Genomic DNA, 288,358 nt, shown 5'->3' with positions numbered 1-288,358 from the left:
AAACTAAAGGTCCACGGGCCTTTTGTGGCCCCTTCTCCTCCTCCCTTGGGCCCACAACTGACGTCAAAAATATAACGAGATTCAGCTCAACAAAATCTAAATTTTTGAATAACGATCATTGTTGTGCAGCCACATGTACACTCATAGTTTTGACTAGGGCTGCAATAACAAATAGATTAAAATAGCTTGCTAAATATTTGGCACATCATAGACAGGACGGAGCAAAAAAAAAAAAAAAAAAAAACTAGCGGAGGTAACGTAACCAATCCTACTTTTGTTCCATTTTAAAGTGAGGACCATAATGTCCCTAGTGCTGGTGTTTACTTGTTAACAGCTTGACAAGCATTATGTGAAAAAATCAAACTGAGCTTTTGCGCCTTGGCTGGCACTGAGCCAGAGAAAGACATGTCATATTATCACAATTATGCTGTGTTTTTAACCACCTCATGCTTATTTTATGTTTAGACATGTAAAAACACACAAGTACTAGTGAAACAATACATTTTAGTATGTAAAACACACAAGAAAGTCTATGGAAGTCTAACAATCCATTCAAATATAATTTACAGATGTGTATTATGTCAGATACACATAGTGAAAGTAACAACGAAGTTCAATCTATTCTTCTCCCAGCTGGCCAGCCACTTGCTTAAACACATTTTAGGAGTAACTGGTGAATTTACGTGCTGAATCCTGCATGTTTTGCTTTTATGGATGAGGCATGGTGATTTCCATGTCACTTTTAGATCACTATCATGATCATTTATGTCTTTTAATCAACAAAAAACACACACACGTTTTTGCAAATTGGAATATTAAATTATTAATATTAGGAATGAAAAGAATGATTATTTCAATAACATAATTTCATGAGTTTCATAATTTCATAATTTGAATTCACATTCAATAACATGAGTTTTGCCAGTACAGTGGTCCCTCACAATAGCACGGTTGAGCTTTCGTGGCCTTACAGTTTCACAGATTTTTTTTTAGCGCAATGTGACATGCTTTTTTTTTTTTCTTTTTACAGCGCATTGTGTTCTGCGTCCTGATTGGCTGTCGATCATTGTTAATCAATCTCTACTGTGTCTGTACAGGAAAAGAATGTGCTCAGCTTGCTAAATTAAAATAAATCTTCGATCGCTAGCAGTGTGAATTCCAACAGGGATGCAAACGGGACTTTAACTTTCCACAGCAAGACCACCATAAAAGGATCGTACACCGGATCTGCCATGCAACAAAGCGCCATTCATTTTAAAATTGTAAACATAGGTTTATATCAAGGTACACACCGGCGCCGCAAGTCAGCGGCTGTCTGTAGTGCCCAGCTACAACTCAGGACACAGTTCATATTTATGCCGTGCCACAGAGCACCATCGGTTTCATTTTGAATAACATGCGAATGTGCATGTCCTGTTTGTTACTTCTAACTGTCATGTGCGCAGCGCATTTCGGTGTGCAACCCCCTTAAGGATGGAGTCTGTGATGCCTTCATCTTACATTATCTGCACAAAAGCTACAAAGCTTTAAGAATCTTTTGCTGACAGCGATGAATGTTTGCGCCAGAAAACAGGTTTTGATCTTTGATTTTATTCTATAAAGCTGGACTTACTTTTCTACGAAAGTTTGAACTTTGAGAGTGCTTAAACAAGAGAGAATAGAGAAAATGTTAATGCCTGTCTGAGAAAGTGTGTGCTTTACATGATAACTTTCTCAAACATCAGGCACCCATCTCAAAACCAAGATGTTTTTATTTATTTATTTTTTAAATTGTGTGTTGTTTGCCGCTCTGAGGCTCAACTAACTACTATGGAATATAAAAAGACCCTTGAGTTGTTTTGAACCAGCTTGACTTCTTTCCCTGTTGAAGACAAAAGAAAATATTTTAAAGAATGTTGGAAACCAGTAACCATTGGTATTCATAGTAGGAAATGCAAATACTATAGAGGTCAATGGGTACAGGTAACCAGCATACTTCAAAATATCTTCTTTATTTTCAACAGAACAAACTCAAACTGATTTGGAACAAGTCAAGTGGAGGTAGATGATGGAACGTACAATGCCGTTTTAGAGTGAACAATCGCTTTAGTTGTTTCCCCACCTAAGTGTTTATTTCTATCATCCATACACTGCACAAGTTATTTATTTATTTTATATCTATTTATATCTATTATATCTCTTTTTAATTAAACATTTCATCATTTAATGACTGAGTCAAAACATGGACAAAATGCTTTTCCTTTTGTTGAACTGCACAAAAACTGAATCTCTGGTGTCTGTTTTGGATTACTTTAAACATTAAGTGGTGAATCTCCTATTTTAAACAAGATAATGCAAAACATTATAGATCAGACATGGCTAATTAATGGAAAATACAATATGACCCAGTCAAACTTGAAAGTCATGGCAGAATGATTTGCATTAGAATGATAAGTGTCCTTTTAGGATATAATAAAGTGTATTTAATGTTGTGTAGCTCTCATCCCTTCCTTTATATTGCCCTTGAGATTGGGTTAGTTAAAATATATTTTGATTAATTTTCATTGCTCATATCTCTTTATATTTCATTTCTACTAAAATAATTTACAAAATTCATATTCAGTTTTGTTCTGTATTAAATTCAATGACAAAAACTAAAATCCAGTATTTTTGTCACTGAAGTATTATGTCGGCCTCACACTGTGACAGCGATACTTGTCTTTTCTGGTGTTTCTTTGTCCTTTTTTTCAGTCAAAAAAAGAGAACAAATCTAATATGACTTCTTCTTAATATTACTGTCTCCAAAAGTCTTACAACTATGATAAAAGAAATGCTTAAAATAGTGTGGATTTGGCGCTGTGCTGAGTGTGAATAAAGAATGAAGGATTTCTTTCATATGGCTGCTGCGGGATGAAAGAAGAGTGATGGGGGTCTGGGTGCCTGTTTTGACTGTAATAGAGAAAGACTTTTGACCGCTTCAGGGATTTTGGGCCCTTATTGGAAGAGTGGCAGCAGGTCACCTCGACTTATAAGAGCGCTTTTATGAAAGAAGAGCCCTGCCAAAGAAACCTTTCTGCAAAGAGGTTAAAGTGACCCCTGAGAGAGATAGATAGAAGTCTGGACATTTGTTTTTAATTAATATCTTTTTGATGAAGATTTATAGTGGCCTTAGCAATATCTGTGATGCTTGTATATTTCATAACATCAAGCATGGAAAATATGGAATATATTGGAATAACACACAGTTATTCCAGCCTGAATCAGGTTATGATTCATGAGGAAACTTAAGTATTTTACGTTTTGACAATTTAGTTGATAATTCGTATGACTGAGGCAGTGACTGAGGCACAAGCTATAAAGACTCCACCCTCATCTGTAAAGAGGGTGGAGAACAGCAGCTAATTTGCATTTAAAGCAAAACATATCAAAGTAGTGAATTTCTTTATCCGCCCTCACTGAAAATAAATTTATTGAATTTACGAAAAATAAAAAATAAGGTAAGTGGTTGCAAACAATGTATATTGGCAGAATTTAAACAAACAAATTAAGTTAAACATGAATTGTATTTGTTTGTTTATTTATTATATTATATTAATTCAGCCCATATAAATTGTTCGCAACCACTTACCTTACCTAAAAATGTAGTAAATTCATCGAATAATTTAGTTTGAGTACACTCAATATTATTTTGAATATATCAAATATTTCCCAGGTGGATGACGAATTCTGTTATCATGTGGTTCTCTTTGTATTATATGCCTTTTTCATTATAGTATTATAATTATTATTTTTAATATTTATAATTTATAGGAGATCGTTCTTAAAAAAAAAACTAAAATAAAAAGCATAAAAGTAGCCTTTAACATTGCATACGTCATAAAAATCATAATAATGCCTGTTGAAAATTCAGATCAGACAACATAAATATAAAATAAATATTAAAATATCAAAAGACAAATCATTTATTTTTTTGGTTATTTCTATAATATTACTACTTTTACAAATTTTTTTTAACTTTTTTGTGAAACTTTATTGTCGGTTTCTATTTTCAAGTTAAACTTTTGCCTTAATGCTAAATTATGTTTACATCATCTTTTATGATTTTCATATTATAAATGTAGAATTATGAATAAATAAATCACCATTGTCTAAAAGTGAAGTAAATTACTTAAAATTATCTAAATATTCTAATAAACAAATAAGTAGCTAAATAATGAATAAGCAAAGAAATGCATAATACATGCCTGAAATTCAGCAAATTACAGACAATAGCTTATCAGGTTAAAGGATGCATAAAATAAAAAAAAAAATTAAAAATGTTATGCTAGCATGTTAGATAAAACATATTAAAGTATTTTTAAAAAATCAATAACTAACCTTATAGTTTACCTTCAATCCCAATAAATCAATATTACATCAAATAATGAGCGCATGCAAAATAAATCAACACAGGCTTGTTCTAAAAACGTAGCCCTATATACATTTCTGGAGATCGTGAATTATGTAGCCAGAAGTATGTATGGCTGCATTTCATCTTGAAAACGAATGTTATCTGGTGGTTTGACACAGTTCCTTTTTGCGCTTACCAGTTGACCGCTTACCTCCATATGAAAGGCTTAGTTCAATTAGCTCGCCATTTATGTCAGTGGACTTGAGATGCAGAGACGAGTTGACCATAACGACAGGGTTCAATTCCAATGAGGAATGGTTCCAGAAAGCAAGTACGACAAAAACAGAAGCAGAAGTAAATAACTGGGTGATAATGTGGTAAAATCTGAAAACGTGGTAAAAATCAGGTGATGGCTTTTCTTTTTCTGGATTGCTTTTGAAAACTGTCGGTTGTGTTTAGGGAAGTGGGTGGACGGGTCAATCTGTGCTCTCGAATACACTATTGGTTGGGTTTAGGGAAGGAGTAGGGTGGGTCAGTCAATCGGTTGCTTGGTCAGTCAGTCAGTTGTCTTCGGCTTTTGGTGGGTTTACACGAGAACAACAGGTGTAAATTGGCTCTCGCAAGCGAAATTTGAGATCTGAAAAGAGTACACAGCGGCTTCTGGTGAGTTTGTGAAACCAAAAACTGCAAAACACGTAACTCCTGGGATGTATTTGATGCTCTCCAGAAATTTAGTGGCATGTTTTCAGAATGAGTCTGGGTTGAAAAAAATCTAATGTTCCTTAAGAAATATATTAAAATACATAATTCACCTGATTTCACAAGATTTTGATCATTTACTTCTTATGTCTTTCCACTCCTCGACATAAAAAGCTGATAGTAGGGAAGATGGATGAGAGCATAGCAATTCTGACTGCAAAAAGGACTATGAAAAACCATAAAAGCAGTCTACACTAATATTACTTTACTGAGCAGCAGCAGCAGCACAAAACACAAATCATCCGCTGTCGAGATGGTTTGTAATTTGTCATGTCCTCCATCTTCAACACACTCCAACCGAAAGCCTCTCTTTTGTGCCTTGCTGAGGAAAGATTATAAAATATGCTTTACGTGGCCTCCAAAAGCAGCTTTTTTTTATGCTTGGCGCAGATGAAATGCCCCGTGCTTGTTCACCCTCCTCTATTATGGCTGAGTTCAGGATCCACAATCAAATGAGAAGATGTTCTCTGTAAAGGTAGGGGATTAAATTCCAGTCTTTGCATTTTAAGAGCTCTCCTTTTTTTTGTTGTCACACTACTTTGCTTTGTAACATATGCAGTGTTTCATCTCTTGGCTGCGGTTCAGGTTTTTTGGAGTATTACTTGTTTCTGCCATTAACATATGACGAATCACAGCTGTTTGGGGTTGATAGCTGGAAATAATGCAAATAAGTATGCTTTAGGTTTGATGTAGAGCCACTCTGTTTATATACTGTAGGTACACATTTGAAGTTTTGGAGAGTTAGTTTTGAAGATGTTTTGAAGAATGTTTGTGCAGCTTGTTTGCATGAGGTGAAGGTATCATCCCATGTAGGGAGCATTTTGTGTCTAATAGACATTGAATACACATATAAACAGACATATCTAAATTTGTCATAGATTTAGAGATTTGAGAATAGCCCAAAAATAGATTAGTCATCAAGTACAGTTCAGACAGACTTTACATGTGTAGTCATTTATTTATGTGTATTGGATGACTACTCTAGTTTTGTCTTGTCTAGATTTTTGTATGTGTCTGTTGGATTTTCAGTGATTTAGATTTAACAAAAACAGTATGTCTATGTTTAGAGGTCTATTAGATATCTGTTAGATGTCCATTAGACTTCTTATAATCGCCAAAAAATACTTGCTGTGATATTAACCCTCTCATGCCTGAGTTTTAAATACTCCAGCTGACCCTTCTGCGTGATTTATTTGTTTATTTTAATTTTTTTTGGGGACCGTTACTTAGAATTCATTGCATTCTAAGTTCCCATGGCAATGTGTCAAGTTTATCACGTGATGATGGTAATGATGGTATTAATTGCTATGTGATGGGTAATGGGCACTCCCTTTGTTGCGAGAAGGGATACATCTGCAATCAGAAGTTAACGATAAGTATTTATATTAGATCCGAGCTGCTGGATTGATGTCATGTTTATTCATAAGGAAAAAAAAAACTTTATCTGGGAGAGGAATAAAGAAAATAATCGAATGACATAAACAGTATCTTATGTGAGCAAAGCACATCGTCCAGTTATATTGAAAGATAATAATTATAATTTTTTTTTTTTTTTTTTTGAAAGCATGGATAAATTGTGATTTATGACAAGCACTGCATCTTCTGGCTGTGCCTCAGCGTATGTTGTAAGATTGGAAATTTAGCAGTTGATGACATGCAATCTAAAGTTTCTAATCACACTGGTGTGATCGTACACTTCAGGGAAGCTGACCACACCGGTGTGATTATACGTGTGAAAGGATTAATATTTCAGTCAAATTCACATTTTAAATATGATATTTGAACATAAATTGGAACAAGTGTGATGTCTGTGATATTGAAGTTTTAAGTTTATTTATGAGATTTAGAGCCGAAATAAAGTTATATGGAGTTTTGAATGATTTAAATATTAATCGCCCCTAATTTTGTACCATGTATCATCTACGATCTGTTCTGTTATGATCTGTTCTGTTATATTATTTTTATTATAAGGAATTAGCTTTTCCGCCACCAAAGATAAAAAGGTCAAAAATGAAGTTTTGTAGCATTTGAATGCCATTCAGTAAATAAATTAAATTCAATTAGAATTTTATTATATTTAAACTTTATTAAATATTTTGTTTAGTTTTTTTTTTTTTTTTTTTTTTTCTATCCAGCAATAACAGTACAAAGGTGAATAACAGATAACAGACTCTCTGTGTCTGCTTTAACTAATGCTTTAATACTGTATGACACACAGTATGAACTGCACTGCCGGCCTCAAGCATATTGCTGTCTTTATCCCCATTTCAGCCTTTGACTTCACCATGAGCTGTTTTTATATCTGTCTCCAGTTTCAGTGACTCTTCAACCTCTTCCTGGAAGCTTTGTTGCATTTGTTTGAGTGCAAATCCCTGTCGGCCTTTGGCAATGTGTTTATGCCCGGCCTCATTAATTAATACCGGGCGTTGCGCCAGGCTTATTCATTTGCCCAGGTAGATTGCTCTGAATTGAGGTGAACGCATCACCCAAGGTCAAAGGTCACTCTAAAAAAAGACACGGATTTTTGTGCTTCAATGCAATCCATGAATTATGCAAATATGCAAATGGCCACAAGGTCAAGTGTCTTGTCCTGTATCCAGTGGCCTGTGTTAAAATATGGCAATTACTGATGCTAACATTGCTATTGTTATTGATGACTAAAACAAGAAGTGCTTCGACGGTTTGACAACTAACATGGTGGAATGAATGCTAGCATAATTGTCAAGAAATATAATTATTGTACTATATATTTTGTAGGTAACAGACTAATGTTTATTTTTATTTTTATTATGGACCCTTTTTTTACATTTCTGGGTTCCTCAGCAGCGGAAGTCATCATATTTGGGTAAACTTAGAGCACAGGGAATGGGAGAGTACACCAAAAAAAATTCCAATATTTCCATCATTTCATGATGGTGTGTTCAAGACTTTAAAAAATAGGAATAAAAACTGCATTGAAAACATGCAAAGATGATATAATACAGTGTTCTTAACCAAACACACCTGATTCAGATCATCGGCTCATTAGCAGAGATTGGAAAGCCCAAAATGAATGTGACAGACAAAGGAGACCTCCAAAACATGCAGTGCTGGTGCTCCTCCTGGAACATGGTTGAGAACCACTGATATAAGGGCGTGTTTCCTTTGTTAGAGCAGTTAGTATGGCTTATGTGAATCCAACGATCGAAATCGGAATCGCAATCTGTCTGAGATTAGCTGAATGGCTCCATTGAAACGAACTCTGGAGCGGATCAATTGTAGTGAGAAAGCAATACTATTCAACAAACCAGGCTATATTGCTGTGTATTATGGATATGTAGGCATACAGTTGAAGTCAGAATTATTAGCCCCCTGGTTTATTTTTTTTCTCCAATTTCTGTTTAACAAACAAAATATTTTTTCCAACACATTTCTAAACATAATAGATTTAATTACTCATTTCTAATAACTTATTTATTTTATTTTTGCTACAATGACAGTAAATAACAGTTTACTGGATAGTTTTCAAGACACTTATATACAGCTTAAAGTGACATTTAAAGGCTTAAGTAATTAGGTTAACTTGGCAAGTTATTTTATAATGATGGTTTGTTCTGTAGACTATCAATATATATATATCATTCCTACCGATAAATGTGCGTTTCATGTCAAATATGAAAGTGAATTATTAGCGAGAGCTGTTTATCTATAAACTGCAGTCTTAGTTTATCTGTTATTTCTCTATAGCATAAAGCCTATAATGCATAGTTCTAGCCAACGGCTATGCATGAGAAAGTTTTACCTTTGTTTTATATTTGGTGATGATGTCTGTGGGTGTCACCATTCAAAATTGAAGCACAGCTTTTTGCTTATAATACCTTATTGCTCATCATCATAAATTAAAATAAGGATGCATGACAGCTGCAGGACTCTGAAAAATAATTTGTTTTAGACTTGTTTAAGCTACGGTTCAAGTCAGAATTAATAAATCCCCTAAATAATTAGCCTCCTTGATTATTGTTTCCAAAAAATTCTGTTTAACGGAGAGAAGATTTGTTCAACACATTTCTAAAAATAATGGTTTTAATAACTCGTTTCTAATAACTGATTTAGTTTATTTTTGCCATGATGACAGTAAATAATATTTTACTAGATATTTTTTCAAGACACTTACAGCTTTAAAGCCCTAGTGCCCTAATACATACATAAATACATATAAAGGTTCCTATATTTGTTTTAAGACATGTCATAATGTCTTCATCTTGTGAAAAGGGGCCATGCATTTATATATGTTTAATAATACTTTGAAAAAATTTGTAATTTTTTTTTACAATGAAAATAGAATTTAAAATAAACCATATTTGAGGACTATAAGTACAATTTTAGTGTTTTTAAATCATTTAAATTTTTCAAAAATGCTTTTATGATGCATTTGAATAATAGGAAGGGTCAGTTTATGAATGAACTTTTTATATTTAATATTTTTACCTTTCTAGGGCGAAGCAGTAGCACAATGAGTAGCACGATCCCCTCAATGCAAGAAGGTTGCTGGTTCGAGCCTCGTCTGGGTCCGTTGGCATTCCTGTGTGTAGTTTGCAAGTTCTCCCCATGTTTGCGTGGGTTTCCTTCGTGAGCTCGGGTTTCCCTCACAATCCAAAGACATGCATATATAGGTGTATTGGGTAAGCTAAATTGTCAGTAGTGGATGTGTGTGAATGAGTGTGTATGGATGTTTCCCATTGATGGGTTGCAGCTGGGGGGGCATCCGCTGTGGCGACCCCAAATTAATAATGGGACTAAGCCAAAAAGAAAATTAATAAATTAATTAATTAATGAAGTTGGCGGTTCATTCCGCTGTGGCGAACCCAGATTAAAGAGAGACTAAGCCGAAAAGAATGTGAATGAATGAATGATTTTTAGTTTTCTGGGTAATTTTTTTCGTTTTAAAAAGAACAAAGTAATTCATTTGCATGTCAAGCTGTAATAGTGTAATAGTATCTATGTCTTAGTAATACCACTATTGCATAATACTAATATTAGATATTTTTTATTTAGCTAATTTTTAATTTTTAACAAAAGTAAGTCATTATTGTATTTGTTATTTTTTATCAAAATACAATTCATGAATTATCAAATTATGCAAATAGCCACAAGGTCAAGTTTCTTGTCCTGTGTCTAATGGCTTGTGTTAAAATGTGGCAATTACTGATGCTAACAGTGTTATTGTTATTGATGTCTAAAACAATGGCAGAAGCGCATTGATGGAGTGGCAGATTATGAATGGGAAAGGAGCTGATGGGGTACAATGGAGACGAGAGGTGCAAGCCGATTATCGACGGCCTGACAGTGTTTTCCGTCACATTGACTGACAGAGTGACATTTGTGAAGGTTAGTCATCCAGCCTGTCGCCGCTTCACCCCTCACATTCACTGATGATGTCATTTGTCAAAGAGATTGACGGGTTGAAAAGGTTGCTTGATTATGGAAGGCATAAACACAATGTTGATTAATTCCAGGGGTACTTGATCATCGCATGACATGAGATAGTGTCTAAACGTGTTATTTCAAACACACACCTTGTGGATCTGTTTAAAGGGGTGCTTCACCCCAGACATTAAACATATTTTATTATTAACTCAACCACAATTTGTTTCAAATCTATCAAATTTTGGTAGGTAGGTAGCTAGAAACTTGGAGGGATGGATGGATGGATGGATGGATAGATAGATGATAGATAGATAGATAGATAGATAGATAGATAGATAGATAGATAGATAGATAGATAGATAGATAGATGATAGATAGATAGATAGATAGATAGATAGATAGATAGATAGATAGATAGATAGATAGATAGATAGATAGATAGATAGATAGATAGATAGATAGATTGATTGATTGATTGATTGATTACACACACACACACATTGCCGGAAGCTCATGACGAACTGATTCACACACTCTCTTTGCTCATTCTTGCCAACTGTAAGTGAGCATTACGAATCTTTGTCTTGCCTTGTCATGTTTTGACCTTTGCCTTGTTTTTTTTTGCTCATGTTGTTCTGCCGGATGTCCTGACCAGTCGTCTTTTATTTTGACTGCTCTTGGATTACCTACATGCTCCTGTTTACATCTATTATGACCTTTGCCTGCCTTACGATTCTCTTAAAATGAACTGCATTTGGATCCTAACATATACATTTAACTAATCTATCAACATGTACAGTTTCTAGTGAAATGCTTGATGCTTTATGATAGGGCAAGAAGTGTAATTTTGTGGAGGCAAATATAGTCATATTTCTGCAAAAGAACTGACAAATTTGATGCTAGCTTTTAGCAGCCAACACAGACTATTTTGCTTTAATTAGTACGATAATTATAGAACTAGGTGAGTTTGGTGGATTAGCTTTTGTTGTGACTGCATGTACATTTATTATGCTTAGTATTAATATATATTGTTAGATTTTTAAAAATACTTTAATCTTAATATTTGGTTCATTTTTAAGGCTTTTGTTTAACAGATGTTATTCATTATTTAATGGGTAACTCTTTAAAATAATGTTCATTAGTTAATGCATTTACTAACATGAACTAATCATGAACAACACGTGCAGCATTTATTAATCATAATTGAACATTTACTAATGCATTGTTAACATCCATGTCCATGCTTGTTAACATTATTTAATTCACCATGAGTTAACATGAATTAACAATGAACTACTGTATTTTCATTAACTAACGTTAACTAACATATACAAATACAGTAAGAGATGTATTTTTCATTGTTTGTTTATGTTAGTAAATGTATTAATTAACATTAACTAATGAATGTATTGTAAAGTGTGACCATTTAATGTAATTTAAATTCTTTTATGGCAGTTTTTTTTTTTTTTTTAAGAATTGCTTCAGGCACTGTTTAGTTTATAAAACCAATGTATCTGTATGACTAAGAATCCCAAATGATACCTAAAATTGCAACAACATGAAAATAAGAAAATTAAGACAAAATATAAATTTTGGTCATTTCATAAAAATGAAGTCGTGCGACTACAAGAATTATAGGATTTTAAAACATAATATAGGCCAAAGCATAAAATAAGTCCAAACACTGAAGTGCAAATCTATCGATGAGCAGCTGCACAAGTCTCAAAACCAAGCAGGCCAGTGACGACAGTGGCGAGAAACAAAACTTCACCAATTGACAAAAGTGAAGGGAAAAAAAAAAAACACGAGAGAAACCAGGCTCAGTTGGGCACGTTCATTTTTACTCTGGCCAAACTTAGGCCCAATCCCAATTCTATTTTTGTACCCCCACCCCTAATATGAGTTTTAAGGGGAAGGGCTTCAAAATTTACCCCCTAAAAAATTGGCACAGCACTGCAGATCCTGCACACGTCATCACATGCCATCGCGATCTCATGCTTCATATGAGATCAGACAATCGCATTCATATGAATACAGACAAACTGCTGTAGTTATTCCAGTTGTGCTAATTTTTGGTATTTATCTTCAGAAAATCACTGAAGGCATATTTTATGTTATCATAACAATCTAATGTGGCAATAAAATCGAAACTATACTGTGCATTTACACTGTGGCCATATTCATCACACCAAAACAACATTACCAACATAGCGGACATTGTAAAAAGCTCATTCCCAGCCACTAGACTGTTCTGACAGGGTATTCCAGTGTCATCGAGTGACAGAATGTTGTAGGACTGCTGTACAGGAGTTATTGATAGCGATTATAAATAGCTGCAGTCTAGGTGCTGGACGCTGGAGAATGCTGGACGTCCATTGTGGAGAAGCTGCAGGTGTAAGAAGGTCACCAGCAGGTGATCAGGCTGGCCCATGGGATCAATGCAAAGACACTGGGGTCTCTCAGGAATCAGTCCCCACTCCACTCCTCCATGATCACCACAGCATATGCTCAGGATACAGCCTGATCCAGGACTATGGAAACCTCAGGATAATAAGAAGCAGACTAACATAAGTGTAGATGTCATTCAAATTATATTGTCTTTTGGGAAGTGTTCCCAGCTCCGATTGCTCAAAATAATGCAGACTAACAGTCCTTTAAAGAATTTGAATTTTAAAAAGTGTGTGTATTATGTGTATGCAAATGCAAAGAGATATTTAATCTAGTTTTAAACTGACAAAGTGTGTCTGCCTCTTGAACTGTGCTAGGAAGGCTTTTTCAGAGTGCAGGTGTCAGAAATGAGAAAGATCTACCGCCTACAGTTGATTTTGAATTTCATGAAATAATATTTTTATGTTTAAAACAAGGACCACCGTTTTAGGTGATCTTCATGTTCTACTAAAGTTAAAAAAAAAAAAAAAAAAATGTATGGCCTGAGGGTGACTAACCGAATAGCAAACGTTTATTTGAGGGTGAACTGTCTCTTTAAAAAGCTCAGCCCTTAAAGTGTTTGATGACCACCCACTGAAATCATTATTCTTTATTAGCCTGCTGTGTCTGGATGAAGAGATCCTATTGTGGAGCGTAGACTAAAATGGGTATTTTTTTGTGTGTGGAAATCATTGTTTTTGACAACCCAAATGTCTAATTTTCATTAGTAGGGATTCACAAATCTAATCCAATGTTATGCTCGTTAAAGCTTTAAAGCTCTGCAAATCATTTGTATGTATTTAAGCACAGAAACACAATTAAAATCCTAAATTAATATTAATGCGCGTGCTGTTGCTGTTCAGCCGTGTTTCTTTCTCACAGATGAAGTGTGAATATATGATGCTGTGAATGAACAGTTTTGTGTTTATTTAAAAGTATCAGTTAATTGAGTTCTTTAAACACAAACTCAAGCAAGCCTTTTTAATTACAATTCTTTGAAGCGAGTGTTGTTTCTCGGTACAAACCATAAACACTGCCTTTTTTCATTCTAGCATGCCGCATGTAGGCTTTGATTTTATCTGCTTTAATATTATAAATGTGTTTTTTAAATCATTAAATAAATCACATGAGAAAAAAAAAGAAATTGCATCAAATATTGATTTAACAGTTCAGCACCATGTGGCTTCACATTGGATTATGTTAAATATAAACCACTGTGCAACACTTTTCTAAGAAACGGTCAATTTCCAAGCATGCCAGGCATATTTAAAAGGTCCACTTGCCTATGGCGGTTTGATGGTTATGCAAAACTGATCAGTTTACTGCTTTGATTCATTCTTAGTTTTTAATATGTAATGCATATGTTCTGATTGCATGAAGTCTATGCTTTAATCAATATTTAATGTATACATGCATACATATATGCAAGGATTACACTATACAGAATGCAATTTACCCATTCAGACTTTATTTTAAATAATTAGGTATAGCTTTCATATTTTGACCTGTAAACATTTGATCTTTGAACATTAAAGGGCACCTATGATGAAAATCCCCTTTTGTAAGCTGTTTGGACAGAACTGTGTGTAGTTATAATGTGTCCACAGTCATACTGAGGTGATATAAAGACAATAAGTCTCTCTTTTTTTAAATTTCCTGACGTTCCTGACCCATTTTAAGGTAGTGATTTTTGTATTTATGTAGAGAGTAATCATTTTTGTAGTATTTTAATTCTAATTAATAATATTTTATGTGATGAAACATAGAGCTGCACGCCTCCATTGGAAACAATTGTTGCTGTATTTTGTTGTGCACAGACTTCACAAAAATAAATGCATCTTTTCTAATGTTAGGGTCATTTGAGAAATGTAATATATCTTCAAAATACACATTAAAATTCCCTTTTTTCTGTCAAAATGGTCACGGGACATTTTTGAACTTTACTGACTAGGTCAAGAGGAGGATTAAAAACAATGTCACATACACATGTAAGAAACAGACAGCACCTGTGCCATTTTACCCATATATTGTTGGTTTAAGGATATCTAAAGTGACATATCAAGCAGACCTCTGTTTTTCTTCTCTCCAGATGGAGTGTGAGTGAATCCTTTAGCTCATCCGCACATGTTTTCTCCTGCTCTTTGCTCCGCTACTACACCGTCCACAGCTCTGCTCCTCTGGCTTCCAGCCGGCCTGACCTCTCAGCAGTAATTCTACTCTTACATGTAGGCTGAATCGATTCCAGAGAGCCAGCACAGCTAATTCAAGGTCATTTTCACATTATTTCATTTCTCCTTCTGCACTAGGCCAATCTTCACTAGCCTTTCCTAGCAAGGGACTAAAGGACTTGTTTGAGTCAGCCAATATGTCATAAATATAGCAGCTTGGAGGATTTTTGACATATCTTTCCACTGACCTTAAACTGGTTAAGATTCAGTCTCAAATGATTATTGCTTCTAGAACAACCTAACCAAGCTGACATTTCCTCAACTTACAGGAAATATTTTAAAAGCTTCTTTATTTATTCGGGAATCTTTTAGGTGACAGAGAAATGGTATATGTCACCTTTAAAGTCTGCTTGAAATTCTGACTGACGTTTATACACTATTTGAACAGATATTTGAGTAGAACAAAAAATAAATAAACAATATACAGTATATAAAAAAGCCAATCACAGTTAATGACAAGTGCATGTTAAATAGTAAATGGTAAGATGTGTTTTATGGATGCCCATTTTTCAACCCAGGCTCATTCTGAAAATGTACCGCAATATACATTTCTGAAGAGCGAAAAATACGTCCCAGGAGCTAAGTTTTTTGCTATTTTTGTTTTCGCAGATCCTCCAGAGGTCACTGTGGATGCTTTTTGAGATTTCAAATTTCTCTTGTGAGTGCCATTTGCGCCTGCTGTTCTTGTGTAAATCCACCAGAGGCCACTGTCAAATGACTGATCAATCGACTAAACCACCGACCTGTGGGGGAAACCAGAGCACCCGGAGGAAACCCACGCGAATGCAGGGAGAACATGCAAACTCCACACAGAAACGCCAACTGAGCCGAGGATCGAACCAGCGACCCAGCAACCTTCTTGCTGTGAGGCAACAGCACTACCTACTGCACCACTGCTTAGCAATTATTATTATTATTAATATTATTACTATTATTATTATTATTATTATTATTATTATTATTTTAAAGAAACATTTCTCATATTGCATTTTTGATTTGTTGGTGACAGGTCTCTGGTGGTTCTCCGAGCTGTAAAAGCGAAGTGACAGCAGTGACACCTAATTGCTCTGCAAGAAAGTTTGAGCTGGACTTGCTCAGCAGTTGAGCTCACTTCTAATCAATAAATCTCTATTTTCCTTAGTGTATAATTAGCCAGCTGAAAGACGTCTTGCATTACCTGCTCTATTCCCCAGGGTCCAGAGGCCACTGCAAGAATGAACAGTCTGTCCAAAGTGCCACCAGCGGCTTTGTCTTTGGTGAAACAAAGAGAATATTTCAAATATGTCTGTTATTTTGCTTTAATGATACTTTATAGCCTCAGAGTAAAAGGAAAAAAATATGGCATTACAGGCTATTGCGAGATGAGGGATGGAATTGGATGTTGCGTTTAACTGTGATTGGCTTCAATAAAATTTGAAGAAACAATGAGATTCCACTTCATTTTACACTATTATTCAACATGCACAATTTTCTGTCTATATTTCTATCTATTTTAATTTATTCTGGGGAATAAATAAAGTAATGAATAAATGAATTAAATAAAATAAATAAATAAATAAAAATTATTAATATAGCACGTAATACACACAACAAGCAGACTGCTACTGTTAATTTACAAGGACTTCCCATAATGTATTTTAAAAAAAAGATGCAAGGGGTCTAAGTCCATCAAACCTCTTTTCTTGTCAATTCGCATTTTGTATCAGGCTCCTCTGCTTAGGTTCAGAAGTTTTATTTTATATGTAATGAAATGGTTATTAGCCAGTAAATAAAACGTTTTTTCACCCCTAAATGTCACTTTAGACAATTCTTTGGCTTTTAACAAGGTAAATTTTCTTTTGTGTCAAAACCAGCTAAATCCACCAGTGCTTTTTATGCAAAAACCTCTAAATTCACCTACTGGAACAAGAAAGTGTAGTTGAATTGAGATCTGATGACTGTGGAGTCCATTTGAGTACAGTGAATTGTCAAGTTTAAGAAACCAGTCTGAGATGATTCGCGCTTTATGACTTGGGGTGTTATTCTGCTGGAAGTAGCCATCGGAAGATGGGTTCTCTGTGGTCATGCAGTGATGAACATGGTCATCAACAATACTCAAGTAGGCTGTGCCATTGACACAATGCTCAATTGGTACTAATGGGCCCAAAGTGTGCCAAGAAATAATCCCCCACACCTCAACACCACCACCAGCCTGAACCATTGATACAAGGCAGGGTGGATCCATGCTTTCATGCTGTTAATTACAAATACAGGAGAAATCGAGACTCATCAGACCTTGCAACGTTTTTCCAATCGTCTATTGTCAAATTTTGGTGAGCCTGTGCGAATTGTAGCCTCAGTTTCCTGTTCTTAACTGACAGAAGTGGCACCCGCTGTGGTCTTTTGCTACTGTAGCCCATCCACCTCAAGGTTCAACGTGTTGTGCATTCATAGAGGCCATTCTCCTCAGCAACCTCCTCTCATCAACAAGGCATTTATGCCCACAAAATTGCCACTCACTAAATATTTTCTCTTTTCGGCCCATTGAGATGCATTGAGTTGAATGACATGTGCTTGGCTGATTAGAAATTTGTGTTAACGAGCAGTTGGACGGCGGCGAGGCAGTGGCACAGTAGGTAGTGCTGTCGCCTCACAGCAAGAAGGCCGCTGGGTCGCTGGTTCGAACCTCGGCTCGGTTTGTGTTTCTGTGTGGAGTTTGCATGTTCTCCCTGCCTTTGCGTGGGTTTCCTCCGGGTGCTCTGGTTTCCCCCACAGTCCAAAGACATGCTTTACAGGTGAATTGGGTAGGCTAAATTGTCCGTAGTGTATGAGTGTGTGTGTGTGAATGTGTGTGTGGATGTTTCCCAGAGATGGGTTGCGGCTAGTAGGGCATCCGCTGCATAAAAACTTGCTGGATAAGTTGGCAGTTCATTTCGCTGTGGCGACCCCGGATTAATAAAGGGACTAAGCCGACAAGAAAATGAATGAATGAATGAATGAGCAGTTGGACAGGTGTACCTAATAAAGTGGCTGATGAGTGTATATATCTTAGATTAGTGACTTTATAACACGCAATTGTAAATTTACTAAATAAAATCTATTTCCAATGCTTTTTTTAATTCATCAGTGGGGGAACCAACCTCTGTAATATTTTGATAGTGTGCCAGTTTTTTTTTCTTCTACTTCTTTTATAAAGAATTTAAATAGCTGTCAGATTTCAAACATGGAAGTAAAACCACTCATATAAATAAATCACCTTTAACTTCCATACAGTATGTCATGCGTGTTGTCGTGCATCAGAAACATCACACTACAAAAGCCTGCTGTGATTGACCATCATGTACTTCCTTTGAAAGCGTCCTCACACCTCGCGTTCTCAGATTGTGACGGGATGTCAATTCGCTGAATGACACGCCATTCCGCTTTCAAGAGCCCTTTTGAGGCATATGCAAAACAAGATGTCGACGCTGACAAGCCAGCAATACTTTGATTTTGCTCTCCCTCCCTCTTTCTCTCTCTAACACACATACACACACGCACAATTTACCACACATGTGTAAACAGCAAAGCACAAAGCCGTGGACTCAGCCCGTGCCACCCCTGACATCTCCAGACTGTTTGCGTATCTGACGTTTCTATTTGCTCTGCGGAAAGCAATAAAGCTCGTACTTTGTATTCTATGATGGGAATTCTTTTATCAGGCCAGCTGTCACAACGGAGGCACATTAAAACGCATCAGCCGAGCACCAGGCTGACGGCACCACAGGGCTACATCTCCCCCCGTCCCAGCGGCACATGTAAGGACACTTCCAAGGAGACACGGCACATCATCTGCAATATGTTGAGGCTCACCCTCGAATCGAGCTGCATAATGAATGAAAGACGCATGAAAGCCGCGATTATGGGTGGGAAGGTCTTTTGGCCAGACACACGAGGCGACGTTCTGAACACCATTAGGACTAAGATTAAAGGCCTGAGGAATTTGGCTGTTTTCCCTTTCGTCCCTTTCAGGCACAGCTTGTCTATAATTTTTATGAAGTGATTCATGCTATAAACATCTTGGAACTCAATTGAAATTGTTCAGTTCTTTCTGAAAACAGAAGAATTGAGTTTAATATCACAGTGGCAGATTTGTTGATCTGGCCATCAAGCTAAAGAGTAAAACTGAAAAACAAAAAAAAATGAACAAACAAATCCTCAAGTAAAATGTATTCCCAAAAAAGATAGAAGTAGAGTAAAAGTATCTGTTCTAAATACAGTATTACTTAAAAACTTAAAGTATGAGTAAAAACAAGTCATACTGAATATGTATGGGTGATCAACAGGGTCAGGTTTCTATACAATTCATTCATGCTATGGATAAGGCATGAAAAAATTAAGTTGTCCCTAAAAAAATCTCAAGAATTCTGTTGTTTCAGTTCATTTAAAATAAGAGGTTTGAACAAGCAGCATATATATATATATATATGTTACTAGTACCGGGTTGGACCCCTTTTGCCTTCTGAACTGCCTTAATCCATAAATTTAACAAGGTCCTGGATATATTCCTCAGAGATTTTGGTCCATATTGACAGGAGCACACAGTTGCTGCAGATTTATCGGCTGCACATCCATGATGCAAATATCCCATTCCACCACATCCCAAAAGGGCTCTATTGGATTAAAATCTGGTGACTGTGGAGGTCATTTGAGTACAGTGAACTTATTGTCATGTTTAAGAAACCAATCTGAGATGCATCACAACAAGTTATCCTGCTGGAAGTAGCCATCAGAAGATGGTTACACTGTGGTCAGAAAAGGATGGACATGGTCAGCAACAATACTTAGGTAGGCTGTGGCGTTGAGACAATGCTCAATTGGTACTAATGAGTCCAAAGTGTGCCAAGAAAATGTCCCCCACACCAAAACACCACCATCACTTTGCTTTCATGTTGTTGACTACAAATTCTGACCCTACTATCTGAATGTTGCAACAGAAAGATTCATCAGACCAGGCAACATTTTTCCAATCTTCTATTGCCCAATTTTGGTGAGCCTGTGTGAATTGTAGCCTTACGCCCCATTCACACAGGGCGTCAGCTCAACATTTCCTATTCACTTTGAATGCGTGACATCAGGTGTTGCCAAACTGCATTGTGGATCCGTCGGCGCCGCTTCAGAGGTGTTGCTCGCTGCAAAACTTGGAACGTGCTCAACTTTTCAAGCGGCGACAGAAGTGTCGCCAATCAGAACACTATATGCAAATACACCAGCTCAGACTGCAGCCTATTGATGACTAATTTCATTGGCTAACGCTGCTATGACAATTCTGTCAGCCCCAATTTCAGACACGCCCTCTGTCAAGCATTGACGCTGAAGCCCCGTGTGGATGGGACGTTAGTTTCTTGTTCTTAGCTGACAGAAGTGGCACTCGGTCTGGTCTCCTACTGCTGTAGCCCATCTGCCTCAAGGTTTGATGTGTTGTGCATTCAGAGATGCTCTACTGCACACCTCGGTTGTAACGAGTGTTTATTTGAGTTACTGTTGCCTTTCTATCAGCTCAAACCAGTCTGGCCGTTCTCCTCTGACCTCTGGCATCAACATTTGCACCCACAGAACTGCTGCTCACAGAGTTATACAATTCTTTGATTCTTTGGAAAGTTTTTGATTGTGATTAATGTTGGGTTCACATTAATCGGATGGTAGGGTCAGAGTTGAATTATTTGAATTTGTGCTGAAGACCCATTTTTGTCAAATGCGGTGTGATTTTACGTAATTTTGTGCCACACGACAGATTTTTACATTCACAATGTTCTCACAATTACATTGACTTAATCCACTCACATGAATACTTAATTTCGCTTTTGGCTCAGTCCTGTTGGTGTGATCAATCTGGTAACCTGTGTGTCCATCGGTCTGAGGAGGAAGTGCCAATATTTTGAATTTGGAAGACAATATTACATTCTGCACTTTCAATAACAGCTACAAATTGTAATTCGCTCATTTTGCCAGATTGTGGTGGCAAATCCATTATACGGAGAGAAAAATCCAAATACTTTATATAGGAAATAATATCAAGTTATTGCTATATCTGCATCTGACCAATTTATTGACTGTAATAAACATTCTATCTATCTATCTATCTATCTATCTATCTATCTATCTATCTATCTATCTATCTATCTATCTATCTATCTATCTATCTATCTATCTATCTGTCTGTCTGTCTGTCTGTCTGTCTGTCTCTCTGTCTGTCTAATTTAATGAAGTGTCTTACACTATAATACATTATAAATTGTCATACACTATGACTATGGAACTCAATTGGCATTATTCAATTCTTTCTGAATACACAAGAATGGAGATTAATATCACAGCGGGCGATTCGTTGATCTTGCTGATGGGCTTAAGAGTAAATATACTAAATGGCAGTAATAATAGTAGACTGTCACTTATCTCCTCAAGCTTTACAAGCTGCCTCCAGTTTATGTGATGTTTTCAATTTCCCCATGGACAGCAGCGAAACACAGCCATGCAGAATACCATAAGTGTCAGGAAGACAAATTACAGTAACAAACAGCCCGGACCGATGCACAGAAAATGGACGTCCATTATTTAAAACCTGAAGGTGGCATGTAAATAGCTGTGGATGTGTTTGTTATATCCGGAGGTGAGTAAGAAAAGGGTTACTACAAAGCTCAGACAGGTTGGCAACGACCTTTAGCCACCCATAATCGCTTGCTTGCTGGATATTACATCATCTTTGTTTGAAGAACACAATCAGCTCTGTGGGCTTGTGCAAAATGCAAGATTTAAGATGTGGCTAAACAGGTGATGCACATTAGGAATTACTGTTTTTTTTTTTTTTTTTTTTCTCCACCATTGTCAACAAGTTACATTTATAAATATGAAAAATACAAAATAAAAGACAGTTAATATATCTGTTCATTCATCTATCTATCTATCTATCTATCTATCTATCTATCTATCTATCTATCTATCTATCTATCTATCTATCTATCTATCTATCTATCGTCTGTCTGTCTACTGTTAATTCATCCTTCCATCCATCCGTATATTTTCCATCTATACTGTGTATATATAAATCATCAATTTTTATATTCATCTATCTGTGTTTTCATCTATTATTCAACCATCACTTTGTCTTTTTTAAACAGGTTCTTTCTGTTGACTATCTAATTGTATGTCTGTCTCTCTGTCCATCCGTCCATCTGTCCATCATCTAAATGTGTATCTATTTTTTCATACCTAATTGTCTGTCTGTCTATCTATACAGTATACAGTATATCTGTATAATCATGCATCGACCCCTACATCCATCCATATATCGATCTATCAATCCATAAGTACTGTATATCCGTCCATCCATCCATCCATCCATCCATCCATCAATCTGTCTATCATCTAAATGTCTATTTGTGTGTGTGTATGTGTGTGTGTGTATATATATATATATATAAATAAATATATCTGTCTATATATAATATATATATATATATATATCTGTCATGACTGTGCATGTCCACCAGATGCCACTGTAGTTCGCCAGCAACCCCCAGTGGACTACAGTGGCTTTAGAACTACATTTCCAAACATTCTTTCGCACACACACCTGGTCTCTCATCTACACTGATTTACAACCACAGCTGTCTCCGTTCTCCGTGATTACCTGGACTATATATTCAGTCATTCATCCTCTGTTTGTCAGGCGGTCGTTGTCTTCTTTGTGGTATGTTATTCCTGATTCCTGTCTAGTTTCCTGTCAGAGTTGTCAAGTCCTAGATCTAGTTTATCTGTTTGAGTTCCTTGTTTGTTTGTTTACTTTGTTACTTTGATTTTTGGATTTTTGGTCTTTTTCACTGCTCTAATACATTATTAAATCTGCACTTGGATTCTACACCCGTTTTTGTTCCTGTTTACAATCCTGAAACGTGACAGAACGACCGACTCACAAATGGATCCAGCAGATGACGTGATAGTGCGTATTAAACAATGTAACCGCTCAATTGAGCGTTACGTTAAGGAGTTTTTGGAGCTAGCCCCAAAGAGCTCTCACAGTGACCTTCTACTGATGATGTTCTTTCAGGGTGGACTTTTGGAACCAGTCCCTTCTCAGATGCCACCTTGCGAGGAGGACTGGAACCTTTATCGGTTCATCGAAGCAGCTTTATTGATCTCTGGCTCCCCTCTCTCTGTTGCCCTGAAAGAGGAGAACCCTCAGGAGGGAGGCCTGAGTTGAGGGCAACAGAGAGGGATGTTTTTATATTTGTCCAAGGGAAGGAGGAGAGAGGCTGGACTGGAGTTGCGGACTTATCCGCGTCGGCCTGTCCGGAGACCACCCTTCTCAGAGCCTCTGGAGAGTCTTCTGGATCTGTGTGAAACCCCAGTGTCTGCTCCAGTCCCACAATGCCCACCAGTGTCGGTTCCAGCTCCAGAGCAAGCTCCCTCTCCTGATGACACCGCTTTTCCTCTTTCTCAAACCACCAGACGGAGGAGGCGTAGGAACAGGACTGCTCATGCCCCAGAAGGTCCGCCAGTGTACGCTCCAGCCCCAGAGCGCCCGCCAGTGTCGGCTCCAGCCCCAGAGCGCCCGCCAGTGTCGGCTCCAGCCCCAGAGCGCCCGCCAGTGTCGGCTCCAGCCCCAGAGCGCCCGCCAGTGTCGGCTCCAGCCCCAGAGCGCCCGCCAGTGTCGGCTCCAGCCCCAGAGCGCCCGCCAGTGTCGGCTCCAGCCCCAGAGCGCCCGCCAGTGTCGGCTCCAGCCCCAGAGCGCCCGCCAGTGTCGGCTCCAGCCCCAGAGCGCCCGCCAGTGTCGGCTCCAGCCCCAGAGCGCCCGCCAGTGTCGGCTCCAGCCCCAGAGCGCCCGCCAGTGTCGGCTCCAGCCCCAGAGCGCCCGCCAGTGTCGGCTCCAGCCCCAGAGCGCCCGCCAGTGTCGGCTCCAGCCCCAGAGCGCCCGCCAGTGTCGGCTCCAGCCCCAGAGCGCAGTACAGTGCCGGCGCCACCCAGGCTCCTCGCCCTGCCGGTCCCAGCCCGGCTCCTGGCATTACCAACGCCATCCAGACGTCTTGCCCTGCCGGCACCTCCCAGACGTCTTACCTTGTCGGCCCCAGTCCGGTTCGATTCCTCGCTCTGGCTCCTTGCTCGGCCGGCGTCAGTCCAGCTGCCTCCAGTCCAGCTGCCTCCAGTCCCGCCGGCTCCAGTCCAGCTGCCTCCAGTCCCGCCGGCTCCAGTCCCGCCGCCTCCAGTCCAGCTGCCTCCAGTCCCGCCGCCTCCAGTCCCGCCGCCTCCAGTCCAGCCGCCTCCAGTCCCGCCGCCTCCAGTCCAGCTGCCTCCAGTCCCGCCGCCTCCAGTCCAGCTGCCTCCAGTCCCGCCGCCTCCAGTCCAGCTGCCTCCAGTCCCGCCGCCTCCAGTCCAGCTGCCTCCAGTCCCGCCGGCTCCAGTCCAGCTGCCTCCAGTCCCGCCGGCTCCAGTCCAGCTGCCTCCAGTCCCGCCGGCTCCAGTCCAGCTGCCTCCAGTCCCGCCGGCTCCAGTCCAGCTGCCTCCAGTCCCGCCGGCTCCAGTCCAGCTGCCTCCAGTCCCGCCGGCTCCAGTCCAGCTGCCTCCAGTCCCGCCGGCTCCTGTCCAGCTGCCTCCAGTCCCGCCGGCTCCTGTCCAGTTGCCTCTCCAGCTGGCTCTCCTGGGGCCCCCTGCCTTGTGTCTCCTGCTGCATCATCCATGGGTTGCCCCTCCCTGGTGGTCCTTCCCACGGTTTGGGACGGATTTCCCGGCTGCACCCTGGCTTCCTGCCGGGGCGCCTGAATCACGGACCTCCCTGATCTTGCCCTCCCATCCCTCCTCTTGCTCCTCCTCTGCTTCGCCGCCGCCCCCCCCCCCCCCCCCAGGACTATTTTAGGAGCGTCTGGAATCCGCTCCTTAAGAGGGGGGTAATGTCATGACTGTGTATGTCCATTAGATGCCACTGTAGTTCGCCAGCAACCCCCAGCGGACTACAGTGGCTTTAGAACTACATTTCCATACATTCTTTCGCACACACCCAGTCTCTCATCTACACTGATTTACAACCACAGCTGTCTCCGTTCTCCGTGATTACCTGGACTATATATTCAGTCATTCATCCTCTGTTTGTCAGTCGGTCGTTGTCGTCTTTGTGGTATGTTATTCCTGATTCCTGTCTAGTTTCCTGTCAGAGTTGTCAAGTCCTAGATCTAGTTTATCTGTTTGAGTTCCTTGTTTGTTTACTTTGTTACTTTGGTTTTTGGTCTTTTTCACTGCTCTAATACATTATTAAATCTGCACTTGGATTCTACACCCGTTTTTGTTCCTGTTTACAATCCTGAAACGTGACAATATCCATACATTCGTATATCCATCCATCCGTATTTTCATCCATCAATCCATACGTATATCCATCTATTTATCCATTTGATTTTTCATCCATTAATGCATACTTATATCCATCATCCATTCATCCGTATATTCATCTATGGCTCTGTCTATCTGTGTCTGTATATCCATCAATATATCCATCCATCTTAATATTCATCCATCAATCCATTTGCATAACAATCCTTCAATTCATTCATATATCCATCATCAAGCCATATGTATATCCATCCATTCATCATCCATCGATCCACCCATCTCTATATTCATTTAACAATCCATATGCATATCAGTCCATCGATACTTATATCTATCCATCCATTCATCCATCCATCTGTATATTCATCTATTTGTTTGTCCTTACATTTATCTGAAAAGTGTCTATCATCCATTCATCTATCTATCCATCAATCTGTATATTTTTCTAGCGCTTGACCATCTATTTGTCTGTATTTCCATCTAAACAGTCTATCATCCATCTTGTGGTCTGTCTGTCTGTTTGTCTGTATGTATGTTCATCCATCCATCTGTATATCTATCCATCCCTCCATTAGGATAGCCATCCATTAATCCATATGCATGTCCATCCATCCATCCATCTCTATATTAATCTGTCAATCCATACATATGTCCATCCATCCATCCATCCATACGTATATCCATCCATCAATCCGTATATACATATATATCGCTCGACTATGTATTTGTCTGTTCTTCCATCTATCTGGTGTCTATCATCCATCTATCACTCATCCATCCATCCATCTGTCCATGTGTTCATTCATCCTTCTGTCTGTACATTCCTCTATCTTTCCAACCTTCTTTCCATCAACAGATTTTCTGATCCATCCATCCATCCATCTATCTATCTTTGACTGCCTGTCATTTTATTTCTAGCCTATTTCCTCACATTCAAATGCAAAATTTCAATTCTGTGCCCTGTTTTCTACCTCGACTCAAGACGAGGAACTGAATCGGAATGTAAAGTCATTTTAAATTTGGCTCTGAATGGCACATAACCCTGACATGAGCAGAGAAAGCAAGGGCGATTGAATGATGATGGAGAAATACGCGTCTGCGGTACAAGTCTAGATATCAAAAGAGCAGTCTGATGGGGTCAAGTACAATGCATGGCGCCTGGAGGGATCGAGCCGTAAATGGGTGTTCACGGGTCACACAATAAGCTGCTTATGCCTGTTCTGCCTTCTGCGGTTGACAGCGATTGGATGCAAATAAGGCGAATGCAGGTTGAGTGTCGTCAGTTGCATGCAGCCGTCGAGCGGTGTCAACAGTGTTTAGGGACCTCGCAGTTATGCCATCACTGACCGTCTGCATGACACTTGCAAATCTATTCAGACAGCTGCGGCCATGCTAACCATCCCCAGGGAATCTCTCGTACCAAGCACATCAAGAGCCTTTGGCCGGTATGATGTGGGGCAGAGCGGTGCTTCCAGACTGGGGAGAAGGGCATCAAAGAGACTTCATGCCGGTTAATCTGTGGTCTTGCTCGACCATTTTTGGAAATAGAAAACTACAAATATATATTAAGCTCAATATTATTTAACTTATTTTTAACTAAAGTGTGAGTGAAATTATTTTAATGTGAATGTGCAAGTCCTCCAGGTTCAGATATGTCCAGTTATATAAGTAAATATGAACATGGTATATTATGCTACTTGATTTTTGCAATATATGTATTTGTTTTAGTATATTATTATTGGTATTATTATTATTTTTTTTATTATCATAAAAAATTACCATTTACTCAAAATAGCTAATGATTCCCCAAAATGTATTCTCATTTACAGCAATATATTTGCAATATTATATTATATTATATTATATTATATTATATTATATTATATTATATTATATTATATTATATTATATTATATTATATATTGCTCACCAGCCACTTTATTAGGTATATTATATTATATTATATTATATTATATTATATTATATTATATTATATTATATTATATTATATTATATTATATTATATTATATTATATTATTATTTTATAATATATGAGTGATGAGTCTCAATTAATGCTGGAACATTCAGATGGTAGGTTCAGAATTTGGCGTCAACAACATTAAAGCATGGATCCATCCTGCCTTGTATCAATGGTTCAGGCTGGTGGTGGTGGTGGTATAATGGTGTGGCGGATATTTTCATGGCACACTGGGCCTTTTAGTACCAATTAAGCATTGTTTAAACACTACAGCTTCCCTGAGTATTGTTGCTGATCATGTCCATCTGTTTATGACCACAGTGTACCCACCTTCTGATGGCTACTTCCAGCAGGATAACACAATATGTTATAAAGCGTGAATCATTTCAGACTGGTTTCTTGAACATGACAATGAGTTCACTGTACTCAAATGACCTCCACAGTTACAGATCTAAATCCAATAGAGCACATTTGGGATGTGGTGGAACGGGAAATTCGCATCATGAATGTCCATCTGACAAATCTGGAGCAACTACGTGATGCTATCATGTCAATATGGAAAAAAATCTTCGAGGAATATTTCCAGTATCTTGTTAAATCTATGCCATGAAGGATTAAGGCAGTTCTGAAGGCAAAAGAGGGTTCAACCCGGTACTAGTAAGGTGTATCTAATAAAGTGACCGGTGAGTGTGTTATATTATATTATATTATATTATATTATATTATATTATATTATATTATATTATATTATATCCATTTTACAGTGAATTTGAAAAGAAAAAAAAAGTGAAAAAAAAAGAATCACTAAGTCAAGACAGTTTAACAAATTTTTAATAGGTTAATCAGGTTTCAACTGCATTTCGTACAAGTTTTACAAAGTTAAGTTACCATTTTGTGTCAGTTTGATTCATGTAAATTGAGATGACTAGAAAAGTTAATTTGTTTCAACTAAATAGTTTAGGTTAGCAAGATTTTTTTTTAGTGCCACTACTTATTGTTATGTATTGTGTTTCAAACATTTTTCCCGCCCATCTTCCAAACTCAAGACAGATTTTTGTCCCTGTGGACAAACTTTTGCCCACTCAACTTTTTAGCGTTGATGCCGGCAATCTTGGTCCACTCCTAGATCATATTGTGATGTTTGGCCAGGGCTGATGGCACATAATGTCAGATCAATGATAGATGCTTCATAAATGGAGTCTAAATGACAACCCCCCCCTCCTCCTCCACATCTCTGTCTGGTTCCATCTCAGTGCGGAAGGTTACCTCCAAGCCAATGACAAACTTTGACGAATAGCTTGTCTGTACAAGGGCCCACGAGATGAATCAGACATTTTCTCTCTCTCACCTTTTCCTCAGCCTTCAGCGATAAGTGATATAGGACATCGCCGCTCAAAACCCACCCTTCCCTCCTTCCTTCATTCCTTCGCTGGCTTTTTTTTTTAAACAATTTTTATTTTCCTCCACGACGTCTAACTCTCAATCCATCACAGGGTCGCCATACACCATGTTTTGAGACTTTTGCTGAAAGGTCAGTCTAGTCTGGTGTAGTCACAGATTTGGTGGGGGAAGAGCCAAGTAATCTCTCCTGGATTTGAAGGCAGTAAATTGTTCTTTTTCCTTCAGCCTCTGTGTCCTCAGAGCTTCTGTCTAATATTAGTCTGACAAACTGGAAAGGACACAGTCAGATGTCGCGCCGCCTCTCGCCAGTCATACTTGGATTTTTGAAGATTTTAGTATTGAGTGCGCTTGGATTTCCGGGATCAGGGCGTTGATCCAGCTTACTCCTGAGTGAATTTGGGTGGCAAATGCCTGGTGTGGAGATTCTGCAGCTCTTCTTGTAGTGGTGGAAGTAGATCAGTGGATTTGAACGTCATAGTTGAGCGCTTGTTTCTGATGATCCTAGCCTGACAAAAGGGACGTTATCTAGAAAACATCATCAAAACTGTCTTGGATGTTTAGTTGGCAACAACATTTGATGAGGTCCACTGATATTAGCTATTTGCTCAGTGTTACAATGTACAAAATTTTTTTTTTTTTTTTTTTTTTTACAAACAGTGGAAACCATCAAATATGTTTTAATGAATGTATTATTATTATTATTATTATTATTATTATTATTATTATTATTATTACAAATACTGTAAATATAATTACAAATAATTTTAAAAAATAGTATAAACCATTAACTCTTAACTATAAAAACAGCTTATTCAATGCACTTGCATGACAATTTGTAACCTTTTTTGATTTAGTGGCTAATTTGTATTAATTAGTACAATTTTGTTTATACATTTTAGAACTCCACGAATCAGAGAAAGAGTTAGGGGTGAAGTTTGGGGGGGGCATGTTTTACACTTACCTGCAAATTAACTCAAATGAATTAGTCATATTTTGACAGTACATAACTAATTACATTTTCCCATGAGATTGGGCTTGTATATTTGGACTCATTCTTTTATTTTTAAAGTGGTGGTCCACTGCAATATCATATTTTAAACTTTAGTTGATGTGTAATGTAGCTGTGTGAATCCAAACAACATTTATAAATGTAATATGCTCAAAGCTCAATGCAAAGGGAGACGTTGAGCCCTATCATACACCTGGCACAAGGCGTGATGCTATTGTTGTTTGATAGTTTCAGCTCGCCGCAAAAGTCGTTTTGACATTTTACGCTATGCTGTTTAAATGGCAAATGCCTTTGTGCTCATATGTGCGCCCATAGACGTTCTGGTCTAAAAAAAGGAGTTGTGTTGAGGCGCATTGCTATTTTGAAGGAACAATAACAAAATGCACAATAGACCAGATCAAATCAGGTCTATAGTCCAGCGCAGAGCGCGTTAGTTGTGCGGCTCACTTAAACATTGCTTAAAACACACAGCATGTACACCAATACACAAATATCTTTACAAATTAAAAATAGTTAATGGATTAAAAAATTACAAAAATTATTAGTTTTGTCTACATAAATATAAAAACCACCGCCTCCATGCCTTCTTCATTTCGGGGGGCTTTTTTAGTCCATTAATGACATTTTGTTTTTGTATAATGTAATTGTTAGAAGCAGTATTATTTATTATATGCATATTTATATTTGTTTTTTTTAAACCAAACTTAGATTTGCCCACCTGTCAGGTTTTGGACCATATGGGGCATAGCATGTGTATTTGGATATAGTTTTTGACCACACTTCGTTATTATTGTTCATTTATTTGTTTGCTGGAAATTAAAACTAAATTTAGAAATAGTTTTAAAACAAATCTTTGCGCTTAATAAATTAAATTAATTATGTATAGGCTAATGGATTTCTGTGCAGACAACACAATTTTTCCACTTACAAAGTCTGGCATGTAAATAGCAAATGTGCTATGGCATGATGCAACTGGATCTTAAAGGGAATTGGAGATAAGACTCTGATTGGTTTATTCTCAAAACACAGCTACAACTCATTTAGAGATTTAGCTCAACCCTGTTAGACCATGCGCTACGGCGCAAAGCAGATTTTCCCGTCCTTAAAATAGCAAAAGTGGATTCGGACACGCCCTTAATGCTTTTGTGCCCTGTGATTTGCACTTTGGGCCTGGATCATCAAAATAGAGCCCATTGGCTTTTACAGAGTTAGCTTAGCAAAGCCTAGAGAAAACGAAGTTTGGGCACTAAAAAATAAAAAAAATAAAATAAATAAATAAATACATTCGGGTTAATGAAGTCATAAACCCTTCAGCTTACATGCATTCACCCTGCTCAGTTAAGGGGTGTGGCCAGAGGTATTTTAATTTTATAGTAGAGAAAGCTAAAATGCCATCCAAACACTTGAGAGCTTCCAAACACAAAGAGCTTGTTCTATTTCGGTATTTGTGCTTCCAAAGAACATGACACAAAGAGAGAAGTGCTGACAGTTTAATTTAATTATGTTTCAGAGAATTATAAAAAAATAATAGCTCTAGCATTTGACAAAGGATAGCTTCTAGAATCTCTCTCAGTTCAGTGTTATATTCGGCTAAAACCTCATAGCTTCAACTATAATAGAAGAAGCTATGGATTGTGAGCCACAACCTATAAGTATTTTTATTTATTACAATTGATTTATTACATGCATAGTTTCTAGCGTTAATAGTACATTGTAGCCAGGATGTGGACAAGAATGTAAACAACAGAAAATGCATTGGTAACAATTTAGCTACATATTCATATTTATCTGTCAAATCCTGTAAACACCCACAATCTTCACCAGCGCGTGCAGTGTCTCTCTATGCAGCCACTTTGCATGCCTTCTACATCTCAAGAACATATTATGAATTTGTACGATCTCATTTGCATATTTTAGTTCAAAATTAGCCACTAAATCTTACTGAAAACATGCTAAACATTAACATGCTTAAATACCCGTGCTTTATGACAATATTAAAGCTGTTTAAGTCCTCGTGGTCGAGATTTAAGGTTTGGGACACTGCTGAAGTCTGATCTGAAATGAAATTGTCAGACTTGACGTCATTCGCTATGGTTTTTAATGACGCGAGACTCGCATTGACTGGTGAAACTCCGATCTACGTAAATGAAAACATCCAGCTGAGGTTTAAATTTGTAAGTACACCTTGTTTACAAATATATATATTTTTTAAAATAAAAAATTCTACCACTAAATATACCAAATATAAAATGCCGGATCTGGTTCCCTTTTAAAGCTAGCAGAGTGTGGATGTGTGTTGGACTGATCATGACTGAAGATGAGTGAACAGTAATGAGTAAATGTTCTGGTGACTAATGCAATAATCTATATTGCAAAGGTAAATTTGTTTGCTGTTTTTTTTTTTAAAAGGAAGGATCTGAAAAGACAATTGATGTATGGGACTTTGTCAGAGCTTGACATGAACTTAATCAGTACACAGTTCTTACAGTTCTTACTACAGTATAGTCATTTTTTCCTTCATTTCCAACCATTTAAAATGGTAGCCTCCTTGTTTTCTCTATCTTGCAAATTATGTATGTATTTATTTTGTGTTTTGCTACTTGTAATCGCTCCACGTGGCTTATACGGTATCTGGTTAACTCTTTATAATTTCATATCTATCTAAAATCATGTTGAAAGCACAATGCGTGCCACTTTTGTTACAGATTTAAATGCATTTGTGAGCTTGCGATCTTCTGCCGTTTGTCAGTGCTATGGCCACCGCCAGCTGTTCCTACAAACGTATGGTTTTATGTATCGAAATATTTCAGCTTTTGCCACAGTGTGGATTAATACTGATTGTGTGTCATTGTTTTTATTTATGGTTTTGAAAAAAGCAATGCTGGTGTTTAACAGCAATGTTTTAATGCACTCCTGCATTGGGCTCGCACATAAATTCTGCACTTTGACTACTTCAACAATGTTGATAAGCAATGGTGGACGTTTCTCTCTTTCATCGTCCAATCAGCGCAGAATAGACGTGCATGCATATCAGACTTGTTGGAGACCCCCAAAACCAAAATATGAATTTAATGAATAATGGGGGCTCTTTAAAGGGATAGTTAACCCCAAAAATCTAACTTTAGTTACTATTTACTCACCCTCAAGTGGTTTCAGACTTATGATATTCTTTCTTCTGTTGAACACTAAACTAAATCTTGCCTGAAACAGTTTGAAAACCTGTAACCATTTACTTCCATAGCAGGAAAAACTGATATGGAAGGCAGTTGTCCATTTTTTTTTTTCAATATATCTTCCTTTATTTTCTGTACAAAAAAAACAAACAAAAAAAAAAAACGCATAAGATTTTGAAACAAGCAAAGAGTTTCAAAAGCAATGACAATTTGGTGAACTTACCCTTTAATGAACTTGCAGAGTCACTGTATGCTACAAAAACATTTGTCTAACTAATTAGATGTTCTTTAAAGTAGCAGTTCTGTATTTATTGCAGAAAATAAATCACATTTTTAACACCGATAACATTAAATGACTTTCAGTGAACTTTGGAAACCACTTGAATAATGCCTCCCTGTCCATCTTTGAACCTTAAACCCCCTCTCTGTCTCTCTGCACCTCTTATACTGCACTCCAGGATTATTCTCATCCGAATCTGTCCATTCTTCTCACACTCGCTCTTTTGACCTTTGCTTCTCACCGGTTTCATTAGTTTGACAGAACCGCTCTGCCATGAGTCATTTCAGGAGCGCTGCATGTGCTCTGACGTATTAATGTAGCTTTTTTTTTTTTTAGTTTTTGAATGTATATGTATAGCCGAGGTCACAGTCTTATGTTTGGCTCTGGGAGTTCAGAGGGGTCGCCGAGGCTCAAGAGCTTGTTTTTTTCACTCTGTTCCATCTCATTATACCCCAGTCATGTTCGTTCCCTCAAGCCTTTATCGTAGGTATGACTGTAGTGTGGATGAAGGAAAGAGTGCAGATCATGTTTATATAAACATCTAAACTTCAGTTTCAGCAGTGTGGACATCATCTGGATGTTTGTTAATAATGCAGCATTCAGGGTCTTGTACAGTTGGTTATTTTTACACCAATAAGTTGCTGGCTGCAATTCACATGATGGCCACCGGTGTCACTAATAACAAGAGTTTTGTAGTACACTGTATGTACGGTGCCTATAGAGAATCATCATACCCTGAAAATCTATACTTTTACTCACATGAATACTTTACAGTCTGCTTTCAAAAGACCTTCGGGATAAAGTTGTTGAAAAGGCATAGGTTAGGAGAAGGCTACACAAATATTTCAAAGGCTGGAAAAGATATTTGGATTATGATTTGATTCCAGGCTATCTAACAAATAAAGGCATTATTTCAAATGGGTATGATGTTTTTTTTTAAAGGCGCTGTATATTATTTTAAAGGCAGTACAACACTTTTATAGTTTTTCAAAAATATTCATACATTCATTCATGTTTTTTTTTTTTTTTTTTTTTTTTTCAGCTTAGTCCATTTATTAATCTTGGGTTGCCACAGTGGAATGCCCTTACAGCTGCAATCCATCACTGGGAAGCACCCATACATTCTCATCCACACTTTAAAGCCAATTTAGTCTACCCAATTCACCTGTACTGCATGTCTTTGGACTGTGGGGGAAACCGGAACACCCAGAGGAAACCCACACGACCACGGGAAGAACATGCAAACTCCACACAGAAATTGTGCTACCCACTGCAATAAGCTAAATACTATTTGTTAATAAGAGTGTATTTTTTTCATCTCTAGGAAAAAAAAAAAAAATGTTATAGATTCGCTTATTGAATTTAATGTGAAATTAACTATACAACTTAATATAGTGGCCCAGTGGTTAGCACTGTCACCTCACAACAAGAAGGTAGCTGGTTCGAGCCCCGGGCTGGGTCAGTTGGTGTTTTTTTGTGGAGTTTGTATGTTCTCCCTGTGTTCCTGTGGGTTTCCTTCGGGTGCTCCAGTTTCCGACACAGTCCAAAGACATGCGGTACAGGTGAATTGAATAAGCTATATTGGCAGTATGTGTGTGAATGAGTGTATGGATGTTTCTATTCTATTAGAAAAAACAAGGATTTACTTTGTGTATATACACAAATGTTAAAAAGCATAAATTTGTATATAAGACAAATAATACTTACTGATCTATGCATTTTATTTATTTATTTATTTATTTATTTATTTATTTATTTATTTGTAGTTTTTTTATGGTATTGAAACTGATCTATGTTTTATTTAAAACTAAATGTATTTATTTATTTGTTTATTTAGATATTAGTTTTTTTTTAATGATATCCAGATATATCCCTTTTTTAAATGTCTCTGTGAGGGTAAAGTTTGGCATTAGTGTTAGGTTTAGTGTAGAAAATGTTATTAGAATACTATCAAATAAATAATAGTTTATGGTGGGAGCTAACTGCACATACATGCACTGTAAACATATCTGTTAAATGATGGTTGTATGAATATTTATTTTATTTTTTATTATCGGTAGTTAATTATTCATGGGTGTTTTAGGCTTTTAGAGAGCAAAATGGGACCTTGATCACTGCTCCGAATTTTAGATAACTCTGCCTTTGAAGAAATTGACATAGGTTAGGTTAAGTTAGATTAGGTTTGGTTAGGTTAGCTCAGGTTGATTAGTTTAACTATCCCTTTAATTCCAGTTCACAATGGATTAACACAATCACACATATATCCGTTCAAAAACAGATAACACAATGTCTGCGTCTGAAACAGCCTGATCAGTAATTACTGCATTTGAATTTAAATGTAGGTAGTAGGTCAACCAGGTACTTCTCGCATACTGTTTTTTAAAATCTATGAATTCAGACATACTCTGCTCGCATATTGTTTTTAGCATTCTATACAGAATGAAATTATGCTATTTCAGACGCTACCTGTCTCACACTTAATTTAAAAAAACATTAAAAAAACATAATATGAGACATTAGTTTGAAATAATAAATTATCAAGCCAATGTTATACATGTTTGAGAAAAAAAAAAAAAAGAGAATAATAATAATAACATACTGAGCTGCCAGGAACTTTTCGATTATTTCACAGATTTATATATTTATTTTTTAAATGCGGATGAGCTGGCGGGTATTTAGGATCTCCTAATTTAATCTTACCTTCAGCTCTTTGTTCAAAACCCAGTATGTGAATAAAAAGCATTGCTTCAGGTGTTTTTTAAGCGGTTTTGACAAGAGCTCACAGACTCCACTGCAATGAATGTCCCAGAGGACACGTCATTTCTCTCATGGGGCCTTTTAAAATAGATTCACTTTCTAAACAGCTCTCAGCAGTTTTGACCAGGGTAAGGGTGTCTTCTCTCAGCTATAGCCATCTATCAGCTCAGGACAGGAGGTCAGTTCATGGACAGATGTAGAAACAGCCTCTCTGAACCAACAAACACCAGTGATTTGATAAAGACTGTACACTGGTGAAATATACAGTGACAGAGGCAAACAGGATCACGTCATACTTAACTGTAAAAATAATAGTGGAATTATTACATATCATATTTTGCATTAAGATGATTTAAGGTCCATGATTTTAACAATGTAGTTTGATGTTATGCTTATGAAAATTAAACTTATTTGTTGGTAATATCTGAAAAGGCCTTAGTTTTAATAAATTTATAAATATATTACTTCATTCAATCATATATTTTTATAATCTTTTTTAGAATAAATATATTATTTTCTATTTATTACATTTTATTTATCCTGCTTTTAATACTAAATAACAGTATTTTCTGCAATAATCCCTTCCTGTATTCAGTATAAATGTCTAATAAGATTTGAATAGTTATACATTTTATTTGGTGATTTTATTTGACTTCTGTTGATTTCTCACATTATAATAGTATTAATCCATGTAAGTTTGTTGCATTTGTTTATTTATGTATGTATTTGTGCATGAATATAAATATTTTTATATTTAATTATGTCATATTTGTATTATCTTGGATGATTATTTATTTTTTAACTTAGTTAACTGTATTTATATGAGCTATATCACAAAATAGTGTTGTATAAACGCAATATCACACTCGTAGCAGTGCGATATGGCTGTATATTAGCAGTGGTGGGAGGTGTACATTGACACAAGGCCATAGGCCAAATGCCTGGTGTCCCATCAGTGACAATATACAGCCATATTGCACTGCTGCAAGTGTGATATTGCATTTATACAACATTTTGACTGCATAATCATATATATATATATATATATAAAAAAGAAAATCAAACACGGAGAATCTCAAAAAAAAAATTGAATGAGGAACTACTTTCTTCCGCCGTTCATACACATCTGCAGCTGATGTCAGAACAGCTGAAACCCTTGCTACTTCACAAACATCACTTTAAAGCATTTGAATAAATATCTTGCGTAATATCTAAAGTGATGACAAAACAGCTGATTTTGCTCACATTTTAAGATTATAGGCTGAACGGCATGGAACGCCATCAGTCTACAGAGATTTCTCAGTATTTCTCTGCTGCAATCAGGGGATCACAATAATAAACCCTGAAAAAGCCAAAGCAACGCAAACACTATCTGTTAAAGTTTGCGTTGCTGTGGCTTTTTCAGGGTTAATGAGTTTGTGATAAGGAAAAACGCTAAACACATGCGGGTATTTCTTCTTTCCTTTTGTTAACTGAGCTTATCTGCAGTAACAAAAGCAGGAGACTCATTAGAAACAAACAGATGGCCAACCAAAATCCAACTCAGGATTATACAAAGAGTGGCCAACAAAAATACATTCCTGATATGTGAGTCCCATCTCGCACTAAATACACTACAATTACTATGGTATAGATACAGCACTATGACATACAAAAGAGAAAGATCGACTTTACCAAATTTATAATATTTTGATCAGCTGTAGTTAAAAAAAAAATGCTGAATTCGTCTCCTCTAAAGGCTTATAATGAGCTCTCTGTCACCATCTTGTGGATGGACAACGTCAACCATCTTTGCTCTGCTCAGTATCACAAGCTGCTGGATGCTGACGCGCTGTATCTCAGAAATGATAAATATTTTAAATAGACACCATACTTATGAACAAACTGCGTAGTTGAAATCTAAACAATGACTTTTATTACATAAAAATTACATTATGTTGTCCAACAGCTGCAATATTTGTCAAACTGTCGTGAGTTTATTAATCTGCTGTCCATGTGGGCGGAGTATAAACACAAGGGTGAGGAGGCTGTACGAGTGCTGTTATTATGGGAATGTTGCATGGCTATCAACTAATCAGATTCGAGAACAAGACAGAACTGTTATATATATTTATCGTTGAATACATTTGGTAATTTCTGTAATTTCTGGTTACATTTAAATAAGCATAAACTGAGGACACTACAACAAATCTGATGATATATATATATATATATATATATATATATATATATATAATGTATTAACATTTTTTTATCTCTAATTTTGCTTTTGACCTAAACCTGCAGTGGGATTTTGTGAGATTAGGCATTCAGTGTTGTTTGAGCTCTAAAAGGGGTCAAAAGTTCATCTCTGCAGAACAAGTTTTTCTTTGCTTTCCAATAATGAAAACTGAAAACAACAACAAAAAGTTTCCGATCCAGTTCAGCTCTAAATGTGCTTTTGGAAAGTGCTCAGGGGAATGTCGTTTCCAAAGCAGATCCAATCGCCAGAACAACATCAAAACACTATTACAGTGAACAATTTCAGCCACGCTTTATGCTGATATTATACTGATATCTCAATGATTTGAGCAACAGCCAGTTTTCCAATACAAATCAGATCCTAATTAGGTTTCGCCGGTAATGATGCAAGTTCCAGATGGCTTTATTTACAATATCTGACTTGTATTCACAGTAGCGAATCAATCACCCTTTCACTGCTGATTCTTACTGACACCTGTGGAAAATCTCGGTAAGAAGTTATCGATTCCAGACAGGAAAATGAGTGACTGCTTTTCCACTTTAAGAGCGATGGCCGCGAGCAACTCTTCAGTCTGAACGGCACACAATCACATTCCTCTTTATTGGAGAAATGCTGAAGCCAGTTCAGGGACACTTTAATTGAATTCGCTCTCTATAATATTCAAATCAAGCCCATCGCTGGTGAACATTTTTCCATTTCCAAACGCTGACAGTCGAGGAGTGTGTGCAGGTGATGGAAGAAGAACGCAGTCGTGTTGAGGAAGCATTTGTCTTTGTCATTTCGTTACAATGTGCTATTATCTCTTCAAAGATTCTGTCTTTGTGACACGCCAATATTTCAACAAACATATCAATCCGGCTAGGCTTGTTATCAGGGTTGGATACGCAATTAAGTGAAGAAAGGATTGTCGGAGGAAATACAACATGTTCAAACAGATGGTAAAATAAAAAAATAAAACTGTGATGTAAAGTATGTTTAGTTTCTGGTTGTTTAGCTTGATAAGGCCTGTTTTCGTCTTATATGTTGAAGCTGAGGGTATTCATTTTGTTTTTCTTTGATTTTCCTTCGGCTTTTTCAGAGGTTGCCAAAGTGGACTAAACCAACAAGTGTTCCATCATATTTTTTATACAGCCAATGCCCTTCCAGCCTCAACCCAGTACTGGAAAACACCCATACACACTTATATACACACACACACACACACACTATGGACAATTTATTTATTCAATTCACCTGTACCTCTTGTCTTTGGACTGTGATGGAAACTGGAACATCCAAAAGAAATCCACTTAAACACATCAGCGAGAACGTGCAAACTCCAAATAGAAATGCCTACTGGCCTAGCCGGAACTTGAACCAGCGACTTTCTTGCTGTGAGGCAAAAGTGCTAACCACTGAGCCACCGTGCCACCCAATTTGTTTTTTATTTATACTTTTTTGACTTGTGTTGTGTGATATAAATCTAAAATGACCACAGTTACAGCTTTATATGTGTGTTTACTTAACCCAGGCTTATACTGAAAATGTACCGCTATTTACATTTCTGGAGAGTGCCAAATGCATCACAGGAGGTAGGTTATTTTGCAGTTTTTGTTTTTACAAATCCACTTGAGGCCGCTGTGTACACTTTTTAAGATCTCAAATTTTTCCAGCAAGTGCCATTCTTGTCTGCTCTTCTTGCGTAAATCCACCAGAGGCTGCTGTCGACTCACTAGATTATTGACTGAATGACTGATCCTCTAAACACAACCAATAGTGTTATCAAAAGCACAGATTGACCTGCCTACCCCCTTCCCAAAACCCAACTGACAGTGTTTTAAAAAGCAATCCAGAAAAAAGAAAAGCCCACTGATTTTTACCATGTAGATTTTACCTCATTCTCACAATGTTATTTACTTAATTTATTTTTTGCCTTTTGTTTTTGTCTTACCTGCTTTCAGGAATCGTTCTTCACTGGACTCGAACCCTGTCATCATGGTCAACTCCTCTCTGCATCTCAAGTCTGGCGACATACTTGGCGAGCCACTGGACAAACAGCAGGAAAGTCCTCTATATGCAAGTAAGCGGTCATCTGGTAAGCACGAAAAGGACATCCGTTTTAAAGACAAAGTGTAGCCATACGTTGTTCTGGCTACATAATTTGCGATCTCCAGAAATGTAGATAGGGATACGTTTTCAGAACAAGCCTATATTTACATTTTGGCATGAAAAATCTAAATGTGAACCCTTTTTTATTGAAATGTTCACTTTCAGAAATTTTGTTTACAGTAGGTGCATCAGTGTACTTCACACGCTGTTACACTGAGAACTAAGAATGTCCTAAAACCTATTCATTTTATTGACGAGGCTTCAGATTTGTAATTTCCCCATTTTCCAAATGAATTCCAATTTTGTAATTAATAATAATTATGTGGGTCTATTGGTATGGATATTAGAGTTTGTTTTGTGTGTTTGTGTATATAATGAGAAAGTGTGTGCGTGTAATTAACAAAATAAATGTATCTTTAATGTATTATGTGTATGTCATATACACTACCTGATAAAAGACTTTACTACCTGACTCCCTGAGTTCATCAACTTCTTCAATGCCTCCTCCTTCATCTTATCCCAGACATGCTCAATAATGTACATCTCTGGTGACTTGGCTGGACAGTCTTGGAGCACTTTGACCTACCTTGCTTTCAAGAAACTTTGATGTGGAGGCTGAAGTATGAGAAGGAGCACTATCCTGCTGAGGAAATTGTGCTTTCCTGTGGTTTGTAATGTATAGGGCAGCACAAACGTCTTGATAAATCAGGCTGTTGATGTTCCCTTCCACTCAGCATATTTCTCACACGCCCCTACACTGAATGTAACCCCAAACCATGACTTGTCCTTCACCAAACTTGACTGATTTGTGTGGGAATCTTGGGTCCATGCATGTTTCAATAGATCTTCTGCAGTATTTGTGGTAATCATCAGTGGATGCATAAGAAAAATCTACCTTCTACAACTTTTCCAAATGATCAACTAGGAGTCAAGTTATTATATGTTGCTTTTACAACTAGGATCAACAACAAGACTTTGATCAGGTAGTGAATGAGTTAGACGCGTGTGTATGATTGTCCAAGATTTATTAAATAAGTATTTTATTTATTAGTATCCAAGAATTAATAATTGTTATTTTAAGTAATATAATTTTTATTCTATTCCATTAAAAGTGGGGTATTATAATGTAAAAAAAAATGCTGAATTCCACAAAATCGATTTGTGTTCGGATAGCATTGATAAATAGTTTTTTTTTTTTTTTTTTACAAATTTAAGTTGATTGAATCTAAGACAAGTTGTCCAACAAAAACTCAATAAATTATTTGTTTCAGCACATTTTAAAATAGTAACTTGAACAAACAATGTTTGTATGTTTATAATTATCTAAGACTTAATAAATAAGTATGTTATTATTAGTAAAGGGAGTTTTATATCAATTAAAAGGGGCATTTTTGTTTTAGAGACTGACATATGTGCCACTATATGTACCCTTTAATATTTTAACAAAGATGGTTTGCAATCTAAAAAAATTATAATATTTTCCCTGCTTGTTCAAACTACTTAATTAAAGTGAACTAAATCAAACAAATTCTTGAGTTTATTTTATTTTTTATTTTTTTGACAGCCTAATTGTTTTATATTTATTTTGCTTAAATTTGTAAAACTAATAAGTTAACTTAATTAATTTGTGTCGGGACAACACAAAGTCTCCTACATCTCTCTTGATCTGTAAATGAGTAAATTTGCATTAACATTTTTACATGAACTGTCTCTTAAAGGAAAATACTGGATGTTTGTTTTTTTCTAAACAGAAAACAATAAGTAGCTTATAAATAAATAAATGTGTGCTCACAGAATTAGTTGCTCTTGTTGTGCTGTGATCAGTGTTTGAGATTTCAGTCATGTCTTGTATTGCCGCTGCTCATCTCGAGTCCCCGGAGACTGCAAATATGGAGTATGATCCATCCAAAATGCTTTTTCCTCAATCTTCCTTTTTCTTTTTTCATCATGTGAAAATGAAGCGTGATTATATTACAGTCTAAGCTCAAGTGTGTGTTCGTGTCTTTGACATTGTTCGTTTGGAGTGCGTCTCTCTGAGGACATTGCATTTTTTGCCACTTCGTAATGTTCATATTCACAATCATTTACACCCGGCAAACACCTCAGAGCTATTTAAACTTGGTTGGTAAAGTTTGAAGTATATTTCTTAGAATTTTAGATATCTATCTATCTGTCTGTCTGTCTGTCTGTCTGTCTGTCTGTCTGTCTGTCTGTCTGTCCGTCCGTCCGTCTGTCTGTCTGTCAAATGCCCTGACATTTGAGCTTATTTCAGTTACTTTTTACATAGTATTGGTCAACATGATTTTCTTTTTTTTTTTTTTTTTTTTTTTTTGCATTTAGCACAATTTTTGCAACAATAATATGTGACAAATATTATGTGCATGCTTATATGTATATTATGTACTATTATTTTATTTAATATTATGTACTAATGTTTGGTTAGTAGGTTTTGAAGAAGAAATATTGCTTACAGTAAATAAGGTCCAAAAACCCACATGGTCTGAACAAGAGTTTTGAGTAACCAGTCTTGTAGGCTAGAATATTTACTTCACTATTGTGTAAAAATTATTCTGTTCTCTCATTCGAAGAACACATTACAGTGTTTTACAATCTGTAAAGTTTATTTTAGGTCATCATACTGTATGCATAGCAGTGACAATGGTCATGAATAATTCACACCTGATGAGACAAGACACTCCCCCTCTGGCTAATGTTCACCTATCAAGGGCATTGTGAAGCAATGTCCAGCTGCAAAAGCTGGCCCAAACTAAATGCTTGTTGTATTACTTGCTGTATTATGATTATGTAAACTCTATGGGTAAACAATGTATGTGCACTTATACAGCATGCACAAAAATATATTTAAAAAACATATAAATATAAAATTAACTAAATATATTGTATAAAAGTGTGGGGCCAGAATAATAATAATAAACTAATTGTAATAATTAGTGTTGCATTAAAATGAAATTGGTTGATGATTATGTTGTTACAAAATAATCAAACAAAAATGTACAGTGTTGTGTATATTTTTAAAACAAAAATGTAGCACATGTACAAATGTAGTGCATGCGTGAAGTACAAAATGTACAATATTACTTTTGGTAAGTGTATGCTATCTTACAATATTATTAAATAAATATAAAAATGTGGTGGCACGGTGGCTCAGTGGTTAGCACTGTCACCTCTCAGCAATTAGGTCACTGGATTGAGTTCCGGCAGGGCCAGTTGGAGTATGCATGTTCTTTTCGTGTTTGCGTAGATGTCCTCCAAGTGTTCCGGTTTCTCTCACAGTCCAAACACATGGGCTATAGGTGAAATAAATAAGCTTAATTGGCCGTAGTGTATGAGTGTGTGTGAGAATGACTTTCATGCCAAAACTACATACCGAATCTTTTTTTTTTTTTTTTTTTTTTTTTTAACGATATTGGCAATGGTGTTCGGTCAATAAATATTGATATCACTCATAATATCTATAACTATAAATATCAATTTATCACTCAGCCCAAGCAGCCCACTTCTATTATTTGGTGCAATTGCGTTAGCATCTGAAGTGAACAGTAGTGAAGTTTGCAAAAACCACATCCCAGACCAGCCCTTTCAGGCAGGGGTCAACACAGCAGAATGAACCACCAACTACTCTGCAATATGTTTTATGCAGCAGATGTCCTTCCAGCCACAACACAGCATCGGGAAACACCCATAAACTCTCTCGTTCTCTCACACACATACACACACACACTCTCTCTCTCATACACTGTCTGATTTTGTTTTACCCAATTCACCTATAGCGCTTACTTTGAACTGTGTGGGAAACCGGAGCACCCGGAGGAAACCCACACAAAAACACCAAACAAACACAGAATATTTGTATGTATTCTCCACAATGTGCTATAAACCCTGAATCTGCGATATCACCGCTGTTTTACCTCTCTCTTTCTCCTCCCCAGGTTTGTGCCATTAGTGAGTCGCTGGCACACCGGCACGGACACTGACTGCCAATGGGCACAATCTGCTTTACATTCAGCAGACGTGGCCGATGTCGTTTGTAGACACAGGTCCTGCCAGACCCTCTCAGTCTCAGTGTAATGCCAGCAGGATCTCAAATGCCACCTCCGACTGCCAACGTGTGCTCCCTTACTTCGGGCATGAGATTTGAGCTAAATGCAAAGGTATGAGCGCGTGTGGGCATAAATATACATCAGCGCTGGATTGTTTGCAAAGCAGTCGGTTTGATTTGTCTGTCTTCGGCTGTAAGAAATGCTCCGCGGTGTAAACAAACACCCAGCCGGCGCTCCTGCAGCATCAGGCCGGGCAGTCGTTCGGATCAGTTCAGGTCACACATTCATCATTATGGTGGATTGAGAGACCCACGCTGTACTCAGTGAGGGAATTATTCAGTGATGTTGTGGGATCAGGTGGATTTTATTGAGAAGTGGCATGTGTTATGTATACACATAGAGTGCACACACACACACATAGAGAGCTATCATTACATGGGACTTCCCATAGATGTATTTTATTTTACAGATATATACTTATCGGCCACTTTATTAGGTACACCTTACTAATACAGGGTTGGACCCTGTTTTACCTTCAGAACTGCGTTAATCCTTCGTGGCATAGATTCAACAAGATACTGGAAATATTCCTCAGAGATTTTGGTCCATTTTGACTTTATAGTATCACACAATTGCTGCAGATGTTTTGGCTGCACATCCATGATGCGAATCTCCCGTTTCACCACATCCCAAAGTCGCTCTATTGGATTTAGATCTGTTGACTGTGGAGGCCATTTGAATACAGTAAACTCATTGTCATGTTCAAGGAACAAGTCTGAGATGATTTACGCTTTATGACATGGTGCGTTATCCTGCTGGAAGTACCCACCATCAGAAGATGGGCACAGTGTGGTCATATAGTGATGGACATGTTCAGCAACAATACTAAGGTAGGCTGTGACATTGACACAAAGCTAAATTAGTACTAATGTGCCTAAAATGTGCCATGGAAATACCCCATACAACATTACACCACCACCACCACCAGCCCTAACCATTGTTACAGGGCAGGATGGATCCATATTTTCTTAATGTTGACGCCAAATTCTGACCATACCATCCAAATGTTGCAGGAGAAATTGAGACTCATCAGACCAGGCAATGCTTTTTAATCTTCTATTGGCCAATTTTGGTGAGCTTGTGTGAATTGTAGCCTCAGTTTCCTGGTCTTAGCTGACAGGAGTGGCACCTGTTGTGGTCTTCTGCTGCTGTAGCCCATCTGCCTCAAGGTTCAGAGATGCTCTTCTGCATGCCTTAGTTATAACTACCGAACTGCCACTCACTGGATATTTTCTCTTTTTCTGACCATTCTCACTAAACCCTAGAGATAATTGTGCATGAAAAATCTCAGTAGATCAGCAGTTTCTGAAATACTCAGACCAGTCGTCTGGCACCAACATTCATGCCACGTTCAAAGTCACTTAAATTACCTTTCTTCCACATTCTGATGCTCGGTTTGAACTGCTGCAGATCGTCTTGACCATGTTTACATGTCTAAATACGTTGAATTGCTGCCATGTGATAAGCGGGTTAGAAATTCATGTTAACAAGCAGTTGGACAGGTGTACCTAATAGACTGTATATTCTATTCCCCTACCCCAACTCTAGCAATAAACCCAACCCCCACAGGATTCACGAACAAATAATATTTATTCAGTCATATACATAGTAATATACCAAACATTTAACATGAATTAAATATATATATATATATATATATATATATATATATATATATATATATATATATATATATATATATATATATATATATATATATATATATATATATATATATATACACACACACACACACGCAAACAGTAATGAAAGTAGCAGGAAATATAGCCAATTTAAAAGCTTAATAGCTTGTCATTATCTCTATGCCGCTGTCCTACGGAAGTTTATGTTCTGGTATATCTGTTTGATATTTTGTGTGTGTGTGTGTGTGTGTTTGTGTGTGTGTGTGTGTGTGTGTGTGTGTGTGTGTGTGTCTACTTTATTCAGTCTCCGTGTAACAATATTCCTCTTGTTGAGCCGTCAATTATTTTCTAATCCCAACTTTTGGAGGTGCCTCTTCCGCCATCTCTTCCTCAGAGAAAACACCTGCTAGCCATGATATCATCAAAAATAACACCAAACAGGAAGCTGTAAGAATGTTTTATTGTCTGCTGTGATACACTCGGGGTGTCATCAGCTGCCATCCTGTGCGAAATCTAATACTGGCACTCTACCTTATCTGTGTGTGTGTGTGTTTGTGTGCTCGCATGCTGTGACACAACAAAGAGATTCATCAAAAGCCGCTCTAACTAAGCTATTATTGGCCAATGTAGGACTCTCTAAAGTTTCCCCACTTGGCCGTTGTTTACGGCCGCGTCCTGCAGATTTACAGCGTTGTGTGTTTTATGAAGCGCCATCAGAGGGTACGAATGAGCCGGGCAGGGCCAACATCAGCGTTTTCAGCCAGGCACCATACCGTGATGCATGGCGGATCTACTCGGCGTCCGGGGAGCCGTTTTTGTTTTTGCACTTTACTATATGTGCTTTTATTTTATCTCTGCTTCTTTTAGAAAGCACTGCATCATCATATCGAGCCGATCTCAGAGGAGAGATTACTGTAAATGATTGTGAGTCATTGTTTTAGAAGGGCTTGCAGGACGAGCGCTGGGAATTGGGGAGAGAGTAATATCACAGTCCTACTATTGACAGTTTCTTCAACTAAACTAAAAAAAATACAAAAATGGCCTTCAGTGGAAGACACTAAGAGCAAGTGCATGATGTTTAAGCGCTATACGTATACTAACTAGGTCTTCTTTGTCTTAATTAGCCATGGCTAGCCTTGAGATATTTTCTGTTTGCTTGATACTGTAGGTTGTGACATATTGACCTTCTCATAGTATTGTTTTTGGTCTCGAGCCTTTATTCTAAGGGGCAATACTGACATTTAAAAGAACTATTGTTTATGAGCCAATAAGGGCTCTATTTTAACGATCTGGGTGCAGAGTCTAAAAAGCACATGGCGCAAAAGCATAAGGATATGTCTGAATCCACTTTGGCTATTTTAAGGATGGAAAAATACAGTTTGCGTCCGGTTGCATGGTCTAAAAGGGTTGTGTTCATTTTCTTAATGAGTTATGGGTGTGTTTTGGGCATAACGTGCAATAAATCAGAGTCTGATTCCTTTTAAGAATCAGTTGTGTCGCACCTTTGGCGCATTTGCTATTTACATGGTAGAAAAACGGAATGCTTCACTGGCAAGAAAACAGACCAAACCATCTAAGAACAAACCTCCTCCATCCTGCCTCTTTACTTTTACTCTTTAAATTACTCCTTTACTTTTGTGGATAAGGAAATCGACTGAATACATTCATTAGCCTACATGTTTCATTTTGTTTGTTAATCGCAAAGATGTGTTTCAAAACTATTTCTAAATTCAGTTTTAAATTTCAGCAAACACTAAATGAACAATAATAACAAAGTGGGGTTATATCCAAACACACATCATGTTCTTATGTCCCATTTAATGACACATACATCTCCAAAACCCGTCAGGTGGACAAATCTAAACTTGTTTTCCCCCTAGACCAGGGATGCCTTATGGCGTGAATTAAAGACCGAGGGTGGGGGCATATTATTATCACGTGAAGTGGTAATAAGAAGGGTGATAAGCCTGTATGCTCTTTTACTTTTCCCATATAGCCACGTTTACACTGCGTTGAGTGGATGTGCTGCTCCGCTAACAATTCCAAACCACTTGTTGGTGATGTTTTGTGTTCGCAATGGAAATGTTTGTGATGCTACCATTGGATGCTGCATTGTCATGAGGCCTTTTAATTACATCTCTGTGAAGGTGCATGTCATTGTACGCAGTAGTGCGACTACGTCATAACTAATTTGTATACTCAATGCAGAAGGATACATTAGGCTTAATACATACACTTTGTGTTTGTGTGTGCGTTTATATCTTAAGGTGTGTATTTTTGTAATTGTAAATAACTGTAATAGTTTAGGCGTCATGGTGGCACAGTGGGTAGCACGATCACCTCACAGCAAGAAGGTCGCTGATTCGAGCCTCAGCTGGATCAGTTGGCATTTCAATGTGGTGATTGCATGTTCTCCCTGTGTTTAGTTAAAAAAAAAATATTATGTGACGAATCTACTCTTCGTTAAACAGAAAATGTGGAATGTTATTAACAGGGGTGCTAATAATTAAGGGGGGGCTAATTATATATATATATATATATATATATATATATATATATATATATATATATATATATATATATATATATATATATATATATATATATATATATGCTAATAATATAGACAATGTTTTATTGTTTTCCAAGGAGTCTAACAGTATTCAGTAATTGAATAACCAATATAATATTGCATAGTCTTGGTTGTATAACTAATGCAATAAATTAATTTATTAAAGTTATAAGCTGTACAATTTTAGCATTGCATATCCTGTGATGTGACTATTGCGGATGATCACATGGCAACATTGATGCTGAAACAATATATTGTGCAGCACTGATTTTCACTGTTACTATAAGCATGTCAGTGGCCTGCTGTCCTCATCTGTCTGTTCTGCAATCAACTAGATTCATTATGCACATTCATTCTTGTCAAGCATTATTGCGCTGAACGTATTAAATTGGCAGCTCTAGTCAAAACATATACAGCATGTGAATGAAGGTCGTTTGAAAGTTGACCAAAGGATGATGTGAGGAGCACTTATTCAGCATTGTGTGTGTGTGTGTGTGTGTTTCAAACGTCCTCTTCTTATCCTTCCACACTAAACGCACCAATAATATTTGCTCCAAGTGTTGACAAGCTTTATCTTTGTTCAAGGTTTACACTCAAAGAATTCAAATGAGCCTGTGTTTTTGTTGCCAAGGAGTCGCCTAATCAAAGTCACCGAATTGTTGCTGTGACAAATTTAATTAATTTTCTTTTGTTCCCGTTGAGTGACACCATTCCTTTCTTTCCCTCCAGCGAGCTATCGGCAAATTATTCCACCACCTAATGTCCTTATTCATATCAGCACGGTGACCAAGGAAACTTTGTCATTGATATGAGAGCGGTTATTCAGAGTAGCGCTCGAGTATTCCGGCATTCAGAAAGCCTCCACTGAGACCAGGAGCAGGGGATCATGAAGGACGAAGCGGCCCAGGTAGATACGGCCATTGTCTTTTTGTGGATAACTGATATCTGCTTCAATCCAGCCTATAGTCTTTTCTTGCATGTTGGCACACGTATGCGTGAATTCACTTGGGTTCGCAATATAATATAGCTGTGGTATTTTTAAACAAAAAAGTATGACCTTCAGTCCAGAGTTGCTGCTGTTTTATTAACCAAACTTTATATTTGAGAACTAAAGGGGATCACACACCAGAAGCGCCGCAGCATTGCGCCATGCAATGCCATGCATTTCAGAATTCTAAACATAGGTTTTTATCAGGGCACACACAGGTGCCACAAGTCAACGGCTGTCCGAGGCGCACAATCACGAATCAGGGCACTGTTCATATTTTTGCCACGCCACAGACCGCCATCTGAATAGTTTCATTTTAAATAACATGCGATTGTGTGTGTCTGGTGTGCGATACTTCCAACTGTCTAATGAAAGTGTAGCAAATAGCTTAACAATAATTAAATTAGTTGAGGGTTTGGGGTTCGAGCCCAGAGAAGAACTGTTCTAAAAAGCGGGTAAGACAAAAACAGAATTCAAAAAATTTAATAAACAAGTTAATAACAGGGTGAAAAAGGGGTAAAATCTGAAAAAGTGATACAAATCAGGCTTTTCATTTTCTGGATTGCTTTTTAAAACTGTTGATTGGGGTTATGGAAGGAGCAGGGTGTGTCAGTCGATTGATCAGTCAGTCAGTAGACAGCAGCCTCTGGTGGATTTACATCAGGCGTGAATGGCACTTATCGCAATATATTTGAGATCTCAAAAAGCATACACAGCAGTGAAAAAAAAAAAAAAAAAAATATATATATATATATATATATATATATATATATATATATATATATATATATATATATATATATATATATATATATATATATATATATATATGTTTATTATTATTATTATTATTATTATTATTATTATTATTATTATTATTATTATTAACAAACTTAACTATGATAATTATATTCAGTATTTTTCAGGAACAAAAAAAAACTTAATCTTAAAAGAAATTATAATATAATAATAATAATAATAATAATAATAATAATAGTTATTATTATTATTATTATTATTATTTATTTTTAAAAAGAATAAATAAAATGTTGGCAACACAGTGCTAACCACTTAGCAAGAAAACAAGAACACAAGAAAGTTGCCGGTTCAAGTCCCAGCAAGGAGGCATTTCTGTTTCCGCATCTGTGTAGATTTGCTCCGGTCGACAGTAAAACAACATGCGGTCAATTGGATGAACTAAATTGGGTATGGTGTATGAGTGTGTGTGAATAGTAGAGTGTGTGGGTAATTCTCAGCCACCAACCTATAATTTCACCAAGTAGGACACGTTCCTTTATTAACATCTATATTGTTCCTGGAACAACATTCCAATCAGCCAGTCAAAATTAACGAATCCGTTTAGTGTTTATGTTAAGTTTAGGTTTACGATTAGATTTATGCACTTCTACATGATTGTTATCCAAATATTATTTCCTCTGATTTTGGAAATATACAGTTATGGTTGGTTTTAGGGGTAGGGAATAGGTATGGATTACATTTTTGAACAAAAACAATGTTCCAGGATCAACATAGATGTCAATAAATTATATATATATATATATATATATATATATATATATATATATATATATATATATATATATATATATATATATATATATATATATAATTTATTGACATCTATGTTGATCCTGGAACATTGTATATGATAAATGATATGAATATATGATAATGATAGTACTTGGTAAAATCATGATGTGTGTTTCCCAGCATTTAGCGTTTACTCAGTGCTGGATTGCAAATGGAAGGGCATCTGCTGTGTAAAACAATTGCGATTAATTGGTGGTTCATTCCACTGTGGTGACCGCTGATGAAAGAGGGTGGAAGGAAGTGAGAAAGTGAGATAAAACATACAAGATTATAAAACATATATAACTATAAGAGTCATTAAGAGTAGCATAAAGTGTGAACTCACTCAAACTTTCTCAAAATGCTTGTTGTTTTCATACAGACGTCACAGACATTACATTAGAATGCTGTGAAGTTCATTGAGGCTGTGAAGCTTTTATAAATCCTTTTTCTTTAGCGATGGCCAAACATGACAATTCCACAGGGGTGAACCCAGCAGTGGCCATGTTTGTTTCCTTTTTTTTATTTATTTATTTAATGTTTTGCTCCTTTATCACACCGAGAGCCACAGATTCCAGTCGGTGGCAAAGCAAACAATATTTTCTCCTAACTGGTGTGAGGTAGAAGCCAGACCAGCAAAATAATGACCCTGCTGAAATCCTCCCAAATACAAAGCATTCCCTCCGCCGAGCCGCTGTGTGATAAATAACAGTGTCAGCTTCTCAAAATGGATGTTTGGAGTAAAAACATTGAGGAAATGTGCTCGAGTTGAGCTGAAATGGTTCACCCACACACACCATCCATCATTACAGGCCCGAGCAGGAGACACATGTTCAGCTGCGGCCTTTAGCTTCTCTTTTCATTAAGTCTTTCATAGGCTTTAAGTGCCGTCCACTCGACTGTCCGCTTCAATCCTCTGCGCACTGATGTTCCTCGTGAACTGAAATTAAATCAAATCCTCATTGCCAGACTCTGATGATTTATGAGTGTAAAATGAGATGGACATAATCGAATCTCTGTGCATAAGGAAGAGTGGCTGTGACTGAGATATAGGCTGAACTGTGACGACGTTGGGTCAGTTTAGTGGAGATTTTCTTCGACCTGCACCACGATGCATAAATACTTCACTCTGGGCTGTTATGATTTATGTAAACTGGAGCCGGTTCCAGCTGGATTTAGGCTAGATGTGATGCATCTCAAGGGAAAGTTTCTGTCAGTTTTTAATATCAAGTTAAAATCTTCGTTTTAAGATCTGTGGTAATATCTTTAATTTTTTTTACAAATAATATGTGATTGTGGGAATGGGTCACATTAAACGTGACCTTCGATACTTTCTTTAAGATGACATACAATGAATTATTTGTGTATAGATTAGATATCTTCAGTGTTTGGACTCTCAGTAATGATTTCAAACCACACTGAACTGAGCTAAACTGAACTGAACTTAAACACTAAAAACTGAATTACCCTGATCCAGTTACTATGACCATTTATGTGAAGCTGCTTTGACACAATCTACATTGTATAAGCGCTATACAAATAAAGCTGAATTGAAAATTGAATTGAATAAACATTAGCTTAGTCTCTGCCCTCTCTAAAAAAAATAAATAAAAATAAAAATCTAACAATATACCTTATTAAAAAATAAGATTAAAATGAAACACTTAGTACAAAAAAATAGTACTAATTAGTAGAAGAAAACAAATGGAAAATTTGAATAAAATGGAAAAAAAAATCACAAGGACTAAAATATATTACATTTATAAATGTGAGTGTATTAAAATTACTTTTGCTTAAAAAGGACTATAAACACAGCAGTGATAACATATTATTTTTTAATGTTTTGAATTCATTCATTTATTTATTTGTTTTTTTGTTTATTTATTTAAATTAATTAATTTATTTTATTTAATTTGTGTAAATATTTATAGTTTTTATACAATTTAAGCCAAAAGTTTAAACAGGTTAGTTTACACAATGTGCAAAATTGAAAAACTAAACAAAAATAAAAGGGATCAAACTAAATGCATACTATTTTTCAATGTTTAGTACTGATTTGACTCAAATATTTCGCAAAAAAACAAATGATTAATATTTGAAAAAAATATATATTTATACAGTATGTCTGATGTTTTTTTTCTTCTGGAGAAATTCTTATTTGTTTTATTTCGGCGAGAAAATAAAAGCAGTTTTTATTTTTTTTTTAAACCCATTAGAGTTTAAGAATTATTTAAAACTATTAGCCCTTTTAAGCTATTTGTTTTTTTTTTAATAGTCTACAGAACAAACCATTGTTATACAATAACTTGCCTAATTACCCTAACCTGCCTAGTTAACCTAATTAACCTAATTAAGCCTTTAAATGTCACTTTAAGCTGTATAGAAGTGTCTTGAAAAACATCTAGTAAAATATTATTTACTATCATCATGACAAAGATAAAATAAATCAGTTATTAGAAATTAGTTATTTAAACTATTATGTTTAGAAATTCGTTAAATAGAAATTGGGGGAAAAAATAAACAGGGGGCTAATATTTCATGGGGGCTAATAATCCCAACTTTAACCATGTGTGTGTGTGTGTGTGTGTGTGTGTGTGTGTGTGTGTGTGTGTGTGTGTGTGTGTGTGTGTGTGTGTGTGTGTGTGTGTGTGTGTGTGTGTTTTGTTAGTTGCTAGGGGACCATCAAACTCAGAGTATGACAAGCTGACAAAACATTGCTGTAACATTGTTTAACTCTGATACAAGTTTTATGTATAAAGAAAAATACAAAGCACTGCAGTGTTTGAGTTTTTTGTGTTTGTCTTACCAAAATGTGTGTATTCCATACAAGCTGAAGCTGATCTGTCACGTGACTTGTGGTACACTCGCAAGACAGATATTAAATAAAACAGAAACAATTAATGATTTATTGTGTGTAGAAAAGAACCTTTAGTTTGAAGTGTACTTATTTGAAATGTATTTTAAATGTTATTTTGTTTACTGCTATAGGAAAAAACTAAATTAAATAAATCAAATTTTGCTGTGGTGACACTTAATGAATAAATGGACTAAGCCAAAGGTAAATGAATGAATGAATAAATGAATGAATGAATGAATGGATGAATGAATGAATGAAATTCAGCATGTGAATGATTCACTGTGCAGGATAAGTTGGCGGTTCATTCTGCAGTAACGATCCTTGATAAATAAAGGGACTAAGCCGAAGGAAAATTAATGAATGAGTTAACACAAAAAGTATAATTAATTATTTCATAACTCAGTTTGACTTTTGCTTAATCTAGTAATTTTTGAGTTGCCATAACTCTTTTCATTGTCAAAGTAATTTTTAAAACTAACTTATTTAATTTAGTGATTTTCACTGTTAGCTTTTACAGTTTATTAATAAGTACTCATTATAAAAGAACCTTCATCTATGCGCACTCTAAAAGCTAAACTTCTTGAATTCAGAATCTGAAATGACAACCTTTTAATCCATTAACAACTCCACTACTGACAGAAGAGACAATTAACCCTGGGTTTCCTCTCAGATCCAGCCGTGTTTCTCTGACCTCTCCAGTCACTGCAGATCAGCCTGTGAAGAGAAGCAGAGATGCTGTTTGGACAGTGGCGCGACTCGTCCTCATTGCTGCCATGCTGAGTTTGTTCCGTCTGTTGTCACTATTCATGTTTTTTAAACCCTTCGATCTGACAAATTCTGTTCAAGGCGTTTGTGAAGGGCTCTTCAGACCACACTGACTGCGTGCGCAAAAAAAAAAAAAAAAAATTGGATTGGGTTGAAAATTGAATATGTCAGTCACCCGGCCAAGACTGCTCCTCTGTTTGTCTGACAGGTAAAGTGACCTTTGCTGCAGTCGTGGAATGATCCAGGCGGCAGGAGCCTTCGGGAGATCTCTCCAGCATACTTATCTGCTATATTACTTTCTGGGCACCTCCTGGGATGGGCCTGCACTCCGAGAACTGTCTGGTAAAGAGGCTTAGAGTTCTATCAGAGGCCTGTGTGTGGCCACATACTGAATAGACCCCATGAAGACTCTGCAGTTGCACTATACTCTGTAAAAATGTACATGGTTTCAATGATGAGAAAGAAAAAATGGTAGAAATGCTACAGTAACAGTTTGTAGCCTGTTTAACAGTAGGTTTCATTAATATACTGTAGTCGACATTTTAAAATGGATCAAAAAGGTTTTTCAAAATCATACTAAGACAAGAATAAATGTTGTTGAATAGTTTTAGGACAATGTTGATGAAAGCTTTTGAACCACTTCATATGTTGACTACAACTATAATCAACACAGGCTCATTGTGGAAACGTAGTCCCGCGGACGTTTCTGGAGACCGCAGAATACGTCCCGGCGTGTATGTACGGCTACAGTTTTTGTTTTCGCAAATCAGCGAGAGGCCGCTGTTGCGCGCTTTTTCGCACCTCAGACGCCTCTCGCGAGCGTTCTCGTGTGAACCCGCTGAAGGCCGCTGTCCGACTGACCGGATGATTGACTGCGCGACCGGCCAATCGGCCACCTCGCCCTCCTCCTTCCCTGAACCCAACCAAATTTACCGATCGACCCGCCTGCCCACTCGCATCCCTAAACCCGAGCAACAGTTCACAAAAGCTGTCAAAAAAAACAAAAGCCCTGATTTTTTTTATTCCACCCCGTTTTCGGATTTTGCCGCGTTCTCATCCTGTCACGAAACTCGTTCACTTAATTTTTGGGATTCTGTTTTTGTCTTACCTGTTTGCTGGAGCTGCTCTTCCCCGGACTCGAAACCGGTCGCCGTGGTTGACCCCTCTCTGCATCTCGAGCCTGCCGTCGTACACGCTGAGCTGAGTGGACAAACGGGTTGCAGCGTGGAAGCCCTACACAAGGAGGTAAGGCAAGCGCGAAAGGGAACAGCGTCACACCGCCCCACAGCGTTCGCTTGAAAAAAATAAACAAGGCCGTACGTACCCCCCGGGACGTATTCCACTGTCTCCAGAAACGTCCGCGGGACTACGTTTTCAGAATGAGCTTGGGTTGACTATAATAATATTAATAATAATAATAATAATAATTAATTAAATCATTTTTTTTTTTCGGTTTAGTCCTTTATTAATCTGCGGTCGCCACAGCGGAATGAACCCGCAACTTATTCAGCATATGTTTTACGCAGCGGATGCCCTTCCAGCTGCTACCCATCACTGGGAAACATCCATTCATCCATCCACACACTCATTCACACATACACTAAGAACAGTTAGCTTACCCAATTCATCTGTAGCGCATGTCTTCAGACTTGTGGGGGAAACTGGAGCACCTGGAGGAAACCCACGCAAACACAGGAAGAACATGCAAACTCCACATAGATATGGCAAATGACCTAGCCGAGGCTCGAACCAGTGACCTTCTTGCTGTGAGGCGATAAATTTCCTATATCACTAAAGGAGTAAAATCTAACCTTTGTTTTTCTTCACATTAACAGAGAAAGACTGACCAAAAATATAGTTACTGCTGTGTGTTTTATCATGTTTTCTGGTTTGGTAGACGTGATAACAAACTTGAAAGTGAAATTGTTATATTATGTTCCTGTTAAAGTACAAAATGCATCTAAAATAAATAAATAACATTGATAATAAGCAGCATGAGCATATCAAATAATATTTGCTGAAAATGACTGCCAGACTTATCGGATTTTGCTGTAATAATGAACACATGTTGTCCATTTCATTTAGCACAAACAAACAAGCATTATCATTAAAAAAGAGAGAGGGAGGGAGGAAGGGATGAGTAAGAATGGGCAGTTATGTTCAGAACAAATTTTGGCAGCTAATTCTGAACATTTGGTTCACCATACTGACTAATATTAATTTAACATTGTTGGTACTTTATTAATTATTTATGTGTTTTTAGGCAGATTGTGCCTCCAAAAACATATGAAAGCTAATTTAGTTAAGTGATCCGCGAACAAACACACACCCTTAATAATTTTTTCAACATTTTTTTTTTTAATGTTCATTATTATTATTATTATTATTATTATTATTATTATTATTATTATTATTATTATTATTATTATTATTATTATTCCTAAACAACTGCATGACTACATTTTCATCCATTTATTTTTATGTGCATTTTGGATATGTTTTAAATTAATTAATAAAGGATTAATAAAGTGACTAAGCCAAAAAGAAAATGAAATAATGAATATTTTATATATATATATATATATATATATATATATATATATATATATATATATATATATATATGTATATGTATATATATATATATATATATATATATATATATATATATATATATATATATATATATATATATATATATATATATATATATTCTCACCAAACATTTTAAATATATAATTGATTTGTAATTATATAATTTAGTTATGACATATTAGCATATTAGTATAATTTATAGTATAAAATATTATTATTATTATTATTATTATTATTATTATTATTATTCCTTAATAACTGCATCACTATAAAGACTGAAGTAATGTATTCTGAAAATGTAGCTTTGCCATAATGAAAATAAATTGAAAATAATAAAAATACTATTTAAACATTAAAAAATGTATTATATCACATTCAGTATTTTGATACATATAAATATTAGTAATTAATATTATAAAAATGTAATATGTGTTATAATTATAAATTATAAATTATATATTTAATTATAAATAATATTTATAATAAATTATAAATAATATATTGCTCTATTTACTGTTGTTTTGTTCAAATAATTGCCACATTTGTTAGAAGAACACATTTAAATATATAATTGCTTTGTAATTACACAATTCAATTATGATATATTAGTATGTTTACCAGTGTAAAATGTTACACTGAAGTTTAAATGGTATAATTTTGACAAATATTTTTATTATTATATTTTAGATAATAAAATACCTTAGAATATCCATGTTTAAATGAATAGACTGTATGCATGCTTGCGGTGATTGTTTGTGTGTGTGTGTCTTTTGTAAGGGGAAATCAGTGCCTCGGAGGATCACGACTGTGACCTCTGTTTAGACCAGGGGCCCCCAGAGGGTATTCACTACAGTCTGTGGGGGCGATTGAGCCCCAGCTGCTGCTGTCACAGTCGGGTCCACGGGGCAACTTGGCCCAGGAGCCAGAAGAGGGAACCAGTGGAAAGGACGGGAGCAGATGTGTGAAGCCCTGTGACCAATGTGTCACACTGGGTGACTGTGACACGACCTTGCTCCTGGCCCAGACACCAGTCGACTCTGCAGTAAATGCAAAAATGAAGGAGACAGTGAGTGTGTCAGTGTGTGTGCGTGCTGCTCAATTACAGTTCATATGGAGCATGATAACTGTGGAAACCAGGGAGTTGTTGTTAATTATGTGACTCGTTAATGCCTGTTTGTAATGGCTTCATTTCTCACAATACATTTCTCACCTTTACCTCCTTCTCACTTTGATCATAATCAGATGTGTCAGATAGTTCATAAATGTCTTGTTTCAGATATAGCGGCAGTAATGATCATTGCAGAAATAGATCTTTTGAGTCGTTTTTTTTTTTTACTCCTTTGGTCTCAGCCCGTTTCTGCTGTAATTAATGTCAGCTAGCTTGAGCGAGCATGCCCTGGTGTTCATCAAATGAGTTTTATGTGGCAGTGATTCATTTAAAGGTCGTCACTAAATTAGCATTACTCTATCCAAGTCATTACTAAGAATAGCTCACAGCAAACTTGCTGCTCTTTGTTTTGTTTTTTTGTTTTTTTTGTCTCTCCTCTGTTTTGTTTGTTTGTTCATGAAAGTCTGTGATGGATGAAGGTTCTAATCACAGGAGGAGATGAAAAAGTACACAACCTTTTCGCTAGTGTTGATTTTGCTTTGCAACGCAAAAAAACAACAAATGTAGATGTGTGAAATATCACAGCGTACTGAAGGATGGCTTGGTTAAAATCTTGGCTGGTATTCAAAATAGTAGTTAATAGTAATATAGTAATTCAAAATAGTAGTTAATTAGCGAAAGTTAAATCATGTGTGGCGACGCAGTGGCGCAGTAGCTGTCGCCTCACAGCAAGAATGTCGCTGGGTTGCAGGTTAGAGCCTCGGCTGCTTCAGTTGGCATTTCTGTGTGAAGTTTGCATGTTATCCCTGCGTTCGCGTGGGTTACCTCCGAGTACTCCGGTTTTCCACACAGTCCAAAGACATGCGGTACAGGTGAATTGGGTAGGCTAAATTGTCCATAGTGTATGAGTGTGTGTGTGGATGTTTTACAGAGATGGGTTGCGGCCGGAAGGGCATCCGCTGCGTAAAAACGTGCTGGATAAGTTGGCGATTCATTCCACGGTGGCAACCCCGGATTAATAAAGGACTAAGCTAAAAATAAAATAAAAGTATGAATAAATCACGTGTGAAAAAAGTGGTACGGGTGTTAGACATATGATTTTGGAAAAAAAAATTGTCAATATCATGTTTCATTTCATTCGATATTGATAAATATTAAAAAAAACATTTCAACAATACATTTAGCAATATTAGGATATTTATTATTTTTATTTTTTTTAAATATACCAATATTACTAAGGCAAATAGTTTTAATAGTCAAAAACAATAACTATTTAAACAAAATATCTCATGTCTACATTAAACATAAGTGTTTAAAAAGACTTTTAAACTTCATAAATACAATGGTACAAAGTGTGTGCAATGGTAAAGCGTAAATACTGAGAAGGCTGTATGTGTGGACTCCTTGACCATTTACAATTCACTTTGCCCTTGCATTTATCTGGCATCTCTCGGAGTATTCGGATAAGTTCAGATGATTTTTAACCTGGTGCGGCTGGAAAATGTGCAATGTGCAAGTCGCACGCCTCCATTGGAAATGACAAACCTACACCCTAAGCTTAATGGCATTGCTTCCAAGGCACACGGTCAGCAGCCACATTTTAATAAAACTATAGCCTTCCTGCTGAAACTTTACAGAATCTTTTTTTTAACAGTGTTGACAATGGTGTTCGGTCGATAAATATCAATACCGATTTTATTGCCTGGAACCTTTGTATCCATAGCTATTTGAGGTGTTCCATTTAGTTTACTCCTTTATAACACAATTTCATAAGCTCAACTTTTTCTATAAGGATGTTTAATGCAAAGGTTGTGGAGATCATTAGTTCACTCTTAGAGGTCAGCTTCACACTAGTTGCTACTTCAGTATTGTGACTCATTTCCGACTCAAATTGAGTATAGAATTCGTTATTTTGAGCCACTTCCCATTTAAAACAATTAAAAGCTGTCAAACTGACATAAAGAAAAAACATTGACAGCATGTTCTAGAGATTAAGATTAATGATTACCAAGTCAACCACTGTACACTATGTGTGCTATTTCTACTCTAAGACCATGTTCGTTTGAAATACATATTTTTTTTCTCTCCGTTGTGGCCTTCTGTTCACACTGAGATGACATTTTTAGTGAACAAAATAGCATATTTTGGAAATTGCTGTACAAAGTGGATGCATTTGAAAATGCTGTTTTCATATTGCAGTGTGGACTGTGAAAATGGAGACTTTCAAAAACGATGTCGCATTTTAGTCGTGTGACCAATTGTGCTACAGTAACATTGTTGATGACATTGTAAAGCAGTTGTTTTGGATGCTGTCCATTTTGGCAGCTTTATTAAAGACTAATGTCAGTTTGTACGTGCTTCATATCGCCTCTTATTAAAAGACACATTATGTTTACTTAGATTTGTGAACCTGTCCTTACTGTAGGGGTAATCAATGTCATCAACAGGGTACTGATCATTGAATTAGCTCAATATTTCGCCGCATTTATTTTGGCCCGTCTTCAGATCAACATATAGACAAATTTTTGCAACTTTATATTCTTTTGTTACTCTCAACCAAAGATGAAGTTTTCCTGTTGATATTGTTTGGAGTCTAATATTACTACAGGTTGCTATTTTTGTGGACTCGTAGTGAACTTGACTTCTAGTGACTTTTCTTTGAAAGCAGCTCCTTATGTCCATGTCTGACCTGAGTCTTGTAAACTTATTTAAAGCCTGACTGGAGAATTTCCTTGCAGTTTTGGCACTGAGCATCCAAATGTACCATAGCAGCCGCTCACTGCATGGAAAGACACAGCCAATCACTGTTCATGTGTGTTTGGTGGAGGTAGAGCTCGTGGAGAGCACTTTAATTAACTCTTTCTGTACATTTGTGTAAATGAGAGGTGAAAGAGAAATATTTTATTTTTGAGGTGACTAAATTATTGGTGGGGACATTTCAGTAATCAGTGGACATGCTAATTCTACCCTTTCTCTCAACAACAACCACTTTCACTGTCAGTCCATTTAAAGAAATCTGTGATTTGCTTCCAATTTTGCCACAACATTTCAAAGAGATGGAAAGTAAATAAATGGCAAGTGAATAAGATGCAGGTAAAAGTGTCTTACATCAGTGCGCATGCGCAGTACATGAACAAAATTGTTTAGTGTTAATGACTTTTTTTTTTAAAACAATTAAAATGATAGTGTGGACATGTATGAGTTTTCAAATGTATCTGGATAAGTGTAGACAAAGTTTAAAACAGCATTGAATAAGTACATTTGTATGTAAATAGGGAAGCACTTGGTGTAATCGACTGTGTCTTTTTCAAATATACAGCTTTTGCTTTTAATGCCCCAACTTTTATGAAAGATGATATTCATTCAGAACACTTTTTTTTTTTTTTTACTGCAACGGTTGTCGCTGTGCTCTTGAACTCAGAGTAGGGCCATAACCGTAGACAAGCAGAATATTAACATTAACAATATAACGTTTCTGCATTAATTATTGCCAATATGTTAGCATCATTTCGTTTTGGCTTTCTTAAACAGAAAAGTCATTTTCGAGGTGGAGCAAGTTATTACATTTTGATGAAAGATTACAAAGACTAATATTTTTTCTTCTTTGAAACAACGTGAACCAATGAATAATGCATAGCAAATCCAGGAATGTGCATTACCAAAGCAAATAGGGTCCATTTTGATCCACATTGACTTTAATTCAAGGTTTCTCTTAGGGGATTGTATTAAAAAATGTTCTATGCGTCACTTTAGATAAGAAATTGTCTGCGAAATGAAGAATCATGTAATGTACCATTCAAATTTAAACCTTCCAGCTCTGTTGCGACGCATCACCATACTGAATACTAAATAGTAGCCAATTGGTTTTGTAGAGACTCAACTTTTGAGTGTTTGTTTGAGTCGCAGACGTTGAATGACAGGTAATCAGGGAGATTAAAATAGGCCGTGCCATATTTCAAGCCTGCGGAAAATTACGATCGTAATTTTCGCCCCGACGCAGATGAACCTTCTTCACTCTAAAATAAATAAAGCGCACCAAGAATGCTCTCTCCCATTTTTAATGTCCTCCCTGTACTGTGTTGTGACCCCGGCCCATTCTGTCAATCTCACAATCCCCTCTGGCTCCCTCATTAGTGTCCACCCTTTGCCCCCCTTCGCCGGACTGTCTGCAGGAAAGATGGACTGCTTTATGAGAGGGAGTTGATGTGGCCCCCAACTATCCTAATTGAACCAGGAAGATGAATCTGTTGTGTTTTCACCATGGCAGACCCGAAAAGTCAAACAATCAACCTACCTCCTCAAGGGAGGAAAGACGAAGGGAAGAAATGACAAAAAGCAAGTGAGACGGGATTTTTGAGTGGTGTCCCTCTTGGCGTTGGAGGACGTCTGCGGGACGCTGGAAATCATCCTCAGCAACATTTGGAGCTCCTGATGAATAAGTGTGTCAGGTGAAAATGGGTGTTTCAAGTTAAAGTGGACAGAAAATACAGTTTAGAATAGGGGATCAGAGGAAAAAGCCGTAAAATGGACGATCCATCATAGCGTCTGAGCGGTGGCGCTGGGGACAGCATAATGCGCCTTTTACTGACTGCTCTTATATGTGGTAAAAGCCCATATGAAAGTGTCCCAAATTATCCACAGCAGGATGAAATACAATCATCTTGTTCTGACTTCTGAACCTGTTTATCAACAAGACATGAATGAAAGCACATCCATTTTTGTTAAGATGTACAGTGGGGGTGGATTTTGCAAAGCAAATGTTTGGAGATACAGTACTGTGACTTATGACCAACAACATACATGTATAAGACAAATTCTGAACGTGTCCTACAGTGTATAAAACATGTTTTTTGTAAGCTCATGTACACTGTAAACAGTTTACCTGAAATGTTATTTAACTGAGTGTAGTTATTGGTGTCATACGGTATGTTGCAGCTATGTTGCCGGCAGCCGGCAACCTAATTTAGGTTCATCAACGTGTATACAAATTTACAACACTCGAATTTGTTGCACAGTGAGCATATAAAATTATATGATGTTTGCAATGTTAATATTTACTATTATTTTTAGGGTTAAGGGCAGATTATTTGTTTAAAAACTATTTTATACTGTTTATTTTATATACTTTTTTATGACTTGCCCTTTGCTATCCATCCATCTTCTCCAGACTCCAGGCCAGTAGATGGCAAACTTTCTTTGTTAGTTTGCCATCAGCATTAAATACCAGAAGAAGAAGAAAACATTACAACCTGCTTTACAAGTCATATTAGATTAGAAATTAGCATTTGCTTTATTTTGGTGACAATCAGCCACTGAGGTGAGTTTATTCTTTCCGTCATTTGTGCATTTTGTAAGTGTTCACATTGTAGTGTAGTGTAAAAGTGTACATATTGTTTGCTGTAGTTGTTCAGATGCAACTTCAGTTTGTAGGCCGTCACAAATTAGGGCTTTCTTATAAATTCCCTTATGTTTTTGAAGAGCACATAGTCATGTTTTTTGTGTGTATGAGTTTATTATTGTAGTTTAATTTCCATTGTCTTCTAATTTACCAAGTCATAGTACATCAAGCATGAATCTTCACCCTTTTGTAATAAAAATGCATCTTTTGTTTGTTCTTTGAAGCATATAAACACAGATGAAGTCCAAATTTAACAGCTTGATTACATGTACATGATCAAACAAGTCAGAAGTTTACTCATGAGAGATAACGTTAACTATTTCTCATGCTCCAGATAATTCAGGGAAAGTACACTTTTATACATTTTATATTTAGGAACAGCTTGTTTACCACTTTTTGAATGCGTTCCTGCCTCCCACAACATTATACTTATACATACTTGTGCTCTTAATGGATGTTATGTGATGTTTACGTGTGTCTGTTTAGTCCATTAGGCCATAAGATGATCCATTTTATTCACTGCAGGTTTCACAAGCACCTCTTACGTCTGATGTGCCATCGATGTAATGATCGGACTTCGCGGCAAATGAATATACCTGACAGCGGACAATCTATGCGACATTATGTCACCAAAATGGGGACTTGAAGGAGGACCACAGGACTTAAGGAGGCGTTTGGGACGGAGCCCATATTTGCATTGGCCAGACATGACCTCATGATGACTGGTAGGTTCCTATTGGCCCCAATGGTCCTAAATGAAGCGATTTATTGTTTCCATCCTTTCCGTAACAAAACAGGCATTAAGGAGTTTAAGCCCTAGTGATCTTTTTCTATCCAGGTTTAATTTGACCCCAATATAAAAATGGACTTTTAGGGTGTTTCCAAACCTGTATGAGTTTATTTTTGTTTATAATGTTTAAGCAGGGTAACAAGATCGAAGTTTAAGACATTAGATTCCGAAATATGCACAGACACTTTTCTTTATACAAAAAATGTATTGACTAATCTAACAGAAACCGACACCTAACACAAACACACATTCATACAGGTTGTAGAGAAGAAGGAAACATTGGATTTAAGATCAAACTAAGCAAACCAAAAATAATCAGTTTAACCCTTCTATGGTCTCTTTAGGGTTGTATATACAGTTGAAGTCCGAATTATTAGCCCCCAGCCCCCCTGTTTATTTTTTTCCCAATTTCTGTTTAATGGAGAGAAATTTTTTTTTATTTCAACACATTTCCAAACATAATAGTTTATAGACACTTCTTTACAGCTTAAAGTGACATTTAAAGGCTTCACTAGGTTAATTAGGTTAACTAGGCAGGTTAGGGTAATTAGGCAAGTTATTTTATAATGATGGTTTGTTCTGTAGACTTTAAAAATATCTTAAAGGGATTAATAATTTGACCTTAAAATGTTTTATAATAATTCTAATAGTTCTGACTTCAAATATATATATATATATATATATATATATATATATATATATATATATATATATATATATATATATATATATATATATATATATATATATATATATATATACTATTATTATTATTATTATTATATAAACCAGTTCAGTAGGGAGTTGTTACTATATATATATATACTATTATTATTATTATTATTATTATTATTTACACCAGTTCAGTAGGGAGTTGTTACTTGTATTCCTTTTATGATGTGAAGAACTCCCTCCGTTGAGCTGGATTCCCAGGTGGGTTAGCTGGTGGTTGGTTCTTGATGCTTGGAGAGGGGTGGAGTCTGTTCTTTAAAGTTTGAGGCAGCAAAAAAAAAAACTGTAGTTATGTATAGTTCTGGTTTTGCGGCGCACTAAACTTAAATACTTTCAGCAGAAAAAAAAAAATAAAAATACTAATAAAGGTATTAGAGATGGGAATATTTGGGCTGTGCTGTTAACCCATTTTTGCCAGGTTCCAATTTTGCTCACTGGACCTAAAAAGAAGCTGTCCTGAGCTGGAACGGAACAACTCTATTGCCTCAGTCACCAGTTTTTATAAGTATGGTTTTGTACCACTCTTGTTGACCAATGAGAAAGTTACCTTGCCAAGGGAAGTTTTACGTTTTTTGTTCTGAAGCTTGGGGATTTGCATATGCATTCTGGATGATTGCTGATAACCAAAAGTTTCTTAAAATGTTTATTTGTTGCACACAAATTAAAAGTGTAAATAATCATTTAGTACACCAAATTAGCTTTGCAGGGACATCAAACATGAACCAACTATGATCTTGTTCAGCTGTGGTAGAGTTAAACATTGATTGCAGGAGTATTAAAACCATAATACTAATACATGAGCAAGAGACTTGTTGCAAAACATCTGATACACACAAAGAGGGAATACAAGGGTTAGATGAAAAGTTGTAGGAGCATGACCGTGTGTCTGTCCATTCCAAGCTGTGCATTCCTTTCGTGTCTGTTGACAGTGTCGGTCGATGGTGTATTATTTGTATTATTATTTCCTATTAATAAAGCAAAAATATATATATATATGTGTCTGATTGGCCTCATCGGTTACATGTTTTGGGGTAAGCTATCCTATTAACAGTGAGGAAAAATAATGTAATACTCTCTGTTTTTACAATATCTTTCTTTTTTTTCCTCTCACTCACATAGTGTCTTTTTAATAATATTTTTCTGTTGTACAGTATACTCCGGCAAAAGATGTAAAGTTCAGTTAAGTGCATCTTGCTTTGAAATCAAAGTGTATTGATTACTTTTCTAAACGGTTGCATCACATTTTGCTCGCAGCATTTAAGAATTAAAGCGCTTCTTATTCATTAACCACCCGCAGTGCTTCAGTTGACCAGATGCTATCTGTGCTGTTTTCTTGTGCATTTACATTATTGCATTTATTTAAAGATGTAGAAATAAACAACATTGTCAGTGGACATGATTCTTTTTTAATGAATCTCTCCTGAGTACAGAGAGAATCATTGCTTACTGTATATCCAAGATTTAAAGTACTGCATCATAAAGAAGAGAGGGAGAAAGGAAGTGTCTTTAACGTAGGACAGGAGTGAGCTTAGGGAAAGGACGAATGAGAGATCTTTGAAATTTCACAGGTTGTTGTCATTAAAAATCAAAGCCTTTCAAAGAAAATCCGATTGTATCGTCTCAGACATTTTCCTAAGAATAAGTTAGGAATATAATTATTTTTTATCAAATTATTGATCAAAGTGATTATACTTGTATTTGTAATTTTTGAAAAAAAAATATTTTTAAAGATCAAGTGATATGTGATTCTGCAATAACTGTGGCAGTATTATATGTAACCTAATATTGCAAAATGTGAATTTTCATTTGTCCATGGGAAAATTGATTCTAGTGAAGTTGATTGTAAGTTAATTCTAGTGATAAAATGTGCAAAAACATGCATATTACTATAATTACGTGATCAGCCAAACAGCAAAACATGAAAAATTACTCTGTTTTTTAAAAGAATTGTTTTTGTATTTTCAATTTGTAACATTAATATTTACAGATTGTTCCTGTAAAAATAGGGAAACAAAAATGCAGTCAAGCTGTTTTAGTATCATTGAAGATAGTAATCATATGAGGAATAAAGTAAGGTTAGTAATGTCAAATAATAGCCTATTATCTGTAGGCTGCATACAATGCATGCTCTAAACTACACAATGTTTATTTTACTACTGTTTCAAGAGTTCCCACTTATATATGCTTAGCATTAATAGCAGGTTTGGCATGCTGTCCCGGGAGAGAACCCTGAGCAAGATCAGGTAGGTCTGGAGAGTTCCCCCTTTAGAAAAGGAAGGAAAAAGAGGAGATGGGGTGGAAGGGGGGATTCTTCCAAAAATAGTTTATGAAACTTCACTTATTACGACTACTGTACTATATACTGTATCTTTATTGCCCCTGCTGCCAGAAAATAAACATTTTTTATTTTTATTTATTTTTTTTTATTTATTTATTTATTTTTTTTTATACAGTGTAGTTTTACTTTTCTAAATAATAGATTACAAGTTGCTTAGCTTGGATCTTGGATTGAATACAAAGGTTCAGCTGAGAAATCTGAAATTTATTTAGTTCGTTTGTTTCTTATATTGCCAAACCACTCAGTTGACATCAAAAAAACACATCTGAGTGATGAATCATCCTTAAATGTTTAATTTATGGTGACTTGTACTATATAATTTATGCCCGTTTGTGTCTGTCAATAAATCAGTGTATGTTGATTGTTTACACTTGTGCATTTTCCACAAGAATGACTCTCAACATTTCCCACATGCACATATGTTCGTTATTGAATGTCACTTTAACATAGCTGTAGATGATTGACAAATTGCGTTCACCTCGTCCATCACTGATGGATGAAATTAAGTAATTACATACGTCTTAAGTGGAGCTGAGCCTCCTGGGATCGTTGCGAGGAGGAGGAGAAGAAAGAACTATTCCCAAGCTTTTTTTGTCTTTTTTTTAATCCATTACAAATCCATTGCACTGTCAACTTGATTTATGTGGCGCCAGGCTTGTGTCTCTTTCAATGTCACGCACATAAAAAATAAAGAAGACGTCCTTATCATATACGATGATATCTTCTCTTCCATTCAGCTATTTTAAAGTTTGAACAGGAAGGAAAAACTTATCTTTTGTCCAAGGGCTGGAGTCAAGGAATATTATATATAGTATAGTTTGGATGACTAGTAGTCTACTACTACTACTAATAATGAAAGTAAAAAAAAAAACTTTATAATTCATATGCTTCAAAAATAACACTTGTAAAAAGCCAGCTGCTGATACAAACTGGCATTTGTGAGTAAATAAAATGGTTTGTGCCAAATGACCGGTGTCGCTGTATATCTCAGCATCTATTGTAAATCAAAGAGGTGTTTCATACCTGGATAAGTTGAAATGTTTGCTTTTCCATTCATCTACTGAATGGAGAAATAGTATTGGCATTTGTTTGGCTGTTTTCAGAACTTGTTTTCTTTCTTTCTTTCTTTCTTTTTTGAATGATTGATTTGTGATTTTATATGTTGGTTGCAAACTTTATTTGAATAGCTGTCAGTGGAGTAAAATATTAAAATATTTAAAATAAATACTGTTTATTATAATATATATATATATATATATATATATATATATATATATATATATATATATATATATATATATATATATATATATATATATATATAGTTATATATATATATATAGTTATATATATATATATATATAGTTATATATATATATATATATATATATATATATATATATATATAGTTATATATATATATATATATATAGTTATATATATATATATATATATATATATATATATATATATATATATATATATATATATATATATATATATATAGTTATATATATATATATAGTTATATATATATATATATATATATAACTATATATATATATAACTATATATATAACTATATATATATATATATATATATATATATATATATATATATATATATATATAGTTATATATATATATATATATAGTTATATATATATATATATATATATATATATATATATATATATATATATATATATATATATATATATATATATATATATATATATATATATATATATATATATATATATATATAGTTAAAGTCAGAATTATTAGCCCCCTTTTTTTATTCTTTTTTAAATATTTCCCAAATGGTATTTAAAAGAGCAAGGAAATTTTCACAGTATGTCTGATAATATGTTTTCTTCTGAAAAAAGTCGTGTTTGTTTTATTTCAACTAGAATAGAATAAAAGCAGTTTTTAATTTTTTTAAAAATATTTTTGGGACAAAATTATTAGCCCCTTTAAGCTATTTTTTTTCGATAGTGTAGAACAAACCATCGTTATAGAATAACTTGCCTAATTACCCTAACCTGCCTAGTTCACCTTATTACCCTAGTTAAGCCTTTAAATGTCACTTTAAGCTGTATAGAAGTTGTCTTGAAAAATATCAAGTAAAATATAATTATTTACTGTCAGCATGGCAAAGACAAAATTAATCAGTTATTACAAATAGGTACACACACACACACACACACACACACACACACACACACACACACACACACACATACACACACACACACACACTATATATACTTACATACATATGAATTATATGAAATCTAATTTTTATGATTCAGAAACTCACTCATTAACGCATAATGCTTTATTATAGAATATATATATATATATATATATATATATATATATATATATATATATATATATATATATATTTTTTTTTTTTATTTAAGTTATTAAGTGACAGATTAAAGGGATGTAGTTCACCCAAACAAATGAAAGTATTGTAATTATTTGCTTAGCCTTTACTTGCTTCAAGTCTTCATGAGTTTCTTTCTTCTGTTGATATTTTGAAGAAAGCTGGACACCTGTAACTATAGATTATGTTTACATGGACATCAGTAAATGAATTATTCACCTTAATCCGAATAAGACAGTAATATGATTAAGGTGTTTACATGAGTTGCTTTTTGAATGTTTCTTTCATCATCCTGTTTTACATGTTATAGCACATAATTAGATTAAAGTCATTACGTCACCACGCTATCCCACATTTCCTTCGCAGTTTTATGTAATTTCAGATGTTCTGTCTGGGTCAAACACAGATTTGAATGCAACACAATGATCATTGAAGGATTAATGAGTATAAACATATGCAATCATTTACTATAATTAAGATCATGTGGGTGTTTGAAGCGAGATCCTGAGTTTTTTTTTTTTTTTTTTTTTTTAATGATTAATTGTCCAGCTAAACACTAAATGCATTAATGCAGATCAGTCTGAACAAGTATAAGAGACATATATTATGTGAATCTTATGTCATGTCATTTTTCCTTTTCTCTGCTTCTCCAGCAGCAGCATGCATAAATTAAATAAATAAATAAATAAAATAAAAATAAATAAATAAATAAATGAAAAATATAACAATTTACTATTAAACTTTGTTCTTATTGATTTTTTTAGGAAAATTATTATTATTATTATTTATTATTATTTTTTATTATTATTATATAGTTTAATAGTTGGTGCTTTTAAGTGGGTTGAAACGAAACGATTTGTCCACCTTAAAAGTGTCTAGATAGAACCACCCTGCCATGGTTCCTTTTTAAATGGTCCCAAGATGTGCACTTTGGGAATTGAAATGTACCCTAATGATACTAATGCATGTCCTTTAAAAGTATATATGCTTTAAAAGGTGTTTTTTTTATAAAAAGTAATAGAATAAAAAATGAATAATAAATTGTAGTAATATTTCACCAATTACTTTTTTTTTTCTCTTACAAATATTTTAATAAAATAAGTGTAGCCTTGGTAAGCGTTAGGATTTTGGAGAAACTGTGGAGATTATTTTAACAACAACAGTTGTTTAGTTAGTTACTATTTATATTTATTTTAAATGCTCACATTTGTTGTTGGTATTTATACTAAGTTAGTAAAAATGATATTTTGGACCGAAACAACAATGAAGAGATCACCAATAATCAAGATGTGACTGGCTGGTCTGACCTCTGCATTCAGGAAAGAGAAAATGTTGTAGCTGATTGTCTGATATCAGCATATCAAATGAAGTGCTGATGAGCATGAGATTTACAGAAGAGCCTTCAATAGGTAACCTTGTCCCTTCAGTCATCAGGGGAGTCGGATGAACCACAACAGTCCTGCAGGCCAACTCGTGCTCATCATTGATGTCCTTGAGGCCTGTCATAATGCTATCTTCATTTTTCCTATTTTTTAATGCACACATTTGTTTCTCTCTGTTGTTTGTAAGCATTTTACATTAGTATGTAGCGTATTGTTTTAGGGCTTCCTACTTGATAGTATAGGCCAGGGATGTCCAAACTCAGTCCTGAAGGGCCGGTGTCCTGAATTGTTTGGCTCCAACTTCCTTCAACACACTTGCCTGGAAGTTTTAGTATACTTAGAAGGAGCTTAATTAGCTGGTTCAGGTGTGTTTAATTGGGGTGGGATCTAAAATATGCTGGACACCGGCCCTCCAGGACCGAGTTTGGGCACCCCTGGTATAGGGGTAAGTTCAATGGCTAAAATAAGGGCTTTGGTCTGTAAATAAGCCAATTTGTGCAAGGTGACTTGCATCACAGCATGATTAAAGAGATAGTTCATGCAAAAAATGAAAGTTTACAGTTAATTTACTAACCCTGAGGCCATTGAAAATGTACAATCAAATAACATCAAGCGAGAATAACTCCAACTTTAAACTCGGAAGCAAATGTTAAGACTGGTTAAAGGTTACCAAATAAATAAAGAATGTCGATTAACTTGATTGGATTAATTGTTCACCTAAGAATAACAATGTGCTCTAGTGATTTATATAATGCAAGTCAATGGTCATTCTTTTTTCAGAATAAAATATACACATACAAACCAGTCCAAATCAATCCCCATGGTTCCTGATGGTTAGTCTGTGGGACAAATGCTGAACGTGAGAGCTGAACGCTGAATGCAGCAAGTGTGGTAGTCCAACCGCAGACATTGTAAGCCCGTTTATTCTGATCTATTGCCAAATTATGTCCCGACTACCTCTGAAGTGTTTTAACGATGGTGGTAGTCACTGATCAGCTGGCCGACGTGACTGTGAATTATTATTATTATTATTTTTTTTTTATACTTCGTCCCATGACTCTTAAAAGTGCTAAGGTTTTTTTTTTCTTTTTTTTTATAATTATTTTATGAAAAAAAAAATTGGGCTGTCAGTGAACATACACACAGGCCTGTAGTCAGCCTGGTGAAAAGGGTGGTATTTTGCAGTTATATTTAACTGTTTCTATTTAACTGAGATTTAAATACTGCCTTTTAGTGACATCTTAAGCAATACTTTATTTATTTATTTATTTATTTTTATTTTATTTTTTTTATTTATTTATTTTTATTTTTTTATTTTGCTGGATTAGTTAGTCAAATGTCATCATAACCACATTTTTGATGTACTAAAATATTTTTAAAAAATTGCAGTAAAGTAAAATTAAAACAAGACTAATTTGTCTTTGGCCATTTCATTAAAAAATGTTAATTAAAACATAAAATAAAATAATAATAATAATAATAATAATAATAATAATAATAATAATAATAATAATAATAATAATGAATTCTTCAGAATTTTTCTACCCCCTTAGATAAAAAACGTACATTAGAAAATTCCTCTATCAACAATAGCCTATATATATTTAAATTAATTTAATATGGTCCGCTTCTGGTGCTTCACACCTTTTTATTGCTCATTTTTATTTCAGGAATAAGGTCCAAGATTTAGAATAAAAGTTACCTGTAAAATGTTTTTTCTGTTTATAAACAATATAGTGAAAGAAGACCTGTCTAATCTGTTTATTTGATGACTAGTCTTGTTTTGGGCTATTCTTTGACGTCTAACACATAAGTGTTTGCTGGGAATCATTTAAAAAAAAAAAAAAAAAAAACAAATCTCAAGAGTTATGTTGTTGCTGCTCTTTTTAAATTAGTAGTTGAAACAATTATTTTATTTGAGTGTATATTTTGAACAGTATTTTTTATTTTATTTTATCTTATTTATTTTATTTTGAAAAACAAAATCGTTATTCAGGCCTGAACATTTCTGAGGCTTACCCTGTCCTTGAGGCCTGTCATGCTGCTATCTTTATTTTTCCTACATGAATTTCTTTTTTCTTTCTCTCTCTCTCTGTTGTTTGTCAACATTGTTTTGTATTCGTTTTGGTGCGTGGTTGTAGGGCTCCCCACTTGACAGTCGTCTCAATAGGAAGAACCGGGGTGGGTTCATCCAAGGTTAGATTTTAGGGCACTTGTCACTTATGCTGACAGACGATCGAGGGAGAAAGAGCTTGTGTGACCAAGTCTAGTGTTACGAAGCTGTTTGACTACAGGCTCGGAGGGCAAGTTGTGTTAAATGACAGCTACTGTCCTTCTCCCCTTCCTGCGCTTCATGCTGTTCAGGCTGAACTCTGATGGACAAACTGCTTCCTATTCAGCTCAGGCTGGTGTCCTTCCTAACAGGCTGTTTGCTATAAATGGCTTGGCATCAGCTGTGGATGCTTTCAGTCTTTGGTTTAAGATTTTTTATTTATTTTTTTAATCATAGTAATTATGTCAAGTTATAAAAATTGTATTATTTTAAATAATAGTTGATTACAATGACTGCTGTATAGTATTATGCAAATTATCTGTTGAATTTATGTGTGTATGGAATGAGACTATCAATTAAAATGCTCTGCTATTTCAATAAAATTGAGCATATGATACGATTGGACATTTAATTTATATATAATATAATATAATATAATATAATATAATATAATATAATATAATATAATATAATATAATTAGTATTTCATGTGTATTTACACAATACAGTTTGCACTTTACTTTAAATTTTAATTAAGCTGTAATAAATAAATGTAATTTCTGAAAGAAAAAAAGGTGTTTTAAAACAATCCCTCACACCTGTATGTAAATTCAGTAATATTTTTATTTTATTTTATGTAATGTAATATGTTAAGATGGTGTGTGCATGTGTGCAGAATAGAGCTTGCAATTGACTTTAAATATTAAACATATCTAAGAGCAAGCATACCACAATTATACACTATACACAGTTAGGTCCATACATATTGAACATCGACACCATTTTACATTTTTAATTCTATACATCAACACAACGGATTTGAAATGAAACAAACAAGATTTGCTTTAACTGCAGACTGCCAGCTTTAATTTGGGTATTTACATCCAAATCAGGTGAACGACGTAGGAATTACAACAGTCGGCATATTTGCCTCCCATTTGTTATGGGGCCAAAAGTAATTGAACAGAATAATAATTTTAAATCAAACTTTCACATTTTATTACTTGGTTGCAAATCCTTTGCAGTCAATTAAAGCCTGAAGTCTGCAATGCATACACTGTAAAAAATTTGACCTTAAATTCACAGTAAATTACTGGCTAATAATTGCATTACTTTCACAGTAAATTACTGTATGTAAATTCACAGTAAATTATTGTGAGGTAGTTCACAGTAATTTACTGTGGTTTTGTCACATTAAATTATTGTGAAATTACAACCATATATTGTAACTTTACAGTAGATAATAAAGTCCGTTACTGTGATTTCACAGTATTATCTTGTAGAATTAACTATATTTTACTGTGAATTTGCAAAACGATTACTGTGATTTAGCAGTAGGTTGCAGTTTAAATACCTGATTTAACTGTAAAGTTACAATTATATCCTGGATTACTGTAATTTAACAGTTTGGTGCTGTAAAATTTCAAAGCATATTTAAATTCTGTCTTAATTTACTCACCCTCAGGTTATTCCAGCTCTGTTAAAAATGATTTTTTTTGTTAAACACAGAAATAAAAATATCAAATATTCCTCTTTGTGTCCAAACAACCTGAGGATGCGTAAATGACGACAGAATCTTCATTTTTGGGTGATCTGAGAAGACTCTAAAATCAAAATAAAAACAAACACACATACATTTTACAGATTTATTTTACAGCTTTATGACATCTGTGTAAACATTTTAGAAAACTTTCAAAAGGTGAAGGTGAAGCCTCAAAAAATACTATAAGAACATATTAATAAAAAAATCTGACATCATATGTAGCATACATATAAAAAGCAGTGCTTCAGAGTGCGCTCTCTCTCTCTCTCATTATATATATATATATATATATATATATATATATATATATATATATATATATATATATATATATATATATATATATATATATATATATATATATATATACACATGAGAGAGAGAGAAAAAACTTCTTGCTAAATTAGGCAGTCGTCCATTCAAGGTCAATTATTTTCCTGATAATTTTACACACTTGCTGGTTGATGTGTCTTCTCTGCTTCTTTGACTTCGTCTGTCTTCCATCTCCAAACTGGTGCCCAAAAAGCACCTATAAGCAAAAGGGCAGACAAACAGTTAGCTTCATACAACACTACTGGGACACTCCTGCTGCACTAGAGAGCAAAATTACTGTTAGCTCAGTTTGAACATGCTGACAATACTGTAGCTCAGTCAAACTGCAATCATTTAAACAAAAACATCTGAAAAACATTTCCATCACAAACACACAATCAAGAACAGTCCAACAACAAATAGTGGTTTTAATGACCTAGGCAGAGCATTTTAAAACAGTTGATTTGATTTACACCTTCTGATTACAGACTATAATCTAATGCTGGGTTCACACTTATTGCAAAGTTAACACATGCATCACAGTACTTGCTCTTGAATACTAGCAAGATGTTTCTTGCATCAAGCTAATTTTTCATGATTTAAATATTAGGAAAATTTTGCAAAAAAAACTTGATTGAAGTGATACAGCACTTGTGTTGTATTCATTTCAATCAAGTTTTTTGCAAATATTCCAAATATTTTTCAACGTTTTTTGAGTTTCACTTAATTTGTGCTGCCCAGTAAAAATTTCCCACTATTTATGCATTTGCAATGACTTGCATGTAATCCACTCACCTGAATAGGTAACTTCACATATGGTATAAGAGCCCCATCCTTTTAAAGACAGCTTCCCCTTTGGTCTCCAGCACAGACAAACAAATTGTGTCTGCAACACGGCCCTTTATAACAAGGGGACAAGGGGAGTCATGACTTGTGTTCCTATACATTCCTTGGTTAACCCCCCAAAACAAGCCCTCAGTTACAATATTTATTGTAGACATTACCTTAAATACCAGAGTGCAAAAGGCATCTTCAGCATACTTCAGTTTCAGACCAGATCCAAAGTCAGTTGTGAAACCCAGGTGAGGTCCCATGACCACTCGACCCTCCAAGGAATAAGACTAAAAGGGGGAAAGAAGGACTAAATTAGAGATGTTTGTGAATAATTAAATTTGTTTGTAGAAACAAAGTTGACATTCCATGCTCTGCCTATTAAAAACCAAGCAAACAAACACACATGCCCAGTAAAATTGCTAATAAAAATAAAAACTATAGTTTAAAAAAATCTTTGTCTAATATTTACTACTACTGGAGGTACTGGTGGAACTTCTGGAAGAAGAAAAAGAGTGTGTACAAGAAACTGCTCACAACAAATCTGTGAAAAACCTGACATTTAAAAATCTAATAAAAATGAGGAAGGCATCAACATTACCTTTAATAATCAAGCGAGGGGTGATTGGTAGCATCAGTGTTTCAACATCAATGGCTGTGGCTGCAAAAAAAATATGAATATAATAAGAGTAGAATAAGACTCAACCTAACACACACACACATACCCATATATATATATATATAGGTTTAGATTGTGTTAATGAATTTAGGTTATATTTGTGTGCTCAGAATTTACTCACCTCACACTTCAGCTATTATCAGGTACACCTGAACACCAAAAAATAAAATCTACAGTTAGTGACATAAACAATTAGTTCTCATTAGTAAATGTTAGCAATGCATTAACACCAGTGAGAAATATACAATATGTACTGTGTTAGTGTTAGTTTAAAAGAATACAACTGAATTGTATTATAAGCCTCATTTAATAAAACAGTTAAGACGTGTTTCATAATGAGTTTAGTTTATTTAACTAACTTAACGTTAACGTTACAGTGAACAAAATTAACGTACATGATGGTGACTAACGTAACCGTAACGTTAACTTAAGTGAAGGTCAGAGCTTACCTTAACTTTAGTCATTTCACCTTTACTTCAGTCTTGTACTGAAACAGAAAATGCAGTTAACAAGAAGTTAATTAAAGAAAATTTCCTTTTTTTTTCAGGAACTAACGTTAACGTTATGCTAATAACAAGTTACCTCAGAAAACACTACAATCACCATCTGGCGTCGTTAATTTCTTGTTTTAAAAAAAGGCGCGCTTAAACCCTGTACGTGCGAGTACAACTAAAGTACTCGGTAAATTCCTGTTAAATGACATGCCCTATACAGAAATACACATACAACAATCATTTAACGGACAAAAGTCATATTTAAACACTTACCGAGGATGAATCCGTTGGGTGAAGAGACGACGCAGGCGTTGTCGTGATGGCGCTTGTTTGCGTTCGAGTCGAGTCAGTTCTGTTCAATGAATCGGCTCTTTTAAGTGAACAGTAAAGAGTCGAATTCGGCTCCTTTAAGTGAACAGTAAAGAGTCGAATTCGCCTGAAAACGATTCCGTTTTGTATAATATTGTAAGACGCAAACATATAATTCATTAATATTTCATCATATTGCTTGGTTCGTGTACTGCTTGTACACGAATTGCTTGTTGATGACTATGAGCTCATGAACACGTCTGATAAAATATCTGAATCTGATTCAATGTCACACGAGTCCTGAACCGAAGCAGTGCAAAAGTAATATATTGATTGAAATATGAAGTTAATTATTTTCTTCGCCATTCAAAATATTACATATCTCTGACTTCAACAATAAGAATAAAGTTCGGTTTGAGTGTATTGAGAATTATTATTTTTTCCTCCCAGGATTCATTTCGCACCAAGCTGCATCAAGCTGTAATGGTGGATGAGAAGGCACATAATATTATAAATAGTGCTTGTAATATGTAATGAAATAAAGTTTTAACACTTTTTCATGCGAGAATGTAGTTCTTCAAAACTCAAATCTGTGGATTGTTAGTAAAGATTGTGTGTAATTTTAAGTGTGTTTTGCCGGTAGCGGAGATCTATGACCTCCAGGCGGTAACGGCGCTCATTACTCATGTATCCGCCGAGAGGCGCCTGTCTTCAGGCTAGACATTGGGACAATTGCCCCGTCTTCGATGGCTCTATATGCGTCCGAAAATGAAGTTTTAACTGTTTTTCATGCTAGAATGTAGTTGTTTAAAACTCTAATCTGTGGTTTATTTATATAGATAAAAAATAATAATAATTTATATATATATTTAATTCTGAGATTAGTGACCTCCAGGCGATGACAGGTGCCCAATACTCATGAAACCGTCTAAAGCAGACATTTACCCTGACATTGAAATAATTGTTGGCTGTTTAACAGTCTTTGGTTTCATTAATTAATTACTTTTTATTCCAGTTTATTATGTTTTGGCTAAGCACACAGTTGTTCATTAAATATTCTTTCCTATTCTATGTTAACTGTATAAAATTAAATAAAGGTGCAGTACAACCAAAAAGATGTTGGTAACCAAATCGTTTTGGGGGCTAAAAACATTCTGTTATTATCTGTTAAAAGTTCATTTGTATTAATTTCTACGTTGAGTTAAAAAAAGGTTTGAATTTCTATAACTAACGTGCAAAAGATATAGCCCTTTTCACAGTAATTGGCTGTAATCATGCTACCTGCCGTTATTTCACAATAAAATTATGAATACAACATATTACTGTGAATTTTTCAGTTAAATACTGTGAAGGGATACTAATGTAATTTACTGTGAAAAATTACAGTAACTTGTTGTGAAAACCTGGAAATTTTTTACAGTGTAGACATCACCAGACGCTGGGTTTCATTCCAGGTGGTGCTCTGGCAGTTTTCTAATGCAACTGTCTTCAGTTCCTGCTTGTTCTTTGGGCATTTTCCCTTTAGTTTTGTCTACAACAAGTGAAATGCATGCTCAATCGGATTCAGGTCAGGTAATTGACTTGGCCATTGCCTAACATTCCACTTTCTTCCCATCCCTCTGGTAAATGTTGATTTTGATCTCATTTGCCCATATGATGTTGTACCAGCACGGTGGTTTTTGAGGCTCACCAATGGTTTAAATCTTGTGATAAACCCACTGTATTCCCTCTGGCGTAGTTTTCTCTTGATTGTTGACTTTGACAAACTTACACCTACCTCCAGGAGAGTGTTTTTGACCTGTCTAACTGTTGTGAAGGGTGTTTTCTTCACCAGGGAAATAATTCTATGGTCATCCACCACAGGTGTTTTCTATGGTCCTCCGGATCTTTTTGTGTTTCTTGAGTTCACTGTTGCGTTCTTTCTTTTTAAGAATGTTCCAAACCGCTGTTTTGGCCACGCCTAATGTTTTTACTATCTCTCTGATGTTTTTTTTTTTTTTTAGCCTAATGATGGCTTGCTTGTCTGATAGTGACAGCTCTTTAGATCTCATCTTGAGATTTGACAGTAACAGATTATAAATGCAAATGCAAATGCCTGAAATGAACTCTAGACCTCTTGACCTTTTATCTGCTCATTGTAATTGGGATAATGAGGGAATAACACACGCCTGGTCATGGAACAGATTAGAAGCCAATTGTTCCATTACTTTTGGACCCTTAACAAGTGGGAGGCACATATGCAAACTATTGTTATTCCTACACCGTTCACCTGATTTGGATGTAAATACTCTCAAATTAAAGCAGCCTGCAAAACAGTCTGCAGTTAAAGCACATCTTGTGTTGGTGTATAGAGCCAAAATTGTTAGAATTGTGTCAATCTCCTAAAATTTATGGACCTAACTGTACATACATATATATATATATATATATATATATATATATATATATATATATATATATATATATATATATATATATATATATATATATATATATATATATATATATATATATATTTTGCTTTATGTTATTACTTTTATGTATGCATGTATAGACACAATTCCAGATAAATGTCATGTACTTATTTTTATATTCTTATTATTGTATTATTTACATAATTTTAAACTAGTCATTTAAATAGCTGGTCTTAGTGAAAATGTAATTGCTCGGAAGTTAGAATATCCTTGTTACAAATCTTACCGGTTGATGACTAATATTATATTGATGTCATTTTCTCTTTCTTTAATAATTTCATGTAGAATTGACAGTCCTCGTTTAGCCGTGACTTAAAGTAGTCTGCTAGCTTTGTTTATCGCAATTCCCCAGTGCTCCAGTAGATCCCAATGCTGTAACTCATGCCTACGCAGAACAACACATATGGCGGATGACTTGCTGTGAATGACACCATAATGGATGTCTATTTTTGATTAATGGCACTGTGTTGGATGAAGCTCACCATGGAATCATGTATTTCAGTACAGTCTTGTTTGCTATACATCCGCACACACTGGCAACCCGCAGAAACCCATTCAGCAGCCAAACATAAACTGAACAGCCCAGAATCATGAACTGAAGTGGTCGCATTTATAGTGGACATACTGGAACTCAGCACTTCCACACTGGACACCTTATGGGAGAAGATCAAGTGCATTTACACACATCATCGGTCTCTTTCTCTCTCTCTCTCTCTCTCTCTCTCTCTCTCTCTCTCTTTGTGTGTGTTGCGTTATTTTCCTAGGGCCTTGTGCTAATTAAGTTGTCACAGAGAGAAAGAAAAAGAATGCACTAGAGGACTATATAATACACTCAGGACTGTAGTAATAGTTGTAATAAATATAATCATAATATTAATAATAATAATACCAACAGGAACAATACATTGAGCTGTATCTCTTACTCAACTAGCATACTGTCAACGATGGCTGTGTGTGTATGTGATTGTTTATGTGATTTATGTGGAAATACATTTGTATAATGCCATGTGTCTATGCTTAAAATAAAAAGGAAAAATGTTTACATTCAAAATTTGCCACAGGTTTCCGGTGAAGGTTGGGTTTAGGGGTAGAGTTACGCTTCTTTCACTCTATACTAGCTATTTACTTATCTCTTTCATTCATTTATTCATTCATTCATTTAATTTTTTTTCAGCTTAGTCACTTTATTCATAAGGCGTTGCCACAGCAGAATGAACCGCCAACTTGTCGTTTTAACTTTTACTTTTCATCTGTACCCAGGGCCGTGGCCACGTCTTTCCATGCATCCATTTCCTCCCCAAAAATACCTAACATACTGTTTCATCTGACGACAGAACATGTTTCCACTGTAATAGTGGATGCCCTTCCTGGGAAACATCCACACGTATCCATCCACACTCATACACTATGCAAAATTTAGCCTACCTAATTCACCTGTACCGCATGTCTTTGGACTTTGGGGGAAACCGGAGCACCCAGAGGAAACCCACGCGAATGCAAAGAGAGCATGCAAACTCCACACAGAAACGCCAATTCACCCAACCGAAGCTCGAATCAGCGACCTTTTTTGCTGTTATGCAACAGCACTACCTACTGCGCCACTGCGTCGCCCTATATTATATTATATTATATTATATTATATTATATTATATTATGTTATATTATATTATATTATATTATATTATATTATATTATATTATATTATATTATATTATATTATATTATATTATATACATAATTGCTTCAGTACAAAAAAAAACTATAGCAAAACTGATTCTCTAAATTGTTCAAAATTTAGTTTTGTAGTCTGGACCCCCCAACCCCCCTATAACCCCCCCCCCCCCCCCACCCCCCAACAAAATATTTGTTGCATTATTTTTATAGTTTAGGTTTGCTTAGGCCTCAGTAAACAATAAAAAACTACTTGTTCAAACTATTGATTTAAAATGAGCTAAATCAATAAAATTCTTAAAGCTTTTGGTAAAACAAATCCACTTAAATTTGCAAAAAAATTATAATAAGTTAATCGATTTGTGTTGGGACAAATTGTAGGATTTGTGTGGAACCCTGCAGTTTTTAATGTGTACTTTAAACTAAATTACTTTTCATTTTTTTTTTGTTTTAAGTTGTCTGTCTCTCTTTATGGATATCACTTTTTTCCAACACATACATATTTGTCGGTCTGTTTTGGTTCTGTCTACCTGCTGTTGTCCTGTCCATGTTTAGACGTATATTTGAGACAAGAATGACCTGCTTTTTCAGCATAATAATGTAATATTTCACCGTGCACGTCTGTTTAGTGACCTGTATATGATATCTACCAAAAGAGCTTCTGATGGGTTCTAGTCATAAATCTGTGTCTATATATTGTGCTGAACTGACTGACCTTACCTTTGAGGACTCGTGACGAACACTGCATCTCAAACTAAAAAGGAATAGTATGTTCTTAAGAAGAGAAAGTTGAGCACACCTCACATTTTTTTACACTTTTTAATGTATTTTTTTCTTAGAGATGTTGGGTATTGCCACACTCTTATTTTGATATGACATAACTGTTTAATACAATAGTATATAGAGCAGACCAAAAATAAATTTTAAATAGAGATTAAATAGACATAAAATTCATTAAATAGACATAAATCAAGTTTTTTGATATTATCAAACACTTAAAAAATTAAGCAGAATTTGTGAAAGAAAAAAATGTACTAGGTCACATGTCTCTATGTGACTTTTACCCCTTTCACACAGACGTTTTTTGGACACTGCATTCATTTCTCCAAAAAAAAAAAAAGATATACTGATTCATCTGACCACAGTACATGTTTTCACTGTGTAATGGTCCATCCCAGATGCCTTCAAGCCCAGATAAGTTGACAGCATTTCTAGACACAGTTAACACAGGGCTTCTTTTTGGCACAGTACAGTTTTGACTGGCATTTGGGGATGTAACTACAGTATGTACTGTAGTATTTGACCATGTTTTGCCAAAGTAGTCCTGAGCCCATGTGGTGATATTGCTTATAGATAAATGACGATACTTGTTCCAGTGCCACCTGAGGGATCGGTTGTCATGGTAGTTCAATTCAATTCATCTTTATTTCTATAGCGCTTTTACTATGTAGATTGACAAAGCAGCTTCACATAGAAGATTATAGTAAATTAAAACAGCATCAGTCCAGTTTTCAGTGTTGCAATTTAGTTCAGTTCAGTGTGGTTTTATTTTCAGAGTTCAAACACTAAAGAGCAAATCAATCGATGCGCAGCTCTACGGGTCCCGAACCATGCAAGGCAGTGGCAACAGCGGCGAGGAAAAAAACTTCACCAATTGGCGAAAGTGAAAAATTAAAAAACCTTGAGAGAAACCAGGTTCAGTTGGGCACGACCATTTCTCGTATGGCCAAACGTCTTGTGCAGAGCTGCAGTCTAGGCGCCGGAGGCTGGAGAGCGCTGGACATCCATCTTGAAGAAGCTGCAGGTGGGAGAGGTCACCGGCTGCTGTACATGCTCATTGTGGGTCTTACAAGGATCAGTCTCATGCTCTCCAGTCCTCCATAACCACTACAGCAGCGGCTCAGGATATGGCCTGGTCCAGGATCATAGAAACCTTGGGAATAAAAATAAATAAATAAATAAATAAGGTTAGGCTTGCAACCTTGTTATTTACGCACTGAAATTTCTCCAGATTCATTGAAACTTTTAATTATGTTTTCCACTGTTGAAGGTGAAATATCCAAATGTCTTCCTCTTTTTCATTGAGGAACATTGTTTTTAAACATTTCAATAATTGTACCATGTATTTGTTGGCAAACTGGCAATTCTCTGCCCTTCTTTGCTCCAAAAGGACAAGACCTTTATTGGATGCTATTTTCGTACTTCATCATAAATACTATCACCTGTTTCAAATCACATCATTATTTAACCAGTTTCCCTGATTACAAGCCCTAAATTGCTCCTGTCTCAACTTTTTTTTTGCAATGTGTTGCAGGTCTGAATGACAGGAAACGGTGTATATTTATAAATGAAATGAAGTTGACCAGACAAAATATAAATATGTTGTGTTCAAATTTTCTGCAATCAAATACAAGTCAAAGTAAATTTTAAAATCATAACTTTCTTTATTTGTTTGTGTTTTCCATACTGTCCCAACTTTTTCTGGTTGTCATGTCACATGTCTCTATGTGACTTTTGACTGAATGTGCCGTTTCTTAGAGGAAATCTGGAGTCAATATTATTTTGATAATGTTATCAATACTTTATTGAACTAAGAAAAACAACACCTTTGCGTGTCACCAACACCTCGATTAAACAAAGCACATCTCTTTGACAGTTTGCCGACAAGCACCGGTGTGACCTGACATTGACGGAGAGGCCTGTTTGGGATGGGTGTAATTTCGAAAGGCTATTTTGAGCTGGAGACAGATGCCTCATTTACGTAGATCAATAGAACAGATCTCGGGGGCGGAGAGGGCCGGACTGAAGCCCATGTGAATCTCACTGGAGGCCCGCTATATATATCGCAGCCTCTCACTGGGTGTCATATTGGCAGCGTTAGCGACGTGGCCAAACGCACCGGCACCTGACTTGAGGTGGCGAGGGGACGCGCTGAGATGGATAATGAGATGAGTCAGCCATGACATGGCAAAGAGAGAGGAACGTGTAGGACAAAAAGGGTGGAGGTATATAATGGGTATGGAAAGGTAGAAGAGAGAAACGCTGTGATTAAAGGTCGTTACGTCACCAGACTCTTGATTCGCTGTGTCATGGTTCAGCGAAGTTCATTTTCTCAGTAATAAAGCTGCGATTCACATCAAAGTTCATTATGGTAAGATCAGTTTCTGCTTGAATAGTGTTGCAGTTGAAGTCAGAATTATCAGCCCTCCTGAATATATTTCCCCCCATTTTCTGTTCAACTGAAAGATGTTTTCAACACATTTCTAAACATAATAGTTTTAATAACTCATTTCTAATAACTGATAAAGTTTTCTATCTTTGTCACAATGACAGTAGATTATATTTTACTAGAGATTTTTCAAGATACTAGTATTGGTTCTCAATCTTTTTTAGACCCCCTTTTTCCCGGAAACTATTGTAAGACCCCCTCCACATTTAATGATATTATCGCTCGTATAAGTTTGCAGTAAGGATAACAAAAAATGTCTTTATACGAACGGGATGTTTATGACTATATCTAGTTATGTTTATGGACAAATAAATGTAAAATATAACAGAAAATCATCAGTTGGCCACTAAAAAAAAAAAAAAATAGATTTTGCTCCTTGCAGTCAAAAATGGCTCTGGATTAGTCGCGGTATTTTAGATAAGTCATCTGCAAATGTCCTTTTAATTTGGATGGTCTCATGCATTCGTTGGCAAGAACTTTGCTGCAGAAAATGCACTGTGGCTTGGTCTGGGACTCTGCTTCGTGAAAATGAAATAAAACTGTAGTTCAGGTTTCTATCTTGGTATTTCCTGTTTCCAGTATTGCTAGCATTGCGACCCAAAATGTTTGGAGCTTCCTCACCTGGGTCCAATTTGCTTACTATTAGCTGCTGAAGGCAAATCAGTCAAGTGTTATTTATTTATTTATTTATTTTTTTTTGGATGGATTACAAATTATTTATTTATTTATTTATTTATTGGACAGCCAGAGGATGAAATAACCTAAGGCAACATGATAGTTTACCTAATTGTCCACTGCAAAAAAATGAAAAATAAAATAAATATGACGTGGCCCCCCACAGAGCTCACTAAGGCTCCTTTGAGGGCTGTCATCCCCCTGTCGGTAACCGCTGAATTAGGCAAGTTAGGGCAGTAAGGCAAACCTTTATAGAACTCGTTTGTTCTGTAGACAATCATCATAAATATTGCTTAAATGGTCTTTTAATATTGACTTTAATATGTTTTTTTTTTTTTTATTGAAGAACTGCTTTTATTCTATAAGACTTAAGAAAAATATTATAGAAAATACTGTGGAATATTTCTTGCTGTTAAACATCATTAGGGCAATATTTGAAAAAGAAAAAAAAATCACAGGACGGCTTATAATATTGAATTTAACTGTATATTTGATGAGACTTTACACTGAGTGCAGATGTGAGGTGGAATCTCACTCTGTTTTATTCTAAGTCTGACTGATTGAGTGGTTTTACTCACTAAATATGTGCCAGTTTACGGTATTATTACTTAATGACTTCAAGTTCAAGCAGAGATTCGATTTTATTGGCTTTGTTTTGGTTTAATTGATATTAAGAGTACTGTATACACCCATTTAATAAATCAAATTCATACGGTATACTGTACACTGAAAAAAAGCATTACATTTACAATGTATTTATTTATTTACTTATTTGCATTTTAGCCCAGATAAATTGTTTGCAACCACTTACCTAAAAAAAAAAAAAAAAAAAAATTATAATAAATCCAAAAAATATTAATTTTTTTGACAAAAGACTTGTCACCTATCCAAGTTTTAGGATCAACAAATAATAACTTGATTGTTAGTTGATCATTTGCTATCAGAAGTGGCTTATATGAAAGACAAAGGCCTTTAGATTATGCTTATTTTACTTGAATTAAATATGATCATGCCTTGATTTTTTATTTTTATTTTTAATTAGGACAGCAAGGTCTGACTTTGCTTAGACAAAAATCTTGTCACTTAACAGAAAAAAATGCACAGAATAGAATATAAAGTCATGGTGCTGTGGGAAAAAAAAATTCAATCATTCATTCATTTTCTTGTCGGCTTAGTCCCTTTATAAATCCGGGGTCGCCACAGTGGAATGAACTGCCAACTTATCCAGCAAGTTTTTACGCAGCGGATGCCCTTCCAGCCGCAACCCATCTCTGGGAAACATCCACACACTCACACACACACACTCATACACTACGGACAATTTAGCCTACCCAATTTACCTGTACCACATGTCTTTGGACTGTGGAAGAAACTGGAGCACCCGGAGGGAACCCACGCGAAGACAGGGAGAACATGCAAACTCCACACAAAAACGCCAACTGAGCCGAGGTTCGAACCAGCGACTGTGTGACTGCTGTGAGGCGACAGCACTACCTTCTGTGCACTGCCTCACTCCCAACCCCCCCCTCCCCCATACTAAATGTAATCCCAAATCATTATTTTCCTTCACCAAGCTTGATAATTTCTTGATAATCATGCGGTTTCCAATAGGTCTTCTGCAGTATTTGTGATGATTGGGATGCAGTTCAACAGATGATTCTTCAGGAAAATCTACCTTCTGCCACTTTTCCAAATGATCAACTAGAAGTCAAATTATTATTTGTTGCTCTTACAACTGGGAACAATGACAATAATTTTGTCAGGTAGTTTATCAAGATGACACTTCTGTTAACTGTATAGTTTCTTTTTTCTTTCTTTTTTTTTATACTAATTTCTATAACTTCATAACACAATATAGTAACAGTGAAAAGGAAACTGAAGGACAAAATTGTGTATTTAACGTGTATGGAAAGGAAAAAGTCACATTCTGTGATTTTTAAAGTCATTGCATCAGCAGATTAATGTTTTGCTGTCTCATGGTTCATTGAAGTACATTTTCTCTCTGATACATCCGTGATTTACTTATAAATTTATTATAGAACGATATAATTAATTTATTAGAGGAGCTTAATATGTATTTTTGTGTGTGTGTTTGTGTGTGTGTGTTTGTGTGTGTGTGTGTGTGTGTGTGTGTGTGTGTGTGTGTGTGTGTGTGTGTGTGTGTGTGTGTGTGTGTGTGTGAATAGCATGCCTTTGATTGTTTTTTGAGGTCTCTAAAGATAGAGGAGAAATCAGTCAGATTAAAGGTTTTTATTATATTCAACGTTAAATTATCTAACAAAATACATTACTCTGAGTTTTAACGTTTAATTGATTGATTGAAATAAAAGGGTAAAGCAATTAGTGTTTGAGATTCTTGATAATTTAGAGCATGAACCTTGTTAAAAAATACTTTCGTCATTTTTATTTTCACCATGTAAACAAACACCCATGCAATTTTGTATTAAATTAAATTACATTTATTATAACACATAATACGTTTGAACATAATTACCCTGTAGGAATGTACAATAATAACCCTGATCATCACCTCTGACCAAACAACCAGCTAGATGTACTTTATCCCTTACTTTATATATTATATTATATTATATTATATTATTGTAACGCCGGGGAGTAACACCACAACAGAAGGTAGGATCCAATATGCAGGTTTATTCACAGTCAGGCAAGCAGTGGTCCATACGGGAGCAAACAGGTATGTGAGGACAATCCAGAATCGTAGTCAGTTTAACAATCAAAAGGTCGAAAGGCAGGCGGCAGACAAGGATAACTAAATAAACAAGGCTAGGTTCAAAACAGGAAAACAAGACAAGGAAAACGCGTTGTAATGCTACTATACAGTGAACAAGACTCGGCAAACTGAAGGGGTGAATGTGTGGCTTAAATAGTGTGTGTTAATCAGTCACTGAAAGTCCTCAGGTGTGCAAATGTAATCAAGCTAGATGAGTGAGCAGGTGTGTGGGTGAAGAGCATGTATGAAGTTGAAGTCCATTAACTGGCAGATTTGTAGTTTCATGAGTGAGGGTTTACCAGCGACATCTGGTGGTTTGTTCACTGGTAAACATGACAATTATATTATATTATATTATATTATATTATATTATATTATATTATATTATATTATATTATATTATTCTTTCTTTCATTGTCTTTAAATGGTGGACGAGAAATTCGCAAAATTAGTTAAATACTCATTATGTCAGTTTAAAGAGTTTTTTTAAGTGAGATTATAGTTATTTTAAAGTCAGTTCTGCAGTTTATGTATAAGGATAGCATGTCTTTAAAAATGTTGGAAGCTCCAGGCAGTCAGCAGCAGCTTTGCGTATAGCTACACAACCTACCACCCCCCACCCCCACCCTGAGCGAAGCTTTATATCGGCCAGACCATCTTAGGACCTGCCGCTGAATCTAATCTTTTGCATCTCTATTGTATAAACGTGATATATAATTAATCTTTGGTGTATCTAATGGCCAGTCTTTAGATATTTAAACATATTGTTAGTTCTCAATGGTGTATTTTTTGGCAGATTGCAGAGATAAGTTTCATGATTAATTTATAACTGTAACTAATGTAATATTACACCAATTCCACATGCTTGACTAATGCTTTTGTTTTAAAGAAGATAAATAAGGCAGAAGGTTCTCTTACCTTTCCCGATATGTATATGTATATATGTATATGTGTGTATATATATATATGTATGTGTATATATATATATATATATATATATATATATATATATATATATATATATATATATATATATATGTATGTGTATATATATATATATATATATATATATATATATATATATATATATATATATATATATATAAATGAAATAGGCTTTGGCTGCTTTCTCTTCAAAATGCATCTGATGTGCCCTTGAATTGTTGTTTCATAAGATTACCTACTACAGCTTTGTGAACGTTATATTTCACGTATATAGTTTAATGTGTTTTTAATAATCGTAAAGCTATTCTAATTAAAGTAGCGATCACTTTTTTTTTTTTTTTGTTAATCAATTTCATTATCTCAGTTTGCTTAGCCTAATAATTTGATTTGAAAGAGGTCTAAATACACAATTTATTTACTTTAGAAGTTCAAAATTATTTGTTAAATGGATTGTATAAAAAACGCATGTTAAAATGAAACAGAATAAAGTGTGAGGGCTTAAAAGCTGATAGGAAATAAAACTAATTATCTTCGCTGCGTGTATTGTGTGGTCTTCGCCTTCACATAGTGCATTAAAATTATATTATATTATATTATATTATATTATATTATATTATATTATATTATATTATATTATATTATATTATATTATATTATATTTATTCATTTATTCAATTACTTCTTCATGTATAAAGTGTAGTCGCATCAAAATATAGTCACATGCTCATTGATGTGTCATCTTACCCAAAGACTGACATGTTATGTGTTGATTTGTTAACACTGAGACGGTGGCAAAGTAAGCCGGTAGTATGCTCACACGTTTACGATGTGATTGCATGGTGAAACTTTTGCACCATAATTACCCTCGAAGCAAAACATTGTGGCAAACAGGCTGTTGACGTCATCTTTGGCAGGTCATGAAATTAGCAGCTCTCACACATGGTCTCTCTTTTGGTTCATTACTTCTGTCCCGCTTGTGTGAAACAGATCAGCTCCTTTAGGGCAAATAGAGCCGTTAGCACCTTTAGCAACTTAGCATGGCTGTCTGACTACCTGCACACTGTGATTTTCTCTTTTTTTTATGAGATGCTTATATTAGCGAAGAGCTTGCAATCATTATGCAGAGAATCACTTCACACTGAGTGCAGTTTTGAAGAGGCATCTTGTCATTTTACTCTGAGTCGGACCGTTTGAGTGGCTTTACCAACTGAAACCTGAAGCTAGTTTGTTTGACTGTTGCATTATTACTTACATTACCTCTACATTATTACTGCTGCAAAGTCAAACATAGATGTGGCTGTTGGCTCTTTTAATGGATGTGAAGAGGGCCGTGTAGAGGATAATTAGAGGAGACTTTTGTTCACTGCATACTCTTTTTATTGGTTATAACTTTATAACAAAACCCACACACCAACTCTTTTCCCCAGTGGAAAAATCATGCAGAGATTTATGATTTACAAAAATGTGAACTGGAATCCAGACATCAAGATGGTACAAAATAATACTTAAAGTAGTAATGTGATAGTTGTTTGTTTAATAATAATAATAATAATAATATTAATAATAATGAACTATTTATAACAACAACAACAACGATAATAATAATAATAATAATAATAATAATAATAATAATAATAATAGTTGTTTTGTTGTAATAATAATAGTTATTATTATTATTATTATTATTATTATTATTATTATTATTAATATTTTATATACTAATAATAAAGTTGCAATAATGGTAATTGTTGCTGTTGTTCTTGTTATAGTTGCAAAATAATTGTCAAAAATATAATAAAATAATAATAATACTAATAATAATAAAACATAAAGAAATTAATGATAATATTAATAATAATAATAATAATAATTGTAACATTACTAATAATAATGATAATAATGATATCAATGTACTAATTAAATAGTTGTAATAATAGTAATTGTTACTATAAGTTGTAAAAATTGTTGTGAATAATAATAATAATAATAGCAATAAAATATGTAATTGTTGTTGTTGTTGTTGTTGTTGTTGTTGTTGTTATTATTATTATTATTATTATTATTATTATTATTTTATATACTAATTATAAAGTTGTAACAATAAAAATTGTTGTGAATACTCATAATAATAATAATAATAATAATAATAATTATAATAATAATATTAATAATAATAATAATAATAATAATAACAAATGCTATAAATATTTTTTATATTAATAATCTTATTATTGTTATTATTTTATTAATATTATAAAAACAGCAACTACAATATATCTGTAATAATAATAATAATAATAATAATAATAATAATAATATCATAGTTTCAATATAATAAAATCTCATATATATATATATATATATATATATATATATATATATATATATATATATATATATATATATATATATATATATATATATATAATTTTTTTATTTATTTATTTGCTTTTTTTTGCCAATTACAAAAGAATGAATCATTTGACCAATCAGAGCAGAGAAAAGGAGAAGCTTAGAGAGACCAAATTCATTCAACAAACTAATTTGTAAACTAAGTAAAATAAGTTGACACTTGTAAACACTTGTAAAATAAGTAATGATGCAGTCCAGGTTATTGCAATTACAGTGTCCTTTTTGACCTTGTATGGATGTGAACCCAGTGTAGGTGACCTCCACAGAAAATTAAAGTACTTTTAATAGGAGACATTTAAAACTAATGAAAGGAAAAATGTCTGTGAAGCAAGAAGTACTGTTTTAGTAATCAGTCCCCGTAGTCTTGGATCAAACACTCATCTGGACTTTTCAAGTTCTCAAGCTCACCGAGGTCAAGGAGATCACATTATTCTGACATCTACAACTTCCACCTCATAACAAATACGTAAAGCATGAAGCCGCGGTCAGTCGCCTTTAACTCCTGTTCGTGTAGAGCTGCAGTTCAGGGAAAAGGACGTCATTAATCTTCATTCTACACCTTTCAGTTCATATTAAGCAACACAATACCAATGGGACTCTTCGAAAGAATGCCTGAATTATGACTATGAAGCATCTGTCCCCGTGGCATTAACTAATATAGACTGCGCATTACTCGCTTTAAAAGTCATTTTTTAACACCGCAGCTAATGAATGTTAGCCTGAGCGCTGAGGTAAACATTAAAGGTGACAAATGGAGAACGTGAAAATGGAACGAAAGAACAACAGCAAAAGACTGATGGGGTAATCATAGCTAAGCATACGTAAGTGCCACAAAGTTTCCGCAACTTTCTTTTATTTATTTAGTTGGTTAGATATATGTATAGTAGATTTACCATGAGTGATTTAAGGCCTGTCGATTCAGTGATGTTTCCTTCAGAAAATGTACATTAATCATTGTTTAGCATTAATAGCTCATTTCCACGTTGTTTTAATTAATTATTTTAAATGACAGAATTATTTAATTATTTTATTAAATATTAAGTCAACGTTGTTCAGGCTTCAAAGATATTCTAAATATGTTTGTATTCCAATTAAGAGAAAAAGCTGTTTAATTGAAAATAAATTATGCCTTTATTTATTTATTTATTTATTTATTTATTTATTTATTTATTTATTTATTTATTTATTTATTTATTATTTATTTATTTATTATTTTAATTTTTACAGTGTTTACAGTAGTTTTATTTGAAATGGGATTGCAAAATGTAATTTGTTCATTTAATATTAAGCCTTTAATTGTCATTTATAAGGGATTTACAAAGCATAAATAGTCCTCACTTTAGATTAAGTCACAAACGTTAATAAAGCATTTATTAACATACATAGTAACCATTGTTGATATATAAAAATTGATTTGAATATTTTATTAATTATTTACTTATTCTGAATGATCTTAATAATTGTCGACTACTCTTAACTGTTTTGTAAATAAAGCAATACTTAAATTTGTAAAGAAAAATAAATCTCTAAAAAAATATGAAAATACATTTATTAAAGCACATTATAAAAGTGCTTATTAGTCAAGAATAGAGCATTTGTAACTGCAGTTATAAACTGCTTACTAACATTTATTAATGTAGAGTTAATGCTTAACAAATTATGAATTGATAAACATTATGAATACGCTAATGCTTAATAAAAGATTCATAGTATAGTTATTATAAAGTGTTAATGATTATTTTTTGGACAACTATTATGAATCAAACAGAATTAACTAAATAATCCCATGCCAGTCAAAAATGATAAGAAACTTCGCAGTCGACTATTTTATAGACGATCTTGTCAAGTACAGCAGTCTAAGCTATAAACTTTAGATTTTTTCAAAGATTTTTTTTTTTCCATTTGTTTTGATTTCGTTTTGTTTCTTAATTACAACAATAATTATTACCATATTAATTACATAAAATTAACATCTGCACAGGACAAAATATTCATCACAGTTTTGTATGCTTCCTTTGATCAAGGAAATAATATTTATTCTAAAATATTGAATAAATGTTATAGAAACAGCCGATTAGAATGTTATCACTTAATAAAATGGGCGTCATCAGTGGTTATCAGCTCATAGAAATAGGCTAGTAGGGGCCTTCTGTGCCCACTCTAGTCTCAGAAGGCTGTTATCATCCATTCACATTGTTTATCAGCTATAGATCAGATACGACTGTGTCCGGAAGTTAACAAGAATTATATAAATTATGTATTAAATTTCTTATTAATTGTATTTTACGTATTACATATTTAACGTCTACCCCTACCCCAACCTTAAACCCAACCGTCACAGTAATGTAAAACAGATCTGGATCTGGAGTCTTCTCTATTAGTGTAACTGATTAACCATGTGGTTGGATGATAACAGCCTTCCGAGTCTACCAGTAGGCACGGAAGGCCCCTACTGACCCTTTTCTATCAGCTGATAACCACTGATAATGCCCATTAAATAGAGAGATAACATTCAAAAAAGGAAAGCATACAAAGCAAAAATGTAACCTTCTCAAACACTAACATTGTTACAACATCATTTTTGTTAAAATAATAAGTAGGCTGGTTGTATTTCTTGAAAAGTAATGCTTCAATTAATGATCTGCCAGATAGAACCTTATAATTCAAAGCAAAAAATCATGTCTTACAATTAGAAGGTACAATCTGCATTTGTTTATTATCCTAATTTGCAAATTTGAGAGCATTTTGATAATTTACATTCAGAGTACATCTAGGGTCTCTGTCATGTTAATGTATAAAAGAGAACTGTTACACACATATTGTTTGCTACAGTATACTGAATGCAAAAAAATGTTGAAGCTCAATATTTCAAAATCCTTTAGAACACAGATAGGACCTTGTAAATCTTAGGCGACGATACACTGATTTGTATTTCTCTTGTTATTCAATCATTTCTGTCATTGAGTTTGGATTATTAGTTTCACAGTCAATAAATTTTGCACACCACAATTTGGGTTAAGATGAAGAGATCTGCGATGGTAATTCAGTTTACGTTCACCACGAGCAACAGTGTCATTACATGCATAAAAAGAAAATCTGCTGTCTGCTTTTCCCATGCAGTATACCTGCTGAAAACACACTCGGCAGAATTGTTAAGCAGTTTTCCTCAGAAACACAATCTTTTCATAATCGTTTCATAAATCCTTCATGGCACCTCACGCAGAGCCTGGAATCGGGCGAGCGAACGAGACGACTGCTGTACGGCGTTAGTCATGGTTATGAAATTTGTTCTCAGGCAGTGAAAACTGGTTACACCAAAGCAGAGAGTTTCTCAAGGCAGTGGGGCAGAAATATAATTTAGAAGTCAATTTGTCTGTTTATATTTCCTTTCCTACGCTTGTTCGTCTCCATTATTTAAGAGGAGCCGGGAAATAACGGCGGTGCGAGTGTGGCTAATCCACGTCAGAATACATTAGGGCCTGTCTGTTTCAACTCACTCAAGGATACTCTGACGCAGAGTCTCTGGAAGTGATATCTGCCCAAAATTGCTTTCACAAAGCATTGCAGACAGGAACAGGTTGGGTGTCATTAACTTCACTGTTGTCATTGTTCTTCTTTTCTACAGTTTTTTTATGCTTTCAGGACACGTACATGGGTATTTTTATAAACAGTTTTTCCTGCTTTCTTTTTTTTTTAATCTCTGTCTACATGAAAACCAATAACACTCTGTGATGCATGTTAAGAGCACACCAAACCAACAATCCTTTTATGCAGGTGTAGAGGATTGAGCACATCAAATTATGAATATTAGTGATTAATAATAACAAGTTATTATTTAATTAGGAATATTTGGGTGGACTTTATTGTTAATGGTAGCCAAATTAAAATTGGATTTAATTGAACTGCTTGTCTGCTGGAGCCTACAATTGATTTGTCTATTAATTCAAAGAACAAGTAATTTCATGGCCTAGAAGAATAATTAATCTTACTACATTAACAGATTAATGCAACCTGTTGTTTTATCTTTGAGCCTCAAGTAACTTGTTCTGTGTGAAAAAAGGTATAGACAACACATTTAATTACAACATGCAGAGTGAGGGAGAAAAAGAGACTATGGGTGAGACCATTTGCGTAAATCTGATTTAAAAGTGGGGGGGATAATAAATATAAAATTTATTTTGAGTATTTTTTTTAAGGGGACACAAATGGGAGGAGGACATGTCCCCCCTGTCCCCCACGGGATTTATGCCTGTGGGTGAGACAGATCGGACAGAGCCTGAACAGAGCCTGAAGCCAGAAAGGCAAGAGTGAGGCCTCATTTACACTAGTACGTTTTTTGTTTTAACACAAATAAGTTTTGCTACGGTTGCACCTTCTGTCCACACTACTCCAGAGTTTTCGAGCACCAAAAACAGAGCTTTTAGAAAACACTTAAAAAGCCTTTTTACTTTTAAAACACAGCTGCTCCATGTAATTGGGGATTAGGGAAAATGGAGACATCTGAAAACAAAACCATAGCCGAAGACATTTGAACTACCTAATCAGGGCTTTTTCCTCAATATTAAGCAGCTTTATTACTTAATATATTAAGTATTGAGTTCAGACTTTGCAAGTTTAATATGGAAAACAAACTCCAGAGGACACGTCGGGTAAATCTTCAAAGGGAACCGTGTACTTTATAACCTCATTCATATCCCCCTGGCTATGCTGTTTCACTGTCCTAACAATAGAATGAAAACATGATAAGAGGAACTGTCAATTTTTATTTTGATATCAATAACTTAACAGACACCAACAATGTTGAGATGTCGTGTAGCTGCATATTTATATGATTGTCATCTTCACTGTATGTATATTTATAACAAAACGGAGCCTATAACAGAAAGGCCCCCTTTCATTTCTTAGTGAAAAATAAAAAAAATAAATAAATAAAACATACCCTCTCCTTTGCTGAATATCAGTTTTAATAATCAATAATGGCCATCATAAAAGCATAGCATACTGTACAATAAGTTTACATTTTAGAAAATAAAGGCAAGCAAACGGTCAAATGTGCAGAGTCAGTGTATGTGGTTAAATATAAATATGCATATGAAGAGTTCAGATGCAAAAATGTCTAAGTGCCTTCTGAAATTTTCCTCTAAAATTTGCATTTTTTTTCAGCCTCCCATGTTTCCGTTTATTTGTTTCACTTTAAAGGCAGTAAAAATGTATTTTCTTTCTAAATTATTTGCACTAAGAGTATTAATTACTGAAACTAATCACAACAGCTTGATAAAAATGCAAATGTTGGATGAAAATTTCAGACGCCACTCTGCATATAATAAAACAATTCTACTAATAATAATAACATTATACAAATGCAAACTGTTATAAATAAACTGAAAAAAAAAACAATGTGCCTTAACACTCCTCCTTTTTAGACAAGCACACCCATGAGTCCACAAAGTGGAGCAAATGATTTGCTATTTAAACAATGTGGCGCAAAACGTGAAACTGTTGCGCTGGTCTGAAAATAGCTACAAATTGCACCAAACACATGTTGCGCCTTTTTGCGCCAGGTTTATGATAGAGTCATATTAAGCCCCATTACTTTCTCCACTTTTTTTTTCTTTAAATTAAAGTTTGTAATGCTATTCTCCTTGTAGTTTGTAATGTCATTCTCCTTGTAGCTGGACTTTTTGGTTAATTGGTTATAACATTTAATCAAAGGCAAAAAATATATAGAAACTGTTTCCGGAACCAGCACTGTTGAAACATTGAGCAGTCACTAAAACACTCTATTTGTTCTGCTTTTAGGGTGCTTTTAAATCATTTTTGCTCCTACTACTTGAATAACAACTTAAATATCAGGCTATTTTTTTTTTGTTCACATAAAATATGTGTATATGCATAGAGTCTACTTGTCATATCTTCTACTTTTATGGTGCTTTTAAGTCATTTCTGCTTCAGCTTTTCTCATGTAACATGAGCATGTTCATTTGGAATTGTAATGGATGAGTAAAAAGGCAGAACTCTAATGAATTTTGACTGACCTGTATCTCTAATGAGGATTTTGTGTTGTATTAGTGGCGTTATGTGAAAGCAAACAGGCCAAACAAGGTTGGGGCAATGACTCAGTCAATAAAACACAAGTCCCATAGACGAGACCAGTGCAATCTGAATGGGTATTTTTTGTGAAGTGCGTCTGCTACCATGAAGAGAGCGCTTGGCCGGGTCCGTCTGGGCCTTGATGTAAATGTCAACATAATTACTGCAGAAGCCGAAACAATGACCTGTGCTGCGAGAGAGAGAGAGAGAGAGAGAGAGAGAGAGAGAGAGAGAGAGAGAGAGAGTGAAACAGAGCATCAGTCCTGTGGAAACGCGCCATTTACCGCCTCCTCCTGTTTCTCTGATGTCTCCTCTTATCTCTCATCCTCTTGAGTTCATGTCAGCTGACCAGGGAAAGAGACGTGTATCTTTTTAGACAGTGAGCCTGCCCAAAAATATGTGCATTTTGCCTGCGAGGCCTTTCAATATCTGCTTTTAAAATGAGAACTGATGTGGTTCATTCCTTTTTTTTTTTTTTTTTTTGTGGTACTTTACATGCTTGTGATGTTGGAAGGAGATGCATTTCTATTAAAAGGCATGACAGGCTTTGAGAAATATGCTGCGGTCAGTCTCAGGCACATTATTGATTGCTGACTTGATTACTTGCATAATGGTGAAAAAAAAAAAACATGACCAGGGTGGAAAACAAAGAGGTAAAGATGGATGTTGAGGGTGTTTATTTATTTATTTAATTATTTATTTATTTTTTTGCACAAATTTGTAATTTCTAAACATGATATGGACTGAATATAACATCAGCCAATATATAAAACTATATTAAATAATTCTTATCAGCAAATACTTACTGCTATGTCTGTTGTTTTCTTTTAATATAAAGGCACTTCTTTGAGAATGATTATAAAAAAGGGGAAATAGGAAGGTAAAAAAAATAAGGGTAACACTTTACTGCAAGGGGGTGACGTGAATGAGATTTTATGCATGCTTATGACATTTGTTATTAAGTGTAATTTGCTCAAGTGTGTAATTTTAAATACAAATATGATGACAACTTGGGTTGAGCCGATAGACATCACGATGCTGAGCCGGCATCGCGATCCTCCACCCTGCCCCCATCGCAGCAGCAACCCTCTCGTGAAAAATGTGCATGACCCTGTTTCCACTTATATGTCTTAATTTTAAAATGGCATTTTAGAACGAAAACAATCCACTTGCCCACTGCCGTTTTCTGAATACTTGCATTTCTGAATAGCCCTCCTTCCACACTATACCACTGAAAAAGCACATCACGTGACCACGCAAACACACACACGAAACACTGTGCTACAGTATGCTGTACAATGTATGCATGCGTCTGAGCCCCAGCAGTCAGCGGGTGCTTTGAGCACAAAAGTACAGAGAGCAGTGCATGTCAGACAGTTTATCAAGGATGTACTGCTGGATCGCATCTCAATATAGTTGTTAAACATAATATTTAATTAATCGTGTCTCTATCTAATGACTCTTCTCTCTTTTGAATCTATCATGTTACAGCGTCAGTACATTACTTCAATCTTTTGCTTTCACGCTTGTACTTAGTCATTTTAGTGAACACATCAGATACTGTTGGTTGGTTAATGATGGTTGCAATAGTATCTGGATGATGAAATGTTAGACACAATGCACTCAATGTAGTGGGTGACGCCACTGTGACGGGTAGGGTTAAGAGTGGGGTAAGGTGAGCGCATTAAGAAGCATTAGATGCAACTCAGATTGCACTGCACCAGGTCTGCATCCAGACTCCTTTCTTTGATTGTGCACATTTTTTACCAACCAAGTTTGTCGACGCCATTATAATGACACGGATCACTCTGCCTATTCATGCAAGAGTCCTGTGAAAAAAGTGACTGACAGGTGGTAATTTGTTTAACTTATCTTTATTTATGATTTGGTTATGGGTAAAACAAAGACCATGCAGGTCAGGTAGTTCAAACAGTAGGCTACAAATAATTATTTTGTTCTGAATTAATTATTCATAAATAAATAATTTACTGCCGCCTACTATGACGATGTCATCGTCCATTGTGGTGTTTCACATTAGACATCGTTCGATGCCAAATTGGTCGACATCGGCCATCCCTTGTGACAACTTGACGTAAACTAAGATATCACAACAGGTCTTTATCTTTGACAACTTAGAATTACGAAAATGACATAACTTGTCATAAATCTGTCATAAACATGACTATCATGAGGCCATCATAACTAATCATGATTTTTTTCTGATACCTTTTTCAGAGGAACATACTAGGGTTGGGCATCTAAGCTATAATGCCGATCCGATACGCATCTCGATACAAAGAATACGATCCGATATATTAGCGATACATTTGTGACATATTGCGATGCAACACGATACGATTCACACCCATATCACGATACGATGTGATATTTCAGCACTAACTAATTAGATCAAGTTTATGAGATGACGTGAAAGAGGATGCTGTGCCATTGAATGAGTTTGATTATTTATAAACCAAGCAAAACCAAGACTTTTTTTTACAAACTGGCTCTTCTCTCAGAGCCAGAGTGTCAGTTTACAGTAGAGGGCCATTTTAGAATATATAGCACATATTATTTAGGTATTTTCAAGATAAATGTATAAGTGCAATATATATAAAAAAAATATGTATATATTTGCACTCTTTCAACATAAATAAATTTAGCATTGCACAACAAGAATTGTGATTTAACTTTTCAACTATGAAAACAAGTTTTACAAAGATATTTTGCCACTGAATATTCAAAACTTAAGGTTGTGAACTAGCAGTGTTATGCTGCTTTGAAACATCACTGTCACTGTAAACAACAGGCTAATAAAAATATAACAAACCAGCAATCTTCTTGCTGTGAGGTGGTCAAACTACCCACTGTGCCACCGTGACACCCAATTATTTTTATCATTATTATTATTAATATTATTATTATTATAATTAAATAAAAATTAACAGGAGGAGGTGTTTAAAACTTTCGTTCTCCGTGACACTAGGCTGAATATCTTTGCAGATGAACAATGCAATAGCATTCGTTATTGGCGTAGAGCGCACAAAACTGTTGCGCACGGAAAAAAAAAAACTTGCAATGCTTTTCTCACCACTTTTGGAGCTGGTTGAAGCAGTGCGAAAGCCGGGGATGCAGAAACACTGGAAGATGCTTTCACAACAACACCGTGGCGTCCCTTCAAGTGAGATTTCAGATTAGTCATACTGCCCGCGTATTTTACAGATGCACGGCACATTTTGCAAATTGCATCTGTCCTGTCATGTCGTCCATCCTTAAATCCATAATGTTGCTTGCCATACTTTAGATTTAAAACTCAGTGGGGAATAAAATGTTTGTTTTGCTTCTCGCGCTTTCTGAGGGCGCTCCACTAGCTTCATCCGCACACCTGATACACTGAGTTGTAGTGTGTGCACATCCGCAAATCCGTTGCTAAGGCTTACTTAATGTAGGTCGATTAAATTATGCGCCAAAAACAGGTTGACAACACTTGTTAATAAATAAAAAAATACATTCTATATTAAAAATATAAGCTGTATCTCGGAAAAATCGATGCATCTCGCAAAAACCGATGCATCTCGATTTGCTTCCAAAATTTAATTCGTCCTCTGCTGCTCAACCGATGCACTCGCATCGTGCACGCGCATGACCGCGTACCGATACATATCGATTAATCTTCCCATCCCTAGAACATACTGTATTTGTCATTAAAATGTCTCATTAAAAGTGTCAAATATTTTATAATAGCATCATTATTATTTATTGACATTTTAATAACAAATTCAGCTCGTACCACTGTAGCTGAGGCAAACAAAACAATCATGGCATTTACAATGGCTTCATTAAAATCATGTTTATGACAGATCTATGACAGGTCTTGGTAATGTCAAGTTCTGTCTTGGTAAGGTAATGTAAGGTAATGTTTTATGTCAAGTTGTCATAACATTTCATCTTTGCAATTAAAACGTCATAACTTAGAGAATGACACTTAATGACAGTTCACGTTTACATTCAGGATGTATCATGGCATGTTTTTTTTCTTAAAAACACCTCCAAGTAAAGTGTTACTAATTTAACATTGACTTCACAAGAAAAAAAATAGATATAGTTTTTTTTTTTCAAAATTCAAAGAAAAAATTAAAGTAATTTTTTTTTTTCTGTATTAGATCAAATGAATGCAACCATTGTTACACATATGTGTCTATTTTAAACACTTTCCCTTTTAATTTACATACATACTTTATATCAATTGCAGGATTGTTGGTATCAGTTCAAATAAAAAAAGGGTTAAAAAATTATAAATGAAGATTAACAGCATGAAAAGTGTTAGAGGACATAAAAAAGAGATTTTGATTCCTAATTAAAACAATACCAAAGTAACATGTTTTGTTTGAAAGATTTTGGTTAGAGAAGGGATCAGAAAAATAACCATCTGGAGTCTCCTTTAATGAACTGCCAGTTTTGAGGCAACAGTTGCATGTTAGAAGTGACAAACATGATGACTTTTTTGACTTGTTTCTGTTTTTAATAAATAAAATTTCACCAATGTACTAAGATATGCATAAAGAGGAAATGATGACCTATGTGAATTCCTATAGACAGCTTGCATGGATTTTGCTGCCATTTACCGTCAAAAGACTCTTCATGCTGTCATTTAGATTTCAGCCATCGGTTCTCTTCATCCGGTGTTTGTAACAAAGTCAGAATGGCCTGAGAAAACATGGGCAGGCATCAGAGAGAGAAGCCCTGGACCCGGTCAGAGGTATTAGTGACGCATTTGATCATGCATGGCGGACTCTCTCCTCGGGCTGTTCTGGCCTGTCTGAATGCAGCTTGGCAGCAAACGCTCTTGGATTCGGGCTGATCGCCTTCCTCTCTCCAGCACCGAAAGAGAGGGCCTAGTGCAAAATCTGGCCAAAAATCACTCGCTTACACACATAAAGGAATCTTGCCATTTTATGTCTAACAGGTTTTTCATCTCATTGCCAAAGCTTTGTGATTAGCAGAGTTAGCTGTAGGATTCTGATAATTCAGGTGAGATTTGAAGAGGGATGGATGATCTGTTGATGTTCCAGCAAGAGAGAGATTGTACTTTTTGCACTGTTTGTGGAGCTTGTTCTCATGTATCTACACTTTTGAGAAGTCTAGAGCAAATTTGACAGTGTAAAGTGCCCTTATTGTTATGCTTTATAGGTTCCTGATTTTATTTTTGGAAGAAACCATAGACATTTTTTTACAAGACAATAACATGTTTAAAGATCATCAGCCTCTTAAATCCGCAATAATAAAGCTATACTTGGAATTATATAATCTTGGCATCGAATTACAAAGCAAAACTAGTTGTATGATTGTTTGTTTGTTTGTTTGTTTAAACTTTATTATCTGTTCTGCTTGGCACAATAAGCATATTTGTCTTTAACACTGCTAACATAAATACAACCATACAACAATCACACAAGGTAACACTTTTTTTTTTTTGATGGTTTTTTGAGCATTAGTAGACTGTCTGCTTAATATCTGCTGATACTGCTCCTTCAACAGATGTTTAACTGACTATAAGAAACTTTGCAAGTACATGTCAACTTACACTAACCCTAACCCAAACCTAACAGTCTACTTAAAATCTAATGAGAATTAATTGGCATGTAGATGCAATGTAACTTAAATAAATCAAACAAACAGACCAGCAAAATAAACAATAGTAACACTTAACAAGACCTCCACATTAATTAAAAACTTAAAAACTATATTAGCCTCAAACATATTACTATAGATCAATGTACCACCTAATTAACATTAAACATTGATCCAATTTAGGACAACAACTGCAATGATTTTTTTTATTATTATTTTTTTTTATTTATTTTTTTTTTTGTAGGCATTTAATAATTATAAGCCAGATGCTATTTGTTTTACTTTTTGATCTCGTTCGGCACCAGTGTAAAAGCTGAAGGCCTGATGTTTTGTTTCATTATGTCTTTTAATATTATATTCCTTAATTACTGCAACTGATTCCTGGCAAATTAAACAGACACATATTCCACTGACCTCTGTGAAGAAATATTCTTTGCGTGACTAAAATTTCCTGCACTCACTGTTGATTTTCCTTTTTCTTGGTTGTGCCATGGCTCGCCAAAGCGTGATTATGAATTATGTTTCCTTCAGTTTGTTCGATTTGTTTCACTTCATAACAGGAACTGCTGCCTAATTGAAGGCATGTCACAGCGAAACCCGGTGGTTATTTGTTGAATTACGTTCATTTTTGTATAGATGGGCCAGATTGTAGTAATATTTTTTTTTAAAGTCTCACGGGCTGCCACAAAACTGATTGGGGGCCGCAGTTTGGACACCCCTGGTTTATGGTAATTAATCACACATAGTTTAGAGTGAATACGTTGAGAAACCTGTTCATGGTTTTATTACCAGCAGACTGTACCAGAAAATCAGAGCATCACATCACACCTGTCTTCAGGTCTTTACACTGTCTCCCAGTTACATTCAGAATAGATTTTGAAGTATTACTACTGGTCTATAAATGACCAATTACCCCCCCCCCCCCCTTCCCCCCCTCCCGCCCCGTTTTATTCTATGTTGTTCTTTATTTTCTTATTCCTGTTTCTTTTATTCATGTATATGTAAAGCACTTTGAATTATCATTGTGTATGATGTGCTATATAAATAAATTTGCCTTGACATTTTTGTTGAGCTTTTGGAAATAGTGGCAAACTCTAAAACTCCCAAAACTTAATGTCTGTGGTTTATAAATTTGTATACTACTTACCAGTTCATTCAAATATCAAAATTGGCTGTTTTTATTCTACAGTGAAACATTAGATTTTCTGAGTCTGTGCATTAATAGGTGATAATGTTGTGAATAATGTTAAGTTTCTTGCACAGACCAATCATTTCACCTCATAAGACCTCAGTGTATTACCATAAGCCTTGTGCATTTATCTGATGTTTTTTTTTTTTTTTTTTTCTCTCTTTTAACGTGCTGGTTGACATTGATTTACATTTTATGAACCACCATGGATCATTCTTAAAGCGTATTTAATGATCTACTGAAGAGCAGTATTGTAACCTACATCTCAGATGGCCTGAAGAGGTTTTAATTAACAGCAACTTTTCATTTTTGGGAGGAACTCTCTCTTTAATTATGACTTCTGCAATATTTTGGCCCGTTCCTCATGCAAAGCTGCTGAAATAAATAGCCAGATGAGTTTGGAACAACATAGGGGTCAGTAAATGATGACAGGATTTTCATTTTTGGTTGAACTATCCCTTCAAATGTTGAGTAAGACTTACCTCAAGATGCTTCTACAAGTTAGAGGTTGAATCTTTTGAAGCAGATGAAGTTTGGTTGCTGGCAAACACATCTCGTATTGTACTGATGTGTTGCGACCTTTGATGAATTTGTAAGTAAAATGTTCTCTGTATTTCCATGAGAAAAAAGAAATGCATTGCGCCCGTGGCTTTCTGTATCCTCCTCCATGTGTGACTTGTGAGCGAACAGGTTGCTCGTAGATAAAGCAGAACGTGAACAAGAGGTCACATGGGAAATATTTAACACTGAATTGTCTCACTGCATATATTTTTCCAACATTGTGTTGTGATATGGGTCAAAGATAAAATGCCCCATTTTAGGATCTGCTATGATTTACTTATTAAATAAATAATAGATCATCTTTAATTATATTGTATTGTTTTTTAAACATCTTTGTCAACATTTTTTTTTTCTTTTTTGTCAAATTGTATAATTGTGTGGCATCATCATTTATTTATTTATTTATTTATTTATTTATTTATTTATTTATTTATTTATTTTTTGCTCAGAATTTAGGCATAAAATAAATAAATAAATAAATAAATAAATTAATTAATTAATTAATTAATTAATAATAATAATAATAATAATAATAATAATAATAATAATAATAATAATAAAATAATAATAATAAAACTTATTATTATTTTTTATTTTTATTTTTGTTATCATAATTTAAATAATTTACTTAGCAATAATTTAAATAATAATAATAATAATAATAATAATAATTAATTAAGTAATAATAATTATTATTATATTAATAATTAATAGCATGAAAATAATTAATTAAGTAAGAATAATTATTTAACCATTTACTTTTTATCAAATAATCTAAAATATCATATATTGGTTTTCACCTGTGTATTTAATAATGTTGATATATTAAATGTAATATTTAAATATTAAATATTGGGTGACACGATAGTGCAATGGGTAGCCCTGTCGCCTCACAGCAAAAAGATCACTAGTTTGAGCCCTGGCTGTGTTAGTTGGCAGTTCTGTGTGGAGTTTGCATGTTCTCCCTTTGTTGGCGCGGGTTTCCTCTGTTACAACCTCTCTTAAAAATGACTGGTTTTAAACAGAGAGAAAGCAACATAAAAAAAGAAACTTAGTAAACATAGTAATTGTTTTTAAATCAATTTATTTTTTACCAGAAAACCAATAATAACGATGCCATCCTTACCCCAAACAACAAATAAACAAGTGAAATATTAAATCTCCAGACAAACAAAAAAAGAAAACAAAACAAAACAATGCTGGCTGGTCAACTAAAGCTGTGTTACTCTTTCGCCTCCTCGTTGGCGTCTTTAAACTCTCTCCAATCAGTCCCAACATGAGAAACAGGTGCTTCCATCCACAGAGAGCTAGAATAAGTGCGCACGCGCACTCATAGATCCAAAGCCAAGAAATCAAAGGAGGGTTAATAAAAAGAAGATTACAACGAAAAAGACACAGACCGTAAAACATGCGCTATTGGTGAATTGAATAAGCTAAATTTGCTGTAGTGTATGTGTGTGAAAGCAAAGAGTATGAGTGTTGCCAAGTGTTTGGTTGTGGCTGGAAGGGCATCCGATGCGTGAGAACATAGGCTGGATATAGTTGGCGGACCATTCTGCTGTGGAGACCCCTGATTAATAAATGGACTAAGCCTAAAAGAAAATGAATGAATGAGTATTAAATATTTTGCATTATTTCAGCATTACTGGATTATTGAAGGTTAGCTCTAATGAACAGTCTTGATTAACTCCAAAAAAAAAAAATCTATCCCAAACTTTTGAACAGTTCAGCAATGAATATATTTTTACACAGTTCAGTATTAACAATAAACATTGTTACAAATATTCTATTACTACTGAGGCAGATCGGGGTGTTGAATACAGTAACATGTATTTGAACATGTACTCTAACATCTAACACACTCAAAAATAAATCATTGGATGGAATTTCCATGCAATAAATTTGTTTAGCACCACCAATAAAAAAAAAAAAAAAAAAAATATATATATATATATATATATATATATATATATATATATATATATATATATATATATATATATATATATATATATATATATATATATATATATATATATATATATATACACAATTAAATGCAATTGAGTTGGTTCATCATAATATTTAGCAAATAAAAGTTTAAATACATTTATATTTTTATTTAACTTCAATCAAAAGTCTGATAATATCATGCTTATATTATGTGTTATATATTTCGAAGTCTCTTAGTTTTATTTGAAGTTAACCTAAATTAACCAATTGAGCCATTTCAAGTATATTTCAAAGGTTATATACAGTTGATTGAGACACTTCATTTTAGAGCAGTTATTGCTCAACAAGCAAAGCGACAAACTGCATTTTTGCTAATTAAGCTGCCAGCACTGCATCTGCAAGGCAGTAATTTCAAAACTTAAAGCATTTCATCAGAATCTTCAAAATCTTCAAACTAAAGTGAAGATTAAACTCTAAGAAGTCTTTTTACTTTAAACATCATAGATTACTCTTATTGTCTGCATTTACCTTTCTTAATTCAATCCCATATAAAGCATGCTGAACTACAAATCCCCTAACCGTAGTTGGACCAACACAATTCCTTCATGTTGTCCCAGCACAAAATCCTTAAGTTAACTTTTACATTTAATTTATCTGGACTGAACATAAAACAAATAAATTGGCCAAACTTACATAAATTGTGGTGTTTCAGCTCATTTTAAACAGGTAGCTTGAACAAGCAGCAGTAATAATTTATCTGTGTGCATAATGATCATCCTTTGTGATGTCACTGTAAGTGGGCGGAGCCTGTGTTACAGTTTGCGGTAGGCCACGTGCATTCTTTCTTTGGGTTTTTGTGCAGCACAGTGGGCATTCATGGAAAACAAGCAGGCTACAACACTACACGTTTGGCGGGAGACAAACGAGAGGTTTTTTATGTTGCATTTTCTGCTTGTGAGTCTCTGAGTGGGAGCGATTCCACGGCTTGTATGCTTCAATCCATCATGGCGCTTTTCTGAAGCTCTGTATGGTAATTTGCCTTCCAGGATCTGCATAATGTTCAGGGAGTCCTCGCCACATCTCCATTTTAAACAGATGTTAATGGGAAATGTGGCCGGCGCTTTTGTTTACTTGTTTAACTTTGAAGTTCTTTACACATCCGCATAATGATTGCGACTTATGCTCAAGCCGCATGCTAACGAGAGCAGGAGGATCATGTGAAACGTTAACGTTAAACCAGCACAAAACCCAGCGCGGGTTTCATCCCGGTTTACACAGTCAAATTCTTTAAAGTGTCAGGAGAGAAAACACTGGGCGTCAGGGCGGAAAACATGAAAGGCATCAAGGAGAGATGAAAAGAGAGAGTGGTTTTGCTGTTCGTTTTCTTAAACACATCTTTTCAAACATCATTTAAAGTGGATGCCTTTGATTATATGTTTTTCTTCCATCTTTCTCTTATTTCTCATTTAAAGGCTGATTTGTTTAATTGGCGTCCTTTTAGAAGGACACAAGAAAATATGAAAGATTAACAGACACAATTATGAAGCCAAAAGGTGTCTTTGGGGAAGATACATGTATGAAATTTGATAAATTGATAAATCATTTGAGATAGAATCAGAGGTAATGTTATTAAATTTTGTTTAATTTTAGAGTCATTTTAGACTTCATTTAGTTCATCAAAGTCCAAAGCGCTGGGTGCAAAAGCATTAGGGCATGTCAGAATCCACTTTTACTATTTTAACAACGGAAAAAATCCACTTTGCGCCCTGGCACACGGTTTAACAGGGTTGAGCTTATTCTTTTAAAGAGTTATAGGTGTGTTTTGAGAATAAACCAATCCTAGTCTCATCTCCAATTCCCTTTAAGAGTAGGTTGTCTCGTGCCATAGCGCATTTGCTATTTCCATGGCAGACTTTGTAAGTGGAAAAACACTTCACCAGCGAGAAAACAGTTAAACAGAGCATCTACAGCGTCGAGAGTGAGAGATGAGCCTCCTTATTCTTTTCTTTCACTTTCACTCTCGTGGATAATTAAACGGTGTTCTACGCACAGACATCCATGAGCCTACATAAATGATTTTGTTTGTTAAGCGCAAAGATTTGTTTCAAAATCATTTCTAAATACAGTTCTAATTTCCAGCAAACTAATAAATAAACAGTAATAAAGATGTGTGGTCAAAAAAAAAAGATTTATCCAAACACACGGTACGCTCTATATCGTTCAAAACCTGACAGGTGGGCAAACCTAAGCTTGTTTTTAATAAAACAAATATAAATATGCATTTAATAAATACTTCTAATAATAACATTATACAAAAGCAAATTGTCTTGAATTAACTGAAAAATCCTTTGAAATGAAGAAGGCAATAAAGTATGGTTTTTATATTTATGTAGGCTAGAAAATAATATTTTTGTAATATTTTAATCCTTGAATTCTTTTTTATTTTTAAAGATATTTGTGTATTGCTGAACATCCTGTGTGTATTAAGCAATTTTTAAACTAGGCACACAACTAAAAAGATCTGCGCTAGACTTTAGACCTTCTCTTAGCTGGTCTAATGTGCAGTCTATTTTAGTTCCTCAAAATAGCAAAGTGTTAGCAATGCGCCTTAACACACCTCCTTTATAGATTAAAACACCTATGGGCGCACATATGAGCGCAAATGCATTTGCTATTTAAACAGCGTGCTGCAAAACGTCAAACTGACTCTTGAAAATGAGCTGAAACTAGCAAACAACACTTGCGTCACACCTTGCGCCACATTGCATGATAGTGTCCTTTAGTTTAGGTCACAAATACTATTATTTACTGGTGTCACGTCAGCTCACTTGCAAATGCACAGGATCACAGGAGTTATCAAAAACATGTATTTATTTACAAAACATTGCACTTACTACAAACACAGGAACATGGAGCACAGGCATGAGACACAGACAAAGGACTGAATAAAACACAGGACTATTAATGCACAGGACATAATCAGTGTTGTAAAGTAACTAATTACAAAAACTACATTACTGTAATTGAGTAGTTTTTCGCAGGATTTGTAATTTACTAAGTAGTTTGTCTATGGGGATTAGAAAAAATCAGTCCTGTGATTCACGTCCAATCAAATCGCATCCTAATGAACTACCTCAAGACATGGGTACCTATAATTGCAACAAACTGTTTGGAAGCATTTAAAGTGTCCAAGTAGATGTCCAAAATCTTTACACACAATGCAACGATGAAAAGATGACTGATGTTTACTGTATGATGACCGAAATGGCCTTAAAAAACATTGTACCTTGACGTTGCATTTATTTATTTATTTATTTATTTGGAAATGAAAATTGAAATAAAAATTAAATTACCCAAATATCAACATCATTTGACGTTATAATCCGCTTGTTAAGTGTGATGGCTTCCAGGTCCAAGCGTCTATCAAACTGTGTTGAGAGACTAATTAAATGTTTACAAAGTGATGTAATACTTTCGAAAATCAAGATCACAATGTATATATCCATGCCTGATATCTGATGGCCAGAAAGTGATTAATTTTTTTAGAATTTTTTTTATTCAATATATTTTTTTAATTGTTCAAATGTTTGTATATCCAGAGACTGTTGTATACACCATTATTTTATAGTAAATTTACTTTAGAGTGTGATAGGATTAAAACGTAGGCATAAATGAATAAATTTGCAATTTAAATGAGTAGCTGCTTGGAACTGGAAACATCATAGGACATCAAAATAGCATTGTCCGTAGATGATGGCTAGACCATGAATTTTATTCACCTGACATCACAACCTAAATCTAACCTAACATTAACATCTTATGATGTTGTGTGCCTGCTAGACAATAAATAGATGCACTACAGAATGTTACAATTACTTACACATGCACAAATTACATGTAAATGCATCAGCTTAGTACAGCATAATACTCACTACTTTACTTTTAAAAGTGCTACTTATTACTCATACTTTGAGTAATATTTACAACAGATACTTTTACCTTACTTGCACTACATTTTTAGGCAAGTAATGGCACTTTTACTTGAGTATGATTTTTCAGTACTCTTTCCACCACTGGACATAATGAACTAAATACAAAGAGGGGTTAGACACAGGTGTAATCATCAAGAAACGGCTGAAAACACAACAAGGGGGTCACATGATATAAACAAATACACGTGGAATCAAACACAAGACATTCACGACACAACAGAACACAGACACTCTAGACATGTGATAACTGGTTAATTACTTGCTTAATATTACAATGTTTACTGTTCATTAGTAGCTATAAAGTTTGATCTTATTCTGCAAAATCTAAACCCAACTCCTATCGTACTAAATATGAATAAGCAGCTAATTAGTTTATTAAGGTAGCAGTGTTAGTTAATAGTTTAGTTAATGGTTGAGACCGTAAATTGTGACCTAAACTAAAGTGTTACCAGGTTTTTTATTATTTTTTTTATAAAATTGTTATGTTTCATCTGTTTTTTATTTATTTATTTTTTAATAATTATAAATATATATACTTGCATAGACTTGCCTTTATTTTAATTTATAATTTTATTTTAATTGTTTATTTTGGTAATGTACTTTTGACATTTCCATATATTTAAATAATAAAACAAGACTGAAAACAGTATTTTTTTTTTTATTGTAATTAAAAACAAAATCGAAAAAATAAAATAAAAAACATATTTCCACTTTAAAAAAAAGTCGAAATAAACAAAACCTAAAAGTAAAACTGAAACAAAAAATAAATCTAATATAAAAATGTAAAATTATAAAATAAATTATGCCTTTTCAAATGTTTTATGAGTCACATAACACAAATGTAAATAAGTACATATAATAAATGTATATATTCTTAAATGTTAAATTTAGTATTAGGGTTAGTATGTATGTGTATATATAATCTCAGTCAACAAAACTATTTCAAATATACAGGTATAATCCATAGAATTATGTTTTTCTGTCTTTGTCATTTTTTTTTTCTCTCTATTCTTGACATTTGCCTTTGTACAGCGGAATGAAGGCTAGTGCCGAAGCTTAGTTCTCCGGAAAGGGATTTATTGAATCGGAAACCTCTGGGTTAGATAAAAGATCAGGGTGGTGTAGAAGAGAGTGTGGGTGAAGTCTGCTGGAGCAGTGCATTGTGGGTGGAGTAGTGTCTTCCATGTGCTTGAGCGGCTTGAGTCAGAACAGGAAATGACAGTCCTGCCAACTCACCTTTACACACTTTCTTGGTGAAATTTTGCTTTTAAAAATATACTCACTCAGTAGTTGGATTTTTTTCTGCAGTATACTGGAGTATGTGGGTGTTTATTCAACCAAATAAAAGCTGTTTTTTTTTTTTTTTTTTTAGGTCATTTGTCTTGTAAACTTTAAAGCTTTTTAATATTACTTTAGCGTCATGGAATGCCTTTTTGTTGATTTTGTGATCCTCATGGGATTGTATTTTTATTCGTTTTCTAGACCCAATCCTTGACTCTGAATTTCCAGATGATAAAAATACATGATGATAAAAATCTCTCTTTGCAACTGTTTACTAACTCTCATTGGAGATATAGTAGATGGTTAAAGGAATAAATTTACATACTGTTGACATCTGACATTAACTTTGTAGCCACTTGTCAACTGACTCTTATTAGATTATTAGTATGCAATTAGGTTGAGTGGACTAAGTTAATTTCATTAAATTCAAGTTACAGCTTTACAAAAAGTGTACATTATTACATTACAATCAAATTAACTTAAAGGTATAATCAAAGATATGTTAATAAATATTTAAACATGCAATCACACGTTGTCTTCACAGTAGGTATCCTGATACAACTTGCTTATTTTCTTCTTCCTGGAGCTTTGTAGTAGATTTTTATTTATTTTATTTTATTATGTTTTACAGAGCAATAATTTATTTCAGCATATCTTATAATATGTTTTTCTTCTGGAGAAAGTCCTATTTGTTTTATTTCAGCTAGAATAAAAGCTGTTTTATTTTTTAAAAACCATGTTAAGGTCAAAATTATTAGCCCCTTTAAGCTATATACATTTTTGATAGTCTACAGAACAAACCATCATTATGCAATAACTTGCCTAATTACCCTAACCTGCCTAGTTAACCTAAATAACATTATAGTTAATAATATATAGTTGAGCTTTTAAATGTCACTTTAAGCTGTATAGAAGTGTCTTGAAAATGCCTAGTAAAATGTTATTTACTGTCATCATGGCAAAGATAAAATAAATCAGTTATTAGAAATGAGTTGTTAAAACTACGTTTAGAAATGTTGTGAAAAAATCTCTCCATTAAACAGAAATTGGGGAAAAAATAAACAGGGAATAAAAATAATTCAGAAGGGCTAATAATTCTGACTTCTGAAGTGAAACGGCTATAGTCAGAACACAAAGCCGCCCTGTAGGTCTTTTGGAGATATTCATAAATATTCCAAGCAAATCTAATAAATGTTTGAGAAATAATTGTTACATAAACGCACTAAATCGCAATTTAACAGCGTTTATTTGTGAGCACACAAGAATATCTGCACTTGAGCTGTGTATATTCATTATTAAAGTAGGAATCTTCTAGTTTCCAAGAAATCCTTTTTAATCTTGACTAAATATATGTGTGAATATATGTGCTAATAATCTAAATAAACAAAACCTAAAATAAAAATCTCTAAAATAAAAAACTAAAGCTAAATAGCAAAATTTAAAAAATAATAATAATAAATATTAGAGGCACAAAATAGACTTGCATATAAATTCAAATAATATTTATTGATTTTTAATATAATACATAAGGTTAGGATTAGTTACATCTTTCTGACATTCTTTGATATTGTAGGTAACATTACAAGCACTTTCAATTGACTTTTCTTAATATAGTATTATAAATGGCCTGGATTTGTAGAATAAGTTGATGGACTTTCTCTAAGTTTTCTTTGTTTTAAAGTAATTTTGCAACTTCTTATCTACTACCGAGCTGTAGAAATAGGGTTAAGAATCAAATTTGAGCCTATACTTGCTTGTAAAGTTATAGTCAAGAGTGTCCATCAAAATCTGTTACATAAAAAAATAAATAAATGCAGAAATAAAATGGTTTAAAATGATGCTTAATCCTTTAAAGAATCTTGCAGTAAAGATGTTGTGTGTCATGTATATTATAAAAGCACAGATGGTCAGAATAGATGAAGAAACACTCAAGTATGCAATGCTCGGTACTAAACGACAGTAGTATCGTCCTGTATGAAGTGTTGTGAGAGTTTGCAGTCTTGCCGTGTGATCAGCAGCAGTAAGTGTTTAGTTCCTGATCCACACCTCCAAGCGTGGCACTCGTTTTTGGCTTCTGTCCTTGGCGATAAACACTCACCTGCGCAAAAACCCTGAGCAACTGCGACCGGTGTACAGAGACCTCACCTTCAGCACATCTGAAGAGCCTCGCTGCATGTATTACTGTGTTTTCTCAAGCACTGCTGGCATTTTCTACACTGCCTGCTGCTAACTTTTTGTCTTCCTTGACAGGAAGTGTCTCGCTCCCTTTATCTCTTTCATTCTCTCGCACTTACAACCTCTTTCTCTCTCTCCTCCTCCTCCTCCCGCTTCTGGTTTTATCAGTTCTTTTGGAAGATGCTGGAGGCTTGTGAAGACAGGCATTAAAATGAGTTATGAGCTCAGTCTACCTCTCTCACCGTTTCTGTCCCCTGAGCAAACCTCAGCTTATGAGGAATCTCAGCTAAAATAAATACACTCACGGAAACATAAAAAATGAGGTGCGGAATGAGAGATGGGAGCGAATGAGAGTCGCTTTTCAATAGGTCGATCCCAGAACGACGACAAGCTGAATGAACGAGCCTTTCCTCGAGCTTGGTTTTAACCAATGCATTATACAGTAGGCCGGTCGTCATTTGTAATGCCTAAAGTCACACAATTAGTCCTCCCTAAAAGTCTCATTCTGTTTGTTATAGTCACCTCTACCTCAGTCCACACAGAGTTTCAGAGTTGCATGTTGATTTTTGGAAATGATTCTTTAAGGAATAGTTAAACCACAAAGTTTGTCATTTACTTGTGCTTGAGTTGATACAAATTCCTCTTACTTGCTATGAATTACAAAATGAATAGATTTGAAGAGTGTATTCATCACTCACTATCCTTCAACTTAGTCAACACAGTGGATTGAACCGCCAATTGCCCTGACACATGTCTGATGCAGAAGATGCCCTTCCAGCCATAAACCAGCAATTGGAAACACACATACACTCTCTCTATCTTATTCATACACATATTCAAACACTACAAACCAATACAGGCTCATTGTGAATTCGTACCTCTGTATTCTTTTCTGGAGAGCACAAATTATGTAGCCAGAGGTATGTATGGCTGCATTGTGTCTTTAAAACTAACGCTACAGTCAGGTATGACCCCAACGTAGGCTTCTGTTTCATATTGCACTGCCAGCTGATCCCTTACCTTGAAGTGGACAGCTTTTCTGCTGTTACCAGTTTGCCTAGTGGCTCGCCCCGTACGTCAGTGGACATGAGACACAGAGCAAAGTTGACCGAGATGACAGGGTTTGAGTCCGATAAAGAAAGCAGGTAAAACAAAAGGCATAAAATAAACAAGTAAATAAGGTTGATAATATGGTAATATCAAAAAGGATGGTAAAAATCATCTACCTTTTCTTTTTTTTTGGATTGCTTTCGAAAGGACTATTGGTTGGATTTACGGATAGGGGTGGGTGGGGGGATCAGCCAGCCAGTCGGTCGGTCGGTCGGTCAGTCAGTTAGTCAGTCAGTCAATAGCATCTGGTGGATTTACGTGGAAACACCAGGCGTAAATTGCACTCGCGAGAGAAAACTTGAGATCTCTAAAAGAATACTCGGTGGCCTCTGGTGGATTCACTAAAGCAAAAAAATAAATAATTAAACCTCCTGGGATGTATTTCGTGCTCTCCAAAAATGTATACAGGGGTAGGTATCCAGCATGGGTTGCTACAAAAACAAACCAATACAAACACGGGAGAACATGCAACCCCATGCAGAAATGTGTCCTGGCACAGCCAGGACTCGAACCAGCGACCTTCTTTTGTGTGTATGCATTGTGAAAGACACAAATTTGTCTAATGAAATGGGTATGACCTAGGAGTTACAATGTTGAGGTGGTTTATTGGGACATAAACTTAACTGAAACTTTTAACATTCAAAATGTGCCACAGGTTTCCTCTGAGGATTTGGTTTACGAGTTGTATTAGGGTAAGGCTATATACAGTAATAAGCAGTTTTTAGAGTATAAAATACATTACATTGATGGAGAATCTTCATAAGCCACCAAGCAAGTCTGTGTGTTTGAGATTTTTTAAGTGGTTTTATTTTGAGACGCAATTTCTTTGGATATTTTAGGTGTGGGTTTAAGTGAAAATTATAGTATTTGTTTTATTCTAAACAAATGACTCTGTAATAAAATTAGTAATTAGTTGTAATTAATAAATCTGTTTAAATAATCATTATGGAATAAAAAGACTGTTTGAAAATGTTAATTTGTAAAATGTAAAACGGATATAAGGCCATCCGGTGCGTAAAACATATGCTGGATAAGTTGGTGGTTTATTCGGCTGTGGCGACCCCTGATTAATAAAGGGACTAAGCCGAAAAGAAAATGAATGAATGAATGTACAGCATGCTCTCTTTATATTAAAGATTCTTTAAGGTTAGGTATCTTCTTATGATACAGAATCATACAAGTGTTTAGCGACATGACACCGAGCAAATGATTACAGAACCCCTTCAACCACTAAGCTGCCTTTAACACATTTGGTGTTTGTTTGATTTTGCATATTTTTTGCACACATTATGCTGTTGACTGGCAGGTTGTTCACATGCTGTTTAGATAATCAGCCTTTGTTTTATTAAAAATTAGCGTTACGCACCCACACCATCCATTGGAGTTGTGTGCTTATGTTGTCATTAAACGTGGGCTGTGTGAGAGTCATTTCCGGAGACGGTCTCCACCATGTGCTGAAGGCTTGGCTGGTGATTCTCACATGTTAATGTGTGTTTTCACAAACCCGCACAATGCCAGATTATCAAGACATTGTGTTTGAGGAAGGAGTGAAATTTCTCGCCGGCTCTTTGCCAGGTACACTTCCTGCTAAGCGTTTGAATAAAACCACTTTAGGCACCAAACCAGCTGGAGAGTTTTCTTATCAGAGAAGAAGAAGACTGAAAATCTCCAGCAGATGAAGTTTCACAATCTAATTCATATTCCATGGCCTGCAGTCATAATAAAACGCCTCAGATGTGGAGCCTGAAAGTGGCGATGAGAACTTAGAGGAACTTTGTGTGTGATCGATCAAGGCTAATCTTGTTGTACAAAAACCGCAATATATTTCTTATTATTCCATGTGCTGAACAGATTGAACGTTATTAGAAAAACACTTTAGTTTTTGACTGGGTAAAGACATTTTAAAGTAGGCGTGTGAAATGAGATGGAGCTCAGCTGCTGTCATAAGTGAAGCAACCGATGGTCGAGTTGTTAAGTGAAAGATTCAAGAAATTGTTGGTTGTTTTTGTTTCCGTGCTTTGAAGATTTTATTTTTACTATTATTATTTTTTTTTTATTTAACACTACGAGTACTAAGGCAGTCATTTTGACCATTTTTACATTTTGTAATTTAATAATTGTTCAAATAAAACCTCACTTTTTCTAAATGGGCTTATATTTAATTTTAACATAAACATTTTTTTTTTTAATTCCAAAACATAAAGGAGTTCAGAGTATTTCCAGCTTGAATGATCATACATTTCAGCATCATCTGTTTTCCATCCTGTCTATTGTTCTGTTGTCTAAAAACGTTCTGCTAATGAAAACAACATTCTGACAGCAAAAATATAACTTCATAATTCTGACATGTCAAACTGCGCTCTCCCACTTGCCAGACAAATTGAGATATACACTTTTGGGGGCAGTGTCTAATTACTTGTATAGTTATAAGATATATTACAAAAAAAAAACCAAAACAAAAAAAAACAAACATATTTATAGAGTAATGACTCCAAAATCTGATCACAAAACCTTATCTTAAGTCTTATGTTGTATGGCTATATGTTTGAGAATAGTCAAAAATACATTGTATGGGTCAACATTTTCTAAATATTTATAATACAAAAAAATAAAGATCACCAAAAGTAAAGAATCTGTGTATTCCGTAAATCGTAAAAAAAAAAAAAAAAAAAATGTATGTGTGTATATATATATATATATATATATATATATATATATATATATATATATATATATATATATACATATATATATAAATAAGTGCAGAGGCTCAAACCAGCGATCTTTTTGTTGTGAGGTGACAGCATTACAGTGCCACTGCGTCGCCTATAAGGTACTTTCGGTGAGCCGATCAGCATTTTGAATGCACACATGAGGACCAATGATGATCAGCTTTTTTTTGTCATTCCGCCAGACTGTTTTATTAACGGCGGGAAAGAACAGAAATAAACACTAAATCAGAGTCAACTAAATAATGCCACACCACACAAAATTGAGAAAAAAAACTGAAACTGAAATGATGTGTAAATGTGATGATTTAGAAGCATTTTGTTGACAATAAGATAAAATTTTGCGTTATACATTATTAAAAAAGAAACAGTTATCGAAAAATGCCATATAATAAATATGAAATATTTTTATGTGTGTATATAGTCAGTGAAACATTTGTCAGTGTTTATTAAACTGTCAGTCTTTTTTGAAGTCTTTAAATTTTATATTCTGCCTTGTAGGGCAAATTCTTAATTTAATTCATTGGACATATAACTCAAGAAATATAATTTAATAATTCATGTAACTAAGCATATAACTAAATAAATATGAGTATGTTAGTTACATGAAATTGACATCTGCACTGGACAAAACACTTTGCACAGCTTTGTAAGCTTAATTTGAACTAGAAAAAATATTCATTCTAAAACATTAAATAAATGTTTTAGAAAACAAATAATTAACTTTCTCAAACATCAACATATTGTTACAACACCCGTTTTTATTAAATTATTAATCAGACTGATTGTATATCTAGAAAAGTTATGCTTCAATTAATGATCTGCCACACAGAACCTCCAAGTGGAGAATTGAATAAGAAGGCCCTCCTGTTTGTTTTACCCCAATTTGCAAACTTAAGAAAGGTTTGATAATTTACAGTTAGGCTACATTTAGGGTCTCTGTCATGGAAATGTATGAAAGAGATCTGTTACACACGTATTGTTTGATTTATGGGATTCTTAAAAACCTTTAGAATGCAGATAGAGCCTTATAATTCCAAGGCGACAAAATATTGGTGTCTGTAATGCAGCAATTCCAAAGACTGTTGTGTACTGCATGATTAGATATAAGATTCACTTTAATGTATGATATGACTAAAAACTGGTCATAAATGACCAATCTCAATTCAACTGAGTACCGGAGTATTGGAACCAGAAACGGTATCCACTACTTAACAAGCGGATCAACAATCAAAGCTTAATTCTTAAATAAAAGTTCTCAATTTTTATTTCTCATTAAAAGTTTCAAATGTAAAATCTAATGACAAAAATGCAGTTTACAATATAAAAATGATCAGAATGTCTGTTATGTAATTCTGGTAGTTTCAGTGTCATTCCTTCATTCACTCACTCTTTCACTCTCTCACTTACTCACTTTTAACTTTGAGGTTTATATGGACAAATAAACAATTTAGAAGGACATAAAGCTGTGCAAATGATATTACAAATTTAATCTTGCTCAAATATCCCTTTAGGAAAGATTTCAGCTTCAATCTGTGGTCAAATTGATTCTGAAAGTTTCAGAAATCACATTTCTGATCTTTTGTTATCGTTCACAAATAGTTTCCCGCTGCACGTCCTCAATAAACTACTCTATAAGTAGCTGCTAAGTGACTATAACGAAAGGTGACAGGCATTCTCAATCTTAGACAAGCTGTTAATAAGTCCAAGCTGAAGTTGACGTTACATAGTTTAATGTGCACAGAACTTTTCTTTTCAAGCCTATTTAAGTATATTTGTGAACACCGGGTGGTTGCGGCGGCTTATTTCTGTCACTTTTCCCTTTACAGAGTTGTTTATTTCAGTCTTCACATTTCATTCTGCTCGACTGCCTCAGTCAATTCCGATACAAAAAGGGATCTGTGGAAATAAAATATTGACGTTTGCGCTTTACTAGAATTACAGACACCATGACAGCCTGTCTTTATTTACCGTTTTAGTTTTTCGCTTGCTATTCTTAAGACTGTTTGAGAGCAATTTAGCTCCGTTCACACCACTAGTCAGGACAATCTGCTTTCAGCATATTGTGGGATATTAAAAATTTACTGTTGTGCGTTCCGTCTCGAACGAGTGATAAATCTCCTTTTGTTCACAGTTGTTTCTTCCTCTGAAATAAGTATTGATCTGACAGGTGGGCTGTTGCGTTGAGAGAGTGGTCCCGAGCTGTAATATTGAACTCTCGATCGATAGCGTATACATGTCTAAATGTCAAGTCATCTGTGCTTTCTTGACACCGCACTATCGATATTTACCCTTCTGCATATCCCAAAATGCATCTGGAAATGCTTATCGCTTTGAAACAATCTTCCCGAGCTTCATACGGTAGCTGCTTCTGAGCTGCAGCATTTCTCAATTCTTGCTCAGAAGTTAGTGAATTTGATTCTGTTGAGAGGTCAGTGGATCGATTTGACCCACATGCTGATAGAGGAGCAAAGTGCGGAAGAAGTGTTTTTGAAAGTTTTGCAGTCATTGTGAAATCAAATTTAAAAGGATGGCTCACCTGCATTTATTTATTTGCATTCTTAAGCCATCTACAGTTCAAGTTATAATTTAATTTTTAGCTCTTCTGAATTATTAGCCCCCCGTATATATATAAATATATATATATATATATATATATATATATATATATATATATATAAAATTTATTTTTTTACCCCAATTTTTAGACACATTTCTAAACATAATAGCTTTAATAACCATTAACAATTAGCTTTAATAAATAAGTTCTAATATCTAAGTCATTTAATAGCAGTGGTTTGTTTTGTAGACAATCAGGAAAAAATATATATATTGCTTAAGGGGGCTAATAATATTGACCTTAAAATACTTTAAATAGCTGTTTTTATTCTAGCCGAAATAAAACAAATAAGACTTTCTCTAGAAGAAAGAAACATTAAATCTTTTCTAATAATTTTTACTTAAGTTGCACATTGTAGGTGGTTTCACTAAAAGTTTTGGAGCCAAAATGGTCATGGTATTATAAAGTAAAACGACACTGATTCATGTACAGTATGAGCAAGTGACCAATCACAGCCGTTTTTTTGCATATTTTAAGGGGCAGGACACTTTATAGAGAGCATTTGATGAGATGATGTAGATATCCTTAAACAAAACATCTTAACATTAACATCTAATTAACTTGGCAATTCTGTAATTTTTCCATGATATGTCAGTAAATGGTATTCATTTAAAGGCCAAATTAATTCTGATAATGGCATAAAATTATGATGTCTGTTAAAGGGATAATTCACCCCAAAAATAAAAACGCCATCATTTACTCACCTTTGACTTTTTTTTTCTGTTGAACACAAAAGAAGATATTTTGAAGAATGTTGGAAATCTGTAACCAATGATGTTTATGTTTGTTTTTCCTAATATGAATGTTATTGGTTACAGGTTTTCAACATGCTTCAACTTTAATTTTATAACGATGCTGGTCATTTTTTTTCCATGATTCATCAGTAAAGGTTTTTCGGTATAATTTTTTTCAAGCCCAAATAAATCTGTTTATGGCATAAAAAGGATCATGTAAAGACATTTTGACAATTTGACAATTCACATAAAAATATAAAAAGCCATCCTTTAATCATCTTTGACTTGCTGAAGACCTTATTTTTCTGTTGGACACAAAGGAAGATATTTTAAAGAATGTTGGATATCTGTAATCGATGTTGATAGTATTTGTTTGTCCTAATATGGATGTTAATGGTTACAGGTTTCCAACTGTTTTCGACTTTAATTTTATAATGATGCTAGTAATTTTTTCCATGATTTATCAGTAAAGCTTATTATAATATATAATTAAATCTGTTTATGGCACTGCATGATCATGTCTCTTAAGAGGATAATTAACCCCAAAATATAAAATTCATTATTTGTTCACCTTTTGACTTTCTGTAGACCTTTTTCTCTGTTGAACACAAAATTAGATGTTTTGAAGTATGTTGGAAACCTGTAATCATTGTTTTCCATATTATTTGTTTTCGCATTATGCATGGTTGAAGTCTCCAACTTTTTTTAAACTTCAAATTTTTAATGATTTGTCCCATGATTTATCAGTAAATGTTACTCGCTATTCAATGCCCAAATTAAATCTATGTATGGCATTAAACAATTATGTCTCTTAAGGAATAATTCCCCCTAAAAATACATCATTAAATGCCAAGTCACCTTTGACTTGTTTTTTTTTTCCTGTTATACACAAAATGTAATCATTGACTTCCATTGTAATCATTGACTTCCATTGTTTTTTTTTGTTTTTTTTGTTTTTTTCCCTAATATGGAAGTTAGTGGTTACATGTTTCCAACATTCTTAAAAAAAAAAAAAAAAAAAAAAAAAAAAAACAACATCTTCCTTTTGGGTGACTATTCCTTTTAAGTACAGTTTATTTATTTATTTATTTATTTATTTGTTTGTTTGTTTGTTTATGTATTATTTCTCATTTATTTATTCATTCATTCATTCATTTGTAGCATGTTGTGTTGAACAGACGTTTAACGAAAGAAAATAAATCCCTCACATGTGATTAAAAACATGAATGTCTTACAGGTCTGCATGCCATGAGGGTGAGTAAATGATATCAATTTTGATTTAGAGTTAAACTAACCTCTTTAATCCTCTGAACTCCCAATTTCTGTTTGCGTTTTGACTTCAAACATTTCTTAAACCCCCTAATAACTGTTTTTACCTGATGTGCATGCATGGACAAGCTCCCACTGTATTACCGATTCGCCTCAGGATAGCATCACACCGGTTTTCAGATGGACATTTTTACATGTAATCATGGTCCGTGTTTGTAGCGTCTCAGCCAACTAAATCACCCACCCTGTCTATCACAACAAATAAATATGTTGACTGACTTTTGAATTATCTTTCATCTCCATCCACGCCTGCTTACTTCTGGCTATCACTTAAAACCGCTGATGTAATTCACTGTCTGCAACATGGATATTCAACAGCATCATTTGAACAGTCCCAAGGCCAAAATTGCATCCCTGTGTCGAAAACCGATAAAATAAATCACTATTCCATCAGCTGATGAAAGAACACCTATTTTTTTGGAGGCCTGCTAACAAAATTCCACGCATAGATGATGCTTGCTTTATTTTTTTTAAATCGCATCCTTGTTTTTCAATTTAATATTTGACTGTCTTTTCCTGCCATGCTTTTTTTTTTTTTTTTTTTTTTTTTTTCTGCAGTATGGATGGCTTTACAGTGATTTTGAAGGGTTTGATTTAAAATGGCTTGAGCGGGTAAACAGAAGGATCTCCCAGCGGCTCGCTTTCTATCTCTCCATCCCCTGTGTGGAGTGTAGACATGTTCTTTATTTGCTTTATTTTAGCTTCCATCGGCTGGAGCGGTAAACAAGCTTTAGACGAGTAAATCATCACACTCACTTCTGAAACACACTGTGGTTTCCTATAAGCTACGCTCTTGTTCTTTCAGGTATATTAGTTTACTTTTTAGTAAATGTAGTGGTGATGGCCATGTAAGGAAGATTAAGAGTGCAGCGTAATATAACTACTATATGCTTCCATTGTTAATGCACTATTAGTCTGTTCTAATATGCATATTAATCAGCAGCATATATGCAGTGGTGTAAAGTAACTAATTACAAATACTCAAATTACTGTAATTGAGTTGTTTTTCCCAGGAATTGTTTTCAAAACGTGTACGTTTACTTTTCCTTGAATACATTTTTAGTGTTGTAATGAAACTTTTACTACTCTATAATTATTAGCCCACTTTTGAATGTTTTTTATATGTATGTCTGATAATATTTTATTAATATAACAGTATGTCTGATAATATATATATATTTTTTTCTTCTGGCGAAAGTCTTATTTGTTTTATTTCGGCTAGAATAAAAACAGTTTTTAATTTTTTATATACCCTTTTTGGATTACTATTATTGGCCCCTTTAAGCTATTTTATTCCGACAGTCTTCAAAACAAAACAACATTATACAATGACTTGCCTAATTACCCTAACCTGCCTAGTTAACCTAATTAACCTAGCTAAGCCTTTAAATGTCACTTTATGCTGTATAAAAGTGTCTTGAAAAAAATCTGGTCAAGTATTATTTACTGTCATCCTGACAAAGATAAAATAAATCAGTTATTAGAAATGAGTTATTGAAACTATTATCTTTAGAAATGTGTTGAAAAAAAAATCCTCTCTGTTAATCAGAAATTGAGAAAAAAAATAAAAACACACAGGAGGGCTAATAATTCTGACTTCAACTGTATATTATATTAAGGAATGATTTTGCTTATCACTTTATTTTGCTTATAACTTTATATTGCTTATCACTTTACTAGGTACTTGATTCACACACACACAAATAAAAGTTCATATTGCATTGAACAGCAAGAAGGTTGAGCCTTGTTTGCATGTTTTCCCTGTGTTTGCATGGGTTTGCTCTGGGTGCTCCGGTTTCCCTCACAAGTCCGAAGACATGCACTATAGGTGAATTAGGTAAGCTAAATTAGTCATAGTGTATGTGTCTAAAAAAGTGTGTATGGATGATATATTTAATATATAAATGCGGCGACAGCTCCATCAGTATCAAATGTATTCACTTAAATGGCTATCACAGCATGTAATGTTTCAAGCCCAACGCCTCCTCATCAAACAAACCCCACCACAATGTGTCACTCTTTTATGTCACGTCTCGTGCAATAAAGTAATGTCATACAGATCACTTTTTTGTGTTTTTTTTTTTACATTTATTTTATTTTTGTGATCATGTGATCTAGGAGAACATAAAGAGTAACAAATTGTGGTGGTCGAAATGTTACATGCTGTGATAGCCTTTTTTTAAGTCAGTAAAATGTATACTTTTGGTGTTTCTGCCTTTTTTATATAAGGTACTTTATTGTTTTTTAAACATTCAAACATAATGGCTTACAAATTCCAATTACAAACATTTACACAACACTTGACAATAAAGAGACCATATGCAAACAATACATTAGAAAGTAAAATTATAGATAAATACAATATGTCAATAATACTATTAAATCAAAACAAAATAAATAGAAACAAAATACAGACCCTCAGTTTAATCTAATTTACTCTAATCCTCTTCAATTTGAATTTTCTGTTGCCAGAGTTCTTTCTTTTTTAGGAAGAGTTGTTGCCTTTTTATGTGTATTTTTAACAGTGTAATTACAAATGCAATGGCAAAAATTAATTAGATTATAGTAATTATAATTATATATTTAAATTACATTTAAAATATAAGTACAGTGTAAAAATATGTAAAGTGCTCAGCATATATGAGCACACTCCATTTTGAAAATTAATATTTTTATCCTTTTCTTACTGAATATATAGTTTGGTGCATTTGAACAAAACATATTAATAAACACACATAATTATTAAAATAATATTTTAGTCACAAAAAATAAAAAATGGAAAGATAATACATTTAAATTCATACAAATATTGTAAACTTCAAAATTTCTACAAAATTGTATATTTTTTTGTTTCTCTTGATTTTGTTATATTTGAAAATTATATTGAATATGTTGCCCTAACATACACATTTGGGTTACTAATGTTTGAACCATTATTGTAAAGTATTTTGTTAGATTAGCTCTAGATTTGGCTTTAGTACTGACTACACTAATGTATATATACATATATAATATTGTAAAGCATCCTATAGAAAATGTCAATGTAAATGATAGATTTGTGTGGGGTGTACTCACACTGTAAAACCCAATATGTTAAGGTAACTCAAACCATTTGAGAAAACCAATTGCAACAAACCATTTAAGTTTAAAAATTAATCCTAATGAGTACTGTGAACTTAATCCATTTCAGTGAACAAAGCAATTTGAGCTCAGTAAAACCCAAAAAATGAAGAGAACTCAAACCAACTGAGTACTGTAAAACCCAATAAGTTAAGAAAACCGTTGAACCATTTAAGTTGAAGTAATGACGCATTTAATTAACTCATTACCTTCAGCACTGAGTTCAAAACTCTTTTTAAATGAGAAGAATTAACTTTCAGTCAATTTTAAGTTAACTACACTCATTTCATTTAATAAAGTTGACTGGTTGTGTTTTACAGTGCATATATGCCGAGCACTGTATGTACATAATATGTGCATTGTAGAAAATAATTTATTTAAATGTATTAATCAAGGCTACCTGATATAAAGTTGAACCGAATAATTTATTTCAATTGTGTGGGAGATTTTCTTGTTTGATTTCTCTATCTCTTGAACTTAGATTTATTATTATTATTTTTTTCATAAACAGCTGGAAAGCAAATGCTGTTTGTGGTTGAGTTTCCACCCCTGCAAACACACACAGCGTACGTTTCCAGTGCTCGATTTAATAAAGGCTGAAGGTGTTCTTTTCTCCTTCGGATTCGCTTCCAGCTGATCCGTTATTGTTCCTGTGCCATTTTGCAAATCTAAAGCCGGTCTGCTCTCCACACACTCGCACAATGCAGGTGGACAGATGACTGCTGTGCACGGCAGATTGATCACTGCCCATCCATCTGTTTGAGTCTTGTGTGATGGAGAGAGAGAGAAAGAAAGAATGACTTGCATTCTCTAACTCAAGGTCCGCATTCTATGTAGGTATAATGAACCCTCAGAAGTCAAATCCAAGGGCGTACCATATTTAAAGGGATGTGTGAAAGATGGTACTTTTTTTTTTTTCAAAAAAGTAAAAAAATGTATAAATATTTAAAATGGTCATTTAGACACTGTTACAGGTTTTTCTAACTTTTTCCTTCCAGCTTTTGATTTATGTCTGAAATTCTGTTGACGGAAATTTTAAGCTAACAATTATGAGAGAGAAGTCAGAAATGTTTATTTAAAAATTGTTATTGAAAATGAAGTAGTTGGAATTCTTCTTATTATTCTTTAATTTATTTATTTATTTTTACTTTATGAAGTAAACCCAGAATTCTAAAAACAAACAAAAGTAAATAAATAAATAAATAAAACTGAATTGCTAAATAAATTTCAAAAAGTCACCCCCCCCCCCATTATATATATATATATATATATATATATATATATATATATATATATATATATATATATATATATATATATATATATATATATATATATATATAAATTACACCCATAAGGTCAATAATATTAGCACTATTAAGTTATTATTAACTATTATTAATTATATATAACTTTTTTAATGTCTTTATTATTCATTTATTTATTTATTATTTTTGTTTATTTATGTGTTTGTTTGTTTGTTTGTTTGTTTAATAAATTATTTATTTATTTTATATATCATTATTTATTTATTTATTATTTTTGCTTATTTATGTGTTTGTTTGTTTGATAAATTATCTATTTATTTTATATCATTTTATTTATTTATTTATTTATTTATTTACTAATTTATTTATGTGTCTGTTTGTTTATTTAGTTTTTTCATGTATTTGTTTATTGATTTATTAATTTAGATATATCATTATATATATAAATATATATATATATATATATATATATATATATATATATATATATATATATATATATATATATATATATATATATGCATATACATTTTTTAATTAATTAATTAATTAATTAATTAATTAATTAATTAATTTAGTTTTTGTTTGCTCGTTTGTGTGTTTGTTTGTTTGTTTGAAAAAAAATTCACTGTTGTCCAAAGACTTTTCTAATTATTATCATGTTTAAAAATATATATTTTCCTTTAACAACACTTGAGAAACATTATAAAACAGGAGAGCTAATAATTTACATAAGAGCTAATCATTTTATTATATGATAATAAATAAGGGAAAAAAGTGTAAATACTGGGTTCACATTTTGTAGTTCTGGCTAACTCAGAATTATTAAGACAAGCAAACTCTGAATTATTATTAACTCTGTAATCATCGTTTAAAAGCCATACAAAATATTTCATACAAACAGTTAGTACATTGTTAGCTGGTGTTTTGTCCTTTCGAAGGTTCTGCATCTATTGTGTTATTCCCTCAGTATTTATGTTTGGGTTTATTTTTTTATTTTTTCATGATGAATCAGTGGTGCTCAAAGAACTTCAAAGCGTGACTGGCTCGACTTCAAAGCCCAATGCTTTTGTCCGTTGTTCAGCGGCTTGCGAACCCCTGCCTGATTTGGTGCCACAGCTGTCCTGATTCCTCTCCAGCCCTCACTCCTGTCCTGTGCCTCCTCTCTTCATTATTGACTTTCATTTCTGTCCTTCTCCAAGGTTTGCTTTATGGACACGGGAAAAATATTAACTAGAACATGTACTGGAAGTTCATAACAAGGTTTGTGAACCATAATATACAACACCAACCAAGACAATTTGTCACTTTAAACTATTAAAATGTTAATAAAAGTCACTTTTTTGGTCTTGTTAAGGTTAAAAGTTAAACCGGGGAAAAAATAAGAATAAAAGCATTAATTACAAATTATGAAAAATACTTTATTTTACAGTTTATACCTAAAAAAAAAATCATAATCAGATCTAAATAATATTTATATTGTGATGAAATCTTGATCACAGCAGCATCAACTATTAAAAGTAAAAAATGTAACATTAATATTTGTAGCAGTTTGTTCATTAAAGAATCCTGGGGAACACTTTTTAATAAGGTTGTATTAGTTAATGTTAGTTAATGCATTTACTATCATGAACAATACATTTATTACAGCTCTTGTTTGTGTTAGTTAATGACAATACAGTAGTCCGTAGTTCGTTTACAGTTGCTCACAGCATTAGCTAATGTTAACAAGCATGAATTCGTATTTTACTAATGCGCTAGTAAATGTTAAACCATGATTAATAAATGCTGTTCAAGTATTGTTTATGTAGTTCATGTTAGTCAATACATGTTATCTTTAACTAATAAAACCTTTTGTGTGACCAGATATATGACCTGATATGTAACAGAAACAGCCCAACCGTTTACAGTATATATAATAAGGAAAACTATGAAACAAACAATCAAAAATCATAAAGTTAAACTAGTTTCTGAGGTAAGGTATACTCAACATCAGTCAAACTGACTGACTAAATATTAAGTTAAACTTAGCTAAAGATAGTTCAAGTTAAAATCAAAGTAACAAAAAAAAAAGAAACATTTGTTGGTCAGACTTTTTGTCATATTATTTTTTTGCAGTGTAACAATCAACATTGCATTACAGCAATAGTTTACATTTTAAAATAATAGAGAAAGCTTTTATTTTAAAGTTTAGTAATATTTTATAATAGTAATAATAGTGTTTTAATGAACTTTAATAACAAATCAACCACAGACCAAAAATGTAATTGTATTTGAAGGCAATTTAGAAATGACTTTAGATTACAAACCTTTTCAACTTCTGCTCCCATTGCTGCAAATGTTGTATAGGCCTTTTATTCAATAGTCAGCATCGGACATTACAAAACGTAAAATTCTATATATAGATCATGTCTTTACATCTTTACATCAGACAAATTACCAAAACACAATTTCTTTAGGTATTTGCATGTCCACCATTTTATTTAAGACAAACACTCTCAGCTTCCTAACCTATACTCGTATTGATTCCTTCTTCAAACCTATTCTTGATATGAAAGGCACGATTTCATATTTCTATGATGCAATTTGCTCCTTATGTGAATGCTCACTCGCATCTATTAAATATCAGTGGGAAGAGGACATAGGAGAAAATAGTTGAGAGGAACATTGGAAAGAGATCTTACATTATGTACACTCCTCTTTTTTCTGCTCACATCACAGTCTGATTCAGCGTACAATTCTCTATTGCATCAAACTGGACTTTCCAAAGTCTATCTTGATGAAGGTCTAGCATGTGACCATTGTCATCCAGTGCCTGCAAATATTTTGCTTATGTTTTGGTTGTCTATCTTATCTATATAATTATTGGTCAAATATAATTAAGACATTTCTGAAACTCTCATTATTTATTTCACAGCATTATTTGGTATATTTTAGCATTTACAAATATAGCACCATCCCTGGTGAGATATTTAGTTATTTTCTGAATTGAAAATTGCTTAAATCCTCTACCCTTTCCTTCTGGATTATAGACCTTAAAAATAAATAAATAAATAAATAAATAAATAAATAAATAAATAAATAAAACAGACACAGTAAAGGAATTTCTGGTGATTTTTATAAAACTTGCTGTGATTTTTAACATTATATAAAAAAAGGAAAATGTTGAAATACTTCTGAGTATTTTGTATCTTTACACATGTAATATTATTGTGCATATTTGTTTGGATGTCCGGGTCTTTAAATAAAGTGCTCAGCATATGTACACCCCTCACAAATCTCTCATTTAAACTGATATTTTCTATAGCTACATGCTATATACTTTATAGTATCATATTTGTGCATAAACATTACATTAGTCGGTACTGAGGCCAAATCTAGAGCCAGATCTAACAAAATAACTAACGATAACAGCACAATAATAAGTAGCCCACATTTATATTTTAGGGGAAAATATTAGATAACATTTTTAAAATGAGCAAAAATCAAGAGAAACAAAAAATATAGAAAATTTAGCAGACATTTTTTTTTCAATATTGTGATCAAATTTAATTGCATTTTCTTGAAGATATTTAGTGACTAAAATATTATTTAACATCAAAATAGAAATTATTATTATTATTATTATTATTATTATTATTATTATTTTAAAATATTATATGTTTAATGTAAATATTTATATAAAAAGTGTAATATAAAGAATCTGTTTTGTTCAAATGCACCTAATATTACCTATAATATTTTTTGCATTCTTTTTTTTTGTGTGTGTGTGTGTATTTGTAACATAGAGAAAATAATAATTATGGAGAAACTACAAGTTAGTTGGAGAAAATACAAATAATAATAAATAATATAAATAATAATAAATAATAAAAAAAGATCATTGAGACCCTAATTATACAACCTGCGCAAAGCAAACGTTGTTTGCTAGTTTTGACGCAAGTGTTGTTTTGACGTTTTGTGCCACGCTGTTTAAATAGCAAATGCATTTGGGCTCGTATGTGCACCCATAGGTGTTCTGGTCTAAAAAAGGAGGCGTGTTAAGGCGCATTGCTGGCGCGTTGATATTTTGAGGATCTAAAATAGACCGCACAACAATTTTCAATTTGTTCATCACAATTTGCTTTTTTTTATAATGTTATTATTAGTAGCTGTACTATTTATTATATGAAAATGTAAAGTATACTTTACGCTGCGCTGTTTAACTGCTTTCTTGCTAATGAAGTGTTCAGTTTTTCCACTTACGAAGTCTGCCATGTAAACAGCAAATGTGCCATTGCACAAAGCAACTGACTTTTAAAGGGAATGGGAGATGAGACTCTGATTGGTTTATTCTCAAAACACTTCAACCCTGTTAGATCATGCGCCGCAGCGCAGAGTGTATATTTCCATCCTTAACATAGCAAAAGTAGACTAAGACACGCCCTTAATGCTTTTGCGCCCTGCGCTTTGGACTTTGTGCCTAGTTCGTCAAAATAGAGCCCAGAGACTTTAATTTACAAAACCTAACTCTAAACTTTTGAACAATAGCAATTTGTAGTACTATGTGTATGAACTATCACTGTTTAAAATTGCATTCAAAGCATTTTGTTCCTCTGTATCTCTTGTACCATAATTAAAGTTCCATATTTAAGTAAAAATAGGTAATGAAGTAAACACTTGCCATTGTCGTAACAATTTGTTTCTATTTAATTAGCACAGATGTATAAGATCATTAGTTTACAATGTTTGGTATTTCAGACAATACATTGAGGATCCTAATTCATATTATCCCCCCCTAACTAAGCAGTAATCTGTATAAGATAGGTACAAAATTCTTTATAAGTGATGTATCAGTTCAGCACATTAGTTGGTGGAAAGTTATATGTGTGATGTCTTATCAGAAGTTTATCATTTGAGAAGTAAAGCGTCAATCACAGTGACACCTTCACTATGAGGAATGGCCTACTGTACATAAATCTTGCATATGTGGGCCAACAAAAAAAATTATTTAATGTTATCTCTGCTTAATGCTAACTGGATCTGTCATAAATTTGACAGTGCGTCTGCCTGTCTAGATGAGCTTTATCGATAAGAAATGGATTCAAATAAGTCTCAGCTGAAGGTACTGTATTTACTTTTTTCAAAAGCAATAACTAAATAAGAATCTGGCTTTAAAGCACATCTAAATAGTTTTTCTGTTGAAAACAGTTTAACTTATTGATTGACATCAGAGTTAAAACTGATCCAGACATGTCTCTGCTAACGCTTAAACCAGAGTAGCTGTTTTCATACAGGTTTTTATTCTCCATTGGGTGGTCAAAACGTTAATTGTCACACTTTATTTTAATGTGCAGTACTTTGCAAAAGTCTTCGGCTAACATTAAATCTGTCATGTAAAAAGTTTTGTCATTTGTTTAAAATTGAGATTTATACAGGTTGAGTAAATAATCTTCCAGTTGATTATTTGTTAGGATGGGATAATTATTTTGATTTAATTGTTTAAGGCATGTGAAAGACAATGTTGAAAAGAGGCTGTTTGTCCTAGTTTGAGCTACTTTTCTACCAGTGATGTTGGCAATATTGTCTGAATTGATGGAATTGTGAATGTTTAAAAGTACAGATAAGTTTTTGTCCATTATGGAAAGGACTTCAGTGGTTATCATGCTGAAAATGATCTGCTAATTGCTGTGAAATCTTATTTGGAGAAAGAAAACAGCTGATGAAACACAGACAATCATGAAATGACCTCCACAAAGTCCAGACCTGAATATTATAGAGACTGTATGAGATCACCTGGACAAAAAAAGTAAGATATGACACTCTAAAACTAAAGAAAAACTCTGGAAAGTGCTAAAAGAAGCCTGATATTACACATGATATTATTTCAGAAAATGTAAGTCTTATTAAACAGAGTTTTTGCTTCAAGAGCAAATGTGCTGTTGTTGTTTTATTGTTCATATTTCTTAGATTTTCTGTTTGTTTTTAATAAAGAGACTGGTTGATTGCATATTGTGCCAAAGTCTTGGGCCAAAAAGCTGCTGAGGACTTTTGCACAGTACTGTACAATTCACTCTAATTATGTACAGTACTGTGCAAAAGTTTTAGGCTAACATTACATCTGTTATAAGTGTAAAAGGTTTTGTCATTTTGTTTAAAATTGAGATGTATTCCAGGTGAATAAATTATCTTTCAGTTGATACACCGTATGGTTTGTTAGGATAGGATCATTATATTGATTTAATTGTTTAAGGCATATGAAAGACAATATTGGAAAGACTGTTAGTGCTGGTTTGAGCTGCATTTCTACCAGTGTTGTTGGCAATATTGTCTGAATTGATGGAATTGTAAATGTTTAAAAGTACAGATACATTTTAATTCATAGTGGAAAGGACTTCAGTGGTAATAGTTTTCATTTTCAGCATGATAATGATTTGCTAACTGCAGTTAAATCCTATTTGGGGAATAAAAACAGCTGATGAGACACAGACATGAAATGGCCTCCACAGAGTCCAGACCTGAATATTATAGAGGCTGTATGAGATCACCTGAACAGAAAAATAAATACATGACACTCTAATGCTAAAGAGAAACTGTGGAAAGAGCTAAAAAAAAGCCTGATATTACACAGGCCATTATTTCAAAAAATGTCAAACGTCAAAGGACAATTAGAACAAGCTGTGCTTGGTGCCAAGGAAAGCCACATTAAACATAGACTTTTCGCTTGAAAAGAAAATGTCGCGCTGTTGTTGTTGTTGTTTTTTGTTTGTTTGTTTTTTTGTACATATTTCTTATATTTTTTGTTTGTTTTTTGTTTTTTTAAGAAACCGATTTATTATTGTGCCAATATAAGATTATATATTAAGTCTGAGGCCACAAAAGCTGCTATAATAAAGGATTTATGCACAGTACTGTACAATTCACGCTATTAACAAATCATTTCTTCAGCTCAATAAACTACTAATTAGCTGCATATTATTATTTAGTAACATAGTACTAGGGATGTAACATAATATCATACTTTAATTGTTAATCAACAGTTAATCATAGGCAGACAATAAGTCAGTAGTAAATGTGAAAATTCTTATTTAAACTAAAGTTTTACAGATTTATTCACTGGGTGGCAACTCAACTTTGTTTTTTTTGGTTTCTGACAAATTTCTAACACACAGGATTGTGCATTATGACTCTCATTATCTCCTGGGACTGAACCAACACCTTTAGCATTTGCAAAGTGCATATTTACCCATGACAGTTTTTGGTTTGCAGTCACTGCATGCAGCAAAATATGTCCTTGGGGAATCTGTGGATGTTTGTTTGGTGAGCTACAGTATCACGGTGCAGACGCTGAGATAAATAATACTGAACTGATCTCTGGTTTCATCTTCTGCCATATTTATGTCCTATCTTCCTTATTTCCGTCTGTGCTTACTACTTTATTCAGTCTTTCTGCTCTTCCTTTCTCACCGCTTCCATTATCCATGCTTCGGTTTATATTTCTAATTTAATCTACCCCTCATTCCTTCCATTAAAACTTCATATAATTTGTTTTTTTTTTTATATTATTTTGCATATCGTTTCTTTCTTTCTTTCTTTACTTTATTCTGTCCTTTCACTTCTACACTTCTTGATACTTTTATACCTTTCCTTCTTATAATAATAATAATAATAATAATAATAATAATAATAATAATAATAATAATAATAATAATAATAATAATAATAATAAAATGAGGAACATGTTAAATAATGTGTTTTGTCTGCTATCAAATAGAAGTCAAAGTAAACTTAGAAATCATTTCTTTCTTTTTTATTTGTGTTTTCCATACCGTCCCGACTTTTTCTGATCTGGAGTTGTGCATTACTTTCCACTATACATAATTTTGTTTAGATTTTCTCTTTCTTTCTTTCTTTCTTTCTTTCTTTCTTTCTTTCTTTCTTTCTTTCTTTCTAATTCTAGACTTTCTTACTTTTTCATTCTTACTCTCTATCATTCACCCTTCCCTCTTTTTGTAATTTCTTTTGTTACACTTATCTATTCTTTTACTCTACCATTCACACATATTTTTTCTGACTTTGTTCAAAACCTTCTTTTGCTCTTCCATTCACACTTTCATCTTTCTGACTTTATTCTACGCTTCTTTACGCTTTTTCAACATTATGCTCTTTTATTCAGACTTCCTTCTTTCTATCTATCTGCACTATACATTTTTCTGCCCTCAGTCCATCAACGTTTCATTTCGCCTTTCCGTCAGCACTGCTTTCTACACTTTTACATCATATAACTAGCAACAAATCTAAAAATAACAGCTTCAAATGCACTATGTAAAGAATGTTTTTCATACTAAATAGCTAAACTAGATTAGTGTGCTGCAATTATGAATGATTTTCATCCTAAGATTTCCACAGGTGTTTGCTTGAGCATTTTTATTTATTTTTTTTTATTTTGTAAGGACGCGCACACACTCAACATGAAGCTTTTTCTTGAACACTCAAGGTCAGAGTGAATCCTCAACTAATTCAATCAGCAAAAATGTACCACACAAGATAAAACATTATGGATTGACTGTTGCTCAAACTAGATTGACTGCTGTACTTTATCTCACTGTGTGCCACTTAATCGCCAATCAATACGATATTCTGAGCTGATGTCATAGATAATTTTATTGGACACTGAAGAGATTGTATACAGAACAAGTGTATTTTTTCAGTAACATTTTATATTAACTGCACACTTTGAGTAATTTAGTCCGCATGACCAAATAGTTAGTTCATCAATTATTAAGCATTAATGATACATAAATCAACATTAGTAAACAGTTTAGAAATACAACTGCATTGCTCTATTTCTGTCTTATAAGCATACATCTGCTCAATTATTGTATTTTCATGCTTTAATGGTTAATTTTGTTAGTATACTGTGGTTTTTACTTATTCAGAATGAGTAAATTAATTATTAATAAAGTATTCAAATGAACATTTGTTTTTCTAGTCTTAGTTTTAGTAACACACATTTCTAAAGTTTTGTGAGCTCATTTAAAGCAAAAACTTTTTTTTATTTTTATTTTTTTTATCTGTAAACCCTTTATAAACAACCTAGGCTCATTGTGGATGCATACTCAGGTCTACATTTCTGGGGACAGCAAGATGCATAACAGCTTGCAGTTTTTGTTTTTTGCAAATACACCAGAAGCCACTTTTTTTTAAGATCACAAAATCCTCTCACACGTCCTGCTCTTGTGTAGATCCACCAGATGGCGCAATATGCATTTCAGTTGACCAGGCCAGCTTGCTGTCGACTATAATGACTGAGCGACTGATCCACCCACCGCCTTTCCAAAACCCAACCAATTGTGTTTTCAAAAGCAATCTAGAAAAAGAAAAGCCATTACGGCCATGTGTTTTTTTACCACGTTTTTAGCCTGTTGTTTATGTATTTATTTATTTTAATTTTTTTTTGTTTGTTTTACCTTGTTTTTGGAATCGTTCTTCGCCAAATTCGAACCCCGTCATCGTTGTCAACTTTACATTGTGTCCCAAGTCTGCTGACATACATGACATGCCACTTGGCAAACTGACTGTGCAGTCAGCTGGTAGCGCTAAAATGAACAGAAGTCGTTGACGGTGTCATACGTTCATCGACAAGCTTCTTACAGTGTCATACAGACGAACCTCTGGCTACATAATTCACACTCTCCAGAAATGTAGACAGGGGTACGTATCCACAATAAGCTTGTGTTATTTATAAGTGACAATTAAAGGATGTGCTTTATTGTAAACTGAAAACAGAAATGTTTTAGAACATAAAAAATATTTATTTTAAGAAACAAAAATGAAACTAAAACTGTATGAAATGAACAAGAGTTATTTGCAATCTTATTTAAATATAATCTTACTGTACAGCTTCTACATCATTTAATAACATTGAGATGTTTTATCATATTGTTAAATTATTATGTTGTTGTATTTTGACACTCATTTTTCAGCAATGTTTGAACTTTTAACATTTTATTTGATTTTTAATTGTATTTATATAACATTTAATTGTATTTATTTCATTTATTTACTATAAATGTATTTTATTTTTATTTATATATTTATTATAAATTTACTTAAATTTATTTTATTTTAAAAACATTTTATTTATTTAACATTTAATTTTCTATTTTATTTATTTTTATTTATTAATTTTTGATACAGTTGTAGTTTCACTTTTGTATCTAGCAATTTTTATTTTATGTGTAGCTCTATTTATAAGCTGCTTATAAATGTCTGTAAAAAGGGTACCTATTTTACCCCTTTTACAAGATGTAAGATAAGCTTTTGGTGTCTCCAGAATGTGTCTGTAAAGTTTCAGCTCAAAATACCCATCAGATAATTTATAACAGCCTCCAGAATCTGTCCATTTTGGTGCCTGAGTATACTGTAGCTGTTTTAATAGCCTGTGGCTTTAAATGCAAATGAGCTGCGTCTTGGCTCCCACCATTCCCATGATCATATCTGCTTCTTATCATGTGTTAAGTCGAATAAACAGCAGTCAGTGACAGAGACAGACTTAATAATACTAAGTAAGTTTGGTTGATGTACAGTATTTGTGGTGGAGTTTATTCAAGCCTTTCTGAAATGATAAGTCTCACACAAATGCTATTTGCAGTACACACACAAAGACATATCAGCATTTACTGACACCATGCGGCTAGTGGTTTATTGCGGTGTGCCTCAAAATCACTGGGATTTGGTTCCTAATTTAGCATCAGAAAAAGTTTTTAAAAAAAGAGACTTGTTGGGTTTATATCACTCCAGTATGACTGTGGACACACTATACCTACACACAGTTCTATCCAAACAGCTTACAAATGCTGATTTTCATCATATAATGTAGAGGCAATGCTTAATGCAACTATATATTTGCTTATGTTTAATAAATAATTCATAGCATGCAGTTATTATAAAGTGTTACCAATTGTCTATACAGAAGGCGTCTTGTCTTATTCTGGTCCACTTGAACTTAGATACACATTCACTAGTAAAAGCCTTTCACTGACATGCAGCCTGGTGCCCATAAACATTATTACTTTAATTCAAGTGCTATTGCTTTTTCACAATATCCTGTTCATTTGTTTACTATGAGCCAGTCTCACTTGGGAGGCCTGAGCGCTGAACAACGGAGCATGTATTAACATGAAGTAATGCACTGAATACTGAATTGGACTGGCACGGGGCCCCGGGGGCCAACTGTGTTTGGGCCATTATATGATGCCTGGGTAATAATTTACCTTTCTGATTCAATGATTCACATGCTCATTGAGATACATTACAGGTACATCATTTTCAATCAGAGCCTGTTGTCGGTCAGCTATGGTCAAGGGTATTTTTTTCCTAGCTGCACTGCACTGTGGGTAATCAATTCCACTTTGGGCGTGACAATTTCATGAATCATTGGAGAGGCATGTGAATTAAAGCTGTAATCAATGTTTAGTGAGTTTCAATGGTGCAGTTGATATTCTATGCATCTGTAATGTATCTTCACAAAAGGACCAACAGCACCATCTCATAATTACTCTGGGTTTGTTCCAATAGATTGCTGGGAAAAATGAGGTGGAAAATGCTACATTTCCTTTTTAATGAATAAATTTGATAAAGCGATTATACGGTGTGCCATTTCATGTGTAAGCAAATGTGGAAGGATGTATTAGAACATGCGACTTTACGGGTATTATGTGTGCACTTAATGTGCATTTTGTACATGTTTATTCATTTTCTTTTCGGCTTAGTCCCTTTATTCAATCCTATTCACCTATACAGCATGTCTTTGGACTTGTGGGGGAAACTGGAGCACCTGGACAAAACTCACGCGAACACCTGGAGAACTTACAAATTTCACACAGAAAACCCAACTGACCCAGCCGAGGTTAAAACCAGCAACCTTCTTGCTGTGAGGCGAGCGTGACATTTTTCTCGCTTTGGCATGTCATCTTTAACCCTTGTGTTGTCATACAATTCTGCATACACAGATCGCAATTAAGGACAAAAATGGCTCACCTTCACTAAATCTTTAAAGGACACCTAGTTTTACCCCTTTTTTAAGATTTAAGATAAGTCCTTTGTGTCTCCAAAATGTGTCTGTAAAGTTTTAGCTCAAAACATCCATCAGAATATTGGAATTTTCTGCTCTGACCACAATGTAGCTGTTTTTGTTGCCTGTGCATTTATTGCTAGTTCTCCCCGTCTACCGTTTCCAAATGTCTGTAAGAGAGTGCCTCAATCTCTGCCTAAACATCATAGTGACAGACATGAAGGAAGCAAATCTCATGTGATGTTTGTGAGAAATACAACAGTAAGAACTTTCCCAATGATTATTTGATGTATTTGTTGTGGGTCTAATTTAAGCCTTTCTGCAACTATGAGTCGCACACAATGTCGTTACAAAGTTCACACACATACATACAGACAAAAATACAGCATGTGCCTTTAATTTTGCATAGCAAATGTGACAGGATACACGTTAATGTCCACTGCTGTATGGATATCCATTATAATACTGTACAAAATAAACCTGATTTAATGTCTACAAACCGGAATTGAAGCGTCTTCTTTTCTAATTGTACTGACACGGGACTGGTGATAGTAAAGCAGGTAAAAATGCTGTAATTATTCCAATCATGCACTGTTTAATACTTTTTTAAACTTGTGAAACTCATTTTTGATTACATTTAAGGAGTAATGATGATCATAGAGAGCTAAACAGATCTTTTAATCCCAGTTCCTTTGGGCATGTCCTGTCTTTTTGATTTGATTATATGCATACACATAAAGCACCTAAGTTTTATTTCAATCCTCAAAACTATTTTGCATAAAGAAACAATTTTATCTTCATCACAAACTTTGTAAATGTCTGTTTTCTTTCATTAGCGTGGAGTTTTTGATCAATGTTTAATCAGAGGACATTTTTAACTCAAATAAAGGGTATATTTTCGAATGCTCAATGTACCTGGAGTGTTTAAGTGTAAAATACTTTTAGCAAAATAGTATTCATAAAAAGTTAAATCAGCAGATTGTTATTGTGTTTGTGTGCTTGTGTAGGGTGTGTGTTTTGTGGTGTGCATGTGTTTACAAGTGTGTACAAGTATTATTTTTGGTGTAAAACCACAATTAGCTGGTGTGTCAATGAATACATTTGAAATGGCAATTATACGATGTGCCACGCAAATGTGCAAGGATATATTAGAACATGTAACTTTATGGATATTATGTGTGCATTTAATCTGCATTTTTTGCATGTCTTTAATACATTTTTTTTTTTGTATTATGACTTTTTTTTCCTCGTTGGCATGATATCTTTAACCTTTGTGTCATCCTACAATTCTGCATACACCGTTTGCCTTTCAGGGCAATATGGTGAGCAAAAATGGCTAAATCTAAATCTTTCAAATAAACATCTACATTTATTTTCAATCCTCAAAACTATTTTGCATGAAGAAACAATCTCATATTTATCATAAACTCTGTGAATGTCTAGGTGCCAACATTTGTGTCTCAAATTCCTGTAGACTGGGGGTGTTTAGGGGTTCGGTTGGGAGTTATTAGATGTTATTAGGTGTTAGTAACTGTGCCATGGACCGGGTTTCAGGGAGCGATTGGATACTCAACCAAAGTAGACAACTGGAAGGTGAGGGGTTTGGTGAGATTACGGGAGAAATAACAAAACGGGAGGGCGGCGTGAAATGGGTCTAAAATACGGGAGACTCCCAGGAAAAATGGAAGTGTTGTATGTGTGTGTGTGTGTGTATATATAAATGTAAATATGTTCAAATATATATATATATATATATATATATATATATATATATATATATATATATATATATATATATATATATATATATATATATATATATATATATATATATATACACATATATATATATATATATATATATATATATATATATATATATATATATATATATATATATATATATATATATATATACATATATATATATATTTATATACATATATATATATATATATATATATATATATATATATATATATATATATATATATATATATATATATATATATATATATATATATATACATATATGTGTGTGTGTGTGTATATGAAACAATAAATCTGTATTTTAGATGTTTTAAAGTACTAGAAAAATGACAAATTTGTCAAATGGTGTATTGTTATGTTCCTTAAAAGCAATAAGTGTCTGGTAACTATGTTCATGATTTTTATATTTTATTTTGACCAACACACTGTATATATTGCACTTAAACAGGTCATGCACCCCCTCATCATTATGTACTGACATGACTACAGACCCAGCAGTCAGCTTTGTGTACCTACCGTTAGTACAGTTGCATCTGCGGCTATAATTGCCGTCAAAGTCCTCTCTCTCACACAAACACAACCAGATTTATTAGAACTATTATCCAGTATAAAAGAGAAGAATTTCCATCCACTTTGTGGAGAGTAAGTACTGGTGTGGAGTCTCTTTAAAATGAAAAAGAGGCCGGGCAATTATGACTCTATTAAAATACAGGAAAAGGAAAAATAACATTTTTATTGCAACTTTAATTAAGCCATAAAAAGCTATAATAATGATATTAAGCAGTGTTCAATGTCTTGGGTGGTCTAGTAGGAGCCATCAAGCTCTGCGAAATATGCAACGAATATCATCTGGGGGTGAAGTGATGAGAGTAAACTATCTAATATAATTGAAATAATGATGTTGCTGTACAGCTGTGGATTTTGGCATCAACTTTAAGTGACACGTGAGCTTTTGATTTTAGTCAACATGTAGGGTTATCATTCAGATCAACACAATGATATATTTATAATATAAAAGCAATGTATGAAAGCTTAAATGAATGAGTATAAAATAATATCAACAAGATAAAACAGGTCAGTGCATGATTGGAATCGAGAGGTGATTGGATCATGAATTGGTGAGATTTGTGGGAGATTATCATATTTCCAAACACCGGCATTCATTATTGAGCAAGCTTTTGTGATCTGAAGGCTGATGGTCAAGAGTACATGACAAAGATGTACTAAAAACCGTAAAGGTGTCAAACTGTTAACTTGTCAAAAATTAAATTCTGCTATTAATTACTCATGCTGATGCTGTTTCAATCTCTTGAGAGCCAAAAACATTATTAAATCATTTCATGGAATTACGGTGGTTGAACTATTATGATACGAAATTTCAAGAACACTTTTGTGCACCAAGATGATTGTTTTTCACAGTAGATCAAGGTGTGTGTTTACTATGGGCAATATGGTGTTTCCATGTTCCATTACTGGCTGTAATGGCAATATGTTGTCTTTCTGGCAAAACAACATTTTTTTTTTTTCCTGAACTTTCAGGGAATGTTTTGACATTCTTTTTGTGACTTTGAAAAACCCATTGCTTTCTATGAAGGACGAGAGAGCTCTCAGATGCCATCTAAAATATCTTAATTTGGTTTTCGAAGATCATAGAAGGACTCAGGGAATTGGAAGAACTTGAAGGTGCATATTAATAATGGAATTATTTTTTTTTAGGTGAATTAAGCTTTACGGGATTAAGCCCTTGGTTTACTGTCAAAAGCCCCTGATCTTTTGGATTATGTTGCATTTAAAACAAATAGGTTGTATGACACTTTTTTTTTTTTTTGTTATCCCAGTACTTAAGACCACATACATCACACGTATTCCACTTAACGCAGCTTTTGTGTTGGGTATTTAAGCAGTCAGCTGTTCAGCAGTACCTGTTTCTACCGTCAGAGGGAAGTGGACTGTTATCACACGTCAAGTGTTAAAAAAAAAAATAAATAAAATAAAATAAAAAGTAATGCCTTTATTTTAAGGGTCTATTTGAGACTGCTGCTAAATAGACATCTAACTGACTATAAGAAACTTTGCGAGTACATGTCAACTTACACCAACCCCAATCCCAACACTTACCCAACCTAACAGTCCACTTATAATCTGATAAGAATTTGTTGAATTGTAACTTAATTTCAACAAACGGACCATACCATGAAAATAAAGTGTGACCAAAAAAAAAAAAAAAAAAACAATCACACCATTGCAATGTCATTTTTAATTAAGTTAATAATACAAGTTTATCAAAACTGTATAATTCTAACTACTGATAAAGCTTAATATTTGTTTTCACAGTATAATATGTGTGTAGTTTTAGTGGAATAAAATAACTGTAATCAATAAAATGTACGCATATCAATGCAAATACATGCAAACTATTCAGAAAAACTTGAACTGTACTAGTTTTCTAGATATGTTATGGATATATACATATTTATCTAGATATAATATAGCCAATCAAATCGGTTTCTGTAATGGTTAAATCACAGAAAGTTCATGCATCTAGCTGATAAATTGACTTTATTCCTATGAAAATACCTAAAATGGCTGGAAAAACACATATAGGCCGTTTTTTGTCACAGTCATGTAAATGGTCAGTTAAAGCCTTTTTATTTTTATTCAGATTTTATTTTCAATTATTCAGTTACAGCAATACCTGAATACTTTTGTCCATATTAGAGATTTCCTGCAATGTTCTACTACTTGTGTGAGGAATTTCCGCTCAAGAGCGCCCAGTATGATTAAAACAGGCATTGCATACATTTAAAGTGCCACAATGCCCACATCACCCTATTTGAGAAAAACTGAAAAGCAAAAAAAAAAAAATTCTTTTCTCTCTTTTTTTTTTATTATTTTTGAAACAATTTACTTATATTAAAAAACAGAAGGTTATTGAATACCAATCATTTGCAAGGTATTGGTTTTAGAAATTCCAGTATCTTAACAAACCTCATTTAATCACTCTGTCTAAATGAACATGTTTTTTCACAGGGTGAATTGGAACTTTTTTGGAGGGTTTGAGGTTGTGGTGGTGGGGTACGGGCGTCTTTGGGGCTAAGCCCCTTATACCTTTCAACCCTAGCTATGCCCCTGACTGAAATGCTCTAGTATATAATCAGATACCAAATAAAAATCCAATAATGGAATACTTGTTTTTTAGAGAAGGAAAATGTGAGATCTTGCACTTCACTGGTATGGAGTGTGTTCGTACTGATCATACTGTGTTTACATTTGGCAAGACTTCAGGAAATCACACCAGTTAAAAAACAAACCAGTTAACATTAGCTTACTGAAAATAAGACATTTTTTTTTTTGTATCATGCTTGAATGAATCATACAGCAACGTTATTTATCAAGGAAGAGAAAACTTCAAGGGTAAATTTTATTAGTGTTTTTTTTTTCTTTCACTTTTGTTTAAAAATAAATACAGTATATCAACCAATCATATCAGTTTGACACGAGGTGAAATTACTATTACAAATCCAAAAATACACATTATTAATATCAACTAACATTCTGTAAATAGATGCCATCAAAAAAACTACTGTTGAAAGTTAATTGGCACAAGCTATTTATTTATTTATTTTTTTCCATCAGCGTCAAATAAATGTGAATCTATCTGTGCACCTCCTGTGATCAAAAGGCTTGAAAAAAGAGAATTTGCTGTTGAATATCACAGTATCGGTGTTCAAGGGCAGGTTTTCCTTCAGAATTCAAGATAAATCTGCGTCTGTATTTTCCTGGAAGGTAACCTGATCACACATACATGAGCAATTAAATTCAAGGCCCAGCCTCAAGGCCTTCCCGCACCTCCCGCGCTGTCTGCATTGAAGTTTAATATAAGGCCTTTAGTACTGAAACTGCAACCCAGTTAATTGCCATTCTGCCTTGTTATTAAAGTCGTAAAAGAACAAAATGGGCATCCATTAAGGCACCGGCGGACACCCCGTTTGACAAAGATGGCGAGGGAAAATGTTCAAACAAGAAAGGACACCTAATTCCTCTCCGTGTTTATTACCACAAAGGATCTTATTTAAGCATCAATTGAGGCGAGTCACCTTCGATTTCGGCTGCTTAGAAAATTATGTCACCGAACATATTCGCCACTCTATTGAACATTCTCAAAGAGCGGGGAGCACGGGACGACTCTCCGTGTTTAAATAGCTCTCCGACGGCTTTCCTGTGTAAATAATTAGATTCGCTCATTTATCTTAATATCGACCTGTTTGATATTGCTGTGGCCCTCTGGAGTGGATGTGAGAGAGATGAGCGCTGCAGGGCGGCCCATTGTCTGGACTTCTATTCATCTCTCTCTTCATCATTTATGTCCTTTCCTCTTTCTGTCGTCGTCTTTTCCCTTTGCTCTACTTGCCTCGAAGGCCACGTCAGATTGTGTGAGCTTTTGTTAAGTTTAGAATAAGGGAAACGCTGTTATAGCTTGACACATAGGATTCACAGAACTAAGGAGTGGTGCCGGCTGTTGAATGTGAAGATGAAAACACCAACACAATAATAGAAATACATCAGAGATTTATTTAGAGAGAGAGATAAATGGGAATTATAGGAAAAGTTTAGCCAATGATAATAATTATGCCATAATTTTCTGACTCTCGTGTCATTCTAAACCTGTATGTCTTTCATCTGTGTGAACAAAAGTTGGTGTTGTGAATGTCAAAGGGATCCAAATTTCAATTACCTATCTATATCAATATTTACTGACCCTCATGCCATTTTAAATATTTTTCAGAATGATAGTTTCCCTCAGACGAAAATAAGTCCTGGTGGTTTAAAAAACATCCCAGAATCTCGATTTATCAACTTGAATGTTTCAAATGTTTCTTCCCAAAATGTCTTCAATTGGATAAAACTGTAGTGTATAAATAATTGTTGGGAAATATTACTCAAAACTGAAGTTTTGTCATCGTTTACTGACTCCTATGTCACTCCAAAACTCTATTATTTGTATCTATAACACAAAACTATATGTTTTCAAAATAAAAGGGTTCACACAACACTGAACACCAATAATTTTCATTATATTACCAAAAAGAGGGAAATTTCATTTTTTAACCCCCTTTTGGAAATTTAGTCATACAGGTTTGGAAGTACAGGATATAATTCATTTATTTTCTTATCGGCTTAGTCCCTTTATTAATCCAAAGTCGCCACAGCGGAATGAACCGCCAACTTATCCAGCAAGTTTTTACGGAGCGGATGCCCTTCCAGCCGCAACCCATCTCTGGGAAACATTCACACACACACTTATACACTACGGACAATTTAGCCTACCCAATTCACCTGTACCACATGTCTTTGGACTGTAGAGGAAACCAGAGCACCCAGAGGAAACCCACGCGAAGGCAGGGAGAACATGCAAACTCCACACAGAAACGCCAACTGAGCCGAGGTTTGAACCAGCGACCTTCTTGCTGTTAGGCGACAACGCTACCTACTGCCCCACTGCCTCACCATATATATACATGTATGTATGTATGTATGTGTGTGTGTATATATGTATGTGTACACACACACACACACACACACACACATATATATGTATGTGTATATATATGTATGTGTATATATATATATATATATATATATATATATATATATATATATATATATATATATGTATGTGTATACACACACACACACACACACACATATATATATTTATATATATATATATATATATATATATATATATATATATATATATATATATATATATATATATATATACACACACACACACACACACACACACACACACACACACACACACACACATATATATATATATATATATAGACTCCTGATATTGTTTCATTCATGTATTACTTTTATTTGAAATGTCTTTCCAAATGTCTAATGATATTTCAAATATTAGTGTTGTTATTTTTCACAAGATGCTTTAAATGGTACTTAACTTGTATGACTTTACTCTCTGCAACAAAAACAAAAAAGTATATTTTTTTATGTTAAAAAAGGTCAAAACATCACTGGACCCTATTGCCATTCACAAAAAGATAGAAAGTTGTTCTCTTTTGTGCTCTGCAGAATAGTGATAATAAAAAAGAAGGTAATGCAGGACTGGAATGACATTTTAATTTTTAAAGTTACAATTTTTAAAGTTGGTTTAGCTTCATTGACATAAACTTTGTTTTAAAATGTTAATGTTTTAAAATGTGTCCCTAAATGGCTCAGGGCAGATAAAACTTTGCCAAATCTTATATCTTATCAAATTTTATTGCTCATGTGTTGCTTAATGGTACTAAAAGCTAAAGTTTTATCTAAAAATGAAAGTTATCTCATCATTTACAGACTCTAATGTCTTTATGACTTCATCTGTGCTACCAAAAGTAGACATTTTGAAAGTTAGTGGAGTACAAACAACATGGGAATCTTTTGACTTTGAGGGTAAAAGATATTCTCAGAAGAAAGTCATACAGGTTGGAAACAGAATTATGATTATTATATTTAAAAAAATATTGGCTCACACTTTATTTTGATGGTCCGTTTGTTGAATTTAAGTTACATTGAATCTACATACCAGCTAATTCTCCTTTGATTTTAAGTAGATTGTTGTGTTGGCGTCAGTGTAAGTTGACATGTACTTGCAAAGTTTCATGTCTGTTAAATGTCTGTTGAAGGAGCATATCAGCAGATTTTAAGCAGAAAGTGAAATGGACCATCAAAATAAAGTGTTACCAATAAATTTTTAAAAATGTCACCAAAGATACATTCATATTTACCTTTCCCCACTTAATATTGCTGCAATTTCACTAATGTCGCCACCCATTTAGAATAAAAAATAGATCTAAATGAGACAATTGCTGTCAAAAAGTAAAAATACAGAGCTATGCAATTAAAATTTACACGGATAGCATCTTAGATAATTCGGTATTATACTATTTTGATAGAAAAAAAAATACATGTTAGAATTCACACTGGTATCTCAAACTTCTTGGCAAATTTGATTTCATCCACATCTCTAGATTAGATACACTCGAGATTACTGTGTCTTTTCTCTCTGGAGAAATAATTGAACCGGAGACTCGCAGAAAAGTCTCCATTTGCTTTCCATTTGATCTCATTGCTATCTTGGAGAAACAGTTGATCTCATTTGTGTTTTTTCTTCTTTGGTTTATCAGATGAGTGAATGAAAGCAGCTCCTATAATGAAATGTTTGCTCAGAACCTGTCGGCCAATCAGCATAGAGATAACACAACACTGGCTTTGCGCTACAGCACATCACTTCCAGGCTCCAACAGTGAATTTAATTTGGTTTTATTCAACCCCATACTGAAATAGTGAACCTATATTTTGTGCTGCCGGAATGTAAATTTCCTGCCAGCAGACCTGCTATTAAATCAATGGGCCTGCTGAAATCTGTTTGAGTGGAGTTTTGCTAAAGCTTTGAATCTGGACAAACTCTCTCAGCAGGCTCTGATCTCTAATTCCAACAGTCTGTGCATATGAATTATTAATTTAGCCATTATGCTAAGTCTCCCTTTCTGGATCAATTCATTATTAGCTTTGGCGATTATAGCACATGTATGCATAGAATATTCAAAATGAAACACAATTGATTTATGGACCTTAAGAGGGGGAATTTGTGAAACAATAGCAATTTTTGGAGGGGAAAAAAAACATCCTAACGTCCATTCATAGACAGGTAAATAAAACAATAATGATAAAGCATACACTGTAAAACCCAATAAGTTAAGGTAACGCAAACCATTTGAGAAAACTGATTGCAACAAACCATTTAAGTTCAAAAACTGATCCTAATGAGTACTGTGAACTTAATCAATTTGAGTAAACGGAGCAATTTGAGCATCGTAAAGCTCAATAAATGAAGAGAACTCAAGTACTGAGTATATATATATATATATATATATATATATATATATATATATATATATATATATATATATATATATATATATATATAAATATATATATATATATATATATATATATATATATATATATATATATATATATATATATATATATATATATATATAAATATATATATATATATATATATATATATATATATATATATATATATATATATATATATATATAAATATATATATAAATATATATATATATATATATATATATATATATATATATATAAATATATATATATATATATATATATATATATATATATATATATATATATATATATATATATATACACACGAGTACTGTGAACTTACTGAGGTATTTAATTAACTCATTACCTTTAATGCTAAGTTTAAATTTCAGTAAATTTTGGTTAACTAAACTCATTTAATTTGATAATCTGACATGGAAAGAACCTATATGAGGGTATATGTGCATATGTAAAACCAATAAGCAATATATTATAATATATACACTGCATATATGCCTATATATGCCACATAAATGCGAAATTGAGGTGCATATACAGGCCATATACAGTACTGTAGGTCTCCTGAATTGCTTCTTTATATCCACATATGAGCCCTATATGTACATACAAGATATGTCTCCTGTATATATATATATATATATATATATATATATATATATATATATATATATATATATATATATATATATATATATATATATATATATATATATATATATAGCTCATTTCTCACTTTGGCAACTGTCAAACATGATGTACATAATATAGGAAAACGTCCAATTTTAAATATGTCACATATATTAAAAACCTATATCAGAACCTATATTAAAACATATATGTTTCTATAGGTTCTTTCCATGTGGGAAAGTTGACTGTTGGTGTCTTGTTCTGCTTTTAACTTTATTTGTTGCACGGGGCGTGCAGTAATAAAATAAGGAGACGGACAGTGAGTACCAACAACTTCCAGCTTTAATCCACAATGTGTTGCCGTATTACAGGTTAACCATCACTAGTAAACTCCTCTACTAGTCGTAAATTAGTGTCGCAAATATTCAGTGCTTACGTGAATATTACAGTTGGGTTTTATAGTGCATAAATATAAAAATAATACAGTTTATACATCTTTTATAACAATAATAGCAGAGAGAACTAATGTTTGAAGCTCTTTTTTTTTCTCCTTGAAGCTGCTGAAAACACTTGACAGCCAATCAGAGTCCATTATAGACGGTTTAAATATTTAACAACAAAACTGCACTGATCCTAGCTTTCTTTACCGTTATTGTTCTTGATGTGAATTTGAATGTATTCACTAATCTCCACCAATCCAGCTTAATCTGGTGCTTAATGCACTGTGTCATAATTTAATTAAACAAGTGCATTTTTTAGCTTAATTACACACTGTTTTATGTAAATAAGCTTACTTTAGATTTAAGTAATTCTGTCATCTCGTATGGAAAACATAAAGAGAGAACAGATTGTTATGAGGGATTATAAAAGACATTTGTGTGTTTTTTGTATTAGTTGTAGCAGAATGTTTTTGTTTTTTTGAGGACTGAGAGTACATCATACATAGAGATATATGTTGACGGATAGTGTACACTTTGTTTTTAAATTAATATCTGAAAAATAGCTAGTAAGTTGTTTAATGTAATTCATCGGCCTAGTGAAATGCAGTATACATTCTTACAATTCTGCATATTTTCTGCTTGTTGCATTCCATTGATTATGGATGTTAAAGTGTTTGATTTTTCTGTGAAATGTTTTATTCATTAATTAACATTGAAAAGCTTAAAAAAAAAAGAGTGCACGGAAGCATAAAGGCTTGCTCATGTTTGCACTTTTGCAAGAGTTTGAACTTTTATATGCAAAATTTATGAAAGGAGGGTATTTTACTGGAATAGTTCACCCAAAAATGAAAGTTTACTCACTATTTACTTACTGTCATGTGATTCCAACCTTTTATGAGCTTATACACACTTAAGAAGATATTTAATATATATATGTATTGGATACTGGATACTAAAAGCTGTTGACATCTATAGTATAAAAAAATACTATGTAAGTCCATAGCTACTCTGGGTACTTTTAATGTTATGTGTTCGGGTTTAAAACAAGTGGAGGGTCTGTAAATGACAACAGAATTGTCATCTTTGGGTGAACTGTCAGCTAAATCCCACAATGTCATTTTACACCCTTATTTAAAGGTGTAATAGGTGATTGTCTTTAAAGACATTGTTCTTATCCTGGTTAAAAGTCACTCTCATGCTGATAGCAATCATTAAATGAAGTGGTCCTTGTGTATTTACACTTACACATTATCGAGTGACTGTGGTGGCCATTTGAGTAAAGTGAACTCATTGCCATGTAAAAGCAACCAGTCTGAAGTGATTTGTGCTTTATGACACTTTTGATGCGTTATCCTGCATCAGAAGATGGGTACACTGTGGTCATAAATGAATGGAAACAATATGGGCTGTGGCATTGACATGATGCTCAATTAGTACTAATAGGCCAAAAGCGTGCCGAGAAAATATCCTCAACAACTATTATACCACCACCACCAGCCTGAACCATTGATACAATTCAGGATGGATCCATGCTTTCATGTTGTTGATGGCCCAATTTTGACCCTACCATCCAAATGTTGCAGCAAAAATCAATAATCATTAGCCCAGGCAACATTTTTCCAATCTTCTATTGTCCAATTTTGGTGACCCTGTGCGAATTCTAGCCTCAGTTTCCTGTTCTTAGCAGATAGTGGTGGCACCCTGTGTGGCCCCTCACTGAATATTTTCTCTTTTCCGGACCATTCTCTGTAAATCCTAGAGATGATTGTGCATGAAAATCCCAGTATCAGCAGTTCCTGAAATACTCAGACCAGTCCGTCTGGCACCAACAAACATGCCACGTTCTCGGTTTGAACAGCAGACCTTCTTGACCATGTCTACATGCCTAAATACATTGAGTTGCTGCCACGAAATTTGCATTAGCGAGCAGTTGAAGAGGTGTACCTAATAAAGTGGCCGGTGATTGTATATGTATTTAAATATTCTATGGAAGGTGTAAAAACAAGAAAAGTCCTTCCAATAAAAATGTTTGGTCTGAACATTACGATAGGCTATCTGACCTGCCAGTCAAAATGTTGCACAAATTTGCGTGCAGTGTTTGTGCAGAAACTATTTTGTCATCAGCACATTTATGGATGTGTTTCAGACAGAGAAAGACAAGCAAATAGGCTTTCAGTGCTATTAGTGCTAACATTAGCATTTACTAAAATCACCTATTGCCCATTTAAGGGCCAGGACACACCAAGCCGATGATAAACAATAATACCAACAAAATGCTTTGGATTGCGTCTGGACCAAAAGATTGCGTGTGAACACAACAAATTGATGAAAGCCGACTGAAACAAGAGCTCTGCATTTGCGCATGAGGATGTGTCTTTCTGCTCTGGCGGGGGCAGTAGTCTGTTTTCTCATTCCGCAAAGGGAAACCAAACACAGACAAAGCGTAAACAATATAATTATCCATTATCCAAAACAATTATCCATATTGTTTGAAAATATTTGAGAAGTTTAAAAAAATTACAGCCGGCTTCTTTGTGGTCCTTCTTGGCTTGACTTATTTACATGCTACATTCCTTTACTAATCACACTCATGCTCTAATTCATTGCTCAATTGGCACTATCAGTGGTTATCAGCTGATATATATGGGCCAGTAGGAGCCTTCTGTGCCTACTAGTAGTTTCCTCCAGGTACTCCATTTTCCTCCACAAGTCCAAAAAGGCATGGTATAGATGAATTGGGTAAGCTAAATTCTCCCTAGTGGACGTGTGTGAATCAGTGTGTATGGATATTTCCCAGTGATGGGTTGCAGCTGAAAGGGCAAGCAAAAAAAAAAAAAAAAAAAAATATATATATATATATATATATATATATATATATATATATATATATATATATATATATATATATATATATATATATATATATATATATATATATATATATGCTGGATAAGTTAATAAATTAGTCCCAGATTAATAAAGAGACTTCGCTAAGCCTACCACTAGGCGCAGAAGGTCCCTACTAGCCCATATCTATCAGCTGATAACCACAGATAATGCCAATTAAATCACATGATAATGTTTAAAACGGGTATCACATGATAACATTTAAAACGGGTGTTAGCTGACGGTCCAATGCCAGTTTGACATGCTGAATTAGGCCAACGAGCTCTTTCCAAAACTTTCCATCCAGAGCTCCTTCACGGGAATCCAGCATTTGTTAACAGACGCTCCATCGGGCTCGCATGGCTCGTAAGCCGCGCTGTAGCATACGCATGCGCTTGATGCAGAAGTATAAATCAGCCTCAACAGACCATTGGCTTGGTGTGTCCCATCTTAACCAATTGTGTTCCTGTGTTGTTAATAGATTGCATACACCTATTAATTGTTTCTCCTGCTTGTTTGCGACCTAATTTGCCCCAATTTATGCACAGCATCAAAAAAAAGCAAAAAAAAAAAAAGTTTTATACATAACAAAACAATTATGCAGCACACCTTAAGCTGAACTCCTGCACAGGCCATCCTCTCCAAACTCATCCGTCATGTCCTCTCATTTCGAGCACGGATGCATAATTTACCGAGCTTCAATATGAATCCCAGCTTATTCCTCTGATATCCAGCGCTGGTCAATTATCTCATATTATCAATATCTGCCATCTATATTGCATTGGCCCATTTGAATTTCATAACCAAACACTAATATTCTGCCTTTTTATGAAACCTTTATGGTAATGCGGCCAAGGTTCTCGGGGCTATCAATTACTTAGTGTGTGTCTGTAAAGCTGGAGCGAGTGGGAACTAATGTCTTGGCCCTTAAGGTGGCAGGACATACCATCTTTTACCTTCATTACTGCAGTGAAGTGATGGTTTCCTTCCCAACCCCTATGGCAAGTCATTTAACCTATCTACACTCCAGTCGCACAGTTTGTCAAAGCACATTCATGCAACTGCAGTACGGCTATTAGAGCCACAATGGCGATCGTGTAGGAGTACGAGAAGTTGAAGTAAGTGATGATAACTGGTTTGGCTCTGGTGAAATATAGTGTTTAGCGCAATTCATTTTAAGAACTTCACATTTCACACATGTTGTGATTTTCTTTTTCACTTCACTGCAACATTTGAGCTGCCATCCAGCATAGCATGTGTGTGTGTGTTTTATGATGTGGATTATTGTTTTGCAACCAAGATACATCTTTAAGTAAGAGAAAAATGTCACGGTTCAAACCTTTATGTTAAACATATCCCATTGTAAAGGGTGGGAGGGGGTTGCGGGAGTGGCTATACATAGATTGCTGGGCGACCATTAAATGTGCAGTAGGTGATTGTCTTCAGAAACATTTGTTGTTGTGCTGATTGAAAGTCTCTTCACCGTCCAATCGTAATGATTCAAGTAAATGATCTAAATGTATTTATATGTATTTATATATTTTGGGTGAGGCATAAAACTAAAAAATGTTCATCCAATTAAATAGAGTCGGACCAACATCTCTCATAATTCCGATAAGTAGGCGAAACTGTCTTGTCAGCAAATGCAGATTTGAACAACTGCGCAGCCATTTGTACGCATCTCCACCAACCACTGTTGGTGCCGCGCGTTCACGAGAGAGGGCGTGCACGCGCGACCGGTGAAGACTTGCTTAATCAAAACTTTTTAAAAACCTGAATCAGTATTGGAGTTACTTTTGCACCCTGGAGAAAGGATGAAACAATGGCTGAAGGATTTCTCTTAGACGGGTAATGTTTTGTTTTAAAACTACTTTAGCTTTATGCAAAGCTGATCTAACGTTAGATGTGGTTACAAACGGGTTATATCTTCACAGAAGTGTTGTTCAGCCACTAAAATCTTCCGATAAAAGATTGATAAGACTATTTTCAGTTTCATAAGGGACCTTTTACTGCATCTATATTGTAGATTTTAATTAGTTTAACAACAAAACAAGTAAATAGCGCTATTTCGCCTAGCCTCTCCCTATATTGTTTACCATGCAACTCTAAATATTCACTCGGAAATAGCATGTCAGTTTGGCTTGCACACCGCCGGACAAGCACTTTTAACAACTGAGAGAGGGTTCTTTTGCTGTGCTCGTATTTAAGGAGGAGTGGCTCTAGACGGCAGGGGAGGAATTGTGATTAAGAGATTTATGCTAAGCAGTTAGCATTATGAAAGATCACCTACTGCACCTTTAACCGTTTTCTCACAGAATGATGAGCTAATAAAAACATTGCTGCAACTGATAAAAGTTTTATTTATGGAGAAAATTAAAAAGCACTGCTGTTCCATATATGATGATATTCCATACAAGATATTTAAAGGTGTTCGGTCAGTTTTTGTCAAGCGATTCGCGGTGCGCTCATGACATTCTAAAGATGTGTTTGTTCAACTGGGTTCACATGAAATAAGCAAGCATGTCGCGCCTATGCATGCACAAGCCTTGTGCCACCATTTGAAATAACAAACATGTGCGCGGAAAAACTGTGTTATGTCAACGGCCACCGTCATTTGCGATCTCTACCAATTGATCTTCTCTCACAGACATGCTGGATTTACCTGATCTGTTGAATGGGTTAAGGATTCATTCCTTGGCAGTTAATGGGTCCTACACTGACATCCTTTTCCCTTCACAAAGAAACTTTTCCAAAGATATCGGTTTCTTGTTGTTTTTTTCTAGCTTGTGAGTTAAATTTTGGCACTCAAGTGACCGAGATGTAACTGAGAGAATATGGTATTCTTTCAGCTCTTTTAGACTAAGATAATAAATAAAACAGAAATAGTTAATTCTATCTTCTGCGGTCCAGTATCAATTGTGGCCCGTGGGTTGCAGACCACTGCTATAGTGTAAAGAAATTAGATATGGCAATATCAGCAAAATACAGATACGAAGTTCATGTTTGGATTTCACAGATGTAAGAATATATGCAATAAAAGTACATTTAAATGATCATTTGGGGCCATTAGAGATAAAAAATATGTGCATATACTGCATGTTTAAATGTATTAGCTTTAATTTTATATACAGGTTTTTGAATTGTGGATACATTTTGTGTCTTCGAGATATTTAAAAAAAAATGTATTCTATTGTTTTTCAAAAACGAATCGCAAATTATATCAAGTTTATCTTTACTCTATGAGTATTTAGGGGCATTTTGCTTGAAAAATATTAACTGAAAGGACTAAATAATCTAATTTTCATCTATTTTGATTTGTTTGTCTACTAATTTAAATGTACAATTGCGTGAAACATCTACTTTCTGTATCTTTTGGAATGTCAGTTTTTAAAATACATTGAGTACATTTACATGGACACTATAATAATCTGATTTTAATATGGTTCAGACATTACTATGATTAAGAGTCTCCCATGTAAACTGCAATTTTGATTAATCCGATTAAGGTCACAATCAAACTTAACAGAAATCGAATCAAGACATGTGGAGTATGCTGATTTTAGTGATTTCGCATCAGGGGTGCGTGGCAAGCCAGAGTCACGGTGGCAGGCCAGATTGACCGTCAGGCCACCGTGAAAATTTCACGGTGATTCCTATGGCCAGTCAACCCCTTCCAGCTATTGCTGTATGGAGAGACAGTGAAAGAGACAATTCAGTGGATGGGGATGATATATGGTATTAAGTAAGCACCTTGAATAGCGGAAAATGTCAACTCTGTTAGTGTCAACAATGTTAGTGTTTTAAAAAGTTTAACAATAATTTAAACAACACATTTTTGCATTATTTTACATGAATAATTGATTGTTTACAGTAAATTCTACATTTAATTAATGAAAATGTCTGAAACGTATTAGAATGTTTCCCAGAGATGGGTTGCGGCTGGAAGGGCATCTGCTGCGTAAAAACTTGCTGAATAAGTTGGCGGTTCATTCCGCTGTGGCGACCCCGGATTAATAAAGAGACTAAGCCGACAAGAAAATGAATGAATGAATGAATGAATGAATGAATGAATGAATGAATGAATGTATTAGAATGAGTCATTTATTAGATTCTTGTACGAGATGCTATTTATTTATTTATTTATTTATTTATTTATTTATTTATTTATTTATTTATTTATTTATTTATTTATTTATTTTTATTTTTATTATTTTTTTTTTATGTATTCTCTTTACTGCAACATTTGATAAGTGGGAGCATAGAATGTGTGTGTGTGTGTGTTTGTGTTTGTGTGTGTGTGTGTGTCCCTGTCCATTATTGTTTTGCAACTACAAACATACTCTGATTCATCTTTAAATTGGAAAAACTGCATGAACCTCAAGACAAATATTGAATTATTTATCCCAGTCGGTGTTTGTGTGTGCGTGACGATGTCCGAGATGATGCAACGGTGGCCTCATCTATTTTGTTCATAATTTCAGATGAAACTGAACAAAAAACCTTTTCAACAGCAACAAAAACCTTTGCACAACGCATAGGTAATAGCTCACATCTACAGAACAATCACGCCATTGTGTGCATGCTACGATAAAAGGCTTTCATCTGACTTTCTCAAACGAAATGAGAAGAACTGTTGCTGAACTGCATTGTCATAAAACTGGGACTCGCTAATGACTTAAAGACTAGCAGGACAACACAAGACGTATTGACTGTAATTGGAGGTTTTGTATGTAGACTGATGACAACCGTATGGTAAAAATCACTACACAGAATGGCAGCACAGATTGAGAGAAATGAGCTCTAAGAAAATCAGGCTGTCCAGGTAAAAAAGAGGAACTGTGTATTTTCTGAATATTAATATATATATAACTTGACTCTAAATGATTATTTGGTATCAGAAATGGCTTATATGAAAGGCAAAGACCTCTAGATTATGCTTATTTTACAAAAATAAAATTTGACAATGCCTTGATTTTTAAATATTTAATTAGGACAGTAAGGTCTGACTTTGCTTAGACAAAAGTCTTGTCACTTAATAGAAATAATTTACAGTAAAAAATATAAAGTCAGTGCAGTGGAAAAAAAAAAATAATGTGTATGACTCCTATTACCTTGAAGGACTGCATCCATACATCTCTGCTATGACTCAAATTACCTTAATAATTGTTTTTTGCGGGACTTCCAAAGTTCATCAAGATATTCCAGATTAATCTTCAATGCCTCCTCCTTCATCTTACCCCAGACATGCTCAATAATGTTCATGACTGGAGACTACCATGGCCAATCTTGGAGCTCCTTGAACTTCTTTGCTTTTAGGAACTTTGATGTGGAGATTGAAGTATGAGAAGCAGCGCTATCCTGCTAAATAATTTGCCCTCTTCTGTGGTTTGTAATGTAATGGGCAGCACAAATGTCTTGATACCTCAGGCTGTTGATGTTGCTATCCTCTTTGCAGTTCGCAGTAGCATGCCCCCATACTAAATGTAACCCCAAACTTGACTGATTTCTGTGAGAATCTTGGGTTTATGTGGGTTCCAGTAGGTCTTCTGCAGTATTTGTGATGATTGGGATGCAGTTCAACAGAACTCCTAGAAATCCTACCTTCTGCCACTTGATCAAATGATCCAAATTATCTCTAAAAAGTTTACTTATTATTTGTTGCTCTTTCACCTGGGATCACAACAGCTTTTACAGTATCTGCAGCTGCTGGGTGTTTTAGGTATTACAGTAAACAGTAGGTGGTTACTACAATGTAGATAGAAAAAAAAAAAAAAAAAAAAATATATATATATATATATATATATATATATATATATATATATATATAATTTTTTTTTTACTTTGTTAGGCTGTTGTTGTTGTTTCTAACAGATCATCTGTAACTGTAAAAACATATTTATAGTTATAAAGGAATTTTTTATTTTATTTTCAAATAATATATAAGAAAAACAATATTTAAGCTCTTAAGGATTTTAAGCACATATGTGCATTAATATGAGTGATAATGTTATTCATATTACTTAGTATTTAACAACCCAAAAGCATCTACATATGTGATGAAAGACTGTTTTAGCCATTTTTGTTCATTTACCTTTTTTTTTACCTCTTACTCAGCCTTCACTTTTGGGGATTTACACCAACCTAACTTTAAATATACTGTAAAAAATAAATCCGTAAAATTTACGGTAAAAAACGGCAGCTGTGGTTGCCAGTACTTCACTGTTAAAAACACGGTACAAACCGTAAAAGTAATTTCTAGTTTTAAGGTAAACTAACGTATTTCATAAATTTATAGAGTAATATGTCTGTATTTTGAATGACCAACATTTCACAACTTTTGTTACACAGACACGTTAGCACACCCACATGCAGGTGGTGAGGAAGTTACATAATGAGCCAATGCTCATCACAATAAACTTTTCCCACAAGCAGAAGAGTATCAGCATATAGAAGGTGCTCAGTCTCATACACACAGCTACTAAACACCAGTATGGTAACATGCATAAAATTAAAGTCCTGAAATAAACATTGTTTATCAACATTAGATGTAACATAAATCTCTAATGTACATTACTGATGGGGAAACAACTAAATCCATAAGCTAAGATCCATATTAATGTCAACAAAATGCATAAAAGTGATGTGCCATGCAGGGAATTCTGGGAAAGTCAATTTACGTTTATTCGCCGTATATATTAAGGAAATATACTGTTAAAAAAGTTAAGGATTTGTACTGTAGCATTTTTACAGTTTTTTACCGTTGAAATCATGGCCATTTTTTACAGTGAAGCAACAGTTCTTTACCCCAGTAATCTACAAACAAAAAAATAGGCATCATTGGAAAGAAGACACTTCAAGCTTTACCATGGTCCAAAGTTTCATGCTCAAAAAATATATATTATAAAGAAATGAGAAAAAATTGTATTGTGTTCAATATTTGTTCTTCCACACACAAACACAGGAAAACATCAATGTAATGACCTAGAAAAAAAATATGCATTGAAAGCTAAGTCTTATGAGTTTATATTTTAAATTTGATGAAGATAGCATGCAAATTTCTCTAAAAAGTTTTCTGAGGCTATATCATTGTCCTTCTCTCCCTCACTGTCAGAGCGATTTTCTCAAAAATGACCCTCCCAAACTAAAACAGTAACAGTTCATCAGTTCATTCAGAGTTAAAGCACTAATTATGGCACAGTTCCCATAAATATTTGTATATACTTTTTTTTTTTTTTTTTTAATCATATGTTGTATATTCTCACCGAAGTTTAAGGCATTTGGGTTTGGCCAAACTAGTGTAAAAACAAAAGTAATGTATTTTTAATTTTTTTTTTTTTTTATTAACTAATTTCGAGAGGATCACATGCTTATGATTGACCACAGCCGGTCCTACATTAGCTCATCATGATCCTCCAATCATATGATTCCTAAATCACTATAACCACAGTTTTAATTCCACAACTATCTTCGTCTGGAGGAAACCCCCCTTCCTCTCCTTCTCCTCCCCCTTTCTCCTAGATTAGGCAGTACGGCGTCCCAGTCGTTAGCACTGTTGCCACACAGCAAATACACCACCAGCTCAGGTCTTAGCCACCCCGGTTGGTAAAGTATTTCTGTGCGGAGTTTGCATGTTCTCCTCTTGTCTGCGTGGGATTCCCCTGGTTTTCTCTCACCGTCTAAAGATATGCATCATATGTAAACTGACTAAGCCAAATGGACACCTTAGTCTAGCTCCCAGCATTAGTATTTGTCCTTCTCAAAATAGTTCACCTTAACCACAGCAGTTGGAGAGTTTTTGAGATCTACCGAGCTTCAAGCCTCTCTCTCGCCCTACGAATGGAAGGGAGCCCTGGGCTCAAGGATCCCTTGAGCTCAGGGCTCTTTCTCAGGACAGCATTCCAAACAAGCTTTATTATCAATCATCAGCAAAGTGTGAACTCTTGAAGTATATCCATTTAATAGTCCATTAAAAAGTGTCACTGTTTTTCAACATTGAAAATATTAAGAAATGTTTCATGAACACCAATTAAGCATTGTTGAATGATTTCTGGAGAATTATGTAGGACTGAAAACTAAATTAATGCAATAAAGGATTAAAGAAATCAAATGTTTCTGAAAATATATTCAATTAACTTATTTTTAATTCTAAAAAATATTTAATTGCAACTCTTGTTTTACTGAAGGTCTTGGTGACCTTTTATATTTATTATATTTAATAAATCGTATCAATCCCAAAACTTTTTGAACATTAAGTAAACAATTTGCATTCAAATCAATAACACCGATTAATGCGGCAAATCTCTAGACAATACTAACACAGATGCTTCAAAGTGTCTTATAAGTGTAAATTCCAACCACTGCAAAACACAAGCAGTGTGTGAGCTGTCAAACAACCTTGATGCGCTTTTGTACTCTGCACCATTTAGCTGTTTAATAGCTATTTTGCTCCTCAAGTGCAATATCGCTGTGAAATCCTCTCTCATAATGCAAAACTCATTTAATGGCCTGCTATTGAAGCACCTAGGCCTGTGTAGTGTAGGTTAAGCAGATGGAGCTCTTGTGTTCTGATTGACAATGAGATCATACAATGAGGAAAGCATCAGAACTGGGAGATCTATTAAAAGAGTCAATGTCTATAGGTGTCTTTTTGGAAAGAGCGAGAAAGAGGTGGAAGAGGTCATAATTTATGAGGAATCTAAACAAGCTGTTGAATAATTTACCATTGTAATGTGGCAGCAAGAGGATGAAAGACGTTTTGGCTGAAGATTACTCGCTGTCGGAAAGTCTATGAAAGCTTTGACTGCGAAAAATTCGAGTTGTGTAACAGCGCAGGGCACTGAGCTTGCAGGCAAAGACATAGGAGGATCTATCTTTGTCTCTGTGTGTAATTCTTTATCCATTTGTTCTTTATTCTGCACACAGTGTAGATCCAATCAACAGGTGCAAATGAGAGGATCCTAACCTCAATTATAGACGTGTGTTTTGCAGAAAACCACTTGAACCATAGTTCTGCTAAAAAAACAAAAAAAAAACAATACAAACAATAATACATAGAAGCGATTTGACAGAAATGTGTGTGTGTGTGTATGTGTGTGTGTCTTGTATTCCTTACATTGTGGGGACCAAATGTCGCTAGAAGTATAGCAATATATATATATATATATATATATATATATATATATATATATATATATATATATATATATATATATATATATATATATATATTTTATGTCATGAAAAAACGGCTCATAAATCACACATAATGAAATATTTTGAAAATGTACAAATTCTGATTGTTTCCTGTGAGGGTTGGGTTTTGTGGTAGTGTTGGAGCAGGGGTATATAATATACAGTCTGTATAGTATAAAAATAATTATGTCTATAGTAAGTTTCCATAAACAAAGCAACATTTTAAAGGTGCAGTATGTAAATTTAACATCATGTGGCTGAACTAGGTATTGGACTCCTGGATTAAAAACACATTTTAACTCAGCTCCTCTTATAAAGAGTTGCAAGTGCAGGTTGCCAGATTGAGGTTTGTGCATGACTATTGAGATTAAAAGATCACTTAAAGGTCCATGGATCCCCCCTCTTTTGGTTCAAGTCTACCTCCAAATTAAAAAAAAAAAATTATGGGCGTGGGGTGCTGTGAGCAGAGGGACGAGTCGGCATGGCTGGCAGAGTGGGGACAAGTAGGGAAGCAAACAAATGTTGTCAGTTGGCTCACAAAATGAGACACAAACCATAAGCAGACCCGTGATTTTATAGTTTACAAAGTTAAAATACAAATACATAAATAGTAAGTAATTTAATTATGTTGATACATTTGTTATTCATAATTTTATATACACATATACAATTTGTTATATCATCATAACATTAATCGTGTTTTATATAAACACTCTAAATGAGGAGGACGTCTCTCCTCCTCAATCCCCAGGTCTGAATGCAAACACAGGGGATAGCAGTGCAGCAGGTCTCCTGCCCTGTCTATTTCAACCTTTAGCCCTGCAGGTAAGTAATCCAGAGGATTTTATTTTATATTATTTATTTTTATTTATCTATTTATTTATTTTTGGGGTTGGTTATGCAAGTACTATGCAAAATAGAGGATTTAAAACATAGGTGAACACATGGATATAGGCGATGTGTCTTACAATTCTTGTACAGCTCCCCAATAAAAACGCTTGCTGCAAACCATTAGCTTTGCTGCGTCGGCCCTGACAGCATTGCAGGGAAAAACATGCAACAAACCCTGTTGATCACGGAAACAAACACATACGACCCGTGCCGTGCACTGATGCGGTCAAACCCAATCATTGGGTCTCAATACTTGGCAGGTCTGCCTGCCTTCGGAAAGTATGAAGCAGAGTCTTCTCCACTACTAAATTTGCACTAATTTACAGATTTTAATCCTGCCCCATTTTTTTTTTTTTTTTTACTCGCAAGATGAAATTAGCCGACAAAAGCTTAAAATTATCCAATTTTCCCAACAATTAAAGCTGACAGGTTGTCTTAACTGATGCTCAACATACACACACAAATCTGCTAAAATCTCAAAAAAGTACTTGAGGGTTTCTTGTCACACAACTGAAGAAATATTTTCCACACTAAAAGAAGTTTTTGTCCTTACCAACACCTAAAATTTGTAATTCTATTTCTCACACATTGAACAACGGGATAAATGACAATGATCAACTCACATGTGCTTTATTTTGTGTTAAATTGCTAATAGCGTGAGATTAAATGCCATTGTACGTGACATTTATTACCATACTACTGAAAGCAGCAGCAGATTGATGAATTGAACTTTAGAACTGTGACTCAGTCCAAACCAACACATATCAGTGATTCAGCATGTACATTTAATAATGTTGAAACAGTTTAATATGCATTAATTAAATTGTAAACCTTACCATTTTGCTGGAGTGCAGTAAGTGCAATATCATGTGCTTCTGAATGGTTATATTTAAATTTCTGTCATGTCTTATCTGGTGCAAACAGCCAAATTGCTTACCACTGCTCACTGTTTACCTAATGTTTACATTCGTAATATTTATATCATTTACTATTTAGTAACCACTTCATGTGGAATTCTGAATCTGCATCTCATTTCGGGGCTGTTACTGTCCACCGGAGGTCGCATTTTAGTAACGGACACATACTTTGAGAGCCTTGACTATATAAATCAAATACGCTGTTTTCCATGAAAGCAACTCGGGTTCTGAAATAGAATTGGCTAAACTGGCAGTGTGCAGGTTAAAAGAACCAATTTTCAAAACAGAATATCTGATTTCAGCATTGCTTTTCAGATAATCACGAATGTTACTTGGCATGTTTCATTAATATCTGCATAATCTGGTGTTGTTATGCTTTAGAAGAGTCAAAAACCTACATGCAGCACCTTTATACTACGTAATATCACTTGAAATGGTCTGAACACGATCTCCTAACAGCAATAAGGTCACTGTTAGTTGGCATTTCTGAGTTTGCATGTTTTCCCCGTGTTTACGTGGGTTTCCTCCGGGTGTCTTGGTTTCCCTCACAGTCCAAACACATGTGGTATACAGTAGGTGAATGGAATAAAGTAAATTGGCTGTAGTATATGTGTGTGAATGTATGAGTGTATGGGTGTTTCCCAGTGTTGGGTTGTGGCTGCAAGGGCATTCGCTGCGTAAAACATGCTGGATAAGTTGGCGGTTTATTCTGCTGTGGCGACCCCTGATTAATAAAGGGCCTAAACAAAAAGAAAATTAATGTTTTTTATTTTTTATTATTTATTTATTTATTTATTTATTTATTTATTTATTTATTTATTTATTTATTTATTTATTTATTTATTTTTAGTAATTAGTTGTGTTTTTAAATAATAATAATAATAATAATAATAATAATAATAACAAACTTAAAAGAAATGCTTAATATTAACCTGACGTTTCTGTTACTGTATTAAAACTCAGATAAAGGAATTAGATCTGGTTTAAAGTGATCGTCTCAAGACCTCAAATGAAGGATGACAAATGGCAAGTTAAGTGCATGATTTTAAGCCCGATTTTGACTCGCGGACAGGTTTTGAGAAATCGCAGACAAATGTTTGAAATCACAGGCAAATTAGTGCTCTTTCACGCCAGTAACAATCACACAATGTGAACTGTCAAAGACGCTATCTGAGAGAATTGCCAATGAGTCGCCGATGCCTGTAAGATATTTGGCAGGCTAAATATTGGGAGCTGTTGGCGATTGAAATTATGCCGTGTGAAATGAGTTTAGAATGAAAATAACATCAGCAATTACCTACAGCCAATGAGAGAGCAGCATTTACTAGACTAGTGTGTGTGTACCTGCAGGCCAGCCGGAGGTTGAGGGAGAAGTTAAAAGTGCTCATTTTCAGTTTGAACCCATAAAAAGAAAGAAATACTAGTGGAAATTTGTCAGGAGCCTCCGTGTCTGTTTGACACGTCATGTGAGCAATATTACAACCGGGTTAAAAAAGAAAGTTGAGGAGAGATTGCTAATTCCCTTCAAACCTATAGGTGAGCAAATATGTACATTGTCTACCCCTTTAAAGGCGTCTTTCACATTATGTAGTTAATAACAAAAGATATACTACATGTTTTTGGTTGTGAGACGTAGTTTGGACAAAGTTGTCGGCAATTCTTCCTATAGTAAAGTCATGCAATGTAAAAGCCCCTGTCGCTGATCCATCTTGCAGTGTAAACAAAGCAGCGACAAATACCCTAGCCCAAATAGTCATGCAGTGTGAAAACATCTGAGATTCGACTACTTTGAAAATCATGGAGTCTGAACTCGGCATAAGGTATGAATAAATTCGGATCAGAAACATGACACCTACTGATAGCCCTGCCCTAAACGGATTCCATGCGACCAGGAAGTGACGAAAGACATTTCGAGTTGGGAAGGAAGGGTATGGCATTTGATTAAAATTTACAAGCGCAAAATCATTTTTACAAAATAATGAAGTGCACAGATTCATTGTTTATAACAAGAAATACTACAGTATACACATCTAAAAATAAGAAGAGTAATTATTGATGACAACCTTTAAAGAGAGGTCCTGTTAATTTTGTCCCCGCTTACAGCTTGCTTAACATAAATATGTCACATTGTGTGCATTAAATGGATTGTAATGGGTGAGAGGTGCATGTAAAGAGAGACTCTCTCACATATGCAGCTTTTTTAATTAATGATCATGGACATGTGTTTCCAACTACATCTAACATCTTAACTTGTGTTATTCACACTAGTCCAACACTTGTCACAGTTTTCATGGACATAACAACAAAGAGTGTATGAAAAAAAAAAACTGGAACAGTCTCCCAAACCATTATATCAAAAATCAGTCAGAACGATCATGTTTGATATTCAGGACGGAGCGATGAGTGCCGGCGCTCCCGTATGCTTTTACTCAACTATAATTAGGTTAATTAATCTTGTTGCCGATCCAGGACTTGACAAGATTAAACATCCAGGATGTTGGTAGCTGGACTTTCCAGCCCATCAAATTTGCACGTCGCTCCCTAGAGATCAATTTATTTTCAATTAGAACAGCAGGATGTGAGAGCCGATTGGAGGAGAAGAGTTCCTCTTTTCACAGTCTAGCAGACACAGAAATCTTCAGCCAAGCTCACCAAATGTGTCAGTGCGTTTAGGGAGTCATAGAGAAGAAAGCAAATGTGCAAAATCACACCAATGTTTGATTACTTCCTGTGTTAGAAATGAAGTTGCAACTTAGTTCCTTTTTTATATGGAATATGTACATATGGATTTTTAATTTTGCCTTTTGCTTTAAATAACTTTAACTGCTACTTTAACTACTTTTGCTTTAACTAAATAATTATATTTTATTTATAAAATCAGGTAATAAGTCTTGCTTTCTGACAAATAAGAATAAATAAATAAATAAATAAATAAATAAATAAATAAATAAATAAATAAATAAATAAATTTAATAAATTAATTAATAATGGCCATGTTTTTGTGTTTAGTTTAATTTTTAGACTTTACAATTCAGACGTTTTAATTTTGTATTGTTTTTAAAAATAAAAAGTGAAAAGCCAGTTATTACTTTTACAGCAAATTAAAACATTAGTTATTTTGACCAATTGTTGTTTTCTAATTATAAATATAAAACATAAAATACATAATATAATATGAAACATAATAAAATATAATACAATATATTATAATATAATATAATACAATATAATATAACATAATTTAATGTAATGCAATACAATACAATGTAACGTAATGTAACACAATACAATATAATAAAATATAATATAATATAATATAATATAATATAATATAATATAATATAATATAATATAATATAACATAATTTAATATAATGCAATACAATACAATGTAACGTAACATAACACAATATAATATAATATAATTTAATATAATATAATATATTATAATATAATATAATATAATATAATATAATATAATATAATATAATATAATATAATATAATATAATATAAAATAATCTAATCTAATATAATATAATATAATATAATATAATATAATATAATATAATATAATATAATATAATATAATATAATTATGCGGATGCCCTTCCAGCCGTAACCGCAACTTCCATGTTTTCTTTGTATATGTATTTGTACGGTTTATTTAAATGGGAAAAACAAGTTTTTTTTCTGACTGTATTGCCAGACAATTTGTCTTGTTTTAATACCGACGTAGCCAAATAGCTATTTATGTAATTATCACAGTGATTTAGTGGCGGCTAATGTTCCTGTAATAAAGTTTAAAGCAATAAACATTACCATTGAGATACTTAGAGACACTCTTAAGGGTGAACATGACCTTCACTTTCCACTGTGGTTAAAAAGGCCCTTCAGAAAAGTGGATGCTGGAGTTTTACAAGGGGCTCTAGTTTTAAAAGCCCAGTTTGTACAATCCAGTCAATTTCTGTAATGCAAAAATAAACATTACTCAGTGCTTTTGTTTTGTTTTCTCAGTTGTTTTCATCAACTAAATGTCAACTAAAAAGGGTTTCAGAATAGAACAAGTGGTTACATATATATATATATATATATATATATATATATATATATATATATATATATATATATATATATATATATATATGTATATATATATGTATATATATATGTATATATATATATATATATATATATATATATATATATATATTTATTTATTTATTCATTTATTTATTATATTTTTTGCACATATTAATAATAATAATAATATGAAATAATAATCCGTTAAAGATCATAATGTACTATTCTGCAGATGATTCTACTAACAATGAGGAAATAAAAGAATACAGATACTGCAGCATATTCCCATCGTATCTAGAGCAAAAGTAGTGCACATTATAAATAATGTGGGTTCATAATCATGTGGGTTCATGTTTGTATGTTTTATTTAATTCCATTGTGTTATTTGTCCAACAGCATCTATATTCCTTCTGTTAGTGGCAGCAAGTCCTCATTGGGAGAAAGAAAAAAAAGCACAAGCTAATATGAAAAATATGTCCTAGTATACATTTTTGAGAACTGAGAAACATGTGTGCACGGATACATATGGCTGCATTTTATATGTGTGACTTGTGAGGCAGAGCAGAACAGACTGAGGTTTGAGTCTAATGAAGGACCCAAAAGGAAAACTAGGCAAGGCAAGGCAAGTTTATTTATATAGCACATTTCATACACAGTGGCAATTCAAAGTGCTTTACATAAACAGGAATAAAAAAGACAAGTTTAGGACATAAAATGCAGACAAGAATTATTAAAAACAGATAAAAACAATTTAAAATGTGTTAAAATAGGTTATAAAAGAATGAAAAAGAAAATGAAAAAAACATAATAGTGCAATCTGCCGGACGTAGCACAGTGCTTATACAGTAAAGGCACAGCTAAACAGATGTGCTCTCAGTCTTGATTTGAACATGCCTAATGTTGGTGCACATCTGATCATTTCTGGAAGCTGATTTCTAAACCCAAAAAAGCAGTGCAAGATTGCAGTAGAAGCATATGGCTGTGATGACCTTTCTCTTCTAGTTTGGTTTGGAAAACACTATCGGTTGGGTTCAGAGAAGAGGCTGTGTGGATCAGTCAATATCAAGCTGATATTTTATGCATGATGACAAGCCAACTGGATTCTCTCACAGACATGCACATTTATATACGTAGAAATGTATACAGCGACTTGTGGTGGATTTTACCAGAAATGTTATGTATGAGTAAACGTGGCCCAAAACATATTTGAGATTGTCAAAAATGTACACAGCACCCTCTAGTGGATTGTATAAACAAAAACAGCAAGAATACAATCCATGTTGGAAAAAAAAAATCATAATACTACTACATATAACAAGGCCACACATTATTTTGATGGTCCGTTTGTTTAAATTTAAGCTACATTGCATCTACATGCCAACTAATTCTCTTTAGATTATAAGTATTTAGGTGGGTATAAGGGTTAGTGTACTTCATAGTCAGGTAAATGTCTGTTGAAGGAGCAGTATCACCATATATTAAGCTGACATTATACTAATACTAAACTGGACCATCAAAATAAAGTGTTACCTATAATACTGTTGTGAATTGCATTATGGGATGTTGATCTCTGCTCTGTCGACTTTTGATGTTGAAAGTACAACTCTACAGTTTAACAAAATGACTTTTATTGACATTTTAGTAGGTAATATAATATATCATAATATAACATGTTGACAAATAAGTCTTCAAAAATACCAGAAAATTTATTAGCAGCTTATTACAAGTTTTTTTTTTTTTGTACTGTAATACACAACACTAACCCTGACACTAAATCACTTTAAACTGTTTAAAACGTTAATAAAATCTTTATTTTTTTTTCAACTTTTTAAGGTTAAAAGTAGTCAGATGAAAGATTAGGGTTTCTTAATGCAATTTCAAAGCTCAAATAAACAGTGAGAGAATCACAAAATACGGAAAACTGCTAATTTAGGGATAATTTTACAGTGCAGGGTACATATTTGCCAGTTCTCAAAAATGTAGTCCTGGGCACATATTTACAATGAGCATGGGTTGGAAAAAACAAAACATTGCTGAGATGCACAAATGTTCCTCTCAGAATTTATCTTGAACTATTTTGTCCTTATGAAACAAAAAAAAAAAATACACTATTGTTTCTAAAATGTTTTAAATTCTGGTTTGTTGAACTACGATAAAAAACAAATATATCTCTTATAAACTGTTTTTAACAAAATCAGCAACATATATTGTACATTTAAGTTTCATAACTAGAATTATAGTGTTTTATAACTGAAATTAATGTATTTTAATATTCTCTACTACACATCGAAAGCTATTTATTTATCAATCACTGTGTCAGCTCAACTATGTGGTTAAAATAACAAATTACAATTAAAGACAGACAATAAATGTCACAAACCTCTATACAGTAAGGTCAGACGCAACAATTACTAGGCTTAATATCTGGTCATTTTTTACTGCAAACTCTCAGAAATCTCACAGCCATTTGTCTCCATTTTATGTTAGTGACTATTTCATATGATTGCTTTGGTGTGTGATTTAGTACAATCAGTTCATTGATGGTTATGTTTAGAGATGGGCATACTAATGAGATTCCTAAAAATAACCAAAACGCAAAACACTCACATTTCCACATGATATCAAGCTGCTTGTCCGTTACCGTAAGCTTTTACTAAATCTTTTTTATATTGAAATACACACATTCATCCAAACTCTTTGTGGCGATTAAAGTGTCTGCATATGAAAGGGCAATTCACCAAAGACCACCAAACATATTAAATTCATAAGCAGATTGGCAGGTGTGTGTGTGTGTGTGTGTATGTTTGTGTGTTCAACAACACATGGATGGTGACCATGCCCTTTGATTGTGTCCCGCTGACGAACACACCGATTCTCGGACATGCTCACACTCTCTGATCTGTGCAAGAGACTCCCTTCAGAGCGGCATCTGTCATCCAGAGCTTTCACCACCTGTCACATCCACTCCATCGCATATCACAAACCTCGGAAAATTGAACTACAGAACAGCCGTCAATCTGGTCAATCTGCGCGTTTATGAAGAGAACTAAGAACTTGTTTAAAAACAGACCATGATGCGCTCCAAATGCACTCCTTTCTAGGATGTGTCAAGCTAAACTGTGCTTGAACTCTGTAAATAGCATTACTAAAGATAATTACATTAAGGAGTTTATGCTAATCTTCTTAAGGCTTATCATGTCATAATTATTATAGAGAGTGGCGCAACATAGCTGCATCAACAGCAAGCGTGAAAATGACTTTAGTCAAACGTTCATCCACAGGAAACTCAATATCCCATGGGAAAAACACAAAACAAATCATAAACTAATATCTTAGTTGTTTGTGGTAGAGTGCAATGCAATTAAATAGGGAGCAAACAGTGAACTGTTCCTTTGGCTTACAATAACAGTTCAACCTGTACTTTATTTCTTCTACAGAACAAAAAGGCTAATGCTTTATTTTATCATAAGCTATCGTTTTGATTTCAGTGTAATGACCACATCACTTTGTACTGTGTTCATTGTAGTCTTCTGATGCCTTTTGTAGTGAACAAATCAAACTTTAAATAGTTTTGGCCTGAAAATATTGACTTTGTTCTTGCTCACCACACAGATTGATGAGAGATGCTGCCATATTTAATTTGAGAACAACTTGCTGAATATTTTCATTTAAATATTCAATTAAGTATTTATTTAAATACAGGTTTTATAAATAAGATGCTTCATTATATTTGTAATAGATCTTTTAAGCATGTAAATAATAATAATAATAATAATAATAATAATAATAATAATAATAATAATAATTATTATTATTATTATTATTGTTATTATTATTATTATTATTATTATTATTATTATTATTATTATATACTAAATATTTTTATAAAAATTATATAAATAAATACTAAAGTGCAGTGTGTTCTACAACCTGATTAGTGCATTGTGTTCTGCATCCTGATTGGCTGTAGGCCATTGTCAATCAATCTCCTCCATGCCTTGGTCGCCCACTGAAGCTAAGCAGGGCTGCGGGCGGTCAGTACCTGAATGGGAGACCACATGGGAAAGCTGGGTTGCTGCCGGTAGTGGTGTTATTAAGTCCAGCAGGGGATGCCCAACCTGTGGTCTGTGTGGATCCTAATGCCCCAGTATAGTGCTGAGGACTCTGCTCATTGAGGGCCGTCTTTCCAATGAGACATTAAACTGAGGTCCCTACTTTCTGTGGTCATTAAAAATCCCAGGATGTTCTTCGAAAAAGAGTAGGTGTTTAACCCCGGCATCTTGGTCGAAATTTGCCCACTGGCCTTTTGTCCATCATAGCCTCCTAACCATTCCTACATCTTAATTGGCTTCATCAATCTGTCTCCTCTCCAACAATCAGCTGGTGTGTGGTGTGCGATCTGGCCCAATATGGCTGCCGTTGCATCATTCCTCCCAATGTGTAAAGCGCTTTGAGTGTCCAGAAAAGCACTTTACAAATGCACTCATAACAACTGCTGAAATGATCAACACAAGCTCATATGGATACTTCAAATCATCTTGATCACTGAATACAATTCATTCATATCTATATTTATATGCTTATTTTTCACAACACACTGCTCTTGACTCTATGACATTGTTAATACATTATTACAACCCTCCATTTTGTGTTCGGCTGCTGATAAGACTTTTAATTTTGCATTAACTTGTCCTTATTTTATTTTGTTTTCTGCTTTTTTATCTCACACATCTATTATAGAGTATAAAAAAAAAAAAATATTTCAGTTTAAAAGATCAACAGGCAGAATTTTCATACATACATTTTTTACATGACCAAATAACTGGAGGTTTATTTTCAAAGTTGTGCATAAAAAAAAATAAATAAATAAATAAAAAGCAGAATAAATTGTATTTATTAATTAATCATTATAATAAGCCATTCTGTCGTTAGCTTGAACTGTTAGCCTAAAGCTATGCAGGACAGGTGTGTCATGCACACGTAATGATTAACAGATGCACTGAACCAGTGTGACTGTGCACGGAGAGCAATAAAACAACAACGTGTCCAAAAGATGAACAAACGTCCCCATATTTCAAAAGATCACATGCAGCCATTGGCCAAATCAGTCAAACTAGAAAGTAAGTTACTGGCTAAAAGTGGCTAACACATATTAGATTTAGATTTTAGAAACTATAGCTTTGACTTTCTATTCAGTTCGTGGTCCCATTTTAATTGTAAAACAGTAAGCTATGACATCGTCTTGCTTTTTACTACTAAGATGCCATTTCTCATGCGAGTAAAGTATGTAAACAACAGGTCTCTGGAAGAAACAGTGACATAAATTAATAAATGTGCTCGATAGGATGTTGTTCTGAGGACTCTCACCTTTCAAAACAAATCATAATGTACAGCAGTGAATGCATGTGTCTTGTAAATACGATGATTTGTACTCCATATCTAATAAGCATGTTCTGTACACCTTATTCAAATTTACCAAATACATTCTTTATAAGCTTCCCACTGAAAAACAACTAGTTGAATTGGTTGCTTGAGGGTTGTAGCTGTATACTGATGAACAGTTTGTCAAGATCCCTTGTGTTCTTTTTGATGTAATCTATTCATAAACACTGACATGTGCACAAACTGTGCTCCAGTGCATCCTGAGGCTAGCTAAGAGGTTTTAAATATGTTTACTTTGAGTTTGCGTACAGCTGCACATATTCTCCCGTCAGTATATTTATAACCTATGCGCGTGAAGTGGCTTGCGCATGTTTTCATCATAATGGAGATCCCTACATTCCATATTTGAGACCCCTGGATTTGTTAAATTGTCTTCAAATCTCTTGGCATTTTAGGAAAACATGTGTGACCAAGTTGATCTACAAATGAACAACGACTGAGAACTCCATTAATTCCCCCGAGCGATGAAAGCATAACCTCCAAGCAATGAAACGTTTCCCCCGAGAGCCTTGTCACACTTCCGCCAACACACTCCTAAAAGCTGACCATGTGACCATGCTTTTTATGCCGTTTTATTGCATGCTCTGAATGAGCCTGAATATAAAACTCTGTCCTTCTGCGATCTGAAGCGAGGGCAGCTAAATGAATAATCCAGAAACGATGATCACAAACGTCAGACGGTTTTTATGACTGAACCGCGCGCTCTTTGTTTGCCGTTCAGAGTTTGGCCCTGGGGCAGCGCCAATTCCTTTTTCATCAGCCTTCTGCGCGAACAAATTGGCTCATTTTGACACAAAGTTTTATAAAAACGGGAGCGAGGGCAGGTTGAGGGTCAACACTTCTGTTCCACCCACACATTGATATGCGCAGGCATTTCAATCAGTCTTGCTCACAATGACCTCTATTGATCACAACAGCCAGAGCAAGCCAAGGGAAGGACATGTAGTTATCATAGAGGAATGGACAAGAAAAGACAACATTGGAGAGAGGAAGCAGGTGGAGACGGTGACTGAGACGGAGATGACAAAGGGGAGGAATGAGCTTTGGGAGGGAACAAAGAGCCTGTAATATGAGTGTCAGGACCAATTATTGTTTCCTTCTCCTCGGCATTGATTGATCAATTTGTGCCCGTCCTGCTCAGCGATGCTTCCTGCTTTTAGGGGGAATTCAAGAACAAGAAATGGCACAAGAAGTGTCAGTGACTTGTTCTACAGAAGTTGTTAAAATCATTAAAATGTGTTTTCCTGCATTTTTGCTCAGGAAAGAGAAGTCTGGTGGGGATGCCATGTTCTGGAAACCACAGTGGTAAATGAATGATTGAATTCAATGGAGACCTTAGCAAATTTGTGAACAGTGTTTGACACTAAAAAACTGTGACTTGACCACTAGGGCTGCACAATTTGGAGGAAAAGAAATTAATATACATTACCCCACCAACAATAAACCAATTAAAATATTACAGTAAGTTATTTATTGTCAAATTTAATACAATACTCAAAATTATGCATGATAAATATCCTTTGTCTTCTATTTTAAATACAAATATGCATATTACTAAATAGAAATCATGTGTAACTGTTATACTATTTTGCTGTATTTAAAAAAAAGCATTTAGTCTACCCCTATTATGGGTTTTTAAAAATGACCTTCCATGAAGTAACACAGCTCTAGGTGAATGGAAACATCCAGCTGAGGTTTAAATCTAAAAATGCCCCTTTAAAACTTTTGATTCTTATTCTTAAAGGAAAGAATTGACTCAAATTCCAATAAATGATTTGTCTTGTGTTCGTATCAACGTCAACATGAGACATCGCCAAATATAAAGTGCCAAATCTGGTAAAACATGAATGTGCCTTTCCCTTCAGACACTAGTGAAGCACGCGGGATCATAGGATTGATCATGATGCAAAAATTACTATCATTAAGAGATTGCCAAAGATGCAACTGTTAACTGTAAATCCACAATATACCCTGCGCTGAATTTTCTTCTGTCAATTTTCTAATGATTGACCCACATGCAACACACAGGATTTTCTGATTATAAATGAAAGGGTCTGCAAAGTCTATTGATGTATGGGGCTTTTATCAGTAAGTGTTACACAGTTTATATGGACCCGTTTCTTCTACCTCCAGATCCTGTAAATGTTTTTCCTTCCTACACAACCTGTAAGTGTGATTAAAATGGTTACCACGTTTTCTGTAGTTTGCAAAATATGTATTTAACAGTGTGTTGTAACTTGTAATTGCTCCGCAAGGCTTGGAATAACTTATTTATTATATATCAGGACATGTAATGTATCTCTCAGGTTACATTTATATGGGGCTATTCATTCATTCTATTCAATCCCTGCTGTTTTTTTTTTTGTTGTTTTTTTTCTACATATGCGTGGTGCGGTCAAATTTCTAAATAGTTACATATACTTCAAACTCTTGCTATTTCATCACCGTAGTGGGCATTTCTCTCCGTCTAGCGCTGAATGCAGTTGACCAATCACAACAGACTTAATCATTGGACAAATTAACATAGATTAGCTTCATGCGAGGGAAGTGTTCGAGAACAAATGAGTTGCATTAAGCTGTGGTCACATTAGAGTTTGTGTGAGCCAAATTCTGTCGTACGTTGCTGCGAAAAGTGGCGGGATTAAACAAGACTATTGGACATTAAAAAAGCGAGAGATTGCTTCCTGTTTTAAATGTCTGTCCAGAGAGGTCATGTTTTATCCTCGATTGGTCTCACGCAGTCAAGTGATGCGATTTCGCAGGTCAGAGTTCACCAAGCTTGTACTTCTCACCGCAGCGAACTGCGAAACCTAACGCATGACCCTGCGTTTACTGTCTGACGCATTCGTGTGCGTATGAATGAAAGTCTATGGGGAGAAAAGTCAAGTGTGACCGCTGCTTTATATCCATCTTCATATGCCAACTAGTTCATCAGAAAGTTTGAAACCAGTAACTGTTCACATCCATATTAGTATGAAAACAAAAACTATGGAATTCAAGGGTTAACATTTTTCTAAACATTTAATTTTGTGTTCAACAAAAGAACTAAAACTGAATTGTGACAAGTGAAGCATAGGTAAATGATGACAGTTTATATTTTATTTGATTTATTTTATTCTTTTCATTTTAGGGTCAAATAATAAAGATAATAATAAAAAGGAAAACAACAATTCATTTAATTTTGAAACTGAAAAGTCTTACCTTTTTCCTTAGCACCTTTAAACTTTTATGCATGTGTAAGAATACAGTGTCAAGTTTTACTTTAAAACATGCAGCACACACATTTGTGTAATTAAATTGCCTTTATTAACCTACTGGCAATTTGCTTTAATCAGTGACTAAATTAAGTACTGCTCTGCAAGTATTTATAATGAAGTTAAACTGTCATTCTGTATAACACAAATGTATTTTCAGTGTAAATGAGGCCTATTATTGAATTATCAACACAGGCTAACGTGAACAGATTGTCAGAAAAAAATAAAGACTAGCAAACCAGTTTTGCTTGAAACTAGGAATGCACCGACATGATTTTTTATTTTTTTTGCCTGATATCGATAACCGATAACTCTTATGATTTGAAGGCCAATAACCAATATATTAGCCAATAAATTTCAAAATGTTATATTTATACAGTGAAAAACTGATTTTATTAAAAAACTTTATAAAAACAAAGCGAAAATAGTAATTAAAAAATTGCAAGAGGATTATATAGCCCTATATTCATGATTTCAAATGATTCAGCAGACTAAAAATAATTTCCTTTTCTTTGCTTAGCAAATTAACATGCAACTTGACTGTTGCATAAAAATAATAGGTTAAATAACAGAATGATATTTAATTAACAAGCAAGTAAAATAAATATGTTTTAAGTAAAATGAAAATGAAAGAACTAAGTACTGAAAATAGCTCAAATATGTGAATAAAATGTATTACAGTAATGTAAACATGTACAAATATGTAATGAAAAAGCCTTTTGAGAGGTGTTTTGACTGTTCAGAGTCACTGTACAAACGAAAAGCTAAATACAGATAGATTAACAGAGTTATTAACGCACAGCAAAACCACACAAAGAAAGGATGGACTTTGAAGGAATAAACAATGTGAGGAAAGCTGTTATAGTGCACTGGACAAGTCTGAGCAAGTTCTTCCCATGCGCAAGGCAGGGAGGTCTGTAAAATTTTGTAATCTATCGGCTTAATGATATCGACCTAATTTTGATATCGGACCGATACCGATAACTATAACATTAAACAGCATTTTTTCGGCTGATATTGATATGCCCACCGATATATCATGCATCCCTATTTAAAACCATTTGTTCTTCAAAAGAGCAATCATCATAAAAGATCAAATTGAATAGTTTGCTATCTTTTTTTTCTTTATTTCCTCTGAAAACATCTTTAAAACCATCATATCAGACTTAGTTTGGTGATAAAAGACCCACAAGCCAGTTTAGGTTGGTTTAAAACAATTTAGTTTTCTGTTCATGTATATTTTCCATTCATCATGGCTGCTGATATTTATCAAATCACGGTGCAAATCATTTTGAGTTGTTTCTCGATTTGCATAATATCTTTAGTGAATCGTGTCCCAAACAACACAAAGAGTGCGTGCAAATAAAAACGGCTATCAGCAACTGTAATTTTATTCTTAAATTCCACTTATTCTTAAGAGCTAGCCACTTTTGCTTGTTTTCCATTTAGCAAGATAAGGACGAGCGGAAATCCAGACGTATGAAGCACTTCCCTGACTTTTTAATCTCCCTCTATCATGCATCACGTTTCAGCGATTTTGACATGCCTGCTATTTATCAAATGAAATCTTCATTAGACACAGCGCTATGTGTATGTGCACATGTTTAGCATACCAAGGCAATATATGGGTGTACGTATTATCCGTGCCAAAGACAAACATCTCAAACACAAGAATGAAGGGATGTTATCTCAAAAGCCCAGAGGCTGGCAAACCCTGACACACTGCTGTTAGTCTCTCTTCAGCGGTAAACAGTACATCACCCTTGGAATATAGCAGTGTACATGAGATGTGCAATACCTTACTTAATTCAAAGTTACATCCATAACACAGACAAATGATTGCGTTTTAAAGATAACAGATGATTTATGCTGCTTTTATGTAAATGTAGGCCTGCAGAGCATTCCTGATCATAGAGCGGTCAAGTTGAATATTGAAATGTAGTTGTTGGTTTTGTCAAACATGCTAAGGGTCAGAGCTACTTTAGATGGTTGGCCAGATGAAATGACTTCAAACTGGGTCAGATTGACTTGTTAGTTAAGAGTAAACTGGTTTGAAAAAGTTTAATACACCATAGTGAGCAATTTTTCTGGATAATAAAGACTAGCAATCTAATTTAGGATAGTTTATTAGATAAGATAAATACATGTTTTTTTTTTCTCCAAGGGCCCCACTTACACCATCAAACTTGCACAGCTTGAGCAATATGGTGGCTATTCAAGACTAGCAAACCAATTATATCTGATTTAAAATGCTTGATCGCCACCAAAACTCCATCAAACCAGACTAGTTTGAATAGTTTGGCAACAAAAAAACACGGGGAAACCATTTTTGTCTATTTAAGTCATATTTATTTTTTAACATCTTGAAAAGCATAAAAAATATAAAAACAATGGTTTTGTTATATGCATAGACTAGCAAACTGGTTCAGACTACTTTAAAAACAAATCGACAAAAACATCTATGGCTCTATTTTAAGTCTAATTGCATGGCGCAGATGTGTCCGAATCTATTTTTGCAGTTTTAATGATATGAAGAATGGTCTGCATTTTGCTCTAAAATAGTTGCACAATTTCTTTATTTTATTTATTTATATTTTAAGTATGGGTGTGTTTTGAGTGTAACTTGCAATAAACCAATTCCCAATTTAAAATATTCCCTTTAACTTTAGTGAGTTGTGGTCATGAAATAGCAGATTCACTATTTACATGGTGGACTTTGTAATCGGAAAATTAAAATGCTTAACTAGTGCAAAAACAGACCTGCAATTAGTCAATGTCATTCGTCATTACGAGCCTGATCAAGTATTTTATGTTTTGTCAGTTTAGTGGCTAATTCTTATGAATTCATACAATCTCATTTATATAATTTAATACGATATGCTGATCCCCCAATGACGGTTGTGTGTAGGAGTGCCATGCCTCCTTTTAAAAATCATACATATTCACACGACTGAAAAGTTACAAATTGTCGTGAGATCATGTTGCCATTACTGAAAATAGGTAGATGGGCTTATTTTGTAGACCCACATATAACATATCACTACACTCTTTTAAAAACAAAAAATAATCAAAATTGCACTATTGACCTTAGACGAGCTCTTAGTTGGTCAGTGGCTCAATCTATTTTAGTTGCCTCAAAATAGCTATGTGCCAACAATGTGCCTTAACACACCTCCTTTTTAGACCAGCATGCCTGTGGGCAAATAAATGCATTTGCTATTTAAACAACATGATGCAAGATGTGAAAGTCATCCATGCACTGGGCTAAAACTAGAAATAAAAATATGTTAAGTCCGTTTAAATGCATGGTGCAGATGTGTCTGGATATATATATATATATATATATATATATATATATATATATGTATATATATATATATATATATATATATATATATATATATATATATGTATGTTTTTTTTTTTTTTTTTTGCAGTTTTAATGATATGAAGAATGATCTGTGTTTTGCACTAAAATAGTTGCAATTTATTATAATTTTTTTTATTTACTTATTTATTTTTTAGGTATGGGTGTGTTTTGAGTGTAACATGCAATAAACCAATTGCCAATTTAAAATATTCTGTTTTATTTTAGCGAGTTGTGCCCATAAAATGGCAGATTTGCTATCGACATGATGGACTTTGTAATCGGAAAAACAAAATGCTTAGCTAGTTTGGAAATAGATCTGCAATTAGTTAATGTCATTCATCATTACCAGCCTGATCTCCTGAAGAAATGTAAGTATTTTATGTTCTGTCAGTTTAGTGGCTAATTCATATGAATTTGTACAATTTAGTACAATTTGCTCATCCCCCAACGATGGTTGGGTTTAGGGTTGGGGTTGGGTGCCTTGCCTCCTTTTAAAAATCGTACATTTTTGTATGACTGAACTCGTACGAATTTGTAAAAAAGTTACGAATTGCTGTGAGATCATGTTTCCATTACTGAAAATAGATGGATGGGCTAATTTTGTAGACCCACCTATAGCATATCACTAACACACTCTTTTAAAAACAAAAAATAAGCAAAATTGCACTACTGGCCTTTTGACACGCTTTTAGTTGGTCAGTGGCTCGATATATTTTAGTTGCCTTAAAATAGCAATGTACCAACAACGTGCCTTAACACACCTCCTTTTCAGACCAGCATGCCCATGATCACAAAAAATGCATTTTTTTGCTGTGTGCTCACAGATGTAGAAGTCAACTCTGAGAGGAAAAAGCGCATCACTTTTATTCTCCAATCAAATGAAAGCAGAGGTGGATTTTCTTTAGAGGCGACAACTGTTTTTGTGTGCGTCTAAACTGACTGCAAAATGTACACTGTTAGAAATGGTTAATTTGCTAATTTGCCTTATTTAAATATACTCTTTTTATTCTTGTAATTATTATACTTTTTAGAGATTTTTAGGTTTTTATTCCTTAATGTAATTTATTTCTCATTTACTAGATATTCTTTATTTTATAATGTTGATATATTGCATCCTATCTTTCTAACTTGCTAACATTTCACATAAATATCCAACACATCTGTTTCCTGTATACGTGTAACAGTCCCAAAGGTTATTGTCAGAACTTGGCAATAGTGCTTTTTCATTTTATGCTCCTAGGGCGTGGAATGACCTGCAAAATCACCTTAATCTTGACACAATTCCAACTCTGAGTACTTTTAAACATCTTTGTAGAACGTCTTAAAGGATACTTGTTACTGTTTTTTTTATGATCTGACCCCATTACGTATGGTGATTTTTGTAATTTTGTGGCATTGATTCTTATGATTTTTATGTGAAACTTTATGTGCTGCATGCCATCTTGACCAGGTCTCACTAGAAGAAGAGACAGTACTGTCTCAATGTGATCTCCTGGCTAAATAAAGGAAATAATCATAATCATAATAATAATAATAATTATAAAATGAAAGCAAAGGCAGAATTTTCGTTGAGGCGACAACTGTTTTTGTTGTCCAGACGACTTTTAAAGATGGATGAGATACTAGTGGTCACTGTTTCAAGTTATCCAGAGCTGCCTATATATATATATATATATATATATATATATATATATATATATATATATATATATATATATATATATATATATATATATATAATTCAGCAGAGACACATCTGTTTGTAAGCGGTAAATGTAGTGTCTAGAAATTCCAACGCTATCTCACGGCAATTCGTAACTTTTGATTTAGTGGCTAATTTGTACAATCTAATTTGTACAATTCAGTACGATTTGCTCATCACCCAATGACGGTTAGGGGTGGAGTTCGGTGCCACGCCTCCTTTTGAAAATCGTACATTTTTGTGTGACTGAACTCGTACAAATTCGTATGAATTAGCCTCTAAACTGACAAAACGTAAAACTTACTTACATTTCATCGTGAGATCCAGCTGGAAATTCGTAATCTAATTTTTGTTGTAGATGAGTAAAATAACTTCTACATAAATATACCAGCTTGAGTCCCTCAAGGAGGTTCTGTCATAGACAGTCAGAGTCATCATTCAGACCCCATACCCTGAACCAGCTGGCTCATAATCACACACAGCTAACACACCCACTGCCATGCAAGCACTCTTTTACTTCCATAGGCCTGCTGTTTGATTCTGATCCATCGACAAATATGCTAGCCTATATCATCATGTATAGGTTTTACATCCCAATATGTTCATTTGAATACCTACATGGGCCATAGATTACAGTAAACCCACTGCAATGGGCCAACAACCTCCTGCCGCACCCAATAATTTATAACACCCTTCCTCTGTGCACCTTCCCCAGGCTAGCATTTCCAAAAAACCTCAAGGTCACTCTTAAATAACGCTCATTTTTTCCCAGCCTGGCCCACCATAATAATTTACCCCCCAGGCTCCTCCTCGCCACACAGACACACACACACACACCCAAAAAAACAGCCTTCCGTCTGCCAATCCTCATGGGCTTTATTGATGGCCGGAGCTCATCTCTGCTCTCAGGTGCCTGGATTGTCAGTGTATCAGTGTGAATACATCATCAGGGAATGGCGCGAGCACCTAAACCCACTCTAAGGCAATAAATCTGGCAGCCGAAGGGTCCAAGTGATATGAGAAGTCCCTCTTGTATGGAGACGATATAGGTGACAGTGAAGGACACTCCATATCAAGATGCTGCACTGTCTGCGCGACAGGCACAAGCAATAGGGATTAAAACATCGCAGGAATGGACAACAGTGGCAGGAGAGACTGCGTAGAGGAGGGAAACGGGAGGCGGAGAACGAGCAAAGTTTTGAGAGGGGATTTATGAACAGGGAAAGGACAACACATGCCCGGAATGCGATATAAGCACAGTCTCATAAACTGAAGTCAAGTTTGTTCTCTTCACTTTGACTTTTACACAATTCACTGTGACTTTTATACAATGGTTGGATCTTCCCGGAGGAAGATTTTTAGCTGCTTTTTTTTAAAGCTCAGGAGATATTGAAGGAAATAACTTCTCAGATGTGTTTCATTTATATAGTGTATCAAAATGTTTCTTCTGAAGTTTCTTAGATGAAAAACGTTCTGTGATACAAATGAGGGAGTTGTTGAGATGAAGTAGTACTGTGTGAAAATAGGTCAGGCTAGTTTAAGCCACACCACCCACAAATCGCACCAAAACCATCAAATCAGAATAACTTGACCATTTTGGTTCAAAGCACAGACATATAAACCAGTTTAGGATGGTTTAAGTCATCATCTTTTGACTATTTTAACTGCTCAGATTGGCACGGTGGTTAGTCCAATCTATATACATGTGGTATAGGTGAATTGAATAAGCCTAACTGGCCATAGTGGTGTGAATGTGAGAGTGTATAGGTGCTTCCCAATGGGTTGCAGCTGGAAGGACATCCGCTGTGTAAAACATATGCTGGAAAAGTTGATGGTTCATTCCGCTGTGCGACCCCGGATGATTAAAAGGGTGCAACTTACAGGGGTGTTTGGGGATGGATGATCCTCCTAATTATGGCTTGATCCCCCTGAAAATAACACTTTTAATAATTAAAGTAATAGACATCCTTTTGACCACCCCATCACAGTTCATACCATTGTGAATGCATAATCGCGCCAGTCAATCCATGCGAGAAAAAAAGTCATTCAAAAGACTTTAACTGGCCGATTTAAAGCACCGATAGAAGACGTGAAGAAAAACCACATTGTCTCATAGAATAGGTGTTTGTTTCTACATATTGCCTTAAACGTCAAATTAAATGCATCGTTTGCATAGTTTATTCCATATACAGTAGCAAACAGTATGTGTGTCAAATGTGTAAACAACTTATAAAAAAACATCCCATAAAGTAAATAAGTTGTAATTTGATAAAAATGAAACTTAAATACATTTTATGAATGAATTAGATGTAATTTAAATAAACACACACAAACACACATTTGATTCACTGAAGCATGTATTACATAAACTAACATTACCAAAAAAGTTCACCCCACTTGATCATCAATGTATAATTCATACTGCTTAAAGCTCATCTTGCCTTATTGATAATTGCACATTATTTATTACAATAGTAATCTGGATCTTCATTTTTTTTATCTTTATGTTTGTTAGATGTTACCTGTCCATTAAAAGAATGATTAGTTAAAATAAATCTTCTATATAAAAATTACATATTGAGGTACATTTTATCAAAAGTGTCTTGCTACTAACTAAATGAATGAATGAATGAGCGAATGAATGAATGAACGAATTAATGAATGAATGGATAATACATTAATAAATTAATGAATGAATAAATAGATAATTAATGAAATAATGATTGATTAAACAAATTAATGAACGCATTAATGACTGAATGAATGAATGAATATATGAATGAATGAATATATGAATGAATGAATAAAAAAATGAACGAATGTTTGTTTTTGTATAATTAATAATGTTTTGTTTTTATTCAGTAATTTGTATCACAGAAAGCCAAAGGTTTGTATTATTAATCAGCACTCATAAAATAATATGTAATAGCTAATAATTTAGTGTAACTTTTAGTTACATGAAAACAGAATATATATATATATATATATATATATATATATATATATATATATATATATATATATATATATATATATATATATATATATATATATATATTATTATTATTATTATTATTATTATTATTATTATTATTAATTTTAATTAACATTATTTAATTCATGCATTGATTTTCTTTTCGGCTTAGTCCCTTTATTAATCAGGGTTCACCACAGTGGAATGAACCACCAACTTGTCCAGCAAATGTTTAACACAGCAGATGCCCTTCCAGCTGCAACCCATCACTGGAAAATAATTTACATTAATCAATATTTTTAATATTCATTAATATTAGCATTAATATAATTTAATATTATAATAATATTAAAATTCTAAACCAAAACAAAACAGCAACAGATACATGATTTTAAAATTACAGATTCACTGATCCTTATTTTTTTTTCCAACCTGTGTTTTTGTTATTTGTTATTTTTGTAAATTATTATAATTATTTTTCATTCATTTTTATTCGGCTTTTTCGAGGTCGCCACAGCGGGATGAACCACCAACTTATCCAGCACACTCTCATTCACACAATACACTACGGGAAATTTAGATATTAAATTCACCTGTACTGCATGTCTTTGGACTGTGGGGGAAACCGGACCACCCTGAGGAAACCCATGTGAACACAGGGAGAAAATGCAAACTCCGCACAGAAATGCAAACTGACCTAACCCTATCCCTAACCCTAGCCAGGGCTCAAACTAGCAACTTTTTTGCTGTGAGACAACCGTGCGACCCACTGCGCCACTTTGACGCCATAATAATAATTTTGAGAAGTTTTGTCAGAACAAATAATTTAAACCAACCTTAACTGTTTTGCTGATAATTCATGTCAGCCAATCTGTTCAAAATGGTAAAGATAAGGGGTTTAGACAGATTTTGGTAAAACAAACAGCTTAAACCAACCTAGACTGATTTCAGGGGATTATTTCACAAAGCACATTACAGTACAAACCTGGATAAGCTTGGGGCATATTTAGGCGTATAACCTCAGCTTTCACTTCCAAAAACAGAAGTAACAGGGTATAAAATTTGCCATAGCAACTTATTTTTGAAAAGTAACATGTTTCAATGCTGGTTGTTTCAAAGTTAGTTAAGCTCTGATATAGAAGTACGAGTTTCTTACAAGATTTCTAAATACATTTTGTAAATTCTCAAAAAAGCACTATTATACACTAATGTTCATTCATTCATTCATTCATTCATTTAGTTAGTTATTATAGAAAGACACTTTCAATAAGATGTACCTCATGACGTATTATCAATATTTAATAAAATCAAATTTCACTTTTCTTTTAATCAACAAAAAAAACGTTTTTTTTTTTTTGTTTTTTTGTTAACAATAACCCTCTTCCAACCCCATATGCTGTTGTGTTTTCAATAAAAAAAACAAAAGGATCTTCTCAACATCTGTTCACAGTGACCACAGCTGTCTAGCTGTAATAAGGCCAATCCTCTCCTCCACCGTTGCTCTCTAATCTATTAAGACACCTATAGTCGCATTGGTCCGTGACATTACATCTCACGTGTTTTATGTCCTTCCGCAGGTGAACTCCATCAAGGACAACATCTGATTCATATGCTGATGCTAATGGACCGATGTGGCCCTTTCCAGATCCTCTTCATTAAGTAAATGCACTTAGCGACTTATAATAAACAGCCTCGTCTGGATTGGACACCACAGATCTGAAATGATAATCAAAAACCTACGTAAGGATGTTCTTCGTCTCTTTCAAATGCACTCAAACAAACACACACATGTTGGTATTGGGAGTTTATACTGTAAAAACAATTATAGAGTTGAAGTCATACTTATAAACCCTCCCGAATTATTAACCCCGTGTACATTTTCCCCCAATTTCTGTTAAATGGGAAGATTTTTTTTCAACACATTTCTAAATGTAATAGTTTTAATAACTCATTTCTAATAATTGATTTAATTTATCTTTGCCATGATGACAGTACATAATATTGTTGACATTTCTAGATACTAGAAGCTTAAATGCAATTTAAAAATGTATCTAGGTTAATTAGATTAATATAATATAGCCAACCGAAAAAAAAAATACTTAGTTTTTTTTTTTTTTTTTTTTTTTATGATTGCTTTAGCACAATTTTTAAATTAAGGCTCATTTTGTCAAAACACTTTATACAATTTTCACATCCACACACACAAACAACAGAACACATCAGTTCTTTTGCAAAATAAAACACTTCATTTACACACTGCTGTAATCAATCTTAAACACTTGTATCATTTTTAACTGACTAATACTGATATAATGTGGGTTTGATTTGTTTCAGAGATATTGCTATAATGCACATGAACATACTGTATTCACCAAACAGTGACATACTCATAGCTAAATATTGCCTTATCCTAACAAACCATACAACAAAGTAAAGATTATTTATTCAGCGTTCTGGTGATGTATACATTTCAATAGCTAAAAATAAAAAAAAAAATCTCCCCCATCCACTGTTGTTTACCAATCTTTCTCCCTTTTATGCTTCCTCTTCCCTTTTACTGCGACAATGCCTTCCATATTTATTAAAGAATGATATTTATAGCTATCCTACTGTAAACATATTTATTGAAAACTCCACATTTTCAAAACAGTTAACACACAGGCCTAAACAGCGCTCATGGTCAAAATGACACATTTTGCTTGCAAAAGGCTATAACTGTGCCAAAACATTTAAAACATGCCACAAAAGCAAATTTGCCTTCAAACAACACAACTTGCAACAAACAAGTATATGAGCTTTTTCAATCAATCCTTATACAATGGACCACAAAATACAGAACTCAGTGTGAATCAGTGCACCATTGCTTGACATTATAGCCTATTGTCAGTGCCGTTTGTTGTCTTTCAATGTATGCTGTGTCAAATTAGCCTTTTTGCCAAAAATTGGATCTGGAAATGCTTTGATTTAAATTGTATTGAATCCATGACATTTTTTCAAACTGTGGCTACAAACTGAAATACTGTAAAAAAAAAAAAAAAAAAAAAAAAAGAACAAAAAGAACCCACTTAAATGCTGTAAATATTACAGAAAACGCATGTAAACCAAAATAAAGTCAAATCTATTGGGAGTATAAGACATAGCCTCTATTGACCTCCTCCATTCGTGTTGACAATAAAAAAACATGGACCGGCCTTCTTTTTTAGGAGGTTTGCAGACTGATTGCTAATTGAAGATTTGTATGAAGGAGTGTCAAACCGGTGCTTCAGGGATTTCATCCTGATCTTGGTAGTTTCTAATAATTAAAAATAGATGGTTTCTGTTTGGTTACCATAGCTAAAACAATGGGGTTTGGACTGCTTGAATGACATCCGTGTTAACTGTTTTGAAAAATGTTGGGGAAAATGTATCAATCCAATGAGAAAGGATTTACACATTTGCAAGACATGTCTCTGCTCTGCTGGGATTGTGATGAGGAAAATGGAGTGGATCCTAGTTTCTTTAACCAGGTCAAAGCAAACAAGAAAAACTGTAATTAATTGACTCATGTGTGTTCATTTTGGAAGCCTTTGCTTTAAAATTGCAAGGAAATTCCGTCATGAAAATTTTATGTCAAAAGCATCTAGTGTGTTTATTGATTTGCAAATCACTTGGTGTAATGTTTGCAAAAAGTGCGAAGCGGATGTGCTTATATCTAGTTTTGTGTTTTACTCCTTGAGGGTAAGGTTTTGCTAGATGTGGGAAAAGTTTAATTTTAGTGTGTAAGCAATTACGAAAAACGGTAAGGGGTTAATAGTATTGAACTTAAAATGGTTAAATAAACAACTTTTATTCTAGCCAAAATAAAACAAACAAGACTTTCTGTAATTTTATTTTGATGGTCCCTATTGCACAGTTTGTTTGATTAAAAGATTAAAAAAAAAACTTCTTCTGAGATAAGAAATATTGTTTTACACAACACTTGTGACTGTTTTGGGAAATAATGCTTTTCGTAGATATCACTGGATGACTGATCGTGAAGAAATGTGTAGTCTGGCACATTTGTTACCAACGACAAAAAAATCACATAATCTGACATAGTGACTTTCGTAACTGACAATGAAAATCGTGTAACCTGACCGGGGCCTAAGCCAGACAGAAATTAGCTGTGATTGGCCCCATTTACCCAACATAAATCAGCTGTGTGTCAATTATTCAATTGTTTGTTTATCATCAGTTGGTATAGTTTGATATTGATTTTGTTTATGAACTGATATCAATGCAGAAGCCGTGGTTTTTATACTGTATCTGGGATGTTGTGTGATAACATTAGTAAAAACTACAAAGACAGTCCCTAATTTTGTTGGGAGGCATAGCTTGTCTGTTAAAAAAATTTAAGCATTGTGGAAATGTGTTCACTGACTGCATATTGGGTGAAAATGATATGAAATGTGTGAATGGTATGGCCAAAAAAGGCTGATGCTGTGCTAATTGTGTCTAAAGTTTTGAAAATGTGACAACTGGTTGGACAAACGCTTGTTAGCGACTGAAAAAAACTGTAATAGAGCACAACTTGCTCATACCCACATCATACAAACGTAGTATGTCCTTGTAAACCACCAAATCCAGCACACACACTCTCACACATACACCCACTTTTACTTATTAGTGAACAACAGTTTTGTGATTACACTGAATGATTTAATTGACCTGACTGGGTTACCATGTATTTAAGAGAATTCAATTAATCTGCGGAAAAGAGCGCGCTGCTCCTGTCTGACAGATTACAGCTCTATTTCCTCGGAAGCAGGTCAGGGATCTAAAAACAGACACACCAGTCTTTTGCCCGCGCTCAGGGATTGCTTGGCGCCAAATGAGCGTGTTTAATGAACGAACCATCGCTCTCGCTCAAATTCGCTCGGCTCTGATCGGCTGCCGTCGTATCTAGAGGGATGTCGGCTATTTGTTATGCTAATACAACATCTTCAGCTCGTTGGCACTTCTAGATATGTTAGGCAACACTCCACCTATCGCAAATGAGATTCGTTTTGGAAGGCAAAGTGGAAGCCGTCGCTGCCTTAGGTGCTATTTGTGTTCTTTATAAAACTAGCAAAGAGAGATGCGAAAGAGCAGTGAGCGATACGGAAAAACCAGCACATCTGTCAACAGGCATCAATAACCAAGACACAGCATCGCCCGTCTCTTTTAATTAGCTCCTGAGGCAATATGTTTCAATCCAGCGTAATTCACTGCTTTTTCAAATGAGCTATGAAACAAAGCAGGTTGTGTTTCTTGGAAAATTAAAGCATGTGCTCCAGAGGTGGAGTTGCAGTCTGTGTTGAGATATTGTAATTATATTAAAATAGTTTTTCTTCTGAAACATGTTGTTAGAGGAATAGTTCCCTATAAAATGTGAGTCAATGGCTACAAGTACTTAGAGAGTTAAAAAAAAAAACAACCTAGGCATTTTCTGAAAACGTAGCCCTACATACGTTTCTGGAGAGCACCAAATACATCCCAGGAGGTACTTTTACGTATTTTATTTTTTTTTTTTTTCACGAATCCACCAGAGAAAGTTGTGTATGCTTTTTGTAATCTCAAACTACTCTCACGAGTGCCATTCATGCTTCCTCTTCTCGCGTAAATCCACCAGAGGCCGCAGTCGATTGACTGACTGACTGACTGACTGACTGACTGACTGAGTGATCAACTAACCCACGCTCCTCCTTCCCTAAACCCAACCGATAGTGTTTTAAAAAGCACAGATTGACCCAATCCAGCAATCCAGAAAAAGAAAAGGCCCCTGATTTTTACCATGTTTTCAGATTTTACCACATTCTCACCCTGTTATTTGCTTGTTTAATTTTTATATTTTAGCTTTTGTTTTTGTCTTACCTACTTTCTGGAACTGTTCTTTACCAGACTCGAACCCCATGGTCGCAGTCAACTCCTCTCTTCGTCTCAAGTCTGCTGACGTGACGTGGCTACAAAACATAAGCCCTGCTCAATTGTTGCGACCCCATCCACTAACACAGCAGCAAAGACAGATCCTGAAGTCATGAGTCATGAAGACGCTGTGCTTACCTGGATATTATTGGAAGTGTGAGGGAAATGAGTGCTTCAGCAATCTACACGCTTACAATGGGCGATTCATTCGTTTGTTAAAGGAAGGATCAGAAAAGACTACACAGCTCATGGATTAGTTTCTTCCTCCATTTTGTAATGGACAGACAATACACCAGGGGTGCGTGCAAAATAAGCCCAGTTCATTAGGCACAAAGTCAAACAAAGCCAGGCTGCTGCACGCTGAGGAGGAGCGCTGGTGAGCGCTACAACCCCCTGGCTGGGGATGTGATTGTTGGGCAAAGCAGGGTATAGGTAAGCCCTGAGAACATATAACACTGCATGAAAGAGGTGCCACAGCAATGATTGCAAATAGAAAGGATCTACAGCTGAGAAGGGAGAAAAGCTCTAAAATGAAAGATAATTAATGAAATGGCTTGTCTCCTTGTTTTCTCTAGCTTGCAAATTATGTATTTAATTGTGTTTTGTTACTTGTAACCGTTTGCATTGTATCTGGTTAACTCTTTATAAGCCCATATTCTGTCTAATATCATGATGCTTGCCGCTTTGTTTACAGATTTAAATGCGTTTGTGAGCTCGCGTTCCACTGCCATTTGTTGTTGGTATGGTCACTGTCAGCTGTTCCTACACATGCAGCAGTCAAGGTTCACAATAGTTTAGCTTTTGCTGCTGTGTGGATTAATATTGAATGTATGTCATAGTTAAAAACAGAGCAATATGCTGGTGTTCGACTGCACTGCTTTTGGAGGTAAGGTGTCTGAATAACACTGTTGAATAAGCGTGTTTTGGGAGTCTGCTGCGATTGGTCCCAATACCAATGTTGGCGACTCAGGGGCTTGACAAACCGCACTGGGCATTTCACTCTGCCTCGCGCTGAACGCTGTCAACCAATCGCAACAGACTGTCATCGGTCCAATCAGTGCAGATTAGCTTCGCGCTTTAAGGAGGGGTTTGGGAACAAATGAATCACTGACAATTCATATGGGAGTCGGTGGGATAATTAGGTAAAAATAAATTAATAAATTAATATTATAAGACCATGAAAGTGTTTTTGACCTTGCATGCATACCAGTATCTTGTTGGAGACCCGTATAACCAAAATATGACCTTTTTGATGTATAATAAGGGCTTTAAGCATTACAATTGGAATGTGAAGAGACTTTTAACCAGCCCAACATAAAATCTTTCTCAAGACAATCACCTACTGCACCTTTAAAGCTACTCTGACTGTGTTTGTCTAACAGAAAAAAGGTCATATACACTGTGGGTTGCTTGTGAGGGAGTACATTTCCATTTTTGAGAGAACTTTTTATGTAATATCCATGGCTTAAATACTTAATAAGTGACATTGTCCTAAATAGTGCTCTGTTTATTCTATTGATAATTGCAATTTATACAATCTTAATGTATCATCATGAGCTATGGATGTTATATATGTCTTTTTAAAAATACAAAATGATCACAGTTTCAGTAAAAAAAAAAAAAAAAGAAGAAGAAGAAGAAGATAAATGTATATAATGTTGCATTGAATCAAAATGTCATCAACATCTTGTATGGCCTGAGGGTGAGTAAATTAATAGCAAATTTTCATTTTTGGGGTAAATTATCCCTTAAAGCACTGCATTTCTTCATTCAGATGGCAGTTAGATGAGGACTAATGATTATCCGCTGACCCCTGTGGACAGCCGTTTGACTCTTAATGAAGAACAAATTCACCAAAACCATTAAACACAAAGTCTTTCTTGTGTGTTTTGGAAAGTCTAATGATTTGCTGCAGTGGAAGAGAAAGTTCAAGGCAGCTTTCAAGGTTCAAGTATAGGATTTCAAAGCATTTATTTTCTGTGCTTTTCAATCAGTGATGGTTTTTAGATTTCAAAACAAGATTTTGTAGAATTACGGCATTAACAGGGAGAGGAAAGGAACCCTTTTGAGATTTCTCCAATTCTCTTATTACAGTGTGGAGTGTGTATTATTATAGTTTGTCATGTAAAATCAGCAAGAAATAGCACAGTTCAATGCAAACAACTTTTAAAGAGTCATTAAAATTAATTTATTATTATAAATATTTGTTATTGTATTAAAAGTGTGAGGTTATTGTTATATTACATTTAGAATTATTCAGAATAATTCAAAAATATATTAAAATATTTATACAAATATTATATTTTAGTAATATGATTAGACGGGGCAGACTTAACCAATAAGCGAGGTAAGCAGCCGGTTGGGGCACTGAGGAATTAGGGGCCCTGACCAATGCCAAGAAGCCTATATTAATCAAATAGCTCTTTTATACATTTCATATGTTGGAAAATCTGTCTATAACTTTTAAGATTTTAGTATTCTTATTTTAAAAATTGGGGGCTCCCATAAATATTGGTACGTTCCGTCCGTATAGCACATGCACGAGGTGTGAGAGCCTCAGTCAAAGAGATTACTGCTATCCAGTGTTGCCAACTTAGCAATTTTTCAGTTCCCCCAGTGCCAAATTTTCAAAAAAGCGACTAGCAAATGTTTTTAGGTGTTACTGGAGATTATTAGACAGTCATGTGAGAGAGTCATGTGTTCATGCTGTACCGTTCCTAACGTTACTCTTCACGAAAAGCTGCAGATGACGCCGTCAGTCTCTCCCCACCTCAGAGCACTCAAAGGCGGCACACAGTGCCACACAGCCGTCTCTCACACCTGCAGTACTAAGAGCAGATCATTCCTCTCCTCTCCATACCGACACGTGTTTTAGCACGGGGAGCATGAGGTATTTCCCTGATAAAGTCAAACCGATCTGCTTCTTCTTTGTTTTTAATGTAATAATATAAATTGATCGTTTATTCTTTTCTGTATGATTTATTCTTTTCTGGATGTTGTTTACTATCACAGAGGTTTTAGTGACACCAGTCTGCCAGGGATCGGAGTAAAGGCAGGTAGAATGTGCAAGAGAGATAATTTTAAGAACATTTAATAAAAAACATTATTTATTAATAATATTTTTGTATTATTATTACTAATAAAATTGAATCACAAATCTTTAGTTCTGGAGGGCCGGTGTCCTGCAAAGTTTATTTCCAAGCCAAATCAGACACACCTGGGCTAGCTAATCAAGCTCTTACTAGGCTTTCTAGAAACATCTGTGGAGGTGTGCTGAGACAAGTTGGAGCTAAAACCTGCAGGACACCGGATCTGACACCCCTGATGTACATAGTTTGCGAACTTTTTTTTTTTTTTTTTTTTTTTGTGATTTTATTACTTTAAATTTTACATTAGGAAGATAAAGGTTCGCTTAAAAATTAATACACATCAAAAAAATAACTAAAAATAAACATAAATAAAAAAATAAATGAATAAACACATGGATTTGCCCCATACCTAGAATTGCTTAGGGCCCCCAAATCACTCAGTCCGCCTCTGATGAGTAGTAATTATTTTTTTATAGCATTTCACTTAAATTATTATATAATTTATAATGGATGGATGGATGGATGGATGAAAAACATCTTTATTGATCTAAATCTTTAGTTTTCTAAATGGAATGTCAGGTCAATGGATAGATAGATGTGGATGAGTGGAGTGGATGAATAGATGGATTGATGGATGAATGGATGGATGGATGGATGGATGGATGGATGGATGGATGACGAATATCTCGATAAATCTAAATCTAGTATATCTAGACTGGATAAATATCTAGATTGGTCTACAGTTCAATTAATGTAAGAGTTTGATAAGTAGACTGAATGGATTGAAGGATGGATGAATGGATGGATAATTGTTAAAAATTTTATAGATTACTGAAAATGTGTTAGAACTGTTCAGTAGATCAATGGACAGTTTAAAGAATTGTCATCTTTAGATAGATAAAGGGATGTCATAACCATACATCTGTGATCTTCAACAATTCTGACCTAAAAAAAAAATATGTTTTTATAAATAATTTATAAGTTTAAACTTAGTTTTTATTGTGAATAACTGTGAACATTTGTTTTAGATATTATTATTTATTTATTTATTTATTTATTTATTTATTTATTTATTTATTTATTTTATTTTTATTTTATTTTTTTATGAGCAGTAGTAGTAGTCTCTGAATTTTAGAACCAGAAAATGCAACAATGGACGTACTTTTCACCATCTGCCAGCTTGTGCTCGTGCCATTTTGGATAGGTGTAGTGTCTCCTGATGAAATATAATACCATTGCTACAAACTGTTTCAAACAACTGACAGGATTATATTTGGAGGGAAAATCGCCTCAGGATTTAAATTGTCTTAGGATTTAAATGCAACTTACTGATATATTTTGGCACCATCAGCGAGCAATAAGGAGGATCAGTGCAGATTTTATGATGGAGGTCTGGGGATAGAAGGCGGCTCTGCTTAAATTAGAAGACGATATTAAGAAAGTTTTGAGGGCAGTCAATAAATAAAAACAATTTGCAAGTGGGAAAGGACTTTTGGGCTGAATAGTGTCTTTTCTAAGGGACTAATGACAAACACAATAGGGGTGTGATTAGCCCAAACCCAGGCTTAAAGCCAGCTGTGCACACATTTAGACACACATTTGTGAAAACAGAGCTTGTGTCTGCTAAAAAAAAAAACACGACTGTACACCTGATCACACATTCAGATGCATGTACACTTTGAAATTCATCATTGCTTTTATGTTAAATGTGACTGATCTAAGAGCCAAGCTTGAAGGAAAGGTAGTTGAAGAAAAAATTGATTGATTGACTGACTAATTGATTGGCGGATGGATGGATGGATGTGTGAATGTAAGAATGGATGGATGGATGGATGGATGGATGGATGGATGGATGGATGGATGACAAACATCTGGATCAATCTACACTTCAAATGTTGAAATAGTTATAACAATTTATAGTCAGTTCAACTGATGAATGGGTGGATGGATGGATAGATTGATGTATGGATGGGTGAATGTAAGAATGAATGGATGGAAAAATGGATGGAGGACAAACATCTGGATTGATCTACACTTCAAATGTTTAAATAGTTTCAGAAATTGATAGTTCAACTGATGAATAGATGGATGGATGGATGGATGGATGGATAGACGGACAACGGGTAGACAGAGGGATGGATGGATGAATGAATGGATGGATGGATGGATGAACGAATGGATGACAAACATCTGGGTCAATCTATAGTTCAATTGATGAAACTGTTTCAGAAATGGATGGATGGATGGATGGATGGATGGATGGATGGATGGATGGATGGATGGATGACAAACATCTGGATCAATCCACAGTTCAATTTATAAAACAGTTTCAGAAATGGATAGTCAGGTCACCTGATGGATGGACAGACGGATGGATGGATAATTGGATGGTTGGACGAATGGATGGATGGATGGATGGATGGATGGATGGATGGATGGATGGATGACAAACATTCGGTTCGATCTACTGTTCAATTTATGAAACAGTTTCCGAAATGGATAGTCAGGTTACCTGATTGATAGATGGACGGATGCACAGACAGATGGATGAATGGGTGGATAGATGGATGACAAACATCTCTATCAATCTAAATCTTTAATTTTCTAAATGGAGTGTTAGGTCAATGGATGGATGGATGGATGGATGGATGGATGGATGAATGGATGGACAAACGAATGGATGGATAGACGGATGGATGGATAAATAGATGAAAAACATCTTGATCGATCTATTGTTCAACTGATGAAAATGGACAGTGAGGTCAACTAATGGGTGGACTGATGGATGGATGGATGGATGGATGGATGGATGAGAAATATCTGGATCGATCTACAGTTCAACTGATGAAAGAGTTTATTTAATTGACAGTCAGGTCAGTGGATGGATGAATGATTGTCAATAGTTAAATAGATAAACTGTTCAGTAGAGGAAAGGACAGTCTGAAGAATTGTCAACAATAGAGGGATGCCATAACCTTGCTAATGCATCTATGATCTTCAACAATCCAGACCTCAAAAATAATTTATCTCCCTCGCTGCTATGATTTTGATTAAATCTTTCAGAAGATCAAAGTATTAATATGTCTTTACCTCGTTAATCTCTTCAGTTTTCCTAGATTTAAACTGAGTGGAGTGGGAAATCAAACAACAGAACACCAGCCTGGCTTCTTCATAAAGGCATTAACGCTGTAATCGTCTGCCTTTGTTTACACCACAGGAGCTGCATGGTGATGCTATAATCACTTCCAAGTCAAAAGAGAAAGCAGCTTATGTAAAGTTTACCACTGATGCCTGGTTAAATCACTGTAGTCCACACTGGTTATCGTATCGTCAAGGCTTCCAGTCAGCTGTCAGTTTGGTTAGTAAAAAAAATGGTGACTATTTGTATAGTGTCCATTGTACACAAATTACACTTTTATCTACTTTAAATTATAGGCATATCAATCAAATGTGATCATTTCAAACTGAATTAAAAGACAATAACAAATGCATAAAAATGTATTTTCATTAGATCATTCCATTGTTTGTTCAATAAGTGAATCAATATCAAACTTTCATAAAGTAACCTGTTTCTGGAAAGGTGATGCATATTATGTCATACACTCTCAGAAATAAAGGTACAGGAGCTGTCACTGGGGCAGAACCTTTTCAAAAGATACATATTTGTACCCAAATAATCTACATTGGTACCTCAAAGGGGCATATTAGTACCAAATGTAATTAAATTTACCCTTGAAGTACCATTATGAACCTTTCAGGTACAAATATCTTCTGAAAAGGTACTGCCCCAGTGACAGATCCTGTATCTTTATTTCTTAGAGTGTATGATGGAAGTTATACAGTACAGTATGTCACAGATGGATGGATTAACAATTTGATTTAATTTTTAATGCATGGATGGATGGATGGATGGATGGATGGATTAACATTTTGATAGACAGACTTTTCGATGGATGGATGGATTAACAAATTTACAGATAGACTTCCCAATTGATGGATGAGTTAATTTTATAGATAGACTTTACAATAGCTGTATGGATGGATGGATGCATAAACAATTTGATAGATAGACTTCTCAATTAATAGATTTTCGATTTTCAAAGGCTGGATTTTCAATAGGTGGATGCATGGATGGATGGATGGATAGATAGATGCATTAACATTTTAATAGACAGACTTTTCAATAGATGGATAGATGAATGGATTAACAATTTGAAAGATAGACTTTACAATGGTTGTATGGATGGATGGATGTATCAACAATTTTATAGATAGACTTTTTGATGGATGGATAGATGGTTGAATGGATTGATGGATTAACAATTTGATATACAGTATTTTCCAAAGGATGGACGGATGGATGGATGGATGGATGGATTAACAATTTGACAGATGGATGGATGGATGGATGGATGGATGGATAGATGAATGGATGGATGAATGAACAATTTAATAGACTTCTCGATGGATGGATGGATGGATGGATGGACGGATGGATGGATGGATGAGTTAACAATTTTGATAGATGGACTTTACAATGGCTGTATGGATGGATGATGATGGATTGATGCATTAACAATTAGAAATATACTTTAAGATGGATGGATGGATTAACAATTTAGTAGATAGACTTTTCAATTGACGGATGGATGGATGGATTGGAAAATAGCCAGATGGATGGATGGTGGATGGATGAATGGATGGATGAACGGATGGACAGTTTGCATGGATAGATACATATATGTAGGGGATGTTTAATTATGGATATAGAGCATGAATAGATGGATATCCAATTAAATAAAACACTTGCATGTTTGAGTGTGAAGTAAAATTGCAGTCCAACTTTAAGCAGGTGAATTTTGGCATACACGTTTTTAAAGGATTCAAATCTACTGAAAGTCCTTGTTAAAGCATATTGAATTCTTCATGTCAATGGCTGTGCTCCATTGTGGCTTACTTAAAGCCTAATGGTTTTAATTTAGGAAAGGGCATTCAAAACAGTTTCAGATTCATAAAAACTATGACACATCCAGCAAACCGGCTAGTGTGACCTTAAGTCTTGTTTGTCAAACGAATAATAGACTGGAAAAGAACTGGTAAAAGACTTGACATTACAACAGATGATGTAAAATGAGCAAAAATAATGGGGGGAAAGGAAAAGCATCCATGAATAGGACTTAAGCTTTGTAAATGGACCATAAAAAGGTCAACCAATTACTATTGGTCATCTGGTAATATAAGGAGAGAAAAAAAATTAAGAATTGAATGACTCACTCTCAAACACATTGGTTCTTATAAAATGCAGCAATGAGTAATATGGTAATGGTTATATGCATTTGAATAAATACAAGTATAACATTTATAGTTCTGGCTCAGGCTTAGACTGTAATGTGTCAGCCAAATGTCCAGAACAGCTAAATAAAAATGCTTAATTAGGTCTTAAAGTGCTGTTAATTTTTATAATACATTTAATGCAGTCAGTAGCTGAATTGTGAATACAAAAGTCTGCAAAGTACACAACAAAAAAAGTAATTTCTCTTCGGAACTTTCAAAACTAGTCCCCAGTAATTCCAGTTATGTTCATAGACTCAACAGAAACACGTGCTTAGATGTAAATTTTTTGGTAGTGCTAATTTGAAGAATTGCACAGCTACTGTAACAGGCCAGCGATTGAGAGTTGGAAAAATTTTGTGTTCAACAATGTTTATGTTCTTTAGCGTCCTTGCTAGGGTGCTACCTTCCATGACAGAATCACTTGTTCAGTTTGATTCCTGCTCAGAATGGGCTCTATGAAACCAGAGGGATTACATTGTGGCCTTGACCCACATAGGTGTAAGGTTAAGGCAACACAGACTCAATGTGGTTACATACCCCTGTCTACATTTCTAGAGACCACAAAGCATGTCACCCGTCTGGCTCCATTTCGTCTGTAAAATGAATGCTATGGGGCGGTATGACACCACAGAGACCTTCTGTTCTTTTGTGACTTACCGCTGATCACTTACCTCCAGATCGACGGCTTTTCCAATGTTACCTAATAGCTCAGCATATATGCTGATTGATTTGGGGTGCAGAGCGAAGTTGACTACGAAGACAGGGTTCAGGTAAGACAAAGAACAGTTCCAGAAACAAGGTAAAAACAAGCAAAAAAATTACATGGTACCATGAATACATGGTAAAATTATGCAGCCATGACGGCTTTTTTTTTTCTAAATTGCTTTTGAAAACACTATTGGTTGGCTTTAGAAGAGGGGGTGGGTGGGTCAGTCGGTCAACAGCAAACTGGCCTGGTTGGCTGAAGAATATCTTGTGTCCTCTGGTGGATTTACGCAAGAAGAGGACATGTGAGAGAAAGCTGAGATAATCAAAAAGTGTACATAGTGGCCTCTGGTGGATTTACAAAAGCAAAAACTGCAAGCAGACGTACCTTCACATACGCATTTCGTTGTACCCAGAAATGTAGACCGTACGTATCCGCAATGAGCCTGGTTTGGGTTAAGGGGAGTGCATATAACTGATTTCAGCTTGTGAGAGGTGTGATTTAAAAAAGACAGACAATAGAAGTTGCAGTCTTCAGCATCCTTCTTATGCTGGGTTCATAAACCTTTTGCTGGAGTATTTGAACTTGCGTGGTAGACGTGACGGTGGTGAATTCCAAGCATTCTCAGAACAATGATAATCCGCCTTTGATTGTATGGAACTTACTCACACAAATACTGTACTTAATTCTGTGTTTAATTTTGAACTGATTAGCATTGGTGTATCCCAGGTATGCGCAATCCTGTTTCCTGTGTTTAGCTGCAACCTTGATCAAACACACCTGTCTTTAATTACCAAGTGCTCCTTCAGAACCGACTTGGTTGGTTTAGTTGTGTTTGATAAAGGTTGAAGCTGAACTCTGCAGGAAGGTAGGTCTCCAGGAACAGGATTAAGCATCCATGGTGTATTCACATCCTGTGCTGTAATTGCCAGTTTGGAACTTGCTACGAGTAGGTCAAGTAGAACCAAGGGTTTAACTTTGGTGACGTGATCCGGATGTGATTTAACTGGATATAACATCTATTAGGAGCCAGTGCCATTGTTATAAGGGACAAAGTAAAGATAGGTTCCTGATTACGATTTCTACCAAAAGGTTTCCTGATCTTAAAAGGCAGAGTTGTGAATGATGTCTTTAGTGTACTTGTTAGTGCACCCAACTATAGTGTCAGGTAAAAATTGCCATTTCAATCCTGCACATTTTGGGTCTGAAAGAACTGGACACAGAGACATAGAGGCTTGATATGACATTCAACCTCTGAATGCTACCAATGGGGCTCAGAGCCATTTGAGACTCCTTGATAGATGAGGTGATGTTACATCTAAATTTTGAGATTTTTTCTTTTTTTTTTTCCTATTCTTATCTTTTTAAACCTTGGATGACTGGGAACCAGCCATAGAAGACAACAAAAACTGAGGAACTTTAAAAATAGCATAATAGGGACACTTTAAAGGTCCAGAAAATACCATTAGCTTTGTATTAAAGCAATAGAAGTCAGTATAAAGTTTGATGCTTTATGTGTGTATGTGTGAATTGGTTCTCTCGAAGGCATTGAAAAAGATTTTTACTATAATTTAACCTTGTACCTGTATCTTTCCCTATTCCCTCGAGTACAGCTGCTTGCACTGTGTAACAAATTACTCAGTTTGCCTACCCTGCACTATACACTCAAAACATGGCAACACACACACACATACATGCATGCATTACAAATATACATGTTTGATGTATGTGTTCATGGACTCTAGATGATCCTAAGGGGCTTATTGCTCATGTTTTGCTGTATTTCTGGGGTCTTGCTGGACTCTTAAAATGACTTCTCGATAATGTCACTGGCATTACTGTCCAAGTGGGCCTCTGAATCTCTTTTAAACGCTCCCATTGCTTTCCGGTTGAGGCTGGAGCCGTTTACGTCAGGTGGCGATTGAACGCTGCGTGTGTATGTGTGAAAGCTTGCAATGCATTTGTGCAATATGTGTTTGGCCATACTGGCATGGCCTCATGAGTTTTTAATGTGTAATAATGCAGCAGAGAGTGTAAAGGAATAGCTCATTGCCCTTTTCACAGCACAGCCAGATGCTGAGGCCCTTTGCACTGAATGACCATAATTATGATGGGCAAATATCAAAATGCTGTGAAAAAAAAAAACCTATTGGGTTATCATCTTAATGTTGTCATCATGTTAATGCACATCCTAGATTAGTTCTAACATTTTGTAGAGTTTGTCTCTGGTAGACACTGTCCATTAGAAATGGTAGTAGATGTGATGCTGAAAAATAGCAGTGGCTTGCTACAAATAAGAAAATTGTAATTTATGGTCACAAATCAAATGGTTTATGTAGACAAATAAATTGAAAAAGAATAGGGAAATGCATTTTGAGTTCTAATAAGTTTTATAAAGGTATATTTCTTGCATTTATGTTTACAAATTTTATCTGTTTTGCTGCAGTAAGAAAATAAGGTTAACAATTTAAAATTCAACATGTGATTGTAATGATTGTTTTGCTTTGTGGGTCACAGTGTATTTTTATGCCTTGGTTGTGTTTAACAAGTAAAGCAATGTGTGCTCATGCTTCATTTGTAGAAAATCTTGTTATTATTCATCTTTCTTTGATTATATACAGCTACACAGCTAACATGAAAATGAGTGTCATACTTCCTAAATCCCCTGAAAGGCCCACCCTCAGGAGGCTCTGATTGGTCAGCTAACATAATGGGCTGTGATATGCGGATTGGCTCACCATGTCACACCGCTACAAGCATGCGCTTTTACGCTGTGTAAACAGTCCAGTCAGACCAGCTGTTAGCAGTGTTGACACTCTTTCAAGTGTCTTTCGCATATATTTGGAATAAGCATGTGTAAGTAATATATAACGTTCATATTTCTTTTGCGAGTTTGTTATTTGAGATGTAGAACACAGGCACAGTGGCTGCATAGAGAATCACTGCATGCGCTGGTGAAGATTGTGGCTGTTTACAGCGGTTTGACGGATAAATATTCGTTTGTAGCTGAACTGTTAGCGGTGCCAAACAGCATTTCCTGTTGTTTACATTCTTGCTACATAATACCGTTACAAAATTGTGTTTGCTGTAGGCTTTGCTAAGCTACCTCTGTGAAAGCCAATGTCTTCCTGTGCATTGAACTTTGAGCATTTTAAATTTTTGAGATGTTTGTTTGAGATGTTGTTTATGTTCACACAGTTACATTATACATCTATATAATTAATTATATTCATTTATATCAAGTCATATCAAATAAATACACAATAAATGTCAAATACTTGTTTGTAAATATTAATAATAATAATAATAATAATAATAATAATAATAATTATTATTATTATTATTATTGTTATTATTATTATTATTATTATTATTATTATTATTATTATTATTTAGTTGCATTTTTATTATTATGTTGTATTATGCTAATGATTATTATTATTATTATTATTATATAAAAATAAAATTAAATACTACTAATATTAATAATAATAATAATAATAATAATAAAAATAGTAATTATTATTTAATTTTACTCATATTATTAAAGTTTTATTGTTATTATTATTATTAGTATTATTATTATTAATATTATGATTATTATTCATTTTTATTTGTAATATTAGTTTTATTATTATTATTATTATTATTATTACTATTAGTATCATAATTCATTTTTATTTTTTTAATTAGTTTTATTATTATTATTATTATTATTATTGTTATTATTATTATTATTATTATTATTATTATTATTATTGCATAATTTCCACATGGGGCTTTAGTGTCAACAGTTGATAGAGGGCATGTCTGAAGTTGAGGCTGTGATAGGATCATCATAGCAACGCCAGCCGAAGAGATTAGTCCATGATCGGCTACTGTCTGAGCTGGGGAATTTGCAAAAAGTGATCTGATTGGCTGACGCTTCCATTGGCGCTTGAAAATAAGTTCTCAACCTCTGTAGCCAACAGATACACAATTCAGTTCGACAATGCTTAACGTCACCCATTCAAAGTGAATGGGAAGCATTGACACTGACGCCCTGCGTAAGTGGGGTGTAAGTGGCATAATTATAATGGTGTCTCTATTGCAAATGTTTTTGTGGGGTTTTTCGGTACCTGCCTCATGTTTGTTGGGACATTCTGTAGAGTAAAAATGTAAAACTAAGCTTTATTTCAGAGTAGCTGAAAAAGGTGAAAAAGTTGTTGCTAAAGTGGACACTGGGTGTTTTGAAAGATGTGGTCAGTGTGAGTACTGTATAAGGACAATGGAAGAACAGACAGGGAAACAGCAAGAGCCCGAGGCCTCTGTCGGCCTGCTTTAGTCTGTCCATCCGCTCTGAGTGGATGAGAGGCGTCTTTTGGGACGACAGTGACTGACATGTCCTCTTTGCCTAGTCCTTTAATTGTCCTCTGTACGACTGAACCACAGCAGGTGTCCAAACCAGTGACGAAATTTAAATGAAACTAATGAAATCTCATTATCATACTCGTTTTCTTGGTCACCCAAACCTTAATAAAATTAGTTTTGTTTTTGAGGTTGCTAAGGTGTACTGAGTGGTTGTAAACATGATGCTATGAGATTGCTAGGGTGTTCTGCGTGCACTGTAAAAAGTGACTTTAGTCAGAAATTTGTTTAGTTTAGACAAAAATCCATTTAGTTGACTTAAAAAAACACAGTAAATGTGTTGCCTTATAGTTATTAAGTAAACCAACTACAGTATGTGCATCATTATAAAATGTAAGTCAGTGGGTTTACTGACTTTTAATGACTTTTTACAGTGTGGCTGCTTGATGGATTCTTACCTTCCCAAGTCCTAAAGACACTCCACATGCTCCCTGTATACACCACAGTTCAAAAGTTCTGAACACAGGCTCATCGTGAAAATGTATCTCGTAAACCTTTCTGGAGAAGGCAAATTATTTTGCCAGAACTACATATGGCTGCGTTTCGTCTTTAAAACGAATGCTACAGCGCGATATGACAGTTTCTGTTTGCGCTACCATTCATTCATTAATGCATTCATTCTGTTCACGCTATTCATTCATTCATTTTCTTTTCGGCTTAGTCCCATTATGAATCTGGGGTCGCCACCAACTTATCCAGCAAATTTAATTAATTAAACAATTAATTAATTAGTTAATAAATAATAATAATAATAATAATAATAATAATAATAATAATAATAATTAAAATAAAAAAATAATTAAAAAAAATAAATATTATTAACTTCTTTGTGTGTCTCAAGTCCACCAAGATACATGGCGAGCTACTTGGCATACTAACAGCGGAAAAGCCATCTATATTGAGGTTAACGGTCAGCTAGTAGCACGAAAGGAAACGGTCAACTTTATTAATCTAGGGTCGCCACAGTGGAATGAATCGCTAACATATCCAGCATATGTTTTTTTGCAGCAGATGCCCTTCCAGCCGCAACCCATCTCTGGGATACCCATCACTGGGAAACACCCATACACTCTCATTCACACTCACAACGGACCATTTTAGTTTACCCAATTCAACTATAGGGCGTGTCTTTGGACTTGTGAGGGAAACCGGAGCACCCATACGAAACCCACACGAACAAGGGGGGGACATGCAAACTCCACACAGAAATGCCAACTGACCCAGCCGAGGCTTGAACCAGCGACTTTCTTGCTGTGAGGCAACATCGCTACCCACTGCAGCACAGCATCACCCTTATTATTATATCATTAGTTGTATTTGTTTATATAGTTAGTTAGTTAGTAATACTCAGTAATATGTTGTGATTTGACGTAAATGCTATGTGATTTGTTGTGAACTAACTAACATATGCAGGATTGCTGAGCAAAAGAACACTAACAATATATAACCACAACTGACTGAACCTGCTGCATGTCTCTGATCCCTTTATTTTGCACCTATTTTATCATCTGTAAGGTGAAAATTGTAACCCTGAAAAAAAATAATAAATAATAATAATAATAAAAAATCCGCATGCCTCTTCTCCACAAGTCACATAATTTAAGGTGTCCTGAACACGAAAAGTGTGGACTTACTTCATTACTTCAGTTTCATTTAAATCCCTATCCTTAACAATGAGCACTTCTCTTCTTAGCAGCACCACTAATAATCTTCATCTTTCTCTCTCTTTTGTTCACAGCACTGGTGATGAAGTAATGGTTGCCAGGTTACGGCTTCTTGAAATGCACAGTCATAATTATTTGGAATAAATAACAAGAGGCCTATTGAAAATGGACTTGACGGAAGATTGGGATTCAGCTCATGGAAGAATGCAGAGGTAGCCATGCTCCGATACCCGCAGTGTGTGTGTGTGTGTGTGTGTGTGTGTGTGTGTGTGTGTGTGTGTGTGTGTGTGTGTGTGTGTGAGAGACGCACACAGAGAGTCTATATCAGGATCCATTAATCATATCACCTCATTAAAACACAAGCGCAGGAAGGCTGGCAAGTGTGTGAGTGTGTATTTTACATGTGACTGTTTGTTACCAGAAATTTAAATCTTAATTTGTTTAGTGAAACAGCTTAATGTGTGTGAAATATGGCAAGCCTTTTTAACATCTAGTCTAAACTAAAAAAGTGATAGTATTCATTCCGTGCAACTAGTAATTTATTTGATCACACTTTTTTTTTGGTGCCCTTGTTACATTGCAACTAATTTTGATTAACGACATGTACATATTATATAGTTAGGGTTTAGGTTTAGCTTTTAATTAATTCATTTTATTTATTGATTTATTTACTTATTCATACATTCATTCATTCATTCATGTATTATTATTATTATTAGTAGTAGTAGTAGTAGTGTTGGTATTATTATTATTGTTATGATTAATAATAATAATAATAATAATAATAATAATAATAATAATATTTTTGGTGAAGGGGGGGGGGGGGGGGGGTCTCTAGGGCACTTTATTTTGGAAGGGCACTCTCTATCCAAAACTAAAGAGTGCACAGGTTAAGTCCTATGTGTGCACTTACCTGTTTTTAGGTAAGTTCATATTATCACATTTGTTTTTGTTATGGTTAATAGCAGAATACTGAGAGACATATTATTTTAAGAAATTGTTATTACTTTTCTTGAAAGTTAAATTTACATAAAGTTTCAGATTGGCTAATTGACAACATTTGAGTTAATTGGAGAGACAACTGTAGTATTATAGTATTTAAGGAAAACCTCAAACACACTGCTTCCTTGTATGACAACATGCAAAAATCAACAAGCCAGTATCAGCAAAAAAGCCAGATCACAATTAGCTAAATTACACTGGGAAAAATTTTTGGAGACCTGTCCTGTGGTCTGATGGAACTAATATTGAACTATTTGATCATAATGACCAGTGTTACATTTGGAGAACAAAGGGGAAAGCTTACAAGCCTAGGAACACCATCCCATCTGTGAGGTATAAGGGCGGCAGCATCATGTTGTGGGGCTGTTTTGCTGCAGGGACTGGTCCACTTCACAGCATAGATGGCATCATGAAGAAAGAACATTATGTAGAAATACTGAAGCAACATCTCAAGCTTTTCACTCATGATAGCACACGTGCTGCTGATGATGTGACAATAAAAGTGATTTGATTTGAGACATCAGCCAGGAAATTAAAACTTGGCCACAAATGGGTCATCCAAACTGACCATGACTCTAAGCATACTGCCAAATTAGTCAAAATGTGCTTTAAGGACAACAGAGTGAATGTTTTAGAGTGGCCATCACAAAGCCCTGACCTCAATCCTATAGAAAATTTGTGGGCAGAGTTGAAAAAGCTTGTGCAAGCAAGACAGCCTACAAATCTGACTGGAGAAATGGGCCAAAATTCCTTCAAACTATTGTGAGAAGCTTGTGGAAGGATACCCAAAACATTTGACCAAAGTTATACAGTTTAAAAGCAAATCTACAGAAATACCAAGGAAATCTGTGTAAACTGTTGACTGTCTAGAAATTTATAAAAAAAATTCTCAAAAAAAATATATATCTCATTAATCTGGCATTTAGCTAATGTAAATCATTTAGGTAATCCTAAGGGACCTAAAATATTAAACGTTTTTATGATTTACCATCAGACTTTTTTATTATTTTTTTTTTTTTTTAATGGTTAAGTTCCTTTTTTTAGAGTGTATGTACACTTCTGGTTTCAACTGTATTTTTAATCAACCATCTCATTATTGATAAGATACTCATTCAGTAGTACCTACTGAATAGATACTGATGCTTATTTATCAGATATTAATACCTACTTAACGTATGCTGGTAACAATGTATTTTAAAGTGATACTCATTCATTAATATCATTTATTAATTTTTATTAGAATGAATTATTGATCATTGTATTGATGTTATTCTAATGCATCACATTACACTGAAGACTGGAATAACGATGCTAAAACTTCATATTTGCAACACACAAATATTAAATACCATTGAAAACATGTAATGTTGTTTCAACTAACATATGCAGCATTGGTAAGCAAAAGAACACTAAACATATAATAACTTTATTTTAAAGTGATATTCATTAATACCTACTGAATAGATACTAGTGCTTATTAGATACTAATACCCATGTACATGTGTGTGTGTGTATGTGTATACAGTATATATATATATATATATATATATATATATATATATATATATATATATATATATATATATATATATATATATATATATATACATATACATACATATATATATATATATAAAGATAGTAAAATAATAGCTTTGCTGAAAAGTATTTGATTTAGAAAGTACCGATGATAGCCACGCCACTGAGAAATGTAGTTAAGCTATTAGCATCCCTACTTGTAGTAATGCTACTGCCCAACACTGTTTAATACACATTAGTATCTAAAAATGTTGTAGTAAAGTATGTTATGATTAACAACAAATGTCTAATGAGTAAGTACCAGAATATTTAAAAAAAAAAAAAAAGCCTTAGAAAAGTCTTAAGTGGAATAGATGCTGACTTCTGATAAAATAGAAACACACACTAGTTTAATTTTAAACTTTAAATGTTAAATCAGCTTGCCGCATCGACAGGCTGTAAATCCTAGCAACCTCCATCGGCGCAACGGCGCAAAAAAGGTCAGTGGGAGTGTATGAGTGTGTCCTTGTTTCAGATGAGTGCTTGATGTTGGTAAACACATTGTCTATTAGAAGTCCTCCTCTGGACGGGGACGCGCTCGCAGATAATGCTCATTTGCAGCCTGCCAGTCCATAAACTCCAGCCATATCGCCACCGAAAGAGCTTTTCTTTTTCCAGATGGTCAGCTCCAGTATTGAGTCCCACAGGCGTGCATATACAAACACAATCTGAAAAGCACTGTGTAAGCTTGCCCAGGCGTGGCCATTTTTTTCCTCTGAAACAGAACAATTCAATTAGGAACCGAGAGCTCCCCTCCAAATTACTGATAGAGGATAAACAGGGTATTTAAAGGTCTCTCTTTTTCTAGCTCTCTCTCTATGTGTGTGTGTGTATGTGTGTGTGTTTCCATAAAATGATCTGTAATCTCGCTCCAGCTGCCCCCCAACCAGCTTTTTCTAATTACGTTATAACTTATTTTAACAAGGAAAAGGTCTCATCTTCTGCTGTTTTGATTAATATTGTGTCATGCTGAGAGAGTAAAATGTCGGCGCCTGTGACAATTTAGGTCACTGCATAAATTAGTATATTCACAGAAAAGTTTAAACGGAGAATTTTATATGTATCCAAATATCTGTTTACATTCATGTTTTGTTTGAATAGAATGTTAATATTATTAGGAGCATGTTTGCCACTGTTTATAGCAGGCCCGGATTGGCTAATCAGGAGGACCGAGAGAATTGCCGGTGAGCTGGTTCGTTTTTTTTGGCCACGAGGGCTGGTGGCCCTAGCTGCTAGCACTCTCAGCAGTCCCATGTTTTTTTATTTATTAAATCATTTGACAAAAGCCTCACTTTTTTTATTCATTATTTTGTCGCAGCTCCGCTCTTTTTATTTATTTTCTCGCAGCCCCGTGAGCAAAATGCAGCCTGCAGTTTAATGATGATGTAACTATCATTCGACCGCAAACAGCGGCACCTTAGTGAATATAATAAGAATTTGAATAATTAATATTAATGAATATTAGTAAAAATAAAAATAAAAGTGCCGCTTTCTGAGCATTTTTGGACCATTATCTGTAAACCCTAGAGATAGTTGTGCGTTAAAATCACCTTTCTTCCTCATTCTGATGCTCGATTTGAACTACAGCAGATTATCTTGACCATACATGCCAAAATACATTGAGTTGCTGCCATGTGATTGGCTGATTCGTATTTTGCGTTAAGGAGCAGTTGCACAGTTGTATCTAATAAAGTGACCGGTGTATATGTGTTTATATATATACAGGTATATATATATATATATATATATATATATATATATATATATATATATATATATATATATATATATATATGTGTGTGTGTGTGTGTGCGCGTTTAATTTTTTTTTTTACCTTATTTAGTTGGTTGAAAAAATTCAATCTATAAATAAAATTACTAGTTAGAAGATAAATTAAAAAAATTGTCATTGTTTATTGATTCATACATGAACAGTTCCAACCCTGTATGGCTTTGTTTTGTGGATCAGAATATGATATTTTGTTGAGTAAATATCGATTACTGAACACTGAGCCTATTATTTTTTCTCAAATTTGTGTTGTTAATCCATCTTATAGGGATAGTTCACTCAAAAATGAAAATGATGTTATCGTTTACTCACCCTTTACTTGTTCAATACTAGTTTGAGCTCCTCTTATTTTTTTTTCCGTTGAACACAAAGGGAGACAAACTGTTAGAAACAATTGATTTACATAGTATTGGCTTTACCTATTCTGGAGGTAAATGTTTACAGGTTTTCATTTTTGGGTGAAATATGCGTTTATTACTAGGTGTGAACCTCAGTGACAGTTTTGTAAAGACCCGGAGGTGAGTAAAGTATGAAAGAGTTGTATATTTTAGGTGGTCTGTCTCTTTAAGATCCATATTTTATTTGAGAATTGATTCTCATCATGCAACATCTGAAGTGTGTTTCTATAGCATTCCTAGTATTCTGCCTCTATCTGATTTTTTCTCTCCCTTTCAGTCTTGTAGGAAAGTAATATCATGGATGAGATGTTTTTAATATTTCATTTCTTTCTCAGACAACAGGATGAAGCGCAGAGAAGTATAGTCTCCTGAGAAACAAATCCTAGTAATCTCACTCACGTCTTTCTAGAGTTTCAGATGAAATCTCTATGGAGCGCATTAGTGCCTGCCCACTTTTTCACCCGCACTGCTTCTGGAACTATTTTTCCCCACAGGGATTATAAAACAGTCTTTGTTAAAGTGTTATAAGCTATGAACCAAACCAGCCAGCTACAAGGTGAAAAAAAAAGAAGAAAATTATAAATGTTGATTTGGTGCGAAGATGTGCAGGTATGTGAAAACCAGACCAAATGACAATGGTACAAGACTGTGCACTTAACAGCTTTGGTGCATGTGGGAACAAAAATACGATCCTATTAGCATTGGGAATTACAAAATTGAACTAAAATGAGAGATAAATATGTAAGTATTGATTAATAATTGAAAGTGATTGTCTATTGCAGAAAATTAACATGCAACTATGGGAAGAAAATTATGAAGCTACTTGAAAATTCTCTCTTTGTCTGGATGCAACAGATTTATTAGGAACAGTTGAAAACAAAATTAGTAGCCCTTCTGTGACGTTTTAAATCTTCAAATATTTCCCAAGTGCTGTTTAACAGAGAGAAGATTCTTTCAACACACTTTAAACAAAAGTTTTAATAAGTAATTTATTTAGTCTTTTTCCATGATGATGACATTATATTTCAGTATTTCATTTAGCAAAAAGATTATTCATGTGCAATTTAAACTAGGTCAGTGGTGCATTAAAAGGGTGTGTGTGTGTGTGTGTGTGTGTGTGTATACATATATATATATATATTGTATATATATTGTATATATATAATTTATTATATATTTTTTTTTTTTTATCTAGTTTAATCTCGGAATTAATCTAGATTTAAATAGCTCATTTGAATTCTGCCGAAGGCATTCAGAATATTTGTGCTTCCCAATTAATAAGTCTTTGAGAACGGGTTTCTCAAGCCAGGTGGCGCATTAGACCAGGAGCTCATCTCCTATTTTCAAAATGCATCAGAAACTGCTTGGGCAACTGTTCTACTATGATAATTGGTGATGAAAATAAATGATGTTCAAAAAATGTACTTGTGTTTACTAACGGTTTATTCAGGTTAACATGAATTTTGAACTGTAGGCCTATACATAAGCTCCAAACAGTGAATTTTTTTTTTTTTTTTTTTTTTTTTTATAACCTTCATCCGACTAAAGTCATACCTGAACTACACAGAAATGGAATTAAGACATGTGGAGTATGCAGATATTAGTGGCATTATTAAAGTAAACACCGCAATCAAACTATTACCATCATGTAGGACTTTTTTTAGACAAGATCCACACACATTGCTGTCATTAAAGGACCGCAGGCGCACACACACACACACACAAAGTTTTTTTTGCTTTCCATTTGGCGTGCGTTATTAAATTCCATAACACTCTCACCAGTCCTTACTCATTAATTGCATCTAATACCCCAGTTTGTCACGGCGGCATAAATTAAACGTTCAGGAGTTAAAGTGAAACTGCCGAACTGCAGGTAAAAGTCAGACATCCTGCTGATTTGATTCAGAAGGGCACTTTTCTGTCAGACGGCTCACCAGTCAGGTATACATCCGCGCTAAAATATCAAGGTGCAAGTCATCACAGCTTGCGTAGAATAGACCCAGCTCCCAACCCAACATTGAGGCTAGATTAACGGCGATATTTTTTTTTATCGTGCGATAAGAGTCTTGCGTTGACGTAGCATGTTAACGCCAACAACAGCCCACCACTAATATATATTTGTAAGTACTGGAGCCAAATCTGGAGCTCCATATTGAACATGTCTGGGGTGAATTCAAAGAATCTTGATAAACTCTGAGAGTCCTGCAAGAACGCTTTCTTTTTTATTCCAGATGACTTTATTAACTAGTTAATTGCAAAGATGTATGGATGCAGTCGTCCAAGCTCATGGGAGTCATACACAATATTAATTATTTTTCGACTGCACCATGACTTTATATTCTATACTGTACATTATTTGTGTTAAGTGACAAGACTTTCGTCTAAGCAAAGTCAAATCAAGGCATGATCATATTTTATTTTAGTAAAATAAGCATAATCTAGAGGCCTTTGCCTTTTATACAAGCCACTTCTGATACCAAATGATCAACTTATTTTATAAGTTATTGTTTGTTGTTATAAAACTTGGATAGGTGATACGACTTTTGTGAGATTGTGTATTTGCAGAACAAGACAAAAAAAAAAATTACATAACTATAAATTGTAATCTGAACCACTCAAAATGTTTAATACTACACTGGAAATAATGATTAATAAACATTTGGAAAAGCAAAAATATTGAAAGTCACTGAGCCGAAAAGAAAATGAATGAATGAAAAATACTGAACTAGCAAAAGGTTTTGCTAATATTATTGGTAGTTAGTTTGTTGATGCGGTATGCATTTGGACTTATATATACTGTATACAGTAAGTATTGGTTATATAGTGGTGATTATTTAATTTAAGGTTGCATGGAACTGTATCACCATCTAATGTGATGACCATTCTCTGATAAAGGTACTGTTTTTCTTTATAAATGTTTTGACTCTAGTATTCCACATAGCACCCAAACCTTTGTATTTTCCACATCCCTTTTGTTCTCTAGTGTCTAAATGAGTGTCATTTAGTGTAAATAACAGAAGCTGGCAGTTTTACATGAGTTGCATTTATACGGCCCTTGTCAAATTGACAGGCTGCAGCTCGTAAACATCATCTCATAATTCTAATAGATCGGCTGCGGTCTTTGGGTCAGTTTTTTGTTCTTTCCATGCTGTTGTTTTTTGTCTGTGTGATTATTTACAAGCATCTGAACATATACAGTAGTGTGTACAAATGTGTTTTGTTCAACTCAAGGTCAAGCGTTAAGGTCAAGAGTTCTGCTTTGTGTGGCTCTAATCTGCTCAAAATGGAAACACAGCAAGTGTACTTGGTTGCCAAGAGGTCGTGACCTACTTATTCAGTACACAATGAGGTTACTGCTGGCAATAAGGCATAATCAACATTATAATAAGTGTACAGGTGCCATGGGCTGCAAAAAAAGCAAATGTTTTGCTCCTGTTAAAGTACTCTATTCATCTCCACAAGGGCTTTAAAACTGAAAATAAAGCACTTTAGTAGTTCAGTAGTTCCAAAGGAAAATTACAATTGTGTTCATTTATAGCAAGAAAATGAATGAATGAATGAATGAATGAATGAATGAATGAATGAATGAATGAATGAATGAATGAATGAATGAATGAATGAATGAATGAATGAACAAACATCTCCACAAGGGCTTTAAAACATAAAATAAAGCACTTCAGTAGTTCATTTTGTTCATTTATAGCTAGAAAATGAAAGAATGAATGAATGAATGAATGAATGAATGCACATATCCACATTGGTTTTAAAACTGAAAATAAAACACTGTTGTAATTCCGTACAACATTAATGAATGAATTACTTAATGAACATGTCCATAAGGGCATTAAAACTGAAAATTAAGCACTTTAATTTTTAAGTGAGGCAAATTTAAATTTCATTTATTTCTAACAAGAAAATTAATAAATTAATTAATTTATTAACATCTCCACAAGGGCTTTTGAAAATAAAGCACTTTTGCATTTCCATAGAAAATGAATAAATGAATGAGTGAAATAAAGAAAGAAAAAAATATAGTCTGAATGAATGACTGAATGAATAAACATCTTTAAAACTAAAAATAAAGCACTTTAATTCAGTTAAAAAATGAATAAATAAATAAACAAGGGGGTTAAACTAAAAATTAAGCTCAAATTAGGCAAATAAAAGTTCACTAATTTTTAGCAAGAAAAGGAATGAATTAATGAATGAATGAATCAATGAACGAGCAAACGAAAAACATCTTACAGGCTTTACAACTTAAAATAAAGCACTTTTGTATTTCAGCAGAAAATGAATGAATGAATGAATGAATGAATGAATGAATGAATGAATGAATGCATGCATGAATGAATGAATGAATGAACGAATGAACAACTCCACAAAAACTTTAAAACTAACAATAAAGCATTTTTGTAATTTAGCAGAAAATGAATAAACGAAAAAAAATAATGAATGAACAAACATCTCCACAATGATTTTAAAACTGACAATAAATTGCTTTCGTAATTCAGTAGTTCCAGAGAAATTAATTTTATTTAATTTCTAGCAAATAATAATAATATGAATAATAATAATAAATAATAAAAAATGTAATGAATGATCGAATGGAAAAAAAAAAAAAAAATATATATATATATATATATATATATATATATATATATATATATATATATATATAATCATATAATCATAACAGGTAATGTGTTTTTCTTTTATTTTAGAAGCAGATGGCATTAATCTTGTTATTATCAAAACTTTGTGTGCATACACAAACATCCCATTACAATCTCATTAGAAGAGCGGGAGTAATTAAATAATGATCCCTCAATTAGCATTTACTGTAAATCCAGTCATATGGGTCAGTCAATCAGATTATGACTCATGCGGAGTAGGTCATAAATAAATGTTTGTTTGTTTTTTTTTTTTTTAGGTCTTACCTTTTATTTTATTATTTATCTTTCTGAATGCCATCTCACAAATCCCTGTTTGACTTTTTCGACTTTTTTTTCCCCCAAGATGCTGTCGGTCACGGCTTTATCCAGGAGAGAGGAGAGCGAGAGATAGAGTATGTGAGATGGGATATAATCCTGGATAATGTTTAAAAGTCTTTTTTTTTTTTTTTTTCAACGTTCAGGTCAAGATTGTCTGCTAATCACAAATCCAAGATCCAATCTGGAATCTGTGGCTTAGGTCTTGATGGATGACGTTGCTACGGATTGTTTTAAAGCTGCTGTGGGCAAAAGCCTCCATACAACTAGCATGCAACCGTCCTGAGCAGAATTCCAAATAGACCTGGAAGCGATAAAATTGCTACAGGCGTTTTTTTATTTTATTTTATTCCCCACCTGGCCAGAATTGGGCCTATAACAGCATAGTGTGAGAAAAAAAAGCTTCACTTTTGATCCAGCGACACTGTGCAATAGCTTTGATCTCACTGTAATAATCTCATTGTTTATGGAGATGGAATTATATTTTCCAGGAATGTTGTCGCTATGTTTTGAAATGAACTGCGGAGAGAAAGCGTGTCCTGGAGGTGCGTGTATCGTATGCATGCGTGTTCTGAGAACAAACGTCGGCTTGAATCTCATTACATTTGATTTTACATCAGTTGACAAGGGTAATGCCGAAGCTACGGGAATTACAACAAATAGAAATCTTGACAACGGAATCAATATCGCTCACAAATGAATTAGATTATTCCCCCTCAGCCATAATTTCACATACTGTACAATACTACAGTTGTAGCAGTTGGTGCAAAGAAAGGCTTGATTTATTCACTGGCTTTAAAAAAGGGTACAGAGCTGTAACTGGGGTGGTAACCTACCTAAGTACTAACATGTACAATTTAGGCACAGCTATCCTTTTAGATGCAGTATATTACTTGTACTGCAAACGCAATCTGTCAATTTCAAGACTCAAAACTTGTAGTTCACCCAAAAATGAACATTTACTCACTGTTTACTCATCTTCAAGTGGTTATAACCTTTATAGATTTATTTCTTTATTTTATTTTTATTTTGTTGAACACAAAAGAAGATGTTTTATAGAAAGCTGAATACCTGTAATCATTGACTTCTATAGTGAGAAAAAAAATAGTACTACCGTCAATGGTTACAGGTTTTCAGCCTTCTTTGAAATATCTAAAATAATATTTCTTGCAAAACCAATACTTTTCATTTTGATTTCTTTTTTGAAACCAAAATGATTGTGGAATTTAATACTAAGAAAATTTGTGCTTACTTCTTTAGGATTGCCTTTTTAACCCACTATCTACTGATTTGTAGGAGGAAAAGAGTACATGAGTTATTACAGATGAAAATACATGATTACTTGAGCAATGAAACACCTTCAATGAGTTCTGTTGACTTTAGCTGTGCCGCTGCTGTTTTGCATTTGGATTTTGTCACAATGTAGCATTAGGTAAGAGTGTTCCACCTTGCATCAGGGAAGCTCTGTTTTCACTTTGCTTTACTGCAAATTCATTTTTTTAACAAGAAAGAAACTGAAAATAAAAGAGGCTATGCCAACTATTGAATATGCTTACAAGGGTGTGTATAAGCCCTGTGGATTTTGTTGTATGTTTTTCCCAAAAGTACATCCAGTTTTCAGGATTGCATTTATTAAAATAGTTCCAATGATTTCTCTTTTAAAATATATATATAATAATTGCCCACTAACTTCAAATCATGAAACTTTTAATGTACAAATCATGCTATTAATAAATCATTAGCTAAGACGTTAAGCTCAATAAGCTATACTAATTTCACACTTGGTAGAAGTTGGTGGTTGGGTTTAGGTGTTGGGTTGGATTAGGGATGTAGAATAAGATTATACTTTATGGCCCAATCCCAATTCTACTTTTGTACCTCTTTCTCTTTCCCTTGGCCCTTTCAAATCTCCAAATTTAGCGGTTTTTAGCATTTTTTTTTTTAAAGCATGATGATAAAACACGAATGCGGTTATGAATATATTAAAACATATGTTTGACGTAAGAAATTGTAATAATGACAAAAAAATACTAATTTGTGGATCTCCTTACTTCCGGGTTCACCAATACTGCCATTGTGGCTGATATATTCTGGGAAATTTTCTTACCCCTCGGTTTCGAGTGTGGTCCTGAAAGGGGTAGGGATAAGGGGAAGGGCTAAGCTAAGGGGTAGAACTGGGATTGGGCCTATAAGTACTAAAAAACAGCCAATATATTAAGGTTATGGGCTCCTTCTAGGGTTAGGTCGATTGACGATGCCATCAACCATCGTCGAAAGACATTACGATGCTGAGCCGGCATTGCGATCCTCTGCCCCGTCGCAGCAGCAACCCTCTCGCGAAAAATACACACTCAGGCTTCATTTACACTAATACATCTTAGTTTTAAAATGGAATTTTAGAACGAAAACAATCCACGTCCACACTGACGTTCATCTTGCATTTCTGAAAAGATTTGTCCACACTATACTGCTGATAACACACATCACGTGACCAAACACACACACAAACTCTGTCATGAACTGCACATCAAGGATGCACCGCTGGATCATGTCTACCTATAGTTGTCTTTATCTAACGACTCTTCTGTCTTTTGAGCCTATTAGGTAACGTGTCACAGCGTCAGTACACTGCTTCAATCTTTGGCTTTCACACTTGTACTTAGTCATTTTAGTGAAAACCTCAGATACTGTTGATTGGCTCCTGTTGATTGTGCATCTTTTTTACCAACCAAGTTTGGCGATGCCATTGTAACGACACAGATTACTCTGCATAATTATGCCAGAGTCCCGCGGAAAAAGTGATTAACAGGTGGTGATTTGTGTGTAACTCATTTTTATTTATTTATGATTTGGTTTTGGGTGAAACAAAGACCTTGCGGTTCAGGTAGTTATAACGGTAGGCTAAAAATATTTAATTAGTTTTGAATTAATTCTTTATTCATAAATACTTAATTCACTTCCGCCTACAATAACGATGCCATCATCCATCGTGATGTTTCACGTAAGAAATCATACAAAGGATATCAAGTCAGATTTAAGACCTTTTCAAGATCTTCCAGAATTAAATTTCAGACTTATATTGGGCTAACCACTACAGTTTTTTTTTTTTTTAATGGCCCAGAAGAAAAAAGTAATAATTTTACTCGCCCCATCATTAAACTAATACTAAATAATTATTTATTAGCCACATATTTTAAATAAATTGTCAAAATAAGCAGACCCTAGTTGTATACACATATACTATTTTTTTCAACATAACATAACAACAGACTGTTATATTAGCTATAAATAGAGATTTGCTGAAAGTTTTGTTTTGTTGGTGATTGGATTTGCTGGATTGATTGGGTACATTTACATAAACAAAGGAAAATAAAGACAAACAAGACAATAGTTAAGTGAATTTAGGACTTTTTAAGGCCTTAAATTTTGTTTTTGAAATTTAAGATATTTTAAGACTTTAAGACCTCACTGACACCCTGAATAAGCTAGTAGTTAATCTTGAGAATTGGTACTTAAACTAAAGTGTCATTAATTTAAAAGTGAGTCATTATTAGTTTAACAGAATACACCTTTTGAAACCATAACACTTAAAAATACCACTTTATTTTGATTAGTTGTCATAAAGACACAGAGAGTTTCTACAGTATGTGGTAAAATCGTATGGTAATGGTAAAATCCATCTACTTCTGTCTTAATAACTGCTAATCTGTTATTGAGCCCTAGTAACAGTTTTACAGTGTGTCACTATTGCTTTGTATCTTTTGCCAATATGCACTCAGTATTGATAATTGTTTTTTTTTTTTTTTTTTTTTACCCAAGTGACTCATATCGTTGAGTACATCCAAGGCAGCATCCATCTGTTATTTGATTTTGAAGAACTGTTATCCAATCATAGCAATAAGTGTTTACATCTGAGTCTTGAATGCGAACGTCTATCATAAAGAGAGGGTTTTTAAGAGAGGGCAAAAACATCATATAACAGCCTATTAGGGCTAAATTATGATGTGTTTTTGATTGTGTTTTTTTTTTTTTTTTACTTTTATTTATTTATTTTTTTGTAAAAAAATATATATATATTTCTGCTGGTATTAGTGGTATTCAAAGAACATTTTGAAATAATAATAATAAAAAAATCAGTTCATGACCATTTTTAAAGTACTAATAGGTACTATTTATGAGTAAAAGGCTGGACAAGCTTGCACATTTTCTTTCTGAAAATGGCACAACACTGAGCCAGATATTCACAACTCACTGGTATGTCTTAGAATAGATATTAAAATATGAAGATGACAGTTTCAGTCTTTATTTTAGAATTCATAATTTGTTATTTTTTTATTTATTTTAAGATATTCACATTAGATGTCGTCTACGCTATTGTGGTGGTCTATTAGAAAGAATGCGTCAATAGAGCCACCATTGTAGTACAGGGTAGCAGTCATTTGAAATGAGTGTGGGACCAAGGTGCATTGGAGGAATGGCCATCCAGAGCCTGAGATATATGCATATCTGTGTCCGGGAGTTTTCGCGATATTATTTTTGATTATGAAAATGATCATTTTACATCACTTTTCTACATCGATGGATAAGTGATCGCACAAGCATTGCTGACAAAGAATATGTGTTTGTGTGCATGGAAACGTATATCCTCCCTACCTGTTAAATTTGATCTAGTCCGTGTCCTGAAACACACCCCCTCTCCCGCTTTCACTTCTCATTCTAATAGAGAGAGCGATTCGTTTTTGAATGAATCTCCGTTACGAACAACTCATTCAATTAGCCAATAACAATACAATTTTCTAGCACCGCAACATCTTGTTGTCATATTTCATTTACATTGTTTGCTTATTTTATTCAACAAAACTAGCATAAGCCGAGAATTTAGTGTGAGTTGGTGCTACTTTGCCTTATGGTGAATGCAGTAAGACTGTATTATCATTAATACTTGTTTAGCACAAAAGTTTGTAACATACAAAGATGTAAAAAATATAGGGACCACGTCACACGTTTTCATTGTTCAATAATGAACCATTAAAGGAGGCTAGACGGTGCTATTTACTTTTGTTGTTAAACTAAATAAAAATCTACATTACAGATGATGTAAATGGTCCCTTATGAAATTGAATAGTCACATCAGTCTTTTGTTGGAAGATTTTAGTGGCTGAACAACACGTCTGTGCATATAACCCATTTGTAAAACAACATCTACATAAGCTTTACCTGACTAAAATAGTTTTTAAAACATAACATCACCTGTCCAGTGCTAATTTTGACAGCAAATTTTGATTTAGTTTTAGTCTTTTGACTAAAATTCCATTTTATTTTTGGTCATATTTTAGTCTTCTGAATAATTTTAGTTTTAGTCTAGTTAGTCGACTAAATCTACTCTAGATTTAGTCTCCTGAAATATATGTGGTTTCATTTGTGTAATATAATTAAAATACTGTATACATTTTTTCATGCAAAATATTATAACAGCTATTCTAACTACTGTGGGTCAGTTAATGTTACAATTCAAATGTGTGTGCATCATGCATCATACACCAAGATTAATTCTGATTGGATATTTACCAAAAAGCGTCTCTCAATCACATTCTTATCTCTTTTTTATTAGTCAATTATTTAGTTATTTTTTTATTATAGTTATCATCATCATCACTTAATTTTTATTTTGTTTTAATCAAAAGAAACTTGTTCGTCATGAAAATGATATTGAATATATTGCGTCAACAAAATTAACACTGTACCTGTCTAAAAGAAATACTTCAGCCATGATGTCATCCTTCCTCCAGCATGCAAAAGTAACTCCAATATTGATTCAGGATTTTAAACAGTTTTCAGCATTTGTTTTACTGCTGTCACTCTCTCGTGTGCACATGAATGCGTGTGTACTCGCAAATGGCAGATCTGTCCGCATAAACAGGGGTGCGCAGATTTACAAATCTACATTTGTTCACAGTTTGGGCTACTTATCAGAATAAGCCAAAGTCAAAGTCAGCTTTATTGTCAATTCAGCCACATGTACAAGACATACAGAGAATCGAAATTGCGTTACTCTCAGATAACAGGAGTTATTGGACACATTTTAATTGGACAAATATTTGTTTAGTTGTACGCCTTACCCATTTACTATTGATTTATAAAATAGACTTTCAATCAGAGAAACAATAAAAATATTTCTAAAAACAATCACCTACTGCACCATTTATTGAACTGCAGCAACAACTCATGCACTGCGATAGCTCACAACATACAAGAGACTGAAACTGATTCAATTAAATGAATATGTAATTGTCTTGCACACTTTCATCTCACTGACAACAAATTGACACAATAAAAATCACAGCAGTGGTAAAATGGTTGTTAATAAAGAGTGATAATAGCGATATGGATATACTGGCATCTTGTCGACAGGTGAGGTAATTAAAAATACACTTATGACAGTTTGATTTTCAAAGTGTAGTTGTAGCTACAAACTGATATAGATCTGGCAGTGTATATAGACAATTGTTAGATTCAATCAATTTTCTTTGAATTAAATATTGACATACCTGTACAGGATGGCTCTTTCAGCATTGACTTGATCATTTTATTACCATTTATTCATGTGACAGAAAAGATAAAGCAGTAGGGCGTAAACATAACATCCTTTCCATTTACTTAGGAAAAAAGCTGCTCATGTGTTGGCAATAAAGTCACAATTATGAATACTCATACATACATTAAAGCTCATTTAATGATAGCAAAAGATTTGTGTTTGAAATCATTTATTAGCATAGTGAATCTGAAATGTCAGATCATCATCCTAAACAATTTTTTAAAGCACATTAGATGTGTAACAGTGTGCTAATGCTGTATTTGAGGTCATTTGATATGCACAAATTATTTCAGTCCATTACTTCATTTGGCCTCTAAGGATGAGGTTGGAATTCTTGTACTGAATATATGTTTACTAAACACGGGCATGTCTCAACAAATGGATGCTTTACTTATAAATGAGCATTGTTAACAGACAGAAAGGAGAGAACTTGTTGAACCGGCTTTAACAAGCTTCTGGCTATTTAACAGTTCATCCTCTGAGGACGAGGCTGCTGGTACTTAGAATGGAGGCTACTTATGGAAATATTGTCAACAACAGGAGTTATTTATTTTATTTCCAAATTAACGCGGTCAACGTGGAGAAAAGTTTGCGGAATTGACTAAACAAATTGCCTGTGAAGGCTTTCAAGCATCTAGGTCACCGCAGAATGTCAGAAAAACATTATTAGCATTTAATATTCCGTTTGTTGACTGTTTTGACACTGGAGGATGTATTTTAAAAAGTTTATCAGACATTTTTTTTCTGTTCTAAACCTATTGAAAGAACACTTCCTTTCCTTTCCTTTTCAGTGTTTCAAATTACGGCTTGGTTTTCCAGACTTCCGTTCGAACAAACTGAAACAAATCACTTCAAATATCAATGTTGCTTTTATGAGTTCACAATGTTTTGATCTTTCATATTATTTTCTCTTTGTATTCCCTTCAGTACTGTATATTCCAATATTCTGTAAATATGTGTAAAATTACTGCCGCAAGAATTTGTTAATTAAATTGTTAACAAGTTGTTTTAGATTATTCACTGTGAGGAGGATAATGTCATATCAAATAACGCATTATGTTAAAAATAAATAAATAAATTTAAAAAAAAAATCATTTAACTGATTTAAGGTAGGCTACTGTTTACAGCTTAACGGAAGTCACTCCCAAAATTCATGAAACGCATCAAGGGGTGAAAGAAAAACGTGGATGCTGAAGCAGACAGAAATAGGTTCAAGTAGAATTATATTAGGTAGCCTAAATATATGTGTCAAACCGTGAAGTTTATTTCCTGTCAGCATGTAATAAAAACACGTCTGTTACCATGGCAAACCGAGGCGCGATGAAGTCCCGCAGTGAAGTCCGTGAAACGGTGACGCGCGAAGGAAGCTCGTCTCGCATTCCTAACCAAGTGACGGATCCCCCGGAGCGCACAAAACCGGCCAGAGAGCGCGTATGGTGGCGTGCGGAAGCGCGGTGACGGTTCCCCCGCTGGGTTTAAAGATGACAGAATGAAAGGAACACACATGCTGGGACATCTTGTGCGAAAGGCTCACCAAAGGGCCCCATTTATTGAGGTGAGGGGAAATATAAAGATGTGAAAATGGCATTTGGTATGCACCCCAAGGATAAAGGGCACGTGTAGGCTTCGTATTTTAATTTGAAACTGATCTCTGTTGACTTGCATTTGTCAATAAAATATTAATAATAGGCTAATAAACATGCATTATATTTAGTCTGGGCCAGCTCATCTTCTTATTTATAGGTTTAGTCCAGTTCATGTAAAAAAAAAAAAAAATATATATATATATATATATATATATATATATATATATATATATATATATATATGTGTGTGTGTGTGTGTGTGTGTGTGTGTGTGTGTGTAAGCTTTAGGCAAACTTTTACAAAATTTTGCAAATAGACTACGAATATCTTATGGTCGTGTAATCCAAGGGGTAGTGATTTTTTCCCAAAAGTGGACCTTTTTGCAGTTATGCCTTTTTTTATGAGATTTAAATTCTGCATTTAGTGACATTTTAGGCTAAATTAGCTTGTGGATTGGTCACCGTAACCAAAATATTTCTTAAAGGTTTAGAATAAAGAAAAAAAAAAAAAATAAAAAAATAAATAAAATATATATATATATATATATATATATATATATATATATATATATATATATATATATATATATATATATATACAGTTGAAGTCAGAATTATTAGCCCCCCTGAATTATTAGTAATTAGTCTAGTTATTGTATAATTATGGTTTGTTCTGTAGACTATCAATAAACAAATGAGCTTAAAGGGGCTAATAATTTTGTCCTTAAAATGGTTAATAAAAAAATTAAAACTGCTTTTATTGTAGCCAAATTAAACATATACATTTCTCCAGAAGATATTATTACAACATATATTATTAAAAAAATATGACTTTCCTCAGTCAGAAGTTGGTCATTTGAATAAAAAATACAAACATAATAATAATAATAATAATAATAATGTAGATTTTCAAGATTTTTCTAGCCTAAAAGTAGGCCTATTTAAATATTCAACAAGAATAGTCAAATTAGTATTTAAATTCATTTTAATATGGTCTGCTTTTGGTGCTTTTTATTGGTCATTTTTTGTTTCAAGAATAAAGTCTAAAATTTAGAATGACTTCACTTACGTCAGATTATATATTTTCTTGCACAGCTGGATGTTGGACTCATTAAAAGTCAGTTAGCATTTTCTAAAACTGAAAACTGTCAAAATAGCACAAATGAGCTCATGTATGGGACAAATTCTGGACCTTTGTCAGAGAGAGATGGATGGATGGATGCATGGACAGACGGACAGATAGATACAGTAGATGCATTCCATTCCTTAATAACAACATAAAGTGTTGTAATGACGTCTGGATTTACAAACTAGGAAAACGCAATTTAATCAATAACAATATGAGTTGCTTTGTTTGGTCGATGCTTAATGTTCAGTCTGTGTGCATGAGCAAGTTGGTAAACGGCCACCGGTATTGCAAAAAAAAAAAAAAAAAGAAAAAAGAAGAAAAAGGCGTACTGATATCTATAGTTCTATTTATTATTATTATTTTATTTATCATTTATTTTTTTATGGGATTTCATGTTTGTTTGTTTTTTACTTCATACTTTTAAAGAGTCTGTCCTGCTTCGTATACTATTGACAAAATTCTCATTTTCAATATGCAGATACACCTGCCCAACTCGAATGGGCATAATGCTGCATAATGCATAGGCTGACGCATTTTAACGCGGGTGTCTTTCGGGACGTGCGCGATCCCGAGCCCGCTGGGGTGAGACCTGTCAATCAAACAGCACGCGAATCAGCAATCCTGCGTCCCCGCGACCTTGTCAAACGGCGGCTGATATTCTCCCCGAGGAGGAGCGTTATTATCGTTACTCATTATCTCCCTGCTTTCGCAGTCGTTTGTTATGATGACTGATGGACCTTTTAATCAGAGGAGCGAGGGGAAGTTGTTGGAAACAAACTGTGCAGGGTTTCTCTGTGGAGAAGCGGTATGTTGTTAGTGCGCGTGTCATGACTGAGGCCTGCTGTAATTTCTCACACATCTCAATGAAATGCTTATGATGTTTACCTGATAATGTCAACCAGAGGACAACTGGGCTTGTGTGCCTATGTGCATCAATTATTAGAGGAATATGGGAAACAGGAAAACACTTCACCAAGGCATATATCTTCTATTTACAGTGTATTTTTGGATATAAGCCTACATATAAAATTATTTTCCCACTCTGACGTTAACCTTATGGTGACTAAACTAACTAAGAACATTTTTCTTAAAGGCTGTGTTGTAACCATATTATTATACTCTTAGAAATAAAGGTACAGGAGCCATCACTGGGGCAGTATCTTTATAAAAGATACATATTGGTATGCAAATAGTCCACAGTGGTTCCAAAAAGGTTCATATTAGTTCCCAAATGTAGCTAAAAAGTACCTTTGAGGTACCATTTTGGACCCTCCAGGTACAAATATGTACCTTTTTAAAAAGTTACTGCCCCAGTGATGCTCCTTTATTTCTGAAAGTGTAGTGATATATAAACAATATAATTATAATTCTCTGATAGCAGGTTAGAGGGGCATGGTTAAGGTTATTGCTATCAGTTGCTACCAAAGCCCTCAAGTTGACCTTGACAGAAGGACTACAAATGCAAAAGAAAAAAGGTCAGACTTCGATTGAAGATTAAAATCATTTTTTCAATGGATTAACTTGCACAGAATAATTTGATTACTTTAAATATAACAATGTGAGCTAGCAAGATACATTTACATTTTTGATTTCACACAGACTTGAATATTAATCTATTAATATTATATTAGTTATATTGATTAATAGGTAATATTAATCTAATATTAATATTATTGAACATTATATGTGGTTGAAAAATATCTTAAAGTCCTTATTCCACTGCAGGGTATCGCATGGTTTGCTATATTCAATCATTCATTTTCCTTCGGCGTAGTCTCTAATTTATCAGGGGTTGCCACAGTGGAATGAACTGCCAACTATTTCAGCATATGTTTTACACAGTGAATGCCCTTCGAGTCACAACCCAGAACACGGAAACATCCATTCAACACACACTACAGCTCAATCAAACACACACTCAACACTACACAAACATTACATTACAATTCACCTATAGTGCATGTCTTTGGACTGGGAAGAAACCCACGCGAACACAGGGAGAACATGCAAACTCCACACAGAAATGCTAACTGGTCCAGTTGGGACTCCAACCAGCAACCTTCTTTCTGTGAGGCGACAGTGCTAACCTCTGAGCCACCATGCCACCTGGTTTGCTATATATAATCCACCATATTTTAATAGTCAGAAACAGCCACTGCTGTTTTATGTATGATGAAACTAAACCACTGGCAATGCAGTGGCGCAGTAGGTAATGCGGTCGCCTCACAGCAAGAAGGTCGCTGGATTGCTGGTATGATCCTTGGCTCATTTGGTGTTTCTGTGAGGAGTTTGCATGTTCTCCCTGTGTTCGCTTGGGTTTCCTCTGGGTGCTCCGGTTTCCCGCACAGTCCAAAGACATGTGGTACAGGTGAATTGGGTAGGCTAAATTGTCCGTAGTGTATGAGTGTGTGTGTGTAAATGTGTGTGTGGATGTTTCCCAGAAATGGGTTGTGGCTGGAAGGGCATCCGCTGTGTAAATATGTGCTGGATAAGTTGGCGGTTGACAGAAAAAGTCCAGATGTTCCTGTTTCCTGATGAGATGGCCTGAAAAAAAAAATCAGAAAGTCATGGCAGTAGACACAACACAACTATAATGATAAACCCACCCATTTTAAGAGGTACTGAACTGCAGTGGAAATGCAAACCAAGCAGAAGAATCAAGCAATCTGAACGGAAATGTACTGTGCAGTGGATAGTCTCCTATAGAGGAATCACCAATCTACATCACACATGATGTCACACAGGTTCAAACGCGCCATGCGAGTTGCAAAAAATAAAAGATCGGTTGCAATATGTTGTGTTGTGCGGTAGGATGCCAAAATCGAAAATCCATAAATAGAAAACTTAAACTTTACCGTACACCATACTGCTTTTAATGCCAACAGCAGACATCTTTGCCGAACAGCCATCATAAAAGATGAATGGAGTTAGGACCTGATTAAAAATGCTTGACTCTGCTGCTCTCATTTTAGATCAGGTAAGTTCTCGCTATGCTGAAACATACACATTACTCATTTTGATTGAAGCAGTGATTTCAGCTAAATATGGTTAATTTAACTGCGGACACTGAATGCTAAGAATGAAATGTTAAGTGTGAGTTCATATGCCCTGCCGTACAGGTGCAGTTCGCTGTCAGAATGCAGTTGTTTTGCTTGTTGTTGATTACCTAGGCCTTGTACAGTTCCGTCTTCTTTCCTTGTCATAACTAGACAGAACCTCGGTTTTTAGCACTACATGGAACATTATTTCTTGGACATGACCTCACAGAACAAAACTGTAGGCATCCAAAGACTTGTAGACCTTTAACTTCTTGTAAAATCACTTAATTAGATAGTTGTATATTTGGGGCTGGACGCTCGGCCCTTTCGTCTTATCCTATATACATTCGGAGGGTGCTATCGCAAATAGACCTGTCAGACAAACACCGCTCACTTTAACGTTGATTTTGCAGAACTGTGCTTATCACTGGGTGACAAGCTGTTATAATGTGCTGAAATAATTATGTAAAGAATATCCATGTAACTTTTTTCTGATACAACAACAAACTCTGTACCGCATCGGGTCTCATTCCCTCGATATACATGCTAGCGATCCTGGTTTTTTCTGCAACCTCGATGCACACGCATCCTGAATGTTTACAAACCGGTAGTTCACCTATATGATTACTTTTTAAATGTTGCTAATGTTTAAAAAAGAAAAAAAAAAAGTTAAATAAAGATCTGTAAATAACACTGAAGCTTTCTAAAACAGTTTTCTCTCTTAACAAAATGTAATAATCTAAATATGATTTGGGGTGAAATATGACCTTATTAGATGTAGGTGTAGGCTAAACATTGTACAGTTTGTTTGGCATGACTTGCTCACAAATGCATTATTTACTCCTGTCCACAATAATTCATTTGCCTATAAAGGTTCAGAGGAGGTATTAGACCAGAGGATGAGAGAGAGGCCAATGAGAGCTGCCGTGATCCAATTAGGAGATGATTGTGTCTAAGCTTCTAATCCTGATTTAAGAGTGCTAAGCGCGTGGCTGCGCTTAAACCGGCGTGAAAAACAAACATTACCTCATCACCAAAATCATGAGGTGGAAATTCCTTGTCTGTTACGCTGCTGTTGCACATCGTTTAGAACAACCTAACCAATCAGATCTGATTCTGCCAGAGCACCGAATGAAAGCATTACATCTACAGACTTAAAGCTGCACACATACACACACACACACACACACACACACACACACACACACACACACACACACACACACACACACACACACACACACACACACACACACACACACAGAAGCCTTGATGTTGGCAGATGCTCCAGTCGAACTGTGGTTTGAAAAACAGCAGAGAGTAATGATGTCTAAAGATAGAATGAAACTCTATAGGTAGTGATTACCACCAAATTCACACATGCACACACACACACATACAGAGAGTAAGACAGACAGGTGGCTGTACATAAATTTGCAGGATCTTAAAAATGTGGATACCTGCAATGACCGAGAGCTTAAATGATGATGGAATAAACATGTGAAATAATGAATTAAACATCTATGAATCACATCTCAAAGATGAGACATATCATTCATGGTGTAAATTACACTTTCTAAAGTGGTTATATATATATATATATATATATATATATATATATATATGCTACATAGAATGCATTTTAAATATAATGAGTCTTTTAATCATTTAATACGTTTAAAAAATATGGGTCAAATATTGTTCCATTGTCATTCAGTGCAACAGATATTGTTTGACTTGCAACATTTCTTGCTGTAGAATGGGTAAAACCTAGTAGCTCGAAGTATAGTTTCAAAACATTTAAAAAAAAAAAAATATATATATATATATATATATTTATTTATATATATATATATATATATATATATATATATATATATATATATATTTATATATTTATATATATATATATATATATATATATATATATATAATGTGATCATTTTTGTCATATTTTTTAATCCTTTTTTATGTAAAGATATTTGTGTATTGCTGTGCATCCTGTATGTATTAAGGAATGTTGGAGCATTTGGACCTGCATAGGTGCATAACTAACATGCTCTGCACTGAACTAGCTTTAGACTAGCTTTTAGTTGGTCAATGGCGCAGTCTATTTCAGTTTCTTAAAAGAGCAACGTGCCAGCAATTCGCCTTAACACACCTCCTTTATAGACCAGTACACCCATGAGTCCACAAAGTGGTGCAAAATGTGAAAATTAAGGTTGCTTTGGTCTGAAAATAGCAACAAATTGCGCCATACATGACTTGCACCTTATTGCGCCAGGTGTATGAAAGAGCCCTCTGTCTTATTTAAATCAATTATAGGAGACTTAAATGATAAATGAACAAATCCAGTAAATGCAATAAAAGCACCAAACACATCATGTTCCAATCACAAATATGAAATTTTGTCTCCTTGGTCTCTGCTGCTCTTTCTCGTTCATTTGATTTATTATTATTATGTTCCAGAACACTTCATTTCCAAAGAAAATGTTTGCAGTGTCCAGATATATCCAAACAGCCCTCAGATGAGAACTGAATAATGGGTATACATGGAAATGTGTGAGCGTAGTGTGTGTGTGTGTGTTTGTCTAGAGTTCTGTTTACTGTTAGCTTGAATTAATTGTGTTGTTCTCGCTCATGTTTGCTCACTCACTCCACGCACACATGCTAACACACACACAGAGCCTCCCCTGAGTCATGTACCCAAACACAAATGCATTTTGAAACTAACCTTGTGTGTCAGTCTGCATGTAGATTGTCCTTCAGTTATAGCACATCTGTGCTTTCAGATGATTTATTTTAAGCTTTTCTTCCAGCGATTGTAGTTTTTGGAGCCACAAGCCAGACTATTTAACCTGTGAGGTCCGTATGGAACGAAGCCTAATTAGGAAGGCCTTTTTCCAAAGCATAGTTCAGAGACCAACGGCCATGCTTGGCCATCTTACGTGCATATTAAACGGCTAGAATAAGCAAGTAAGAGCACCTTTGGCATGCTTTAGGCAGGTTTTTTGCGTGCTGTTTTTGCCAGATGCCATATTAGCTTCTAAAGCATCTACGGGTTGTGCTTTATTCAGAAATGAACCAAATGCTTTTTACAGACAGACAGACAGACAGACAGACAGACAGACAGACAGACAGACAGACAGACAGACAGACAGACAGACAGATAGATAGATAGATAGATAGATAGATAGATAGATAGATAGATAGATAGATAGATAGATAGATAGATAGATAGATAGATAGATAGATAGATAATATGGGTAGTCGTGAATAGGTATAGATTAGTAGATCTGGCTGTCCCTGAGTGACCACACTGGAGCATGAGAGACACATCAGTCTGGTTCATTTCTGATCTGCCACCTGAACCTCTGCTCACAGTGCCAGCAGACACGATGCCCAGTGAAGGCAACCTGTCATCCTCTGCTTGCACCTCCTAGACGTCACAGCTGGCTGGTTTGGGCCACACAGAGTCCGGGACGGGTCTCTACATCAGTGGCATCGACACTTCTTCAGTGAGCGACTCCTCAGGGGAAATGAGGGGTATGTTAATGTCTGTGTCAAGGAAATAAAGCCCTGGGGTGAAACCTGGGAGATTATGTGGTTTGGCATCTATCATACCAGGTGGGTTTAAGCCCAGTTTCATTGAGAGAGGGCACTTTAACTCATAGTGCCAGGACAAAAATAGGTTCACTGATCACAGTAGAAAAAAAACCACAGCTTTCAGAAGTCAAATACTTTCTGTTAAAGCTTTAACATGTTGAAAACAAGCTTTAGCAAAGAGGAGAGCCTGCATACTTGATCACACAGAAACATGATTCACAAAAATATATAAGTTGGATGTCAAAGAAGTGCAAACTTCTTAGAGGAAAAAGAATGTTTTAACTTTGTTAAGAGAATTTTGGAGATCTTTCATCCGCCTTTTATTTCATTTATTTATTTATTTTTGTTTGTATGTATGCTTGTTTATGTATTTATTTGTTTATTTGGTATGAAATAAAACCTTTGAAGGAATGTTTTGCTACATTTTAAGTGTCCTTAGTATGACTTGAGATCAATATACTACATTTAGGCTAAATGAAAGACTTGTTAACTGTTATATTTGCTTTCTGTACAACAGATTTCACATATTTCAATTGTTTTAAAATCGATTTATTTATTTGTTGATTAACTGATTCCTTCAGTCAGTGATTGATTAACTCATTGGTTGAATGATTGATTGACTGACTGATTCATTGATGGATTTGTTGATTGTCTGGCACATTCTTTCATTCAATGATTCATTCATTTTGTTCATTGATTCATGCATTTCTTGATTTCTTGATTGATTAATTGGTTGATTGATCCTTTGATTGTTTGATTGACTTGATTGATTCAAGGATTGCTTGACTAACTCATTTGTTTATTGATTGATTGAATAATTGATAAGTTGATTGATTCCTCATTGATGTATCAAATAATTGAATGATTATCTGACTCTATTGATCCGATTGATTGGTTGATTGATTGATTGATTGATTGATTGATTGATTGATTAATTGCTTGATTGACTATTTATTGATTGACAAATAAGTTGGTTTATTCATTCGTTGATTGACTCATTGATTAACTTGTTGTTGACTAAAGCTGCAGTCACACTAGAGTTTGAGCATGCAAAATTATGTCGTACGGCGATTTGTCTCCAATTTGTCTCACGCATTCATGTATTGCGATTTGGCAGGTCATAGTTCACCAAGCTTAAACTTTCGAACTTAGCGAACTGCGAAACTTGCCGAACGACTTTGCGTTTCCGGTGTGACGTATTTGTGTGTGAATGAATGAAAGTCTATGGGGACAAAAGTGCAGTGTGACCGCAGCTTTAAATAGTTTGACTTGATTGATTGAATGATTGACTGACTCACTTAACTTGATTGATTGCATTCTAGTGTGATAGCCCCACCCATAAATGTCTTGTAAATGAAACTATATTGGTTGCTTTGTCAGTGACTCTTAGTTGTGCAAAATAAGTTGGCCTCGAATAAGCTGATCCAAGTTTGACGGCTAAATTGTATTGAGGCCTTACATCTGTTGTTTTGAGAGTATTCTCTCTGTTTATTGATATTGTCAGCAGCGAAGCCAAAATTTTCAGTTGCATTTCCTTTTGCCATCAATATTTGCATGTGTGTATGTGCATATTTTGTGTGTGTGTGTATCTTCTCAGTTCAAGGACTCGATTCATTGATCTGGATATTTAATTTCATCCAGGAAAGCCCATTTGGAAAGGGATTCCTCTCTCTTTTTCTCTCTCACTCTTCATTCAGCAGTTTAGCACCTCGATGTTGTTTTCCGAGGGGAGAATAGGCTGGTCTTCTCCATGATGATAAAGGGAAAATGAAAAAGAGAAGGAAAGAGGGAGAAAATGCGAGTGTGAAATGGTTTGACTCTCTGGTGGTTCGTTTGGCTTCAGTAGGTCACCTGTCACTCAAATATGACACACTTGAATTCTAGCCTTTCTGAAAGCAGAAACCAAACAGAGCTTCAGATGCAGGCTCATTCTTAGAAAATACTGCTCTAGTTTTGTGCATAATGACCTTTATTATTATCAAGAAAAGGCACATTTGTACAATGTGTCTCTTACAATAATCTCTTAGTCAACTGTTTAGTATTACAACACAACTGCATTTGTTTAATCAAAATTTTTGGAGTTTTGGGCAGCATGATGGCTCAGTGGTTAGCACTGTCGCCTAACAGCAAGAAGGTCACTGGTTCGAGTCCCGACTGGACCAGTTGGCATTTCTGTGTAGAGTTCTCCCCATGTTTGCGTAGGTTTTCCTCTGGGTGCTCCGGTTTCCACCAAAGTTCAAAGACATGTGCTATACTGTATGTGAATTGAATAAACTAAATTGGCCATAGTGTGTGTATGAATGAAAGTGTGTATGGGTATTTCCCAGTGCTGGGTTGTGGCTGAAAGGGCCAGAATAATTGGTCGTTCATTCCGCTGTGGCAACCCTTCATTCATATTCCTTTACCCAAAGGTAAAGGAATATGAATGAATGTTTGGGATTTTATTAAAATATTTGCCTCGTTTATACCTTTTTTTTGTCGTTACTCATCACTTTTTTTCATGGATTGAACAGAAAATAATTGTAATACTTCATGGGTCATTTCTAAAACTTTGCGAAATCTTCCTGAAAGTATAGACAGATAGACAAGTAAATAAAATAAGACACAGGTTAGTAGTAAGCTAATGTAATGTTAATAGCATAATGCAAATCTTGCATTCATGCTAACAAACAACTGATCAAAAGAAATATATTAGTGCAATTAAAAAATATAAAATATGAATTGATGTTTACTTTAAACTTAGTTTAAATATATATTTTTATTGTTTAATTACAATGATTTAAAAAAAATAAAATAATATATATATATATATATATATATATATATATATATATATATTTTTTTTTTTTTTTTATATATATATATATATATAGGTTTTTTTATATTTATACAAATAATGTCGTGGCTAAAAATAAATTGGCTCAGGTCCCCTTTTTGGCATCGGTACCATTTTAAAATTATCGATTTAGCACCGGTATCGAAATAGCCCCAAACGATACCCAAACCTAGACAGGGTATTCCAGTGTCATCATTTCAGCAATTAAATGCCGCTATGAATGTATTAAAACATATGCTTGTTTGTTTTACAAATTTGTAATTATGACAAAAAATACTAATTTGTGCATCTCCTTAACTCCATGTGCAGCCTTGCTGCTGCTGTAGACGGTGTATTCTAGGAAATTTTCATGCCCCTTAGTTTCGAGCGTGGTCCTGAAAAATCTGTTTCAAAGGGAACCTAGCCCTTCTTCTTAGCCCTACACCTTCAAGCTAAAGAGAATTTGGACACCCCTACGCCTTCACGTGAACGTGCAAAACAAGGCGTTAAGGAGTAGGTAGAGGGAAGGGGAAGGGCTGTAGCGCTGCCACATAATTGAGGTATGCTTTCTGTTATGTTCATTGAATGTGTGAATAGGCCTGGCAGTAGAGCATACTCACGATTCTTGAGGCTCCGAATATACAAATGAGTAATGGACTTTTATTTTAGATACTTTATTTTGAAGGGATGAGGTGAGGTGAATGTATTGGTGTTCTATTTCCTGTTCTGTTGATCTTTTTTCTATATATACACATTCACATAACATACTCACCACAAGGGGGAGATAGAGGGCACCTGAACATTACTCACAGTGTCATCTGAAGAAGTCAGAGGAGCACATGGAGTAAGAGTTTGCCAAGGTCTACCTTTTTTCTTGTTTTCGTGTGCGAAGGACAATTCGTTTGTGTGGATTTTTTTGCCCTTTTTGGACTTGTTAGTCTTTCACGTCTGAAGTAAAGACTATCCTAAGAGGACACTTGCAACGTAAGATGGTACAATTATCTGGACTCAAACTTTTCTGGTGAGAACAATCCATTTTGCAAATACTCTTATCCACGGACTTTGGACTTTGCACATATAAATACATACATACATACACACACACCCTCACTCACCATTTTTGTATTATGTTATTGTATAAATGTTGTTTGTGTTTTTGTTTCATTGTTAAGACTTGTTCAGTGACATTTGTGGTTCTATTACATAGACTATCTCTCAATCCATGATAAAATTTGAATACAGAAACTAGAGAATTGAACCATATCTTTTATTTTTTTCTTGTGTATCCCGTTGATTTAAAGACGAGTGTTACAGGGCTAAGGGCTAGAATTGTGATTGGGCCTATATTTCAGTTAGTTGCCATAGTATTTCCTTCCCTAAATCTTAAAGATATAAATTTAAAAAGAAGCTGTATTAGAAGCTGTATTACAGTAGAAACAATATATATTTATTTATTACTATTTACATTTTGTAATATTTTAGTCAGTTTCCAAGACAACATTCAGTTTCATTTTGTTTCATCTCACTTGTAATATTTCAAATTTTAATGATCCCAAAATATTTTTGGGGAGAATATTTCTGACTGTTTACTGTCAACTGGCACAACTATTCATAAGGAAACGCTCTAGTTTGTCTCAGCTAATGCTAATTAGCTTCACGTCTCACCTCAGCTCAGGGAACTGCAGAAAATACTCGTCTTGGTTTATTGCATGTTTATTTGCTGAAATCATGTGAAACCCACACATTGCATCTTTTCTGGTGTTCACTGACCTGTTTGTGCTTTTCAGCCCCAGACAGAAGCCGGTGCTAAAAGCTTTGGCCCTGCGGTGTGACGGCGGAGAGATTGTGGAGGAGTGTGTGTGAGATTGAGGTGTCTCGACTCAGTTTAATTATGGCCTGGGATGTAATCCAGTGCCGAGTGTCTCTACACACTGCGCTGCCCTCTGCCTCTCTGATTGACACCGGGGTTAAAATGAGTCTCATTCAGAGATAAAGATAGAAGGACTGGAACTGAGGGAAGGCAGGAAAGCGAAGAGCGCAAATTGTGCAGAAATCAGTGGCGTCTTTAGTGGGCACTCATGGATGTGGTTTGCTGATTGTTAGTGCAATATTGTTATGAGCGGTATAATATTGAAAGTTTCCAACATAGAGAGGGTAGGACATAGAGTAGCCCCTTCCCTTTAAAAAAACTGCCAATTGTGTTTTGTTTTTATTGAATGAAAAGCAAATGAGAGGTCTCTTGAAGGCAGCAGGAGATTTGAGATACTAGAGAGCATTTGATTAGTCAAGATTTAATTTGAAACTGAAGAGAAGGGTGATGTGAAAAAAAACATTGATTCATTTAGGTGGTCACTAGTTTGAGTCCTGACTGGACCAGCTGGCATTTCTGTGTGTAGTTGGTGCTCCGGTTTTCAAATGGCTACCTCTGAAAATAAGACTAAGCTGAAAGAAAATGAATGAATGAATGAATGAATGAATGATTTATTTAGACTTAAGTGACAAACTGCAGTGTTTGGGTGTTTACATCAGGTTTATATCTTTTAAACATGAGATTTGTCACTGTTTTAGAGCATGTTACCTATAGATATCATTAAAACTAACATATTGATATTAACTTTTCACATGGTCTTAAACTTTTTTAATTGAAATTGTGATTTTTTTTTTTTTTTTTTTTTTTGCCTTACAATTTAGACTTATTTTTAGTCGTAGTTGTAATTGGGAGCTTATATCACACTGTTCTGAGGAACCAGTCTTATTATAAACTTGCAATGCTACAGTGTAAAAAGAATATCCATAAATTAGCAGTTTTCCATATTTTGTGGTTAATTTTTCCCAGTTTATTTATGCTTTTGAATTACATTTGAATATGAGTCCTTGAGCTGTCTTCTGATCAGCCGTTTGAAAAAGTGATTTTTATAAATATTTGTAATGGTTTAAAGTGATATATTGTCTGGGTTGGTGTTGTATATTGCGGTACAACACTTGTAATAATCAGTCAATACATTTTCTGCTATATTACAGATGTGTTTCTCTATATAATAATTTGTATATTATATTGTTTCAAATGACTAAAATGTCAATAGAATTCACTTTATTAAACTGTAGAGTTGAAATTCCAACATCAAGAGTCGACTGAGCACAGATCAAAATACCACAATGCAATTCACAACCATAAATAAACAGAAAACACTTGTGAACCACAAAATATGGAAATTGTTCATTAAGAGATAGTTGTTTACAATATAGTGTATGAATAGTCACAATTCTATAGAGATAAAAAAAATGCTAATTTAATACGCCTTTATTTAATACAATTATTTAATTAATCAGATTGTTTAACCACAACATAGGTTTCATTGATTAAAAAAGCATTTCCAAATCACACAATGTTTTCATCAAAAAACTATACTTTATTTTCAACTCAATACAACATATTCTTACTCTCCAAATGCCTTAGAACTTGTCCAGCTCCTTCATTGATTAAAAAAAAAGTATAATAATTAATTAAAACCATGCCTTATTGTTGGTCTTATAAGCCCTTTGAAAAATTGATCAACTTTATAATTGGTTTCATATAAAAATCATGCGGGAGAGTGAGAGTGAGAGAGAAAAATGTGAGATTCAGAAATAAAAATGTCCTAAAACATTAAGTAAATTGAAAAGATGCAAGCTAAATTGTGAGACGTACACTTAAGTAAGGAAAAATAAAAACTTTAGGCGCTTTAGGCTTGACAGTGGAAACTAGGTGATTGAAATGACTGAATATTGAGAAATTGTGCTAAGCTCTATAAGATCTTATTGGAATAATTATTCTTATTGGAATAATAATAATAATTATTTTTTTTTATTATTGTTGTTTTGTTGTTGTTGTCGTTGTTGTTATTATTATTAATAGTAATTTGTATAGTTATTAATATTATTTTACTATTATTATAATTATTATTACTATTATTAATGCTAATATTATTATTATTATTATTTATTTTTTATTTTTTTATTTATTTATTTTTTTTCTGTGGTGGTTGTGGTAGTGGTGGCATTTGCATAAAATAACTGTAACTAACTACAAATGTACTTTTTTTTTTTTTTCTTTTGCCTGAAATAATTAGAACTAATTTCTCTGGGAACAAACAAAACCATCTATCTGATTAACTCTCAGACAATTCAGTATATCTATTTAGAGGCAAAAACAGGTTGCAGAAATCAGGACAGTTTTGCAGTGAAGTTTGGAGACAGTGGGAACACAACACCGTGTGAACTGTGCATTTTGTTTGATAACAGTACAGTGCAATTTGTCATCTTTTAGAAGCCATTATCACAAAAGAAAATGATCAACAGGCTTCACTTTCTTTCTTCTCTCACTGTTTCCATGCTCCGTTTTACTATAAATGTCACTTATTCTGCTGGGATTCTGTCATTTGTCTTCTCAAGGTGGGGACACACACATTTTCTCCTTTTCTCTTTCTCACACACACTCTCAAATAACCTTCAAAAGCCCTCTCCAGTTCCACCAGTATTTTGTAAAATAAAACATCTATATATCTTTAAGCTGTCTGTAGTAGACTAGACCCACAAATAGTCGTAGGCAATTATGTATGTGTAAATTGTCCTTCGCTTTGCATTGTGATGAATGAATCAGATGTAATTGCAATGCTATGTTTAACATCTCTCTTTTTTCCCTCTTGAAATATATATATATATTTTTTTTATTTCCTAGAAGTTGCTCTGCATGGAAGTCATTCAACACTTTAAGTCATACAAATGTAGTACATTGTTATTATTTGAAGAGTTTGTCCAAGAAAAAAATGTCTAGTTTAAAAAATGTAGACGCTATTCAGTATTCACATGCTGTGACATAAAGTATTAAAATAGTACTTTATTCCAGATATTGTTATGCAGTTTGTTTAATGTACATACACTGTAAAAATGCTGGAATCCACACACTCAATTTGTTAAGACAACCTAAAAAAATTAAGTTGACTTATTTGTTTTACAAATGTACGGATTGAAGATTCAAACAATTAAGTTGTCCCAAAATAGCATTAAATATTGTGTTGTTTCCGCTCATTTTAAACTGGTAGTTTAAACAAACAGTAAATATCTGGGGTTTTTTTTAGGTGTAGTGTTGATTTCCTGTTTGTTGGGGCGGGATGCATTCAATGGCTTGTCCTTTTAAAAACAGATAAACTATCCAATAGCCAATAGTTTGCAACCAAAGGAGACAATTTCATTCATTCATTTTCCTTCGGCTTAGCCCTTTTATTAGGGTGCTTTCACACTTGGTTCATTTGCCTGGACCGTACCCAAGTTAGATTGTCTCCCCCTGCCACCTCCTCGGTTGGTTTGTGTTCACACTGTCTTTTTTCCTTCTGAACCCCGGTACGCTTGCATCATCGAGCTGCTGTTTTGTTTATGGCCGTTGCTAGTTGACGGTCACGAAAGCAAGCGCCAAAATGGAAAGACTTCCGCACATCGCGGTCATTCAGCTTTTACTGAAACTTTTGGTTTCGGACATACAGAAAGTGACTCGCTTCCATCTGCCGCAAAAATATTATAAACATTCAGAACATCACACAGTGTCTGCAGAAGCTGTTTTTGGAGGAGACAAGCAAACATCACTGTGTATCATTGTGTTTGCCCTGGCTCAGTCCCACGCGTGTCACCGAGGTACGAAACGTGACACACACACACACACACACACAAACACGAACGAACGTTATGAAAATGATAGTGTTGTACAGTTGGCGGTTCAATTACGTGATTTGGTACGATTGCATTCACATCAGAAACGAACTGTACCAGAGTTCGCATGAATCGTACCCCAGACCACCTCTTTCAGTTGGACTCTGGTACGGTTTTACGGGTGCGCACCCGGGTTCAGAACGTGTCTAGACCAAAAGTGCTAGTGTGAAAGCACCCTTAATCTGAGGTCGCCACAGTCGAATGAACTGCCAGCTTATCCAGAATATGTTTTGCACAGCGGATGCCCTACAGCTGCAATCCAGTACTGTGAAACATCCATACTTCACATACAGTTGAAGTCAGAATTATTAGTCCCCCATTGATTTTTTTCTTTTTTAAATATTTCCCAAATGATGTTTAACAGAGCAAGGAAATGATTACAGTATGTCTGACATTTATTTTTTATTCTGGAGAAAGTCTTATTTGTTTTATTTAGGCTAGAATAAAAGCAGTTATTAATTTTTTAAACACCATTTTAAGAACAATATTATTAGCCCCTTTAAGCTTAATTTTTTTTCAATAGTCTACAGCACAAAGTATCATTATACAACAACTTGCCTGATTACCCTAACCTGCCTAGTTAACCTAATTAACCTAGTTAAGCCTTTAAATGTCGCTTTAGGCTTTATAGAAGTGTCTTGAAAAAATATCTAGTCAAATATTATTTACTGTCATCATGGCAAAGATAAAATAAATCAGTTATTAAAACTATTATGTTTAGAAATGAGTTGAAAAAAAATCTCTCTGTTAAGCAGAAATTGTGGACAAAATAAGCAGGGTTGCTAATAATTCAGGGGGGCTAACAATTCTGACTTCAACTGTACATACACTACAGACAATTTAGTTTATTCAGTTCTTCTACAGGATAGTGCATGTATTCGGACTGTGGGGGAAACCGGAGAACCCAAAGATGTGAACATGGGGAGAACATGCAAACTCCACACAGGAATGCCAACTGACCCAGCTGGGACTCGAACCAGCGACTTTCTTGCTGTGAGGTGACAATGCTAACAACTCAGTCACAGTGTCGCCCCTGGATTTGGTAAAAAAAAAAAAAACTTGATAACAAAAGTTCAAGACAACAAATATATATATATATATATATATATATATATATATATATATATATATATATATATATATATATATATATATATATATATATATATATATTATTATTTATTTATTTTATGTTGCTTTAACTTATTTTAATTTAAGTTGAGATGACTAGAAACGTTCATTTGATTTACCAAAAAAAATAAATAAATTAAGCCAGCAAGATTTTTTTTTAAGTGTGTCCTTTATTTGTTTTATTAATTGGTTTGATATATAACTAATTGTATTTCTTCCATTGTCCTCATTTATGTTGTTTTAAAACGTCTGCTAAATGAAAAAAACATAATTGTAAAAAATGTAAAATCTTAATATTATCATAAGGCTGTTAGTGAGATTAGCAGGGTGCGCTCAACCTGTGGTCTGTGTGGGTCCTACCACCCCAGTATTCAATTAAATTTAATTCAATTTGTTTATTGTCATGTGCACATAAGGAAACAACTTTCCTTGCACACTGACATTCTTACTTTGCCGTCCACAGTGAAGTCATACATGTAATATACACACCATACACGTGATCTACACAGAAGTGACATAAGTATAACTATGAAATGTATACATAAAAATATCTATGATATATTATGTAACGGTCTTTCGGATGAGATGGTAAACCAGACCAGATGTTAAGACCCAGGATGTCCTTGAAGAAATGTGGTACTGATGAATTGGGTAAGGAAAATGGTCAGTAGTGTATGTGTGTGAATGAGTGTGTATGGATGTTTCCCAGTGATGGCGTAAAACATATGCTGGATAAGTTGGCGGTTCATTCCACTGTGGCGACTACAGATTAATAAAGGGACTAAGCCGAAAACAAAATGAATGAATATTATTCAGATTGTTCTGCAGAAGCTCAAATCTCGATCTTCAAGCACAGTCGATCTGACTCTGTGTAGATGTCAGACTGTCCTTTCAGCAGACGGATGATATCGTTCATCCACCCAATAGCAGTACCATAATCACACCATCCTCTAAAATGACCCTTAGCAGCTAAAAGTGAGGGAAATAGAGACACCTAAAGATGATGAAGTAGCTCCACAGACCCAACAGATGAACTGGAGGTCAAAGGAGATGCTGTAATATGTTGCATCCCCCCTCCCCGTCCTCTTTTCCTACCCTCCTCTTTCTCTGTCTCAAATTGCTAGTCTCCATACATCCAACTTCAAAGAGGTCTGATAATTCTATCAATTTCAACCTGGGGAAATACCAAGATACAACAGAGCGCGGAGGAGAGGGAAACAGAGAAACGAGTGTGTTTGGTTGCTAAGGAACTGCTTGGTCGAGCTCTGATTGTACTGTCTGCTGTGTGTCAAAGTGATGGTGTGGAAACGGGAGGAACATGAAACCACTTTCTCTTCTTATTTTCATCTCCTGAACAGAGAGATAACCTCCTATCAGACCGCACGTATCGGGGTCCGAGACCTCTCTTTAAAGGGTGAGATTGTAGACGGGCTCGGCTTTACCTCATCAAACTTTACGGTTAACCTCTCATCTGTGCCTCAGAACACTACTGTTAACCTCGCGTCTGTACCGGCATGAATTTTACAGTTAACCTTTCGTCTTCACCTCAGCGAGCCTTAATCTTCATCGCTGTAGCACGTGTTTCAAAGTGAATAAAAGTCATAAGCGGAGAACATCTGAGGAGGAAGATGTTGAAACTTGGTGGAAAATGAAATCTCGCATTTCAGTTAAAAGAAAGTTTGGTTTCACTTTAATGTGGCATAGCTACAGTGTAACTATTCAATTGATTACTGAGTAATATTAATTTATTACATGTACCTACATAGTATATCATTGGTGTTAGAATGTGGGTTAGGTTTAGTTAACATGTATGTATGCATAATTCATTGTAATTCCTATACATTACCTGATAAAAGAGTTGTCATCGAGATGTATTAGTACCAAATCATAACTTGGCCTATAGTTGATCATTTTTGGGAAAGTGGCAAGAGGTAACTTTTTCTGATCTGCTGAACTGCATCCCAATCATTACCAATGCTGCAGACGATTCCCAAGATTCTCACAGAAATCAGCCAAGTTTTAAGAAAAAATCAGGATTTAGAGTTACAGTTGAAGTCAGAATTATAATTTTTATTAATTTTTATTTTTTTTTATATTTTCCAAATGATGTTTAACAGTGCAAGAAAATTTTCACAGTATGCCTGATAATATTTTTTTTTCTTCTGGAGAAAGTCTTATTTGTTTAATTTCAGCTAGAATAAAAGCAGCTTTTAATTTTATTTAAATCCATTTTAAGGTCCAAATTATTAGCCACTTTCAGCTATATTTTTTTAGATTTTTCTACAGAACAACCCATCATTATACACTAACTTTGTTTAGATTTTAGTAACCATAACTTTGACTTTTTATTCAGTTTGATGTCTCATTTTATCTGTAACACAGCTATGACATAGACTTGCCTTTCACTACAAAGGCGCCATTTTTGCGTGTAAGTACCATGGTAAAACAGTGTAAACAATAGGTCTCAGGCAGAAGTGGTGACATAAACAAATGAATAACCATCCATAATTCAACACAACAATATTGTGTCGGTGGACTAAATGTGCTCGATGGGATGTTTTTCTGTGGACTCTTACCTTTCAAAATAAACTGTGATGTACAATGCAATGAATGTGTGTGTTGTTATGATGATATGTACGCCATATCTACTAAGTGTGTTCTGCACAAACTTAGCAAACATTCCTTTTAAGCTTTCCATTGAAAAAAAACTAGCTGCAATGAGTGCTTAAGGGCTGTAGCTTTATGTACAGTTTTTTCAAGATTACTCATGACTACTCTTGTTCTTTTTGGTGTAATCTATTCACAAGCATTGACATGTGGAAAACAGCGCCTCAGTGCGTCCTCGTCTGGGCACTGGCTAAAGGGTTCATTCTATCTGCCGCTGAAAGCATTAGGCTACTACAATCAATCTGAGAGCTGCAAGTAGTGACGCTACAAGTAGTGACAATACTAGCTTAACCTCATTTCTTAGTAGCATGTGGGTTTCTAAATCAAAAAGCTTTTCAGTAGCAAACCGACATTCACAGAAAGACGTTTTCTTCTTCCTGTTTTTCGGTGGTCGACAACAAACTTTTTGGTGCTTTACCACCACCTCTCGCTCTGGTCGGTGACGTCGCCAACCAGGCTAACAGGCTAACAAAAATTAACTAATTAATCACACTTTTTTTTTATTAATCGTGATTAATCGCGATTAATCCATTTAAAAACTTGTAATTTGGGCCATTCAAATGTAAAATTAATGTAAACGCAAGACAAAAACTATTTAAATTAAAAAACAAAATGTATTCGAATTTTTGTTTAACTTATAACACAGATTTCTTCATGTTAACAACATACCCACAATAAACCATCAAGATCCTGGCTTGACAGCCATAATTATTACAGAAATACAAACACAGGCATGTTAATGCCATTTGAATTTCAAAACAATCAGTGGCAATAAAGAAAAAAATAGATTTCCATATTATTTGGGTAGCACACATATTCTGAATGCTTTCGACAGAATTCAAATGAGACATTTTAATCTAGATAATCTAAAAAAACCATCTATGCTCACCTGTCTCCCAACCCTGTTCCTGAAGGTGCACCAACAGTACACATTTTCAGCCTCTTCCTAATTAAACAGACCTGAATCAACTCAGCAGAACATTAGAAGAGAACAGGAACAGGGTTGGGAAACACTGCCATAGAACATGTGTAACTACATCACCTTAAATTCAAGTGTTACCAAGAGTTTATTTAGTAGAGCGAGTTTATGTATGTGCTTATTACTGAATTTTTTTTTTTTTTCCAGGCCAATGGCTTGCAATGTAGTTTTTGATAACACTGAAATTTGACAAAAATGATCACACACACACACACACACACACACACACACACACACACACACATATATATATATATATATATATATATATATATATATATATATATATATATATATATATATATATATATATATATATATATATATATAGTTTACTGTAGTAAAGGCTGAAGTACTATGGTAATTACTATTCTTTCATGATAGTTACTAATGATACCACATTATGTAGTGTAATTTATTAATGAAGAGTTGTAAACATATAAACAACATGATGCTTATTCCTAAATATTTCCCCTTCATACAAATCATTTATGTATTTTAACTGCTACCTGTTTTTTTTTTTTTGTTGTTTTTTTTTTGTATTACTGTTTTGTTTTTGGTGTTATAAACAATAAGCATATGCTGTTTAGTACAGCAATAACTGAACTGAACAATTCTGCCTCTTATGTTTTATTGTTCATTAAGATGTGATTGACTTGGGTTTAAAATTAAAAATGCAAAAATAGCTTAGATGTTATTTTTATTGCAAATGCCACAAAAATCACCCTGCGCAATCAACTAAAATTTAGAATTTGTAACAACAGTAAAGAGTTTTTTTTTTTTTTTTTTTTTTTTTTTTTTTTTTTATAAAGGTCTGGTTTTGTGGTGGCTGTACTTTAAATTTAAATTATATCATCTAAAACTGATGAAAGATTTTAACATTTTAGTAGTAAACAGAGCTACTGTAAGGTCACACCTGCTTGGTATAAATGCTTTAAGATGATTTAGTTGAAAATATCCATTAGAAACCTAAAAGTAATCAAAAACTAATCACATGTAATCAGTTACTTTACTTTTATAAAGTAAATAAAAATGTACGCTACTTATTACATTTTAAATAGGGTAATTTGTAATCTGTAAGCTATTACATTTCCAAAGTAACCTCCCCAACACTGCTATAACTGCAAAGAACAGTGTCTCCCAACCCTGTTCCTGAAGGCGCACCAACAGTACACATTTTCAGCCTCTTCCTTATCAAACAGACCTGAATCAACTCAGCAGAACATTAGAAGAGAACATTAACAGGGTTGGGAAACACTGCCATAGAACATGTGTAACTACATCACCTTAAATTCAAGTGTTACCAAGAGTTTATTTAGTAGAGCGAGTTTATGTATGTGCTTATTACTGATTTTTTTTTTCCAGGCCAATGGCTTGCAATGTAGTTTTTGATAACACTGAAATTTGACAAAAATGATCACACACACACACACACACACACACACACACACACACACACACACACACACACACACACACACACACACACACATATATATATATATATATATATATATATATATATATATATATATATATATATATATATATATATATATATATATATATATAGTTTACTGTAGTAAAGGCTGAAGTACTATGGTAATTACTATTCTTTCATGATAGTTACTAATGATGCCACATTATGTAGTGTAATTTATTAATGAAGAGTTGTAAATATATAAACAACATAATGCTAATTCCTAAATATTTCCCATTCATACAAATCATTAATGTATTTTAACTGTTACCTGTTTTTTTTTTTTTTTTGTATTATTGTTTTGTTTTTGCTGTTATAAACAATAATCATATGCTGTTTAGTACAGCAATAACTGAACTGAACAATTCTGCCTCTTATGTTTTATTGTTCATTAAGATGTGATTGACTTGGGTTTAAAATTAAAAATGCAAAAATAGCTTAGATGTTATTTTTATTGCAAATGCCACAAAAATCACCCTGCGCAATCAACTAAAATTTGTTAAAATTTGTAACAACAGTAAAGAGTTTTTTTTTTTTTTTTTTTTTTTATAAAGGTCTGGTTTTGTGGTGGCTGTACTTTAAATTTAAATTATATCATCTAAAACTGATGAAAGATTTTAACATTTTAGTAGTAAACAGAGCTACTGTAAGGTCACACCTGCTTGGTATAAATGCTTTAAGATGATTTAGTTGAAAATATCCATTAGAAACCTAAAAGTAATCAAAAACTAATCACATGTAATCAGTTACTTTACTTTTATAAAGTAAATAAAAATGTACGCTACTTATTACATTTTAAATAGGGTAATTTGTAATCTGTAAGCTATTACATTTCCAAAGTAACCTCCCCAACTCTGCTATAACTGCAAAGAACAGTGTCTCCCAACCCTGTTCCTGAAGGCGCACCAACAGTACACATTTTCAGCCTCTTCCCCTTCCTCTTCAAACAGACCTGAATCAACTCAGCAGAACATTAGAAGAGAACATTAACAGGGTTGGGAAACACTGCCATAGAACATGTGTAACTACATCACCTTAAATTCAAGTGTTACCAAGAGTTTATTTAGTAGAGCGAGTTTATGTATGTGCTTATTACTGAACTTTTTTTTTTCCAGGCCAATGGCTTGCAATGTAGTTTTTGATAACACTGAAATATGACAAAAATGATCACACACACACACACACACACACACACACACACACACACACACACACACATATATATATATTATATATATTACATATATTATATTATATATACAGTTGAAGTCAGAATTATTAGCCCCCTTCGATTTTTTTTCTTTTTTTTTTATCATTTTCCAAATAATGTTTAAAAGAGCAAGGACATTTTTACAGTATGTCTGATAATATTTTTTCTTTAGGAGAAAATCTTATTTGTTTTATTTCGGCTAGAATAAGAGCAGTTTTGAATTTTTTATGAACCATTTTAGGGACAAAATTATCAGCCCCTTTAAGCTGTATTTTTTCTTGATAATTTACAGAACAAACCACTGTTATACAATAACTTGCCTAATTCCCCTAACCTGCCTAGTTAACTTAATTAACCTAGTTAAGCCTTTAAATGTCACTTTAAGCTGTATAGAAGTGTCTTAAAAATATTGAATAAAATATTATTTACAGTCATCATGGTAAAGATGAAATAAATCAGTTATTAGAAATGAGTTATTAAAGTTATTATGTTTAGAAATGTGTTGAAAAAATCTTCTCTCCCTTAAACAGAAATTGGGGAAAAAATAAACAAGCGGTCTAATAATTTAGGGGGGCTAATAATTCTGACTTCAACTGTATATATATATATATATATATATATATATATTGCTGGAGTAACTTTCACAACTATTTCACAATTACTTGTTACACAACAAAAAATTTTAATGATGTTAATGATGAATTAATAGTTAAAGCCAATATGCATTTATTCTATTTTAAAGAGCTTAAAATGTACGTGTTTTGGCTATTATTTTTACATAACAACAATTGTTTGGGCCCTGAAAAATGCACATGTATGCAAATGAGTTTTAAAGTGCATGTTTTTGAATAGTATACTGCTATGGATAAATGGTTGATTTGTGTGTTCAGCCAATATGCAAGCATATGCAAGTATTTGACAACTTCAATAACAGTGATGTACTACTGCACTGTACTGTACAGTACACAGCAAATTCATCTGAGTTAAATTCTCGGTGTTGAAGCATTTCAGAGTAAAGTGTTGACGTTAAAGAGTTAGATTTTGATAAATGAATATAATAAGAGTTAGAATTGATTTTATTCAGTGCGAAATCAAGGAGTTATCTTTTCAACACTTGGTGGTGTTATTTCCAACATCCGGGAATTCATGCAGCCCCAGTCACTGAAGAATTTTCCAGACGCCATTTTCCATCTGAGGTTTAGAGGCAGGCACTTTTTTCCAGGGGTTTCAGTACAGCGTAACCGCTACTACGTCATCGGGTGGGCGTGGCCTATCTGTGAATTTGCATAGGTCACGGATCATGCGCAGATTGTGAAAACAGCCGTTTGATTCAGATACCTGTACGTATTGCAGGGGTTTCGTGTCAAATGCCTTTTATATGCAGTACTAAATAGCTGTCCTGATCGCAGGTGTTTCATGTGAAGTCAGTGAATGTTATATTAAACAAATTAACTTAAGATACCTCTCAGATTACATTAATACTGTTATAACTTAAGATACCTGTCCCGATCCCACGGCTTTTGTGCCAAAAACTTTATATATTATATACATTAACATCAGATACCTGTCCTGATCCCAGGTGTTTCATGTATGATCACTTTTATATACATTAACATCAGATACCTGTCCTGATCTCAGGGGTTTCATGTATGATCACTTTTATATTATATACAGTAACATCAGATACCTGTCCTGATCCCAGGTGTTTCATGTATGATCACTTTTATATATATTAACATCAGATACCTGTCCTGATCCCAGGTGTTTCATGTATGATCACTTTTATATATGTTAACATCAAATACCTGTCCTGATCCCAGGGGTTTTATGTATGATCACTTTTATATTATATACAGTAACATCAGATACCTGTCCTGATCCCAGGGGTTTCATGTATGATCACTTTTATATTATATACAGTAACATCAGATACCTGTCCTGATCTCAGGTGTTTCATGTATGATCACTTTTATATTATATACATTAACATCAGATACCTGTCCTGATCCCAGGGGTTTAATGTATGATCACTTTTATATTATATACATTAACATCAGATACCTGTCCTGATCCCAGGTGTTTCATGTATGATCACTTTTATATTATATACAGTAACATCAAATACCTGTCTTGATCCCAGGGGTTTCATGTATGATCACTTTTATATATATTAACATCAGATACCTGTCCTGATCCCAGGTGTTTCATGTATGATCACTTTTATATTATATACAGTAACATCAAATACCTGTCCTGATCCCAGGTGTTTCATGTATGATCACTTTTATATATATTAACATCAGATACCTGTCCTGATCCCAGGTGTTTCATGTATGATCACTTTTATATATGTTAACATCAAATACCTGTCCTGATCCCAGGGGTTTCATGTATGATCACTTTTATATTATATACAGTAACATCAAATACCTGTCCTGATCCCAGGTGTTTCATGTATGATCACTTTTATATTATATACAGTAACATCAGATACCTGTCCTGATCCCAGGTGTTTCATGTATGATCACTTTTATATATATTAACATCAGATACCTGTCCTGATCCCAGGGGTTTCATGTATGATCACTTTTATATTATATACAGTAACATCAGATACCTGTCCTGATCCCAGGTGTTTCATGTATGATCACTTTTATATATATTAACATCAAATACCTGTCCTGATCTCAGGTGTTTCATGTATGATCACTTTTATATTATATACAGTAACATCAGATACCTGTCCTGATCCCAGGGGTTTCATGTATGATCACTTTTATATATATTAACATCAAATACCTGTCCTGATCTCAGGTGTTTCATGTATGATCACTTTTATATATATTAACATCAGATACCTGTCCTGATCTCAGGGGTTTCATGTATGATCACTTTTATATTATATACAGTAACGTCAGATACCTGTCCTGATCCCAGGTGTTTCATGTATGATCACTTTTATATATATTAACATCAGATACCTGTCCTGATCCCAGGGGTTTCATGTATGATCACTTTTATATTAGTTAACATCAGATACCTGTCCTGATCCCAGGGGTTTTATGTATGATCACTTTTATATATATTAACATCAGATACCTGTCCTGATCCCAGGGGTTTTATGTATGATTACTTTTATATTAGTTAACATCAGATACCTGTCCTGATCCCAGGTGTTTCATGTATGATCACTTTTATATATATTAACATCAGATACCTGTCCTGATCCCAGGGGTTTCATGTATGATCACTTTTATATATATTAACATCAAATACCTGTCCTGATCTCAGGTGTTTCATGTATGATCACTTTTATATTATATACAGTAACATCAAATACCTGTCCTGATCCCAGGTGTTTCATGTATGATCACTTTTATATATATTAACATCAGATACCTGTCCTGATCTCAGGGGTTTCATGTATGATCACTTTTATATATATTAACATCAAATACCTGTCCTGATCCCAGGGGTTTTATGTATGATCACTTTTATATATATTAACATCAAATACCTGTCCTGATCCCAGGTGTTTCATGTATGATCACTTTTATATTATATACAGTAACATCAAATACCTGTCCTGATCCCAGGGGTTTCATGTATGATCACTTTTATATTAGTTAACATCAGATACCTGTCCTGATCCCAGTTGTTTTGTGTATGATGACTTTAAATAAAAATAGAAAATAAATATGAGTTATGTTAATTAACTAAGATCGAGAAAGAAAAATTAACCACGATTTATTACAGAAAATGTGGTATTTATTTGTTTAAACATGACTGAATACCATATTTTAAACTACAAAAACACGGTTAATCTTACCACAACCATTATTATTTGGTTTAAAATGGAAGTACAAAAGCCCAGAGACAGTAAAACGGAGTAAAACGAGGTCAGCCGTTTTTGCTAATGAAATCTTTAAAATATAACATTATAAAAACAAAAAAATAACCTGTATGATTGTTTTTTCCCTCGTTATCCACCGCGGTAGGTTCTTTATCCATAATCATCCTGTTTGAAATGACCGCGCTAAAAAAGAACCTGTACTGCGCATGATCGGTGACCTCTCAGTATTGTTTTTTTTTATTAAGGGGGCGTTTCCCAAACACCGACCGAGCCACGCCCATTTTACGTCGTGGTAATGAAACCCCTGGAATTTAGTGCATGCCGAGGTTTAGAACAGCAACTGGTGAGTCAAACTACCTAAATGTTGGTATTTTACTGACTTTCTTTAAGGAAATACAGTTGTAAAGATATTGTTAAGTTAATAACTTTAGAATGGAGTGACAATTTTAATCTTCTGCGGTTCATTCATGGTCGTTTGTGTATCTAGCTTAACTGCCTTACTATTCACTTCTTTTCAAGAATGTTTTTATATATGCTCACGCATACATAGTGCATAAAAACATCAAATGTACATGTTCAACACATTTCTGTCACGCTTAAAGCCATTTTGGTGCGTTGTTACCCATCTGTAAAATAAAATCGACACTTCTCCTTTAATTCGAAGCAAACTAGCGAGGGAATCCCCGGAGCAGCCTAGCCTACTCTGCCCGGATGCTAACGGCAACAAAGGACAGTTTCCATAAGCTCTGGAGAGTTTCTAAAACATGTCTGGTGAGTAAATGAACATATGCTTACTTGTAAAAGGCTTCCTGACTAAAACATATGATTGTTTGTTATTCGTGTACGTTAATTTGGTTATTTTAAACACCGCGGCCCTTTTAAACTGGTTCATTCGTGGCCGTCCATATGCCGTTAGTTCATAGACTCGCGTGATAACGTACGCTTGAATTATATTAAGCGTTGACAACCATTAAAGTCGGAATGTTAACATTAATGTCTTTAAATGACCGCGTTTGCACTTTCTCAGACATTTAAGGTTACATAAGTCTCCCGGAAGTTGCGGGACTAACGTTAACGTTATCCCGCAAATGCACAGAGACTCCCAGATGCCCAAGTAACTTAGATGCCCGCAAATGAATGATAATCTCCCGGAAATCGCGCGTCTCCCGCCCGGTCATTCAACACTTTGCACACCCCTCTCCACCGCATCCCTCCCAGCTCTTCAGGTACGTCGCGAGCAAGTCACCCCCACCGCTCTTCAGGTACGTCGCGCGCAACTCATCCCATTGCTCTTCAGGTTCTCATCTCTTCCGCTACCTCCCGCAAATCAACTCTGTATCCCCCGAAAATTACTTTTCCCAACTCGGGATGTCTGACGTTAGTAAGTTAGGCTATTTATGTAACGTTAGTCAGGAACATCTTAGTCAAGCTTTTTCTCCCGCATGATATTGTGCTTAAAACTATAGGCTAAACTTAGCATGTACTGTACACAACATTTCCTTTTTATTAAAGACAATTTAGTGCGTTGTAAACAGCCACCTGTCTGTAAAATTAATCAACTGATTCATATTTGAGCAGCCTAATGATGATACAGGTTTGATTTGTAGATTTATTATCAATAATCAACATCTGAATCAAAAGATATCTGAAAAAGTGTGAGGCATACTTTGTGATGTTCATCTATCTTTTTTATCTGAAGGTTATGCATATGTGTTAGATACTAATGTGTTGTTGTTTTTTAACAGCCACAGTTCTCTATACAATAACACAAGACCCTGTGACGGTGGCTGATTAGAGACGGATGGTGTATTTCCAGAGTTGGTGAAATGACCAAGCACACCTTCTTGGTCATATGTGGTGATAATAATGAAGGTATGTTTGATAAAGTTCTGTATTTGTTTCACAATAAGCTGAGAGGGTATTAGAGCATTAGAGAATAACAAATGACATGAAGGTGATAAGTTTTGTATTGTGGGTGAACTGTTACTTAAATAATGTTTTGCTCTTTGCTTTGCACTTTTCCTCTTCTGCTTATCCTAATATTTTAGATTATATTTGGACCTGAAACATCTGCTAGACTCCAGTAAAGGTGGCGTCAATACTGGACCTGAAAGGGCCTAACAAGTTGAATCTGGTAAAGAAACATGCACGCACGCACGCACGCACGCACACGCTTACAGAAAACTGTTGTTTATGAAGTTTATGAATATTTTTTACACTGTGGCCAATATTTTGGGGAAGTCAGCATCACTAAATTATATAAAATATTTTAAGCTCCTCTAAATTTAGCTCCAAGTGTTGTGTTAAATTCAGGATTCTGGACAGACAGCTGCCTGTTTTTCCAGTTCTAGTCATAGTGGTTAACCTAATTGTTTTTGGAGATCCAACAGTGATGTATGTGTTTTTTCTACTTTTCCATATCCTGTCACCTCAACCAGCTGGGAGAGTCAAGTTGTGGATCATCATGAAGATTTTCAAAAGGTGAGTTTAGATTTCTTGAATGTTTTATTTACTTTAAATGTTCTTTTAAATATATCATAGAATTTGATTGCAATTTGTTTTCAAACATTTTTCTTAGTCATGCTGGAGTCTTGAAGAGTTCTTAGATGAGCATCACCCTATATCCATGCATCAGGAACCACCAGACGAGCGATCAGCAGGTACTACATCGTCATGGATAAAAAGGTCATCCTGTGGCTGGGAAGCACATCTTTCACAGGACATGCTTGATGAGATTTCCTAGATCCAGTTTGTTTTCACACAAGTTTACAGCATTTATACCTTCATTTAAACTGCTGTGTTTGATATGGAGGACCAAGGAAACACCCGAAGTGAAAGATTTGCACGCCAAGTTGTTTAAAATGTAATTTCACAAGAAAACTATGAGTTTAGAAGAAAACTATGAGTGACGCTATATTGAACTTTCAAATTGCTCTGATGAAACATCAAGTTTGGACCAAAGGACTGAAACAGCCTTTTTGAGCACTGGTCATACATATTTTGTTGATACTGTCTGTACTAATAAAACATTTAAAGCATATTTGACATTGTTGCATTTTAAAAACTGAATGAATTGTTGAAGTGGTGAATGTTTTCAAATAAAATGTTTTTTCTTTTGTAATTTACAGTCTATTTGACCTTTTTACCATATTTACACTCAAGAGAGTTGAATAAAATAACAATATATTACACCAGGCGGTGTTAAATATAGTTAAATTTTTTAACTCTGCCCAGAGTTAAAATTAACCCTTACTTCGGTGTCAATGTACCAACCCTTTTGAAAGTGTTGATTTAACTCTGTTTTGAGTGGACCCCATGAGACACTTTCAAAGGGTTGAAATTAACACCCATAGAGTTGTTTTGGGTCCCCATATTTTGCTGTGTATATGCATAGTTTTTCTCTAAAATGTGACAACAGTCTAGAATGCATAATACAGCACTTTTGTCATTTTTTTTATTTTTATTTTGTTGTGGATCCAAGTGAACACTTTTGGCTTTGACAATGTTATCATGCTGAATGTACATCGGATGCCATTATTTAAATAGTACGCATGACATTTGCATGCACTAGTGTGGATGCTAATCTTCATTCTTATTGTGAATGGGCCTTTAGTCTGGTTTTAGATGGACAAGAGAACATTCGGCTCAGATTTTATAGGTGATTTGATATATGTTATTGCAGCATAACCAAGAGTTTAGGAGATTTCAGTGTAAATAGCTGCCAAGGACATACCAAGGTAGGCGCTATGAACTAATGTACGCAAACTAAACAACTACAAACTAAATCTGATAAAGCAAAAAGCATTAATGCTCATTTAAGTATTTGTTTCCTATCCAGCTAGGATTGAGTATTCAATTTTTGGTTTTAAAAATGCTTTTTTTTTTTTTTTTAACATTAGCCTATAGGCTCCACACTATTCGACCCAGGGAAACTGAGCTTTATGAAAATGCTGAAAAATCAGTTTTAGTTTGGAAACACTGGTGATCTGTTAGCTTGAGCATGAGTGGCTGCATAGTGGATATGGAGATCATTTTTTCTGAAACAATAAAAACATCAGTATAGTTCACACTGTGAACAGTATTAGTCATCTTCTTTGTTTCTACAGAGTGCTGCAAAGTTGTATTTTTGATGACTGACCCAAAAATTTGTCTCTCCTGACATCTTTAAGTAAACTGTGTAAAATTGTGTAATATGTTTTGTTAAATTAACTGAATTTTCATTCCAGCAGAAGTTAAAATCTAAAATCTCCCTATTAACATCACTATCCCTAATCTTCTGGTCTTGAACTTACCTTGCATTTATATAAAATAAATAAGTTAGAAAGCTTGTGAGATGAGTGAGTGTAAGCTTATGTTCAGTGTGAAAACGTGTAATGTCTCCAACAACCGCTGTAGTCACTATTAAGCTGGATTTATACTTTCGCCTGGTGCTGCATCACGCACCTCTGCTGACTGAGCGTGCACCTCGCGTAACATATATATATATATATATATATATATATATATATATATATATATATATATATATATATATATATATATATATATTTTTTTTTTTTTTTTTTTTTTTTATTATGGCAAGAATAAAAGCAAAAAAAAAATACACTTACTAAAAAATACAGATGTTTTTTTTTTTAGATTTAGCCCACTCCACAATTCACACATTACTGTCTGGCTAGTTTGTATCCTTTACTTAGGCTAAAAAGGCAATAATGGTCTGACATTCCTGACCTATATCACCAATAAAGCCTATACAAATGGGCCATCAGTATATTGTAAACTGATAGGATCAAATATTCCTTTCCATTTACCAAAGAAATAATTTGTTCCTTAATTATAGTTTTGCTACTATTAAATTGTTTTAAATTCAAAATTAAACATATACATCAGTGTAAAACCTATGACTGGTGGAAAAACTTTTTTTTTAATTGTGTACCTGGGTCTCTACTTTTGCCATGGCCTCTTTTGGTTTTAACAAAGTATCCCTCAGGTTTTACAAACCTTTTAACAAAACTTTCCTCCTTTCACATGGCTGTTGCAATTTGTAGCCGAGAATTATAAAAAATCTGGTTATCTCTATGATCACAGATCATAAAAATGTCTGTACAGGCATACTGTTTCAGACAAAATCTCTTCAAAGTGTTTCATGCTCAAATCAGTTGCGGCGCTGCACGTACTGTTCGCTCGAGTCTCAAAAAAGCATGCACTCCGTCGGCTGAAATCATGCCGCGCGTGCCTAAAGCAAACCCCCGCAAACTCCACGATGACATCACATGTGCCACATGCACTCAATAAGCGAACTAGTGGACGTGTCGAGTATAAACAGGCTTTAGCCACTTTTGTTTTAAAAAAATCACAGATGTGTGATGTTAAGTATTTAATGTCAAAGAATACAAGGTGAAAATATCTTGAACTTGTATTAAGCAAAGAACCTGAAGAGCTTTAAAATGTGTAAAGGAGCTCCTGGAATTCCTCCGCCACACAAGCAAACAAACATATGTTTCAAGGAGAAGCGCTTCTGATCCCTTTATTGAACTGTTATGACTAGAAAGAAAACAAGTATGCTTGAGCATTCTGTCCAGTTTATGGTTGCATCTTGTGGCATCATGTCTTGTTTATGGTTTGTTGTGATGTCTTTGATCAGAGTTGAGTTCATATTTCAGCCGAACAGCACCAGCGTTTATTTGGAAGTGGACCAAGGCCCATCATTTCTGCTGTCTTTGTCCTTTTGTTTGGTGCATAACTGGGTTGAGATGGATATGTTCAATCTTGCTTAAATGAAAGGCACAAACAGAGAAATTGCACCTTAGTTTAATTTACTTTAATCAAACCTGCAAAGTGTAAACAGTAGTTGCATCCTAAATGGCACACTATGATACACTGTAAGAGATAAAGTATATACAGGTGGTTGTTATCACTGAATAAAATAGAGCCAGACATGAAGTGGAGAACTGTTGTATAAGATTGAAGAGTGCTATTCTGTGAAAACAACCTTCTGGATGTACTTTATTTCACTTATTACATGGCTACTTGCTACAAAATATAACAATTAGATGTAAAACATTGTTCTAAAAAGTAAGGGTTTATTAATTCTTTAGGGAAAGGCAAATACTGACAGGAATAAAAAATGGCTGACTGGAGCATACACTAACCTATTTATTATTCAGTACAAGATGGTGCCAACTGTGGACTGAAGGACTTAATTCTGTAAATGTTTATTATTTTAAAATAGTAAAGTTTATTAAGTGTTCCAAACAGCCGTGTACTAGAAATATGAATCATTTCCCAGTCTGTTTAACGTTAGCCAAATTAGTGCAATAAATGATCAAACTACTAAATAGTACCTGCCACATTCACAATCGCAAGGCAGTAATATAAATTACGTGGGAAAATTTTCCTTGCACAATCAAAAACAAAGCAATCAACAGCATTTGCACCTGATAGCTCCTTCCCATCCGCTATAGTGAGCAAAGCTAAGACCTTTATAAATTAAGTGTTCCACATTCCACATTTATTTTAATGGTTAAATAAATAAGATACTCACAACCTTATAAGTATAAGGCTAAATTATCTGGATATTTGAAATGCACTTAATCTTTACAGGTTTTTCAGTGTGAATGCACTACTTACACTGCTTAAAATGGCATAGTATAGTGCATAATTATTCAATTTTAGATGCACTTCCATATTCTAACTTTGAATGCAATTTAGTTTAATTGTAATAGTTTGCTTAGCCCAACCAAAATGGCAAACTCTGGATCCGCACTGTAAAAAAATGTTGGGTTCTGCACAAATTATTTGTGTTGGCACAACATTAAGGAATTCAGTAAGCTTATTTATTTTATACAAATTTAAGAGGATTGATTGTGAACAAATAAGTTGTGCCCAAAAAAACTCTGGAATTATGTTGTTTCAGCTCTTTCAAAATAAGTAGTTTGAACAAATAGCAAATGTGTTTTTTTTATTTTATTTATTGTGGCAGATCAGTCGCTAAAGAAGTCACTTGACAAATATGTCAGTAGGTTTCCATTCACCTATTTGTATGCGCATTTTGGATATGCACATACATTTTGAAAATGCACATAAAAACTAATGCACAAAACAGAGTAGGATAAACTTTTAATTCAATAAGAAAAAAAAATGTGCATAAACTACGACAGAAACACTTTTACCAAACAAATTCAAGTATATGCGCATTAAAAAGTCATGTGATTTTGTAATAAGAGATTGTGTGATGATAAAAATGTGCATGAAATGGACAAACCAGCAGTCTGCCGCTTTGTTAAACATCTGAAATGTTGTTTTGGTCATTCTAAAATGCCCTAACCATTTTGTATTAGTGTTATTATATTATCAGTTATCTCCAGAACCATCAAGAGCATCTGTGCTCCGCATCTCACACATTTAATCGCCACCATGTTTTCATTTCGCATGGGCATACTGTCTTCTGGGGTGCAAGTAATTTCGTGAATGAAAAAAAAAAGATTGACACAGCTTCTCCTACTGCAGCAAATTTTGTTTTTACTTTTGATATTTAGCGCCAGTTAATCAGGAAGTGACGATTTTGTTCTCTTTAATAACTAGGATGGAAATGTGATATGCCTTATATCTTAAATGCGATATTCTAGTTTTGTGCATATATTTATTCACATCTTTGGATGAGAACATAGCTATTGATTGTATGATGCCGAGCATGTTTCCTTTTACTATAAACAGACAAATGAGTAGTTGCTGGAAATCTGTACAGATTTGATCTTGAGCCTGATTATGATTTTCATATACTTTTTGAGAGTGACTAACTGTACGTGATAAGTAAGTGATAAGCAGGCCAGTGAGCTCTATTGATGTAATTAATAAGTTGGCATGGTGGGGAAATGCCAGATCTGTATTAATTAATATTTTTTTTTCAGGAATGAGCTGAGCAGCTATGTATATCCTTAGAGATGTGATTGGCAGGATTAGATGAACATGCTTATTGTTTCCTTTATTGTTATTAGTATTATCTCAAATTTTATGTCACTGTCATGAGTTTGTCACATTGTTTTGCAGAGTATTAATCATTCAGTTGTACGCTACATGAACATGCACAGATCATTATGCAATTCCTGTGTTTTTTTTTCCCCTCCACACATGATTTCACACCTCGTTCACAAGAGGCCAAAGCAAATAACAGCAATTACAATAACCACATTCACGCAAAATGACTGTGTTCATACCTGCTCCCTCTGGGCTTCACACACACACACACACACACACGCTTTATCTTTATATATGTGTGCAAGGACTGGAAGTTGGGAAAAAGCAAGAGAGGTCATGAGTTAAAATAGATAAATAAAAAATACAAAGAGAAGACAGAATCAAGGTAGAGGACAAATAACAAGGTTATGTCTTTCATTAAGGATGAAAAAAATTCTGACCTTGTCATTTGAGGTCAGCTCTCACACCTACAGTAAACAGAAGAAAAAAGAAATAAAAAAAGGTTTTACATTTCAACAACCGCATTCTTGTCCTGATTTTCTTTATACATGCTTGTGAAAGAGTAAGTCTTTTTTCTTCTCATACAATAAAACTCCAGTGTTGTTTAGGCGAGAGGGCTTTATTTTGTGTTTTACAAAAGATATTAAGTCAGAAATTAAGGAACACATATCGAATTAGCACAATTTAATAGGAACAAATAGCCCCTGAACACACACACACACATACACACACTGTTTCCAGTTTTAAAGTAAACATGCTATTTAATTTCTTTAGTTGTTTTTGTAATGGAGAACTTATTTGTATCTGAGAACCCACAAGATAGAATAAGGTTAAAGTATACAGTAAAACCCTTCTCAAACACTAAATCTCTCAGACTGTTTAAAAAAGATGCTTTGAAAATCTTGTATGAATTGCTGAACTCCAGAACCCCTTAAGTCCGGGTGCAATTAGTGGTGAGGCAGTTTTGGAGGCACCACTAGGTGGAGCAAAAGAGCAAATGAGAGTCATTTATGTTGAGTGTAAATCATCATTTTTACTGTCCCATGACTATTAGCTTGAAATTGATTTTTAGAAATGAGGTATAATAGAAATAATTAAGTCTGGCTGTGGTTAAGAATGTAGGGCAAACGAATAGCTTGCCCAGATGTCTGTTCATTTGTATTCAGTGCAACTTCTGGCTCAAATATTTAAAACAGCCACTTAAAGTCAACACAAAATTAAAAACTGGCCTTATTTACTTACCCTTTCCTATTGTGATATGTCAGTGTAAGTTACTTCACATTCAATTTGTGGTTTTGTCTCATTAGATCAAAATGTGTTTAATTTATTTTGCACTGTGGAGTAAAAAGGCCAGGGACTTTTGTCTCACACTTTTGACTTTTTGTGTACCACAGATTTTTGCAAGTTAACTTGAATTATGACATTTACAATCTTACAATTCTGAGAGGATGTTAAGTGAGAATTGCCCAAAAAATAGATTGCCCTAAAACTCCGCCCTCTCGATTCAAAAGAATGGAATTCGAGCCAGACCAAAAATAAATAAATAAACATAAGAAAAATATATAAATATTTATATTTAATTATAATGCACTATGCATATATATATATATATATATATATATATATATATATATATATATATATATATATATATATATATATATATATATATATATATATTTTTTTTTTTTTTTTTTTTTTTTTTTTTTTTTTTTCCAGTGGTTAGCACTGTCACCTCACAGCAAAAAGGTTGTTGGTTTAAGTCCCGGCTGAGCCAGTTGGCATTTCTATGTGGACTACCTCTGGGTGCCCTACAGTCCAAAAACTTTTTTTTTTTTTTTTACTTTTTTAAATATTTTCCAAATTATGTTTAACTGAGCAAGGAAATTTTCACAGTATGCCTGATAATATTTTTTCTTCTGGAGAAAGTCTTATTTGTTTTCTAAACACATTATTTTTTTATTTTTTAATAAAAGCAGTTTTTATTTTTTAAACACCATTTTAAGATTTTAAGCTATTTTTTATAGTCTACAGAACAAATCATTATTATACAATACTTTGCCTAATTACCCTAACCTGCCTAGTTAACCTAATTAACCTAGTTAATCCTTTAAATGTCACTTTAAGCTGTAAAAAAGTGTCTTGAAAAATATCTAGTCAAATATTATTTACTTTCATGGCAAAGATAAAATAAATCCGTTGTTAGAGATGAGTTATTAAAACTATTATGTTTAGAAATGTGCTGAAAACAATCTTCTCTCTGTTAAACAGAAATTAGGGAGAAAAAAAACAGGAGGCTAATAATTCTGACTTCAACTGTAGGTAAATTGGTGTATAAACTAAATTGGCCATAGTGTATGAGTGTGTATGTAAATGAGTGAGTATGGGTTGTGGCTGGAAGGGCACCCGCTGCGTAAAACATGGAATAGTTGCTGGTTAATTCCGCTGTTCCAACCTCTGAAATAGAGACCAAGCCAAATGAACGAGTTATTTCATGCTATAAAAAAGGCTATTGTGTGAAAGACATTAACTTGAAATTGTGAGAGAAAAGAGAGACAAAATAGTAGCCTATTTGTAACAAATGTATCCCTTTTTTCTGAAAAACTTTCAAGTTTTCAAGTTTGAAATATAGCAATTTTAGTTCACAGGTTTGTAAGATAAAAAACAATTCTGAAATAAAATAAAAGGCATATAAGTTTGCTAAATTTCCAATAAGTTTAAGAAACAATTAGAAACAGCAAGCAACATACCGAAAAATAATCATAATTAGATGGACGGACGGACGGACAGACAGACAGAGACAGATAGAAATGATTTTTTTTTAAGTGTATTGTTTCTCTGACACAACTAAGTACAAAAGAAAATAGCAAATAGAACTGAACATAAATAATTTAATACAATTGAACATAAATAAATATAATAGAACAAAACAGAATAAATCATAATATTCTCAAAAAATATCAGAAAAGGCTGAAATAGTTTTTTTTTTTTTTTAATTTTGTAAAATATACTCTAGTAATCTGTTTTGTACACCTCACCATGTTTTACACTGCATGTACTCACTGTAAACAACCTAACATGTTGCTGCAATAGTGAGAGACAAAACACACTGAGCACTAATAGATTCATTTAAAAGTTGTCTCTGTACTATTTCCTGAGGGAATTAAAACACAGCTAAACATCCATAACTGCACAACACAGCTGACATGTCAGCAGTCATAAATAAAAGAGACACCAGTGTTTTGCTCTTAATAGACACTAAATTGGTTTCTGGAGAAATTGCACATTTCCCGGAATTCAGCAAGGGATACTGTTTATTTCACTCCACCTCGATTCCACACGGCTTAAAAGACTTCTTACAATTCTGAGAAATAAAAACTGTGAGACTTATATATTAGGGCTGAACAATATATCGTTTGAGCATCTACATCACAATGTGTGTATTAGCAATGGTCACATCGCAAGATTAGAAAATTTATTAAAGATTAAAAGATAACAACATTATTAAATATTTTTATATTATTGAATAAAATTATCTATACAATTATTGTTCAATTTCTGTATTTAAATACTGTTAGACTTACCAGAAACCATAAAGTTTCTAAACTATTTATTTAACTTTTATTTTTGCTCTGTTGTATTTATATTTGCTTGTAATTTATTACATTTTATGCAGATTCACTGCATATTCGACTAGGGAATCACCCCAGTCGATCTAAATGAATGAAATATTTCCAAATAAAGCTATTCAAATCATTTAGTGAGACTAAAGTCATTCATTCATTTATTTTCCTTCGGCTTAGTCCCTTTATTCATCAGGGATCGCCACAGCGGAATGAACCGCCAACTTCTCCAGCATATTTTTTAAGCAGCAGATGCCTTTCCAGCCACAAACCAGTGAAAACACCCATATACACTCGTTCACACACTTACACTACAAGACCAATTTGGTTTATTCAATTCAGCTATGCCGCAGGTCTTTGGACTGTGGGGAAACTGGAGCACCCAAAGAAAACCCATGCCAACATGGGGAGAACATGTAAGCTCAAATATATCTTTGCAGCCAAACTAAATATCACAATGTCAGATTTGTTCAGTATTGTGAAGTCCTAATAAATATGTAATAAAAAGAAAGGATGTAGTGAATAAATAAATAAATGGGTTATATATAAAACTGTTATAAAATAATAAAAAGCTAAACTTCGAAATAAACCTGTAAATTTTACTATATTTGTATTTATTATTTAATTTATATTATAAAGCATTTTAATATTTTTTTCAAAAAAAAGTTATTTATCTATATAATATATTTTAAATAATAACAATAATAATAATAATTATTATTATTAATATTATTATTATTCATTCATTCATTCATTTTCTTTTCGGCTTAGTCCCTCTATTAATCTAGGGTGAATAAACTGCCAACTTATTCAGCATGTTTTTACGCAGCGGGTGCCCTTCCAGCCGCAACCCATCTCTGGGAAACATCCACACTCACACTCATTCACACTCATACACTACAGACAATTTAGCTTACCCAATTCACCTGTACCGCATGTCTTTGGACTGTGGGGGAAACCGGAGCATGCACCCGGAGGACACCCACGCGAATGCAGGGAGAACATGCAAACTCCACACAGAAAAGCCAACTTAGCCAGCCGAGGCTCGAACCAGCGACCTTATTGCTGTGAGGCGACAGCACTACCTACTGCGCCACTGCGTCACCTATTACTATTATTATTATTGTTGTTGTTGTTGTTGATCAAATCTATCCCTATACTTTGTTTTCATTGCAGTACCACTTTAATGCCAAAGTTGAAATGGGTAGAGTGGTATACCACCAATAAACAATGAAACTTAAACTTTAAATTCAGGAATTACTAAAATTTCCACAACAAATTACCAACAAACTGCTAACAACACATTTAATTGAACTCAAGTTCACATATCGTCTTGTAATAGCCTACATACTCCAGTCATATGTTTTATTTACTGACAGCATGTTTAGGCTACACCAGGTGTACTCACCTTAAACAACCTGACATGGTGCTTCCCGTAACGATAGTTACAGAGAGACGACAAACACTGAGCGAATGGATAAATATACTGTAAAAGTTGTCTCCTTTCTGGTTCCCGAGGGAATTAATACACAGTTAAACATCCTTAACCGCACAACACAATTGACACCAAGCAGTCATATATAAAAGACACTACTGTTTTGCTCTCTATAGTAAGAGAATTGGTTTATGGAAGAATGGCGCGTCGTCGGGAATGCTACTGTTTTTTATTCCACCTTGAGTCTACGCGACATGAAAGAAAGAGCGCGAAACGAGAGCGCGCGCGCGTACACGCGAGCCGACAGAAAGAGTGAACGCGGCTCATGCATGAGAGGACACGACACTTAAAATGGGTTACATGCCTGACTTGGCTTTGTAGCTGAAGATAATAGCAGGAACCAGCTGTGAATTGCTGGTTCGATACCTGCACAAGCACGTTTCCATTTATATACACCGCAGAAACACAAGCCGGCGCGCACGACGAGAGAGAGAGAAAGAGAGAAAGAACAAACACTTAACAGCTATTTAGGGAGAGGAAGGGGAGACGAGAGAGGAAGGAGGGGACAGAGAAAGTCAGAGAGAAAGAGAAAAAGATTTGTTTTATCTCAGTGGTGAGAAGCATCAATCTCTAATCATTGTCTCTCTTCACAGGTGCATCAGGAGGACATAGATCCGTCTGACAGCTATTTAAATAGGCGCTATTTTGAGGGGCGGAAATACATCAAGAAAGATTGATCAATATGTTTGGGAACGAGCAAATCTGCTTTTGAAATCCTCCCTACAACTGGACTAAAGCAACGTTGCTGTGTCAGGTGTGGTGTGTTGAATTAACCACATTCAGGATAGCCTACAGTAGCTACAGGTACATGTAACCTACATTTACAGTAAGCTATATAGACTAGAGTTTTATGCAATATACATTATTATTACAGGCCCGTTGCCAACCAGGTGAAAGGGGTGGTTCTTTTTTCACAAAATGTTGGCCTTTTTGCGGTTATATGCCACATTTAGGCTACTATTTAATTATGAGATTTAAATGCTGCATTTTAGTGACATTTTAAGCTACTACTTTAGCTGAAATAGATTGTCAGATGGTCAACATAACCATAAAAGTACATTTAAAAATTCATAGATAACAAAAACAGCCAAAATAGTATTTGAATGCATTTTATATCGGTCTCCAGTGCTTCACATCTTTTTATTAGTCTTTTTTCCCCCAAGATAATATAAGATATTTGTACAATATTTTCTCTATTTAAAAATATATATAATGGGGGGCAGCACAGGAATACGATGCAAAAATAAAAAAGATATATGATGGCTATAAGATGACATAATTAATGACATTGTAGCAAAAAAAGGTAAGAAAGGGCTGGTTGTATATGGGGTAGTTCGCAGAGAGTGCCATTTAGTCGAGCCGCCACTGGCTGGATGTCATGAAAAATAGCTGTTTGCATTGGCCAAAACTGATTAGCTGAAGTCACACTGAAGCGACAGCCAACAGAGGATTTCACTCGGTCTTAAAACCTTTGTCCATGGTTATTTTCACTATTTGTGATGGCATAGCAGTCAAATTAGGACAAATGAGCTCATGGGACAAATTCTGAACCTTTGTCAAGGAGGGGTGTCTTTCAACCCACCTGAACACCCCCTGGCTATGGGCCTGATTATGGCTTTAAATTTACTGTGAAAGTAAACAATTATTACACATAGAACCATTATTATAGACACATCATAAATATGATCATAAAGCTAAGTGCTTGTTTAGTAACTGGTAATTTTTTTAAATGTTTTGAAATTGTTTATATTTTTTACGCAGTATTGCTTATTATACTTTTAACTAATTATCCTTTTTAATTTAGCTTATTTTTATTTTTGTTTACATCTTATATATTATTTTAAATAAATATATTGTTATAAATAAATGAAAGTTTGAACTCTTAAAAACTTTTTAAAATTATTTCTGTATTTTTTTTATTTATATTTGTTGTATTTATCTAATATGCAATAAATAATTAAACAAACAAACAAATAAATAAAAGTTATTTATTACCACTTTAAATGTACTTTTTTGCATGAATTGCAAGACTATGCGGTCCAAAACACTGCACCCCACTGACTTTCATTTAATGTACAAAACCACAATGAAAAAACAAATTATTATTAAAAATATTAATCACTTTTCTGTGTCTGTTTTTCAGTCATACACTTATGGAGGGACATTAGGGTAAGCAAATGATGACGGGTGTCACGGTGGTGCAGTGGGTAGCTAGAAGGTCAATGGTTCGAGCCCTGGTTGAGTCAGATGGCAGTTCTGCTGTGTCGGTTTCTTCCGTGTGCTCCGGTTGCCCCCACAGTCCAAAGACATGCGCTATAGGTGAAATGAATGAGCTAAATTGGCCGTAGTGTATGTGTGTGAAAGAGTGTGTGTAAAAGTAAAACATATGCTGGATAAGTTGCCGGTTCATTCCACTGTGGCACCCCCTGATTAATAAAATGTACTAAGCCAAAAAGAAAATGTATGAATGATGACAGAAGTTTTTTTTTTTTTTCTTAATAAGGAATGTAATGTTTTATTTATCAAATATGTCCTCCATTGACCTCTGAAAAGAATTTCCAGTTGGAAATCCTATGTATCTTCCCATTGAAAGTCATGCGTTGTGCAGTGCCGAGTGCCATGTAAAGCCAACCCCATTAACTAACACTGTCACCCCTGATTTCCACATCAAAGTGTGTGAGAAGGCATTGTGAGATCATAAGAGGCTGCTCGTAACGGAAGCACTGCGAAAATACGAGTCGAGACGAGTTAGATGTGGCTGAGTGTCTTATTCTCAAAGCTCCCATCCCTTAGAAGTATTTCGGACAGGTTTATAACGTGATCCACCGGCGCCTCAATGGAATAACGGCCTGGTTTTCATGGGTTTCTGCCACCTCAGTCAGAAAAGCAAAGCGCATTTTGCTCATACTCACTTTGTCCTGTTATGAACCTTTTTTTTTCTCTTTTTTGATACAATCAAAATGCATAAAACCTTTTCAAAAACAAAATTCAGCAAATTTTTTATGCACAAAAGATGATCATATTTCATCCTGACTTTAAAACAGTTAAAAATTAGAAATGCTAAAGCTGTAATTAAAGTAATATATCCAGATGCATTTATCTACTATTGGTCCTTACTGGTGAAAGAAAAAATCAAGCTGTTATATTGTAAAAATAAAATAGCACTCAATTTGTTTCTTCCTAAAAATGTAACTAAAAAGACCCTTATTGCATAACACGCATTTTATTATTTTGTCTATTGTAATTTTTTTTTTTTTCTAAATGAATTTTTCTCTTAAAAAAATACTTAAATAAAAAAAATAAAACTCTATTTGTAAAATGTGCAAATTTGCATTACTTAAATGAGAATAGTGACAATGACAGATAATTTATATGGCACAATTAAAAACAATCCAAGTTCACCAATATGCCTAACAATAACTAAAAACCACAAACAACAAGAGTAAGTCAAAGACATTCATTTATTTTCTTTTCGAGTTAGTCCCTTTATTAATCTGAAGTCGCCACAGCAGAATAGACTGCCAACTTGTCAGTTGCAACCCACCACTGGGAAACCTCCATATATACTCATTCACACACATACACTATGGACAATTTAGTTCAATTCACCTATACCACGTCTTTGGAATTGTAGGGGAAACTGGAGAACCCAGAGGAAACCCACGTGAACACGGGGAGAACATGCAAACTCCAAACAGAAAATGCCAATTGACCCAGCCGAGCCTCGAACCAGTGACTTTCTTGCTGTGAGGTAATCGTGCTACCCATTGTGCCATTGTGATGCCTAAGTCAAAGACAAAAACAAGTAAAACAAAGACAAAGAATAAAAAAAGCGATTACATGCTCAAAAGCCAGTCAAATATGAAATAACACCAATGCTTTGTCAAACATCATAGATATACAAACAGACAAAGTTGGAGCCGATCTAATGGAAAGGGGAAAATCATTTCAAAGTTTATTAACAGCTACAGAGAAAGCATGATCGTCTAACATTTTAGCCTAAACTTACTGTAGAAATCAACAAACTTGTCTGATTTGTTGAGCGAAGGGATCTGGTTGATACTTTGTCAAAAGGGCAGAAAGGTAAGATGTGGCTAAGATATTTAATGATATACAGGAAGTAAAATTTTAAAAATCTACTCTGTACTTCATCGGAAACCAGTGAAGTGAACCCAAAACAGCAGTAATATGATCACATTTACCTGCACCAAAAGTTTCACTGCTGCATTGTTAGCTAATTGTAATCGGGACGTAGCTGAATGGCTAATCGCATTGAGAATTGCAGTAGTCCACTCTTGAAGAGATGAAGGAATATATTAGTTTTTCCAAATTTGTAAAAGATAGAAAGTTATATATATATATATATATATATATATATATATATATATATATATATACATATATATATATATATATATATATATATATATATATATATATATATATATATATATATATATATATATATATATATATATATATATATATATTTTACAAGTTGAAGCTGAAAAAAGCAAGATTTCACCACATAATTTATCTGTCCGTGGAATTTTTGTGAATCATCAAACATAACTCCCAGATTTTTCACCCATGGTTTCACAGGACAGCACACAAAAAAATTAGATTAAAAGAATTGGAAGAATTGGAAGGTATAAAACTGATCATTTCTCTTTTATTCTCACTGACACTCGTGCAATTGAAAATTGATACTTTGTGCCTTAACATCAGCCAAACTGTCTAAAAGGTTATCCAAACTATTTGGATTTTTTTTGATGGGCAGATCAATGTGTGTGTCATCAGCAAAACAATAGCATGACAGCCAATGCTTCCTAATGGCCCTTTCCACTGAGGGGTACAGTACAATACGGTCCGGGTCATTACTGGTCACCTTTTTTAGGCTTGCGTTTCTACTGCCAAAAGGGTTCTTTTGGTGGGCGAGGTGTACGACACAAAGTTTCAGTCTATGTCATTTTCATTCGAGAAAATGTCTATTGTAAAGCTGTACTGGTCATTCACATATCATATGAGAAGCACAGAAAATACTTGTGTATAATTGTTTATTACTAACCTTTCTATGAACATGATTTGATTATAACTGCAGATCCATGATGCGAAATAGCCTACTATTGACCTTATTCTAAAATACGGAAGTGTGCCTATTTTCGTGATTGTCTTAGAACTTCCGATTTAGTCGCCTATGGGAGAAATGGCTAGGAATAATAAACGGCAGAAAAAGGTCAAACTACTTGCTCTATAAACAAATGTTTGCATGACTATACAGACCAAGTAGAATACTATATTAAGAAAATATCAAATTGCAACATCAAGCAGCATAATGAACAGTTTTTAACGTCAAAAAATGAATGGAAGTAAATTAGACCGGAAGTCTCAAGCCAAAAAGATTCAAATGACAGAGCCCGCTCGTCGGCGGAGAATAAGGTGAATAACGTCTGCAATTATATAAAATAAATAAATAAATAAATACAACATACTGTATATGAACATCAACAGACCCTTACAGTCTCTGATAGGTTATTAATTACAGAAAAACTACACACAGCAAGCATTTAGTTCTTATTTGGGTTCCAAAACATCCAAAATATAGCCTACAGTCAGTGCAAACCTCTCATATGTATCTGTAATTCTCATCAGCACATGTGACCCTTTTGTTAGAGAGTAATTCATTCCAAGTTCATAATAGTTCAAAAGGTGATGATAATAGTTAAACATGGCAATTTGTTCATGTTCAGGTATGGTTCACTTTTAGGTATATTTTGATGGTGAAAACGGCTAAGAATGCGTACCGAACCGTACCATACAGTACCACTCAGTGGAAACAGGCCATAATAGAACCAAGAAGCAGTATGTAAAAAAGAAAACAGGATTGGGGCCAAGATAGAGCCTTGAGGAACAGCACTTGATCAAAAAAAAAAAAGCATCACTAGAGGAAAACTCTACAATCCAATGGACATATAAGATTTAAACTACTCAGAAAAAAAAGTAAGAAAACCATTGAGAATAAATGATTTTGGGAACGCAAATGGGGAATAAATGAGGGGAATTTAATACAATTATAGTTTTGAAATATTAAAATAACACTTACTGTAAATGTGCTAAATAAATCAATAAATACACTCAGATAGATAGATAGATAGATAGATAGATAGATAGATAGATAGATAGATAGATAGATAGATAGATAGATAGATAGATAGATAGATAGATAGATTTTTATTATTTGTGCAAATAGAGTGAAATTGTGTTTTCGAGAGATTCTCCTAAATGTTTCTTAATTTTTTTTAACACATACCAAGAAGAAAAGAAAAAAAAAGAAAAACAGCTGAACCATGATGATGTACCATTATTATATTCCAGTCTTCCAAATTAACCAAAATTGAATAAAACCAGAATCTCAATGAATTGTTCTCCTCTTTGCTTCCTGTTCCCTCTCTTTCCTACAAAATGACCCCTTGTCCACGTCTCTTTCTTTGGGTGAATAATAACAATAATTGGGGGCTAAATTGCAGCCTGAGCACAGAGTCGCCTGACAGTAGCTTCCTCAGGCAGGATCTCAGCCTCATCCTGGCCTTGTGACTCTCAGTCATCGTCTAAAACAAACAGCACACGTACACCTTTTTCATTCTATATTACGATATCAAAAACGTGCGACTCTATTCCACTCGACTGGTTTTCTCATTTGATAGATGTACTGTAAGGACTCCAAGCAACAAACTCTAATAAAGAGCATGCGAGGGGACAAAAAAAGTGTGAATTAGTCAAGGACAAACTAAATTAAGAGCTAAGAAAAGAATTTCATCCTTGATGGAGTCTTTGACCTTGTTATAATTACTTTGTTGGCTGGATTGAAGGAAGAATCTGGATGTTTGCAACCTGACGGAGTTTCTGACTGAAATCATTTTTACTCAACCTCATTCAGTTCCTTTTTACCTATTTTTGACAGCTAATTGCAGCGTTGCGTAGAGAAAACACGACATTCTGGAGAAGCAGAGAGAGAGAGAGATTTTTCTGATTAAAATGACGATGGATTTATTATAGATTTGTGTTGACTCTGATTCACATTATTAATTCAGGAGTCAGACTGTCAGTCATGCGAAATCACCGCTGTGAGCTCGCAGCAGTCACTGACACACACACATTTGTCATACAGTTGATGTGAGAGACGTGGTTTATTTACTGTAGATGGGAGGCTTTAGCTGCAAATACGCAAGCTGGAGCGTAAAAGAGGAAAACATGAATATGAAAAGATACTTTTAAAGGGGTCATGAACTGCCTTTGATTATTGCGTACTGTTCTCTGAGGTCCACTTATAATGTTATCAAGATTTTTTGGATCAAAAAAACAAAACAAAAAAACATAATTTAGAAGTAATGGGCAATTTTCTGTTCTGTTTTGAAAAAGGTTGGTGGATTGTAGACTCGGATGTAATTACTCACTGGTCTGATTGGCACAAAGTTTTGCACAATTAACTTTTTTTTTTAAGTTTGACATGACTGATGTGCACACCGGTGTAATTATTCATGTATGTTTTGACAGTCTGCGATACGTGCTTCATAGATGAACACAGGCATGATTTAACATTTGTTAAAATGTTTATACTTACAGGCTGTTAAATGCTTGATTCTGATTATTTCTGGTTATTTTCAAATAAACGCACAGCTGATTTAGTTACAGGCAGATCCTGACCACATTAATGCTGCACTATACTGAATGATTTAAGTTATTCCATTAAATACAACAGTCAAAACTGAAATCATTTGAGATGCATAAGAAACTATGGTGCCACACACAGGAGTAGTTTGACTATACAATACCCAAGACATGTCACTTCGATATCGTTTTGAATAGGAAAAAATGCCGCTCCAGCAATTGAAGCCATGCCTTTTATTAAAAGAGCCAATCACTGATCGTTATAGATTGAATATTTTTGGTGGGAGGGGGTCGGTCTAAATGTGTGTTTTTATGACAGTTTCTGCAGCTTTATTATGAACCCTTTGGGGTCAGCAAATGCTCTAGAACAGGGGTCACCAAACCGCATCCTGCAGAGTTTAGCTCCTACCCTAAACAAACACACCTGAACAAGCTAATTAAGGACTTACTAGGTATACTTGAAACATCCAGGCAGGTGTACTGAGAAAAGTTGGAGCTAAACTATAGCTGCATCCAAACTCACCTACTACTCAGTAGGTGCTCCATTTGAATGTAAATGTACTACTTGGCGGTTAGAAAAAGTATGTTCTATACAGTATGAATGCGAATAGTATGAATGGAATGCAGACTTACTACATCCGCCATTTTGTCATAATCATGTGACTTACCCGCGTGAGTGGCATCGCTTTACTTCCATTCATGATTTCTCCCGCAGAGCATCATGGGATAGCATAGCGTGCATTGGATGGCCACTTCAGAATCTCGCTGAAAGTAGTATAGGTCATCCGGGTACTTATTGCATACTGATTTTCAAATCGGACATACCACAGTTTTTAGCATAGTATAGAAATCTTTGATTTCGGACGCAACCTATCTATGCCTAGTAAAGGAGCTAATCTTTGATCGCTGTAGATTGACAACTCTTGGTGGTAGGGGGTTGGTCCAGACATGAGTGTTTTTATGACAGCTTCATTAAAATTAACACTCTTGGGTCGGCAAATGCTTTAGAACGGGTCACTTGTTCCTGGAGTGCCGGTGTTGTGCAAAGTTTAGCACCAACCCTAATCAAACACCTGTACACGCTAAATAATGAGTATGTTCACCAAGTGTGCCGCAAGCCTGCGTTTGAGTGAAGGTCTCGGCCGTTAGATCGCCCCCTGGGGGCTGGCTGCAGTACAAGTCATAAAGCCCGCCTCCTCCGTGTTAATGAAGGAGACTTGAGCCCAAATAAAAAAATCTATTACACTTGCAATAAAATGTCCCGAAAGATGGTTCTGGTTGATTAAGGCACTGGTTATTGTGCTGAAATAGGTGCAGATCTTCATTTTTGTAAACAGTTTGTTTTTAGCAGTAATTTAATGCTGGGCGTGTCATCGTGATTGACAGTTGTGATTGACAGTTTCTCAAAGCAGCATGTCTGAGCTTCGGCAGAAGACTGAAGTGTTATTTTTTGACTTCTGTGTTATTTTACCATGACAAAATGAGTTCAGCAGTAAACTACAGTTTCTGACATACATGATCTGGTGGAACACTGTTTACTCACTAAGGTCAGGGCTTTTTTCGGGCTTTATTAATTTGCTGATACACGCCTAACCACCTAGATAGCAAAATACACTCGAGCCAGTTCCAGCTAGATTCTAGCCTGCCGGAGACTTACCCCTCAGAGCTCAGACTGACTACCTCTGCTGGACCTACTCCGGATGCCTGGACTCACTGCCCGATTTCAGCCCGAGTCAATCGAGCCAGATGCGGCGGCCGAGCGAGCCGGCGCTGCCGCATGCGAGCCGGAATCAGCCCGCGACGCCGCGAGTAGGATATGTGCGCTGCGGCCTGGAGCTGGCGCGATTAAATATATAAAACCCTCATATTTGTTAACGTTATTACATCCATTTGTGTTGATATGACAGCAAACGCATGCTGAGAAACTCGGGGGGCGTGGTTTATTTTACATAAAGCGTTTGGTTGGAAGCTCGACTCCGCTCATTTTCGCGGCTCCTCCTCTGGCTCCATCCGACAGTCCTTCTGCGCATGTCAAGGCTCCAATTTCAGCAGTCTTTTGCGACAGTTTGTGCCCGTTAGTTGCGTTATTGAAGTGCAGTACAGACTTTTAAAAACCCTAAACAAACTATCACTAATGTGTAGGATTTTCACAGCATTTTGCAACCGGATAGTCTACAGTATACACACACAGCTGTTTGACACTTTTCTCTGCATCTACTGAGTCAGTAAAGGACTTAGTATCGTAAAATGCGGATGTGTTTTTCCATGCAGTATCTAATTCCATTAAAACAACACTCCTCCAGCAGTTCAAACTCACATCCATTATCTCATTTTTCATGGAGGGCATGAAATAAATATTCATGAATGAAAGTGAACGTGCCAAACTGCAGTTTAAGTCGACAAATTAAATATAAAACACAGACATTACATGAAACTGCAGAGGAAGTGGATGGCATGGTGATGCAATGACGTTAATCAAATTATGTGCTATAACATGTAAAACAGGATCATGAAAGGAACATCCAAAAAGCAACTCGTGTAAACAACTTTATGTAAATTATTGTCTTAAGGCAAATAATTTGATAACTGATGTCCATGTAAACATAGTCAATGTTTTACAAAGTATACTTGAAACTTCCAGACAGGTGTATTGAAGCAAGTTAGAGCTAAACTAGGACTGAGATTAGTGACCGCTGCTCTAGAATCTCGGTGTGTGTAGTGCATTAGCTTGGACAATATGAATAATGTACTTTTTGTTGGTTGGATTTGAATATTAAGAAAAAAAAATTTCTAAAAAAAAGACAGTAGTTGTTTGTTGTTAAATTTTAAATCGTTAAATGATTCCAAATATGAAATTTAATCGTTAGCTTGGCAAACAGTTTTGGAGAATTGATGTCTACTCATTCAAAGAGATAGAAGCTGCGTTTGATAAACCATATAAACAATGTCTTTAGGTTTGGTCATCTTAGTAATAAGGTTGTGTTTTCTTTTAGATTTGGCTTGGCTTTTGATGAATAATTTGCCTGTACAAATCACACTGCAACTCAAATGACATCTATCATTTGTGTACTTGCATATAAAAACGCATTGTGGTACATTTTCTGTAACTCACATAGTTCTTTTATTTATTTTTTCCACTTCAGTCGTAGACTTTCCCCACTAAACTATTAGGGTGCTTCATAAAAAAAATAAAAAAAAATAAATAAATAAAAAACTTAAAAAATTTCTTTTCTTTTTTAGGGCTCATGCTTCTTGCCTGAAATCATGTGCTGACCCAACTCCCCAGAACAAAAAAAAAAAATCCCTCTGACCCATTTTAGTGTGAAGTAGTACAAGTTTCTATTCCGTCCTTACGGCTGAGATGAACAAATGAGAGCGCGGAGGCCGTCCCCGCTGTCTATAAAGAGCATTGTCTCACACAAACCAATTTATTGCAATTCCCACTTGGACAGAAATAGATTTGAGTATAGTGATCGTGAGCTGTTTTCATATAGACAATGATCATGCCCGTAGGGCTGGAAAACGATAGAAACACAGAGAAAAGTGCTGAGATGTTGGGCTGTGGAGGCTGGTTAACTATCCCACATCAACAATCAACACATTCAATTGGTTTGCACTGAAACAGATTTTCTCCAGCGCAAATGCAAGACACAACAAAATCAGGAAGCGTGTTTGGAGTGTTTCTGGTTTTGTCACGTGGCTCAACTGGCTCGCAGTGTTGACTCTTCAAAGTTGGCTGTGCTTTAGGGCTGATCAATAATCACATGTAGAGCATTAGTTTTTCTTGCCAAGTCCGTGTCCTGTTTAGATATATACACCAACCCATAGAGGCCTAAAACAACGTGCAACTCAATATGATGAATGCCAAACAACAGCATTACAGACCAATTACAGTGAACGGAAAACGTGGGTGTTTGTGTTCAAGTGGGTGTTTGTTTAAAGGACGGAAAACAATATTCTGACAGGTCTGCATGTGGGAAATGAGCTGAAAAGAGCTTTTAAAGGAATGTTCTGGGTTAAATGCAGCATCCAAGGAATTCAACTTGCGTCTGAGTTTGTTATATCAAGCAAAAATCATGTACAGTATGATGACTTTTATAATAAAAGTCTACAGGGCAAGACTTTTCACCTGAAGAAACTTTTAGAGGCATGACTAAAGATTAAGTTGAGCACATTTTGGTATTAAAATAATCCCCTATAGCAAATAATGATAACATCCAGTACCAAATAATGAACATTTTTTCCTCATTATTTGAGGAGTTCTGTCTGAGTTTGTAATAATAAACAAACAACATTAACAATAGAATGACATTTATAATAAGTTAACAGGTAAAGGCGTTTCACCTTGAAGGGATACATCAAAATTAAAATGTACTCAGTATTTACTCCCTCTCACTTGGTTCCAACCTTCAAGAGTTTCTTTCTTCTGTTGAGCGAAAAAGAAAGTATTTTAAAGAAAGCTGAAAATCTGTAACAATTGACTTCTATAGTAGGAAAATCATATGCAATGGAAGTCAATTGTTTCCGGTTTCTAGCTTTTTTTTTAAACAGAAGAAAGAATCTTATAAAGGTTTGGAACAAGTAAAGGCTGAGTAAATAATGACAAAATCTTTATTTCTGGGTGAACTATCCCTTAAATAATCCTTTTAGGGCAATGCTTTAGGACAAATTGGACAACTTTACAGAACTCTTTTGGAATCAAATAATTCATTAATACCAAATAATTAATGTCGAGTACCAAATAATTAATAGTGCTTTTCCTTTTGACTCCATGGACTTCCAGTTAATGTGCAGTAATTCAACATATGCTGTTAGTAGTTGGTACATTAAATAAATATTTTATTTGGGCTTGCTTATCTTTGATAGACACTGCACATTTTTGGGGTGGAATTAGTTTCTTCTTACTGCACTTATAAATTTTTTAGAATTTCTAAAGTAAACTTGATCATTTATAGATAATAACGAAAAACATCACGTGGTGGAATTTTGCAGCTGACTTAAAAAAAATGACACTTAAGGTAAAATTCTCACTATTATAAAACAATTAACTATGACTTTTAGCTCAATTAACTCCTAATTTTCTGCTTATTAATAGTTATTAAGGTGGTTGTTGGGTTTAGAATAAGATCACGCAGAATGAACACTCACCAGCCACTTTATTAGGTACACCTTATTAGTACCGGGTTGGACCCACTTTTGCCTTCAGAACTGCCTTACTGTACGTTCACCCCGAAGGCAGTGAGAGTGTCAAAGGTTGCTCTGGCGACTATGCTGTCCCCCTTCAGGTCCGGCAGCGAGAGTGTCAAAATATGCTTTTTAGCTTAAAAATGTTGCGCACTTTTTATCAAATTAATTTAAGAATGGAAGATCAAGTTGCATCTGGTGTGGCTTTGCTCCACTAAATTATACAAATGTGTCCATATGTCTGAAATATTCTGAAGCAGCAATACTGTTTTGCACTGAAATTCATGAAATTCCCACTTTTTTAAAGAAATATATATATATATATATATATATATATATATATATATATATATATATATATATATATATATATATATATATGAAACATTAATGCACATCAGTAGTTCACCAGTAACTTTTTTAATGTATATTCATGTAAAAAAAAAATTGGAAAAATAATTGGAAATACAGCGACTACAATAATCAAATCCTTGGGAACAACTGTGGTTGGAACCAAAGTTCACAGTGACTGTGTTCTCTGGATTCCTCTCAAGTGCTGGACATCTTCATTCTGATGCTTGCAGCCGAACCACATCATAGCACATTACTTTAAAGTTATCTTGATTTCAACTCTCCTTGCTGCCCAGATCGGTGAAGACTTGTCGCGCTGCTCCTCGCTGATTAACGACCCATTCACACGGGGCGTCAGCATCAACGCTTCCCAATTACTTTGAATGGGTGATGTCAAGCGTTGCCGAACTGCATTGTGGATCTGTCGGCGCCGATTCAGAGGCGTTGCTCACTGCAAAAGTTGGGACTTGCTCAACTTTTCAAGCGGCGATGGAAGCGTCAGCCAATCAGATCGCTGTTTGCAAATAGACCAGCTCAGACTGTGGCCTATTGCTGACTATTGCCAGCTCACATTGAAAATGAATGACTTCCTGCTACTTTGATGCTCTCGGCGCTTTCGATGTGAACGTACGGTTATGGTGCATTCACATGGGGCTTCAGCGTTAACGCTTGACAAAGGGTGAATCTGAAGTGATTGGCTGACGCTTCCGTTGGCGCTTGAAAAGTTGAGAAAGTCCCAACTTCTGCAGCAAGCAACGCCACTGAAGCATCACCGACGGATCCATAATGCAGTTCGGCAATACCTGATGTCACCCATTTAAAGTGAATAAGTGTTGATGTGGATGCCCTGTCTTAGTGGGGCGTTAGTCCATCGTGTCATAGATACACAAGGTACTGCAAATATTCCTCAGAGGTTTTGGTCTATATTGACATGATAGCATCACGCAGTTACTGCAGATTTGTCGGCAGCACACCAATAATGTAAATCTCTCATTCCACCACATCCCGTTTTTTCTTTTTCTTTTTTTGACCATTCTCTTTAAACCCTAGTAATGGTTCTGCGTGAAAATCCCAGTAGATCAGCAGTTTCTGAAAAATTTAGACCAGCCTGTCTGGCACCAACAACCATGCCACGTTCAAAGAAACTTAAATCACCTTTCTTCTCCATTCTGATTCTCAGTTGTAACTGCAGCAGATCGTCTTGACCAAGTCTACATGTCTAAATGTATTGAGTTGCTGCCATGTGATTGGCTGATTAGACATTTGCATTAATGAGCAGTTGAACAGGTGTACCTAATAAAGTGGCCGGTGAGTGTATACTTTTAAAGTACTAATAAACAGCCAGTATTTTATCAAATAATAGCAAGGCAGCAAATTAATAATAAGAAGAATTGTTTTCTATACTAAAGCGTTACCAAAGAAAAACAAATCTATGTCAGTTGTGTTTATTATTGACTGATGCTATACGTAACTTCCGATCATCTCTTGCATTATGATAGTCGTTGCTCTCATAACACAGTAGCAATTACAGTTAAGTGCTTTGCCTGTGATGTTTATAAAGCACAAGTAAAATGAATCAATTATCTATGGTGGAAGAAAGCAAGGGATTGAATGCTTTTTATCCGGCTACAATGGCTGCTTGTAGTATTAGCTCCAAGAAACTTTCAGCTGTTTATTTCTTAATTTAATCTCCTAAACATTAATTAAAACGGTGTATTTGTATGTACCGCGCGGCCTAAATCACTGTTGTCCACTGATCTCACATTTCTCTGGCTGTTTTAGACTGACAAAACATTAATTAGAATTTCGCCTTTGTCAGCTTATCTCACACCTGCAGGACAGAAGTGAAAGAGGAGAGAAAGAAAGCGAAGTTTGGCTCTACTGGGAGCAGGTGAGAAAGAAGAGAAAGAGAGCATCCCTCAAGTTCATCAATGTGCTTCAGTAATGGCAGGGTGAGTTTAACTAAGACTGAATCAATGCATGCAGAATTACAATAGAGGTGTGAAGAATGAGATGCAGAATCTAAACAAGTATTACAATCAAGGATGCTGGACAGAGGAATTTAAAATAAAATGCAAAGTCTACTTTAAGAAGTATGCTCTTCTGTGTAGCCCACTTGTTTTGTTCCTGAATGATTGTGTGTTTTAATGAATCATTTAAGTAAATTATTCAATGACATTTTTTTTTTGTAAAAAATTGAAACATTTTATCTAAAATACACTGGTACAAAGTTTAATTTGAATGTCGTTTTTTTTAGGATCTAATATATTTTCCAATATGTACATTACTTATTCGTTAGCTATTTATTACTACTTTATTGCATTACTACATTACGTTAACTCTTGTCAAGATACTTTTAATATTCTAGTTCCTTTTAATATTCTAAAGATATTAAACCCACGCACATTCTGAAAATGTACCTCTATATACATTTCTGAAGAGAGCCAATCAAATCCCAGGAGGACATTTTTTTGAGGGGCCATTGTGTATGCTTTTTAAGATCTCAAATTTCTCTTGCGATTGCCATGCGCACCTGCTTTTCTCATGTACATACACCGCTGTCGACTGACTGAATAACTAACTGAGTGATCGACTGACCCACCCTCCTCCTTCTCTAAACCCAACCAATAGTGTTTTCAAAAGCACCGATTGACCCACCCACTTTCCTTATCCTAACCGACAGTGTTTTCAAAAGCAATCCAAAAAAAGCAAAGCCCTTGTGTTTTCAGATTTTACCACATTCTCACCTTGGTATTTATTTGTTTATTTTATTTTCTGGCTTTTGTTTTTGTCTTACCTGCTTTCTGGAACTTTTTTTTGTCGGACTCGTACGCCATTATGGTCAAGTCCTCTCTGCGTCCGCAGCGGCAAGCAACTGGTCAAAGTGGTAACAGTGGGAAAGCTGCCCATTCGAAGTTAAGCTGTCGGCTGGTGAACACACACACACAAAAAATGGCATCATAACACCCCGTATTGTACATTTTTAAGAAAAAAAGGCAGCCACACGTACTTCTGGCTACAACATATCCAAATTCCAGAAGTGTATATAGGGCTATGTTTTTAGAATGAGCCTATTAGGAAGATATTAGTACCTGTTAAATAGATGGTCAGTAGTTATTCATTAGATACAGTACTTGTACCTATTCACAACCTAGTTACTTGTATTTTTTATTTATGCAATGCTGTACTATTACTTATTCATTAGATAATAGTTCATATTCTTATTATTTTAACAATAACTAGTAACAATTTTTGCCATTTACTTCTATGGGGATTTGTCATTGAGATTTCAATACAGTAGACAGTTGTCAACTAAAACTTATTTATTAGATACTTGTATCTATTTACTTATTTTTTATCTGAGATTTGTAATCATTCATTATCTATTACTACTTTTTAAATAGATTCTAGTACACATTTTTATACTGTCATACTTATTCAAGATGTTACTGTAAGACTTTTTTGGTCACACGTCTACAAAAAGGTACAATTCTTAATATTTACTAACAAATAACTTCAACCTTTACCTCAAACTACTAATTTGCTTCGTGTCGATAGTTATTATAGTATTATTGGGAAGCATTATGAATGTAGAACAAGATCATGCAAATATGCACTTTATAAGTACTAATAATAAACAGCCAATATCTTAAAACTAGGCAGGTAACAAGCCACTAGTAAATAATAAGAATTAGTACTTAAACTGCTGTTACCTTTTTCTATTATTTGACTTTTACTAAAAATGTACCCGACGAAAATTATTAGCACTAGATGTTAATGGAAAAAAGGACTAGTACTAGTATGAGCAATACTAGTAGCATGAAAATATATACAGATTCCCTGTACATTGTATTGATCAAGGGTGTCCAAACTTTGTCCTGGAAGGCTGGTGTACTGCATAGTTTAGTTCCAACCCAATAAAACACACATGATCCAGCTAACAGAGCTCTTTCTAGGTATATTACAAGAGGTATAATACAAATGTGTTGAAGAAAATTGGAGCTAAAATATGCAGGACACCGGCGCTTCAGGACCGACTTTGGACACCCCTGGTATAGATTAAAAGTTGCCATATGTAACCATTTGACTATAGAATGTTTATGCTGAAAAACGGCATATTCTAAATTAATAAAATAAATGTAAAATTAATTTTGTACTCCAGCTGGTTGCTCTCAAAAGTATGTTGAGAGTGGCATGTGATATCTGAATCTAGATAGATAGATAAATAGTAAGGCTTGTCACGTATGTTGAAGGATTTGAGACGCAGAGCGGAGTTGATCATGACAACAGGGTTCGAGTCTAGAGAAGAACGGTTTCAGAAATCCCTATATACATTTCTGGAGGTCGCAAATTATGTAGCCAAAAGAACGTATGGCTGTATTTTGTCTTTAAAACAAACGCTATGTGGTGGGATGATACCTTTTCATGCTTACCAGCTGTGGACGGCTTTTCTGCTGTTACCAGTTTGTCCAGTGGCTCGTTGCGTACATCTGATAATTTGAGACGCAGAGTGGAGTTGACCATGACGAGGGGGTTCAAGTCTGGTGAAAAACGGTTCCAATAAGCAGGTGAGACAAAAACAAAAGCCAAAAAATAAAACAAAAAAGTAAATACCAGTTTGAGAACATGGTAAAATCTGAAAACGTCGTAAAAAATAATGTGAGGGCTTTTCCTTTTCTGGGTTGCTTTTCAAAACACTGTCGTTTGGGTTTAAGTGAAGTGAATGGGTGGATTGGTCGGTAGGTCAGTCAGTTGGTCGACAGTGGCTTCTGGTGGATTTATGCTAGAAGAGCAGGTGTGGATGGCACTTGCGGGGGAAATGAGAGATCTCAAAAAGTACACAGTGTCCTCTGGTGGATTTACAAAAACTGCTAAAAGCTTAGCTCCTGGGATGTGTTTGACGCTCTCCATAAATGTGTATAGGGGTACATAATAAGAATGAGCCTGGGTTGCTATTAGTAGTATACTATTAGTAATGTTATTAGTATGAGAATATATAGTACTTGTTTATATATATTTTTTCTGAGATTTACTTGAATGATACCTTTTTACACATTTACACTTCCTTAATTACCAGAAAAAGCTTTGTGATCTGGTACAGAGCAATGCACATCCTCTGAGATTCTTGCCCTTTTACTTGGAACACAGAGCGGCACACAAACACCTCAGCGCCATGTCTCTGAATCCAGCTTGGCAAGGTCTCTCTCTTTCTCGCACACAGACATCACCTCGGCACCATTACCAGCTCTCTGAATGCAGCGTGGCAGGGACTCCACACAGACTGAGTGAATGAAGCCAGCAGACCTGTCGCTCTCTCCTCCTACGCTCGGCCGCGGCCCCCCTGCTGGAAGGCGGATTGAGGGTGGCTTGCAGGGTAAGGTGGAAACCTTCTTCTCTCCAGCTGCCCCGGGTCTGACCGAGACATTTCTTGCTTGGCTTGCGGTGAGATGGAGCCACACACTGGGACTCTTTCTGGAGTTGTTGTAGTGTCTGATCTGAAAGCCCGCTAAGCTGTTTTCAACACCATGAATGTCCAGCAGGGGTGGGTGGGTGATGCTGTGTGCTTGTTTCACTAGTTTATAAAAGGTATGAGTGTGTGGGTGGCATCTGAAATAAGTCTGGATAGATAGATAGATAGATAGATAGATAGATAGATAGATAGATAGATAGATAGATAGATAGATAGATAGATAGATAGATAGATAGATAGATAGATAGATAGATAGATAGATCAGTAAAAAATATTTTTTAGGCATAATTTAGAATTGCAAGATACAAATGTAAAATTAAAGAGAAACAAGCCATTATTGGCCACATTATTAGGTACACCTTACTAGTACTAGGTTCGACCATCTTTTGCCTTCAGAGCTGCCTTAATCCTTCATGGCATAGATTTAACAAGGTACTGGAAATATTCCTCAAAGATTTTAGTCCATATTGACATGATAGCATCTCGCAGTTGCTGCAGATTTATCGCTGCACATCCATGATGCAAATCTCCCTTTCCACCACATCCCAAAGGTGCTCTATTGGATTGATACTGGTGAATGTGGAGGCCATTTAAGTACAGTGAACTCATTGTCATGTTCTAGAAACCAGTCTGAGATTATTCACGCTTTATGACATGGAGCGTTATCCTGCTGTAAGTACCCATCAGAAAATGGGTATACAATGGTCACAAAGGGTTGGACATGGTCAGCAACAATACTTAGGTAGGCTGTGGCGTTGACATGATACTCAATTGGTACTAATGGGCCCAAAGTGTGCCAAGAAAATATCCCCCACAATATTAAACCACTAGCAGCAGCCTGAACCATTGATACAAGGCAGGATAGATGCATACGTTCATGTTGTTGACGCCAAGTTCTGACCCTACCATTCAAACGTCACAGCAGAAATCGAGAGTCTTTAGACCAGGCAATGTTTTTCCAGTCTTCTATTGTCCAATTTTGTTGGGTCTGTGCGAATTGTAACCTCAGTTTCCTGTTCTTAGCTAACAGGAGTGGCACCTTGTGTGGTTTTCTGCTGCTGGAGCTCATCTGCCTCAAGGTTCGATGTGTTGTGCATTTAGAGATGCTGTTCTGCATACCACATTTGTAACAAGTGGTTATTTGAGTTACTTCTGTCTTTCTAGTAGCTATCCAACCAGTCTGGCCATTCTCCTCTGACCTCTGGCATCAACAAGGCAATTGCGCCCATAGAACTGCCGCTCACTGGATATTTTGTTTTTTTCAGACCATTCTCTGTAGGTGGTTGTAGGTGGAAAATCCAGTAAATCAGTAGTTTCTGAAATACTCGGACAAGGCCGTCTGGGACTAACAACCATGCCACGTTCAAAGTCAATTAAATTACCTTTCTTCCCCATTCTAATGCTCGATTTGAACTGCAGCAGATCGTCTTGACCCTGTCTAGATGTATTAAAGCATTGAGTTGCTGCCATGTGATTGGCTGATTAAATGCGTTAATGAGCAGTTGGACAGTTGTACCTAATAAAGTGGCCAGAGAGTCTGAATGCACAAATCAGACGAACAAGATTTTTTAGATGTAGACTTGGAAATGTGAGAAACTAAGCCACAATTAACTCATAATTATGAGATTAAAACTTGAAATTGCACAAATCAAGTCAAAATTGCAATAATCATAATTGTGAGATGTAAACTCTTAACAACATATCAGAAATTGCAAGATTTTAATTATTTTTTTAGGCAAAAGAATAACAAATTTCAACCTAATTGAGTAAAACCCAGAATTCTAAGAAAAATTGTCCGCCCAAAAATGAACTAATGATTACATTAAATTTAATCAGCATTGTGAGATATAAACTCACAGTTTTGAGGGAAAAAGTCAGAATTGACAGAACAAATCTGAATAGTGAGACTTTTATTAGGAATTGCAAGAAGTTGTCGTAAGAGATGAATCATGACATGCCAAAATTGCAAGAATTTAATTCACATTTATTAGAAAAGAAATCTGAAGAATTGCATAAAATAAAGGTTTTGATAGAAAGAAACTCAGTATTGTTAGTTATAAAGTTAATATTAAATACAAAATTGCAAAAAATATTGACAAAAAAGTCAAAAATGCAAGATATAAACTCTTAAGTTTCCACAAAACATGAGATATAAACCCAGAATTCAGAGAAAAATTGGCAAAAAAGCCTTGAAACCATTACATAAAATAAGTCGGTATTGCAAGATATAAACTCACAATTTTGAGGGAAAAGGTCAGAATTGCAAGATACATGATTTTCGTGGAAAAAAAGATGCAATTACCTTTTTAATCTTTTTTTTTTTTTTATTCAGTGGCAGACACAACCTTCTTCTATCTATAGAAAGATAGACAGACCGACACAGGCAGACAGATGGAGATGAAGGAAGATGTGAAGTTCTCTCAGCTGTCATTTCGCGAGTGCAGGGACAGAAAAGCTCTGATTCTTACACACCCCTTCATTCCCTTACCATTGCAAAACAGAACAAGAGGAGAAGAGAGCAAACGCAGATGAAAATGTTACTGGAAAGGGCAGCTACACTGAAAAACCGCCTCCTCTGAGAATTGTCCTCGGCAGACATGAAAAAAATTGCATTTTGTACCGCATAAAAGCCTCATCTCCATAGAAGGAAGAGAGAAGGAGAAAAAGAGTCGCTGCTTTTCAGGCTGCCTGTCCAAAAAAAAAAAAAAAAGACCAGACCCTCGTGAGAGTCTCATTACCTGAAGAAAAACTGTGCCATTAAAATGAAATTTAATTTGCAAAATTGTGTTTTAATGTAGCCATTTGCTTACATCCGTCCAAATGTGGCTTCTGTCGCCAGCGTGTCTTAAAGCAGTTTAATTGGGCTAATAGAGACAGCTGTTAATAGCAGGGCTTCTATTGTGTGACTTTGGTGTGTTTTCATCAAGGCCGGACCCTCAGGACACACTGATAGAGTTTGAAGTAGATTCAGACGGAGTCCAGAAGAGTTTTCAGCTTCTGCGAGCAACAGGGAAAGAGATTTCACACACACACATGCATGCAAACAAATGTGCCATATAGCTTCTCTCAAAAAGTCCCTCAAAATCTGCTGAAGGTGCCAATAACGCCATATGTATCCTACATGTAGTCATAAGAGGTGTAGGAGGAAATATAATGAGATCATATGGGTCTAAATACAACCCAGTGGGCAAATGATGTTGAAAAGGCATGAAATGCACATCAAATCAAGTAAAAAAAAAACTTGCCTACATTTTAACAAAAGGTAAAATATGTTGCTCCAGGAAGATATCCTTGCCAGTTTCAGTTGATTAATCCACTAGAGGGTGCTGTCTACATTTTTGCAAATTTACAATGCAGTACTTAGGATATGTTTTGTTGTTAAAGGTTGTCCATGGAAGTAGATAGATGCAAACATCTTCGCTTGCAAATCATAGACATAGTTAATTTGTTTTGCATATTTCTTTGGTGTTGTGCAAATAATGCACTAAAATAATCCTTTATCTGTTGATTCATTTATTTTGTCTTTATCATTAGTGTGAAAAAAGTTCAACAGAAGTTGATGGCATCATACTGGCCCATTGTGTTAGTTTTACCAAGAAACTGCTGTCAAATGTATAGGGGTTGGATAATAAAACTGAAACGCCTGGTTTTAGGCCACAATAATTCCTTAGTATTCATTAGTATTCTTGTTCATTAGTATAGTATTCTTTTGTGACCAATAAAGCATCATTTAGTCTTGGGAATGACAGTCCTGCACAGTGGCTGGAGGGATTTTGAGACGTTCTTCTTGCAGAATAGTGGCCAGGTCACTATGTGATGCTTGAGGGGAATCACTTCTCTAAAACACTTCAAAGTGGCTCAATAATATTTAGATCTGGTGGCTGTGCAGGCCATGAGAAATGTTAAATTTCACTTTCATGCTTATTAAACCACTCTGTCACCAGTGTTGCAGTGAGTATTAATGCGTTATCATTCTGATACATGGCACTGCCTTCAGGATACAATGTTTGAACCACTGGGTGCACATTGTCCCCCTGATTAGTTCTTGGAAGTGATGCGCCCATCAAGTATAGGCCTAAGGTTTTCCATGATGTTACAGCCCAAACCATAGAAATTGCAGACAGAATACAACATGTGCAAATGTTGTTCAACAGAAGAAGGCACGAGACAACAAAGTTAAATGTATAACTGTACTTGAACATACAGTATGTCCGAAATCCATAGTATCCAAAA

At 34.6% G+C, this 288,358-nt stretch overlaps 6 long non-coding RNA genes across 17 annotated transcripts in view; 4 read left to right on the top strand and 2 right to left on the bottom strand.

Annotated features, from left to right (window-relative positions):
- The window catches only part of LOC137496655 (uncharacterized), an 87,401-nt gene extending 70,704 nt beyond the window's left edge, over window positions 1-16,697 (top strand). Inside the window, exons 3-7 of the long non-coding RNA XR_012387242.1 lie at window positions 9,604-9,789; window positions 10,359-10,495; window positions 15,051-15,229; window positions 15,799-16,053; window positions 16,199-16,697. This is a non-coding gene — a long non-coding RNA (uncharacterized lncRNA). The remainder of the gene's footprint in view (window positions 1-9,603; window positions 9,790-10,358; window positions 10,496-15,050; window positions 15,230-15,798; window positions 16,054-16,198) is intronic.
- A 47,242-nt stretch (window positions 16,698-63,939) lies between these two features.
- LOC141376640 (uncharacterized) lies at window positions 63,940-188,674 on the top strand. The gene is made up of 3 exons (XR_012387241.1): window positions 63,940-64,012; window positions 64,619-64,818; window positions 187,229-188,674. It is a non-coding gene; the product is annotated as an uncharacterized lncRNA (long non-coding RNA).
- LOC141376705 (uncharacterized) lies at window positions 75,911-78,209 on the bottom strand. 8 transcript variants are annotated; one of them, XR_012387443.1, is made up of 7 exons: window positions 78,135-78,209; window positions 77,817-77,854; window positions 77,489-77,516; window positions 77,290-77,343; window positions 76,862-77,186; window positions 76,653-76,756; window positions 75,912-76,074 (listed from the first exon to the last, which is right to left on the bottom strand). It is a non-coding gene; the product is annotated as an uncharacterized lncRNA (long non-coding RNA). The 8 variants fall into 8 exon arrangements; XR_012387439.1 differs by having other exon boundaries at window positions 75,913-76,074; window positions 77,290-77,349; XR_012387442.1 differs by having other exon boundaries at window positions 75,917-76,074; window positions 76,862-76,978.
- Window positions 188,675-252,625: 63,951 nt separating the features above from the next.
- LOC137496715 (uncharacterized) lies at window positions 252,626-255,478 on the top strand. Its single transcript, XR_011017264.2, has 6 exons — window positions 252,626-252,700; window positions 253,022-253,128; window positions 254,103-254,229; window positions 254,406-254,491; window positions 254,796-254,838; window positions 254,936-255,478. It is a non-coding gene; the product is annotated as an uncharacterized lncRNA (long non-coding RNA).
- Window positions 255,479-257,860: 2,382 nt separating this feature from the next.
- On the bottom strand, window positions 257,861-265,660 carry LOC141376639 (uncharacterized). 3 transcript variants are annotated; one of them, XR_012387240.1, is made up of 4 exons: window positions 265,366-265,660; window positions 260,775-260,801; window positions 260,574-260,641; window positions 257,861-258,125 (listed from the first exon to the last, which is right to left on the bottom strand). It is a non-coding gene; the product is annotated as an uncharacterized lncRNA (long non-coding RNA). The 3 variants fall into 3 exon arrangements; XR_012387239.1 differs by having other exon boundaries at window positions 257,861-258,129; window positions 265,366-265,641; XR_012387238.1 differs by lacking the exon at window positions 260,574-260,641 and having other exon boundaries at window positions 257,901-258,125; window positions 265,366-265,451.
- Window positions 265,661-288,073, top strand: LOC141376638 (uncharacterized). Of its 3 annotated transcripts, XR_012387236.1 has the most exons (6): window positions 265,661-265,966; window positions 266,046-266,256; window positions 269,087-269,203; window positions 280,475-280,607; window positions 283,877-284,097; window positions 286,464-288,073. It is a non-coding gene; the product is annotated as an uncharacterized lncRNA (long non-coding RNA). The 3 variants fall into 3 exon arrangements; XR_012387235.1 differs by lacking the exon at window positions 269,087-269,203 and having other exon boundaries at window positions 283,877-284,029; window positions 286,458-288,069; XR_012387237.1 differs by lacking the exon at window positions 269,087-269,203 and having other exon boundaries at window positions 265,668-265,966; window positions 286,464-288,072.
- Window positions 288,074-288,358: the final 285 nt, after the last annotated feature.

The sequence above is a fragment of the Danio rerio genome, chromosome 11, assembly GCF_049306965.1.
Source record: "Danio rerio strain Tuebingen ecotype United States chromosome 11, GRCz12tu, whole genome shotgun sequence".
NCBI lineage: Eukaryota > Metazoa > Chordata > Actinopteri > Cypriniformes > Danionidae > Danio > Danio rerio.
Note: the sequence above shows the minus strand (reverse complement) of the source record. Positions and strands in the feature narration are given on the sequence as shown.